Source organism: Phocoena phocoena, chromosome 11, assembly GCF_963924675.1.
Source record: "Phocoena phocoena chromosome 11, mPhoPho1.1, whole genome shotgun sequence".
NCBI classification, from domain to species: Eukaryota; Metazoa; Chordata; class Mammalia; order Artiodactyla; family Phocoenidae; genus Phocoena; species Phocoena phocoena.
Window position 1 is genome coordinate 36,599,121 of NC_089229.1, and position 288,358 is coordinate 36,887,478.

General features: G+C 36.5%; 2 protein-coding genes and 1 pseudogene across 2 annotated transcripts; 2 read left to right on the plus strand and 1 right to left on the minus strand.

The window, feature by feature from the left end:
* Positions 1 to 17,490: 17,490 nt before the first annotated feature.
* On the minus strand, positions 17,491 to 117,004 carry METTL25 (methyltransferase like 25). The gene is made up of 12 exons (XM_065887783.1): positions 116,749 to 117,004; positions 97,751 to 97,915; positions 97,159 to 97,265; positions 92,364 to 92,963; positions 89,695 to 89,842; positions 55,101 to 55,195; positions 51,638 to 51,667; positions 46,887 to 46,960; positions 31,714 to 31,807; positions 19,756 to 19,830; positions 19,120 to 19,191; positions 17,491 to 17,583 (listed from the first exon to the last, which is right to left on the minus strand). Exons 1-12 carry the CDS (start codon positions 117,002 to 117,004, stop codon positions 17,491 to 17,493), a joined length of 1,809 nt encoding a protein of 602 aa, XP_065743855.1.
* On the plus strand, positions 113,477 to 114,466 carry LOC136130881 (LIM domain-binding protein 2-like; annotated as a pseudogene).
* Positions 117,005 to 117,183: 179 nt separating the features above from the next.
* Positions 117,184 to 121,930, plus strand: CCDC59 (coiled-coil domain containing 59). The gene is made up of 4 exons (XM_065887993.1): positions 117,184 to 117,342; positions 118,295 to 118,631; positions 119,738 to 119,837; positions 121,585 to 121,930. Exons 1-4 carry the CDS (start codon positions 117,189 to 117,191, stop codon positions 121,744 to 121,746), a joined length of 753 nt encoding a protein of 250 aa, XP_065744065.1. The 5' UTR covers positions 117,184 to 117,188; the 3' UTR covers positions 121,747 to 121,930.
* The last annotated feature ends 166,428 nt before the right edge of the window (positions 121,931 to 288,358 follow it).

A 288,358-nucleotide genomic window follows, 5' to 3' on the forward strand; every position in this document is an offset into this window, starting at 1 on the left:
GCCTCTGCTTGGACTACATGCCTTCACCTGGCCATCCTTCCTGAGTGGACAAAACACATGCACCACCCATCATCTTGTCCGCTCATGCTCTTACATGTAACCTACTGTGTTCTTCCCCCTTCTCACTCATTCTCCCATTGCTGTGGTCCTTTCCACCATGGGCTTCTGGAAATCCTTATTTAGAGAAAACCAACAACCCTATACTATCACCTTATTCACCAAACACCTACCACCCTGAAGCTTGGTTAACTCTCAAGAAACCACTTGCCAATCTCTCCAGTGCCGGATGCTTACTTTCTCACATCACATGGACCGTGAGGAGAGGCTGGGAGGCTGAGTGGAGGAGACAGGGGTTAGCCTTCCCCCTGGTCCCCACTCCCCGTCTCATCGTAAATTCTCCACTGTTGAATAAAAGAAGCTGGATGTTAGCTGGCTATAGCAGTTGCCATCATTTGTCTTCTAAGAAATTCCCAAGAAGATTTAACATTTGTCTGTTGTCAACTAATGTTATTTTCCTAGATAATCTCTCTGAATGACATTTTTTCCAATATTCTTCTCTTTCTAGATATTCTTCCTCAGTAACCCCTTGAACGGTCATGATTTAAACAACCATTAATAGATCTTCAGCTCAAAGTTTCCTATGGGTTCCAGGTTGCATATTGGATATCTTCAACATGTGGGTATTATCAGACACAGCATATCCAAAATTGAACAATAAGCAACCCCTTAGACCTTTGTTCCTTCTTAGACTTTCTTCCTCAGTAAATGGCTGTGCTACTCAGCTAGTCACCCAGGCTAGAAACTTGAGGGGAGGTGAAGGGTGAGTATCCTAGACTTCATTCTGTCTCACCTACAATATAGGATCAGTAACCAAGTCATGATAATTTTACCTCCTTGACTTAACTTTTTTCTTTTCCATTTCTACTTCCTCTGCCCTAATCAAGGCATTATCTCTATTCATTAAAGTTTTTGAAATGAGGTCCTAACTGCTGCCCTGGCCTTCAGCTTGATTCTACTCCAATCCATCCTGTAGGCTATACAGTCAGAGCGATTTTTCTAAAATAGAACTATAATCACATCACTCTCTTCCTAAACTCCCTCAATGAACCTTTTATGCCTTGAGAGGAAATGTATCTCTTTGGCATGTCATTCACGGCTTCCAGGCCTAGGACCCTGTCAACCTCTCTGGTCTTATCTCCATGCTCACCATTCACATTAAACAACTTTCAAGCCCTTAATGGAGTCATGCTGTCTCATGTTTTTGCAATAATTGTTGCTTGTCCTTATTGAGACGTTACTATATACAAGGATCTCTATTACTTGATCTCTTTCTGCTCATAACTGCATGTGGTTACTGTTTTTCCCCCAGTTGACAGATGGAAAAACTGAAGCACAAGTAAGTTAACTAACCTAACTAAGGTCACACAGCTAGTGAGGGACACAACTGGGATTTGAACTCTGATCAGTCTCTCTAGAACCCATTCATTTAACCACTATTTACAGCACTATCACTCTGTCCCTCCTCCTGGAAGACCCTTCTTTCTTCCTTCACTTAGCTTACTTCATACTTATCCCTCGGCCATTTATTCTGGCTTCTGCTTCCATCAAAATTCTGAAAAATCTTTCACAAAAAATGTCAATGACGGACTTCAGTGGGAATTTTCCCGTTCTCTTCTTACTGGATCTTTCAAATGCTTCCAACCATTGGTTACTCCATAGGCCTTGAAATATCCTCTTCCTTGATTCACATGATGATCTGCTCCTGGTCCTTCTGCTTTATCTCTGGATGTGCTTTTGCAGCCGCATTTGTTGTTCACACTTCTCTACAGAAACTTCATGTTGGAGTTTTAGTTTCTCCATTCTTTTCTCCCTACGCTTTTTGCACTGAGTGATCTCATCCATGTTCTAGCTTCAATTTCCATCTATACGCTGATAACTTCTACATTTGTATCCATGCTTTCCCTTTGTTCTACAGACCCTTTTAGACCAGTGTTTCTTTAATATTCCTTGAATTTCTCAAAAGTATCCTGCACTCAACATATCTGAAATGGAATTTTTAGTTTTCTCCCCAGTATTGCTCTTCAGTGTGCTTTGGCACCACCTTCCACCTAGAGAAACAATCAAGAAACTTTTATAGCCCATCAACCAAAGGGCACTAAGAACAAAACTGTAGTCTGAACTAGATTTATTTCGCTGACCGCAGCCGGGGGGCATGCACTCCAGGAGGATGGGGGGTTGTCTCAGTAAGAGAGAGTTTTTAGGAACTTCTTATAGGATTTGGGCTTGTAATGCATGGTTGTAGGAAGGATTTAAAAACATGAGGTCCAGTTTTGAATTGGAGGTTGTCAAAAAGTTAGGGAAATTCAATAACTGGTCTTACTTATTCTTTTTTTTAATATAGAAGGCAGGAAGATTAAAGTGGGTTGAGAGTAGTCACTGCTATGAAGTTGGAATTACATGTTAGCCAGAAGAGAGATGTTGAGAATGGGCTTGTCTGTCTTGTTCCAGACATGTCACTGAGTGGCCTTATCTGAATATTGTCTATAATTGTAATTTATTTTGAGTTTTAGTACCTCCCAGTTTTAGTTAGATGATTTTGGAAAAAGTGATTTTAACTCTCAGCTTTAATTTTCCAATATAAAAAAATAAAGCAAATATCTATTACTATTTGGAGCAGAAAATTCAAGAACACTTTACTTATGATTTTAGTTGTACACATATTTCCCTTCATTTTAATAATGAAACTCTTTTTAGGTGTCTCAGAAAAAAACCAAATATTTTTCCTGCCATTTGCAAAAACAGTTCCATCTGACTGGTAGATTATGAGACCTGTCCTTTAGGGGCAGGACAACCAAGAAATCATCAATTACTTGAAGTTTATAGGATTATGCATCCACCAATATCTTGACTGTCTCAAGAGGAAACCAAATCATTAAGACCAACACAGAAGACCCTCAAATAATCAAGAAGTAAGACAGCATCTGTAGTGGCTAAGCAGTTAGACTCTGAAGCCAGATGCCTGAATGTGAATCTTGACTTTACCATACCCATGCCTCCTCCAACTTGGAGCAAGTTGCTGGACCTTTCTGTATTTCAATTTTCCCTTCAGTAAAGCAGCAGAAATAATACAGTCCCTTCCTCTCAGGATTGCTATAAAGATTATAAAGTAAGTTAATAAATACAAAGTGCTTAGAACAGCACCTAGCATAGAGTAGGCACTCAATAAATATTTAGTTGGCATTATTATTATAATCCATCATGTCATTTGGAGTTTAAAAAACCTTTTAAAATTTGAGTAGTTGCCAAGGACACTCTGTATAATGGTACGTAGGTATATAAGAGAAATATAAAGTTGGAGTAACCTCTAAAATTTTAAAAACAGATCTGGCTACTCAAGGAGACTCCTTCAGAGAGCTCTCAGATGCCAACACACTTGAGAATAGTGAATCTGGAATTATGTTAACATACTGGAAGCTTCCATGGAGGCTGCAATGCTGAAAGAGCAATTTGAATAGTAGACTTCCAAAACTGTCAAAGAAATTGATGATGTATCCCTACTTGCCAGAAAGGGGCTTATGCAACACCTTTGGACTGCATATAAGAGAAACTACTTGGGGGGGTTTCATGAAATCTATAACTGAACTGGCTCCTTCTTCTCTTCCTGTCAAGCTGGCCATTTTGACATCTATTAACTAATACATGTAAGTGGGGTAAAATTTGTTTTGATTATGACATCTGTTTAAATTGGCCTTCTGTGGCTGCTCATAATTTCAGTTAAACTATGTGCTTTTAGCATTTACTAGACTGGAGGTGGATTCTTTGGGGAAGACAAAAACAGAGGTTACAAGAAAGATTAAATTGTAGGTTATTATTTTTTTAATAATCAAATGGGGCACATAGAAAAGTTCTTTGTATTTATTCTTTTTTTTTTTTTTTTTTTTTTTTGCAGTACACGGGCCTCTCACTGTTGTGGCCTCTCCCATTGTGGAGCACAGGCTCCGGACGCACAGGCTCAGCGACCATGGCTCACGGGCCCAGCCGCTCTGCAGCATGTGGGATCTTCCCGGACCGGGGCAAGAACCCGAGTCCCCTGCATCGGCAGGCGGACTCTCAACCATTGCGCCACCAGGGAAGCCCTGTATTTATTCTTATATTTGGTGACTGGTCATTTGTGCAGTTTTGGAGGGTATCTTTGAATTTAATTTATTGGCACACTTATGTAGACCTCAGTTGTATGAACTGATTTCTGTCTAGTCATTAGTAGATTGCTTGCCTATGTTTCCTTATATTTTATGTACAAATATCTAGGCAGGAGCCTATTCAGGGTTTGCAGTTCATTGTTATTGAAGCTGTCTGTGGATTCTATGTTTAACCATCAATGATTTCCCAAGCTGGCAGCTTTTATGAAAAGAACTAAACCCAAATTTGGCCCTGGATTGAAAAAAGCAGAGTTCCTAAATAGTTAATATGTATGATACACTTAATAGTATTATCAACCTTTAACTAGCAATTATCCTTCTGGGAATGTAGTCATACAGTGTAAATGATTGAAGAAGAGAATGTCATATGCTCAAATGTATTCACAACAGTCACAATAGCAAGAGGTTGGAAGGTCTAACAATAAAATAATGGGTAAATAGAGTATATGTCATTAGGATGGACTCTTAAGTCATTAAAAATGATCACGATGAAGGCAGTGTAGAATTATGGAGAAATGTTTCTTACATAATATTAAGTAAAAGAGGCAGAATATAAATGGTATGTTGATTGTTAAGGCAGATATAAACAATAAATGCATTTGGACCGACTGAAAATAACTACTTGGTGGTGGGAATGTGAGTAATTTAACTATACTTTCTTCATTTTTTTTAAAACTAAAAGAGAGAAAGTAAAGAGTTTTAAATAGCATGATCATATTATTCGAGAGCCAGATTCCTCATTTATTTTTCATGGATTTGTAAAAATGACAGCTTGTATGTTAACTTGAGGTTTAGCCCAGGAACCTGATTTGTTTGCCTCAACAGATTCACTGTATCTTGATTTTTAAAATAAATTCTATGAAAATTCCAATGCCAACTGGTCTGCGATCTTTATTAATATGAAAAGATCGCATGGGTGAAAGATACCATAATCAGAGATAAACAGAAAAAGCACGGAATAAAATGTGGAGCATCTACCAAAAGATATGAAGGCCTTTTGAAGAGTTGTTCCTAATTCATATATATAGGTTAGAGTTTTATGGTAAATATACAGATAATGCAGAACATTTTCACATTCTTAAATTTTACTTACAAACTAAATCTTTTACATTATATTGAAAAGACATAGCCTTAGTCAGTTGTGAGAAATGGCTGCAAAAAACCCCACAAATCAATCCCCAAATTTATTAACAAGTCCTGTTGCAGTAATGCCTGTTAAAAAATGTCAGCTGAAGGCAGAAGGAATTTGTGAAATTCTGGTCTCCTTTGTATTTATTCTTCGGCAGTGACTGAAGAGAGGGAGGTCTAATATTCTTAGGTACAGACCTCTCGAGCATGAGGCAAGATGTGGTCCATTTAGGGCAGGGCTGTGAGTGAGCACCCTTGGGATTTGCATGCTCCCTAACCTGGGAATGCAGCAGATACTAAGGGGCCTGGCAGGGTCTTCTGTGTTCTTGGGCATAAAACTCTCTCAGAGGAGCCTTAAAGAGGCTGTCTTCTCAAATGTTAAGCACTTGGGGGTCTCTTAAAATACCTATTCTGACTGAGTAGGTTTGGGGTAGGGACTGAGATTCTGCATTTTTAACAAGTTCTCAGGTGATGCTGATGCTGTTGGTCTGCAGAGTGCAATTTTGCCTAATACAACTCTAAGCTCAGCTTACTTGAGGAAAAAAAGGTGAGGCAGGGAATCTCCTGCTTAATCTTTGCTTCCCATATTATTTCTAAGACTGGAAGCTAATCTTTGGACAAGGAAGCAAGCCACTGGCGTGGACTTCAATGTAAAAAGAAGTGTTATTACATACTGGAATAATTTCTTACAATTTTAGCTTATCACTCTGGTGTCCAGAAAGATCAGTACTGGTAACTAAGAAATATACTCTATAACTCATATGTTGAAGTTTTAAGCATTGCTATATGCCCACCAGCTTTTTGGAATGTTATTGTCCTAACATTATGCTGTGTGGTCATCTATTTAGTTAGATGTTTTTAAAATTTTCTTTGGAATTTTCAAATTTCATTTACAGGCCTCTTTATAAAACCTCTCTCTGATTCTTCTGGGGTGGCCCTTGTATATATGACATATAAAATGTCAAAGTAGTTGGTATTTAATAACTGGCAATTATCTTTAGGTTTATTTTTAGTAATTATCTTAAGATTTATTTTAAATTTTTATTTATTTTTTATTTTATTTATTTATTTATTTTGGCTGTGTTGGGTCTTCATTGCTGCGCGTGGGCTTTGTCTAGTTGCAGTGAGCGGGGGCTACTCTTTGTTGCAGTGCGCGGGCTTCTCATTGCGGTGGCTTCTCTTTGTTGCAGAGCACGGGCTCTAGGCACATGGGCTTCAGTAGTTGTGGCTCGTGGGCTCTAGAGCGCAGGCTCAGTAGTTGTGGCGCACGGGCTTAGTTGCTCCACGGCATGTGGGATCTTCCTGGACCAGGGCTCGAACCTGAGTCCCCTGCATTGGCAGGTGGATTCTTAACCACTGCGCCACCAGGGAAGTCCCAAGATTTATTTTAAAATTAAAATTAATATCATGGGCAGGAAGCTTCTTGGTTTTCACTGATCTTCCCAAGTAAGCTAAAACTAAGCACTATCTGGCATATATATACAATGGAATATTACTCAACCATAAAAAGGAACGAAATTGAGTTATTTGTAACGAGGTGGATGGACCTAGAGTCTGTCATACAGAGTAAAGTAAATCAGAAAGAGAAAAACAAATACCAGATGCTAACACACATATATGGAATCTAAAAAAACGGTACTGATGAGCCTAGTGTCAGGGCAGGAATACATACGCAGGCATAGAGAATGGACTTGAGGACACGGGGTGGGGAAGGGGAAGCTGGGACGAAGTGAGAGAGTAGCATTGACATGTATACACTACCAAATGTAAAATAGATAGCTAGTGGGAAGCTGCTGCATAACACAGGGAGATCAGCTCGGTGCTTTGTGACCACCTAGAGGGGTGGGATAGGGAGGGTGGGAGGGAGACGCAAGAGGGAGGGGATATGGGGATATATGTATACATATAGCTGATTCACTTTGTTGTACAGCAGAAACTAACACAACATTGTAAAACAATTATACTCCAATAAAGATATAAAAACAAAACAAACTAACCAGTATCATTGGTGTTCAATCCTTTCAAAAGTGGCCTTGGGCTGCCACTTTTAACTTTAAATTGCAAAGTTCTGATTTTAACTTAGCATATACTTATAAGAAAATAAAAGCCAAGTATGAATCTATTATCCAAAGCAGTAAAAACAAAATACATTATTTGGAATGTCAATGGGATTCTTATCATTGAATCTTTTTTTCTTAAATCTATGACAGTGAGCTGAAAGATCTCTTAAATGTGTTTCCTGTAACACATTTTTATAGAAAATACATTTACATGGTTATTTGTTTAGTTTTGAATATAGTACTATACACCTTAATTCTTTGGCCCACCAAAGTCTGGAGATCACAGGGTTAGACAAAAGGAAAGAACAAAACGGAAGTCTGTAAGCAGACACTGGGTACTGAAATCATTATGCTTTCAAGATAATAATTAAACCCTAGAGTGAATGAAAAATGGGTGAACTGTTCTCAAGTATTACTGCTTGCTCCTTGGGTGTATATTACTGTTTTGATACTAACAATCTATATCCCTAATACACGCTATTGAATTAATTTGTTGTTCTGAGAATTGAGGTTAAGTGTGAAAACACCAGTTTATAGATGTTCAATGAAGTTTTGTTGGACTTTATATGTCTTACTTGATCAGAAACACATATACTCTGTTTTTGGAAAAGTCAGAGAGATTTCGTCTTCTGTTTCCTATTTTTCCAAGATGTCATTTCTATTTTGGCCCTGACAAACAGCTATCCTACCCTTCTTATGCATTTGCATCTTGTAGACAGTTTAGAATCTAAAAATCAAGACATAAATTAAATGTGTATTCGATGTAACTCCACCAGGCTACTATGACCTTCTGAAGCTCTGTAACACTGCTTTATTTATTAACTACAAAAAGCTCCAAGAGATATAAAGTTTTAATTTTCATAATAATAGAACAGTAAGGAGATATTGGTTGAATTTACTATTGTTTCATTAATCTTAAAGGTAGGAGGTATGCTATTAACAGTAGCAATTGTAATGAAATCCTTTCTTCTCTAAGCATCGGCAACCAATTTATCAGAATGAAAACACATTACCAAGAATCTCATTAACAAAAGCATATATTAAAACTGCGCTAGAGGGCTTCCCTGGTGGTGCAGTGGTTGAGAGTCCACCTGCCGATGCAGGGGTCACGGGTTCGTGCCCGGTCTGGGAAGATCCCACACGCCGCAGAGCGGCTGGGCCCGTGAGCCATGGCCACTGAGCCTGCGCATCCAGAGCCTGTGCTCCGCAATGGGAGAGACCACAACAGTGAGAGGCCCGCGTACCGCAAAAAAAAAAAAAAAAAACTGCGCTAGAGATCTAAAATATGAAGCATACTTTTAAAAATTCAGATCTGTTTATTTTCAAGAGAAACGGACAGTATTTGCTATTAATTAGAGAAAAGTTATCCAAGAAAATCATTTACCTTGCAAAAGCTTTCAGTTCTTACACTGTAAATGCCGATCCTCAAAACTACTAAATATCACTCTTCAGTACAGTAAAACCTGCTATGAAGGGATGACTTCCCAAACATAGTATAAGCTGGTAACATGAATGTAAATGTGGAGCCTTTAAAGGCATTGTATACATACATAAAAAGATGGTCAACATCCTATACATTAAAAGTGAACCCTCTCCTTTGCCTTCAATTTTATTTTTAATTTTAATTATTTATTTTAATTTTATTTTTCCTTTCCTTTGGATTAAAGTGGAAATAGAGCACTAACATTTTTTCTTTATGATTAAAAAATCTGTCCCTTATGCCTTTATTCACAGAGGTTTACCTGCACCGTTATATTGTCTACTAAAACTGGAAATAGTCTGAAGTCACCAGAGCACCAGAGATGTCTGTTGTGATAATCAAATGGATCTGGAATTGTTTTATCTTTCCTTGAAACACATTATTTGAGTATAGTTTACTCGATGGAAAACCACCATCAACTAATTTTCTTAAAAGAGTTGTGGCAGTATTAGAAGACTGGATTCTTTCCTGAGAGGGCAGCTAACTCTGAATACATGTGCATTTAGTTCAACATGATTAACTGATGCACACCAAACCCCATGTTGACTAAATGGAAAGCAATGTGTTGAATTTCAGGTTGGAATTTGCATACTGCCTCTATTTTTCTAAAATCCAACATGTTCAATCATAACTGTCTGAGTACAAATTAAAGGCTTTTCCTCCTATGAATTTTAAATACACGCTACTCTGTTCTGTGCTGAAATGTGTTAACTCTCTTATTCTGGATTGTTCATTGGAAAATTCTGATAAAAACAGTACAATTAAAAAAAAAAGGTCTTTCATTGAAAAAACATCTGCAAACTTAATGAGGAAATCCACTGAGATAAATACATCAACTAATAAATTCCCATACATGTAGCCAGTAGTATCACTGGCCAAGTACAAATCATCTGGGAAGGTTTGGAGACTTTCAGTTCCTTTGGTCACAGGTTAACCAGAGCACATAACAGATTATTTCTTAAACAGTCCTCTCCTCCACGAAAACAAGCCATTCTACTGACCACATTTAGAAACAACCCAAAGGAAACTATAATTAAGGGGAAGAATGGGACAGAAGTCAACAATCTAGGACATAGTTCATGGTAAAGCATTGTGTGTTTATGTAGACACTTTCTTCTTCTCCTCCCAAATGTCATTATCTAACTCTTAACTCTTCCATATGCCTCTCATATGTGTTTCAATGACTAGATTATGAACTCCTGAAGATTAGGAACTATCAACAGCTTTTAAATCTTTCTCCCCAACCTTAAGTGTTATAGTCACATAGTTGCGAACTAACAAGATAGTAGGTAACTGAATTACATTTAACATCCACAAAGTACTTTTATTGAGATGTAGGAAATTATAGAGGATTAATTACAGATTCAATATAACAGTTATATGATTATTTATGTTTTATTTTTCTTCTTTCGGCAATTTTAGCATATTGCATTTCTTTGAGAAAAATTTCCTTTTTACACAAATGTTCAAATTTATCAGTATAAAGCTGTTCATAATATTCTTATTACCGTTCTAATTCTTGTAGGATCTATAGTGATGTTCCCTTTTACATTCCTTAGTTATTTAACTGTTTTATTTTTTTTTAAATGATTACTCTTTCAGAGTTGTGTCAATTTCATTAGTTATCTAAGAACCAACTTTTAGAGGTGTTAATTATCTCTTTGTGTGTTTTTCTTCCACTAACTACTAATCTTTTGATTTTCGGTCTTTTTCTTTGCTATTATGTGTTCACAGCTAATATTTCCTTATATCATGGTTTAGCTCATCTTACAAGTTTGATGTCTAATTTGTAATGAAAATTACAATGATCTGTAATGAAAAATTATAATTCAATTCAATTATTTTCATTATTATTCAAAATATTTTCTGATTTCCACTTTCTTCTTTGACTCGAAAGGTATTTAGGTGTATAATTCTTAAATTTAAAGCATATGGGACCTTATCAAAATACCAATGGCATTTTTCACAGAACTTGGACAAATACTTTTAAAATTTGTATGAAAACACAAAAGTCCCTGAAAAGCCAAAACAGTCTCGAGAAAGAACAACAAAGCTGGGAGTATCATGCTCCCTGATTCCAAATACTACAAAGCTACAGTAATCAAAATAGTATGCTGCTGGCACAAAAACAGACACATAGATCAGTGGAACAGAATAGACAGTCCAGAAATGAACCCACACTTTTATGGGTAATTAATCTCCGACAAAGGAGGCAAGAATATACAATGAGGAAAAGGCAGTCTCTTCAACAAACAGTGTTGGGAAAACTGGACAGTTATATGCAAAAGAATCAAAGGGGACTACTCTCTCAAACCATGCACAAAAATAAATTCAAAATGGATTAAAGACTTAAATGTAAAACCTGAAACCATAACACTTCTAGAAGAAAACATAGGAAGTAAGCTCTTTGACACTGATCTTAGTAATATTTCATGGATATGTCTCCTTGGGCAAAGGAAACAAAAGCAAAAATAGACAAATGGGACTACATCAAATGGAAAGGCTTTTGCACAGCAAAGGAAACTAACAACAAAATGAAAAGGTCACCTACTGAATGGGAGAAGATATATGCAAATGATACATCTAATACAACTAATAATAATACATCCAAAATATACAAAGAACTCATACAACTCAACATCAAAAAAATCCCCAACAACCCAATCAAAAATGGGCAGAGGATCTGAATAGACATTTTTCCAAAGAAGGCATACAGATGGTCAAAAGGCACATGAAAAGATGCTCAACATCACCAATCAGCAAGGAAATGCAAATCAAAACCACAATGAGATATCACCTCACACCTGTCAGAAATGGCTATCAACGAAAAGAACACAACAAATGCTGGAGAGGGTGTGGAGGAATGGGAACCCTTGTGCACTGTTGGTGGGGATGTAAATTGGCACAGCCACTATGGAGAACAGATGGACATTCCTTAAAAAACTAAAAACAGAACTTCATATGATACAGCAATTCTACTCTTGGGTATTTATCTGAAGAAAACAAAAACACTAATTTGAAAAGATAAATGCACCCCTGTGTTCACTGCAGCATTATTTACAATAGCCAAGATATGCAAGATATGGAAGCAACCTAAGTGCTCCTCAGTAGATGAATGAGATGAATGGAAACAGAAGATGTGACACACACACAATGGAATATTACTCAGCCATAAAAAAGAACACAATTTTCCCATTTGCAACAACATGGATAGACTTGGTGGATATTATGTTAAGTGAAGTAAGTCAGACAGAGAAAGACAAATACTGAATGATTTCACTTATATGTGGAATCTAAAAAGCAAAACAAATGAATAAGCATAACTAGACAGAAACAGACTCATAGATACAGACAACAAACAGGTGGTTGCCAGAGGGGAGTGGGTCAGGGACAGGGAGGGAGAGAAATAGGTGAGGGAGATTAAGAGGTACAAAATTCCAGCTGCAAAACAAATGAGTCATGGGTATGAAATGTACAGTGTGGTTGGCAAGGGTGGGGGGGTGGGGAAGGGATGAACTGGGAGTTTGGGGTTAGCAGATGCAAACTATTATATATAGAATGGATAAACAACAAGGTCCTACTGTATAGCACAGGGAACTATATTCAATATCATGTGATAAACCATGATGGAAGAGAATATATTGATAAAAAAAGGAATATATATATATATATATATGACTGAATCACTTTGCTGTATAGCAGAAATTAACACAACGTTGTACATCAACTATACTTCAATTAAAAAAAATAACTGTGCAGGGCTTCCCTGGTGGCGCAGTGGTTGAGAGTCCGCCTGCCGATGCAGGGGACACGGGTTCGCGCCCCGGTCCGGGAAGATCCCACATGCCGCGGAGAGGCTGGCTCTGTGAGCCATGGCCGCTGAGCCTGCGCGTCCGGAGCCTGTGTTCCGCAACGGGAGAGGCCACAACAGTGAGAGGCCCGTGTACTGCAAAAAATAAAAATTAAAAAAAAATAACTGTGCATTATCTTTGTATGGTGACAGATAACTGGAGCCATCATGGTGATCATCTTGAAATGTACAGAAATATCAAATCACTATGTTGTGTAACAGGAACTAACATAGTGTTAACTGTAGGTAAATTATACTTTAAAAACAAATAAAAACAAACAAACTCATAGAAGAAGAGATCAGGTTTGTGGTTACAAGAGGAGGGTGATGGGGTGAGGGGTAATTGGATGAAGGCAGTCAAAAGGTACAAACTCCCAGTCATAAGATAAATAAATAACAGGGAACATAGTGCACAACGTAAATATAATCAACATTGCTCTATGTTATGTATGAAAGTTTTTAAGAGAGTAAATCCTGAAAGTTCTTATCACGAGGAAAATTTTCTTTTCTTTCTTTCATTTTGTATCTACATGAGGTGATGGATGTTCACTAAACTTACTGTGATAAACATTTCATGATGTATGCACACCTTAAACTTAAACAGTACTGTATGTCAATTATATCTCAATAAAACTGGAAGAAAAAAATAAAGCATATGGAAATTTCATGTATTTATTTATATACGTACTATTCATATACATATATGTGTACACACACACACATATATGGAATGGAATACTACTCAACCGTCAAAAAGAATGACATTTTGCCATTTGCAACAAAATGGATAGACTTGGTGGGTATTAAACTTAGTGAAATAAGTCAGACAGAGAAAGACATATGCTATATGTTATCACTTACATGTAGAATCTAAAAAATGAAACAAACTAGTGAATATTTGTTCACTAGTTTATATTTTGTTTAGAATAACAAAAAAGAAACAGACTCACAGATATAGAAAACAAGCTAATGGTTGTGAGTGGGGAGAGGGAAGGAAGGAGGAGCAGGATAGGGGTAGGGGATTAAGAGGTACAAACTACTATGTATAAAATAAATAAGGTACAAGGATATACAGCACAAGAAATATAGACAATATTTTATAAAAACTATAAATGGAGTATAAGCTCTAAAAATTGTGAATCACTATGTTGTACACTTGAAACTTATATAATATGTAAACCAACTATATCTCAATTAAAAGAAACAAACAAACATGTATTAAAAAAACGCAGTCAATTTAGCTCATAGCCATCCAGGAAAAAAAGGAACCTCATGCCTCATGACAAAGACTTTGGAATAACTATGCATGTTAAAGAGGGTAATAATAATAATTATTATTATGCAAAGTAGCTAGAAACGCCAATTAAAGAACAATCAACAGATGCATGTAGTGTGGGAGGTCTTTTGCATAAGTCTCATCATTTATACCTATAGATACAGAGCAATCACTGTTAGAAATTAATCTAAAAATGAATATTAATCTTAAAATGACAGATTATGTCAGCAAGCAAAATTGCTGTTGTGAAACATACTACTGAGCATAAAGTAATGTTCTTCATCCAGTAATCAATTCCACTTTTAAATGTGGACAATTCCTCAAATTTTGAATGGGGACACTAAAAATCCATTTGTAAGTTGTCTGATTAGAATCTAGAACACATTTTTTTCCCTACAAAATCAATGTCATAACTTATAAGTAAGTTCCCATTTCTCTCCCTCTAGGACATTTAAAAAACACAACTATCGCTTTTATATTATGCATTATGTGCCAGGAATTAAGTACTTTACATGGAGAACCACAACCATCTGCATCAATGTGACAGAGCTATGGGGTCTAAGAACTTAGACCACCTGCTTCAACATGATTTATTTGTTTTTTGCAAGAAAACTTTCCCCAGGAAAGATAAGACTGTAAACCAATAAATAACTTCATTGTTTGTTTCAGTAAATTCCCATATATTAATTTATCTCAGACAAACAATCTGCTTTCCTTGGCAGAGAGTTCACTTGTCAAGCAACAGTTTACTTATCAAGACTTGGTTCAAGACCCTCACCTTGCTATAGATACTAACCATAAAACTTACGTCATGAAATTTCCCCAATCCCAGTCTGTTCTCCACCTTAAAAAAGCTGCCTTAAGCTCCTTGAGCCCAGACTTCCAAATCTTATAAGTATCCTTTCCTGACCTCCTCCTTCAGAGACAGTCAAGACTGTCAAGGGGAAGTCCTCTATTGCTGAAAAGAATTCTAATAAATTTAGTTTTGCTTGATTAACAGGGTGGCTGGAGATATTTTGGGGGAGTTGAATAACATATATTTAGTCCGTTAATCCTCTTAATAACCTTATGAGTAAATTCTATTCTTACATTATTTTTTACAGATGAGAAAACTGAGGTACACCGAATAGTTAAGTGACTTAGGCAAGGACACAAAACAACTTAAGTCACATGAATCTAAACTACGGTACTAATATTACTGAGTCCTTCTTCCCCCTAAGTCTATTGATTTGAAGATACTCTAAAGAATGCTATGCCCTGATCCTCTCAGCCCTGTTCAGTAATTATAGTTCTAATTACTGTAATTAGTAATTTTATTGTCTTCTTCACTGAACTCTGAGGACAGGGACATGTCTTGTTTGCCTCCATACTGCCAGTGCCTACCTAGCATAATCTCTGACACATGGTAGGCATTCAATAAATGTTTATAAAATCAATATTAAATAAAACCCTACTTTACAAATGAGGCTCTGAGATATTAAGAGTCTTGCTTTAACTCACCCAGAAGGTAATTGTCAGAATTGGTGCTCCTGCTAATGCACCACTCTTTCATTCAACTTGTAAACGAGTTCTCAAAGAGCGGTTTTTATGAGATGAGTCTACAAACAGTGCAACAGGGATTCACGTGTATAAAGTCCTACCAAAATATTGTATTTCTTTGCTTTCTGCTGAAATGTTATCATCTCAGTGCCGTACAGATCATCTCATGTTGATTAGATGCTGGAATCTCACATTTGTCTCTGATTAATAAAAAATGGAAAGCTCTAATTGGTAAATGCAATTTCTGACAAGGTTTTGAAACACTAAGAAGTTACTACATACTTTCCTTGGTATTAAAACATTTGTAATTCACTTCTCTTTACCCATATAAGTAGAGCTTTACCTATATAAGGTTCTTTTTTTTTTCTTTATTATAAGAAGAAATGAATGTTATATAAATATTTGGGCATCAGAAAAAAAGTTTAAAATTTTACATAGAAGTTAAAATTATGAAAGGAAAAAAGGTAGGCTTGGAACGGTTTTCTGCTCCTGAGTTAGATACTCATATAGCAAACAATATAAGGAAATAAAATAGAATAAAATAAGCAACCTAAAGAGACGCATCAACCAAATGCAAATGTGTGAACCCTGTTTTGATTCTGAATTGAACCAACTGATATAAAAGACATTTTGAGCCAATCACGGAAATGTGAATGAGGATAAGTAATAGATTATTATGGAAAGAAATCCTTAACTTAGAAATATATATTTACGTATTTATGTGAAATAACAAACTGCTTGAGATTTACTTTAAAATTCTCCAGGGAAGGTGAGTATGGGTGGCAAATGTGTGTCTGTGTGCACTTTCATGTGTGTCCTGATGAAACGAGATTGGTAAAATGTTTATAATTACTGAAGTTTGTGATGAGTACATGGGGATTTATTATACTCTACTCTCCACTTCTGGACATGTTTAAAGTTTTCAGCATAAAAAACTTTAAAAATGGCTAATTTTCCCAGTGTTGCACTAGGTATACAAAGCACCTGACCATTCACACATATACTGGCTACAAACTCAGCATCACAACCCAAAGCAAAAAATTATTCTCATCTGTGTATAGACTCTGAAATTTAAGAAAGCAGTTACTTCTTCTTCTGGGAGAATTTTATGCAGTCTCTAGCTGAGAATCAAGGAAGTTTTTTCCCAGTTGTCCATCTCTTCTGTGTGTATTAGAAACCTCAAGTTTTCTGCTAATGAAAGGACTCTGTACCATATTGGGCAGAGTTTGGGTCTTCTCTTATTCACTCCTGCTTCTCCTAGATTGGTTTTTTACAGAGTACCAGATGATTCATAAACTGACAACCCATCCTTTATTTTAGTAAGATAAATAGCCCCAAGAATCCTTAAAGTGAATATCTCAATTATAAGACACATATTCCTTTAAGGACACAGAATATTTCCTTATGTAATTTAGATTAAAACACAGTATAAAATATGCTTTATATTAAGCACTTTTTATGTCTGGCCTGCTTCCTGTGTATTTATTTAAGCGTGACCTTTTCTCTCCTGATAACATGAAAAATCCTTCCAAAATGTGAAAGAAAATGCTAATGATCTTCAGGACCAACTAGTTGTACTGTATCTATACCTATACCTTTCATCTGATTTTAGGTTGGTAAAAAGTCAAAATGTGATATGCAGCAAATAGCAAGGGTCTCAAATACTGAACAGGAAACAAGGCTCAGATTACAATGTCCTATAGACGTACTAACTCCGAAATGTAGGTCAAATCCTTTTATAATATTTTCATGAGTTCTTGATTTTTTTAAACTTAATGTATGCTTTGACAATGGAAAACGGATTAAGGCATTCTGTTGTTAGCTATTGTTTTGTTGCCTATTTAAAATATATAGCAATTTTTTCAAATATTTATGTAACATGGCATTAATGTTTAGAAAAGCAAAATTAGCAATTGATTCCACAAACAGATACATCTAATACCTTGCTTCAATTGAAATCACTGCTGCTTCTTCAGTGCAATAATGGCATAACATCTGGGAGATTTCACAGGATCAAACAACTTCACGAGTGCAGACCACGCAATATCATCCTGCAAATTGGTAAGTGATTTAAATAGGCAACTACTTGTTGAAGATAAAAATGAGAGATGTTAGACTACATACTGGAATATAAAAACTACATGAAAAACAAACTATATAAAAGAAAATTATTCTTTGTTGAATAAAATTAACACTTAGAAATTCACCTTCGGGAATTTATGTTGAGGAAATAAAGATATGCATAGAGAGTGAACCACAAGGCTACTCCTTGCTGCAATTGTGAAAAACTGGAAGTGGCTAGAGACAACTGGGTACTACTTAAATAAATTATATGATGAAACATTATTCAGCTTCTGTAGTACATTTAATGAGATGGAAAAATTCTAAATAAAACAAATGAAACAAATTAGATGCAAAACTGCATTTACAATTTATTCCAATTTTAAAGTAGAAATAATATGCTCATACATATACATGCAACAAACATATATTAGAAGCTCTAAAATACATATCAATAATTTAATAGCTAATGCTGAAAGGTGAGATAATTACTTTTAATTTTTTTTATATTCTTCATTTTAAATTTTCTAACATAAGTGTGTATTACTTTTATAATAGTAAAATATTATTTAAAATATTAACAAAATGAACAATTATATGATTTCTATCACTTTGTTACCAATCTGTTAAACTTGGTGCATACTGTTTTGCATACCTATTTTATTTAGGTCACTGGAAATTGTTTTGAAAGGGAAATGATGAGTACCTAGTAAAATAAGGCTGATTCTGTGAACTAACAAGTTGAGAACCAAAAGATTCCAGTGATTTTGAATTAGTTAGTAGCTCAGGAAAGTACATAATTATGTAAATATTTAAAAATTGCCTTTCTCCATAAAAATACCAATTATTAAAATTCATCTGTTCCAAGTAGTTTGCTGAAAAGAAATAAAGCTCTCCATATGATAAAACAAAATTATTAAAATAGTTTATACTGGAAACAAGGCTGAATCCACAAATGGGCTTAATTTTAAAGAGCTCAAAAACATTATTTTGATCATAGAGTAGAATCTGAAAAACACATTTTTCCCAAAGATAACAAAAAATCATATTTTTTGGTCATTCAACAAAGATAAAACAAATAAGACTGAAAAAAACAGAAGCAATTATCACTGATGAGAAGGAAATTTCTAAACTGCAGAGTGCATATGTCCAAAAACTCAAAAGTGAATTAAAAGGTGATTCTTATAAAATGAAGCATAAAAATGATATCTTTTACATCTTGCTTTTATTAATTTTAGCTATACAATATGTCATACATGATGGTTTGTGTGCATCGTCTACTGTATAGTAATTACCATAAAATTAAAAGAATGTAAACTTTATTATAGTAGCTTTGCTGGAAACATCTGTTGTACATATGTTTTTGTTTCAAAAGAGATGGAAAGAATATTTAGACTTGGAAAATATAATGAGAAAAATTATCTTACTAGTTTTATGTGAAAGAATGTTATCCTAGTTATAAGCAGATCCATATTACTGGGTTTAATAAATATATTTGTTATGCATTTAAAGTTAACATAATTTACCTGCTCTTTCAGGTAGCAAAGTCGATCCAGAAGAATCAATGTCTCTATGCAAGGAGCCAGAACAACTTTCAACTAAAAGAAAGTATAAGATAGGACAGTGGTACTTTAAAACAAACAAAAATACTAGCTTAACACTTGTTTAAGAAAATGTATCTACAGAAACTCATATAAGGCCAAATCTCCAATACTCATTGTACATCTTCAGAAAATAAATACTTCAGAGATCAAAAGTTTTTATTTAATAGTAAAAGGAAAAGAATGTCCTTTGAGTGACTTTGGGATAGAATCCAAAAGCAATCATACATATGTGATAGAAAGCTTTTAAAGGGGTACTAAGAATGAAATTCATTAAAAGGAATGCTTGTGAAATAACTGCATTGAGACCAATATGTGTTCAAAGGACTCTAAAATTTCTTTCCATGCATTTATAATACACTTTAAGAGAAATCTACCATGTGTTCTCTTTATTGCATTACTGACACCTAATATAGTTCTAAAATAGGAAATGATCCAAAACGGTTTTTCTACATTAAGAGAAAAACAACACAGATTGGTTGGCCCCATAAAAAAATTTAATAGGATCCTACTCAAGTCTAGCAACATATTCAATTTAATATGTTAAATTCTTAGATTTACCATATTAAAAGCCTCCAGCTCATTCATTCTAGGCTTGTACTTCTCGTAGTAGTCCATTATAATTCTTTCTGGCAGCTTCAAGATAAAATAACAATAATAAATTTAATAACAGTTAAAAATATTTTTTTCTAATCAAACATACCCTAAAGTAAAACAAACATAACAATTTAAAACAACCTTAGGTGTCTGAAGAGCTCTAAGGATATCCATGAAACAAGTCAATATAACTAAATTCTTTCATTTAAATCTTCTGTACCAATATAGGTTATTCAGTATATCCTAAGTAAAATCACCAATAACAGCCTATTAACTTTGTTTGATTTCAACAAGTAGTGATGAAATACTTACTTTCACTTGTTTCTATGCTTGGGGTGTACAGTAGGTAGGAGCTCAATAATTTGTTCTTGAACAAAATTAAAATTTAAACAATATATCTAAAACTATCTAAAACTATATATCCTAAAGAATAACTCAAAGGCAAAAGGAATACAGTAAGGACATATATTCATATTTAAGGTAATTTCTTCTAACATCCACTTAACAAATTCATCAACAAGCATTGCTGTTTTTTTCTCTAAAACATATGACACCCATAGTACACTGAACCTTTGTGGTTAGTAGGCCACTTTCTAGATCATTTACATGTTTCTGTTCCCACCAGTTGAGCTTTATGCCTACTGAATTAATTGTATTTGTTCTTAAACTTGTTATTCCAGTTATATTATAATATGACATGAATAAATATTACAAAACCAATGAGATACAAATACAAAAGGCAAAGCTGTTTCTCTGTAAGTTGAATGCCTCTGTGAAAGGCCTGATAAAGGAACGTCACCAGAAGAAATTGCTGTCAAATTATATGTGGTCAAAACAAATGAAAGACTGAATAAAAAGAGTCCAAAATCTGAAAGGATTTGTATTCAGATTTCCTTGAAAATATCTAAATATTTTTTCAAAGCCCCTATTCTTTTTCTATCACATGAAATTTCTTTTGAATTCAAAAAATACAAAAGGGTAGGTAACAGTGACAAGTAAAGCTTCGTCTCATCCAATTTCTAGTGTAGCTTTCCAGAAAAGATCTCCCCTTTGGTATAGAACCCAAGCAGATTATGGCCTTCTCTCCAACCCTTTTTAAAATTTTGCCCATCTTTGAATCAAATGAGTACCTCCTGGACCAAATTTTTGCAGTAGAGTATATTGGACTAGATCTAGTCTGCACTTCAAGCCAGCAAAAACTCTCCTCTCAAAAAAATTGTGTATGTGTTTAATTATAGCCTTTAGTCTTCACTTCTGTCCTGTCATGTGAGATCAGCAGTTACAGGACAACTCAGAACTCACAATCTTTTTTCAATCCTGCCTCATCAGCATACTGCTTCCTACAAACATGGCTTTTCAATGTGACTCCTTGGGTTCTCCAATATTCTGTCTCCCCTTTATGTCAAACCGAGAAGCACCACCCTGGTCATCAACTGCATTTGTTCCAAACTAGGAATTGTTGATTTTGTTCCTCAGGATATGCTACTTTAAAGAACTATATTGTTGGTTTTGTTGGTGATCTGTAACCCTGGGCAATTTCTCTTGGCATCTTTCTGCATCCTTCTTTACCTTCACTGTACTTCATAATGTACATGGTTTGAGATTTAATATGCTTTTTGATTTTGTCAAAAAGGAGTTTGTGTTTCTATTTCTCTTTTTATTTGTTGCTTTTGTGTAATTTTGAAGAGAAAAGGTGAGAACATCACCTTTACTTTTCTATTAAAAAAAAAAAGTGGAAGTCTTTTGCTTTACTTTGAGTAATCCAAAGCTGGATACTGTAAACTATGCATTACAGGTATGTTTGATGGACAGACGTTAAGGTAGAAATCCAACTAGTAAAACCATATGCAAAGCTGTGTGCAAAAAACAAAACAAAATAAATGGCCTTGTTCTTACACCAAAAGTTTGGTGGATATAATTATATTAATATGTGTCTCATAAGATTAGATCAGAGAATCTATGGAAATTTTATGAAGACACTTTTTTAATTCTAATATCAATTTGTAACATATGTATGTTCATGGTCTTATTTTACAGATGACATAATTGGGTGTTAAATCCAGTAAGAGCCAAGATAGGGCAAGCATCCTAGAGATAAAGGAGGCGTCAGAATTGAGGAAGTGCCTGAGTGTAGATCATATTTAGGCAAGGACATACATGGGAACTTACAAGATGAAGTGCACATTGAATGGCAGCTGGGAGTTTTGGTCATGCATTCCATTGCTCCCTGCTAACAATCTCCTAGACTCCAGAAAAAGGGATTAATATTAGTTGAGCTGTATAACAGGGCCCTAGCTCAGTGAGCTGTCATTTAGGTTTAGGGAGATATCCAGTCCTAAAGAGAAACTGGGTGAGAGACAGTGAAGGAGCAGTCATATTGAGGAGCTTTAGGTTTTCTCCCTTACTTTTCTTACAATTTTTTTGACATTTTAACTCCAATACAGCTGTTAGATCAGCAGTCCCCAACCTTTTTGGACCGGTTTCAGGGAAGGCAATTTTTCCACGGATGTGGAGGGGGGTTGGTGGGGGGTGGGTGGTTCAGGCGGTAATGGGAGCGATGGGTTAGGTGGTAATGTGAGTGATGGGGAGCGATGGGGAGCGGCAGATGAAGCTTCGCTTGCTCGTCCACCGCTCACCTCCTGCTGTGCGGCCCAGTTCCTAACAGGCTGCAGACCTATACCGGTCCTCAGCCCGAGGGTTGGGGACCCCTGTGTTAGTATATGTCCTATGATTCAACACACTTCAAATGCTTGATCAACTTCATCCTGTCTGCAAAAGTTTCAAGAATCAAAGTTCTGGATATAAGCATCTCTTCTTTAAATGCTTCAGTAAGATTCATCATTCCTTGAGTTTCTTCTGCCTTTATTTCAAACCTCAATTCTTCAATCTGCTTTAGAAGTACATTTATTTTGTCTATTGGCAAGCACAGAGTTTTCTCTTTATTCTTCCTCGTAGTCTTATTTGTCTGATGAACGCTAGTTTTAGAAAAATGCTAAGCATTCTTCTTGAGCTCAATGTCTGTTAATAAGTTATATGGATATGACAAAAAGGAGCATTGGCTCTACAGTTAGACAGACTGCATTGGAATCCTTCCTCCCCAATTTCCTAGATTTGAACTTTAAGACATCCACTTAACCTATGTCTCAATTTCCTTACCTATAAAATGAGGATAACTATTCATTTCATAAAGTCATCCTTAGCATTCAGTGAGATAATATAAACAAAGCTTTTAGCACAATGTTTGGCACAAAGGTTCAATAAACATTAGCTTTGCTCACATTATTTTTAAAAAATAAACATAATTTAGAAGTTTTACATTTAAAGATATTTTGAAGATAACAGAGTTTAGATATACCCTATATCCAGTTTCCCCTATTATTAACACCTTACAATACAGTTATTTGTTATAGTAAATGAACCAATAATGATATATTACTATTAGCTAAAGTTTACATTCCATTCGGATTTTCTCACTTTTTACCTAATGTCTTTTTTCAGTTCAAGGATCCCATCCAGTTTACTACATTGTATCTAGTCCTATTGGTTGTGACAGTTTTTCAGACTCGCCTTTTTTTTTTTTTCTTTTTTCTTTTTATTGGAGTATAGTTGACTCACAAGACTTGCCTTGTTTTTGATGACCTTGACAGTATTGAGGAGTACGAGTCAAGCATTGTGTAGGATGTTCCTTCACTGGGATTTGTCAGATGTTTTCCTCATAATTAGACTGGGGCTATGGGTTTTGAGAGGAAGACTACAGAATTAAGTGTGATATTCCTCACATCATATTAAGGGTACATACTATCCATATGATTTATCACTGTAGATATTGACCTTGAGTACTTGGCTGAGATAGTATTTGTCAGGTTTCTTCACTGTAATGTTCCTCCTTTTCCCCTTTCCACATTGTATGCTTTGGAAGAAAGTCACAACTTGCAGCCCACACTTAAGGAGTGAGGAGTTATGCTTAAGGAATGAGGGTGCAATATCCAAATAAATTATTTAGAATTCTTTTCCATGGAAGATTTTTCTCTTCTCTTCCATTTATTTATTAAAATCATCTTTTTATAGATCTATATAAGGGGGTCCAGGTACGCAAAGGTGGACCAGACTTCAACTTCATGGGGAATGGGTCGTATGATTGGATGAGAGATACATAGTCGTTCAGAGATTCTCCCCACACGCTACCTGATCAGAAGATAGGTTAGCAATTGACCTTATTTTCACCAGTAGATGGTAGGACTGAGGCTGCTGATATACCCTTGGCTAGAACTCAAGGTAGGTGGATGTGGTACCAAATTGAGAATGCAAAGGAAAACTTCTTAAAGGAAATTAAAAGTGCTACTCCAGTGAACATATGAATGATATGAAAACAAAAGTCTTATTGCTGATACTGAGAAAGTTGTAGTGGTCTGGATAGAAGATCAAACCAGCCACAACACTCCCTTAAGCCAAAGTCTAATCCAGAGCAGGGCCCTAACTTTCTTCAATTCTATGAAGGCTGGGAGAGGTGAGGAAGCTGCAGAAGAAATCTGAAGCTAGCAGAGGTTGGTTCATGATGTTTAAGGAAAGAACCTGTCTCTGTAACATAAGAGTGCAAGGTGAAGCAGCAAGTACTGATGTAGAAGCTATAGTAAGTTATCCAGAAGATCTAGTTAAGATAATTAAAGAAGGTGGCTACATTAAACAACAGATTTTCAATGTAGATGAAACTGCCTTATATTGGAAGAAGACGCCATTTAGGACTTTCATAGCTAAAGAGGAGAAGTCAATGCCTGGCTTCAAAGCTTCAAAGAATAGGCTGAAATCTCTTTTGTCAGTTAGGGTCTAATACAGCTGGTGACTTTGGGTTGAAGCTGACCTCATTTACCATTCCAAAAATCCTAGGACCCTTAAGAATTATGCTAAATCTACTCTGCTTGTGCTCTATAAATAGAACAACAAAGTCTGGATGATAGCACATCTGTTTACAACATGGTTCACTGAATATTTTAAGACTATTGTTGAGACCTATTGCTCAGAAAAAAAGATTCTTTTCAAAATATTACGGCTCATTGGCAATGCACCTCAACAGCTCTCATGGAGATGCACAATGAGATTAAAATGCTGTTTTTATGCTGCTAACACAATATCCATTCTGCAGCCCATGGATCAAGCAGTAATTTTGACTTTAAGTCTTATTTAAGAAATACATTTTGTAAGGCTATAGCTGCCATAAATAGTGATTCATCTGATGGATCTGGGCAAAGTAAATTGAAAACATCCTGGAAAGTATTCACTATTCTAGATGTAAGAACATTCATGATTCATGGGAGGATGTCAAAATAACAACATTAACAGGAGTTTGGAGGAAGCTGATTCCAACTCTCATAGATGACTTTGAGGGGTTCAAAAATTCAGTGGAGGAAGTAACTGCAGATGTGGCAGAAACAACAAGAGAACTAGAATTAGAAGTGGAGCCTAAAGATGTGACTGAATTGCTGCAACCTCACGATAAAGCTTTCACAGGTGAGGAGTTGCTTCTTATGGATGAGCAAAGAAAGTGGTTTCTTGAGATGGGATCTACTCTTGGTGAAGATGCTGTGAAGACTGTTGAGATGACAAAAAAGGATTTAGAATATTATATAAACTTAGTTTATAAAGTAGCAGCAGTCTGAGAGGATTGACTCCAATTTTGAAAGACGTTCTGCTGTGGGCTATCCAACAGCATTGCCTGCTACAGAGAAAATGTGAAAGGTCAATATGTGGGTCAAACTTCATGGTTGCCGTATTTTAAGGAATTGCCACCCCAGCCTTCAGCAGCCACCACCCTGCTCAGTCAGCACCACCTACATCGAGGCAAGAGTCTGCACCAGCAAAGAGACTAGGACTTGCTGAAGGCTCAGATGATGGTCAGCAGTTTTCAGCAATAAAGTATTTATATTTATTTATTTTTTGAATTTTTGAATTTTATTTTTTTATACAGCAGGTTCTTATTAGTTATCTATTTTATATATACTAGTGTATACATGTCAATCCCAATCTCCCAATTCATCCCACCACCACCCCCGCCACTTTCCCGCCTTAGTGCCCATACGTTTGTTCTCTACATCTGTGTCTCTATTTCTGCCCTGCAAACCAGTTCATCTGTACCATTTTCTAGGTTCCACATATATGCGCTAATATACGATATTTGTTTTTCTCTTTCTGACTTACTTCACTTTGTATGACAGTCTCTAGATTCATCCACGTCTCTACAAATGACCCAATTTCATTCCTTTTTATGGCTGAGTAATAGTCCATTGTATATATGTACCACATCTTCTTTATCCATTCATCTGTTGGTGGACACTTAGATTGCTTCCATGTCCTGGCTATTGTAAATAGTGCTGCAGTGAATATTGGGGTGCATGTGTCTTTCTGAATTATGGTTTTCTCTGGGTATATGCCCAGTAGTGGGATTGCTGGGTCATATGGTAATTCTATTTTTAGTTTTTTAAGGACCCTCCATACTGTTCTCCATAGTGGCTGTATCAATTTACATTCTCACCAACAGTGCAAGAGGGTAGCAATAAAATATTTTTTATTAAGGCATGTACATTATATTTTTAGACATAATGCTATTGCACACATAATAGACTAAAGTACAGTGTAAACATAATTTCTATCTGCACTGGGAAACCAAAAAATTCACGTGACTTGCTTTATTACGATATTTACTTTATTGTGGTGCTCTGGAACTGAACCCACAGTCTGAGGTATGCCTGTGTTATTATAGTGGTTGTAAAAAGCAGCAGGAACTTACTTATGGGAATAATGCACATGTTCTTTGCATATCACCAAAGATGACAGGCTTCCTATATATATTTAAACTGTATCAGGAATTCGCTGTTTCTTTAGGGTCAGATGACCTCATATAACGTAGATCATTTCTGGATACAGTCAGTCCTCCATATCCATAGATGTGGAACCCACAGATACACAGGGCTGACTGTACTATACCATTTTATATAAGGGACCTGAGCATCCTTGGGTTTTGTTATCAGTGGGGGGCCAATTCCCCATGGATACCGAGGAACCACTGAATATTACTACATGGAAGTTTATGAGCTCCTTGTATTTTTTGTTGCCCTCCCACTTCTATTGAAACCACCTAGTGATTATGATTACTACTAATCAATCTTTGATCTAATGTCCAAAGCTCAGCTTATTTGGTCTCTCCACGTGTGCCTAGTCCTTTGGCCTCATCTCTCACCACTGTCTCCTCTACTTGCTTTATGCTCCAGCTGTGCTGAGTCCAGAATCATGTTTCTTACTCTCTGTGGTTTTGTACAAGCTATTCCCCCCACCACACACACCTGAAATTCCCTGCTCCCTACCTTCCCACCTTGTTTGCTTAATGAACTCCTATGCACCCTTCAAAACCAAGCTAAGGCATCAATGTCCGCTGAGAAATCTTACAGGCAGAGTGAGTCACTCCAAGCATACATGCTTATATGTCAAACATTGTAAGTTCATGCTATAATTACTTGTTTTCTTTTCTCATGGGTTATGTCTTAATTATCTTTGTAGCTCCAGAGTTTCCACTCTTCTTGGCACATGGGAGATTCTTCAAAATAAATGTTTGCTGGTGAATAACTAAATGATTTTGGTCTCAAAAGTTTTGCTTTTGTTGGCCTGTTTTGGAGAAATATTTTTTTTTTTTTTGCGGAGCACAGGCTCCGGACGCGCAGGCTCAGTGGCCATGGCTCACGGGCCCAGCCGCTCCGCAGCATGCGGGATCCTCCCGGACCGGGGCACGAACCCATGTCCCCTGCACCGGCAGGCGGACTCCCAACCACTGCGCCACCAGGGAAGCCCTTGGAGAAATATTTAAGGATAATTTTCTGAGTTATCCTCTATCCCTTCCACTAAGGTTCTATCTTAGTGATTTTCAACTTTGTCCATTCAACAGCACACACCCCACTCCCGTTAAATCACCAGTTTTATTGTCTATTTCATTCTCAATATCTGAGAGTAATATTTATTTGAATATTCATCATATGTATACAGCACACAAACACACATACATGCAAGCTCTAGAACATAAGATCCTTTTATTTCCCCTTCTTATGGACAAATGCTCCAGCTCGTTCTTTGTCTAGCAAGCAATAGTAGTTTTGCTGCTTTTAAAATCTGATGCTTCAAAAATTTACGGATGTGTGTGTGTGTGTGTGTGTACGCTCATGTATCCGTGTGTGTGCAGTACATGCATGTGGGAGGAGAAAGAGAGAAAATTAATACAAAAGAAGAAAAAAATGCTGTGGACCATGAATATGAAACCTTGAATACAATTTTAAAGGTTTTCTGAAATTTGGTGAGATGCCAAAGTTTGGGACAGAAGATAAAATTTAAAAATACCTAATTTTTTTAAGGTCTAGGTAAAGCTAATCACTAGGATTTTGTTATTTTAGACAACTGCAAAGTTGTATTAAAATATTTTACAAAGAAGTAATTGAACTTTACTCAATTACAAATAATATTACTGTAAAATGTCATTCTAAGTAGTCCATCTATTATAAACAGTATACTTGCTGATATAAGGTAGCTGATGTTCTGCCACAATTTATTGTTTCCAGTGGCTTGGCTTTACTGTGAAATCTAAACACTCTTCTTTTTTTTTTTTTTTTTTTTTTTAATGCGTTACGCGGGCCTCTCACTGTTGTGGCCTCTCCCGTTGCGGAGGACAGGCTCCGGACGCGCAGGCTCAGCGGCCATGGCTCACGGGCCCAGCCGCTCCGCGGCATGTGGGATCTTCCCAGACCGGGGCACGAACCCGTGTCCCCCGCATCGGCAGGCGGACTCTCAACCACTGCGCCACCAGGGAAGCCCTAAACACTCTTCTTAAACAGAACTGTATCTTGTGCAGGGGTGAAACAATATCACCCTTAAACGGTTAAGGCTATGAAAAATTAAAAATCAAGGAGGGGATCATTTTGATAAAAGTCTTCAAAATATAAGAACAGAATCACTGCTTTTCCCCATTTCCCCACTCTATGTTTCTTGGTGTAACATGGCATTTTAAGATAATATGGGGTCTATAACGGGAATGTTAATGGAATCACTAAAATGACAAATGCTTGAAGACAGCAGATCTTAACTGGGGGTGATTTTGACCCCCAGGACATTTGTAGCAATGTCTGGAGATTTTTTAAAAAATTTATTTATTTTGGATTGTTACAATTAGGGTGCTACTGCGGACACCTAGTGGGTAGAGGTCAAAGATGTTAAACATCCTCCAACGCACAGGATAGTTCTCCACAATAAAGAATTATCCAAATGTGCTGAGTTTGACAAAATCCTGCTCTAAGAGAAAATGTCCAATGCTGTCTGTCACAGCTGACTACAGGACTTATGGATTGATATTTTAAGCTGTGTATGAACCACTTATATATCCAGCACATGCTGTTCTGTTCTGGTCTTTGGAATGATGATTTGTCTGGGAATGTTGTTTTTCCTCATGTTTACATGATTTCTTGTGACTAAGAAAGTATCAGAACATGTTAGGAGGTTTCTAGGCACTTCACTTGCTTACATCGTTTTGAATATGAAGAGATGTGCTTTGAGAGATCAGAAACACATCAGTGGTATTCACCACACTTTCAATTATATATAAGTTTGTTAATAAATGATTATAAATTTAGTCAAAGATCTTTTAAACACTTTGGTATATCTAATATTTTAAATTTAAGCGGTTTTGATACTTTTTAGTAATTAGAATCTTGTGAAAATTAATTTTCATTTTTTAAATAAAACTATTCATAAATCTCTTCTTATTGTGTTTGTGGTCAAAACCTTCATTTTAGCACTGATATTTCATAATGTGGGAGAAAAATAATAGGATTTTATATTATATCAGAAATATAAGCTTGGTTTTAATAACTTATCCTATTTCCAACCACTCTGGCCTGACAGACACAACTCTCAATTCCTCTTGTTTAACATAAAAACAAACAAAAAACCCCTCAAAACACGTACTCATCTATTTGCTTCCTCTCACCCCCCCACCTTTGAAATGCCTTATTAGGTTCCGTACTTTCCTCCCCTTCCAGCTTGGGTTTCTTGTTCCTTTTCTTTTCCTCACCCATTTTATTCAACATATTTATCTTTCAATGAACTTAAACAGTTTTAAGAGAAAAATCAGCAGGGCACTGTTAATTGTCTTTACTAACTAATAAAGGTAATCATTTAAGACTGATATTTTATGGTGATACTTAGCTACATTAGTCTTTTTCCTTTTGTTTTTAATTTCACTTCTCAGTACAGTGGTGGTTGACAGTGGAGGTTCTGATGTAAGTTGAATCTGCGTTCAAGTTCCAGCTCTGCCACTTGCTCTTCAACTCTGAGAAAATGACTTGCCTTTTTGTAAGCCTCTTTCTAGATCATTACATTGGGAATAATAATAGTATCTTACTCTTTTAGTGAAGAGTAAATGCGATAATGTTATGATGTCTTTAGCATAATAACTATAATATAGTAAGTGCTTAGTAAATATTAGCTATTATTAATATTCTAATCAGTAATATAATAAGCATATTAAGAAACATTTACTATGGTTATTATTAGAGACAAAGCTGGGAAGAGAACGCCATCACGAAAAATGAGTAACACTCTTTCTGGATTTTTACAGTTTGGTTTTTGACAAAGGATAATACATTTTTAGTTTAAGTAAAAACTTAGCTCTGTATTTATAAAAATTATGCTTAGGTTTGTGTTCCTGACAGTAAATGTAAGACGTGGAATTGAGACATGAAGTAAATATATGCATTAAGAAAGACTAATTGGAAGGAAGACCAGTCTGATTAAAAATATTAAAAAAAAAACGAAATAAAATAACTAAGATAACACTGTCTATTCTTATTTATGCAAGACTAGAAGGATCTTCATTTTGGTGACTAAATAAAAATGTTTATAGGAGTCATATCAATTGTATTATTATAAGTAGTACATATACAAAGATAAGAATCATAAAAACTAGTATTATTTAGTTAGCACTTACTATGTACATTGTATTCAGCATTTTATGTCTATTACCTCATTTAATTTTTCTTAAATCCTATGAATTAGAAATGCTTTTTCAGAGCTATTTTACAGAGGAGGAAACTTATTCGTACCAGTCTAATTGCTTTAAGTAATAAAGCAACTGGGGAGTAAATGGATAACTGGTACAATAAATAATAATTCCCTCTGGCTTTGATATAACTTAACCATATCTGTATAATTTTTCTCTTTCAAGAAGAAACCTTAACCACCTTAATCACCATTCCTTAACCAACTATTTTATTCTTTATTTCAATTTATAATCAATTCAAAATACCAAAGTGATCCAGATTCAACTTAATATTTTAGTTAATAACTCATTTGAATCATGTTGACAGTTATTTTTTTCTCAGTGTTAGACTATTTATTACCACTAATCCATCAGCTTACCTTTTGTGTCTTCAACAATATGTTCTCAATTATTACCTTGGGCTTTCTATGACATTACCACTTTTCAGGATTCTACCATTCAAAGTGTTTTTGAATTTAAGATTTTTAATTTTAATGGATTATACAGCCTTTAAATACATGCAGTTTAAAATTAAAACCATCGTCTCCTGATGTACTTACAATTCCCATTTGCTCTTGCTTTCTAAGTCTATTTTGATTTGAAAATTGGCACATTTTTACCTGAATAAACCTGAAAGGGGACTCACTCTTGAGGTGTACAACAGCAAACTATCCATATAATATTGACAGAAAAGGTGAACTGGAATAAAGGTAACTGAAGTTTGGTTTCAATATAATTTAGATGTTTTTCATGAATAAGAGAAAAGTAGAGGGCAAATAATTTTGTATTATCTCAATTCATAACCCCATAGAAGTTCTCTTGTTTCTTATAAAAACAATGGGTAATCATATACTGACCTTGGACTCATCTAATCCAAGCTTCTTTAGAGACTTTCTGACATAATCCAGAAAGGAAGAGGATTTGGAATAAATTTTACCAACATGCCGATCACTGCAAAACAAAATTAAGTCACTGTTTAGTTTTTCCAATTTAAATTATAGATGATTTTAAATTCAGTCATGAAATATTTTTAAATACCTTCTGTGCATATGGCACAAGCTCCACATGTGATAATAATGTAGTAATATTTTTGTGAACACTTTTAGTTTACATATTACAAAAATATTCGGGATCTGCTTTTGAGAATTCCTTCAACATACAACAGTGGAAGACATTATTATGAAGACAATACTATGAGAAAGAAGTTGTAAACTTAGTATTAAAAAAGCCTCATTTTTAAAGGGAACTATAGGTATTCCGAAAGGTTCCATTGTGCTGCAAAGCACATTTTCACTTTACTGGCTCAACATTACAGGGCACATTTCATGGCAACACCTGCTAATAGTGGTGACATCCAACAGCCATGCAAACAGAACTTCAATGCCAGCCATTGGGAAAGCACCATATGCTGCTGAGTTGGGTCTGACTTGATCTCATTTATGCCCTGCAGATTTTCATTACAGCATAAACAAAATATGAGATGGTTTTAAATTTAAATAATGCAATGCTGGACTATCACATCTCACAATTTTGGTTGTATTTAAGTATAATGTAAAAATCAAGAGAATAAAAAATTAACCACCTCCAAGTATCAAAAACAATGAATAAAAGCTCATTTACTCTTGGCAGTATAAATATTAATCCCTATGCTTAGTCAGACATGAAGCTCTACCAATTCTTCCACTGAAATATACCTCAAATATATAACTTCAGCTCCACTTCTAGATGGTCACTTTAATTACACTTGCTATTACCTCATGTCCTAATTATTACAGCTACTTCCTAATTAAAGCTGATGTTTATCCCTTCACTCCTGCCTACATTGTCATGCTATTTTGTTAGAAGAGCAGTTTCATTTACCACTTTCCTGCTCAGAAAACTGCTTTGAAATAATAGTCATTTGAAAAGGTATAGGTTCCACGAAACAGAAATATTTTTTATTAGTTTTTGTGTAATTCTCAGATCTTACACATTTATATATGAGATATCATATAATCGATATGGACATCTTATGTATCACAGTATATTGAAATGATAAACTGTGTAGCCAGAAAAAGAAAAAAAGCCATTTAATATTAACTTCCTGCTCCTCATATTAAAAGGTTTTTAAACTTTTATTATTATTATTTTCTAATCCAGAGGGGCAAGAAATTCTTTCCCATGAGATAGTGATTTTGGTTCTTTTTTTTTTTTTTTTTTTTTTTTTTGCGGCACGCGGGCCTCTCACTGTTGTGGTCTCTCCCGCTGCAGAGCACAGGCTCCGGACGCGCAAGCTCAGCAGCCATGGCCCACGGGCCCAGCCGCTTCGCGGCATGCGGGATCCTCCCAGACCGGGGCACAAACCCGTGTCCCCCGCACCAGCAGGCGGACTCTCAACCACTGCGCCACCAGGGAAGCCCCTGGTTCTTATTTTATACCATCTATCACCACCTAATGGAGTAGCTTAAGAGAGAAAGCAGAGCACAGTAGATAAGAGTGTAGCTTCCAGTCTGTCTCTATCACCTACTAGCTCCCTGTTTATAAAAACGGGATATTAATAGTACCAATTTTGTAAAGTCACTGTGAGGATGAAATTAGGTAACACATGTAAGGTGCTCAGAACTGTGCCACCATGTGAGTTGTTTTTTTTGCTATCATGATTGTTGTTTTTATCATAATTGGAATTATCATTTGGATTTTTCTTCGATTACAAAGTTAAAAGAGCCAGAGTGAGAAGCTCACAGGAAAGTGCTAACCATTGTAAGCTGAAGACAGTAGACAGTATAAGTGTAGGTGGTATTGACTTGTTTCCTGGGTTTTGTATTTCAGATTGCTTGAAAATAAGAGAAACATTTAAAATTTTAATTTGCCCTCGTCTTACTTTTTCTTTTCAGAATATACTACCCCTTTTCAGTTACAAAATCTCACAACATGATTATTAGATTACTTTTAGTGTATTCAGCAATAATTTGCTACATAAGACTTGGCCCTCAAATCCTTTGCTGAGGTATACTATTTTGGACCTGTTTTTAGCAGCAACCAGTAAGGGAGAAAAATATCATCCAAATAGAACTAGAAAGGTGATTATCTGATCATGTTACTTCTCCTTAAATTCCTCCAGAATTTCCCATGACTCTTAGAATTAAGATCTAAATGCTTAACATAGTATATAATAAGCTTTGTACCACCTGGTCCATTCTGACAACCTCTCTAACACTCCTAGGACACTGCCTCTCCATTCACAATGACAGTCTTTCTAGCTTCTTGAACACACCATGCTTTTGTCTATAAACACTATTTGTGTTACACTTCACCCCTAATCTTTTTGCCTAGGGAATCCCAAACTCATCCTTTCAGATCCTATCTTAAATGTTGCTTCCTTAGGAAAGTCTTCACTGGCCTCCCAGATGAAGTTAGGCTCCTGACACAGAGAACTATTCCTTCACATGCTTACTCCTTTTTGTTTCTCTGAGTGTCTGTCTTTATTTTAAGTCAGTGGACTCCAAAGAGGGGTGAACACACCCCAAGGGAAAGAGAATATTAGAATTTTAATTTCTATTTATCTTTACCTTTTTACTTTCAATTTTTCAGTTTATTTAAAAATCTATACAATAGACTAGTAGAAAGACACATATATCACTTACAAATAATTAAGTATTCATTTTGGGGGTGCATGCTCAAGAATGTTTATTGACAGAGATGTGAAATTTAAAAATATGTTTGAGATCACTGCTCTGAGCAGCTGGAGAGCAGAGTTTCCACCTGTTTTGCTCATGACCATATCTCCTGTGCCTAGCGTAGATGCTCCAATATAGCAGGATCTCAATAAATGGATTAAATAATTAAATATCTCTTGCAGCTTGTAGAAACAAAAACATCTAGTCAGACTATAACATGAAATGCGTTAATACAGTAAATAGATCTATTTGCTAATCAAGCAGAGTTAGGAAGGCAGGCTTAACTATACAAATAAGCAAATGTGATTTAAAATACATATAGAGAGAACTACTGAACAAATATATAAGGAATAGTGCAATGTAAACAAAATAATAACAGTTAGTATTTATTTCATGTTTACGATGTGCCAGGACCTCTAAGTCCTTTGCTGCATTTACTTATTTAATCCTTACTACTACTCCATGTGGTAGGTCCCACTATTATCCCCATTTTAAAGATGGTGAAACTAAAGAACAGAGAGGTTAAGTAAACTGCCCACAGTTCGAATTCAGGAAGTCTGGCTTCAGAGTCTGGGATATTAACTACTATTAAATATTAACTCTGGCACAATTCTTCAACAGGATTTATACTTGATATTGTTAAACTGCAGATGAAGAATGTCTACATCTGTGTTACAGACAAACAGAAGTAGGTAGACTCCATGTGAACTCAAGAGTGAAATAAGTTTGATTCCTTGCTCTACCACATATTTACCACTTAAAAACCTCTCTTTGCCTCTCCTTGTTCAGCAGTAGAAGGTTGAAGATAAGAGTCTATGTATGTACCATGCTTGGCTCAGTGTCTGACAAACACTCAGTGAATGGAGGTCATTTTCCTGTTATTGTGCTGGGTTCTAGGGGTAGAATCATCCACAGTTTATAAAGGAAGACAGGTGAACAAATGCTATAATTCAATGTGATAAGCACAAGATGGTGCTCAGAATACAGCACAGAGTAGGGAGTGCTTTAGCTGCTGGAATGGACTAGGGTAAGCTTTCTTAGAGGAGGAATTAAGTTTCAAAATGTCTCAGTTTCCAACAGTACTGCGAACAGCAATACTGATAAAATAAATGATAAAATTATAAAAGTAACATACTAAAATTAGGCCAACATGTAAAATATAGAAATAGGTTACAACAATTTTTTTTAAAACTGTTCTCCTTAAGGACTCCAAAGAGGTACTTTAAAGGGTTACAATTTTCCATAAAATATGAAAAGGATAATTGTGTAAGAAATAAGTCCTTTTCTAAAATTTATTAAATTTATTTGGTTCTATGTAAAACTGTATTTGAAAATAGACAGCTATTGTTAAAAAATTCAGAAAAAATGGTTTTATTACTTTCATGGTATAGAAGGAGAAGGGAAGTACCAATAAGTCCATTTTGGTTTAAGAAAAAAAAAGTATATTTTACAGGAAACAGAACGTCAATTTAAATGTTATTACCAAAGCAACACAAGATTTAGTATAATGAATCAGGCTTTTAGAACTTTAGGAGGTAAAAGGTTACTTTTGCAGGACATGGCACTAATCTCTAAAGTCTGGGTGTCTTACAAATCAACCTTCTTAAAAATAATAGCTGTAAAGAGAGTTTATGATGTAGAATGCAGTCTGCTCTTTTGCAGCTACAAGAAAAAGAATATTTCACTCATCAGACTTTAGGAGGGTCTATAGTTTTAAGGGTAAATACTGCAATTCTAGTAATTAAGAAACAAGAGAAAAAAGAGACAGGTGCAAAAAAAATCTCAAAACTTACCTATATAGAAAGTAAAAGCAAAGAATAGGACCGTTAACAAATGGAATATGGGGCAATCCCATTTTTAATTTTAATTTTTAGTAAGTGCCTATTGCATTTTTCTCATTATTTAACGCTAAAGATTTGGAGTCTACCTTTTACAGTTATACATTATGACATCACAGAATCACTGCAGTCTTAATTTTTGCTGACGTGTGTGAAGATAAATAGAAATCCTTCTCTCTGTTAATTAGTTAATATAATTAATATAGTTAATATAATTGCTTTCTGCAAGAAAATGCCTAAGATCAGGGATCTGGATGCCATCTTGTTCTGCCTCCTCTGATGTATCTTCAACTTCTCTTTACTCACTGAGTCTTTACTCTTATCATCGGAAAATGCTCAAGTTTCTCTGTCTGAAAAAACCAAGCAAGCAAACCAAAATCCCCACGCCAAACAAAACTTCTTTCTGATTCTATATCCTAAAACTATCTACTACGTGGTGGTTGTCACATGACCAAACGATAAAGAGTTGAACGTGAGTCTGCCTGTCCAATCACGTAAGTTAGTTCATGTGTCTGGCGTACATTGTCATGTGCGTGAATCCTCTACAAGTGGTTGTGCTTTTGTGTATTTTACTATACAGTACTGTATAGAGTACAGTAGTACAGTATCTTTATTACAAGCCCAGGATGTCCAGAAGCAAGTGTAAAAGCAGTGGTGATGTAGCTGGTACTGCTAAGAAGCGCCAAGCGATAATGATGGAAACAAAGGTGAAAATAATCGAGAGTGGAGTGACAAAAGGAAGAAGAAGTAACTGAAGAACTGAAGACATTCACGTCACAGGGAACGGCAAGGGGATTTTCTTTATTTAAGGACACACTGTTACCGTTTCTGAGGCACAGGACCTGAATGTAGAATGGTACACAAAGGTTGCATCAGCTGTTCAGAATGCAATCCATTCCTATAATGTCTTCTAGGATGAGAAAGAAAGAGCTACTACTCAGACATCACTGGATCATTTTTTCAAGAGGGTAGATAGAATTGAATCCAGCGAGGAACCAGAACCTGTGCCATCAACGCCAGGCGTGAGTGAAATTGCAGCTTGCCCTCTGTCTCCTATTGCTGACAATCCTTCAGCTCTACCATCTCCCACCTCCTCTCCCTCCTCCAGTCAGTAACTCTTCTTGCCTGTTCACGCGATGCCAGCCCCTGGATGCCAGCTGTCGTACCGTACTACTGTGCTTTTCAAGGTACTGTGCTGTAAGATGTTTTCTTTACTTTTTGTGTTTGTTTGTTTTTTATGTATATTTGTGTGGAAAGTATTATAAGCCTATTATATAGTACAGTACTATATAGCCAACTGTGTTAGTTGGGTACTCAGCCTAACTTTGTTGCAATTACGCACAAATTGGACTTAGAAACACACTCTCGGAACAGAACTCGTTCGTATGTAGGGGACTAACTGTATGGCAATATGAACTAATGAGAAGCTGATGACAGAGGAGAGAAAGCAGATAAGAAATGTTAGAGAGGAGTGATGGTGGATATCATAGAGATGATAATTTTGAGTAAAGAACTAAAGAAAGAGAGTGAACTAGCCATGTGGATATCTGGTGAGGAGCATTCCAGGCAGAGGACACGTTATGTGGCAAGGCTCTGGGGTAGAAAGTGTTCCTGGTATTTTCAAGTAATACCAAGGAAAGCATTACAGACATTAAACGGGAAAATAGTAGAAATGAGATCAGCGAGATAATGAGTAGCTCCATCATATAAGGCTTTGTAGGTCATAGTGAAAATATTAGCTTTATTTCCAAGTGAATAAGAAACCATGGGAAGACAGTGAGCAAGATCTCACTTAAAAATATTAACAGGATCACTGTGGCTACTGTGTGGAGATTAGACTCTAGGGGGCAAAAATAGAAGCAGGAAAACCAATTAGGAGGTTATTACAATAATCTACATGAGAGATGATGGTGGCTTTGACCAGGGTGGTGGCCCTGAGGATGGTTAAGAAGTGGTAGAATTTTAGATATATTTAATTAGACAGACTATAAAATTGTTGAAGGACTGGATCCAGGCAGTGTGAGAGAGAGAGGTCAAAGTTATCCTGGCCTGAGCAACTAGAAGAATACGCTTGTTATTAACTGGACTCTAGATTTGAGATTCACCAGCATATACATGGTACTGAAAGCCATGAGACACGATGAGATCACCTAGGTAGTAGGAACTGATAGAAAAAACCACTCCAAAAATGAGAGGTCTGAAAGAGGAAGAGGAGTCAGCAAAATAAACTGGAAAAAAAAAAAGAAAAAGGTGACTATCTTATGAGGGACTTTCTCTAGCACATGAAAGTAAAAAGTGGTAAATTGTGTGAAATACTTATGGCAGGCTAAGTAAGTTGAGGACTGAGAACTGACCAGGAGATTTAGCCACATGGGGTCATTAGTGCCCCTGAAAAGGGGAGTTTGATGGAGTGATGGAAGTAAGGTCTGACTGGAATTCAAGTGAAATGGGAAAGAAATTGGCAGCACTTTCAACGAGTTTTCCAGTAAAGGAAAGAACAGATATGGGATAGTAGTTGGACGGGAAAATGGTTCCAAAGAGGATTTTCAGAATCTGTGCTCTTAACCACTATGATAGACGACTTCAATTAATAAAGCTGAAAACTGGCCATCAGGGCTCACCAGGTGGCAGAGGAGCAGACACAAACAACTCATTGTACATTCAGATTCAATGAGATCCGTGAATCCCAGATTAAGTACTATGGGAGGAGAGAGTGAGGCGGAGAAGAGAAAGATACCAGAGATGTCTTCCAAACTGGGTTTTAAAGAATGCCTAGGATTTCACCTGCCAGGGGTCAGGGAAAGAAAAGATGCAGAAATGGGGAGAAGAATATTTCAGGTAGGCAAAGGAGCTCCAAGGAAGCATACGAGGTCCAAAAATAATTGCATGGAAATGATGAATAATCCAGTATACAAACAGTGTACATGGGCAGCTGCTTGGGGTGCAGAGAAGAAAGAATGGGGTGGTGAATTAGTCTGGAAAGGACATTAGTGGCACCTTAGAAATGGCCTTGAATGCCATAATAAGGATATTTTAGTTTTTGAGTATAAAGAAGAGAACTTATCAAACATTTTGAAGTGAGAAAAGTGACATAACTGTTTCTGAAAGATAAATGACGGGACTTGAAGAACAGATTAAAAGGGGGCCCTCTGTCAGAATAAAGCACGGTTAGCATGCTAAAAAGGAATCAGTATTCTTTCTTTTAATAAAAGTGAATGCACTAGATCTAATTAAAATTCTACTCAAGTGAATCCAACACCACCCACATGCTTTCCCCAAAATACAATTGTAAGAACATGGTTTCCTTGTAGCATTTTCCAAAGAAGCAACATTAGTTTAGGAAATTATAGGAAAAGGTAAAGTAGACATATATTAAATAAAAATAAGCACATGAAGGACAGAAAGTATCAAAGTTCAGTTTCTCCATCATCAGAAAATACTTATGAAGTTATTTATATTGTGTTTTATATGCTAATACCTACTGAAAGACTTAAAGGACCTTTAAGTATTTCTTAAGACTTAACATAAAATTTTGCTGAAAATGGCAATCACTTAAGGAAGTTACAAAAATCTTCAAAATACTCTTCAATTTAAAAGATACAGACCTGCGAATCTGACCACACATTATGGACTAAATAAGTAGCTTTAATTTGGTGAGCCAGTTTTCATGATCTGGTTTTTCACATACCTATTTGATCACTGCAAAATCATAATGAAAGTTAAACTAATTCATAATTACAGGCATCAAAATTTATGTATTTCTTCTACAGCTGTTTACAGTACTCATTATGAAAGAGAATAATAAAGTAAGTAAAGTATACACATCAATTTCTCTGCTCCCTTTTGAAGTGTTCTAAAGGATTCTTAACCCACATCCCATTAAATGTTTTCTTTGGCATTTTATTCCCTTAGAAAGTTTCCAGATAAGGACTAATTATAACATTTTAAAAATTATGTAAATTATTGAGTTTTAACATAAGTGTTAAATGCTAATTCACAATTACAATAGAGTAAAAATGCTATAGTTTTTAAGTCCATGAAAAAAGTTTACTTCTAACGGACAACCTGGAAGAAATGGACAAATTCTTAGAAATGCACAACCTGCCAAGACTGAATCAGGAAGAAATAGAAAATATGAACATACCAATCACAAGCACTGAAATTGAAACTGTGATTAAAAATCTTCCAACAAGCAAAAGCCCAGGACCAGATGGCTTCACAGGCGAATTCTATCAAACATTTAGAGAAGAGCTATCACCTATCCTTCTCAAACTCTTCCAAAATATAGCAGAGGGAGGAACACTCCCAAACTCATTCTACGAGGCCACCATCACGCTGATACCAAAACCAGACAAGGATGTCACAAAGAAAGAAAACTACAGGACAATATCACTGATGAACATAGATGCAAAAATCCTCAACAAAATACTAGCAAACAGAATCCAACAGCACATTAAACGGATCATACACCATGATCAAGTGGGGCTTATTCCAGGAATGCAAGGATTCTTCAATATACGCAAATCAATCAACGTGATACACCATATTAACAAATTGAAGGAGAAAAACCATATGATCATCTCAATAGATGCAGAGAAAGCTTTTGACAAAATTCAACACCCATTTATGATAAAAACCCTGCAGAAAGTAGGCATAGAGGGAACTTTTCCTCAACATAATAAAGGCCATATATGACAAACCCAAAGCCAACATCATCCTCAATGGTGAAAAACTGAAAGCATTTCCACTAAGATCAGGAAGAAGACAAGGTTGCCCACTCTCTCCACTCTTATTCAACATAGTTTTGGAAGTTTTAGCCACAGCAATCAGAGAAGAAAAGGAAATAAAAGGAATCCAAATCGGAAAAGAAGAAGTAAAGCTGTCACTCTTTGCAGATGACATGATACTATATATAGAGAATCCTAAAGATGCTACCAGAAAACTACTGGAGCTAATCAATGAATTTGGTAAAGTAGCAGGATACAAAATTAATTCACAGAAATCTCCGGCATTCCTATACACTAAGGATGAAAAATCTGAAAGAGAAATCAAGAAAACACTCCCATTTACCATTGCAACAAAAAGAATAAAATATCTAGGAATAAACCTACCTAAGGAGACAAAAGACCTGTAGGCAGAAAACTATAAGACACTGATGAAAGAAATTAAAGATGATACAAATAGATGGAGAGATATACCATGTTCTTGGATTGGAAGAATCAACATTGTGAAAATGACTCTACTACCCAAAGCAATCTACAGATTCAATGCAATCCCTATGAAACTACCACTGGCATTTTTCACAGAACTAGAACAAAAATTTTCACAATTTGTATGGAAGCACAAAAGACCCCGAATAGCCAAAGCAATCTTGAGAACGAAAAACAGAGCTGGAGGAATCAGGCTTACTGACTTCAGACCATACTACAAAGCTACAGTAATCAAGACAGTATGGTACTGGCACAAAAACAGAAAGATAGATCAATGGATCAGGATAGAAAGCCCAGAGATAAACCCACGCACATATGGTCACCTTATCTTTGATAAAGGAGGCAGGAATGTACAGTGGAGAAAGGACAGCCTCTTCAATAAGTGGTGCTGGGAAAACTGGACAGCTACATGTAGAAGTATGAGATTAGATCACTCCCTAACACCACACACAAAAATAAGCTCAAAATGGATTAAAGACCTAAATGTAAGGCCAGAAACTATCAAACTCTTAGAGGAAAACATAGGCAGGACACTCTATGACATAAATCACAGCAAGGTCCTTTTTGACCCACCTCCTAGAGAAATGGAAATAAAAACAAAAATAAACAAATGGGACCTAATGAAACTTAAAATCTTTTTTGCAGCAAAGGAAACCATAAACAAGACCAAAAGACAACCCTCAGAATGGGAGAAAATATTTGCAAATGAAGCAACTGACAAAGGATTAATCTCCAAAATTTATAAGCAGCTCATGCAGCTTAATAACAAAAAAAACAAACAACCCAATCCAAAAATGGGCAGAAGACCTAAATAGACATTTCTCCAAAGAAGATATACAGACTGCCAACAAACACATGAAAGAATGCTCAACATCACTAATCATTAGAGAAATGCAAATCAAAACTACAATGAGATATCATCTCACACCAGTCAGAATGGCCATCATCAAAAAATCTAGAAACAATAAATGCTGGAGAGGGTGTGGAGAAAAGGGAACCCTCTTGCACTGTTGGTGGGAATGTAAATTGATACAGCCACTGTGGAGAACAGTATGGAGGTTCCTTAAGAAACTACAAATAGAACTACCATATGACCCAGCAATCCCACTACTGGGCATATACCCTGAGAAAACCATAAGTCAAAAAGAGTCATGTACCAAAATGTTCATTGCAGCTCTATTTACAATAGCCCAGAGATGGAAACAACCTAAGAGTCCATCATCGGATGAATGGATAAAGAAGATGTGGCACATATATACAATGGAATATTACTCAGCCATAAAAAGAAACGAAATTGAGCTATTTGCAATGAGGTGGATAGACCTAGAGTCTGTCATACAGAGTGAAGTAACTCAGAAAGAGAGAGACAAATACCGTATGCTAACACATACATATGGAATTTAAGAAAAAAGAATGTCATGAAAAACCTAGGGGTGAAACAGGAATAAAGACACAGACTTACTAGAGAATGGACTTGAGGCTATGGGGCGGGGGAAGGGTAAACTGTGACAAAGCGAGAGAGAGGCATGGACATATATACACTACCAAACGTAAGGTAGAAAGCTAGTGGGAAGCAGCCGCATAGCACAGGGAGATCAGCTAGGTGCTTTGTGACCGCCTGGAGGGGTGGGATAGGGAGGGTGGGAGGGAGGGAGATGCAAGAGGGAAGACATATGGGAACATATGTATATGTATAACTGATTCATTTTGTTGTGAAGCTGAAACTAACATACCATTGTAAAGCAATTATACCCCAATAAAGATGTTAAAATGAAAAAAAAAAAGTTTACTTCTAATCTTATGTTATATAAACAATTAAACTTAAAGAAACTTTCAGAATAATATTTCAAGTAGTCTCAAACAGTATATCACTTGAAGATAATTTATTTAATTAGCAAGGAAAGCTAAACAAAATGCAGAAGAAATAATTCAGTGATCTTATTTTCTGTCTTTAGTAATCTTGCTGGCCAGAAATTCCAATCAAGTTAATCTTGTTAACAAGGGGAGACCTATAACTCCACTCATATTAAAAATATCCCAAAGAATTTAAACTAAAAAGAAGACTTTTGTGGACTATGAATTTGGTCCTAGCTCTGGTTCTTTTAGGCTGTATGACTTAAGACAAGCTTTTAACCACTTCATCTTAATTTTCCTTATTACTATAATGAGGTGACTGCAACAGATACTAGGAGTATAATATGTAGTTCAACTAACCCTGGGGTGTAGCCTGAAATGAGATTATAATTTCACTGCTGTTGAACACAAACAAGTATTTACAAAATACTATGTATAAGGTATAAAGAATGTCAATAAAATGAGCACTTACATGCAACACCAAACTTGAGAAATAGAACATTAACGGTCTCTAGAAATTCCTATGTGCCCCTCATCTTCCCCACCTCATCACTTTGTCCACTCAGTTGTCCTCCCTCCCATAGGATACTATACCACTGAATATTGCTTTTGTTTATCATTCTTATCTTGATTGTTTACCACATATTTACATTCCTGAATTAATTATACCGTTTGTGCTTGTTTCCAAATTATATATGAATTTTTCTATAATGTTTAGATTCACAACATTCATCCACTTGGATGCATGTAGTTGTAATTCATACATTTTCACTATGGCACAGTATTCCACAACAGTTTATCCATTCTCCTATTAATGAAATTTTTATTCCTAGACTTTTGCTCCTATAAACATTGCTGCTATTGATCATTCTTTTTTGTTGTTGTTACTGCTGTTTTATTTTATTTTTTTAAATTTGGCTGGCCCGAGCCGCGCGGCTTGCGGGATCTTAGTTCCCCGGCCAGGGGTCGAACCCGCGCCTGGGCAGTGAAAGCGCTGAGTCCTAACCGCTGGACTGCCAGGGAATTCCCCTTTTCCGTAGTTAAGAAATGCTATCTTGGGGAAAATGAAGCCCTAAAAGCTGGCTTCATTTCTCTTGGTTTCCATCTTCTCCTAGATATTTGCTGTGTAATTTTTAATTTCCTTGATAGTCTCTGATGTTCTCAAACCAATTAAAAACAAATTTAAATACACACATACTTGCATATACACAAACACACATACTTGTACACACACACCACACACTTGCATATATACACATTTCTAGCATTTTTAGTTTTTCTCAGAAGGAGGGTTAGCCCTAATTACTTAGTCTGCTGTTACTGGAAGCAGGTTTCTATCATTTTCTTTGGTTTCTGCACACGTCATCCTGACTAGAATATGGAAGGCTCCTGTGTGGACACTACATCCTATGCATTCAGAACCTGATAGGCTGCCTGCCCCACAATGAACAACCAGTGCGTTAAAAAATATAACACCTGCAAGTCTTGGCAACTAATTAGAATGTGTGGTTTGATGATGAGAAAAGAAAAGAATCAAATATGATTTTAAGATTTCTAAAGCTTGATAATGGTCATGCAATTCCCCAGAAATGACAAAAGAAGTCAAGAGACAGAAGAAAGAGGAACAGAATTGGTGGGAAGCTGACTTTGTTTTTTGGCTGTGGCTGAATCTGGTGTATTTTTAAGGTGCTTAAGGTACTTAAGTGAGGCTGTTCAGAAGCTGTTGCTCTATACTGAGAAATAGAGATTTGAACTTCAAAAAAGACGTAGGAGCTGGATACATGATTTAAGTTATTTGTTGTGAGGGTAACTGTTAAGAGAAAGAGGAAATATAAAGAGACAGCAGCTAAATATAAAACACTAGAGAATTTCTGGATATACCAAGGGGATGAATAAGAAGAAAAATGCTTACAAAAGACAGATGAGAGTTCAAGGTAGGAAAAGGAAACTTAGAGGAATGCAGCTTAATGGAAGACAATGAGGACGAGAGTTTGGAGAAAACAATTATTACATGATCAAATATGGCTGAAAGCTCAATAAAGATCTGGAATCAAAGAAGTCTTAAATAACATCTACTGAGTAATAAAGGCAGGCAGGAATGTGGAGGATTGGAGAGGTTTGAATTTTTAAGTGAGAAGAAAGGTTCAGAAAAGGGTGTAGATGATCTTAAGAGGTCATCAAGAGAACAACAAACACAGTAATGAACAGATTTGAGGTCTTAAAGGAAGGCAGGCAGTCAATATTTGAGTAGACATGAATTTGCACAATTTTGTGACTTTTTCCAACAAGGTAAGCATCTTGGGGTGAGTTTAGAGAAAGGAACTAGTTTTCAGGAAACCATGAGAAATTCACTTTCAGACATTTTGAAGATTAATATATGGAAAAGAGAATGGAGATAGGGACACAGATTTGGGAGTTATCTACATAGAAATGACAATTAAAATCAATGGTATATTGGGCTTCCCTGATGGCGCAGTGGTTGAGAGTCCGCCTGCTGATGCAGGGGACATGGGTTCGTGCCCCGGTCCGGGAAGATCCCAGATGCTGCTGAGCGGATGGGCCCGTGAGCCATGGCTGCTGAGCCTGCGCGTCTGGAACCTGTGCTCCGCAACGGGAGAGGCCACAACAGTGAGAGGCCCACGTACCGCAAAAGAACAAACAAAAACAATGGTATATGTAGATATTTGTATGTCATAATTTCTTTCAGTAAAACAATAGACTATTTTTCTTAGAGAAATTATACCTAATCTGAAAATAGCTTCTATTTCTGTTATAAGTTTGGATTTGTTTTTGAGAACTTGAAAACTACCCTATTTTAGTTTGAAGAATAATCCTATTATAACGAAATGGCAATCAGAATCCTAAAATTATAACTAGTACAAAGAAACATTCATGAAACTTGAAGGGACTGCGGATGTATGCTTGAGTATGGCAGTTGTTAAACCAATATTATGAAAAATTCTCCTAATCCTTGCCTTTCTGTATAGGCAGCCATTATCTGGGGAAAACAGAAACAAAACATATGCAACGCTACTATTCTACCAGTAGAGACATGAATGGCCACACTGGCTATTTAAGATTGATATCTGTTCTGATTAGTTAAGTGTTTATGCTGTAGTGGTTGTGAAATATTTTAAATATAACCCCTGCTCATATTATAATATTATATTCACTGAATTACTTACATATAACATTTCAATACTTCTCAAATTCTGAAGTACATTTTACATATATTTCTTTATCATCACAACAACCTTTCAGGACAAAAGGGAATCATTAGAACCCCTTACTTTAATAATGATTAACCTAAGATACGGTTGCTGCATAGTTCTTTGTTACTTACTGAAAGCACGCTCAAATTCAAAGCTTCTTCTACTAATAACAGTGACCCTGAATGAATTCACCTGAAAACTAAAAGTCACTTCACTTATAATACAGGATAGTTATTCTTATTGAAATGAAATCATCATACCATTTGGTGATGCCATAACAATCTTTAATAATATCCTGAAGTACGGCACGATAGAAGAGTGATTCAGTAGGCAGCTGAAAAAAATGCAGATATATATGAGCACAAGAAACAAATAAAAAAGAGAAATCAAATCAATACTTGAGAGTCAGAACCATAAGTGAATGTTAGAAACCTGAGTTTGTTGCTAAACATAGGGGATAATTTTATAACTTTTCTATTCTAAGTTATAATGTACTTGGAGGCTAGTTCTCATTGAGAAAATAGAAGAAACTATGAAAGAAGTAGTAGTGGATGAGGAATAAAAGAAATAATCAAAGAAAAATTAGCTAATGTCCCAAATGGAGTGGTTATCAGTTAAAAACGTAGAAATAAACTTCATGACCAACCAAGTCAGTCCTGTATAAGAGAGCAGACATGTAGGATGTGTGCAAAAGAGATAAGAATGTGCATCTTTCCTAATGGTAGTGGATTAGAGATATTACCAAGGATTCACAGCCAGAGAGAGAAGGTACTACCCTAAGTAAGGACATACTAAAATATGTCTGAGGCCTAAAAGACCACAGCATTGCTACTACAGAGTTGAAAAGAAGGGCCTTGGAAAGAACATGAGATCAGAGACTGAAGTCTCAGCAGGACTTCATTTCCTGGGGAAAAAGAGGCAGGAAGTGTCTGTGAAGGTGCAAACGTAGGAAAAAAGGAATGGCTGAAGAGAAGGTCCCTAATGACGCATAAGAGTTTCAAAGTAGAAGGTAAAAAAGTACTATACATAAAAGAAAGAGTGCTTCACTGTAGCAATGTAAGAGGTACCCTTAAACTAAGAAAATACAAAAAGTTGCCAAAACTCCATCCACATCCCCATCCAACAGAGATATCAGCAACAACCACCTTGCTTCTATGCAAAGTTATTATTGAAAAAAAAAAGGAAAAATGAGCAAATATGGAGGGAGGCTGGCAATACTGAATGCTTTTGAGAAGTCAAGTAAGTTAAAAACTAAAAACTCTCCAACTATGGGTAATGTTTTAAAGATAGAGTTCAGTGGAATGTGTACTTCACTGAGTTATCCTTTTGTAACTTCTATTCTCCTTCTGAGCCCAAATTGTTATCTTCATTTGTTTTCAATGAGAACACATCTGGATTCAGGTGGAGTTTAACAGAAAATAAAATTTTGCCTGTGTGCTCAGGCAGAAAACCTACTCTACTGTCCCATTCCCCCATCTAACATCAAGTTCCTACACTATGGGCCCCAGGTGCTGAGACTACAAAAAACCACAAGTTGGGAGTCGAGGGTCAACCATTATTATCCTGGGTCTTCACCCAACGGCATTGCCTTCTTAAGTCACTGGAGAATGTCTGACTTGTAGGGTCTTGACAGAGCACTTTGAACAACACAAGTTATATCCTCTCTGGATGTTGACAACAGTGAGGAGGGTGATTACAGTAGGAAACGGTGTTAGGGATACCACAGTCTCCAACTCAACTCCTAAAATAACTCAATGAAAGCAGACACAAATACATACCTGAGTGCTCACACTAAAATTTATAACCTTCAAAAGGCACACTCCTTATGTAAAATCTCTTTCCAAATACAACTTCTTGACTTGAGACAAAATCTGATTTCTAAACTTTCCTTTCTTGAAGATTTCTCCAAACATTTCATTAAGAATTTCCTCTCTCTGGATATATTTTCCATTTGATGTTTTTTCATCTTGAGTAATTTTTTTCTTCAGTGACCCTGATCTCTATCATCTGCTCCCCACTTTTCCCAAATCCTTTCAGTTCTCTCACAAAAATGGTGAAATCCCTTTTCATATATTAACACCTACTCTTATACTGTTCTACTGAAATACAAGGCATTTTGGGAAATAAACTATTACATGAAGTGAAATATTAGTATTATAAATGGCTTACAAAGTTCTTAACTTTTTAGTTGATTAGCTATAATAGGTAGGATTTTTATTTATTTTTAACATCTTTATTGGAATATAATTGCTTTACAATGGTGTCTTAGTTTCTGCTTTATAACAAAGTGAATCAGTTACACATATACATATGTCCCCATATCTCTTCCCTCTTGCGTCTCCCTCCCTCCCACCCTCCCTATCCCACCCCCATCACAAAGCACTGAGCTGATCTCCCTGTGAGGAATTTCATTTTTATGTAAATTTTATATGAAACTCCTAAAAATAGTCGAGCTGTTATTTGAACTGAAGAAGCCTAGCTCTGATGTCCCAGTAGTACCAAGTCATGATGCTATTTTGCCTCTCTGACACTTTGGCAGGGATAGGGTGTCATTCATTTTTTTATTATATACTTTCATTTAGGAAAGCAAAGAAACTCTTAAAAATAAAGCTCTCCTTTCCCATGTCTTTTAGAAAAATTATGTAAAATGGTATCCAAATAATTTAGAAATAAATGTATATTTATATTGTTATTATAAACTGATTGTAGGGCTTCCCTGGTGGCGCAGTGGTTGAGAGTCTGCCTGCCGATGCAGGGGACACGGGTTCATGCCCCGGTCCAGGAAGATCCCACATGCCGCGGAGCGGCTGGGCCTGTGAGCCTTGGCCGCTGAGCCTGCGCGTCCGGAGCCTGTGCTCCGCAACGGGAGAGGCCACAACGGTGAGAGGCCCGTGTACCGCAAAAAACAAAAAACTGATTGTAGAAAGGCCACCAAAAAAGACCAAGAAATGTATTTTAAGCAAGAGAACATACAAAAATGGAATGCACAGAGGAACACAAACAGGATAGAATAAATCATCATTTCCCAAGTTACCCTGAGTAAATAAGAGCTTTACAGCTGTTTCCTAAGAGAAAGGAGAGTTATGAAGTGCCTTCGAATGTGCATTCCTGGAATAACTAGGACTATCCATCCTGATAAATACAGATGGGGGTAAGTGGGAAGGAAGTCAACATCTCCCGAGAAGCCTGCGCCTGACTACTCCAGGAATAAGCTAGATGTGGCTCAGAGTTTACTTTCTTTCCTTCACAAGTGATAAATCAACTTAACAGTTTCATGCATTTTAAAATGGGAGGGAGCAGAAAGAGTACACCCTTAAAGTGTACATATATATATATATATATATATATATATGTGTGTGTGTGTGTGTGTCTGTGTGCCTGTGTGTCTGTGTGTATATATATATTAGACATGCATTTTACAGGTCTAGTGGAAAGGGCACTAAGCTAAAAGAACACTGCAATTAACTGAGCTAGAATGCACCACTAAACTTCTGCTGTATATCATGTTCTCATGTAAGTCTGGGGAATACCCAACTCATAAGATTGACTGTAAACATGAACAAGCCCTTGGGAAATTGAAAAACAGAGCACAAATGCATTGGGGCACTATTATGATTAAGGCTCTTTCCTCTTCCAGACCCCAAAGGAACCACTATTTTGATCTGTACTGTAGTTAAGAGCTAGGGCTCCAGAGTCAAGAGACTCAAATCTCAGTGTTCACTACTTAACAGTTTCCTCATGTGTATCATGGGATAATAGTCCCGATCTCACAGGCCATGTATGCAGCACTTTAATTGATGAAGAAAACTTTGAACAGTACTTTGGTAAGCTCTGTGTTAAACTTAGGTATTATTTTCATGATCATAATTATTAACCACCTGTAACAGTAACAACAGTTGATATTTATTGAACACTTACTACGTGATAGACATGGTTTTAAGCATTTTACATCTTTCACTCATTTAATCCTCACAAAAACTCTATGAGGAAGGTATTATTGTTACCCTTATTTTTTTATTATTATTATTTTTTTATTTTACAGATAAAGAAATTAAGCTATGGAGAAATCATGATGTGTCTCTGATCACTAAGCCAGTAACTGATGAAGACCAGCAGACTGCTGATGCAAACCAGCAGTCTGAGACTAAAGCTTACACACTTAAACAATATGCTCAAATGCCTTTAAAAAATCAGTTTTTATCAATTTTCAGATAGGTATAATGAGTATTTAAAAAAAAAAAACACACAAAATTCTTAGCATTGTGTCTGGCCCAGAGAAAGCACTCAGTAAATGATACCTGTTGCTACTATTATTTTTTAAAATTCAAATTGACACATTAATCCTCCCTGAAAATAAGCAAAAGAGAAATTTCTAAAATTTAGGGCAATAAGAAAACTTTTGTGAAAAATTTAAAAGGAACTCTTAAAAAAATACTTTAAAATTCCTAATATGTTTCATAAATCTTAAGGTAGAGGAAAAGGCAATTACATGAATATGTGAAGGATACATTTAACACCTGTTTATATGTAAAAACCCATTTGTTTTTTGCAACTAATGACTAATGAAGTCAATAAAGAAGAAAGTTAAAAAGCAACCAACTAAAATGTGTGGTTTGGACTATAGTTAAAAAATAAATTGAATGCTATACCTTGTTTATCTTTGCTTGAACTAAGCCCATAAAAGCCTGACAGTCAGCAATAACATTCTTTAGAAATATTTATAGACTGTTTAATATAGTATGAATAAATGAGACATTAGTACAAGAGTATAATGTGGAAGTTTTCCTAAAAGTTCAATTTACTTTTCCTGAGAATTCTCTTTTAAAGTAAATTCTCTTTTAAAGTAAACTTACAGAAAATGTATAAGTTTGAATATGAATAGGTGACAAGAACAGGTGATACTTATAAAAATCCATCAGGTTTTAGGTTCATCAGCAGGTCAAGTATGAAGAGTACTTTGAGAAAAACTATCACATTCATCAGTTGGATTAGAGTAAAAACGCTCACTTACCCCTTGGCCGACTGCAACGCGCTCCAGTGCCTTTAAGGAGAAAAAAATAAGACAAAGACAGCTGATATATTTAGTCTTGTCTTATAAGACTTATAAACACACTGTATAAGGGCTTGTAAAAGTGACATTTAAAAAGATTAATTAAATGATAACATATAAGTTTATACACTTAAAAGTGTTAATAACATTAAGGAATGTTAACTGGTACACTTGTATAATTTAGGGCTGAAATATGGATGTGTGTCATGCACACAAACACATACACACCCCAACTGTATACACTCCTTGAATTTTAGAAGGAATTAGAAAACAGGAAAGAAATAAAATGACATATTCTTGGCTCACTTTTATTGCAGCTAAAACAATCAAATAAATCCAAAACTATTATTATGTATAGACATACATAAACATATTTATATACGTCCTACTTTTTAACTTATTTTCTTCCAATTTTTTATAAACATATAATTTCATCTTTTATTAAACAAGATTATATTGAACTGATTATAGTTGAAATCTTAGTTTAGAAAAGTACATACATTTTTGGTCTGCATGGTCAAATTCAAATCAAATTCACATATGATCAAGTCACCATAAGAGAAAGTAATACATATTTTTGCAATTTTATATGTAGCTGCTTTTACATTGATATTTATTTAAAATTCAAAACACTTTTATAAAAAAATTATAAAATTTTCCCAATATTTTATAAAATTTTCCCAATATTTCTCATAAATACTCATAATCTAACATACATGAAAGGATTTGTTATAATTTAAAAATGGAATAGGGCCTTCTGAAACTTTCAACTTTTTAGACATGCATTTCTACACTTACGTTGTTTTATAACTAAATTAGATATAACATTTTAGCTAAGATTTTATTTTTAAAGTTTTCGTTAGAAAATATTTCAAACATAAAGAAAAACAGTAAAATGTAACAGTGCATACACTTCCTACACAAATTTAAAGTACTCATATTTGCTTCAGATGGCTATGTCTTCATAAATAATACTTTTTAGATACAGCTGAATCGTGTACTTTTAAAACTGAAAGAAAATGTGCAGATTATCCCAAGTGCAATTTTCTCAGATGCACGAGGTCACTGACAATGGCAGGGTCTTGACACAAGTTGCACAGCTAGTTAGCAGGTGAATAGGAACTAAAAACTTGTTTTCTGAACCCCGGTTTACTTCTCATGCCCTCACACCATGAAGAGTTAGTGGGAAAAATGAGTTCATGGTATAAAAGCTTGCTTTAAAGAAATTTTTTGAAGAAAAAAAAATGTAATTTTTCCATTGACTTCAAGGATACCTTCATTTACATCAAGAACCAGAGTGTTATGAATACAGAAGATAGTTATTATACAATTTTTGTATTAAATTAAGTAGCAACAGGCCCAGAACAAGTATGTTATTGAAGAAAACACTGAGTTTTCATTTACAGTACTGGTTGTGTTCAGATTAAATTTTTGTGTTACTTGCTTTGCTAAAAGGCCAAACTATCAATAATAAAGATACAAAAGTTTTTAATAATAAATGATTTGGCATCAATAAAAATCTCATATAACTCAGGACTACTTTTGGTATGTGTTGCTGATGTGTGTGTTTTAGAAATACCAATGATAAATTCTGATTACATAATAAAAGATAATCAGGTAGGTGATAAGCAGTTTCTTACAAACATTAATAATTTTTCTTGGCCAATAAATATACCAAGTATTCATTTCATACTAATCTAAAATATTTTACAGTTTTATCAGGCTAAAAGTATGCTGACAAGATTGCACTAATGTAATTAAATTTTCCCCTCTGGTTAGTACCCTTAACAATTTATCTGAAAGTGTCACCAGAAAGGTATACTTCTCTCTCTCTCTCTCTCTCTCTCTCTCTCTCTCTCTCTCTCTCTCTCTCAACCCCTTAAGTTTTGAATATTTGTAGAAAAGGTCAGTTATGGAGCAAAAGGCAATAAAACAAGATGCACCAAAAGAAATATGTTCCTTAGACTTTCCTAGATTAGCATCAAAAAAAGAAGTCAAGGTGAGCAAAGACAGGGATAGAGTTTAGGAGAGGGGCATTCCATGAGAAGCTGACATTGGTCAGGCAAAGTTCTTAACTGCGGCACGGTTGACAAATTCTACATTCTGGAATTTATTTTTCAAAAACTCTTCTTTTTGGTTTGTTGAATGTTTATTTTTATAGCAAACATTTTTATTTTGTGGATATATTATATCATTTTATTTTTCTAAGGGATACTAATAGTTATTTTATTTTACTTTGGATAGTATCCATTTCTTCCAAGTTGCTACTCTTCTATTTGTTTATCTGATCTCTTTTCTTTCATGTTAGACTTTCTTAGACAACTAATGATTCTTGACTTTTTGATAATTAAAATGCGGTTATCATAAACTTGATTAGAAGCACTGTGCTTATGAGTGAGGACTTTTAATTGTGGATGTCACCACAAAGGTCCTATTTCATTGTGAAATCCCTAATGCCAATATCTTTAGTCTTTTCTCTTAGGCTAATCAGATTCCCTATAAAAGACTATTTCAGTTTCCTGCCTAGAGGGTATAAGCTGCCAGCATTCTGGGAACCAAGTCATTCCAAGAATGACCTCCCATTCTAACAAGACCCTAAATGAGTATCATTTACAAATATAATGAAAGAAAGGCAAATTCCCAGAAAAGTATTTTAAGAGGATTCACAAAAGGAAATCATTATTTGAGCATAAATAAGATTTCGAAGTTAATTCTCAGATATGTGACCCAGAACACTGGAACACTTTTTTATATTGCTGTGTTACTGGCAATATAAAAAATATTGAGATAATGACTACAAAATAGTTAATTTATCTTGGGATTGGGCATTAAACACATTATTTTAAAAGCTATATTTTAAATTGATGATGACAAAGTCCACTTACACCATTTAACTGGCATCTGTTCCTTTTTAAACCAACATGACACCACAAACAGAGAAGACTGTGGGCTAAAGTGTTCTAGGTCTAAGGACACGAGCTAAATAAAGATTTCACTTAACTAGTTACTTCATATCCCAGGTAGCTAAATAATATTTTTCCCATTTTATAAAAAATTAGGAGGCCAAATGATCTGCTACAAACAAATACAAACATAACACAGAGCTGTGGATAAAGCACTACAGTAATTCTGTGTTTAAGACTTGGTTGTTGGTACATTTTGTATGATAATTAAAGTAATTATATGTAAGAAATTAAGTACTATAATGTAGAATTACAGTATAATTATAAATTGTTATCACACTGCATGCAGAATGAGTAATGTTGGAAGGGTAAGTCATTTTTTTCCTCATAATTTGCAATGCACTAAAACATTAATTATGACACTCTGCAAAATTTGGCATTTAATGAAGCCAAAAATAAATAAATAAAATTCTGCAACATCTGGATAAAACTCTAAGTCCAGGAAAAAAAACCAGTCATACCAAACATGCTGACATTCTGGCATTCCGGCCACAGCACCATCTCTCTTCCTTTAAATAGTGGCACATTGGAAATCCCCACTTTTCTTGGGTACATTCTGCAGATGGAAGAAAAATATGGATTATTTAAATAAAATTCTTCCTCTTTTAGTTAAAGTAAATAATCTATTGAGAAAGCAAATCAGTCATTTGAAAGTCAAACAGTAGTTAAACATGTAAGTGGTAATGTTTAACAGTTCATTCCAGTATGTTAATTAAAAGCATATTAATGTTATAAAAATGGTATTTTCTCAACAACAGCTGTTTTGTATTTAAGCTCCAGGTCTGATACCAACCAATTTGCCAAAATTATTTCTCAAATATTTAGCAAAAGCAATTTAAAATGGAAATACTTTGCATGTTCAGTGTAACTACAGAAGATAAGTAATGAGATACTGGGCATTTACTGCTGACCCGACTTTCTAATAAAATGGTTTATTAAATGTGACATTTGGCAGTTTATTATAGAACAATATTAATTCATTCCTAACAATGTTGAAGCACCAATTTTTTTTCCAGCCACGATGTTCACTTTCCAGAAAATGAACAGCTGTATAGGCTCTTATTTTTTCACTCCCTTGACAGGCTGTAAGATTTTCAACTGTGATTCAGTTTGGCTCAACTGCATTTATGGTTCGAGAAACAACAAAAAAATCAACATTTTCTGCTTAATCACAGGTATCTGCTGCCCAGCTCACTAACAGAGTTACACGTGCAACTTGCAGATGTGTAAGCCCCTTATGTACAACTATTAACTGCACGGGTTTCTCAAAAGGAAAAAAAACATTTCTATTTTAAATTAAAGTCTAGAAAAGCTGAAGCCTATCAAAACTGTGGCAATTAAAAGAAAACTGAGATGAATATAAATTTTCTATTAGGTTAAGTAAAACAGAACTAGAAAACAAGAAAATGCTTTAAAAGAAAATACTGTTGAGGTAGATTCCACTAAATAAACTTCTGTGTTATGAAAGGTCAAATGATTTTTTATTAAAATAGAGAAAATTTAAATTTCATGCAGATCATAAGCCTGTGATAGTGATTTCTTTCAGGTATTAAAGTAAGATTTACAATAGACGTTATTGATACTCAGATGGAAGATACTGACCCTGCCCTATGAATATAAATAATAATAATGCTAGTATTTATACAGCACTTAATATTGTTAGGCACTATTGTAAGTGCTTTAAATGTAATAACTAGCTTTAAATGCTAAGAGCGTTAAATGTATTAACTAGTCCCCACAGCAATTCTGTGAAATAGGTATACTATTATTCTCATGTTTCAGACAGAGAAAGTGAGCACAGGGAGGTTAAGAAAACTGCCTAAGTTGCAAATCTAGCACATGGCAGAGTTGGAATTTAAACCGAGGCAGTCTGACACCAGGGGCCATGCTCTTAACCACCAGGCTATATAAACAATTTCACTTTACAAGTGCCCAGGAATCATGGAGCCCTTGAAGCCTATCCAGTAACTAGGGACCCTGGACTACTTCTCTGTCAATTTCCAAGATGCCTTGAAACAGCAGTTTGAGTTTTACTGAAGGCTTTATGATTTAACTGAAACATGATTATTGCTAAATCAAAGGGCTACTCTAAGTACTTCAATTTTTTTCTTACAACTGAAGAAAGAAATATCTAAACTTTACTGTAAAGGGTAAGGGGCTAGAGAAATGGGGTTGTGGTCTTTTATTGAGAGTGTTAGGAAAAGTGCTAACCAATAAAACAGCTAGTTCTTTCCCTTCCCCCATCTGTTCTCGCCTTCCTTGTAGTAACAGCACTCAATTTTTACCTGGCTATTCAGCTGCTCGGGTTAAAGACTGCAATTCCCAGACTCCCATGCAGTCACTAGGATAGCTAGAGGGTAAGTTTTGGCTAACTGGATGAGGGCAGAAATGATGTGTGCAAATGCTCAAAGAGGAGTGGGGGGGGGGCATGATCTTTCCCCCACACTTTCCACCCTACTTCATCCCTCGAATGTGTTCATGTTGGCAAGCAGACGGTGGAGCAACAAAATAGAAGGATTCTGGGTTCTTGGAAGGCTTTTTGGTGCAGACCTCCCTTACTAACTCTGTCTACCTCTGGACTGAAACAGAAATATCCGTCTTGTTGAAGTCACTGTTACTTTGGGTTTGAACCCATTTTGCACCTAAATCTTTATCTTAATGCTTCCCAAACTTTTTTTGTAGCTCAGCCCTCTGGGAATATGGCAAATTTTGTACATCACAGTGGAATAAACAGATAACTGTGTTGAGGCAAAACCCATGGGATGAAGGAAGCAGTATCCCGGGAACTCCCATATAGCATCCACAGCACACTAGTTGAATACTTCTGCCCTAATTAATACAGAAGTCTTCTTTGAGGATGTGATATTTGAGCAGAGATTTAAACGAGGAAGCAAGCCATGTAAATATTAGGGGAAGACAATGAAAAACAAACAAACAAAGTGCTTCCAACAGGATACAGTTTATCTCCAAAAACATAATACCAGAACATTTTACCATTTAAAATGATTAGCCAGCAATTTCTCAACTTATAATATCCCAACCAAATACCTACAAAATAAACTTCTACTAGGGGGAAAGAAGAGATGAAAGTCAACTTACTACAGAACATGAAAAGAATCCCACTTAAGAAACAAGCAATGCATTTGTAATGAAAAGTATAATTGGTGCGCCATCATTGCTCTGCAATTCACCTTATGTCGCCAGGAAAAAAGCAGGTCTACTTGTCTGAAAACAGTAGAAATTTCCTCTGCCAATAATAATCTAAAAAAAAACTGACTGAGAAAAATTATAACTTATCATTAGATTGAAATGGGAAGAGTATTTCTGGAAAATATATTACAATGGAAGGGGTATATTATTTCCAGGAAAAAAAAAAATCTAAGAAATCCATGTCAAAGTTACTCTCAAATTGTTGACCTATAGAAACTGTAAGAGATAATAAAATTTATTCTGTCTCTAAGCCATTCAGTTTTGTGGTGATTTCTGAAACAGCATTAGATGATGCATACAGTCTTGAAGTAGCAATCGAGAGGCTAATTACCTCATACAAGGGAACTGAGACAGAAAAATGCACTGCTCGATGAGGATGGGAAGTATGCTTCCTCAGCAAAGAGCTAAGTTTTGATTAGACATTAAAGGAATTTTCAGAGAATAGGCTGCAGATAAAGACACTTTTAGTAATGAATGACCAAATTCCAGAACATTTTGGAATTGAGGAGAGGTAGAAGACTAGTCAGAACAAAGGACATATAGAGATACATTTGATGAGAATCCCAGAAATCAGGAATGAATCGTGAGGCCAGGGTTTCTGGTGAGGGCTGACATGAATGGGGATCAAAGGCACGATGGGATTTGGTCTTTACCATCCTTAGAGAGATAGCGGTGAAGCTGTGAGTGTTGTGGTAGGGGCGGAGGAAGGAATTTTTCAGGGGAATACAGAGTTCTGGGCTTGACAGTTGATAAAGGGAAGATGCAGACACATCTTCACAGGACTCCTGGCATTCCTCTTGATTTCAGATGATATAGCATGGAACCAGCAGGGGAGCAGTCACATACTGAGCACACAGGGCTGTCACTGGAGAAATGGAGGCTGAAAGATGGCAAGCATGTTCCCTAACTTGTGTTGATGAAGGTGAAGAGGTAGGGAGGAGGGTTACTGTCTTCCTTAGGGCTCATAAAACTTACCTTTGCCACCACAGTGAAGGCCTACCGAAGGGTGCCCTTAACCTGTGTGTTAAGAAAGTTCTCCCTTCAACCCTACATAACAGTGTGAAGGACAGCTGAAGGGCAGTCTTACTCCATGCACATGGCTCCCCAAATCTCTATCCAAAACACCCATGAACTTTAAGGTCCTAGGGCAGTTTACAGCAACTGCCAGCCTTGGCTCAGGGCTGTGTGAAACCACATTAGAGACTCACTCCTCTGGACAACCCAATGATTGTGTAACCACCTTGAAGTTTTCTGAGTCTGCATCACAGTTTCCTCTTTGACTGAGGTCACAGTAGCCTCACAGGTGTTCAGCTTGTAAGAGAACAAGTGCAAAAAACTGATACAGAGAGACACCCTCAAACAAAGCCTTTCATATACTGATTCAATATAATCTTTAGAATCTATTTCACCAGCTTCATTCTGACTGCAGTGAAGAATGAGGCTCCCTTCTACGTCCTGAATCAAAGTCACTGTGTTCACCATTTCTATTGTTAAGTCTCGGTCTCCTATTTAACTGTATTCATATACTTATATTGAAATCTAGTTAAACTGGGCATTAAACTTCCTTATCAGCGAATTAAGTTGCTTTCCTTTATGAGCACTTTCATGCTATCTTTAAATGATAATTTTGGAGTAGATGAAGCCTCTTGTTTTTTTCTTCTATTTCATTTCTTAGTCTTTTTTTTTTACATGAGATATGATTTGTTTTTATTGGTTATCTATTTCATATATATTAGTGTATATATGTCAATCCCAATCTCCCAATTCATCCCACCACCCTCCTGCCCGGCATTCCCCACTTGATGTCCATTCGTTTATTCTCTACATCTATGTCTCTATTTCTGCCTTGAAAATGGGTTCATCTGTACCATTTTTCTAGATTCCACATATATGCGTTAATATACGATATTTGTTTTTCTCCTTCTGACTTACTTCACTCTGTATGACAGTCTCTAGGTCCACTCACGTCTCTACAAATGACCCAATTTCATTCCTTTTTATGGCTGAGTAATATTCCATTGCATATATGTACCACATCTTCTTTATCCATTTGTCTGTCGATGGGCATTTAAATTGCTTCCATAACCTGGCTACTGTAAATACTGCTGCAATGAACATTGGGGTGCATGTGTCTTTTTGAATTATGGTTTTCTCTGCATATATGCCCAGTTTCTTAGTCTTTTCTGGCTTTAGAAATGCATTACTCTTGTAAATGTAGATGTTCTACTAGTTCTTCCTTCTTGTGTTAATAATATTATCCACTTAATTAAACAAGTTTGAATTTTAGAACAACCTTTTATTCTTCTCTCCTTTAGTCTCCAAGTTCTTATATACGCATCCTCTTAATTATATCTCCTTTTCGTTTTCAATCTTCATTAGCTCTTGACTGGGTAAATGTAATACCTGCTAAAAAATTCTTTTTCCCTTTCTTTTTGCCTTCTTGTCCTTCCTCTATACTAAGAGTAACAGTATCTTTCTGAAAAGATCTACATAGGTCACTCAAACAGCTCTTATTTCCATCATCACCAGCATCTGAGACCAAACCCAATGGGTATTTTTCTTACTGTAGATTTTCGAGAGTTTTTGATACTCCCTCCTTAAAACATTCTCTTCATCTGGCTTCCATGGTATCATTCTCTCTTATTTGTGGCCTAATGCTCTTCATAGCCCCTTGATAGCTCATTATTTTCTGTCTATTAAATGTTCTTAAGGCTTAATCCTCTCACTCCCCAAGCCCCTTTTATACTTCTTTGAATAAAGGCTCATAAACTCACATGCCTTCATCTGGTAAACAAAAGTATGAAGCGGCTAGGTAGAATGTAATGGGTACTAAAAATTTTGTATGGTAACCAAGTATCACATTTGCCTGGTCTTACTGCTATTTAAAGTAAAATTTGGGCATAGTTAAGTCTATCTAAATTGCCTAAAATTAGTCTGAACTCTTGCCCTATCTATACTCTTTCCCTAAACAATCTTGTCCATATCTCAATATGTACTGATGATCCCTGTAATACATTCTGAGGGCTGCCATAACAAATGGCCACACACTGGGTAGCTGAAAACAACAGAAATGTATTCTCTCACGGTTCTGGAGGCTAGAGGTCTGAAATCAAGGTATCAGTTGGATCATGCTCACTCCAAATGCTCTAGGAAAGAATCTCTGCTAGCCTCTTCCTAGCTTCTGGTGGTTGCTGGCAATCCTTGGCTTGTAGATGCCTCACTCCAGTTTCTGGGCAATTACATCTACTTCTTTAAATTTAATTCCCACATTATTTCAGTCTGAACTTCTTTCTGGATTTTGACATAAGAATTTTAAACTATTTGCTGAACATTTCTAAAATGAAAAATATGCAAAAATAAACTCATTTCCTAAGCCCACAAATCTGATCCTCCCCAAAATGATGTATCATTATGTAGTCAACCAACCTAAAACCTTGCCATCATCTTTAGCCTTCACCGCCACCCTTACCCTGACCCTACCACACTTCCCTACCATTGGTTACCATGTTAGTTGGTTTTATCTCTGAAAAGGCCTGGTAAATTGTTGTCTCCTCCTAGTGTTCTTATCTAAAGTATCCTTGCTTTGGACTCGTATAACTACTCCCTAACCAGGCTCCCTGTCTCTGATCTAGCTCCATGCCAGTCTATCTTCTATTATGTGAAAAATTACTACTTTTCAGAAATGTAAATGAATGTATGCAACTCTTTTGCATTAAACACTCAAATATTTTAATGGAACAAAGTATACTTTGCTTTCCACTGAATAATATTCTGAGACCTCAGTATAGCATTCATGGCTCTCATAATCTGGCCCTAATTTCTTTGTTCATCTTTCTAAATGAAGACCAAATGTCACCTTTTTTAGAAAGCTTTCCTTTATCCCTTAGTTATGAAAGATTTCTCTCTCTTCTAGTCTTAATAGCATTTGGTTTATACATCCATCACTCATTACTTCTTTCATTCATCTTTTCAATAATTCATATCTGTAGTTGATTAAGATCTATAGGTCATGAATATATCACTCTGAGACATGCATGAAAGTTCTACGTAATTGCTTGTGAATTCCTCACTATGTCGTGAGCTCCCTAAGGGGAAAGAGAGTATCTCACTTATCATACATCCTCTACTGCCTACTACAGAACTTTGTTGAACTGAATCAACAGAATTACACAGATGAATCAAGATTATCTACATGTCCTCACTCTACTTTGAAAATACACACTTTTAAAATTTCTTTAGACCTAAATGAAATCTGACATATAATTTTATCTAGAAAAATAAACAGGTATTAAGTTGTTAGAGACAAATTTTTGTCACCTAAATTAATAATCTCAACTTACATTATACCTTTGTATATAGAGGGTTTTAGACTATCTTATTTAAAACTACAATGACTATTATTGAAAGATAGGAAAAAAAAGATAGGGAAAAATATATAAAGTGATTTTTTTTTTTTTTTTGCGGTATGCGGGCCTCTCACTGCTGTGGCCTCTCCCATTGCGGAGCACAGGCTCCAGACGCGCAGGCTCAGCGGCCATGGCTCACAGGCCCAGCCGCTGCGCGGCATGTGGGATCTTCCCGGACCAGGGCATGAACTCGTGTCCCCTGCACCAGCAGGGGGACTCTCAACCACTGCGCCACCAGGGAAGCCCTATAAAGTGATTTTTGAGAGATTTTGCTTTACTCTTCACATATCTGACACTCCTCTCCCTGTTTAGTTTTTCTCCTGTTTATAACCTGACATTATGTATCTATTTATTTGTTTTTCTATTCCCTGATGCCTTCTATCAGAGTATAAACTTAATGAGGGCAGGGACTTTGTTTTGATCAATCTTGTATCCCTGGTCCCTAGAATAGTGACTAGCATGTGTCAGGCACCCAATAAATATTTCTTATATGAAGAAAAAAAACCCCAACAAAATCCTTAGGAATAAACCAAACTAAAACTGGGCAAGATTAACACAAATATCTGAAACAACAACCAAATAAATGAAAAGATAATTTATGTTACAAAGAGAAAAAAATATCAAAGACATAATTTATTCCCATAATGATCTTTAAGTTCAATGCATGTCAATAAAAATCCCAACAGGCTTTTTTTTTTTTTTAAATGGACTTTAACAATCTGACTCTAAAACTCATTTGACACACAAATTATCAAAATCAGCTTTTACTTTAAATCTGGTCAGCAATGTTTATTATGATCTAAACATTATAAAGAAAATGAGATAATTTAAAAATCACTCTTTTTTGGGCTTCCCTGGTGGCGCAGTGGTTGAGAGTCCACCTGCTGATGCAAGGGACACGGGTTCGTGCCCCGGTCCGGGAAGATCCCACATGCCGTGGAGCGGCTGGGCCCGTGAGCCATGGCCGCTGAGCCTGTGCGTCCGGAGCCTGTGCTCCACAATGGGAGAGGCCACAACAGTGAGAGGCCCGCGTACCACAAAAAAAAAAAAAAAAAAAAAAATCACTCTTTTTAAGCATAAAACATTTTGCAACTTTTCTAGGAATTTGCACTGTAAACCACATATACTTTAATCCCAAATGAAAGACTCAAGTAAACTTTTCTACCTAAGCCTTATTAAATTGTTGATGTGATTAATATTTCAATTTTCCTCTTGCCAAGAACTCTGGATAAATAAAATATTTCATCATCAAATTTTAAAATGCTTCCTAATTGTTAATATTAAATAAGAATTTTAAATATTAACTATCTCCTTCTCTAAAAGATGGTCTACCCTTTTCACATCTACACTAGAAATATTAGAAAGAACTCTATCAAAATATGAAACAAAAGCCTTATTGTTCGACTTTCCTATCTGGCATTGTTCACCATACGTGCACTGAATATCCTGGCTTCCATTGCTGAGCCCAGACAATAAATGAGCTGCAGTCAGCGAGCCCTTCGTGACTGAAATCTCTTCTTTGGGGAAACTCACTCAATAACCCTATGTCTGATCTCTAAAAAATATAAAATTTCATCTGTATGTCTTACACAGACCAATGAAGTAAAATGGTCACTCTTTTTAAAGTAAATAAATAAGTAAAACTCATATAAAAGAAAAATGAATGAGGTTATCTAAGAAAATTCTGAAAAATAAGAACTTTGGGGAACTTGCTCTACTGGATTTCAAAGGTTGAAATTAACTACAGTAATTTTAACAGTATAGTATTATCACAGGAACCAACAGATTAAGGGAAAAGAAGAGAACCTAAAAATGCACTATCTGAGAAAGGTGTCATTTCCTATCAATGTGTGAAAGCATGGATTATTCAATAAATAGCATTCAGAAAAATATAAAATCAAAACCATTTTGCAAATAAACAAAAATAATCCAGATAGACTATGGAACTAGATAAAAATTATAGTTAGAGGAGAAAATTAGAAAACAAATACCATCAATATAGCAGAAGCAAAATAGAATATGGTACATCCATTCCAAGGAATACTTTGTCCTGCATTAAACAAATTTAGTAAATCTATATATGTTAACAATGGAGAGAGCTCCAAGATACATTGCTAAGTAAGAGAGCAACACTGTACTTCTTCCTTATTAGGTCATCTTGCTGGTCCTCCTTACCTTCCCAAACTCCTTTGGAATATTCCTAGGTTCAGTCTCTGTACTTCTTTTCAACATTTCTGCTCCCTAAGTGATCTCACTCAGACTTACTATCTATATGTTAATAACTCAGGGATTTATCTTTAACCCAGATTTGTCCTCAGAAACCCAGAATTATCTATCCACTGATAATATAGCCTCCACACTTGAATTTTTAAAAGGAAGGTCACACTCAACCTGTCCAAAACTAAACAACTTCCACCTCAATTCTATTCTTTCAGCAGTCGTATCCAGTTCACTAAATGACAACTCCATTTTCCCATTGCTTCAGGCCAAAAATCTTTGAATTACACTTGGCTTTCTTCTTTCCTTCACACCCCCACTGAATCTGTCAATAAGTTCTGCTAGCAATACTTTAAAAATAATATTGAGAGTTTAACCATTTCTTCTACTGCTCCTCTCTGATCTAAACCATCATCTCTCATCTAGATCAGCTTCCTAACTGATCTCCCTGCTTCTGATCTTGACACTTTGTTTCATCCATACTGGTGTCTGCAGTGTTCCTTGAAAAAGGCAGGCAAGCTCCTCCCTTGGGCTTTTTACTTGCTGTTCCCTCTGCCTGGAACACTATTTCTCCAGAATAACTGCATTGGTTCCTCTCTCATCCTTCAAATGTCTGCTCAAATGTTATGTTAACAAGGTCTTCCCTGGCTGCTTCATATAGAACAGTGTCCCTTCACAAAAAAAGCCTCAACAAATTTAAGAGGACAGAAATTATTTCAAGCATCTTTTCTGACCACAACAACAGGAAACTAGAGATCAACCACACAAAGAGAAATGAGAAGAAAATGATTACATGGAGACTAAGCAACATGCTACTAAAAAACCAATGGGTCAACAATGAAATCAAAGAGGAAATTTAAAACTACCTTGAGACAAATGACAATGAAAACACAAACATATGAAACACATGGGATGCAGCAAAAGCAGTCCTAAGGGGGAAGTTCATAGTAACATGGGCCTTCCTCATAAAGCAAGAAAAATCTCAAATAAACAACCTAACCTACCACCTAAAAGAATTAGAAAAACAAAAACAAACAAAACCTAAAGTCAGCATAAAGAAGGAAATAATAAACATCAGAGAGGAAATAAATAATATAGAGATTCAAAAAAATTAGAAAAAAATCAATAAAACCAAGAGCTGGGTTTTTGAAAGGATAAACAAAATCGACAAACCTCTGGCCACTCACCAAGAAGAAAAGAGAGAGGACCAAATAAACAAAAAAAGAAATGAAAGAGGAGAAATAAAAACCAATACCACAGAAATACAAAAAAAAAAACCCATAAGAGGATACTATGAACAATTATATGCCAATAAACTGGACAACCTAGAAGTAGTGGACAAGTTTCTGGAAATATAAGGCCCATGAAAACTGAATCAAGAAGAAACAGATAATTTGAACAATTATCACTAGACTTGAAATAGAATCTGTAATAAAGAAAAAACTTTACAAACAAAAGTCCAGGACCAGATGGTTTCATTGAGGAATTCTATCAAACATACAAAGAAGAACTTATACCAATTCTTTTCAAACTCTTCCAAAAGACTGCAGAGGAGGGAAGACGCTCAAAGTCATTCTATGAAGATGCCATTAACCTAATACCAAAACCAGACAAAGATACTACCAAAAAAGAAAATTACAGGCCAGTATCTTTGATGAACACAAATGCAAAAATCCTCAACAAAATATTAGCAAACTGAATGCAACAACACATAAAAGGATTATATACCATGATCAAGTTGGATTCATCCTAGGGTCACAAGGATGGTTCAACACACAAATCAATCAATGTGATACACCACAGCAACAAAAGAAAAGACAAAAACCACATGATCACCTCAATAGATGCAGAAAAAGCATTTGATAAAATTCAGCATCCATTCACAATAAAAACTCTCACCAAAGTGGGTATAGAGAAAACGTATCTCAATATAATAAAAGCTATTTATGACAAACGCACACCAACATAATACTCAATAGGGAAAAGCTGAAAGTCTTCCTGCTAAAATCTGGAACAAGACAAGGATGCCCACTCTTACCACTTCTATTCAATATAGTACTGGAAGTCCTAGCCACAGCAATCAGACAAGAAAATAAATAAAAGGTATCCAAACTGGCAGGGAAGAGGTAAAATTGTCATTATATGAAGATGATAAAATAGTCTATATAGAAAACCCTAAAGACTCCACATAAAAACTATTAGAACAGATAAACGAATTCAGCAAGGTAGCAGGTTACAAGATTAACGTACAGAAATCTGTTGAATTTCCTTACTCTAACAATGAAATATCAGAAAGAGAAAGTAAAAAAAAAAAAAAAATCCCTTTAAAAATTTTGTCCAAAAAAAAAAAAAAAAAGTAGGAATAAACCTGACCAAGGAGGTGAAAGACTTACATGCTGAGAACTATAAAACATTGATAAAGGTAACTGAAGGTGATTCAAAGAAATAAAAAGATATCCCATGTTCTTGAACTAGAAGAATTAATATTGTTTAAATGGCCACACTACCCAACGTAATCTACAGACTTAATGTGATCCCTATCAAATTATCCATGACATTTTTCACAGAACTAGAACAAATAATCCTAAAATTCATATGGAACCACAAAAGACTCAGCATTGCCAAAGCAATCCTGAGGAAAAAGAACAAAGCTGAAGGCATAACCCTCCCAGACTTCAGACAATACCACAAAGCTACAGTAATCAAAACAGTGTGGTATTGGCACAAAAACAGACATAAGATCAATGAAACAGAATAGAGAGCCCAAAAATAAACCCACACAGCTACAGTCAATTAATCTTCCACAAAGGAGGCAAGAATATAAATGGAGAAAAGACAGTCTTTTCATTAAGTGGTGTTGGGAAAGCTGGACAGCCACATGTAAATCAATGAAGTTAGAACACTCCCTCACACCATACACAAAAATAAATTCAAAATGGCTTAAAGACTTAAATATAAGACATGACATCATAAAACTCCAAGAAGAGAACATAGGCAAAACATTCTCTGACATAAATTGTACCAATGTTTTCTCAGGTCAGTCTCCCAAGGCAAAAGAAATAAAAGCAAGAATAAACAAATGGGACCTAATCAAACTTATAAGCTTTTGCACAGCAAAGGAAACCATAAACAAAATGAAAAGACAACCTATGGAATGGGAAAAAATATTTTCAAACAATGCAACCGACAACAGATTAACTTCCAAAATATATAAACAGCTCAATATCAAAAAAACAAACAACCCAATCAAGAAATGGGCAGAAGACCTAAATAGACATTTCTTCAAAGAAGACATAGAGATGGCAAATAGGCACATGAAGAAATGCCCAACATCTCATTATTAGAGAAATGCAAATCAAAATTACAATGAGGTATCACCTCACACCAGTCAGAATGGCCATCATCAAAAATTCTACAAATAATAAATGCTGGAGAGGGTGTGGAGAAGCGGGAACCCTCCTGTACTGTTGATGACAATGTCAATTGGTGCAGCCACTATGGAAAACAGTATGGAGGTTCCTTAAAAAACTAAAAAGAGAGTTGCCATATGATCCAGCAATCCCAGCCTTGGGCATATATTTGGAGCAAACTCTAATTCAAAAAGATACATGCACCCCAATGTTCATAGCAGCACTATTTATAATAGCCAAGACATAAAAGCAACCTAAGTATCCACTGACAGATGAATGGATAAAGAGGATGAGGTACATATATACAATGGAATATTACTCAGTCATAAAAAAGAATGAAAAATGCCACTTGCAGCAAAATGGATGAACCTAGAGATTATCATACTAAGTGAAGTAAGTCAGAGAAAGACAAGTATAATATGATATCACTTATATGTGGAATCTAAAAAAAAAAGATACAAATGAACTTATTTACAAAACAGAAACAGACTCACAGCATAGAAAAATAATGTATGGTTATCATTACTTACAAAACAGAAACAGAGTCACAGCATAGAAAACAAATGTATGGTTACCACAGGGGAAAGGCAGGGCAGGGGGTACATTAGGATATATATAGATAGATAGATAGATATAAATCTATCTATCTACCTACCTATTTGCTTATTACTCTGCTGTCTCTACCTACTAGGATCAAATGACAGGACATGACAGCAGGAACATTTTTCCTTCCATTTCTCTAGCTCCTAGAAAAGTACTTGGCACATTGTAGACATGCAATAAATATTTGTTAGAAGAATAGGTAAATGAATTAGTGAATCATTACATGTATCTTAAATCCTAAATATTTGTATATATATGTATTTGTATATGTACATGCATAGAAAGAAGTATGAGAAGGCAGTGTCACTGTGGGTAGTGATGCCATAAAACGGCTTTAACTTTTTATTGTACATGTTTGTATACTGTCAGAACTTTTTTATTAATGATAATGTATCTATGTATTACTTATGTTAAAAGGTAAGTAAATAAATGCTTAATATTTTTAATTTATTCACAGTACAAAGTACTTTATTGAAATTTATTTTTGTGTGTGTGACATGCATCTGTGTCATTTTTATAATGCTTTATAAAAATAAAATTTAGGTTGATAGGCACCTTATAGTTTCTCACAAAAAAAAATTTTTTTTAAGTCAAATATATATCATTTACCAACCCTTTTGTTTTGAAGTTCAGTCTCTGTTCCTTGTTATCCTTTTCAAGGATCGACTAAGACTCCCTAGGCTTCCTTACAAATACTCTTCAAGCGTATCTGAAGACTTGCCAGGTAGAGACTGACACACTCTCAAGTAAAGATAACATTTGAATTTTAGTTGTAAAAGTTTGGAAACTTATTTACCACCTTAGAATGTTATAGCTTAAAATAAGCATCAAAGGCTATAGTACAATTCTATGAAAATTTCTGGATATTCATTTTAGTCTTTAAATAAGGTTAACTGTATATGGTATTCAAAATATTATCTAAGGATAACAGGCATATTGAAATTATACTGAACTGCCCAGATTTCTGAAGCATTCATATCTTACCAGTTTCTTGAATATATTAAAACAAAAAGGATAAATATAATTCAACTATGTAAATCAGACCTATACTCTTGTGAAATAAAATTTGTATTTTATGGCAAGACAAGAAAAATTTAAACATGAAAAAGTCTTCTTTGGACTCCTCTCTCCCTGCACTGTGCATTGTGTATCTGCATCATGCATCGACCAAACCTCCCCCCATTGGCAGGAATACCTGCTCAACCATAAAGAGCAACATTCTCCTAGCATCAACAAGACAACTAATTCACTTACATATAACAAACATAAATTTATGTTTATTTCAAACTGTGGGTTAAAGCCAGTGGTGCAGTGAAGTTGGCTCCAGAGAGAGAGAGATTGTGTCATCTCTTCCCAGTTCAGCATTCAGTGACAACAGGTTGATAGCTTGAAACTGGCCAAACTGGGTGTATTTATATCATGGAAATCAGGAAACGCTACATATTAGGGTTTTTATTCAGGGATGGAGTAAACCATTAAAACATTTAGCGTCACACCACTGGCTATGACCCACTACTGGATCATGAAATTAATTTAGTGGATTGTGATCAATATTTTACACAATAGAAAGAAATAGAAAAAGAATACCAGCACACATTGTGTGTCGTGAGACCCAGTACCTTTCAAAGAACAAATATTAACTAAAAAGAATAAAAAGTACTTTTTAATAAAAGTTCAGTACCAGTATTATTTATCTATTTATCTATCTATATACATACCAGGTAGTGATATAAAATATATTTAATGTGGGTCTGAGTAAAACAAATGCAGAATCACTACTATAATCAAGAGAACAAATACATTTTCTTCCAAGAACAGTTTACAACTTTGTGGTCATCATATGCTTTGTGGTGAAAGATAACATGCTTGGGAGAAAAAAAATTTGTAGTTAATAGGTGAATATCTGTAATCTTTTTGTTTCTTTTCAAGGAATAATAAAGAGAGGAGTTATAATTTATAATCTGAGGTTATAGAGCTTTAAAGTTCAATAAGACCTCTATCTCACCAGGGTAGTGTGTTTTCACCATTTTGCTCTAGTGATCTCTGGAATGTAAAACTTCCCTAACCTGTTTCTTAACTTTGCTATGAAGGGCAAAGCCAGCCTAATACCTTTAATTCTCAAACTACTTATTTCAACATAATTATTTTTTCTCAAGATGTCTTATCAAATACTTTTGTTCCTTCTTTAGTTTTAAACAGTGTTGAATCAGTTTTTCCTTAATTTATAATTTCATTTCATGCCATTTCTTTAATTGAGCACTTACTATAATACCACATACTATGGTGAGTGTTAGGCATTTAAAGAAAAATTTTAAAGATAAGCTTTTTGTCTTAGAGGAGCTCAGAGTCCATCGTGAGAGATAAAAACTAAACCACCTATGGTTGAATAATGTGGTGGTACCAAAGCAAAAGAATATATGGAGAAATCACTGCACCTCTCCTTTAGAGAGTTATTCCTCTCAACCCCCAAAATCAGGACACAGAGAGAGGAGACAAGGAAGAAGTGTGGGCCGGGGGGGGAGAAGAAAAAGGATGTTTCTGCAGATCCTTTTAGAAGCTATTCAACAGTCATTTTTAACGCCTGTCTACTCTGCTTGCCCAAAAACAAAAACTGAAAAAGTCAAATATTCACTTTGTCAGACTCCTTTGCAGCCAGAAGGTACCCTGTGAATTATGTCTAGACAATGAGACATGAGGCAATTCTGCTAAGAAATTTCTGGACGGATTTTTTTCCTCCTTGACAAAAGGAGAGAGATGCTTGAGAAGAAAGGCTCTAATTCATACCTACTTCTCATGAAGCCATGATGCTTACAAATGCAACTGTCACCTTGTAGCCCGGAGAGGGAAGTCTAGACATGAGCCCAGTGCCCTGATGTCAGGAAGCCAGTGAACCAACCCTAGAACTGCTACCTCCTGACTGCTGATTATGTGAGATAATGACTTTATTGCTTATGCCACTGTTAAGTAAACTTGCTATTATTTGTAGGCAAAAGTATTTAAATTGATACAGGTATGGTTAACCACTCTCTTGCTTTCCAAGATGTGGCTCTTCATAAGTCACATACCTCTACATTATAGGCAGAATTCATCCTGAAGCTTTCTCAACCTCTTTTCTCTCAGTGCCCATGTAGCCCACACAGACAGAAAATGATTAGAAATAAAATAAGAAACTAATCATGGGAGAGGGGGAAGATGGCGGAAGAGTAAGACGCGGAGATCACCTTCCTCCCCACAGATACACCAGAAATACATCTACACGTGGAACAACTCCTACAGAACACCTACTGAACGCTGGCAGAACACCTCAGACCTCCCAAAAGGCAAGAAACCCCCCCACGTACCTCGGTAGGGCAAAAGAAAAAAGAATAAACAGAGACAAAAGGATAGGGACGGGACCTGCACCAGTGGGAGGGAGCTGTGAAGGAAGAAAGGTTTCCACACACTAGAAGCCCCTTCGCGGGCGGAGACTGCGGGTGGCGTAGTGGGGGAGCTTCGGGGCTGTGGAGGAGAGCACAGCAACAGGGGTGCGGAGGGCAAAGCAGAGAGACTCCCGCACAGAGGATCGGTGCCGACCAGTACTCACCAGCCCGAGAGGCTCAGGCTTCGGTCGGCTCACAGGGAGAGGACTGGGGTTGGCTGCCTGAACACAGCCTGCAGGGGGTTAGTGCACCACGGCTAGCCAGGAGAGAGTTCGGGAAAAAGTCTGGAGCTGCCGAAGAGACAAGAGATTTTTTCTTCCCTCTTTGTTTCCTGGTGCGCGAGGAGAAGGGATTAAGAGCCCTGCTTAAAGGAGCTCCAGAGACGGGCGCGAGCCGCGGCTAACAGCACGGACCCCAGAGATGGGCATGAGACGCTAAGGCTGCTGCTGCTGCCACCAAGAAGCCTGTGTGTGAGCACAGGTCACTACCCACACCTCCCTTCCAGGGAGCCTGTGCAGCCCGCCACTGCCAGGGTCCCGGGATCCAAGGACAACTTCCTGGGAGAACGCACGGCACGCCTCAGGCTGGTGCAACGTCATGCCGGCCTCTGGCGCCGCAGGGTCACCCCGCTCTTGGTGCCCCTCCCTTCCCCCGGTCTGAGTGAGCCAGAGCCCCCGAAGCAGCTGCTCCTTTAACCCCTTCCTGTCTGAGCGAAGAACAGACGCCCTCTGGCGACCTACATGGAGAGGCGGGGCCAATTCCAAAGCTGAGCACCAGGAGCTGTGCGAACAAAGAAGAGAAAGGGAAAACTCTCCCAGCAGCCTCAGGAGCAGTGGATTACATCTCCACAATCAACTTGATGTACCTTGCATCAGTGGAATACCTGAATAGACAACGAATCATCCCAAATTGAGGAGGTGGACTTTGAGAGCAAGATTTATTATTTCTTCCACTTTTTCTCTTTTTGTGAGTGTGTATGTGTATGCTTCTGTGTGAGATTTTGTCTGTATAGCTTTGCTTTCACCATTTGTCCTAGGGTTCTCTCAGTCGGTTGTTTGTTTTGTTTTTTACTTAAAAATTTTTTTTTCTTAATAATTATTTTTTATTTTAATAACGTTATTTTATTTTATCTTACTTTATTTTATTGTCTTTCTTTCTTTCTACTTTTTCTCCCTTTTATTCTGAGCCATGTGGATGAAAGGCTCTTGGTGCTGCAGCCAGGAGTCAGTGCTGTGCCTCTGAGGTGGGAGAGCCAACTTCAGGACACTGGTCCACAAGAGACCTCCCAGCTTCACATAATATCAAACAGCAAAAATCTCCCAGAGTTCTCCATCTCAACACCAACACCCAGCTTCACTCAACGACCAGCAAGCTACAGTGCTGGATACCCTATGCCAAACAACTAGCAAGGCAGGAACACAACACCCCCCATTAGCAGAGAGGCTGCCTAAAATCATAATAAGGCCACAGACACTCCAAAACACACCACCAGACATGGACCTGCCGAACAGAAAGACAAGATCCAGCCTCATCCACCAGAACACAGGCACTAGTCCCCTCCACCAGGAAGCCTACACAACCCACTGAACCAACTTTAGCCACTGGGGACAGACACCAAAAACAATGGGAACTACGAACCTGCAGCCTGCAAAAAGGAGATCCCAAACACAGTAAGATAAGCAAAATGAGAAGACAGAAAAACACACAGCAGATGAAGGAGCAAGATAAAAACCCACCAGACCTAACAAATGAAGGAGAAATAGGCAGCCTACCTGAAAAAGAATTCAGAATAATGATAGTAAAGATGATCCAAAATCTTGGAAATAGAATGGACAAAATGCAAGAAACATTTAACAAGGGCCTAGAAGAACTAAAGATGAAACAAACAACGATGAACAACACAATAAATGGAATTAAAAGTACTCTGGATGGGATCAATAGCAGAATAACTGAGGCAGAAGAACGGATAAGTGAGCTCAAGATAAAATAGTGGAAATAACTACTGCAGAGCAGAATAAAGAAAAAAGAATGAAAAGAACTGAGCACAGTCTCAGAGACCTCTGGAACAACATTAAACACATCAACATTGGAATTATAGGGGTTCCAGAAGAAGAAGAGAAAAAGAAAGGGACTGAGAAAATATTTGAAGAGGTTATAGTTGAAAACTTCCCTAATATGGGAAAGGAAATAGTTACTCAAGTCCAGGAAGCACAGAGAGTCCCATACAGGATAAATCCAAGAAGAAACATGCCAAGACACATATTAATCAAACTGTCAAAAATTAAACACAAAGGAAACATATTAAAAGTAGCCAGGGAAAACCAACAAATAACACACAAGGGAATCCCCATAAGGTTAACAGCTAATCTTTCAGCAGAAACTCTGCAAGCCAGAAGGGACTGGCAGGACATATTTTAAGTGATGAAGGAGAAAAACCTGCAACCAAGATTACTCTACCCATCAAGGATCTCATTCAGATTTGATGGAGAAATTAAAACCTTTACAGACAAGCAAAAGCTGAGAGAGTTCAGCACGACCAAACCAGCTGTACAACAAATGCTAAAGGAACTTCTCTAGGCAAGAAACACAAGAGAAGGAAAATACCTACAATAACAAACCCAAAACAATTAAGAAAATGGGAATAGGAACATACATATCGATAATTACCTTAAATGTAAATGGTTTAAATGCTCCCACCATAAGACACAGACTGATTGAATGGATACAAAAACAAGACCCATATATACGCTATCTACAAGAGACCCACTTCAGACCTAGAGACACATACAGACTGAAAGTGAGTGGTTGGAAAAAGATATTCCATGCAAATGGAAACCAAAAGAAAGCTGGAATAGCAATTCTCATACAATACAAAATAGACTTTAAAATAAAGACTATTAGAAGAGACAAAGAAGGACACTACATAATGATCAAGGGATCGATCCAAGAAGAAGATATAACAATTGTAAATATTTATGCACCCAACATAGGAGCACCTCAATACATAAGGCAAATACTAACAGCCATAAAAGGGAAAATCAACAGTAACACATTCATACTAGGGGACTTTAATACCCCACTTTCACCAATGGACTGATCATCCAAAATGAAAATAAATAAGGAAACACAAGCTTTAAATGATACGTTAAACAAGATGGACTTAATTGATATTTATAGGACATTCCATCCCAAAACAACAGAATACACATTTTTCTCAAGTGCTCATGGAACATTCTCCAGGATAGATCATATCTTGGGTCACAAATCAAGCCTTGGTAAATTTAAGAAAATTGAAATTGTATCAAGTATCTTTTCCAACGACAACGCTATGAGATTAGATATCAATTACAGGAAAAGAGCTGTAAAATATACAAACACATGGAGGCTAAACAATATACTACTTAATAACGAAGTGATCACTGAAGAAATCAAAGAGGAAATAAAAAAATACCTAGAAACAAATGACAATGGAGACACGACGACCCAAAACCTAGGGGATGCAGTAAAAGCAGTTCTAAGAGGGAAGTTTATAGCAATACAATCCTACCTTAAGAAACAGGAAACATCTCAAATAAACAACCTAACCTTGCACCTAAAGCAATTAGAGAAAGAAGAACAAAAATCCCCAAAGTTAGCAGAAGGAAAGAAATCATCAAGGTCAGATCAGAAATAAATGAAAAAGAAACAAAGGAAATGATAGCAAAGATCAATAAAACTAAAAGCTGGTTCTTTGAGAAGGCAAACAAAATTGATAAACCATTAGCCAGACTCATCAAGAAAAAAAGGGAGAAGACTCAAATGAATAGAATTAAAAATGAAAAAGGAGAAGTAACAACTGACACTGCAGAAACACAAAGGATCATGAGAGACTACTACAAGCAACTATATGCCAATAAAGTGAACAACCTGGAAGAAATGGAAAAATTCTTAGAAATGCCAAGACTGAATCAGGAAGAAACAGAAAATATGAACGGACCAATCACTAGCACTGAAATTGAAACTGTGATTAAAAATCTTCCAACAAACAAAAGCCCAGGACCAGATGGCTTCACAGGCGAATTCTATCAAACATTTAGAGAAGAGCTAACACCTATCCTTCTCAAACTCTTCCAAAATATAGCAAAGGGAGGAACACTCCCAAACTCATTCTATGAGGCCACCATCACCCTGATACCAAAACCAGACAAGGATGTCACAAAGAAAGAAAACTACAGGCCAATATCACTGATGAACATAGATGCAAAAATCCTCAACAAAACACTAGCAAAGAGAATCCAACAGCACATTAAAAGGATCATACACCATGATCATGTGGGGTTTATTCCAGGAATGCAAGGATTCTTCAATATATGCAAATCAATCAACGTGATACACCATATTAAAAAACTGAAGGAGAAAAACCATATGATCATCTAAATAGATGCAGAGAAAGGTTTCGACAAAATTCAACACCCATTTATGATAAAAACCCTGCAGAAAGTAGGCATAGAGGGAACTTTCCTACACATAATAAAGGCCATATATGACAAACACACAGCCAACATAGTCCTCAATAGTGAAAAACTGAAAGCATTTCCACTAAGATCAGGAACAAGACAAGGTTGCCCATTCTCACCACTCTTATTCAACATAGTTCTGGAAGTTTTAGCCACAGCAATCAGAGAAGAAAAGGAAATAAAAGGAATCCAAATCGGAAAAGAAGAAGTAAAGCTGTCACTGTTTGCAGATGACATGTTATGATACATAGAGTATCCTAAAGATGCTACCAGAAAACTACTAGAGCTAATCAATGAATTTGGTAAAGTAGCAGGATACAAAATTAATGCACAGAAATCTCCGGCATTCCTATACACTAAGGATGAAAAATCTGAAAGTGAAATTAAGAAAACACTCCCATTTACCATTGCAACAAAAAGAATAAAATATCTAGGAATAAACCTACCTAAGGAGACAAAAGACCTGTATGCAGAAAATTATAAGACACTGATGAAAGAAATTAAAGATGATACAAATAGATGGAGAGATATACCATGTTCTTGGATTGGACGAATCAACATTGTGAAAATGACTCTACTACCCAAAGCAATCTACAGATTCAATGCAATCCCTATGAAACTACCACTGGCATTTTTCACAGAACTAGAACCAAAAATTTCAAAATTTCTATGGAAACACAAAAGACCCCGAATAGCCTAAGCAATCTTGAGAATGAAAAACGGAGCTGGAGGAATCAGGCTCCCTGACTTCAGACTATACTACAAAGCTACAGTAATCAAGACAGTATGGTACTGGCACAAAAACAGAAATATAGATCAATGGAACAGGATAGAAAGCCCAGAGATAAACCCACGCACATATGGTCACCTTATCTTTGATAAAGGACGCAGGAATGTACAGTGGAGAAAGGACAGCCTCTTCAATAAGTGGTGCTGGGAAAAATGGACAGGTCCATGTAAATGTATGAGTTTAGAACACTCCCTAACACCATACACAAAAATAAGCTCAAAATGGATTAAAGACCTAAATGTAAGGCCAGAAACTATCAAACTCCTAGAGGAAAACATAGGCAGAACTCTCTATGACATAAATCACAGCAAGATCGTTTTTGACACACCTCCTAGAGAAATGGAAATAAAAACAAAAATAAACAAATGGGAGCTAATGAAACTTACAAGCTTTTGCACAGCAAAGGAAACCATAAACAAGACCAAAAGACAACCCTCAGAATGGGAGAAAATATTTGCAAATGAAGCAACTGACAAAGGATTTATCTCCAAAATTTATAAGCAGCTCATGCAGCTCAGTAACAGAAAAACAAACAACCCAATCCAAAAATGGGCAGAAGACCTAAATAGACATTTCTCCAAAGAAGATATACAGACTGCCAACAAACACATGAAAGAATGCTCAACATTATTAATCATTAGAGAAATGCAAATCAAAACTACAATGAGATATCATCTCACACCAGTCAGAATGGCCATCATCAAAAAAATCTAGAAACAATAAATGCTGGAGAGCATGTGGAGAAAAGGGAACCCTCTTGCACTGCAGGTGGGAACGTGAATTGGTACAGCCACTATGGAGAACAGTATGGAGGTTCCTTAAAAAACTACAAATAGAACTACCATATGACCCAGCAATCCCACTACTGGGCATATACCCTGAGAAAACGATAATTCAAAAAGAGTCATGTAGCAAAATGTTCACTGCAGCTCTATCTACAATAGTCAGGACATGGAAGCAACCTAAGTGTCCATCATTGGATGAATGGATAAAGAAGATGTGGCACATATATACAATTGAATATTACTCAGCCACAAAAAGAAATGTAATTGAGTTATTTGTAGTGAGATGGATGGACCCAGAGACTGTCATACAGAGTGAAGTAAGTCAGAAAGAGAAGGACAAATACCGTATGCTAACACATATATATGGAATCTAAGAAAAAGAAAAAAGTCATGAGACCCTAGGGGTAAGACGGGAATAAAGACACAGACCTACTAGAGAATGGACTTGAGGATATGGGGAGGGGGAAGGGTAAGCTGGGACCAAGTGAGAGCGTGGCATGGACATATATACACTACCAAACGTAAAATAGATAGCTAGTGGGAAGCAGCCGCATAGCAAAGGGAGATCAGCTAGGTGCTTTGTGACCACCTAGAGGGGTAGGATAGGGAAGGAGGGAGGGAGATGCAAGAGGGAGGAGATATGGGAACATATGTATATGTATAACTGATTTACTTTGTTATAAAGCAGAAACTAACACAGCATTGTAAAGCAATTATACTCCAATAAAGATGTAAAAAAGAAGCTAATTATGTAGTACAGGGAATAAAAGCAAAAAAGGAGAAATTAAAATAGGATAGAATTATTAAAGTCATGTCAATTAATAAAATCTTAATCCTAATAAACAAAATAGCTGATATCTGCATAAAAAGACAGCTTATAGAAAAAGTGGGAGATGCCACATTTATCTTACGAGTACCTATATTTACCGAACCTTAACACAAAATAAAGGCCTTGAAGGATAGTGCTGCTCCTTCAGACAAAAGGTGAGCACTTTTATGTGAGCTGGGACACTCAGAGACACCTCAGCCTAACCATATTCCACAGAAGGAAAACAGCATCAGGTCACTTTACTCGACTGTGAACAAGTTATAGAGCACAAAACTGAAGAGAGGGAGGCAGGGATTAGGGAACTGTCTTAACCCAAAGGACACATTTACCGATCCCCAAACTGTCTCAGTATCTGCCAAATCAATGTCCCTACCCAGCTGCTAAACTCAAACTAACCAAGCTTTTCCATATTTAAGGAGCACTGTTCTTAAACCCAGGTGAGGGCTAGAACTAGTGCTTGGCCTCTATTCTGTACCCTGGAAGAACTAGCATTTGTGTACTCCCTGAGGAGCATCTTCCCCTACTCACCCCTATTTATGCCCACACAGTCTGCCTATAATTTTGTCTCATGTTCTCATTTAGATTCTAGTCCTCTCATAAAACTGGTATCATTCAGAATGCTAATGCACTGGGTTATAGCCCTGATTTTAAATTTCAGTTTAAATTTTTAAATTTAAATTTAAAATTTTTAAATTTAAATTTTAAATTTCGGTTTAAAATTTAACCGAATCTCCCCAGAGGCCAAATCCTATCCCTCTACCCCAGATCTGAGTTTTAAGAGTGTGAATCTAAGCCAGAATGACTGGGCTAAAATTCTAACTCCTTCACTTATTAACTGTGTGATCTTAGACAGGTTACTTAAACCTCTCTATAATTTAGTTTTCTCATCTGAGAATGAACACGATGATAACAGTACAGTCAGCCTTCCATATCCCTGGGTTCCGCACCTACAGAATTCAACCAACTGTGGACTGAAACTATTTGGAAAATAAATTCCAGAAAGTTCTAAAAGGCAAAACTTGAATTTGCTGTGCTCCAGGCAACTATATACATAGCATATGCATTGTGTTAGGTATAAGTAATCTAGAGATGATTTAAAGTACACAGGAGGATATGAGTAGGTTATATACAAATACTATGCCACTTTATGTAAGGAACTTGAGCATCCATGAATTTTGGTATCCACAAGGGTCCTGGAACCAATCCCCTATGGATACCAAGAAATGACTGTATTACTTTACAGAGTATTATGAGGAATAAAGTAATTAATAAAAGTATTATATTTGAAATAGTTTTTCACTCATAGTAAATGCTCATCATTTTTTTTTTTTAAGTAGAACTCTTTCATTTTCACTGTCCAAACGTCAGTCAATATACTGGGAGAGCCAGAGAAAGCCCTTGTCATAGTATTTATTAACCATCATGTGTAGTTTTACATCTGATCAGAAACTCCTGCTGCGTGTGCTCCAATTTTCCAATAAGACCCTTTGATAATAGATGTCAGCTCATTTCTGACTGGAGTTTGCCTTTTGAATACCAGCGTCAGCAGCTAGCTATGCTTCTCTTACATTAGTTCTCCTAGCCTTGGTCCCACGATTTCAGGTTTCCCCACTGTTCCACTGCTAGGGTCCCAGTGAATCTCATGGTTCAAAAATCACAGGCCTTAACAATTTCTGCTTTTGGTCATGTTATTGTTCTGCTCAAAATTCTCATTTCCAAAATGGACTTTCCATATGAGGTCCTTTTGAACTGACTCCTGCTTTTCTTTTCCACCTCATATCACACTTCTGTACTTTATATGAATCAGGTTATCACCTAGAATATTCATCCATCTCCAATGAGTGCCCTGCCATGCCTTAACCCACCTTGCTCCTAATACTTGGAATGCTCCTCTCCATTTTTTTTTTTTTTTTTTTTTTGTGGTACGCGGGCCTCTCACTGTTGTGGCCTCTCCCGTTGTGGAGCACAGGCTCCGGATGTGCAGGCTCAGCGGCCATGGCTCACGGGCCCAGCCGCTCCGCGGCATGTGGAATCTTCCCGGACCGGGGCACGAACCCGCGTCCCCTGCATCGGCAGGTGGACTCTCACCACTGCGCCACCAGGGAAGCCCTCTCCACATTTTTGTCTACCTAAATCCTACCCCACAAAGCTCAATTCAAAAGTTACTATCTTCACAAAGCTCTTCCTGATTTCCTAACAGGAAATAATTTTTACCTTCTGGCTGGAATAGCTCTTTTAACACTTATAGTCTCTTTTTTTCTTACCTCTAAGAAATCACTTATAAATCGTATATATTCATATATATAAAATTTGTTATTCTTTGTTGTTGCAATTATTGTTGGCTTGTTGTATATTCATAGTGCCTAACAGTTACAGTCTCAAGGTAAAAGTTTCACCAAAAGAGAAGCATTCAGAACAAGACCTTAGATCTACCTATACTAGATAGGATACCACAAAAGAGCTTAGAACATAGGTCTTTAAATAAGATAGAAATCTTTTTCTCTTGTCATAGTACAGAGAGAGGCAGGCAGTATAGGGCATGTTACCCAGAGACCCATATGGGTCAGGCTGCTCTGACCTCCTTGAAGAGTTAGCTACCAACTTTAGTATTAGGCGATTGTTATTCCTTAGCCAGTGGGAAGAGTGGGAAAAAAAAAAAATAGGGGGGCAAGCAGTTCCCTTTTAAACAAATTGCACACAGGGCTTCCCTGGTGGCACAGTGGTTGAGAGTCTGCCTGCCGATGCAGGGGACACGGGTTCGTGCCCCGGTCCGGGAAGATCCCACATGCCGCAGAGCGGCTGGGCCTGTGAGCCATGGCCGCTGAGCCTGCGCGTCCGGAGCCTGTGCTCCGCAACGGGAGAGGCCACAACAGTGAGAGGCCCGCATACCGCAAAAAAATAAAAATCAAAAAGTAAATAAATGAATTGCACACATTATCTGACTCACATTCTACTGGCTTAAATTTTCTCACATGGAAGACAGGGGCTCTAGCTGTGTGTCTGGGTGATGTTTGCTCTACTAAAACTAAGAGGAGTTATATTATTAAAAGAAAGAAGAGGACAATGGATATGATTACATTCTGTTACATGTAAATACTGTTATATTACCCACACTCCTTATCACTCTCCCCCTTCCAGGGACCTATTCAGGCATTAATATTACACATGTGTATACACACACACACACACACACACACACACACACACACACACAGAGGCAGACAGTGCTAAATGCCTACCAATATCCAGTTTCTCCTTCTTCGTTACCCACAGAATCTTGATTTCATTTGGAGCTGCAATGTGCCCATCTAGGAGGTAACATTTCCCAGGCTTCTAGAGATGGCCCATGGAGGAGAGGAAGTTGTTGGGTAGAATTTCCAGGGAAGTTCTTTAAAGGATGCTGTCTCACATGGGAAAAGTTCTTCCATCTTCATATTTCTTTCCATTTGAACTACAATGGCTGGAGCAGCAGCAGCCATTATGTAACCATAGTGAAAGGCCAATAAAACTGCAGAGACCTTGGCCCTCACACCCTTGAACCATATGAACCAATGTCAGCTACTACCTTACAGATTTTCTGGAAAATAAGAGAAAAATAAATCCTATGTGATTATGCTACAACAGTTCCATTTCCATGTATTTAGATGTCTGTATTTATAAAACTTCCCCAAAATATGATCACTCATATATAAAGCCATCTCAAATTATTAAGCACGTTCAAAACTTTGCCCTGAAACTTGGTCCTTCCTTAGTTTTTCCCATCATCTAAGCTGTACCATCACCTACCCAGTTGTTTGGAACAGAAATCTGATAATAGTCCTTGACAATCCTTCTCCTTTATCTCTACTCCTCTACATAATTTTAAATGTTTCGATCTACTCTATTTCTACTACAGCTGCTCTAACTTTAGTCCTTATCCTTGCGGTCTCAACTTACAAGAGTCTGTCCTATGGGACTCCTCTCTGTGTTTGCCTAAGTGCAAGTTTTATCATCTGTAACCCACTCCTTGCAGGGCTTTGAAACCAAAGCTCAAGTTTGCCATGGTACACAAATACCCTTAATAGCTTCAGCATTTCCATCATCTTTGTGGACTCCTACCTTCTCCTGTATATTGACCTGATAAGTACTATGTATCTTTCCAGTATTTCAATGCTTTTAAGAAATGAGATTTAATTACATTCAGTATTTTTAGTTGAATGGGGTGAGGGGCAGGCAGGATACCTAGCCAGCCAGATTTGGTGATTTACCTTTTTTTTTTTTTTTTTAAGTTCTGAGCTTACATTTGGTAGATTTTAATCAGTAGAAATTCCAAAGGCCAGAATTTGGGAAGTATTCCCCCACAAAGATTTGAATTTGCTTCGGCATGGGACTGACGGAAGACTGCCTTGTCTCATTCAAGGTCATGGCTTAGTATGAGCTTTTCAGGTCCAGCTCCCCCACCATGTAGGGGCCCAACGTTAGTCTCTAGATCCCAATGGGATCAGCATTTGCCTCAAGACAATACCATCTGCTATCTTACGGCTCACAGTTCCCTGCTCTAGTTTCAACTCCTCTTCCTCTCTCTTCCCCTTCTCTCCTTTTAATTTTTTGGTTTTGATTTTTCTTGATCCATGGAGATTTCCCTTATTTTTGTAGAGTCAGCAATGCTTAAAAAAATACATGTTCTAATTTAGCCAGGGTCTAGCTGAACTATAGCAGGAGAGGTCCTCAGAAAAATCATACACGGCTGGAAATGGAAGTAAAGCACATGCTCTTTTGAAAAAAGAAACCACACTTTATTCTTCTACATCCTCCAAACTTCTAGCATTAAAAGATGAAAGCAAACAAAGAGATTTGTTTAATAAAATACATATTATATGAGATAGAAAATACTGTTAAGTCTTTACTGAAAAGACAGCAATTGTGTGCACTGCTGCAATGATGAGATTAATTCACTGCTATTTACTCGACTAAGAAATTAGTCATACCTTTCTGTAGCTACAATACATGGTGTAATGCTGATAATAACTAGCTAATACTATCTTAGGAGTTTTTAACAGTATATACTGAATATCCAAAAGATCTCAAAATATAAGATACACTTATTTTTAAGCAGTATGTTACAATTTCAAATAACATGCTCAAAGTATTTTCCTTCAACATCCAGATACCTTTCCAGGTGAAGTACCTCTAAATTTAAAGCAATGAAACCAATTGTTAATTCTAAAAGACATTGAAGATGACTATATAAGAATCTAGCCTCCTCCCTTAAAATTCCTACTGGTGACATATTGAGAAACAATTTACAGTAAGAAAGGTATCATATCCCCTTAACAAATTTCTACTTGATACAGAAATGGCAGGATCAGATTGAAAGATGCCGCTACAAGATGATCTACAGCCCTCCTCTGGTTAAAAAAACAAAAGGAGATGGAGAGCTCTAGGGAGGATCACCTTAATTCCCCAGTAAAACATTAAGGCTGGGGTAAACATGAAGGTAGGCCATAGGCTTTCAAGGGTTACACCACTCATATTCGACTCTGCAGATCTGCAGTATTTGGAGGCACTAATGATATTAGCAGACTCCCTGACATTGGGCTGGGAAGAGGTAGGGAGAGACCAAGCACAAGTCTCTGCCCAGACAAGGGCTGCTTCTAGAAGGAGCTCCTATTAAGGCCACTCAATAAGCTCTATGAAACCATCTGATCTGACTTTCTAGGACCCCAACTCTTTCTCTACTCGTGCTACACTCCTAGGCCTCAGATATGATCATATAAACATACAGGAAAAGAAAATTACCATTCATTCTTTGGACTGGGCCTGAATGACTCAGTTTCAGCACTAACATCAATTTATGACAGAATACATAGCAGGTTGATACATTAGGCTGAAAAAACACATACAGATGATAAAGTCCAGAGGCAGAAAAAAAGCGCTGCTTCTGTCTTGTGTTCACTTTTAACAGAAAAAAAAAAAAATTCCTAGGAAACTCTCTAGTATATATGCTCCTCATTGATAAGAACTGTGTCTCATATCCTTTCCTAAATAAATGGAATTACCATAACTAATTTAGATTGAGAGTCACGTATTTCTGAGGCTATAGCAGGGCTCAATCTTCCTAATAACTGATGCTTGAACAAAATCATAGCTCAGTTAGCAAGGAAGAAGAGAGATGTGGATCTGGATAGGTAACCAGTAGTGCCTCCTCGGCATGTTTCTACCTTTATGGGAAAAACAACCGAAAGAAGTTCTCTCTCAAACTTCAGGGGAAAGAAATAATATCAATATTTCAAATTAATTATGATAATGATGATCAATATTAAGACAAAACACTGAAACAAGTCAAGCTTGGGAAAACATATATATTCTATAAAGCACTGCATTAAATAATACTGTTTCTGGTATTTCGTGTTCTCCTAGGAACTACTGGCTTATAATGTATAAATATTTAAAGCAGTTTTTAAAACATATGGTAGAACTTTGGTATTCATAATTGCTCAGAGAGTTTTGAGGTATTTTTGAAAATTAACATTCATGACAGACCACCTCTATGGTCTACCACAGCATACTGGGTAAACATATTCATGTAAAACACATATTGTTTACATAGTACACATCATCATAAAAAGTTGCAGTGTACATACCAGACTTTTCTACTGTACTATGTTGGACTATTAATAACTCAAATTTACATCCCAAAGGGCAACACTGCCCCAATCCAAACTTAAAAACAGCTGTGCAAACAAACTGAGGGTTAGAGGCAGGTGTGTAAGATATGAAGGGAGAGACACATGCCATACTTGATTATTCAGAAATACAGCTCCATGGAACCTAGTCCTAGACATATGACAGGAAATACTCTAACCTTGTCCATGCGAACACCTTGTCCTGTAAGTTACTTATTTTAATATAATGATCAAACTGTACAGTGGTGGATCTCTATTTTAGCAAGGAATACTAGGACTATATAGCATATGCCGTATATACAAAATAAGACCACATCCATATTCCATCTTTGCAAACAGTCACTGCTAAACAGACAAGAACAAACTGTTTGCGTTGTCTGCCTTCACACACACACAGACATCACTGCTCATCAGTAAAGTTAAGCTATCAAAATTCTAGTGGTGCTCATAATAATTACCTTGGACATTTTTTTCTTGTTCTACATTTTCCCCCTTGATTTTGTCTAGTTTCTAAACCTTAACTTTATTGTGCATTTATGCCCTCTATGTTTGGTTTCCCCAGGTTTTCACTCTGAGCTCTATGCTTCAAGGACTTTTGCGGGGGTGGTTAATTACTTTGCACTCTAGACTCTGATATACCCTTGTGGACCCTTCTGGGTTTAGCCTTTGGTTTGGATATGCAAACGAGCCCATGAGCAGAGTCCACCTAAGTCTCTGCATGGGAGAGGTTAAAATAACTACAAATAACCTTGAATATATTTCTACAGAGCATCTTCTAAAATTCTGTCTTCTTAGGAACCATAACAAACACTTGTTTTCAACGATGCTGTTCATCAGAATTACCTATAGTGCTTCTTAAAAATACTTATATTCAAATCCCACCCTTAGAGATTATACATTAGAAGGTCAGAAGTGGGTCCCAGGCATCTAGACACCGAAACTGTCATATATGATCCAACTGGGCAGCCAGAGTTGAGAAACACTGTTATAAAAATTGCAGGAGATGGTTCATATCTTCTCTCCTTTTATTATAGCCAAGATAAGGCAAGAAAAATGGAAACAGGGGTGTGGGAAAGAGAGAAGGGAGTGATTTTTGCCACCTGGTTTTTGAGATGAGAAAATGTGGCAGTCCAAAGCTAGGCAAAACTGCAACATGAACCAAGGTTGCTTTTGTTATTCCTATCACTTATTTTTCTCCTATCTCTTGGCTTTCCAACTCTTTCCTTCCAAAGTATTTGAAGGTATTCACATTGCATACATCTTCACCTAATTCATCATATCACTGAGTCCTGTTTCTTCCTGCTTACTCTTTGCTTTTCTGATAAGCAAGGTTCCCAACCCTCTGTTCTTTTCAGGTATTTATGAAGAAATCAAATAACATTAAGGTATTACTATTAGCTTTAACCACTTAAGCTTAGTATTGTTTACCTGATAATCTCAATGATTCTCAATGGTTAAGATATTTTTGACAGGAAGGCCTTTCCATGAATTAACTCTGCCTGTAAGAAGGGAAAATGAGAGTTTGTGGCTGCCAGTCACTGTCATTAACAAACCTTTCCAACACTTTTTCTTGCCTGAGTCCTGGGCCCAAAGTCATCCTATCGATGCAGTGAACAAGGTAACTGCCACTCAATTATCTATTCAACACACATTGTACAAACATTGATCAACATGAACCATGTTTAAGGCAATGTGCTTAGTTCTGAAGATACAAAAGTGAATAAAAACTAGTGTCTACACTCTACTCATAAATCTATCAAATCTTTCCATGGCAGAAACGAAGTGGGAGAGGCTGAAGATGTGGATGCACTAACCCTTCTTCTTCCTTCAGATTGTGCAGAGGCCTCTCTATTGAACATGCCTTATTCAAAGATATTTCTCATTTCAGTCTGAACACCTGGTCAATAAATTCTTCTAAATAATTTAATGCAATAGTGTGTTAGAAAAGTTAACTAAAGTGGTCTCATAACCCAAAGGTCTCTCTCTAATCTTTTTACTTAGCTCTAAAAACATATATCTTCCCTTATGTCTGTTTACACTTTATTAAAACACATTATAAATAAGTATAATTAAGAATATTAAACAACTATTTGACTAGGGAAAAAAAAGGTACCTAAAGACTGACAGAAAACGGACAGGCACAGGAGCAACTGGTCACTCTCTTAATTTTTTTCCTACCCTGGCAAGTAGCTTCTGCCAACCCCCTTAAAGAACAGAACTGAAGAACCAGACATCAGATGAAAAATGTACCAATGACATATCCTGGCTGTCACAAAATAACGACAGCCACTTAAACTGAATTTCTTTACATACTCAACAAAAACCAGACAGAGAATAGATAAAATTACTCATAAGCCACATGTACACTACGCATTTTGATTTAAATGTAAGTGAAGAAATAAACATCTCAAGCCAGCAGAACCAGCTCTGGAGATCACTCCAGAAGGAGAGTCAGATGTAGAAAAATGTGCGTGACAGAGAACAGAGCGCGCTGCCAAAAGAGAGGATCCCACTCATGGTGTAAAGTACAGAGATTAGGTCTGAGACCTGACGATACTGAGCAATGGCTGCAAGGGTCCAGCCCGACCAGAGATGGCAGACTTAAGATGTATCACCTAAAGAGGAGAGGGAGGCCCTTTGGAAGGGGAAGGCATTTGGGGGGGGCATGATGATAAAGTGAAAGAAGGAAGCGGGCAACTGAAATTAAAGATCTTACACTGTAAGACAGTATCTCTGAATTGAAAGACACACCAAGTGGCTACACCTACCCTGAACTAAGCCAATTATTTAAAAAACCCATTTCATTGTACCTATAGAACAGGAAGCTCTTGAACTAAGAACAAAAACTTCCCTACCCAAAATTTTATGCTTGCTGATCCAGGAAAACACTTTGCATTTAATATTTTAAAAGCTGTAAAACTGTGATTGTATTCAAGTATTTTTTTTTCATTTCTTTTAGGAAAGATGCACAAAAAGGGCTAAAAACTAATGTAAATATTTGGGTATATACTTTAGAATAAATAATTTTTTAGGTTCACTTTTCTCCCCAATTTTTATCTTGAAAATTTTTTTACTCAGAGAAGAGTTGGAAATAATGGCATGACAAACATATATTCTTCATTTAAATTAAACTATTGTTAACGTTTTGCCAATTTGCTTTCTTTCTCTCACTCTGTGTATCTCTATGTATGGACAATTTTACTTCTGTGTACTTTTCCTAAAAGATACTTTTTAGAACCCTGACATAAAAAATTCAAATTCAATTAACTCTTTTCCCCAAAAACCTTTGCCAGTTTTAAGGATGACCTGTTTCACCCAGGCAATTTTCAGTAGAATCATACAATCATCGTTTTTACCTGTTGGAAATGACTAAATGACAAATAATCAAATTTTTACAGTCATCTGGGTTTTAAAATTGAGAAAAAGAGCAAGCAATACCATCTATATTCACACAACTTCCTGACCTAAAAATTCTTAGCAAGGGACACTGGATGTTGATAAACACTTCACTAAACTAAAAGAAAAGAAAACTGCTAATATTAATAGATAACCATCTAACCTGAACCTGTGGTTTTGAAGCCATGTGTCTAATAAGAGATATAACATATAAAATGGATCAAAGAGAGGAATTTCAGAAGCTGCTCTGGATGGAGGGTTGTAGGTGCTTTCAGTCCTGTCAATGTACTCTGTACTTTGCTCCTCAGGCACCTTCTCAGCCCAGGGAGCACAGTTTTCATATGATTGCACAGTTTTCTAGCTTTTTAAAATCATAGTATTTTGACCCTTCAAACTACAGTAAGAAACTTTTTGAGGGGACAAATATCAATATTCGTTACAAAATTGAGGCTTTAGAAATGAAAACAAACCTTGTCCATTCTATATTTATGACAAAATAACTTAGCTTTACTACCTTAGTAAATGTATATCTTACAAATAATTTTAAACCGAAGTTCTCTAAAAATACACCACACAAAAATTTCACATATTTGCAGTTTTCGGCATTCATTAAGACCATACTATGACTAAAAAATCTATAATAAAATACAACGCAAGTGATAGTTCATCAAATTTCATTTGATGTAACATTTCTAATATTGCAAGAATATCAGATATTATCTCAAATGTTAACTCAAAGTGACAATAATGTCAACAACAAAAAAAGGAGAGATACAAAGCAGCCATTATGCTCAAATAAATAAAATTATGGGATATGAAGAACTTGTACCTTTATGTGGGTTTTCAAACTCTTCAGATAAGAGGTGGTAGCAACAACCCACACTGCAAACTCCCTTGATTTCAGACTTGGAAGTAAATATTCGCAGAGTATTTGGAGCAAGATCACCACAAGTATGCAGACCTACCATCAAACAATCCTTAAAAAATGAGAAGAAAAAATAAATTTTGGAAATTAAAAGGAGGGTTAAAAAACATTTAAATGTTTATTAGAAGATGTAGATCTTTTTAAAATGATGAAGTTTTACCTAGAAAGTATTGTATGTCTTTTATTTTCATAACAAATAACTATTGCCTTTAAAGGCAAAATGACCGATCTTTTACCAAAACTGACATAACTTTCAGTTGATTTTCTAGTGTTTTTGGTTACTTACTCATTTGAATTTTCTCTGGTTTCTTTTACAACTAATATTTGCTTAATGACTACTCAAATTAACGCTGGATCAATACAACGTAGCCTGCATTACTAGGACAAACTTATGATTTGAGATACATTAATACCTTACTAGTCAATTTTAAAAATTCACTTCTTCACCCATACCCATCGAAACTTATAAAACATTGTCATAAAAAAAAAATTAAGTGTTGCTAAGTCGGCATTTTTACTCCAACACCAAAAGTTTACTTAGTTCATTCACTGCATCAAATATGACAAGATTAAATTCAATATAAAGTTTTTGTTCTAAATTTTATAACATGAATTTTATGTAAAAATTCTATGAAATGTTCTCCTAATTACCCAAAGTGTAATTTAGATGTATACACATACAGAATGGGTGCATAGGCATGGACTCACAGAATCTTGATCAATATACCGTTTGTTTGTTTTAACTCTTCAGTTCCTTAGTTTCCTCTTCTGTAATATGAGGCTAATAATAGTATCTCACCTCAATGGGTTATTCCAAGACTTTAATAAGTTAATACTGGTAAATGAGTTAGTACAATCTCTGGCATCCAATAAAATTCAGTAAACGTCTTCTATTCTTACATCATCATCATCATGTTATAAATTCAAAATAATAGACATTAAGTTGTAATCAAGTATATTTTTATAACTATCTTCAGAACAAATACAATTTTTTCACTTATTTTACCAAAAATGTGATTTTAGCCCATATAATGTAGACATAGACAGGGCTGAAGTGTTACCTTTCTAAAGAAAATAACTGTACCTGTAAGTTGCTTCAACCTGACAGAACATTCTGTTGCTTCAACCAACATTCTCTTCAAAGCACAATTTCTGGAGTATTGTGCAACTATTTTGCTTTTCTCAATGACTACATAGTTTGGGTAGGTTTTATTTAGACATTATAATGTTATAAACAAAAAAGGAATTCAGAGAGAAAGGGCTTATTGCTAATTAAGGGTAGATAACAGAGACATAAATCTCTCTCTTTTATCTCCCTAAAGATAACACCAAAATATTTAATCTCATTTTTCAGTGCATTCATTACACAAGGTTAGCTAAAAATACCAGCAGGTGGCAAACAAAAATATGCAATCAGCATATTATCCTAACAGTAAAATATTTAAGTATTGTATGTATGTGTTGTAGGGTGGGGAGGGGAGGAGATGGGAGGTATTGGTTAATTCTGGTTATTAAATTGCTACTTAACTAAGGACCCAAGAAATAATCTTCCAGCATATCTTTTATAAGTCAAATTCTTATAAAAGTCTGCATATAGTTTTGATCATATATTTTCCAGAAGACTTTTAAAAACATAAATATATGATAATAAGCACTAAAAATGTATACATTTTTAAGTCAGGTTAAAGTAATTGGGGCTGTTTAACCCTAACAGAAGGTTACGTTATAACTTAATTACTGATTTCATATATAGGAAAAACAATTAATGAGGATTAACCGGTTTCCCATAATTAGTGAAATACTAAAATATCTGGGAAAAAGAAAAATTCCCCATTCTAAAATGACAAAGTAACAAAACACTGGTTAGCTACCAAACAAGGATTTAAATTTATAAAGAATTCTGGTATCTTTTGTTTATTCTTTCTTTAGGGAAGAATTCTCAAAAAAATTAATAAGAGTAGAATATTATAACTTCAAAGGCTACTCTGCTTTTTTTAAAACAATGAGTTAGGCCAAATGATTTCTAAAAACTCCTCTATGATATTGTTTTCACATACAATGTTGCCTTTAAGATATATTGTCTCTGCATAACTTGACATACTTGTACTTTAGAAAAAGTTCAAATTTTTTAAGAATACACAGAAGTTGGTCTTGCTCAAGAAAATTGCAAATTTGGTTAACAAGGCTAACATTGAACATAATACTGCCCTAGGTACATCTTTACTTCAAATTTAAATAAAATGTAAGAGCTTTCTTGGATTGGAATTTTAACAACTCATAAATTGCATAACGAGAACTTAGCTGACTAGCTTTTTGTATTAGTACTTCTGTTTAATTTAGGCTTACAAATGAGTGGAGGGTACTCCCTTCTGGAAAATCATAATTGTCAGATTGTCAGATTTTGACAGCTGTGGAAATCATGAAAGCCTGAATATAATTTTATTTTCTTGGTCCTTTATATTAATGTAATCAAATAAGATACGCAGGTTAAGTAATCTACCATTAAAACTTAATTCTATGTCTTAGAGCCTTTATATATAAATGAAATTAAGGAATTAAAAAAATAAAATTACCTCCACATCTTTAATAATATCATGTAGTTCTGAATCAGCAGTGATAAAAGATGTTAAAGGTGAATATATATTGGATTCATTTGACTTTGATGTCATTTTTCTTCTCTCTTTATTTGCTTCAGACATTTTTCTCTTGGGTATATGGGATGAAGAAGTAGGTTCTATGGCATTAATAGGCAAAAGGTCCCTAAGAGAAAAGGCATTTTCAAAACACAAATTTTCTTCTCGATGTGAATAAACATGTAGGTTTTCCATTTGTTTTCTGATGTTAGAAATTACAGAGCCTGAAAAATCTTGCAGAAAGTCCGAGGTCGACATCTTTTCTTGATTTGCAGTACTGCTGTTACATACTCCCTCAATATCAGCTTTAAATTTAATTTCATCTTGCACTTTCCTTTCTTTTGTCATTTGTAATGCCAGTCTATTGACATCTAATTTTGACCGCCTACGATAGACTTTCCAATATTTCTTCAGTTTCCTGTTTCTCTCCTCAGCTCCATGAGTATTGGTATTTGAGGAATCAATTCCATAAACTTTTAAGCCATACTTCAAGGACAAAAAGGAGCTTAGGTAGCCTTTTCCAGAACCCAGGTCAATTATCTAAAGAAAACCAGAATTAATTAAAAGGATTTTAGTCAGATGGTAACAGAATGCATTCGTGATATTTTTTTAAAAAGTAAAGGAATGTATAATTTATATAACCTGTTATGCTTTTTTTAATTTTAATTTTTGATTACTATTAAAAACCAACAACTCTCATAATTTTTATTCAACATTTTAAGAGAAGTTCTAAACAGTATAATAATAAGTCAAGGAAAAGATGTAAAAGACATAAATATTGAAAGTAAAATTGTCTTCCTTCATAGATGACATGATTGTATCTGTAGAAAATTCTAAGGAATGCATACAAAAGTTAAAAGAACTAGTAAGTCAAGTTAGCAATGTGTCAAGATACAAGCTCATTAGAAATGAATAATGAACCATCAGAACATATGCATTACAGTAGTAAAGAACAATTAGAAAATAAAATTTAAAACCAACTGAATTAAAATAGCATACAAATAGAAATCTAGGAATAAATTTAACAAAGCTTATGCAAGACCTATAACTGAAAACTACAAAACATTGCATAGGAAAAATTTAAAAGAGCTAAATAAAGATATACCATGTTCATGAAATAGTTAGACTCAATATTAAGATGGCAATTCTGCCACACTGACATATAGATTCAATGCAATCCTAATCAAAATCCAAGCAGGGTTTTTAAAAGAAATTCATAAGCAGATATTACAATTTATATGAGAAGGCAAAGTACCTGGAATAACCAAAACGATTTTGAAAAGAAAAAATTTGAGGATTTACACTGATTCAGGAATCAATATAAAACTACAGTAATCAGGGCTTCCCTGGAGGCACAGTGGTTGAGAGTCCACCTGCTGATGCAGGGGACACGGGTTCATGCCCTGGTCCCGGAAAGATCCCACATGCGGCAGAGCGGCTGGGCCTGTGAGCCATGGCTGCTGAGCCTGTGCGTCCGGAGCCTGTGCTCTGCAACAGGAGAGGCCACAACAGTGAGAGGCCCGCGTACCGCAAAAAAAACAAAAAAACCCCCCAAAACTACAGTAATCAAAACAGTGTAGTGCTGGTATAAAAATAGATATATAAATCCATGGAATAAACAGAGTCCAGAAATAGACCCACAGTTGTACGGTCAACTGGTTTCTGACAAAACAACTAAAGTAATTCAAAGGAAAAGACAGTCTTTTCAACAAACAGTGTGGGTATAACTGGATGTCTGTATGGGAAAAAAAAGATTTTTGCATGTCATATGCCAAGCAGGCATATCTTTAATTCCTGCATATCTTTGTGACATTGGGAGGGAAAAAGATTTCTTATGTAGGACATAAAAAGCATAAACTACAAAGAAATAATTGAAAAATGGACTTCATTAAAATTAAAACCTTTGCCATTCAAAATACATAGTTAAAAACGGTAAGAAATATTTGCAAAACATATATCTGACTAAGGGTTTGTATCCAGAATATATAAAGAACTCTAACAACTCAATAATAAGACAAGCCACCAATTAAAAAATGGGCAGAACATTTGAACACACACTTCACAGAAGATATACAAATGACCACTATAAAAAGATGCCCAATATCACTACTCTTTTGGGAATTGCAAACTAAAATCATAATGAGATACACACAAATGTAAAATGGTACAGTCACTTTGGAAAACATCAGCAGTTTACCATACAGTTAAAGCATACACTTTTACTATACAACCTACAAATCCCACTCTGGGCTATTTACCCAAGAGAAATGCAAACATGTCCACAAAGTCTTGTATGTGAATAAATTCATAGCGGCCAAAAAAATTGGTAACCACTCAAATATCCATCAACCAATGAATTGAAAAACAAATTGTGGTATATCTATACTGTAACATACTACACCCAAAAATGAGGAACAAAGAGTCAATGCACATAAAAATATTGATGACTCTAAAAACTATGTGCTAAAGAATAGTCAAACACAAACATCTACATAGTATTTGATTCCATTTATATGATGTTCTAGAAAAGTCAAAACTACAAGCATAGCAGTAATTCCTTGAGAATGTAGGAGGAAATATCTTGCAAAAGGGTATGAGGAAACGTTTTATGGTGACAGAAATATTTTTTATTACAGTGGCTAAACAACTGCATACAATTATCAAATGCATCCAAGTGTACACCTAGAATTGGTGAATATATAAATTATACCTCAATAAAACTAAAAATGATAAAAGACATAAAATTACCAAGATTGTTTACTGTATTCTCATGTCATTTCGTAAGAAATAAATGGACAATTACAGAAATATTATCATAGGAAATCATTATCTAATCTCATTATATCTAATCTTTAATTCCTAAAATCAATTAAATCCTGACATAAATATGAGCCACTCAAGGAAAATTTCCTATATTTGAAATAATGCATATCATCAATGAAATCCTCAAAAATTTCAGTTCAAGCAAAATTGCAATTCATAGGTAAAACTCCAATAAATGATGTCCACGAAATAAGTGTCTAGCTTACAAATAATTCCCTATGCCCCCTTTTTAATGTTAATCTCTAGGCTAGGTATTATGGGAAATACAGAAGCATTATATATCTTGATCCTAAGGAACTACAATCTAACTGAAGATACCATACTCATGAATACAAGGGCTATAGAGTAGAAATTCTATTAATCAATTTCCCCATATCTGAATCTCTAGAGAAAGCAAAGCTCTCCATTCCCTTCCTTCTACAAAAACACATTCACTGATGCCAATGGCAGCTTAATGCTAGCAACCAATGGGTTGCTTGTAAGCACCAGGACATTTGTTCCCCCCAATACAGATGTTTTCTTACCAAGAGGTAACTGAGTTTGTTCCCAGATCTGCATATAATGATTCCACTTGTGAATGAGGAAAATTTTGGCTGCAAGTAACAGAATATCAAATTTCCATCACTGAGAAAAACTCACCTCACTTAAGAAATCTGGCAGTAGAGTAGTCGAACCAACCAGAGGCTCAACCACATATGGCCTTTGGGCCAATGTATTTGTAATTCCTCTGGTTGCAAGATGGCTGGGGAAAATCTAAGAATCATGTCTTCACAATATAATATCTGAAACCCTTTTCAGTAATAGGCAAAATTTCCTAGAAAAATCTATCAGCTCACTTATATCTTACTGACCCAAATTGATTTTTACCCCTCTCCAAATTGGCCTTTCAGTAATATATACAGTGTTAGCAAGAGAATGGCAAACTCTGCAATTAAAGGTTACATAAATCATACATATTTTTGCCTTCAAACTCTATTATCTGAGTAGCAAAACCTCCACAATCCTGATCTCTTACCCCTTATTCACAACGGTCTTTTCCTTCCTGGATCATCTTATAAGTTTGAAGATAGAGGAGTCTCCAGTGTAATACCTGGTGGGAGGTATCTTCCTTGTTTCTTAATTCTGCTTAGAAGACTTTCTCACAGAAATATTGCTACACATAGTGATTACATTTCTTAATATTAGTATTAGTATGGTACTATACTTCAGATAGGAGAGTTATATTTTGTTGACTGACCTGGAGATCTAACTACTGTTATAAGCTAATGACTTTCAAATTTATAACTCCAGTATGGAATTCTACCATGAACTTCATACTCATATCCAACAGTGTACCTAAACATTTCCACTTGAATGTCTTATAAGCATCTCAAATATAACACGTTCAAAACTAAGTTCTTGATAGTCTCTGTAAAACCTACCCCTCCCATAGTCTTCTCCATCATAGTTAATAGTATCTCCATACCCAGGTGGAGAACAAGACTCCTTTCTTTCTCTCATACCCTCCACCTGAATTGTGAAAAAATCCCTAGTGTTACCAAGGGTATTTCATACCAATTGCACCCTAAGTCTAGGTTATTGCAACGGCCTCCTCAATGATCTCCCTGCTCTCACCTTCCCTCCTTGAGTCTATTTTCAAGAGAGCCAAACAAAGACTGATCATACCACGCCTCTAAGTAAAATCTCTCATCACTTCCCTAAACTTATCTCCTGCTCCTAACCTCCTTTGTTACTAAGCTTTTTGCCTCAACTCTGGAAGCTCATGCTTACATATGAGCTAATTTCTGAAAAGGACCAGCTTGAATGTTTACAAAGACTATGGCGAAGAGTGATAGTAGAAAAGGAAATTTGAATGATACCCCCCAAAATGGCAATAATTTAAACACATGAATATATAGGGAAATACTCTTACCTGCTTTATTCCACAGTAATCAGCAACACTGCTGATGAGCTCTGACATTGCCTGAACTTCATGAGATTTTTTCAAATTCATAAACTCATCTGGCTTCACATTTTCATCTGAACAAAAATAAAACAAAATTAAAGTACTGCTACTAAAGAAACAAAACTTAATAAGAATCATCAGTTGATGCTCATGTTTTCTATAATTAAATATGAAAATAATACAGAGATCCTATTGCGGTGTCTATAAGATGGATCTCTATTAGTTTAGCTGCTATGAATCAAATTTGAGTTAATAAAATGAAAAGACTCATATAACATTCTTAAAAATGTTCCTTGAAATATAAAACAATTAACTACAAAAGAAAAGACTGATGACTAGACTATGATGTAGGAAAAAAATGTGGAGATCTATACCTAAGTTTTCTGTTTAATATGGTGCATAAGAAAACCTACTCATTTAGAACAAATCAGTCTATCAGGGCTCATGATATAAGGTCTAACAATAAATTAAGAAAATGTTGGAAATATATACATATATGAACAATATATTGCTTCTAAATGCCTAAAAAACATACATACACACACACAAACACACCTACCAGTTCTCTGTTTTTGATTTCCACGAAGGGCTACAAGCAACTGTTCAAAAGGAGTACATATTCCCAAGTTTTGTACAGAATAATATTTAGCAGCCAGAGCGAAGGCTTCCACACTCACCAGCTTCTGGGAAGTTTCACAAAATATTTTCGGAAAATCAGTAATATCTAAAAAATCAAGATAAAAAGAACTGTTAGCAACAAAATAAATAATCACTAGCTAATTTGTTGGAGATTTAAAAAACAAAAAACAAAAATCACCGATCTTATAACAAACTATAATATTTTCATTTTGGTGTGAATTTTGGCAATATCACTAATGCTTCCATTATATTTGTTATTTAAACTATTAGCTATTTGTAGCAGCCAGTTTTCTCTTTAATACACTATACCATTATACACTTAGATTCCAAATTAAAATTTGGCCTTTTTGTTGTGTTTTTAAAAGCCAAAGAAAAAGAAAGAAAGAAAGAAAGAAATTTAAAACCATGCTAAACTGTAATGCACTCATTAAATTTATGAATGGTCCTGGCTGATGTACAACTGTGAATTTAAAGGAGGTCAGTCCATCAAATGTCGTTACTCCCTGTGCACACTGCATGTAGAACAGCAATATTCTCAATGGTATAAATGTTATTGTAAAACAGTTCCTGCATCATATGGACCATGCAGAATTGTGTGGGCGTGTGTGTGTGTTCAACGCACTGTCAATATGACTTCTAAAACTAATCTGGTTATGATTAGGTGAAAACAGTTCACTTTCTTCCCATAGTCAGTTTCAAACCAGACATTGTCTAAGCTTCATACAGAAACTACTGATAGTCGCTGAATGCTCACTTTAGAAGAGTAAACTGCCACACTGTTTGCAACATCCAGTGTCCCTCTCTGCGTGAGGGTCATTCACCCTGTTGAACTCAGATGTGGTTACATCTCACCAAGGTGAACTATGCCATTTTCAGGCAGAAGTTTTAAAAATATCAAAAGAGTCACTACATTTTCTTTGCCCAGAACTGCAATTGTCGAGATAGAACCTGCCTCAGCCTGAGTCCCCAAGTGACGACAACAAAGGCATCACTGCTGTCAAACTACAATGAACATGTGGCATACGTGAATAGTAACTTTCACTGTTTTTAGTCACTGAGTTTTTAGGCTTATTACTGTAGCATAATCTTAACTACTCTAATGGATACACATCAGTACAGATTTGCTTTTTATTTGTTCAGTTTCATTTTCCTATAGCCATTTTTAATGCATATTAATTTATTTATGAAGGTTTAAAAAAAGGCATTCTGATATGTATTAGTAGTTCAAAGAACTCCAAAGTTACCTGTGAAATTATAAAAACCTACTTAAACACAAAAAACAATGATGCTCCCTGGCAAAAATTAAAAGAAAATTGAAGAAGGCTTGCAGAATGCTAAATAACTAAAAACTACATGTTTAAGACAGTACCTTTTGAAAGCTAATATCTACTAAGTTGATGGTAGTAATGTTTACCAAATTAATTAACTAGAAAATCAGCAGAGATGTATAACTTCCATTTCTGAATCTATTAAATAGAAATTTAAACTACAAGATCACTATAGTGCGTTTATTTAAGATACATTGTGTATTATATAAAGTTCTTTTGACATTTTACAAACTGAAGTTACTAATGCAGCCAAAAAGTAATAAAATCCACATCAAAATATTTAGGCATGATACAGAGGGGAAAACTCAGTCAACTGTTAAGTGAGCCGCTCAGGTTTAAGGGCAGTCTCAACATCCCCAAGTTCCAGGGCAGCAATTTCTTAGCATGTGATAGAATAAGAGTAGTAAATTTCAAAGTGCAGAGGGGCTATTATAGTAGTCAGTTATTGGACAATGCTGCCAACAGAAAGAAATGGGATGTTTCTGTTGGAAAAGTAAAGCTTCAAATCAATTTAACTATCCTACTGAAAGTATCTGAAAAAATTCCAATCCAAGCCAAATTAATGTTGTTAATTTGCTTTTAATTATAAGCCTCCTAGTAATTTCAGAAATTTGGAGATCTAAACTGCAAAGATATTAAATTTTTAACAATGTTTCCTTTTATAAAAAGGATAGTGTTCTGATTCAGTCCATTGGTTTATGTCACTTAAGGCTACACCAGTTTATTCAGATAGTCTAGAACTCTGTGAAAAAAATCTTTTTGAATTATGAAAATATAGCTTTTGTAACTTTGTTTTCAAATGATCCAGCCTATAACCTCCATTACTTGCGATTTTTAGAGATTCAGAGAGATGAGAGGTGTCAATGATCTTGTCTTTACTTCTATCTCTGAAACAGTATGTGAGGAAAGTTCCGTGGTGACGGTAATAGTATCCGTAGTACTCATAGTGCATTCCCAGAGACTTGCACACTGAGTTTGGGTTTGGCAACTAGCAAAATAAAAACCACAGTGTTACCCAACTTATTACTTAAATTCTTAATTAGTTATATTTTTTACACAGGGAAAGCTTCATTTTTAAATTTGATACCCATTGCACCTGCATATTCTGTGGTTTGATTGTTTTGCCAATATCTCCCTCTACTGGAAGTACTTGTTCTGCTTTATTACATGCTCTGTCTTTATTTACTCTTATTTTTTGTACACCCACAGAAGTTTCTTACAAGATAGGTTATTTGGGCATGAGGGAGCAAAGGCACCAGAGAGGCAAGGGAGAAGTTAATTCTATTAAATATGATATCAGTATATCCCTATCCTTTTTTTTTTTTTTTTTACAGCAGAGATCAATATACAAGGAAAGGTAGAAAGGTTATACATACACATGTTGGATTATGAAAATTTCAACATCGAGAAATGAATAATAATGTTTCAAAGCTAAAAATAAAATAGAAACAATCAATGAATATATAATATTGACATTTAAAATAAAAAAAATTTCAAAACTAAATGTCTGGTATTTTACTTGAATATTATCTAGCACTTTAAGGAAGACAGAGTACTGTTAGGATTCACAATTATCTCACCACTATTATTGCTGAGATTTATTGCACATATACTATGGGCCAGGCACTGTGCCAAACAGTTGACATTTAATGGAACAAACTTATAAGCTAGTTACATCGTGCTCATATCCCCACTTACAGAGGAAGAAACCAAAACTTAGAGAGGCTGCAATTTAGCCAGGTTCGCACAAACACTAAGTAGCAAGGCATGTGAACCAAGGCTGTGGGCAGACCTTGTTCTTAATTCCCACATTCGATCAACATGCCACTGCAGTGAGTAACAAATGAAATCAGGAAAGACAGCAGTTAAAAAAGCGCTAGGCAGACTGACTGTCAGAATCAGGTCTAACAAGAATTCCCTCTGGCAGAGATCAATACATGGTAATACCTTTAAGACAGTTTCAAACTCATTTATCTTCTTAATTCTTTTACTTCCCTCACTCTCCTCAACACCTCCCTCTTTACCAGAAATGATTTTAAGATTTCATGAAGTAAAAAGAGTAATTTCTACATTTAAAACAACTGATAAGTCTCTGAAAAAAAAATTAAAAGTTTTTATGATAAGATGTTGTTGTAGTTATCTATTTCTAGAAACAAAGTATCCCTACTGCTTCATGCCCAGTTGTAAGGCAATAATACCTTGCATATACCAGGTATTCAGTAAGTAGGGAATCAATGAAGGGATGAACGAAAGCAATTCCTCAATACATTTACTACTGTAGCATCACTAGATACACTGCGAGAAACAAATTCTAAGATTCTGGGGTAGTAGTTTTCACTGAGGCCACTACAGGGACGTCAACAGTACTTCTGAGCCTGTTAGAGAGCATAAAACCTCATCTCAGCCCTAATGTTTACAATCACAAGGTGAGACAAAAGTGATTTAAAACATTTAGAATGTGATATAAAATACAATTATGTGCTAAATTCTGACGTTTAACTGTGTTACAGGGGTTAGGGCAAAGGTCACTACTGTTATTATCACACACCTTAAAAATGTCCTATGGTCCAGAATTTCAAGAAGAAGTCAACAGTGCCCTCTTAATAACAATCTTCACAAGGACATAGAAATGTTATGGACTCACTTTTACATGTCCTACAGATGTCTCCAATTCAAAAAGCCCAAAACTGAACTGAAAGTTCTCAAGCTCACCAAACCTTTCCCTTTTCCTATTTACTATCCTGTTTAATAGTGTCATCAGTCACCCAGTGCTGAAGTTAAAAGTCTACATTATCTTAAATGCTCCTTGTACCTTCAATGCACATATCCAGTCACCCATTAAACCTAATGTAAAAATGTCTTTCATTTGGGACCCCCCTCCCCCCCATCACCGCCGCGGTTCAAACTCTATTAGTACCACCAGTGTTACCGCAGTAGTGATTTTTTTCCTTATCAATAGAACTCCCATAGCAGAATGCTCAGTAAGTGTTGGTTGAGCTGAATTGAACATGTTTTCTAAAATGGAAACCTACTTATATTCAATGCAGGTTTAATTATACATTTTAAGGCTTTGGCTTCTACCAACAGTTGACTTTAGGCTTCAATCTTTTATACTTGTTTAGTAGACTTCAGTCAAAAGTTAAAGCTGTCTTGCTGAACTATGAAAATTATATATAGGATATATTAAATTTTATGAATGTTTAAGTATATCCATAACCGTATAATCTATTTAAGGAAGAAACAGAATATATACTGTTGCTTTTTAAAATAAGTCAATTTATATTACTCCATTATGTGCTAGGAAACTTTGTGCATAAGCTCCAACATTATTTATGGCTGCATATGAATGTTATCTCAACATGGAAACCATGCTCTTAGAAAGAATGATATAATTAACAAAAATTGATATGCATATCCTTATTGTGCCAATATTAACATTACACTGAATGTTCCATTACACGGAACCATTTCAAAAGCATTTTCACATTAACTAAGTTTTTATAGAAATCAAATTAAATATAAAAACAGGAAAATCTAACCACACTACTACTACTCTAACAAACCCTTTTCATAGTTTAATTTGAAGGAAAATAAAAATATCATACAAAGAAACAGAAGTTTAGAAAATTGATTTGGTATATAAAAAATAAACTTGTTAAAAAATAAACAATTCTGGGATGCCTACGATGTGCAAGGTAATAACTGAACCTGATAAAGCTAATTTGTTAACAACTCATGATTCATCTACGGGATACAGTGTCTTATCACTTACAAGGCATGTGGGTCACGAATGTTCAGTGTGGATTCCAGAGGGCTCAGCAATTCCCAGTTAGAATTCTTTTGAGATGCCACGTGGGATGCGCTTACTCAGGTCTTTGCACTTGTTTTTTCCTCTGTCTGATACCATCTTCTCTCAGATAGTTTCATGGTTCTCTCTCTCACTTCCTTTAGGTCTTTAATCAAATGTCACCATCTCAGTGAAAACTTCTCTGACAACCCTATTTAAAACTGCAACCTCGCTCAACTCTCATTCCTCACTGATCCTGTATCAATGTTTTATAGCACTTATCACCATCTGACATAGTAAGTAACATGCAAGAGGACATATTTTTGTTTACTGCTGTATCCTGAGAACCTAGAATGATGCTTGTCATAGCACATACTCAATGAATGAATGGGTAAATGAATCAACAAGAACTAGGTCTGAATTCTGGTTCTCAGACTGCCTCTCCCTCTGTGGCCATGAGCAATCTATTTATCTGCTCTAAGACTTGATATCTTCATCTATTAAGTGGGGGCAAATATCTCCTTTACAGTATTTTAAGGAGTACACATATATATGCACATAGGCGTATATTTAAATATGTACATATACATATATACATGTAAGTATTTAATTACACACACACCCTCACACACACACACACCATCCTAAAACAGTGCCTAGAATATAGTAGGCAACTCCCAAAGCACAAAATCCGAATTAAGTAACTGAGTGTCCTAACACAGCACTTGGGACTTTGTTGGAAGAATGTGGGGCAGAAAATACTCAAATATTTAGGCCCAGAATAACATATAGGCTACTAGAGAAGAACTTGAAACAATGATCAATACAAACATTCAGTTTCTAAACACGGGGCCTGCTGGGAGAAAGGAAGTTTGGGCTCTGGAAGTTGGATGCAAGCCCTCCATTGTTAGAATGAAAGCATGACTAGGGACAGGTAAGCTGCAACTTGAGACACAACGTGCAAGTCCAACAGCCAGCACTGGGTTCTACAGTGTAAGTAGGTTGAAAGCAAGAATTTCTCAGTGTTTGGGAGCCCAGTGGTTAGCAGTGGACACCATGTCCTAGAATCAGCTTGAAAGCTCAAGGGAGAAATTTTATTACCAATGATATTTCTTACTAAATTTGAAGTGAAATTCAGTAGATAGATTATAATCCTGACTATGCCTTAAAGACCTAATATAGTTTCAAGTCTGCTTTACCACAGTGTTTTAATTTCCTACATCAGAAGTCTCTATTTTCAGAAAATAACCAAAACCAAGAGATAGATTACTAGAAATTCCACAACTTCAAACTCCATTTAAAATTAGAAGCACTGAAGAATAAATTAAATATTTGAAAACATTTTCTGAAAAATAAATTCAATTTAATAAACCAAATATGATTTTGTTAGCAAAATACAAAATAAAGTTTAGATTCTAAAACTTTAAAAATTGCTTTATAATTGTAAAGAATAAAAACGAACCTATTTCAGTAAGTAAGTGCTATGAAATCAATCTCTTTGTTCTTCTCTTGTTCCCACCTCAGAGACCTCATTTCCTATTTTCGCTGCCATTTTCTGAACACCATGGCAGGCTTCACTGCCCCACAGTGCCTCAAGGATGGCAGTATCTTAGTAACTAACGCTGCCATTGATCTCTTACTCAGAAGACCAGTATTTCCTTTCTATACACATTGACTTGGGCCTAGACTTCCAGGCTTTCAAGAATAAAAAAAGACTTTACAGTTTGTTTATTATCGAGGCAGGAAAAATAAAGGACTTTTTGTCCCAGATAAACAGTAATTGTAAGTAAAATTAAATTACTAATAAGGGATTTTGAGAGAGTAAAATTAAGTCACACCTGTCTCTTAAAATTGTACTTCTTGGGCTTCCCTGGTGGCGCAGTGGTTGAGAGTCCGCCTGCCGATGCAGGGGACAGGGTTCGTGCCCCGGTCCGGGAGGATCCCACATGCCGCGGAGCGGCTGGGCGCGTGAGCCATGGCCGCTGAGCCTGCGCGTCCGGAGCCTGTGCTCCGCAACGGGAGAGGCCACAACAGTGAGAGGCCCGCGTACCGCCAAAAAAAAAAAAAAAAAAAATTGTACTTCTTTCCATTGTACGTTTCATTAACTTGAGTTAAATTTCATCTGCTATTCTTATTCTAAACTCCATTACTTACATTTCAACATTAACACAAAATAGATGTGTGTCTATTCTACTCAACTGAATTCAGTTATAATCATGTGCCAAGTAAAAGGAACCTGCAAGAGGAATTTGCATTAAATATACACTTTCTCTAATTCCTACCATACCTCCAGCAGATCTTGCTCCGATCTCGCTCTTTACTTGTTTAATTTTTGTAAATGATGTGTACAATTCATAAAAACCAGATCCATTTTATTCTTTAGGGACCATTATTTAAGGTGACTGCAATAGAGAAAAAACAAATAAAATGTCCACCTAAACCTTACATTCGCCACTCTGATTTTAATGATCAAGAAAGAGGGAAGAATTCATTTTCAGTAATTGTTATTGGTATTGCCTAAAGATACCAGTCTAATACTCTGCAGCTATATCGGAAATGCAGTTCCCCTCACAAGGGAAGTTCCAGAACTTCATAAAGATTAGTTAAAGAAATGTTTGAAAATATATATCATAATAAGGAACAAAAAGCGATGAGGAGAAAAAGAAGAATGAGTACAAGTGCTGGTCTAAAGCAAGATGAAGTCAAAGAGCTTTGTAATACTAATAATGCTTTCAACCAGCGGTTCTTATCCTGAGGTCTAAGAGCTAAAGAAGCTTATGAATCACCAAAAGCTATCTGTAAAGTTTTACATCTATGTGTGAGCATATATGCCTCTTTTTAAAGAAGAGGTATGATAGTGTTCATTTGAATTAGCCTTTTAATGGGATTTGTGACCTAAGACATTAAGAATCACTATCTTTTACTCTTCCTCAATTTTTACTTTACCCAATGTTAATATTATAACAGACAATTCAACTAAGTATTTTTTCTCTGGCTTCTAGAGATCATTTTAAATATTTAAAACAACATAACATTATTCTTTTACTCATTGGTAGATAGCTATTAATTCTTAATATAACTTTCATAGTTTTAAGATTAATCTAACTTTGAAAAGATAACACTTTTCTCTCCAGTATTTTTAGTACTAAACAGATCCTCTCTTATTGTTGATGGTCTAAGTTACTAGTCTGAGTTTTTTAGATAATGCCCGTCTAACAAAAATAAATAAATAATTTAAAGTACCAAGCAACATAAAAGTGAATATCTAAAAAAACAGAAGACACATTTATTCTGATTGGCTAAATATAAGCATAATTTAAGTAGAATGAGGGAAAAAATTGCCATAGATAAGAGGAACCTTCATGAACTTTGTTTTACTAAACTTCTTAATAATTGAATGATATGGGGGAAATCAGAAGTTGGGGGGGTAACCATTAAAAACTAGAATATAAATTCAAGTTCTAAATGGCCCTACCTAAAAGGAACAATCGGAAAGCACTTTATATATATCAAATAAATAAAATATGATGACAAATTATCCTGAGTTCCCAAAGATTTGTTTGCATTTTTGTCACCCTTACCCATAATTACAGCAGCAACCCAGGAACTGGGCTGACAGTTGCCACTATCTTTTTGTTGTATGAAATTATTTCCACACTTGAGGTCTGCTAAAAAGACCCAGAAAAATATAAAAAGGGAAAATAGAGTTCAGGAAAATACATATGGAAAGTGAAAGGATAAAAGTTAAATACGACAGAGTAAAACAGACGACACTAATTATTTCTCTGTTGTTCTCACTTTCTATTTCCAACATGCTTTCTGGCTTCATGTGTTTCAAATTAAATGTGAGCACAATTTCAATGCACCATAATCACCACCATCACCACCACCAAGGAAAAAATACTTAGAATGGCCAAGAAGCAATTTAATTTATTGAGATGCAATAAAAATACTTGAAGAGAAACCACAACAAAATAATCTATCATAGGCAAAAACTTCCTGTGTTGTTCAATTAAAATGATAGTAAATTAATTATGCAGATGCTCACCAAAAGGAACCAATTCTAAACATTTATTCAGCACCCAATCCTGGTAAGGATCATGTAAGTTGCGATAACAAGAAACAGGAGAAGTAGCATATGGGCCTCAAGAAGCTGAAAGAAGAGAGTCCAGAGAGGCCCTGGAGGCTTTGAAAGAGTCTTAGAGCAGCCCTGGGCTTTGGCAAAGTCACAGAGGATGGCTTTGCAGGCACAGAAACCTGGATTTCCTGAGAGCTGAATAGGTTTTCCACAACTGATTCTAAGCAAAGTTATAAGAAACTGACTTTATAAACTTATTACTTTACATTGAGATAACCCATATCACTCATTTGATGAGACACTATCTCCTAATTTTAGAATTACAACTAGAACAAATAAAGCCAGATATTCTTAAAGAAAATTTTAATCAAGCTGGGTAGTTGTTTGAGTGGCCTGTGTAGTCATGATCTATGTTGGTTTCATAAAGTATTTTGGCTATCCTAACTCAGAATCTCTTCCGATTTGCCTTTTGGAAGATTTTTCTATACTTATGAAGACCAATTAACTCCTGAAGACCAAAAGATAATTCACTTGAGAATGTTACAGATTTATATATGTAGTCATTACTTCCTAAGGACACAGCCTAGGTCCCTTGAAGTGGGGAAAACAAAATCTTAATCCTTCAGAGGAGATATAGGAGACTGTTTTATCAGTAAAGTATTTAGAAGCTATCACTACTGGCTTTTTTCTGCAGATGGTTAATCTCACACATATATGTGATAAACTTTCAGAAATTTTAGCCTGAAATGATGCCTGCCTTGATTTTATCTCCAGATTCTCATGGTATCTTTCTGTAATTTTCAATGTACTGAATGAAGTACTGCATTTTCACACAGGAAAAGAATAGCAAATTAAGTTAAACCTATGAGTTGTATCGAGTCATACAAAAACAATGATGACAAACATAATATGGACAGAAACCACACTAGTTCAGTACCATATTTCCACGGGTACCTTCAATAACATTCTTTATAGATCTATGCTTCACTTCGATCTTCAAGAATAATTTACTCATCTATATGGCAGAAACTGTTCAATGTGCTAAGAACACAAAACTGAAAAAGGCAAACACTGTACTTTTGTTTTTAGAGAGTTTATAATCTAGCTGCAGATAGGGACAAGCCAGTGGACGATGACAACAGGATGACCTGTGTTGATATGGGAGAGTATATGGGGTATTATAGGAGCACATACATTTCCAGAAGTTCTTGACAATTTATTTTTTCCAAGGAAAGAAAGACCTAATTACACCATCACCACCAACATCATCATTACCACAACCCTCATCATTGATTAGCCACAACTTGTTGAATCCATGCTATATTCCCAGTTCTATGTTAGGAGCCGCATTACATCATTTTTCAGCTTTACTACAACTTTGTAAGATAGGTAATACACTTGTGAAAAAGGAAAAAAATAACAACAATAACAATCAGCTGTGACAGCTTATAGCTGGGGTGGAGCTGGCGCTGGCATACAGACCACACTCTTCCCTATTAAACATGAAAGCGTTTACAGTAGTACACCAATATCAGACCAAGTCTGTGACCATGCGAAGTCCACAACCATGACTGAGCACAGACAAAAACAAGAACATCGTGCAAACACAACGGCCTTCATGAAAGGAGCCCCACAGAGGCTCACATGGTGAGAAACTGAGGCCCTGTGCCAACAGGCAGCACCAACTACCCGCCTATGTGAGTGAGACATTGTGGGGGCAAGTTCCCCGACCTCAACCAACTTCAGCAACTGCAGCCCCACCAGCAAGTGGACCGTGAAACCGTGAGACCCTAAGCCAGGTCCATCCATTAATCTGTTCCTGAATTCCTACCCCACAGAAACTGTGTGACAGTGTGTTATCAGCAACAGGTCGTGTGTAACAATATAGTTGTCAATGAGTGTGTACTCTTCCAATGAAAACAATTATAAGGGAGGTCGTATAATTAATATTAATACTGTGTTTCCCTTTAATTCTTAGGCTGTTTTCTTCTATTTCTTTGAACATATTTACGATAGCCACTTAAATCCAACATCTGAGCCCAATCAAGATCGGCTCCTATTAACTCATTTTCTCCCCCCTTGGGTCACACTTTCTTTTAATTCTCTGAACACAGCTACTTAAATCCAGCATCAGGGCTCACTTGGAATCAGTTTCCTGAGTATGAGTCATACTTTCCTGTTTCTTTGCACATCTAGTAGTTTTTGGTTGAAAAGCAGAATTGTGGATAATTTATTGTAGTGGATCTATTTTGTTTTTCTAAGGATTTTGTTGTTATTCTGCTAAGAAGTGAACTTGCTTGGACTCAGACTGAAATCTATCTCCCCCTCCGTGCGCAGCAGCTGGTGTCTCTGCTCAGTTGCTCATTAGCCTGCCCCCTGAGGGTATCCCTGAGCCTGTGTAGTTCAGCAGGCAGATGAAGATTTGGGTGGATTTGATAGTCAGATTGGGGGGCTCATCCTCTCTGTGGTTACATTTGTTTCCAACGCTCCCCAGCCTAAATTTCCAGTTACTCTGCCAGCCCTGAATTCTGCCCATTGATACAGAAATTCAATCAGGCTTTTGATTTTTGCCACCCAAGCTGTATACACAGCTTGGGGAATATACTCTGTCAAAGGTGCAGCAAGTCTGCACATCTTGCCAGGAGCTCTGTCTTTCAAGGGTTCACGATCCCCCTAGTTTCGTCAGTGTTTTTGCTGGATTCTCTTAGTCTCCCGTGCCCGCACGTGCACATGTGTGTGTGTGTTTGGGAGGGGGTGTGTGTCTATACTTCATCCAGGGTTTTAGCCAGAGTTTATACTCACATCTTAGATCTCAGCCCTTCTGTGGCCCTCCTTCCAGAATGTGCTCCTTAAATTTCCATCTGCTCTCATCTCTGAACTCTGTTGTGGCCATCTTGAGCTGGGAAGAATGTCGTTCCAGACTGCCAGATCTAGGGGGGTTTGGAGCACCCCCAGCAAGAAAGTCATGAGTTCACAGTTCTTCCCAATCAGTAGCAGTTTTCCAACATCAAACTCTGCTCATATTTCTGTCCCCCTTTGCTCACCTTCCAGAACTTCCAATAGTTTTTAATAATCCGGTCAGTGTTTATCATTGTTACCTGCTGGAGGAACTGCCTGACCTCTTCAAGCAGCCATTACCTGAAGCCCACCCTGGACTATTTTAATAGCCTTATCTTGTCCTCCTGCTTCCACCCTCACCTCCTCCACCCTCACCTTCTCCACAAAGAAGCCGGAGTCATCCCTCTGAGACATAAATCACACAGCATACCCCCTCATGAAGTCCTTGAAGAGCATTCCATTCCACTCAGAGTAAAAGCCAAGCCCTCAGTATGGTTTGCAAGTCCCACATGAAGTTGCCTCAGGCCGCTACTCAAACCTCATCTCTGATCAATCTCACCTGGATGGCTCTGCTGTGCTCCCAGCACACATAGCATGTTCCCACCTGGTGCCTGCTATTCACTTGGCCCGACACACTCTTCCCTCAGATAGACCATTTTTCACTTTCCCTTCCTGGAAAACGAGTGTGTGTGTGTGTGTGTGTGTGTGTGTGTGTGTGTGCGCGCGCAAATACAGTTTTCTGGGTATCAACCTTCACTAAAACATAGGCTCCACATACGCAGGGATTTTATTGTGTTCAGTATCATAACAGTAGGGTCTAGAACAGGGCCTGGTAGGTAGAAGGCACTCAGTAAACGTGAGTCAAGTGAATGCGTGGGTTAAGTACTGCTCTTTGTTAGGCATTCCGCTTAACCCTTACCATGTATTTACTCACATAACTTGCAGACTGCCCCATCAAGTAGGTACTATAATTATTTATCCCAATTTTACGGATGAGGAACTAAGGCACAAAGAGTTGTAGCCCAAGCTAACCAAACGAGTATGTGGTGAGGCCAGGACTTGAACCAGGCAGTCAGTCTGCAAAGCCCATAGCATTATTCTGCTCAAGATGCCATTCAAAATACCACTGGCTGGGTGGCTTATACAACAGAAATCTGTCACAGTCTGGAAACTGGAAGTGCAAAATCGAAGTGCTGGCAGAGCTAGCTGGTTCCCGGTGAAGCCCCTCTCCCTGGCTTGCAGACAACTGCCTTCTCACTGGGTCCTCACATAGTTTTCCTCTGTGCGCACCCTTCTGGTGTTTCTTCCTCTTCTTATTGGATTAGGGCACCACCCTTTTGACCTCTTTTAACCTTAATTACCTCTTTAAAGACTATCTCCAAATATAGTCACATTGGGGTTTTTGGCTTCGAATTATGAATTTGGGGGGACACAACTCAAACCACAACACCCATAATTTATGCCCTTAAAATACAGTTATTTTCACCATCTTTCCTTTTTAATTGTGGAGAATTAATATTGTTTTCTCTCTAGTTCTTTTTAGATGAACAGAGGAAAAGAAACTTTCAGGACTCTGACCAGGCCAGAATATCACCTGGCAAGAGAAATCTACTGAAATGGCTACACTGAGGATTTTCAGAAACAACTTGGTCTCATAAAATACCGAATGATTATGCCAAACATATGCTAGTGTACTTTCACATACTGTGCATTAACTCAGTGCAGCTCTGGGAACTGTGTTTATTTGTAACTCCTCATATCAAGCTGGCAGAAAACCACACTCCTTGTGAGACCCTAATGGAAATCCATTCAGGTCTCCTTGCTGCTCCTTGAACACACCATGCCTGCTCCCACATCAGGGCCTCTGCACTCCCTGTTCTCACTATCTGGAATGCTCTGCCTCCAGATAGCTTCATGACTCCATTTTCTCCTTATTTAGATTTTTTGTCCAGAGTTATTTCCATGAAGTTTTGCTAGGACAACCTATTTACAATTGCAAACGTATCTTTCTCCTGCCCATCCCCTTATTTACTCCTCTCTTTGCTACTTTATTCTTCTCTGTGGCACTTTTAAAAAATTATTTCTATTCCCTCTAGAATGCAAGCAAGGTGAAGATAAGGATTTTTATTTGCTTTATTTACTATTTCCCTAGCTCCTAGATAAGTACTGGCACACAGCAGACACTAAGTAAATGTTCCCTGAATGAACGAATGACTGAACAAACTTCCCCAAGGTCACAGAGCTGGTAGAATTGGAATCTGTACCCTGTCTGACTAAACAGTATAAAAATTAAGTGCTAAATTATACTTATAGAGAAACTAACAATTCTTTAATATGATACAAATCTGGTCAAAGAGCAAAAAATACTCTTCTCTGACACAAACAATAGACTTTATATAGTAATGGAGAAAATGTCCATATTTACATAACCTTTACATAAACAAAAATTAATATTCCTTACAAGCATATATTATAAAAAAAATCATTATTTTTAATATTGGAGGTGGCAGACCATTTGTACAATTGAATATCTTGTATATAAAATTCTGCAGGGTCAGAGACATTTCAAAGGTGAATAATCTAGTCTAGATTCCATTATTGTTGAATTGACACAAAATTGGTTGTGTTTCTCAAAAGACGTATTTTGTTCCTAGCTGAGAGAACAAATAAGTGGCATTATTCATTTATTTATTCGTCAAATATTTATCAACCACCTACTCTGACCAGGCACCATTCTAGGCACTAAAGATACAACAGTGAACAAAACAATTCTTACATTCTTGAAGGGGAAACAATAAAAACAAAACAAAACATGAGAAATGTATCCATGTCATCAAAATATCAGTTTTGATAATAAATGCCCTTTGTACTTCAATCTTAAATAATCCAGAAAAACCTTTATCATGGTGGTAAAGACCTCAGACTCTGTGGAGTCCGATGACCCAGCCTTGCATCTCCATTACAAGCTATGCCCCTAGTATATTACCTCCTCAACTGGCAATTTCACAAATGGGGAAAACGGAACCCATCTTGCCAGACTAATGTAAATATTAAAAGGGAAAATATGCAAACAAACAACACACTGCAGGGAAAATAGTAAATATCAATTAATCCTATTATTGTTATTATTAGGATATGTAAACAATCTAATTCTTCCATTGTATGAAGCCTAGGTCAACCCCATATGAAAGTCTTGGGCTTCATATTTAATTAGTTTCTTTTACTCTTTTGGAAGCCAGAATGAGTCATTCATTAACTCATTCAACAAATATTCATTGAGTATTTAATTATGCATGCTAGGTATTTTACTAGGTGCTGGAATACAGCAGGACAGACATGGTCTTAAACTCTTTTGGAGTTTAAGTTGCCATGTTATCATAGGTATTAGGCATTTAGAGAGCAAACTGAAGAAGTGCCTGGTTGTTTGACCTGAGGCGACCCAGCACTGGAGCCTACCCGACTCTTTGGTGGGGCTAATGGCAGACTCTGGGACGGCTCACGCCAAGGAGTACTTCCCAGAACTTCTGCCGCCAGGGTCCTTGTCCCCACGGTGTGCCACAGCCAACCCCTGCCTCCGCAGGAGACCCTCCAACACTAGCAGCTATCAGTAGGACCCTCATCCCCCGTTACTTTACCACTGTGTTTTAAATACTGACCTGTATTACATTCTCAAACACTCAAAAGAATCCTACCACAGCTCATCCATCACGGTGGACTGAGACAGCGTGTGATGGTCACCCAGCACGGGAAGCCCATGTTTACCAAGATGTGTACAGAAGGCAGGCTGACCTTGGAGTTCACCTTTGATGATCTCATGAGAATAAAAACATGGCACTTTACCATTAGACAATACAGAGAGTTAGTCCCAAGAAGCATGCTTGCCATGCATGCACAAGATCCTCAGGTCCTGGATCAGCTGTCCAAAAACATCAGGATGGGGCTAACAAATTTCACCGTCAACTACCTCAGGTTGTGTGTAATACTGGAGCCAATGCAGGAACTGATGTCCAGACATAAAACTTACAACCTCAGTCCACAAGACTGCCTGAAGACCTGCTTGTTTCAGAAGTGGCAGCGGATGGTGGCGCCGCCAGAACCCACAAGGCAACCGACAACGAAACAGACAAAAAGAAAAAAGTTCTACCAGCAGCAGCACTGGGAACACTGCCAACAGCCTGGGCGGCAAGAAGACGCCAGCTGCCAACCTGAGTCTGTCCAGTCAGGTACCTGGGCTAGGAGCGATCCCGAACTGCAGCCTCAACCCTGGGAGGGATGGAGACCTGTGTCATTCAACAGCAGTGACCCCTTCTGGCCAATTTAAGGAGAAGCATTGAGGGGCCCTGAAGGAGTCACTTCCAGTCCTCCTCAGAGGATTTGATGGTGGTAGGAGAGCCAACTCTGAAGCGAGGGGAGTTTGGGGATGAGGACAAAAGGCTAATCACTAGATTAGAAAACACGCAGTATGATGCAGCCAACGGCATGGACGATGAGGAAGACTTCACCAGTTCACCAGCCCTGGGGAACAGTAGCCCATGGAACAGTAAACAACCTCCCACCACTCAAGAGACCAAATCAGAAAACCCCCCACCCCAAGCTTCCCAGTAAGATTGACCTGCTCCAGAATCCACTGTCAATAGCCCCTGTGAGTTACAATCACTATTTGAGATCCTTACTCACAGCAGAGAAATGAAGAGACATTAAAACTTTTCCATGCAAATAACTATTTCTAAACCACAGGGATCTGAGTTTCTTTCTTTCTTTTTTTAATTGAGAGGATCATTCCAAATAAACTTCCATGACCCCTCCCTGGAGACCTTCACAGGTAACACAGATACTGACAGTGATCGTAATTATAAAATAAGAGCAAAAGCTAGGCTTCTCCTGGCTCGGTTTTAACCACATTTGTTAATTTCACTCCCCCCGCCCCACCCAACCATCCAACAAATGCCATATTGTTAATAAACCCTCAGTGCTCAGGATCTCATTCTATGCCGAACCCAACTACAGATAGACTTTTTAATATTGTAAAATATTTTCTGCTTTTTGACTTGCATCTGAGAGTTACTTGTTTCAGTAAAAAAAGAAAAGGAAAAAAATCCACTTTTGGAAAGTAATTTAAATGTACCTTTATCTTCTTTTCCCCCTTCACCTTTCCTTTCATAAGGTAACAGCTAAGAGGGCCCAGCAGGGTAATTTATGGCCGAGCTAATGTCAATTGGTCCTCCATCCTGAGTTGGTTCAGTCGAGCCCGAGTGCTGAAACAAGAAATGTCTTTTTGTCATCAAAGGCACCAAGGCAGATTTTTATGTCAAGAAGGGCACTTGGCCCATTGAGAATGTAGGCGTTTGTAAAATTTCTGTTGATCCAAATATTTTCAAGCCATGTAATCCATTAATTTTGTGGGCAGTTTAATAAATCTGAAACTTTTGTGTTTTTCTTGTTGTACCTGAGTTGACTGTTGTTTCTTTTCATAGTATATTTCCTGTATAATATTTTGTAAAGCCCTAACCTGGTTCTTTTATGGGGACTTTTCTTTGGGAGCAATTTCAGTGTATTTATGTGAAACTTTATAAAAAAACTTATTTTCCCATTTGCATATTAATGCGTTTCTCTATATGTGAAAAGACAGTGGCTCCGTGTATTATAAAAGAGCTGGATTTTATGTATGCTTTACTGTTAAGTGTGCCAATAATAAACTGTGTTAACGACCAAAAAAAAAAAAGTGCCTAACTTTCCAACAATACACAGTGACTTTAAAGAAACCAGTATTTACCAAGTTCTATCATAGGAAGGCCCGCCAGTGGTGCTTTGCCTTCAGAGAATGCTCAAGTGAATAAAGTTCACCAGCAAGGGCAAGGTTGGGACGGCCTGGAAACAAAGTAGAAGAAATCCCAGGATCCTGCTGGTGTCTTCTTATCATACTACTTCCAAAATGTACTTGCCTCAGTAGAATCTAAGTTTCAGTAGTAGATATTTTATAAACAGTTTTCAAAAGAGATAGCAAATATTCCCGGTCTTCACTACTACAATCCTAGCCCACAATCGTCTCATCTCTTCCTTGTATTACTGAAATGGCCTTCTAACTGGCCTCTCAGATTTGCCCCACTAGTCTGTTCTTCAAATAACTATCACAGTTATCTTTTCAAATGTAAAGTATATTAAGACACTATATTGACTAAATTGCCCAAAGCTTTCTCATCCTACTTCAAACCCAGTATCCTTCCGAGGCCCAGAGAGCCCCGCGGGATCCGGCTCTGCCTACTTCCCTGGCCGCACCTGCCACTGCCCGGCACCTGGCTTTAGCCACTCAGGCATCTGAACCTCAACCCACCCCGCTCTTTCCTGCCCTGGGCCTCCGCGATTCCGTGGGCCTGAAATCCCTTCCTGTGGCTCACTGCAGCCGGCGCCTTCTCATGCTCATGACCAACCAGGTGAAAGCAGCCTCCTCACACAGTCGCTATCACAGTTGACTGGTTTTATTTTCTTCTCGGCCATAATCACCATTTGAAATGATCTTGATTGTTAGGTGCTGATTTATCTTCTGCTGTGCTCCACATGCAATCTATAAGCACTGTTCCCCTCCAGTTAAGAAAATGATTGTTTAATTACTAAATGAAGAAAGGTCCTAGCAATGTTTCTTGCTCTCTTTAAACTGTGGAAATACACAAGCACCCATGGAAGACAGGGGATTCGGGAGGAGCGTCCCGCCCCACGCCTCCAGGAAGCGGAGAAGGGGCTGCGCTTGCTACCAGGCAGCGCATCCCTGCCCCGCCAGTGCCAGTCCTGCCGCGTACCTGTTTCCGCTCGACTTCCGCTACGGTACACCACCCTTCACAGGGCGGGATGTCTCTCCGCCTTTCTGAACGCCCCGCCCACCCGTCATTCACCTGATCCACTCTCGGCTTCCACCTGGAGGCGCGCCTCCGAGGGCTGGGCCTCCGCCTCCGCCGCCGATCTCAGCGCCGCCAGCACTGTCTCCGGGGGCAAGTCGACCACTTGCTCCCACACGGACTCCGTGTAGAAGTCCACCGTATGTGCACTGGAAATGGACAGGGCTTCCGTCAGGAACCGCAGCAGCCCCTGCAACTTGGCATGCAACGTGGACAGGTCCTGGGTCACCGGGAGCGGCCCAGAAGCCGCCATGACGCCCACTCTCCCGGGCTGTAGGTGGCGCAAACGTGACCGCAAGGCAAGGGCTCAGTGGAAAGTATAGGCCGGATAAGTAGAATTCCGATCTGGACTGTGGGTGGGCGGCTGATTGCTTCTGCCTGATGACGTATTTTTTACCGCGCCAGTTGTGTTTTTCTGGCGCCGCGGTTGGTGTGCCATGGCGCCGGTAAGGCATGCAGCAAGGGGCCAGACAGGGAGCTTTGGGTCGCGTGGCGAAGGAGTTTCACTGGTCGGATTCAGAAATAAGAATATGAAACGGAGGACGTGGCGACCTAATCATCGGCAGGCCTTCGCGGGGAGCGTTCGCGAGGGTATGTATGTAAGAAGGCAGCCTCTTACAAGTCCTCGGGCCTGCGAAATCTTAGGATACGCGATCCGCCCAAGCTGGGAAGGATTTAGGAACCAGACCGAGCCGTACTTGGGGCAGAGAAATCTATTCTTAAATCTGCCGAAGCCGTGGGCGTCTCAGAGTTCTGGACGGGAAGGCGAGGCAGTGTTGCTCTAAATCTTTCAACATTTTCCTCGACTTAATCCCATTTTTTAATGAGAACTCTTTTCGTCTACATTTTCCCCGTGAAACCGTAAGCAGAGAGAATCTATGAGTCCATTTGTGCATGTATTACGGTAAAAGATAGAAGGCGAGGCCGGAAATGTACTGCCCCACACTCTTGCTGATTACAAATACCCCAGAGCTCTCCAGTCTTCTCTTACTGTGTTTATTTGCTTCGTTTTAGTTTGTGTTTTTCATTTTGTCTTGCTGTTTGTAAGTACTTTAAAAACCCATTTGGAATGTATAAATCTTAAATAGGTAGTTTTCTGATAATTGCTGTTGAGAAAGTCATACACCGTGTTTCCTCGTTTGCGTTGAATTACTTTAGAAAATCAGTCGTATTTTCTCTAACGTAAGGTAATAGATGCGAGGGTTTTTTCCCGGAGGTATAAAGTGAAGACCTAGGTTAAGTGTTTGATTTGTGAGTACAATAAGTTGGAGTTGTGCAACACTCTACTCTTTTTTCCTTCTTTGAGATTCTTTAGTTCTGCACAATTACCGTTAGCCTGGTCTTTTTGCGAAGGACCAGTATACTGTTCATTCCATTAGCTTAAACTTGTTTTCTTGAAATAACGTTTTACAGCAAAACATAATGTAATTCTAGCACCTAAACGTGATGATATAAAAAGTTTTTAATTTTAATTTAGCAACTACATTGTTCATGCAAATTATTTTCTCAGAAAGTAATTCATGACTGATATATTCTTCAACAGGACAAGGCTTTGCATTTCGAAGAAAACTAAAAATTCAGCAAAATTACAAGAAATTGATATGGAGGGAAAAGAAGGCTAAAACCTCACGGGAATCCCAGTTCACGGATCGGTACCCTGATCATCTGAAACATCTCTATTTAGCTGAAGAGGAAAGACTCAGGAAGCAGCTTAGAAAAGCTGACCAGTCTTTGTTAGAACAAGTTGACCAGCCTCTGTCAGAAGAACAAGTTGATCAGCCTTTGTCAGAAGAGCAGTGTAGCACTGACCAGGCTTTGTCTGAAGAACATTGTAGCATTGAGCAGCCTCATCCAGAAGAACAATGTAGCATAAGAATAAAGTATGTATTACCATCTTTTGAAATTCTTCATTGTAGATGTAAGTAGGGTTTTAGGAAAGAGAATGCAGAACAATTTCTGTATTAATTGGGATTTTTCTTAAGGCATATTAGAAGTCACAGGTAATTATGTGAAAATATTTTCATGGAGGCTTTCATGTTAGCTTAAATGACTATAAATTAAGTCAGGTAGGCTTAATAGAAGAAGTAATGGAATGGGAATTAAGAGACCTGGGTTTTAGGTTTCAGCCTCTCAAGTACATTTAACTTACTTGGACCATGATTAACTCCTGTTATTAATGTATGTTTTTAAAAATAACTTAATTTTTGAGAGGTATTGTAGTGTAGTGCTTAACATCGTGGACTTTGGAGCTGGCTTTAATATGTTGGTGCCCAATGTCCTCTTCTCTAAAATGCAAATAATAATAGTAAGTATGTAATTTATAGCTGCCATGTTGTACAACCCCAGAATGGATTATTTACACGCTACGGTATCTTAGACCTATCTCAGATGTTGTGAAGATTAAATGAATTCATTTATATAGGTATTAAAAAGGCATGTGATACATGGGAAGTGCTACATGAGTTTTAACTGCTACTACTACTGTTATTATTAACCTGGATTTTTTTTTTCCCAAGAGGACATAGACTTGGTTGCAATTAAAAAAATAAATGAAACGGAATAGAGACAAGTTGGTCAAAGAACTTTGGGATTAAAGTTCATGTACACCCACAAGGTCCTTCATAACGTCCTTCAAATTAATGCCTTTTTCAGTCTGTCATTTCTACCATTCATATGCTGGTTTCCTGTTTTTAAACATTTTCAGATCTTTCAGAGCTTTCTGTATTTTCCCTGGTTGAAATATTTCTCCAAGACTTTCCATTTACTATTTTCTATATCTTGAAAGCTGTAACAAAATTTCTAATATGTTATTTGGACATTTTACTAATAAAATTAATGTCCTCTTCCTTTCAAATTCTCTTCACCCCCACCCCTTAAGTTGCATTAGTGAGATTTGACTATACAAATACTATTTGACATAATTGTGTCATAATTTTGGTTATATTATTTTTAATACTTGTGATTTGTTTTCATTTATCTTGCAAAGTTCCATTACTATTCCAAAGAAAAATAAAAAGAAAACATCAAATCAAAAAGCACAGGAAGAGTATGAGCAGATACAAGCTAAGCGTGCTGCTAAGAGACAAGTAAGATCTACTTTTAAAATATTTAGATTCATGTTCCTTTATCCTAAGTGTATATGTAAGCTTTTCTTCTTAATATGGGGCACATAGTATGCCCTCTGTAAGTATTTGCTGAGTAAATGAATAATCTGAGAAGAGCTGGAGAATTTCAATATTCAGATTCCTTGATTGTTTATATTACCCTTGAGAGGTGATAGTAGTAGTCAAGAATAGGATTTTAAAGGTACTGCTCATAGGTTAATAATATGAGCATCTGGGACAGTGTTTCTCAAGAGTAAGGTCCAGATAGTTGCATTTTTTTTAACAAGTGCCTCAAGAGGTTATGCGTAATAAAATTTGAGAACTACTAATTTTTAAAAATGTAGATGATTTTCATAAATTTACATTAAAGAGTTGGTTTTGCTTATTAAAAACCTTACTAGATTAACTTAGCAAAAAGTTACCACACTTTGTTATCATTCAGAAACCCAAAATTGTAACAGCCTTTTTCAAATGAGCAGAACAAAAGTATCCACAGCTTCAACAAAGTTATTTTATTTGTGGTTTCTTGTTTCTTATATTGAAGCTATATTAATCTATCACTTTAAAAAGGAGAGCACATCGATCAAAAATACCCCAAAGATGGTGCTGACATATAATTTCTTTTATGTCTTAGCTTTACAAATCGTGTAATTAAGAAATCTGCAAGTTTAACATCTAAAATTCGTATGATTATTCTTAAACTGATGGCAGACTAGGGTAAAGCAGAAACATTTCTCCATGGAAAAACTGGACCTTTGTTTCACAGTTAGTTAAGATTATGCATTTTTTTAACCAACCTTCTGAAACCTGCCACCTTTGGAAATAGCATACCAGATGGAATATGGACCATTATACTGAAAAACATTTACTGTTTCAAAAAAAACTTCCTTTATGTATATATAAATGTTACATCTTTGTAACCGTGAAAATTGAGCATCAGCCCTTTATTTGTAAGGTGAAGATAAATCCTAGCATAAAAAGTTTTAAAAGGATGGAATATGCTGTGACGTATATGAAAGCACTTTGTTAATTATGTCACTGTACAAATGTAAGGCTGTGTCATTTGGGGGCTATATGCATTACAGGGGAAACTGAAAAACAGTTCACATATTGCATTATTTAAGAATTTTTAACTTTTATATTTAAGAATATTGTATTTCAAGTAGTGATTTTCAGGTTTATATAACTTCAAATTATTTTTCTTTAAACTCCAATTAATTTGAGTCTTTATCTTAGCAAATCAAATGAGCATGATTAATTCTTAAATAATCAAAACCATAATACCTAGCACAATATTTTACATATATATAGCTTGTAGTCAATAAATGCTTCTTGAATTAAATCTGGATCAGATGGCAAATTTAAAAGAATACCAGATATTCCGGAAATGATTTGTGTTACATGGACTAGATAACCTCTAACGTCACTTCTGACTCTTCAGTGGATCTAATTAAATGTGAAACCATTAAATAAATGTGCCTTCTTTGTGCTTTAATTTTATTTGTATACAAATAATTTAAATTGTTTAATAACTTTACATTATTCTATGGCATAGCATGTATCATAGCGGCAAAGAGGGTACACTGCTGCACTTACGAGTAACACCTCACATTTTGCAAAATATAAGACAAACCTGAAGTGTTTGCATGGTGATAGCTATTTCAACAAAATTATTGAACAATATCTATTGTTTGTTACTAATGAAAATTATATATGTTAATAATTTCAGGAATTTGAGAGGAGAAAACAAGAGAGAGAAGAAGCTCAAAGGCTCTACAAAAAGAAGAAAATGGAAGTGTTCAAAATATTGAGCAAAAAGACTAAAAAGGGGCAACCAAACTTGAATTTACAAATGGAGTATCTTCTAAAAAAAATACAAGAAAAAAATTAGGTCAGACATGTTGCCTGATTAATCAAGGGTTAAAATATCTGCTGGCTACTGAATTCTCTTGTATATGTACTGTCCCTCCTAACAGTTAACTAAATTTGTCAACAAACACTGGATTGCTAAGCTATACTAAATATAAAATGTCCAAATATTTTTTGTTTTTCTAAAAGAAAATTTTCTATATATGCTCTGCATTATATATGATTTGTTTCTTAATTATTTGCTGCTGAATGAAGGTTGGCCTTCAAAACTGAAAGAGGGAACGTCTCTGGCAGTCCAGTGGTTAAGACTCCATGCCTCCACTGCAGGGGCCACAGGTTCCATCCATGGTTGGGGAACTAAGATCCCGAATGCTGCTTGGTATGGCCAAAAAAAAAAAGGAACTGAAAGAACCTGCTATTTGAGCAACAGGTTCAAGCATGTAATAACTTGTATACCATATGAAATTCAGATGAAATAAAGTGTTTTGAAAATAAGGGAGCAGAGCTTTCAACGAATCATTTCAATCAAATGTTTAAATTTAGCAATCAACTATTACAGTTTTGAAATTCCATAGTAATGGAATGGTGAAGGAGGCAGAGACTCCCCTTCGACTTTTTAATTTATTTTAAATTAAGTACATTTTATAGGGGGATGGTCTTTCCAGAAACCTGTAAGCAGGTTTCTACCTTTGGCCCCCACCATATTATAGTGAGGCCTTTATAAAGCAGAGTTTGATATTTATAATCTTTTCCTTAAGTGGATGTACATAGCTTACTAGTGTAATATTTTTTGAATGATGATGGTAACCCAGCAGTGTCACAGCAGGAATTAAGCTTTCCAGATCCCGTGGGACCCTATCATGTAAGAACATTGTTACTGGACCTTACCAGTGTTGTCTCTGTTGGTAGGTTTGTCAGCCAAGGGAAAGTACTGGAATACTGCTTCTCCTGCCTCCTTGCAATCACTGTAAAATGAGAAAGGCTTGGTTATCATCATTAAAACAAAAGAACTGCAATAATATTTGTAAAACATTGCATAGTAACGTGCAGTCCTTTATAAGTGGTAACAGATACAGCCCAATATTGCATTAAGGTTTTGGTAAGTCCTCCCACTGTACTGAGCATTCTGCATTTAAAAAGTACAAGGAGGGAGACGCAAGAGGGAGAGGATATGGGGATATATGTGTATATATAGCTGATTCACTTTGTTACAAAGCAGGAACTAACAGCATTGTAAAGCAGTTATACTCCAATAAAGATGTTAAAATAAATAAGTAAATAAATAAATCATGCCAGTCATAAAATGCAGTGTAAAAGAGCAAATTCTGAATATAAAGAGATTTTGATAATACTAGATAGGAAAGATCAGGACCACAAATGACACCCCGTGATTGGGACTGCACCACAGCAAATCTATACTTTGCAAGATACTATCAGTGTTTGAAATGCCAGAGAGAAGATACAGTGTGCCATGCTAAATGCACGGTGATAAATCTAACTTCTTGCTGAAAAATTTCTTCCAGTTTATTTGAAGTGTGCAGGGCATGGACCCCTGACAATTGGCATAACTGGTTGGCATTATGATGAGGCTGAAGCCATCCCCAGTTCTCCTTCCTACAGACCCATGAGTTTCTACTATAGAGTTTGTACTATGAATTGTCTTTGACAATAACAACTCTTGGGTTCTGGGAACATAGTTTTGTCCAGGATAACTGCTGTGTAAATCTGGTGAGTGTGAGGCAAGTGTTATAATTACTTTGGATGTTCTATTTGGACCTTTTAAAAATTGAGACACACCATAGACTTGATGTTGAATTAATATTAACTTTTGAGGAGCTGAATGAGCTACATCCATTTCCAAGTAAAACACACAGGCTGCAGCTGCTGTAGGAATCCATCTAGGCATTAACATTTCTGGCTGTGAGTGAACAAAATAAGAAACTGGAAGGGACTTGTTGGACTTCTACCTTATAAGGGCAAGAGAATTGGATTTGGGGTTTTGAGTTTTTTGCCTTTGGACATTAACTTGAAAGCTAATTTAATATATAGACTTTATTTTCTCCCTAGGAGTTTGAAAGGGAAATATTTATACTAAAATGTGGGACATCTGCCTTTTACTGGCAGTTTAACACTGGGCTCTCTTTAAGTATTTAGATAATTGCCATTGAGAACACTTGATGGAGTCACCCACGGAGCTGAGAGCCTTACATCAGAGATGCACACTTCATGGGTCTAGTGGCCCTGGGTTTCACAAATAGATATATTGAGGTATAATCAATTGAACATATTTAAAATGTATAATTTGGTGAGTTTGGGCATATGTAATCACTCATGAAACCAACACCACAATCACAAATCCATCACCATTATCTCCAAAAGTTTCTTCATGGCCCTTTGTCATCAATCCTGTCAGGGGCTCCCCAGATGGGTCCCTAGCAGCCACTGATCTGCTTTCTGTTACTATAGATAATCTGCATTTTCAAAAATGTTATAAAATTGGAATTATCTACTGGGTACTCTTTTCTGTCTGGCTTCTTTCAGTCAGACAAATTTGAGATTCATCCGTGTTGTTGCATTTATCAATAGTTCCTTTTTATTGCTAAGTACTCTATGGTATGGATGCATCAGCATTTGTTTATCCATTTGCCTGCTGATTGACATTTGGGTTGTTTCTAGTTTGGGGCTCCCACAAATAAAGCTACTGTGAACATTGTGTATAGGTCTTTGTGTGGACATATGCTTTCATTTCTCTTGGGTAAATGCCTAGGAGGGAAATGGTTCAGTCACATGGTAGGTATAAAACATTCTAGGAAATGTGACATCTCTAAAGAGATTAAGGCACTGGAAACGTGGCTACCTGCTGAAACTGAGAAAGGGGCTTGTGAAGTCAAATTAGGGACCCAGCAATGACACTCAAGATATAGCACTGTCTGCATTATATCTATTTGTATGCAGGCCTTTCAATGAGGATGCTTCATTTTCTGTTTTAAATCTCACCACTTATCTCAACCTGTTCCTTGGAGTACTAATAAAATAACTGGGGAGGTTGCCTCTATCTAGTCTTGCAAGTTTTACTAATTTCCGTTGTGTGCCTCTGCTCCAGCAAGCTTACTTGAGACTTGCTCTGTAACAACATCATGAAATTAAAGGTTTGCCAGGTGGCACCACATCAGAACAACCCAAATTATAGCAGTTCATTCACATGTACCGTCCTCTCCGGTGCAATGTTAGCATCCTTCTACTTTTTGGATTAGTCGTGAATAGAATACTGACTCTACTGACGTGAGCAGAATATTGGAAAATGACCTACTAAGATTCAAATGAATCCTTATAACCCCCACTGAGGTCATCCCAGTATCCATTCAAACTTGAAGAAGTCTCAGGAATAAAAGTCATTCCTCTGAGTCTATTAGAATAAGGATGGCCACATCTTAGTGCTTGCAGTACTCCCACACAGCCAGTTAAGAAACCGATCAGAAAAGGCTACCCCTGTTTGTTCAGGATCTCAAGGTGAGCAATAGAACTGTGATCCCTAGATTCCTAGTAGTTCCCAACACAAATATGCCCTGTCCTTCGTCCCTGAAAAAGTAAATATTTCACAGTGGTCAGTTTATTTGCAGCTTTCCTTACTAGACACATAGATAAAGACAGTTAATATTTGTTATTTTTGTGGAAAAATTAACAGTATATCTAGATGGTTATACCTCAGGGATTTACAGAATTCTCGTATTTCCTTCCATCTAAACAAGTCAGTCTAAACAAAAGGATTTAATTTTTCTTTGAGAGTTCATCGTTGTACAATATGTAGATTACTGTGCCCTCTTAATCTAAGTAGTTCACAAGAAGACTTCATATAGCTCTTTTCAATATCAGCTGAAAAGCTTTACAAACCATGTAGAAAAAAAGCTATAATTTTGTTAAATTGTATAAATTATTTGGGTCAGAATCTGTCAGCCATGGATGTTTTCCATCCACCAGAACAGAGATGATTCCATTTGACCAACTTTCTAAACTAAAAAACAATGAAAAGAATTTTGGGGGGATTAACTGGTTATTGCGAGCAATAAATGCCTAGTTAAAAAAAAAAGTAGCTCAGTCCTCTCATGAACTTATTAAAGGAAAAATTCCTGAGTCTCTTCCATGCGAAGCAGAAGTGAAAGCAGCTTTCTCCGCTTTCACTGCTTCTCTTCAACAATCCCCCACTTTGGGTACCCTTAACCATGTCGAACCCTTCTCCTTTTGTTCATGAGAGACAGGATGATATATTAGGAGTATTAGCTCGCCGGAGCCTGTAGGTTGCCTCTCTTAACCTAGTCCTTAGTTTAGTAACTGAGGCATACTTTTTATGCTTGCAGAACTCGGCAGCAGCTGTCAGACTGGTTGAAGCCTCTGCTAATATGTTGTTTGCTTCTCACTGACTCTGTGGTTTGCACCTGCTGAACAATCATTGTTACTTTTAGACAACACTCAAGATTTCTCTATCAGCAACTTTTCCATTTATGAAGCCCTTTTTATCTCTCTTACACATCACTGTTTAACATAGTTCAAACCTTACTCTTGTAATTTGATTTCTTTTCAGGATGAAGGGGAAACATGTGACTCTAGCAATAACTGAGGAAAGCATGCCCAGGACTGATCTTACAGAACCCCTTTTAGTTCATCTTGATTTAATATGGTTTATAGATGGATTTTATTTTAGAAATTACAAAGGCCTCCTCTTTTTTTGTATCTGCTGAAAATGCAGCCATTAAGGGGCTCCATTTTGTAATATTTGATCTTCCCAGGTAGCAGAATTAATAGCTCTGACTGAAGCCTTTATTGTGGCAAAAGACAAAAGATATGCTTTTAGAATTGCTCATGATTTTGAAATGTCATGAAACCTAAAGGATTTGTGACTTCTTCAGATATTTTGACTAACTGGGGGAACAATATCAATGATTTAGTAGAAGCTATTCAAAACTCACAAAGAAAAAAATGGTTATTAAATAGAAGCACATAGGCAGACCAAAAGCCAACGGCAATGTCCTTGCAGGGCTACATGCTAAATGAGCAGCTTTTACCACCCCAGCTGTATGAGATGCTTCTCTCCCCACCAAGTTGACGTCCTTCCCCATCAAACCTTCGGATGGATAACTGCTCAGTTTAAGCCAGCTACAGTTGACTCACAGCAATCAGACCAACCTTCTGAAAAACAGAATTGTCCATCACAGGGATGGAGGCTAGAAGTCTGAAATCAAGGTGTGGGAAGAGCCATGCTCCCTGGGAAGGCACTAGGAAAAGATCTGCTTCACGTCTTTCTTCTAGCTCTGGCTCCTTGGCATGTATTAGCAAACTCTAGTCTTCACGTGGTATCCTACCTGTGTGCATGCTTTTGTTTCCAAATTTCCCTTACGATAAAGACACCAGTTGTATTAGGACTCACCCTAATTACCTTATTTTCACATGATTACCTGTGTAAAGACCTTACCTCCAAACAAGGTCACATTCTGAGGTCCTGGTGGTTAGGACTCCAATATATCCTTTTTGGGGGATACAATTCAATCCATAACACATACCAACTTGAAAATGCTTTTCGACATTACCGAACACCATTTCTGTTATTATGGGCTCATGTTTCACAGTGCAAGCAAACTGCCAACCAAGCTACCAACTACCAAATCAGTGGATTTCTACTCACATGAGACCTTAAACAGGCTGAGTCAAAAAATTCTCCAGAAGCAGACAAGAAGCAGTCACTTTGCCCAAGAACTGTGAACCAAGGAGATGACAATGGATATATAGCCCATGCCTGAAACTGACAAAATAAGACAGCTGAATGGATTTCTTTAGAACAATCATTCTCTTTTTGTAATTATTGTTCTGGTATTCTTGGTCATTTAACCCAAATATCACTAGATCATTGTTTTCTTTCAGCATAGTTGAGTTTAACCGTATGCAGTTCTTGGTGTATTCGAAATACATGGTTATAGTTAGCCTGTGCCTTTGCAATAGCATTTCGTGCAGAAACACTTGGGTATATGGGAAATTCGTTTGTTTGTTTGTTTGTTTTTTTACTGAAAATCTCCATGCTATCAGTATCTTGTAATTCTAGTTATTATGCAAGGCATCTGTGATTACTCTAGTCCCCAATGACCATGATCCATATGAGGTTTGGGAAAACTCCTGTGTTTCTCTGCAGAGGCCCAATTTACCTGATCAAAACCCACACAGGCCATGAGGTCTAAGTGGGGACAACTTTTGTTACAACTCAATTTCAGAGGCTAAAAACAATAATAGATAATGATCAACACAAATACATGTCACTTTCAGGTATAAGCAAGAAATAAAAAATAATATAAAAATGATAGTAGGATACAATACCAAGGGTCTTCAGTGCAAGTTTTCTGAGGTCTGATTTTGAGTAACTCCTTCTTCCCTATATCAGGTTGGTGAAACCAGGGCTTATTGCATGTTACCTGTTAGCTGATTAGGCTTAGAAATTTAGCCTACCTTATGTCAACCTTACAGATTGTACAGAATCCATTAGTGAAGGCAAAGCAATATTCCATCCACCAAAATTAGTTCATCACTGGCTAGAAGGTTTGCTTGGATCAAGGAAAATTTCTACTTGCAGTTGTGTTTATGGTAATACAGTACAGCTGTATAGGTTTCAGAAAATTTTTCAGAAAATCAGCTTTTGCTAAACCTCTGATATATAGTGACACTCAAAGATGATTCTATGCTAGAGTAGGCTGAATTCCTTATGGTCAAACTTTCTCCTCTGGGATAGAGGGATAACCACAAGAAGGGACAGATGAACTTTGACCTCTTGGGCACACTACATACAAAGCAGAGGCAGCCAAATGCCATAATCCCAAATTGGGGAAATCACATATAATGCAGAGGTGCTTTGATGGTGGAATCCTAAAATGGGCACCATACAAACACTGTAACCCAGCCTAGGGCTTACTTAACCCACCAATCCAGATATAGCCATCCAATGGACGTCACTGAGAGATCTTGTTTTCCTAATATGGAACAGAGATTGTTCACCATCTCAGGGTTATAGAAGACCTAACTCCATTTCTTATCCCCCCAAACTTTTTTGTGAGAGCCTCCTATATTTGGTCTTTTATTATTATACATATGCATACTAAAATTATTTTATTATCATACACTATTATTATAGTATATGTAATATTAATACACTAGAAATAGAGAAACTAGTAGAAGGAGCTGGTTTCATAGAAGTGGAAAAAGTCAAGATCTTTAATACCATTCACTCCCACTTGCCATCCTTATGAGAAAGTCTTTTAGAAATTCTGCTTGAGTTAATACCATGGCAGTAGGATTTGAAGGTGACTTTTTGTGCTTTTAAATGTAGATTAAAACCTGACTTTGTTTAAAAAGCATTAGCATATCTGTGTGACCTGCATTTTATGCTTGCTTTTTGAGAAGAGTAGTTTGGATTTCTTTTTTCCTAATCTACATATAATTTGGCGTAGTATCAGTGTATCATTTTAAATTGTAAACATTCACAATAACTGCTTCCTTTATTAAAAAGTGATAAACTACTGCTAAATTCACTTATTACATTTACCCCCAAACTGCTTTTCCAAGCAAATTTATTTTTGATATACTTTATTAACAAATTAATTAAAAAAACAAATCTAAGTTTTGAATCAGAGAAGAGAGGCCTAAAATTTAGAGCAACCCATGCCTAGCCCTTTAAAATTATTTTTTTGAGCTATATTCTGCAATATGGATTAACACAATTCATAATTCTGGATATTTCTATATGCTTCCCAGGGTGTATACTCTATCATCAACTCTGAAGGCTTATCCACATTATTTGATTTAATAGAATGTTTTTACATTAGTGGCCTAAAAACTAAGCCATCCACAGGAGTCATGACAACAACCTTTTTGTATACAAAGAAGTTTTAGCAATAATGGAATACATATTGTTCTCAAAATGAGAAACCACTAATCTAGTGGGAAAGGAGAGAGTAGGTCTTCGCTCTTCATTGAAATAGTTTAAGAGTTTGCAGTATTCTACTGTCCCAATAATGCCTAAAGCTGGGGAACATTAATAATTTATGTAAAGTATGACAGGAACAAATATGTTTGAATTATCAACTTACATATTTACAATTTGACTAAGGATGGAATTTATGTTTAGAGTTGTGATTACAAAATTATTGTTTTGCCACTTTTTAAAAAGCTATTAAAGAGTTGGAGAACTAGCTTAAATGTTCAATCTTGGGACACATTGTAGATGACAATTTCGAGTTTGGCTTCTGATACTATGAAATGGGACAAACTGCCTCAAGATTACACATTGAAATAGTAATAAATACTACTTTTAGGCCTTACTAAAAATGGCTCAATTAACTGTACTCATGTACATTTATTTCATTTATATTTCATAGAAACAGAATTCTAAATATAATTTAGAATTTAGAAGTGGGAATCTATGAAGTAAAATACTACTTATTTACTCAAGGTCACACAACGATTTGGTTTCTAAGCCAGAGACAGAAACTCAATTTCCTAACATCTACCCCAAGCTGCTACATGGATAACTCTAGAAATTCCATCTGTGAAATTTCAATCAAGACAGATATTTAAGCCCTTTGAAAAATTTGCTTACCCTGTAATTCCACATTTCAGACTGATTATTATACAGTAAGCCACAGTTGGGTTTTTTTTGGATAGTACATGCTGGCACAGCATTTTGCACCACTTTGGAGTAACCATGACACACACACATTTGAATAAATTAATGTCTAGTCTCAACTGCCTCTTCTTGGTTGACCAGTATAATCTTTGCAGACTTTGGAGTCAGTGGAAAAGGAAGAAATGATGAGAAAACCATTTAGAACCATGTTAAATGTTTACATGAAAATTAATCACAAGTCTACTCCTTACAAGCTGTGTGACATTACAAAAAAACTACTGCCTTTGTGCCCCAGTTTACCTTTCTGTAAAATGAGCATGATAATATAGGTTCATAACTTATTTTCCAAAACCCTTGGGTCCAAGGGTGTTTCAAATTCAGAATGTTTTGGATTTTAGATAGGTAATTCAGTGCAAACACCATATATTTACATAACAGTCACAGTAGGGATTCAAGCAGCATATTAAACTTACTGCAGCAAAATGAATAAATATTCAAACTAAGAGATAATTCAAGAATAAAAATAGCCTCATATCAATTCAGGTCAGATTTTTGCCTGTGTGAAAAACAAAACAAAACAAAACAAAGTTTTCAGAGACTTTTGCCTTTCAAAATTATAGCTGAAAGATTGTAGACCTGATATAATATGTAAATCATAGAGTAATTTAAGTGGATAAATAAGTTATTTCATGCAAAGCACTTATACTGGTAACTGACACATAGTAAGTTACCTAATTATTATTTTAATATTGTGTATCTAATTTTTTCGAGATGTTACACATCGATTAAATCAACTTGTTTGCAATAAAATATAGTCAGTTGCCCAAAATTATACTAAGATCTTTATATACACTATCTCATTTACTCCCCTTATCAGTCCTCTGATAAACACTATTATTGTTGCCATTTTCCATTGAGGAAATTATCATTCTTTGTAATATACTCCCTTAATCAAATTTAATAAATTGATGTGCAATCCATGCTTCATACATTTCATACAGAGAATAGTATTCACCTCCAATAAATTCCTCAAAATTTGTTCTTTGTGAAAAAAGTTTTCAAAATTGCACTTCAGTTGATTCAAGCATCTTGTTTCCAAATAGGAATGATATTCATTACTTATTTGATGAAAGTTTCTTTTAAGCCAGTGACTCATTTTACAATTATAAAAATGAAGAAAAGATATTCAAAATTATCAAACTCACATATAACATGTTTCTAAAAAAATTATAGTTAAGAACTATCTATACTTGTCTTTTCTTATTTTCCAGTATCAGATGTATACACAAAAGGGTTCTCTTAGCTATCTGGTGGCCAACAAATTTTTGTACAGTATGAATTATGCTAAAGAATAAGCCAAGCAGCAGTACATTTAAAAAATGTATAAGTAAACGAATATTATAGATTTTCCCTAAATATTAGAGTCAGATGAAAATGCAGATTTTTTATAAAGGAAAACTATGTAAAATTATGAACTACTAATGCACTGGTATACATCTTCCCTGTATAGTGTCTTATATTCCACTTACTATATTACAAACATATTTTTATATCATTAAATAGTCTGATAAATCATTATATTAATTATTTATAGGTAAATAATATTTAATAATGTTGAGCCATAATCTTCTAATTAATTGCAAATTATTGACTTTTAGATTATGACTATCCTAAAATGAAAAACAATGTAATGAAATTTGTGTATAAAAACCTTTAAACACTTTTTGAATAAAATTTTCTTTACATTTCTGTCTCACATAAAATATCTATACAAAAATTCATAACACATTTTATGTTAAACTAAGCCATAATGTGTATCAGGTGGATGTTACAAAGTATTCCTTTTTGTGCTTTAAAAAAACTCTTGGACTTCCCTGGTAGCACAGTGGTTGAGAGTCCGCCTGCCGATGCAGGGGACACGGGTTTGTGCCCTGGTCCGGGAAGATCCCACATGCCGTGGAGCACCTAGGCCCGTAAGCCATGGCTGCTGAGCCTGCGTGTCTGGAGCCTGTGCTCCGCAACGGGAGAGGCCACAACAGTGAGAGGCCCATGTACTGCAAAAATAAATAAATAAATAAAATAAAATTTAAAAAATTAAAAAAACTCTTTTGGATCACACAAATATTCAATTTTAATGGAAAGAAAATATAGAAAAAGAGTACTGGCTATCTTTCAGATCTGAAAGAGAGTGAAAAAATATGATTATTTTTTCCAACTCCTTCTTACATAGGCTTATTGAAAGATGAAAGCTCCTAATTATATTGTTTTATCATAAAGCTATGATAATTACCACCATTTTTAAAGAAAGGATATTTTGTTTTAATTAATTTGAAATGGTACTTTGTACAAATGGGAGATAGAAAAAAAAATCACTTTGTGTAACTGGCTCCAAAAAACATGAAGCTCCACCACCTGGATTCAGATGACATGATACTATACATAGAAAAATCCTAAAGATGCCACCAGAAAACAATTAGAGCTCATCAATGAATTTGGTAAAGTTGCAGGACACAAAATTAATACACAGAAATCTGTTGCATTTCTATACACTAACAATGAAATATCAGAAAGGGAAATTAAGGAAACAATCCCATTTACCAGTGCATCAAAAAGAATAAAATACCTAGGAATTTATTCCTAGGAGGCAAAAGACCTGTACTCCAAAAACTTTAAGACACTGATGAGAGAAATTAAAGATGACAGACAAACAAACAGATGGAAAGATACACCATGTTCTTGGATTGTAAGAGTCAATATTGTTAAAATGACCATACTACCCAAGGCAATCTACAGATTCAATGCAACCCCTATCAAATTACCAATTGCATTTTCCACAGAACTAGAACAAATAATTTCACAATTTGTATGGAAACACAAAATGCCTGGAATAGCCAAAATAATCTTGAGAAAGAAGAACAGAGCTGGAGGAATCAGACGCCCTGACTTCAGACTATACTACAAAGCTACAGTAATCAAAACAGTATGGTACTGGCCCCAAAACAGACATATAGATCAGTGGAACAGGACAGAAAGCCCAGAAATAAATCCACACACTCATAGTAAATTAATCCATGACAAAGGAGGCAAGAATATATAATTGATAAAGGAAAGTCTCTTCAATAAATGGTGCTGGGAACACTGGACAGCTACATGTAAAAGCATGAAGTTAGAAGAGTCTCTAATACCACATACAAAAATATACTCAAGATGTATTAAAAAACCTAAACATAGGACCAGGTACTATGAAACTCCTAGAGGAAAACATAGGCAGAACATTCTTTGACATAAGTCACAGCAATATTGTTTTGGATCCATCTCCTAGAATAATGGAGATAAAAGCAAAAATAAACAAATGGGACCTAATTAAACTTAAAAGCTTTTGCTCAAGAAAGGAAACCATAAACAAAATAAGAAGACAACCTATGGAATGGGAGAAAATATTGCAAACAATGAGGCTGACAAGGGATTAATTTCTAAAATCCCAATGAGGGATTAATTTTGATATTAATCTCATACAGCTTAATATCAAAAAAACAAACAATGCAATAAAAAAATGGGCAGAAGACCTAAATAGACATTTTTCCATAGAAGACATACAGATGGCCAACAGGTACATGAAAAGATGCTCAACATTGCTAATAATTAGAGAAATGCAAATCAAAACTGCACTGAGGTATCACTTTACACCAGTCAGAATGGCCATCATCAAAATGTCTACAAATAATAAACGCTGGAGAGGATGTGGGGAACAGGGAACCCTCCTATCCTGCTGGTGGGAATGTATACTGGTGCAGCCACTATGGAGAACGGTATGGAGGTTCCTTAAGAAACTAAAAATAGAGTTACCATATGAGCCAGTAATTCCACTACTGGGCATATACCCAGATAAAACCATAATTCAAAAAGACACATGCACCCCAATGTTCATTGCAGCACTATTTACAATCCAACTGCAGGGCATATATCTGGAGAAAACTATTTGAAAAGATACATGCAACCCAATGTTCATAGTAGCACTATTTACAATAGCCAAGACATAGAAGCAACCTAAGTGTCCATCAACAGATGAATGGATAAAGAAGACGTGGTATATATATATACAATGGAATACTACTCAGCCATAAAAAAGAATGAAATAACGCCATTTGCAGCAACACGGATGGACTTAGAGATTATCAAACTAAGTGAAGTAAGTCAGACAGAGAAAGGTAAATATCATATTATATCACTTACATGTGGAATCTAAAAAATAATAATAATACAAATAAACTTATTTACAAGACAGAAATAGACTCGCAGACATTGAAAACAAACTTACGGTTACCAAAGGGGAAAGGTGGGGAGACATAAATCAGGCTTTGGGGATTAACAAATACACACTACTATACATAAAATAGATAAACAACAAGGACCTACTGTATAGCACAGGGAACTATATTCAGTATCATATAATAACCTATAATGGAAAAGAATCTGAAAAAGAATATATATATTTATATCTGAATCACTTTGCTGTATACCTGAAACTAACATAACATTATAAATCAACTATACTTCAGTAAAAAAAAAAAAAAAAAAAAGAAGCAAAATAATGACCACATTCCTTTTCAATAATATCCTGATATATTGTAGTATGTTTCTAGAAACTTTCGGTTCTCTAGAAGATTCAATCTTATACAGATATTCTAGAGAGGAAATATGCTTTCATTACATATGTTTTTTTGTTTTTGTTTAAAGCAATTAACATTAGGTCTCAAAATGACATTCTGGAATTATAAGTTCCTTAAATTAAAAAAAAAGAATGGATATCCAAATTGAGGAACCCAAGAATGTGGGTTTGATGGGCATAGGTTACAGGAAGAATGGGGATCCGGACCATGTATTTCTTAAGTCTGATTTATTCCCTTCCTGTGCATATAAAGAACCATTAACAATATAATGATTAATTTCAGAATAACAAAAATGTCCAGCTATCATTCTGAGATTTAATGAGCCCTTTTCTGGAACACATGACATTTGTTCTTTCCTTCTAACAGATAGTCCTCTTTGAACCAAAGCTAGACAATTGTACAAAGGCTGTCTGGCCTGAAGAATCCCTTATGGACTAAGTAAAAAACTTGAATTTAGCTTACATTTAATTTGTAAGTAATGTAACAATCCACACTTTATATTAACAAATGTTACTACAACACAGATAGGCGACCAATCGTTATTCTCTACCCTCACATTTTGTAGTTAACGTAGTTATATATATAATAGTTAACATAAATAAACAGGCAATACAGCATAGGTAGGGAGAGCTGTGGACATGTTTCACCCCGATACTTTATAGTTAATAAATGGTACTATATTTGAGATAGGGAGACCTTTAGACAGGTTGGCCTTCTTCATCTCATGTAATGCAATTGAACATTTCCCCAGTAATACTGATCAAAATAAAGAACAAAGTCTATATGTTCTCTGAACTGTGTTACAGTTTATAATTCCCTGGTTATAATACAGATTGACCTTTAATATAATGCATTTTGTTTTCTAAAATGAGATGAGAACATAAAATTTGCATTATCTAAAGTCACAGCATGAGACTGCTTAAACTCTGCAGCTGGATGTTTATAGCTGCTTTTCTCCTAATTCTCTTTGTAGTGCTGTAATTGGATGTGCTACATATTAAAATTCACATCTTTTGTGCTGATGTTGTATTAATGTATTTTCTCAAGTTGAGTGTTCAACTGTGACAACACAAATAATATAAAAATATAAAGGGCTCTGCTAACCCCGTTTTCTTCCTTTTGCTATGAATTAAAGAAAATGACCTCATTATGACAATGGATTTCTCCATGACCTACTACTTTCTTATTTCTTTAACATCCTCTCCTGATGCTCCTGTATATGCAATTTATGTTGTACTAAAATTCTCGTGATTCAGTAAGAATTGAACTGTGATGCCACACTAGGTAGGAACAATGTTGTAGGGAAGAGTAGTTATTTTAGATGTACTTAATTAATTGAAAGTGGGATGTAATAGAAAAGGGGTAATCTTGGATGACTTCCAAATTTGTATTTTGTGTGACATACTGAAATGAAGTCCTAAGGGCAGGGTGGGAGGGTAAGAATTTGGAAATGACATCAAATCATATCCTGTGGTTTCTCTACACCTTGCCTGTACCTGTGTACATAGTTTTCTTACGAACCTCTTCTCCAGTTTACGTCACCTGTTTCCTGCCAGGACCTTGACCGGTATAATAACTGGTACCCAAATTGGTCTCAGGAAGCAGAACTTCAAATTTTGGAAATAGATTGCTCACATATTTCAGGAGTGCTGGGAATGGACACGGGTAATCCATGACACGCAGTGACATTATGATTACTCACACGATCACTTATTATAGCATGTGATGAAGTATATGGGCAGGCAACAGTATTGGGAATTCAAGTGGATGTAAAACTCAGTTGTTATAGCAAAAACCGTGATTATAAAAGTTGTGGTGGGCTTCCCTGGTGGCGCAGTGGTTGAGAGTCCGCCTGCCGATGCAGGGAACACGGGTTCGTGCCCCGGTCCAGGAAGATCCCTCATGCCGCGGAGTGGCTGGGCCCGTGAGCCATGGCCGCTGAGCCTGCGCGTCCAGAGCCTGTGCTCCGCAACGGGAGAGGCCACAACAGTGAAAGGCCCGCATACCGCAAAAAAAAAAAAATAATAATAGTAAAAGTTGTGGTGTCACCTGGCTCTTTCTGATGGCCCTAGAGAGTATACACGTGGCAAATGAACAGTTGAAAACTAAAAATATCTGGCATGGATGATTAGAAAGTTTAAAAAGAAGTCTTGAAGGAGTTCCTCATTTCCTATGGCCAGAGGGTGAGAACCAAGTCCAAGGTCCAATTCTGAGGATTTCAGAATTCAAATAAATTCTCAAGTGGGCCAGGTCTCTTACACTGATAGAAAAGTATTGGTGGCAGAAGGGGTGGAGTTTTAAACCATGAGAAAGCGTCATTTGAGTAGCAAGGATGAAGCTGGGAACTTTGATGTTCTCCCCACTCCCACCATCAATTCACTCAAATATAAGACACAGAGGAAAAAAAAAAAAACTCTTCTGCATAAAAGCCTTTCAATGACTGCACTTGCATCACAAACTAACTCCCCTCACAACACACCCATCACTGCTTCTGGACGAGGACTGCTCTATGAGGAGGTGGCCCACACACCCAAAGGAGTTCAGGACCTCTCCAATCTTTATTGGCAAGAAACTAAAGAATGGGGGTGGGCGTGGATTTTAAGGGATTAGACCAAGGAGGATAAAATATAAGGCATAATCAGGCTGAATCACTGTCATGGATGCATTCAGCCAGAATATGAAATTTAATATATTGGCCTAAGCATGTGAAAAGTTGTTAATAATCTGATGAATTGGCTCATTTAAGCCTGGACTCATCAATAACCCACATTTTACATGTGGAAATGCCTGACCTTTGCTGGTATACTTTAAAGGAAGAAGTCCGAAGGCTCAAAAAGACCGAAACGTTGGAATGAATCCACTCAGCCCCTTCCAACCATATCCCAAAGATGGATACTTGAGAATACTTCCTTCATCAAAGCTCTAAGAAATGTATTTATTACTGAGGAGGCTGCCAACCTGGTAGGCGTGGAATTTTAACTGGCTGCTAACCACAGCCATTATTAAAAATTAAATTAATTATCCCCAAAGGCTTTATTAAAATAATTCTTCTTTCCCCAACTATATACATATGTGAAGCAGGAACTCCTTCATATACTTCAACCAAAACAACACATTGCAACAAATTGGATACAGAAACATATATGGGATCCCAACCGTCTTTTATTAAGTCTGAAAAAAATAAAGAGATTTGCAAAAATATGGAGTAATGTCATTTTTCTTATTATGTTTTTTATTTTAGAAAATAGTTATTTTAAAAAATAGTTATTTTTCACAAACTGCATTACTTGTTAGCATGTAAGCCTCTCTACTATCTTATTCATTCATTTTAAATAAAAAAATATTTTGAAATTGTGTGATTTTAACTTATAATACAGTGAATGGTGAGATATACGTGTATGTGTCCATGTATAGTAAAAGACTTCTTTCCTTAATAAATCTTAAGAGTTTAAAAAGAAGGGGTTCAGAGATAAAAAAACTTTAAGGACCAGTGCTTTAGACCATTTTTCTGCCAGATAGTCAAAGAGCTCCCTCTCTCATCTTTCCTTAGGTCTTTATTAAAGATCACCTACAATGACTATCAGAAGTAAAATTGCAATCTTTTCCTCCGAATACATATCTCCTATCTCCCTCCTTTGCCTTATTTTTAAAAACTTATCACTAACTTACATGTATCTTATTTATTTTATTTACTGTGTGTCTCTTCAGGTGAATATTATAAGTTTCCTCAAGGCAGGGAAATGGTATGCCATATTTACCACTGTATCTATAATGTCTAGAAGAGAGCCTTGTATGTGGTAAATGTTTAATAAATATTTTAAAAATATATATTATCTTTTGAATAAATATTTTGTTGAATGAATAAATGAATTTCAGTTATCAATTCTATGGATAGACTTCTCTGACTTCCCTAATCAGCTAGAGCAAGAGTTCTAGTTTTGTGCCATGGACATGTCAGAGTATATTTTTCTAAAGTTTAAGAATATTATCATAAAATATCGAATGAACACTTGTAAAAATGTATTCAATTCATTAATGAGGTAACTAGCAGGAAGGTTAAGTTTGTTCAAAGGAACAGATGTTGGGTTGTCATTGGAAAAATAATACCAAATAAGCTTTCTGGTTAGATACAAAACGGGTTAATACCCTACAGAGCAATAAAACCATAATTTGGGGGATTATATTTTCTACTGAAAGAAAATAAACAGACAAACATACACAAGTTACCGTGTAAAATCGTACGGTCTGGGTCTTTAATTGATAGGTGATAATGACAAACAAACAATAGAATTATTGATTTCTCTGGGTAATAAAATATTCTTTGGATTTCTCTGTTAAACAATATTCCAATATGACATTGAAAGGATATATTGCTCTCCCATCATCTTATTTCCAAATTTTAGACAGTTTTTCCTCAAGCATTGTTCTTGTATGATCATAAGTAATCTCCAAAGACTACGCCTAACCACAAAAATGGTTGGTGTCATTGTGTTTTGACCTAATTATTTACATAGGCTTACTGTACTGAGAAGTGCTAATTAATAAAGGCTCATAGAAAATACAGCGTTGAGCAAATTTAGGCTAGAAAATTAACTTTTTGTGTGTGTGTGTGGTACTTGGGCCTCTCACTGTTGTGGCCTCTCCCATTGCGGAGCACGGGCTCCGGACGCGCAGGCTCAGCGGCCATGGCTCACGGGCCCAGCCGCTCTGCGGCATGTGGGATCCTCCCGGACCGGGGCACGAACCCGTGTCCCCTGCATCGGCAGGTGGACTCTCAACCACTGCACCACCACAGAAGCCCTTAGAAAATTAACTTTTATCTAGAAATTTCATAAGGAATATAGGATTGGACTTTTAAAATCTTTATTTGCTCTTTTGTTTTGAATCTAGAAAACCAAGCACAAAAGTCTCTTTGTATAAGACTTCTTGCAGTCCCTATGAATTTGGGTGAACTCTCTTTCTGAAATCACCCAAATAGTCTAAGAGCCCTGGCCTACCAGGAAGTGACTTTTCTTATCAGTTTGGGACTGGGATCTTGTAATTCATATAATAGATGCCAGTTCAGTTTGGTGTGAGTATGTTGTGGACATTGGTTCCATATGTGAAGTGAAACACTTATTCCTTAATGGTGAGCTTCTGCGACATATTATCAAGTATAATACTCTATTATGACCTTGGTTGCACTGTCAATTTGTCAAATGTGTTCGGGTAAAATGAAAGATGGATTTTTATTGAACCTATGAAATAAATGAATTGTCATGAATAGTAAGACTCAATGAAAGCATCTCTTTCTAAATTCTAGAGGTGAGACTCAGATATCATTTTCTAAAGGTTTCATTTCAATTTACAAGAGCATAGTCTACTAAATTGAGGGCTAGAAATGGATTAATAAGAAAAGGAAAGGCATCTTCATAAACACATCAGAAAATAGATATTTAGAAATAATAACAGTATGCCCAAAGAAATAACCACAAGTAAATATGCCTCATTAATGTATTTGAGTCTATGTAATTAATTCCTGTTCTTCTGGATCTGTTTTCTTGAAATCTTCTGCTTCTGAATGAGAACGATTCCTGAAAATCATAATCCAGTCCTCCGGGCTGCCTAAAAATTGTCTGAGCAATTTTCACTTAAACTCCAAAGGCTGTGACCATGAGTCTGTCTCTAAAAAGATCACCTGGTATAGTCCCTTTCAATGAGTCTCTGAGACTGTCTCAATTTTTTGTATGTAGTGTATAGCAGAGCCCTCAAGAAAATATGAGAGGAAATAAGAAATTATCATTTGATGATAAGACTGATGAATGGAAGTAGTTAATTATTAGAACAGCCAAAAATATCAGAATGAGGAGAGATTATCAAATAGACCATAAAACCAGATTCCCACTTATTGATGCTGCAAATTGTATAAGAATAGACATAAAGATGAATGGAATAGCATGGAGCCCAGAAACAGACCTATGTAGAAATGATCAGGTTTGCTTTTGGTTTTTTTTTTTGCATAAGTGACAAGATAATTCAATGGGGAAAGGATTATCTTTTCAATAAATGATGCTGGACCAATAGGATAACCATATGCACACACAAACATACACACACAAAGAAAAGAAAAAGAAAGAAAAAACCTTGACCTATATAAAACTTGAAACGGCTCATAGGTCTAAATGTAAAAGCTAAAACTATAAAACTTCTAGAGGAAAACACAGGAGAATCTTTGTGACCTTGGCTTAGGCAAAGGTTACTAGGACATGACAACAAAAGCATGATCCCAAAAAGAAAGCATTGATAAATTCAACTTCTTCAAATTAAAAATTTTGTTCTTTGGAAGACATCATTAAGAAAATGAAAACACAAGCCACAGAAAGTATTTGCAGATCATATATCTGATAAAGGACTTGCATCCAGAATACATAAAGAACGTCCACAACTTAATAATAACAAACAACCCAATTAAAAAAGGGGCAAGGATTTAAATAAAGACATCACCAGAGTAGACATAAGGATGGCAGTAGGTACATGAAAAGATGCCCAGTTTAATTAGTCATTAGGAAAATTCAAATTAAAATCACGCCTATTAGAATGGCTAAAATCCAAAAGGGAAAATGCCAAGGGTTGATGATGATGTGGAGAAACTAGAACTCTCTGCCAAAAACCATGAAAGGTCTGAGATTTTACCCTACATGAAAGCTAACAAAGTAGCCTTCCACATTTTGTGGATGCTGGCAGAAGACACAAGACCCCCGACTCTGAGACAAAGGACAGTTTATCACTTAAAACAATAGCAGTAGCCAGAGTATTATTTTCCTGCATCAGGTCCCTGAGCCCTAATTCCCACAGGGTGATGGCAGTAAGGGCCAGGTGGATGCTGTGAGTGCAGTGGATATTTATCACAGCTCAAGAGCCCTAAGCTTAGGGAATCTGAATCTTCTGAAACTGAATCTTCAAATCTGCTGATCTTTGCCTCAGAGGAAGACATTATCTTATTCTGCTAGGTAGTAAGCAAACGTGCTCCTGGCTTTTTCAAGGCTGTTCACTATATGAAGATACTTAAAAAGAGATAGCCTGAGACAAGAGATCAGTCAATTGCTCTGCTCACAAAATGTGCAGAAACATGAAAGTTGTCTCAGTATCCTCAAACATTACTGGTGAGAATGTAAAATGGTACAGACATTTTGGAAATATTTGGCAGTTTTTTTAAAAGTTAAACATACACTTACCATACAATTTGGTGAGTCTATTCCAAGGTATCTACTTAAAAAGCAGAGAAAAAATATACAATATATCCATACAGAGACTTGGATACGAAAGTTTATAGAAGAATCATTATTCACGATAGCCCCCAAATTATACCTCAGTAAAACTGTTTCTAAAAATTCATGGAAAGAAAAAAAAATACAGCAGTGTGTCTAAAGTTCCTGGGTTCAAATCCTCTTCTATCTGGCAACAACCATCTTCTTACCTCCTTCAGGCAGTCTGGCCGAGGCATGCAGAGGATTCTAGTTAACTGTCTCAGCACCAGGTTTAAGGCGCTTAACCCTGTTAATGGTCTCAAACCCCCTGTGCTTCAGAATCATCTGGAGAGCTTTTAAAATGTACTAGCAGAGGAGAAACAATCCTCAATTCCAAAATTTTGATTCAACCAGCATGCACACACTATTCTTTTGTTTGTTTGCCCCCCAGTTGATTCTGACGTGCAGCCAAAGATGAGAAAAAAATACTACACGACTTTTCTAGAAAAATTTTGAAGCTATTTGGGAGTCAGTATTGCTGGCACCTGTGATCACAGCCAGCCCCACAGTGAAACTCATGGTAAGCAACTGAGGAGAAGGTTTTCCCTACCTAATCCGTAAAACTGTAGTTCTCAGCACGGGATTGGGGTTCAATACCCCTTGGGGAGTTTTCTCAAATATGTGTGCTTGGCGTGTCATTGTTCCCCTACTCCATACTGGAAATTCCCCTGCCATTTTTCACTTCTCTCCACCCATATTTCATGGACACACACTGCTGGGTGGATAGAATTTCTTTTACTTTTTTGAGGGGCGGGGAGGAGGGAAGGGGAGAAAAACAAAGAGGAATTAAGATAGAGCCTATAATTTAAATACGTACAGAATGTACTTTATGTCCTGAAAGATAAATACTTCGTATTAATTTTCTTTTCAATTTTATCTTCTTTATTAAAATTTCAAATTATGAATGTATTGGTAATCATTTTAACTAATTAAAAATTCAAAGATATATAAATGAAGTTAAAATTCGCTCCCACCCTCTTCATTCCTACCACTTGGTAGCTACTCTAAAGGCCCTAGTTCGGGCTTCCCTGGTGGCGCAGTGGTTGAGAGTCTTCTTGCCGATGCAGGGGACATGGGTTCGTGCCCTGGTCCGGGAAGATCCCATATGCTGCGGAGCGGCTGGGCCTCTGAGCCATGGCCGCTGAGCCTGTGTGTCCGGAGCCCGTGCTCCGCAACACTAGAGGCCAGAACAGTGAATGGCCCGCGTACCGCAAAAAAAAAAAGGCCTAGTTCTTTTTCTTCCTCGATGTCTTTTATGCTCACACAAACATAAAAAATCGTATATAAAAAGCCTATTGCTGTTATGGCTTTTCTTAAATTCATCTTAATTAGTCATTATGATCAATACACATCTCTTTCTGATCAATATATATGCATATAATTACATCTTCCTTTAAATAATTGCATAAGAGAACGACTGTACCAAAGTTTTTTGATGGATATTTGAACGCTCCCTAGTTTTTGCCATTACAAATATATCACCTTAAATGTCATTAAATACATGGCCTGACATGTTTGTACTGTGGCGCTTTTATTTTTATTGGATAGACTCCCCCAAGTAGGATTACTTCATCAAAAGTTGTGTGTGTGTGTGTTTGATTTATAGATATTGCCAAATATTTTTTAAAAGACTGAAGCAGCTTGCACTGTATGTTACTGTATTTTAAAATTTTGCTAATTAGCACAAGGCTGAAGATAATTATATTGTTAATGACTTGTAACCCTCACTGTGCATTTCATTTTCATTTTTTGTTTCAGGTGTACAGCATTATGGTTCAACAACTGTATACACTACAGAGTGATCACCACCACAAGTCTAGTCACCATCCACCACCATACATTGACACCCTTCACTCGTTTCACCTACCCACCAACCCTCTTCCTCTCTGGCAGCCATTAGTCTTTTCTCGGTATCTATGAGTTTGTTTTTGTTTTATTTTGTTTGTTCCTCTTTTTTTTTTTTAGATTCCACATATGAGTGAAATCATATGGTATTTGTCTTTCTCTGTCTGACATTTTTCATTTAGCAAAACGCTGTCAGGTTCCATCCATGTTGTTGCAAATGGCAGAATTTCATTCTTTCTTTGGCTGAGTAGTATTTCCTTGTGTATATATACCACATCTTTATCCTTTTATCCATCAATGAAGACTTAAGTTGTTTTCTTATATTGGCTATTGTAAATAACACTGCAATGAATATAGGGGTGCATATATCTTTTCGAATTAGTATTTTCTTGTTCTTCAGATAAATGCCCAGAAGTGGAATAGCTGGGTCGTATAACAGTTCTATTCTTAATTTTTTGAGGAATCTCCATACTATTTTCCACTGTGGCGACACCAATTTACATTCCTACCAGCAATGTATGCGGGTTCCCTTTTTTCCACATCCTCTCCAACACGTGTTATTTCTCATCTTTTCGATAATAGGAATTCTAACAGCTGTGAGGTTGCAGTTCACTTTCACTTTTCTCAACTACCTGGGAGGATGAGCAGCTTTTTGTATGCTTATTGACTATTTGGATTTCTTCTTTTATGAATTTCCTTAGAGTAAGACTTTGGTTTCTTTTTTCTATTAGGTTCCTTGTATTTTTCTTACCAACTTATAAACCCTTTTTGTGTCTGAGGGAATGTATGTCTTTACCTATCATATCTGTTGCCATATTTGCCCCAAATCACTTGCCTTCGACTTTGTTTATGGTGTTTTCCTCTTATGACAATGTATGTGTAGTTAAATATGACTACCTTTCCTCTAATAACTTCTGAATCTCCTGTCTTGTTGAGGAAGACTTTTCCCATCGAGAGCTATGAAATTTTCCAAAGTGTTATTCTAGTGTTTATATGGGTTTAGAGTTTATACTTAAAGTTTTAAAATTTCATCTGGAACTTGCCTTTGTACAGAGGTAAAGGTTTAATCTTTGCTTTCTTCCAGAAATGTGACTAATTATGTCACCATTCATTGTTATCAAAGTCCTCATTCCCCACTTGATTAAACTGTCATGTCTGTCATTTATTAAATTCCTAATACACTCTTTTGGATGCTCTACTCTACACTTTTTGTCTTTTCTTGTGCCTGCCTCAAATTGTTTTGATTACTGTGATCTTATGTTAATATTCTTTCAACACTCACTTCTTATGATACTAAACTGTAATTTTTTAGCCTGAAATAGAATAAATATGCTTATTTTTACTTGAATTATTATTATAGTTGAAGTCTTTATGTAACATTTAAAGTGTTTCTGTTTTTTCTATGCTAGATTACTATACAAATATATGAAGTCTTTTTACAGTTAAACTATTTCTTCAAGCCAGCAGAGGGTGTACAAGGTACTGTTTTAATAGTGAGGAATTAAAAATTATTTAAATGTGTTCTTTTAGTGATTTAGGGAATAAATTTAAGAATTCAAAATATTTATTCCATCAAATATCTTTATTATTAGAAGTTTATGCCTATATAATCAAAACTTGCCTAAATATTTGTTGGCTCACCATACGTCACATAATTTTATTATTGTTATTATTATTATTATTATTTTGGCCACACCACGCAGCTTGTGGGGTCTTGGTTCCCCAACCAGGGGTTGAACCCAGGCCCTCGGCAGTGAAAGCACGAAATCCTAACCACTGGACACCAGGGAATTCCCACTTTTAAATTATTATTATTATTTTTATTATTATTTTTCAGCCCAAGTCACATAGTTTAGAGAAGAACCTAAATTTTCTTTTGAACAAGGATAATTTTTGGCATAAATTTGTACATACAATGCAGATAATACAAAACCGAAATAATGTATGGAGTAGAGTAAATGTAATTCCAACTTACTTTTGAAAATCAAACTCATGAAAAATTCAGAGAAAGTGACTGTAGAATAGTTAATAACCTTAGTATTTTGTCACTTATTTTTGATCACATGAGCACTCATTTAAAATGCTAGAACGGGGCTTCCCTGGTGGCGCAGTGTTTGAATCCGCCTGCCGATGCAGGGGACACGGGTTCGTGTCCCGGTCCGGGAGGATCTCACGTGCCGCGGAGCGGCTGGGCCCGTGAGCCATGGCCGCTGGGCCTGCGCGTCCGGAGCCTGCGCGTCCGGAGCCTGCGCTCCAGAGCCGGAGAGGCCACAACAGTGAGAGGTCCGCGTACCGCAAAAAAAAAAAAAAAAAAAAAAGCTAGAACATACAGATAAACACAGGAAAGTCTTGAATGAATAACGTTTCTAAACATTTTTGATGTGCTTCTTTCCTTAAAGTGTAAGAAATTAGAAAACACTGCAAACGTGTAAGATAAAAGGGGGTTGATGATTTAGTAGGAACTTATAAAGGGGCTAGTTTATAGATATTTTGAAAAAGCTTTGTTATTCCAATGAAAGATTTTGTCTGCAGGCTGCTGCTCTTTGATATTTGTAAATATTAGAATGATGGAGACTGCTGTGAAGTAGAAAATGCTTCACTGAATCTCTCAGTAGCAGTAATTCAATCAAGCAAAGGTTACAAAAGCCCTGTGGGCCACTTGTTATGTGATAGCAGAGGCAGACCTGATTTTGTTGTATCAAATATTTTTTAAGCCAGGAAGCTTAGTGTTAAGTTTAAAGCTCTATCAGGGTAACTCTATTACTCTGAGTTTGATATATCCATTTCATTTTTGCTCCACATTTTTTTCCTGTTTGTTGTCAGTATATATTGTGTGCTGTGTAAATGACTTAATGTCTAATTAAGAATGATGATGCAAAACTGTTTAAACATATGTTGTGTATTTGTGTATAGACATATAGCTACTGACACACATACCCTCAGTAAATAACCCTAATTTTACTTACATTTGTGAATTAAAAATGTCCAGGAGGAAATATACCAAAAATATAAGGAGAATTTAGCGCTGGAATGCTGGTTGTCAGGAATACAAGTGGTTTATTTTTCTCTTCATAATTTTCAGTTTTCCAAAATTTCTACAAATAAAATTGATATTAATTTTTATATTTACAATTCTGTTATTATCAGAAAAATAAATAAAAATTAAATAGAAGCACTCCTAAGAATTCATTAAAGTAAATCAATGGTGTTGCTACTAATTCCTGTTCTGTAGAAGAATTATTGGTAGTGGATAAATAACATATCCTGGGCAGATGAACTCAACGTGGTAGATAAAAGTTTGCTTTGGTCACAGTTGCCTATGAATATTGGTTTCAAAACAAACATAAAGGCTTAACTTAGAATTTCATTATGTTCTAGAATCATCACTGCCTTAATGTTCAAACATCTATTTAAGTTCTCCTAATAAGGAGAAATGCATGTTTGTTTATGGCTTTTTCTAAATATATATGCAGTGATCTATGGCTTTAAAAAAATTCTGTGTTTTTCTGACAGTGTTTGTTAATCCAGCCAATGGAATTATTTACAGGAAAATGGAGCATGTAATAGTTCTTTATGTACAAGTAAGAACTGTTTCCCCCCAAAACCTTAGTTACCTGAATTGTTCTAAGATTATCTGTAAAAATTAAAGGGAAGTGAGAATTCTACCTTTTGTGTGAATTCTTCAACATACTCATAAAAAAAAAAATAGAAACAGTCCTTACAAAGGATTTACTAGGAGAGTAAGAAAAATTAAGTTTCAAGATGGCACAGTGATTAATCACCAATTTTATATCTAACACCATTAGGTTTATTCTCATGAAATTTTTATGTCAATCTGCTCAGGAAGATGTGGAATCATTTGTCCCTGGAGGTTTTCTAAAAAAGATGAGAGAACCATTCTGTTGGAAAGTTGAGAAATTCACCTATCTGAGAACAAGGGAGTGGGGCTTATGTACTGTAGACTCCCTTTAGTCAGTCTAAACTGACATGATTTCAGCATATTGCACATTTTATGATTCATCAAAGGCATACTAATTAAATAGGAAAGTCTCATCATCTTTTCTTGACTCTTCTTGCTTTGCTGTTTTTAAAATCTGACAGTATTATGCTCACTTTTTGGATTCTGCCACTTTCCCTTATCATTAGTTAATCAATTAAATAGGTATTCATGGAGTGCTCCAACAGTGCCAAGTTCTGTTAAGCCATGAGTTTGAATTTGGGAGATTATCCTTGCTGTTTGGGCACAGGTGCTCATGCCGGGGGCTTGTGTTTGGGCTGCCTGAGAACCAGCATCCTTATGCACCAGGCTCACAGCACATGCACGGCCATGTCCCCTGAGCACAATAGGTTCCACACAAGGGTCTGGCCTGTGTCAGGATTGCATGGGAGCCTTGGAAGGAACTGTTGAGAACAAAATCGTTATACAGATTCCTGGGGTCTTGTCCTCATTTACTTGTACCTTGATTGACTGGCATTGGTTTGTGACCTTGGAAGCTTCCCAGGTGAAATCTGAATGCTCCCTGCCCCAACACACACAAAAGGAGGCAGCTTTTTTTTCTCTTTTTTTTAAATTCACTTTTTACTTAGGTAACATTGGTTTATAACATGTATTATATATGTGTACAATATTGTATTTCTACTTCGGTATACACTACAGAGTGCTCATCACCAAAAATTTCGTTTCCACCTGTCACCACAGAGTTGATCCCCTTACTTATTTTGCCTTCCATCCCCTTCCCCTCTGATAACCACTACTCCGCTTTCTGTATCTATGTGTTTGTTTTTGTTTGGTTTGTTCATTTATTTTGTTTGCTCGTTTTTCATATTCTACACGTGAGTGAAGTCACATGGCATTTGTCTTTCTCCATCTGACTTATTTCACTTAGTATAATACCCTTCAGGTCAGTCCATATTGTTGCAAATGGCAAGATTTCATCTTTCTTTATGGCTGACTAGTATTCCATTGTACATGTATATATGTATATATATACCACATCTTTATCCATTCATCCATTTATGAGCACTTAGGTTGGTAGGTGGCATTTTTTTTTTTTTAATAAAGCTGTGGCTATCCTGAGAGAGATCTGTATTTTCTTTTTCTTTTTTAAATATTTATTTATTTAGTGGTGCTGGGTCTTAGTTGCAGCTCACAGGCTCCTTAGTTGTGGCTTGCCGGCTCCTTAGTTGTGGCATGTGAACTCTTAGTTGCGGCATGCATGTGGGATCTAGTTCCCTGACCAGGGATAGAACCCGGGCCCCCTGTATTGGGAGCATGGAGTCTTAACCACTGTGTCACTAGGGAAGTCCTGGTAGGTGGCAGTTTTAATAAGCAAGGGAAATTACATATGAGGCTTGTCTTGGGTATCTGCAAGATGAGTAGATCTCCACACCCACACACCAGAATCTTAAAAGTTTCTATAGAAGCCTTAACTGGATTCAGTCAGGTACACGGTCCAGATGGTCTCAACAACACATTGTTCTCTCAAGGCGTTGTTCTTGAAAACTGCTCTGGGAACGGTATGCAGAATGGACATTTTAAAAACAGGGAAGGGGTTGGGGAGTCTACAGTTGCCTAGAGCCAGCTTGGGGTCAAGCAGTGGTCACATCCTCTCAATGACCTCCAACAACCAGGGTCCTAGTGCAAGAAAACTGTATAGAAGCATATTCTCCAAGGTAATTAGCCATATCCATTAGATAATTCTGAGAGGAGGATAAAGATAGAGAATTGAATTTAAAAATAGTGAATTATTCCCCTTTTACTATTTTAATTCTAATGTTTAAGTGCTGTTTTATGCAATTTGTAATGTTTTGACAAGTGATACATATGTAAGAGATTTCCCTGAGATATAGAGTACAATAAAGTCAAATATACTTTTAAAAAGATACTTTCATGTTTATTAATAACATGAATTCATTGAGTCAAGGAAGACTTGATTTGCAAACCTTACCTATATTATTGGAGGCATAAATGAAAGCATGTGTTAAAAAATGCTGATTGTTCTGTACTACTGTGGACATTAGCCAATATTAGGCCTTTTATCACCAACATGAACACTTTCATTTTTAGCAACACTGTTCGTCATGAAAATCTACTAGTGTACCTCTAGGGAAATCTATTGGACTGCCTCTCAATTAGCTTTCTAAGTCCATTTCTCCAAAAGCCATTTAGCACATCAATGATCCCGAGAAGCTATTTGTATCAAATCACATTTAAGATGGTAAGAAGAGCCACTTCCGTCGTCCTGCACAGGACGCTGAGTACAACTCTGCTGATGACCACTAGGGCTGTGGTAACCCCCACCTCAGTCTTCCAGTGTGACTACGTCAGTCATGCGTGCGGAAAACAAGGATGTCTCTGCTAATGTTCTCTCTTGAGCTTGCTCTCTGGTTCTTCCATTTATCTTTGGTGATATTTATAAATTGTAAAAAGGAAGGTTCAATCTTAAGATGGAGAACCTGAATTTTTTGCATGCAATCTCTGATGGTTTGGAGGTGATACAGTCATCTACCAGAAGGAAGACTGACAGAGACTAAGCCTCTGACTTATTTCAGAGGATCCTATGTTTTCTATGGGTTAGATTTTTTTCCAGGTTAATTTTAGTGTTTGTACCCAGGGATCAAGAACAGTGAACCATATCCTGGATAAAACACTCAAGTCAGGGATATGCCATATTCATTGTTATAATATCCATCATGTGCCTGACATAGCAAAGAATTGCAATAAAATTTTCTTCAGTGCACGTGAGTTCAAGTCCCTACATGTCACATAGACCTGGGCCAGCCATTTAAGGTCCCTGAGGCTCATTTTCTCTATTTTAAAATGGGTATAAAAAAGTTTCTGTTGCTCCATTTTGAGGAAAAACCAAGCTAATGTTAATAGATATATTTTTTAAGCTATGGTTTTACATGTAAAACTAGTTATTACTGTGTACACGTTATAGATAAACAAATACTCTAATGTTGAGGTTATGAAATGAGGTTAAAAGAGGCTGTTGGAATATCCAATTTGAGTCCTGAGCAGCGGCATTGGTGCATTATATGTCCGTAATTTTACTCTCTTTAACTTTTCTTCATAGCACTTATATCCCATATTTTTGTTTGTTTTAAAATATCTTTCTAACAAGTTATTAACATTTACTAAAGTAGAGACCTTGCCTGTCATCTTCCTAGCTGAATCCCAAGCATTTAAAACAATGCCTGGCACTGAGCAGACACTCAACTATTTTTAAAATAAATCAATACCACCATGTTGCAGACAGCCACTCACCACTGGGTCTCTGTCTGCTAATGTTTATGGCTGGTCAGTATTTTGAATCTACTTGAGACTACAGATTATGAATGATAAGAAAATCACAATTTTTATAACCCATGTAAATAGAAAAGAAAAATATTGTAAAATACTGTGCTTAGACAAGTATGATTTGCTGATACAAATTAGGGGGATTATGCAGGAAGATATAACGATTGAATCACAATCTTATCATAGGTAGTATGTGTTTTACTTCAGATCATCAAACTTAACCTTTGTGTGATTAATATCATACTTTTATTTATGCTGCATTTTTGAAGAAATAGATTCCAGTGTTTGATATTTAAAAGCACTGTTGGCTATCTTACTAAGAGAAAACATTTTTGAATGAAATTTTATAAATGTAACACAAAATCTTATCTTTGATCAGTAAATCCAAATATTGTTTCATGTTTATTCAAGCATGCACTTAAAGTAGTTGCACATTTTTGGCAGTTCTGGTCAAATTACTTTTTCTTTTCAGAAATGTTTAGACCAAGTTGACAGCTTGGACTATCTGACAGCCTTTACTCATGACTGTCTAATTTTTTCACAATATGAACCAAATGATTTTCTTGCATATAAAGTTAACAAAAAAAGGGTTGTGTCCCACAATTGTCACTTTGCAACTTGAGAATATATGGAAGATCACAGCTGCACTCAAGGACATGACATATGTAGCTGTTATGAAATGTTCCTGGAAGAATCATGTTAAGAATTTTAGGAACTTTAGAAATTTTCTCTTATATATTCTACTTTCGCTGGTAGGAGTAATTTACATGTCATTCTGAATTTGAACATTTTGTTTGCTTGAGTTGAACAGTGTTCCATTTCTCTGAATATCATTATACATTCTAATAATTTGTTCTCTGGCTGATATGAATTTTATTTTAATATTTTAAATTTTATATGACTTGATTGGTCATTTGGCAGTTTGTCAGTTCTTAAAAAAATCTCATCATTGTTTGTTTCTGTTTTGGCAAAAAACTATTAAAATTTACAATTTATTTTCATTGGAGTTCATATAGATTAATGGAATTCAATTTTTTAACTTTGAGAAAAATATCCAAATTCTTTAATACCATTATCTTCCTTTCTTTAATATTGTGATAGCAATTCCAGATTAAAATAATTTTCTGTATCAGTATGTTGTGGGCAGGGAAAATAAAGTAAGGCCCATTAATGTGAGAAACTAGTATATTGGTTGGACTCTATATTGCATTTTACTTGATAGAGAAATACTATGGAATTAATTAGTATGATTGCTTTAATTAATATTCTATTGATTGCAAACAGAAACGAACTTGAGTGAATTTAGGAAAAACAGGAACTGTAATGATATATATTGAGTTACCCAGTGGAACTCAAGAGCAGCTAGGGGGTCTCAAATCACTTATAGTCAAGATCAAGAAAGCCATCAGGACCCTGATCTATAATTAGTCACTTTTCTCTGTTTTGCTCTAAACACTTGCCTCACTTTTTTTTTTCCTTTGTAGACTGGCTTCTCCTACTTCCCTCTGACCATAATGGAAAAATGGTTACTCACAGATACCAAGTTTATATCAACATTGCTTCATCTACCTTAATTGGCTGTCTCTGACCTTCAGTTCCAAGTTCTTGATAAAAACTTCCTTTATTAATTTGGCTTTGACATTGTGGTAGACATTCATTCTATTTCCCAAGTATTTACAGCTTTCTTTCCACCTTGCAAGCATGTAATAGGATTGCACTTCCTAGTTCCGCTGTAGTTGGGTTAGACCATGTGCTGTCTCCTGGTCAGTGACGTGTGAGCTAGTGAAGTGCGCCATTTAACTACCAGTAAGAAATTCTCTAGAGTGTGCTCTTCCTCTGGCTGGATGATCTGCAGTGTTACAGTTAATGGCTACTTCATTGGCTTGAGTTCCTGAATGAAGATATGCCAGATTAGGGTTCCCACGTATCCCTCAATGGAGCAAGAAATAAACCTTCATAGTTTTAAGCCACTCAGATGTTGAGGTTGTTTGTTATCTCAGCATAGCTAAGCTTATCTTGACGGATATGCAAATATACCTAGAATTGTATTAGATTTGCAACGGTTTCAGTTGAATTTGATCGTTCTTTAAAACTCAGCCTTAGGCCCCTGCTTTGTTCCTGTTTGCCCTGCACTCACACTATTTTCCTGTCCCTGGCTCAGTACACATTTTTTTCTACAATGCTGTGTGTTGTAAGAATTCTCAGAGGACATATAGTCAGGCATTAAAGTGTGTTGGAATAAACACTGGCCTAGGAGTTAGAAGACATATATTCCTTTTTTTTTTTTTTTTTTTTGCGGGACGCGGGCCTCTCACTGCTGTGGCCTCTCCCGTTGCGGAGCACAGGCTCTGGACGCGCAGGCTCAGCGGCCACGGCTCACGGGCCCAGCTGCTCCGCGGCATGTGGGATCTTCCCGGACCGGGGCATGAACCCGTGTCCCCTGCATCGGCAGGCGGACTCTCAACCACTGCACCACCAGGGAAGCCCAGACATACATTCTTTTACTTATTATTCAGCTACGATCATGTGGCAATCTATAATTTTGAGACTTGGTTTCTTCATATGAAAATGCATATATTATACTCTACTTACCTCAATTATAGTGTATAGAGAGTAAAGTACTATATTATACAAATGTAAGTTATTGCTATCTATCAATCAATTATCCATTTGTCATCTTTATGTAAATTGCTTAGGTGCATTTTCCCAAGGTAAAGCTGGGCATTGTTTTACTTGTTCAAGTTACCCAATGAAAATGCAAGTGTACAAATTCATAAATGATGATAATGACACGTAGCAAATTAGTTGTGATTCTTTTAAAATTCTTTTAAATTGCCTCTAAACCTTTGTTTCCTCGGTAGCTCTTAAATTATACTTTAAGACCGTGATGAAACAAATGATAATGCTAGTTACGTACTTCAAAACAGTATAGATCATGTCCAGGTAGTGATTGAACTATGATGCCCACTGGATGCCAGTGTCGGCACTGTTATTCCCATGTAGCCATGTTTCTAGTTGCACAGGGGATCTCTCCATGTGCACTGGTGTCAGATTTGGGAGGCAGAGGCAATCTTCCTGTCTGCTTTGACTGTTATTCTGTGAGAAATAAAGTCATGGAGACGTGAGGTGCTTCTGCTGCTGCGTCTCAGGCTCCACTCCACAGCTTCTGGTACTGAGAGGCACATAGGTGGAAGCAGTAACAGTGGTTTCTGAGTTTCAGCATCCTGAAGGTACAGCATATGTTCTTGAGATCAGTTGTTCCAGAAGTGGACCCAGAGGTGGTCATTCCCTAATGAGTCAGTTCTGTTCTGTTCTTTATTTCTGGAGACCCTGTTCAGAGCTTGCTCTTGTAGCCTTCTCAATGATTCTGTAAGCACCTAACCTGTATTTCATTCACTCTTACATAAAATATCTTGAGCAGTGGTTCTTAAACTTTAGTGTGACTCAGAGAGACCTGGTGGACTTGTTAAAACATAGATTGCCTGGCTGCACTCCCAGAATTTCTGATTTATTAGGCATGGGGGTAGGATGCAAGAATATCAAGATATAAGAAGTTGCTGGATTGCCGAACCAGAGACTGCGCTTTGAGATCTAGAGTATTTTCTGTTTCCTACTCAGAATCTGTAGTGAAATAGGCCTTGTCCCAGAGTGTATCAAATAATCCAGGCTAGTTACAATCGTTGCTCAAAAGTTCAATAATTGGACTCATTAAGTGCTGCATCACAAATGGAGAATATAAATTGGATTTACAATGAAATGTATATTAAGCAGTGTTAATACATATCTGATAATTAGTAATGTATATTAGAATGGCTATGTTATGCTGAGTATGTATTTTTATTTTTATGCTTTGGAAGAAAGCCTGTCTGGTTGATATTATATAGTAACATTATCACACAGTAACATATACTTTTTTCCCCCTGTCTGAATATAAGTTCAACACAGACAGATCATTTGGAGCTTTTCTATGATTTCTGATTTGAAAATAGAACCTTAAACAGAACTACCATTTACATTTAATTATTATCCTTTTATATTGCATATGTTAGAGAATCTTTTTTTTAAATTTTAGCTTAATCATCTATTTAACTTAGTTCAGGTCAATACTTTTTACACAAACTATTTTGAGGTCCAAATATATAAGAATTTAGAGAAAGAGTTAAAGCTAAAATCTAAATCTTTTGGTACCTAGTCCAGTTTTCCTTTTACAGCTGCTATCAACTCTCTGGAGTGTAGGTTTCATTGTTACCTATTTTATGTGTGTTCAAATCAACAATGGAAACTTCTTTGCCATATTTTAAACAAAAGTTTAAAAATATATTAGTATGAATTACATTGCCAAACCCATGCTAATAGTTAATATTTAAGTATTAGGTAGATATCACTAGTTGCTATCAATTCTTAAGTTGTTATCTTAATGCTATTTAAAAGATCATTTCATGCTATTTCAAGTTGTTTTTTAATTCTCAGAAATAAGTAATATATTTGGATATCATCCAATATCTCCCTATGAATTAAGCTCCCTCACTCTATAATCATGTTATTTAATCAAAAATTAACTTCCTGCCAGAGTGGCTTGTTAAGGATTTGCTAATTCTGACTTTCTTCTCTGAAACTTAATTGAACTCGGCAGTCAATAGCTCCTCTCCCCAGGTCTCAGATAACAAAATACATTTTGTTTTTTTTTCTCCAGATTTATCATTTCTCAAACTTTTTTTTCTTTAAAAATTATTTTTTTTTACAATGATTGAAGCAATTGAAAAAGATAAACAAGTCACCATTAATTGACGATTCTAGAGGCTTTGATATTTTTCAATTTGGGATGACTTTCAATTTCTTCTAATATGATTTTGCATCTATTAAAATATATATAACACAGTCTGGAATTTTCTAATGCAGTCTAGCCTTTTGGGCAACTCAAAGACATTTGGTTCATTCTTGTCTAGTTGTCAGCTCAGTCCATGGAAAGTATCCTTTCAAGGTGAGATAGGCTACTCATATGTACCAGTAAAATAGTGAAAGTCTCTCATGGAGTTGAGAAATGCTTTAAAAACTTAATTTTCAAGTTAAATATCTAATTTAATTTCGTGAGGTTTGAATAGTTTCTGATTTAGAATTGATTAGGTGACTGATGATTGTCAAAGCTGGGTTATGGTAAAAGGGTTTACTAGACCAATATCTCTACATTCCTATGTGATTGAAATTTTCTGAAATAAGACGCTTTTAAAAACAAGATGTGAAATGATATAAGAATTATGTGGCAGTAGTGCATATAGAGAGGGTTAGTGCATAATACATAGATAAATATTTAGGATATAAGTGAAAAACAAAACAAGTATATCTTTGCTGGGATTTATTGTGTGCAACTAGACCATGACTAGGAGAAAACGGGTTAAAAAAGAAGTTTATATGTCAGAGTAGGGATAAACTATTTCTTTTGTTGTTGTCACTACTTTATACTATTGTTTACTTCATAAATTTTTTGTTATCCCTTTTTCATAAAGTTCAATGAAACAAAATTAAATTCAAAAAATGAAATTTAGTTCTTGTTCTTATTGCCAGATTACAATTAGTAATGAAGGTCACATTCTTGCATTTAAAAATGATGACAGAGTTTTGTAGGACAAAGGAGCAAACACTGCAAAGTCTGAATAAATTATGCTGTAATTCACGATGAAGAAGTAATTTTAACTTTTTTAGGGTAAGATCATAAACCACTGCCCCAGAAAAACTGGCATAAATGTAACTCAAATATCACAATATTAGAGTGTTTATGGAGCAAACCTTGAGAGAACAATGTGTTGTTGAGACCACGTGACCAAGTGTCTATCTGAACCACATTAAGGCCTCGTATAAGATTCTGGCAGATGGAGCAGAGATCTACTCATTCTGCAGTGCCCAAGTCAATCCTCGAGTTCCTTTGCTTAATAAATCCGCCACCTACCAATCTGGAGTGTCTGCCTCTTTCTTCCGCTCTCCATGCTCTCTCTGTACGAGGGCCCATTTTGGATTTCATCTGGGAAGCCCCTGAAGGTGCAAACCAACAGTACTAAATAATTGGAAAAATAGTAAGTTAAAACATGGAAACCTGTTATCCTTTGTACCAAGGCTGGTACTAGGGTGAAGCAAGAAAGGTGCCTAGGGAACAAAACATACAGAAGTACTCCTTCTCTGGGTCACAGAAGTGCAGGGTAGGCCCCTGGTGCCTCCTTAAATTTTACCCCATAGACACCTCACTTGCCTTTTTTTTGTCCCAGCCCTGCCTTGCATTAATCAAATAAATTCAAATTACAGTTATGATCAGCAGTCTCCCAGGTGGTTCCCTGTGATCCTCTGCTCCTGATACCCATACCTTTGTGTATGGCTTTCATAAATATACGGCATTCTGTGTGACCAATAGATTATGCCTGAAGTGATGGTATGGGACAATTTGGCTACTGTTTTGCTCTACTCTTCTGGGGGAAACTCTCACTCTGGGAGAAGCCAGCTGCCATGTGGTAAGGCTAACCAAACTGCTAGATGGAGAAGTTCAGGTGGTAAGGAACTGAGACCTTCTACCAACAGTCATGAGAATGAGCCATTTTGGAAGCAGATTTTTTAGCTCCAGCCAAGCCTTCAAGTGACTGTAGCCTCATTAGGATTTTAACTGCGAGCTCATAAGAAGCCCTCAGCCAGAACATTCAGCCCAGCTACTCCGGAATTCCTGACTCACAAAAACTTTGAAATAATAACTACTTATTGTTTTAAACCATTTTTTATGCAACAATAGGTAACTAACACAACAGCAGACTTGAGGCATTTTATCATTTGAATCTAAAGAAAAAAGAATTCTGTGTGGTAATATAGGCTTATCATAGTGATTAAGAATACAGACTCTGGAGCCAAACTGTCTCAGGTTGAATTCTGGATCAGTCATTTATTAGCTGCGTGGCCTTGAGAAAATTACTTAACCTATTTGTGTTTTTAGTTCTTTGTCTATTAAGAGGGAAAATAATAGCACCTATACTACAGGGTTGATGGAAGAATTAAGAAAGTAAATATATGTAAAGTGTCTATTAAATAATAAGCATTATAAAAGTGTTTGTTATTATTATTTCTAATTATTTTTGTCTGTGCTTATTTCTCACATGGATAAATGTATTATCGTTAACATTGAATTAAATGCAGCTTTCCTTATGTGCAAATATATTTCACTAATGCCTTACACAGTAATGCCTGGGAATAGAGGTACATGGCTTCCAAGAAAAGGTGTTTTGTATCTCCAGAGGAGAAATCAGATTTCTCCCACCTTGGTTTTGGGTGGGGAAAATAACTTTCTGGATTATGTAGCCAGGAAAAATATCCCTGTATTACTCACATTTTATTTTATAGGTATTTTCTTCTTGCCAAATCGGAGGTACTCCCAGCTTCAATAGTTGGGGTTAAATTTTTGCATGCCTCATGTAAGAAAAGAGACTCAGAAAGGTTTTATTATCCAAACTTTGCGCGCCTACCACATGCAGCTTGCACTTCCCTGTAAATGAATCTTTTATTCTCTTGCATCGTGCTTGTATGTGTGTGACCTGCATCCATTCTTCTCTCTTTAAAGGAATGTTCTTATGCTCTGCAGACGTCATCCAGACTGAGCTGGAGGTTACCATGGTGATATGGCCATACAGGATGACTTCAAGACTACATCTTACTGAATTGTTTTCATGGAAAATTGAGGACTGTTGTCTTTTGCTGATAGGTTATACTTAAACTTGACCCTCCCTGCCATTTCTTTCAAGAATAATTAAAGAACTTTGCTGTTGGTGGATGACCAGGCCAGCTGTTTTCAAAAGTGTAAAGTAGGTAACATTTATTTTTACATTTCCCTTTTCTGTGACCTTTTCCCCAGTAACAGCATCCTTCATTTTCTCTAGGCATTTGATGAGCTTATATTACCTCAGATCTTCCTAACAAACAATAAACTAATCTGATAAGCTTAGCCACACTATGATTTTTATAAAAAATCATATCACTTTTTTGATTTGCATTATTTAGACTCACCTCAAGAGTCATGACTTCAGAGACAGTTACTCTGAAGAAAAAAATTTATTTTTTTGGGAAACACACATATGTGGTAGAAATCTCTGCACTTAGGGATATACAATTAACTCTTTGTTTTAAAATTACAACTATGAAATACATAATTAGCTTTCAAATAATTCCTCAAGTATGTATATGAGGCAGAACAACCAAATGTGTCAATTTCTGCCCCAAACAGCACAGGCTTCTTTTCCCTCTCCCAAACAATCCTCCTGAAGATGACTTCAATTTAGTTATTTTTCTTAATAAGCATCATTAAAATTTTTGTTTTTATTTTTCCTGAATTGTCTGAAATAGTTTTCTAAGGGTTTCTCAAAATTTTGTTACCAGATTACATATTCGGTTGGGCATCAAAATCTTTAAAAAATGCAATTACATTTCAACAATGAAGAAAACAAAAATAACTGCTCCTGATTATTATCCTGTGAAGTACATGCATTTGAATCTTAAACTATTTCTCCTTATTCATATTTGTGTCATTCTTTAGCATTTAATGTTTGCTACCTGGTAGTTAACTTTTTATGTATAGTTATTTGTCTCATCTAAATTTAAAACACCTTGATATTAGGGATCATGCCTAATGTTTTGTTGTTTATTTCCAGACAGCACTTAATTCGCAATTGAATAAACATTAATTGATTGACAAATTTACTTAGAAGTAATTAAAGAATGTATGCAAAGTTTCAGGGAAAGCGATTACTCTTATTTTTTTGCCCAGAGATATTTTGCACTAGCTCTTCAAGTTTTAGTTTTTCTGTCATAAAGAGAGTTAATAAGTTTGTGTATACATTGAACAAATTCTTATTGAACACTAGGCTCTGTTCTTTGATAAGATCAGAAAAGAGCAGACAGGATTTGGTTTAATGTAAGACATCGGTGACTTTGACATAAACAGTATTTGTGAAATGATGGAGACAAAGCCTGACTAGGGTGCATTTATCTATGAAAACATGAAATGAATTATCAAATGATAACATGTGCCTCATAATATATATAGCAGAAGGTAACAACAATAATAGAATGAAAACACCTATCACTTAATGGGTGTTGGCTTTATGTATGGCATTCTGCTAAGCACTTTTCATATATTATTTCACTAAATGCTTGTAACAACACTTGTAATCTATATTATTACCTTTATTTTAGACATAGGGAATTTGAGACAGAGAATTTAAGTGACTTGCAAAGGTCATGTTGCTTTATTACAAGCAAAAGATTTGTAGCATCAGTTTTAACTTAAAGAATTAAAGGAGTAAAACTGTTATTGTGTATATTTATTTTCTATACATATTTACAGATTGAAACAATGTTTAAGTGGTTGCCTCTACTTAGTTTAACAAAAGGCAGCAAAAATAAATACTAATAATATCTAATTGGCAGGGTGTGAGGAAATAGACACTTTTAAACACAGTGGGTAGGAGTAACAAATATTTGCTATGGGGGAGTTTTTCAGGAGAATCTCTAATTAATGTCAGCTGTGTAAATTTTTTTTTCTTTTAATGGGTCTGGAGAAAAACAATACTATAGACATTGTTTATAAGTGAAGTTTTCCAATTGTTACCAAACTCTTTACCCTAAGGTAGAGGTCTCACTCAGGCTACATGTGAGAAACTCCTTGGTAACTTTTAGAAAATACCCCCAACCAATCAAGTAAAAATCTCTGGGAGTGGAGCATAGACACTACTAATTAAAACATTTTTCCCAGTGGAATCTAATATATACTAGGTTGAGATCTCTTTTATAAGTATATATCTTCACCTCTCCTAATAGGGAGAGTGAATAACAAATCTATAGCCCATTCTCGAGTCTCTACTGTTCAGGAAAATTGCCCACCTACCTTACTTAATGGAGAGAAAAGCATTTATCTCTTAGCTAAGCTCCTCTAATGAGATTTTGCTTGAGCAGATGGCTAAAGGGAATAAGGCTGGGGACCGTGGCTAGATTTCATTGGCAGCATCACTCTCTGTCCAGGGAAAATAATAATGGATCTGAGCACCTCTTCTCCTTTTTCCTCATTTACCTTCTAATATCTCTGGAGCTCAGGAAGCTTCAGAGGGGTGGACTCCCACCTTCAGTCAGAAATCCCAAATCAGAGTGGTCATGTTCAAATAATTTAGGTACATTATGCTTAATTTGGACTAAAGGACAGGTTGAAGACATTTGATTTAGCTTGGTTTTTCTGTGACTTGAAATTTCCTTTTCATTGATCTATAAGAATCAAAGTATGATCCATCCAGGAGAGGGTTGCTGAGCAAATTAGGGCAGACTCCAAAACAATATTTTTAGCCTGTTTGTAGACCGTTTGGCAATATTGATTTTTAAAATGTTCATATCTTTTATGCCAGCATTTCCATATACTGGGGTATATGGTATATGGCTTCCAAATATGACTGTCAATACTTTCTCCCTTCACTGTACATGCACAGAATCTAAGAAATGGGGTTTATTTTCTCTCTCCTTGAATGTGAGCTAGACTGTGACTTACTTAGACCAACAGACTGCGGTGGAAGTGCAATTCTGGGATTTTTACACTAAACTTTAAGAGATACTGCAGCTTCCATTTCCCATTCTTGGATCTCAGCAGACGTGATGTAAAGAAATCCAAGCTAGATGACTGAATGATTAGCAGCACATGGAGAGACATTCTGAAGGTTGAGAAGCTCTTAAATGAGCTTCCAGTTGACTGCAACTGCTTCTGAATGAAACTAGTCAATATCATCTAGGGCAGAAGAAGCACTGAGATGGGTATTGCCTGAGTTCCCGATCCACAGAGTGGTGAGAAATAACAAATCATTGTTGTTTTAAACCACTAAATTCTCAGTTGGTTTGTTACAAAGTCATAGAACCACTCATTCATTTGTTTACTCTTTCATTTACTGAGCACCTATTGTACACGAGGTACCATTCTATACACCAGACAAACCAAACTTGACAGAAACATCCTTTTTTTGGGAACTTATCTCCTAATGAAGATAAATAAGATAATTTCAGACTGTGATAAATGCTAAAGAGGAATTAAATAGGTTGATGAGATAGAGTCAATGTATTGAAGATACTATCCTAGATCAGTGCTGAAGGAAGTCTTCTCTAAGAAGATGACTTTTGAGTTGATATCTGAAGAAAGGAAAGGCTCTAGTCCTGAGGAAACTGGAAGGTTCCAGACAGAGAAACTGCAGATGTAAATGGGCATGTTCTAAGAACAGAAGAAAGGATTATGTGGCTGGGTGCAGTGACGGATGGGAAGAGGAAGCCAAGAAGTTGTCTATTTAGCATTTTGCTAGCCATATTAAGAATTTTAAATTTTATCCTAAAGTTGAAAAATGTTAGGCGTACTATGGACTCATTTAAAATATATTTAAACATATGAATACAATAAGTTGGAATATGTAACAACCCTTTACAGTAGTTATCTCTAAGGAGTGGTCTTAAGTACAATTTTTAAGTATAGTTTATAGTGTTTAAATTTTGGATAAATATTTAAGAGACTCTTTCTTCCAAAATCATTCTCTCCTTTTATATTAGTAAGACTGTAGTAATGAACATATTTAGATTGTGTTAGTTCCCTCGTGATTAGAGTGTAGTTATATGGCTAAATATGTGAAATTTATAAATATGTGAAATAATATGTGTCATTCTCATCTGAAGGTTTTTTTAAAAATTTATTTATTTTATGTATTTATTTTTGGCTGTGTTGGGTCTTCGTTGCTGTGCGCAGGCTTACTCTAGTTGTGGCGAGCGGGGGCTACTCTCTGTTGTGGTGCGCGGGCTTCTCTTGTTACAGAGCAGGGGCTCTAGGCGCGCGGACTTCAGTAGTTGTGGCACGCAGGCTCAGTAGTTGTGGCTCGCGGACTCTGAGTGCAGGCTCAGTAGTTGTGGAGCACAGGCTTAGTTGCTCTCTGGCATGCGGGATCTTCCCGGACCAGGGCTCGGATCCACGTCCCCTGCATTGGCAGGTGGATTCTTAACTGCTGTGCCACCAGGGAAGCCCCTTGAGGCTTTTGCAATAGTAGGTTGGCCTCTTCCATGCTTTCTTTCCTCTTGTTTTGACTACTTACAGAGGCTGATGAGAATGATAAAACCTTAGGATGGAAAGAAACTTGGTCTTGGATGATTGCATGAAGAAGAGCCACACTGACACATGGGCAATAAAACTTCTGGTGTGTTAAGCTTCTGAAATTTTGGAATTTGTTACCATAGCTTAGCCTAACTTAACTAAATACAATGAAATACATGTTTTGCTCTCGTAATGGGATTACATTGAATATAATAATTTCAATTGTACTGCAGGTTAAGACTAAAGTCCTTACGAAGCTTTGTTGCAAATAGGTCAAGGAATTAATTGGAGCACTAGAACAAGAGAGTATTTAAGAGTTTTTGTGAAACAGTATTTAATAATTTCAGTAAATGATCTTATAGTGTATGGCAGATACTTAAGGATTCTCAAATGATCTTACTCTATCACCTCGTATGTCATGAAGCTTCTACTCGTCTCTGTCAAGGGCTAGGAAGTACCAGTGGATTATACATTTTCAAGTCATGCTTTACTCAGTGTATTACTAAAATGTGATAAAATATAATTTTTTTACATTGTCAATTTTCTGAGACCATTATTAGATTATTAAACTTAGAAAAAGTCTCTTGCTATTAAAATTAAATAACTTGTGCTCTAATGACCAGGCATGTTAAACTGCCTTGATATGAACCTTGCACTACCTAGTTACAATATCCTATTAGCATCTGTAGCATGTATGCACAGAGCTTGAGAACATAATTCTAAGTCTGCATGTCCATTTAGAAGGCAATTCAAGAGTTCATACAAAGACAATTCAAAGACACTTCTAGAGGTCATGATAAACTCTTATTCTCCCTTTAATTTATATTATTTCTGCCAAGCCCATCCAAAATGAGGAGGTCTTTTCTAACATCCATAGCATTGTTTTTGGCAAACTGCAACAAACTGGGGTCATATAATAATAAAAAAAATTCCTTATTCCCAACCTAATATTACTGATATAATATCCAACCTAGCTCTGTTCACTGCTAAAATATTCAGACATTTAAGGGATATTTACTGTGCTGTTACTTCTAATACTGAAAAATTTGATTTAGAGAAACCTCAACAATTTAATAAATTATCCTATATCTCTCTCATGAAACATAAATACCACTAGAAATGTATAATCTGAACATTCTATGATAATCTAGAAAAATTTTGTGTTAAGTTAAAATTAACCAATAGAATAAAAATTGTATTTGTGATGTTGTGACTAAAAGTATATAACTAAATAATTTTGTAAGGATGTAGCTAAAGAAAAACAAAGATAATTTAAAGATGATTTATTGGGATGGCAAAATTGTGGTTGGTATTTTTCCTATTTTATTTACATTTTATTAATGGTGCTATAATATTGTTTATGTATTAGTAAATTCTCTTATTCAAAGTCATTCTTTATTTAGTCATAATTAATTGTTGATTATCTATCTTATCCTAAATTCTGTTTTGGGCATTAGGAACATACACAGTTGAAAAGACAAACTCACTGCTTTTATAGAACTTACATTCTATTGAGAGAGAGATACAATAAACAAGTATATGATATAATTTGCTGTGTCTCTTGGGAGCTCTAGAAAGTAAACACTGAAATGGACACAGGAGTGAAAAGGTTTATTGGGGACTAACATTAGTGAACGGAAAAGGAAGGAATCGGGGTTGGGCAGAGGTCAGCTATAATGCTGCCCCTGACAATATTCCTACTAGTCAATTGAGGCACTCTAGAGCAAAGAATTCTCATTAGAAATGGCTGGGGGGCTTCCCTGGTGGCGCAGTGGTTGAGAGTCCGCCTGCCGATGCAGGGGACGCGGGTTCGTGCCCCGGTCCGGGAAGATCCCACGTGCCGCGGAGCGGCTGGGCCCGTGAGCCATGGCCGCTGAGCCTGCGCGTCCGGAACCTGTGCTCCGTAACGGGAGAGGCCACGACAGTGAGAGGCCCGCGTACCGCAAAAAAAAAAAAAAAAAAAAAAAAGAAATGGCTGGGTCTTTGTATTGACACGTTGGCTGATGTCACCCAGAAAAGCATATCACCTGTACTCAAAGCTGAGGCAGGTTCTGAAGGAGTTAATAGTGGGGCTGTTGGTTAAGCCCACTCCTCACTTTTGGGCAATGGATCCTTTCTTGAAGGGAGGTCTGAGAGGAGCATCTTTTAATTAATTTCATTTTTTTTTTGTAGATTAAAATAGGATAAGAAGAAAAAGTGGGAAGTTTATTTTGAATAGGTTAGTGAGGAAGGCCATTGATAAGATAATAATGGAGCAGAAATTTGGAAGTTAGCTTCAATCATTTTGGTGATCTGGGGTAAGGATATTCCAGGAGAGGGGATAGCAGTGAGAAGATCTGAACATGGGAACGAGCCAGCGTGGCTGAAATGAAGAGAAATCACAGAAAGAGTTAGGGGGTGGGATTGTGAAGATAGGCTATGAAAATAAATACGAACATTAAGACCACGGTTAGGATATTTTCTGAGTAACATGGAACGTTTTGAACAGGTGGGTGTCATGATCTGATTTACATTTTGATAAAAGTCACATTGGAGAACTGTGGTTTGCACGAGGGTATTAGTGGTGCTGCAGTGAGAAGAGGTAGGATTCTTGTGTATTTTCACACCATGGCTTTCTGATGAGTTGAATGCAGGTGATGAAAAAAGAGAGAAGTCAAGGATGACTTCTGGGCTGGTGGCCTGAGGAAACATGGGGGAAAGAACGGGAGAGGAACAGGTTCATGGTCCTAGTGGGGAGAAAAAGAGTTGTTTCAGATATATTAAGTGTAAGTGTATGTTAGATTTCTAGTTGACATGTAAACAATTAGTTTAAAAAGATTATCATGAAGCTGAGAGAAGCAGAGTGGAGATTAAATTTGGGAGCCATTTGAGTATAGATGAAATTTATAGCAATGAGAGTGGATGAGATTACATTTGAGTATAGATGAAATTTACAGCAATGAGAGTGGATGAGTGTAACTAGAGAAGTATACCCAATGCACTCCATAATCCAAAAGTAGAGATAAAGAGGAGTAGGTAGCAAAGAAGAAAGGGAAGGAGCAGTCAGACTGTAAGGAAGAACACCAGGACATATGGTGTCCTAGAAAGCCAACATTTTTTTGATTTTGTTTGTTTGGTTTTCTTTTGTTTTGTTTTTTTAAAGGGGGAGATGATCAACTATGTCAAATGCTGCTAAGAGATCAAGTAAGATGCCGGCTGGGAATTGACTTTTGGAAATGGTAAAATGGAAATCAATGGTGACCTTGACAGGAGCAGTTTCATTGTGCTCATAGCAGAGAGGAAAGCCTTGTTTGAAAGCAAGGTTAAGAAAAAGGGAATTGGAACTTGAGAAAAGAGAAGCAATGCAAAGGTGTGTGTGTTTGTGTGTGTGTGTGTGTGTGTGTGTGTGTGCGCGTGCGCGTTTACATTTTATCCCTAGAAGAGATTATTTTTTCAAAGGCACCATACATTGTGCTCTTTGGACTACATTTTTTATTTTCTCTTACAGATGAGAGATCTGAAATAAGTTAGTGAGTTGATGAAGGCATTCAAGTTCTACTGTTACAGTTTTAGAATCCAGGTAGTGCTAAACCCTTTATAAATACTGTGTTTGATAAAAAGAGTTGGATAAATTTCATTAATGCAAAAGTTTCTACCTTAGATGCCAAGAGCTAAATGTATCAATATAAATTATATAAACTTTGTTGTTTGAGACAGCATACAATTTACATTTCTGCATCTATAATTAACCAAGTAGAGGAAAAATTAATTGGTAGTTAAGTTATAGTAATTGCTATGGGCTCACACATGCCATTATTATTAGATTGTTTCCACATACATTATCTCATTTAATACTAAAAATGATCCTGAAAAACTCCTTTATAGATGAGAAAAGTGAGGCTCTGAGTTTCAGGTAACTTGCTCAAAATCACATAGCTAGTTTCAGACATAGAATTTGATTGCAAGTCTGACGTTAGGCTCTTGCTTACTCTGGTATGCAATGCTACTTCTTGATTTAAAATTACCAAACAGCTTAAAAGAGGTAATCATTTATGCCTGGTATGACACCAATCAAAACTTTTAAGTTCTTCAGAATGAATTACAACCCAATAATTAAAGATCTAGGAATTATACATGTAAATTAAGGTCAGATTTTTTGCTTTTCCTAGATAGAGAGTGGTTGGCTAAATAATTATGACAGTTGACCTAATTAGTAGAAATAAATCTTATATTAAAAATATGTTGGGGGTTTATATGTTCTATATATATTCTTAGAATAGAAATGCACTTGTTATCTCCTTTTTATATAGATTCAGTTGTATAGCTATTAGCATCTTTAAGACCAATACACATATAGATATACAATTATGAAATTTTATAAAATTCTTGATCTTGAGGGGAACAGGCAGAGAACAGATTATAAATTGGCACTTGAAATATTGACCCTGATGGAACAAATAGGCATATTTGGTACTGATAGATAACACGAAGGTTAATACACTTGTTTATGACTGTATTTAAAATAGTGATCTGAAGCTACAGTGTAGCACCAATTATGAATAAAATGTTAAACTGATTATGCATTCCAGAGCTATGGCAACTATTACCTAGGTAACCACAAAAACATATAATATTGAATTGCATTTATTAAATGAAAAGTTTTCTTTTGGGTTCCTGCTATTGTAATATGTAAAATGAGAACAGGATTTAAAGTGATTTGGAATTGCATAAAACAGATTTTAAATTACATTTTTACATGATTAGAAAAGATAAAATAATTACAAAATTTGTTTCAATTAAATATCCCAAACAACATGTGGTGATGATTTACACTTTATAACACACTTTCCCCTAAAGAATTTGAATATGCTTTATACTGTTTCTAGAAAATTCTGAGAATTTTTATGTGAATTAGCTATTGGTAGACATTTTTCTATTATACCTACTTTTATTCAGTGAGAAAAAGACACAAAAAAATCCAAGTTAAATAGATGCACATCTTTAATTCCCATTTATCTTTCTTTCTAGTTATTTTAGCATGATTTTGTTGCCTTGATATTGAGGCAGATTCCATTCTCAACTCCCCTAGACCCCCCAAACCCCACAGCTGGTTCTATTTCCAAGTTAGGTATGGTCATGTGACTAAATTTTCTCTAAAAATATGTGAATGGAAGTGATGTGTGTCACTTCTGGACCTAGTCTAGGGTATGTCCCACTACAATCTCTTCTGCCTATTAGCCAAATGTAATCTTAATGTGACAGTGACCTGACTTTAATCATATGATAAAGACCAGGCATGAAGGTTTCTTCTTTCTGTCTTTGGATGTAGAATATCTTGTTTTGGTAGATTCCAGTCGTTTTTTAATCCATGTTTGTTGAGCAGTTAGTTGTGATTTTGGTGTGCTCATGAGAGGAGGTGAGCTCAAGATCCTTCTACTCTGCCATCTCGTCTCCCTCCCAAGCTCAAGACCAGGCACTGAGGAATGGTGGACAAACATGAAGGAAGGATCCTGGGTTTCTGAATGACCATATGGAGCAAAGCAGCCTTTTGACCTGGACTGCTCCTTTCAGACAATCAGATGAGAGAAATACACTTTTGTCTTCTTAAAGCTACTCAATTATTGTTAACTCTCTTTATTTCAGCAGCCTAGCCTAAATAACAGTGAGAGAAGGAATAGGTCCAGATGGTTTCTCAAGTTCACAGGTTCAAGCTAGTCCATTTATACACGGGTCATATTCTCCCCCATAATGACATCAGTCTTGGTGATACAATCTTTCTCACACTCCTCCCCAGTTCTTTCATTATCCTTTTATGGATCTACTTCTAATTAATGCTTGCTCTATTCACTTGTGCTTTTTCTTATTTTAATGCTATTGCCGTAAGTAGGAGTGGGGTTGGTGTCTATTGCCAGGACAACCAGGAGAGGCTTTTTTGTACATTGCAATTTTGCAAGAGACATTTAACTCAACTTGATTGGTTTCCTTGTTGTTCTTGGCTACCCTTACTCTCGTAAGTAAAAGAATCCACAGTATTCCATGGTCTATCCATATTCTTTCTTTGTTTTCTCTTTTCTGTCTCTGATAATTTACATAGATTCTGATGAAAATATGAAATTAATGACTTGATGCCTTTTTAATGTAATATATACAATTTATATTTTCCTAAACATATATATATATTTGTACTATATATAACATTTACATTTTTGTATACAATATATTTAATGTATGTTTTTCTATACTATATTTATTATTTTTATATTTTTTCCATACAATATACTTCTTTTCTTAATTTATTTCCTGGCCAGCACTCCCTGAGTTTACAGAGGAATAAGCAGAGAAATAGAAGGAATAATTAGCTTAGGTGATTTCACACAGCTGCCAGTTCTCAAACTTGGTTCTTCTGACTCCAAGTTCTTTTTTCCCCCTAAACAGTAATGGAGCGAGGTGCTAGAATGTACAGTGGAAATAGTAGAGTCAACAGCTTGAGGGAAGAAGGAACAGGAGATTAGCAAAGAAAAATAAGGGATAAAGAGAGATTTGCAGACATGTGAAGAAGCTGGCCTTGTTTTAGGTGACCTAGGATTGCATGGCTGAGAGGCTTCATTGGAAGTAACTGTTCTCAGATATGCCAATACTGGAAGAACATTTTTATTGTCAGAACTGGTTGAGCATTCCCAGTATCTGCATGGATTAACTTTCTATGTCCAGAGTAGACGTAAGTGTCTCTTCCAGCAGAGGCTGGAAGGTATGTGGCTGTGGATTGTAAAAATCTCTTTACTGGGTCTTGCTAATTTCCAAAACAAAAGCGCTAACAGAAGGAATCTTTTCCTGGTGACTGGTCATGGTCTAACTAAGCTTTCATTTATAGCTTAGTTATAGACTTATTTATGGCTTTATCATCCTTCTATTCCTCTTTAACTGTTCTCCTTTTATCTTCACTATGTGGATTATATCATATACTAATTTAAATGCATGAAGCAATAAATGTATACTTTTATATACAGGTGTATATATAAGGTGGAATCTGTGAGGACAGGAGGAAAGAGATCTTTATGAGAAGCTTGAAAGAAATCAACAGTTAAAAAAATCGAAGAGAAGATATCAGCTCTTAAAAATTGGAAAGAGTAATTTTGTGTTCTCTTTCAGTATCTCATCAATATCTTCATGTACAAATTTTAAGAGCTGGAAACAAATCTGTTGGGATTGTTCAACCATTAGTAATGGCTAACATTCACAAATGTGTCTGCATTAGTTTGCTAGGGCTGCCATAGCAAAATACCACAGACGGGGTGGCTTAAACAACAGAAATTTATTTTCTCAAGTTCTAGGGGCTGGGAGCCCAAGATCAAGGTGTCAGCAGGTTTGGTGTCTTCTGAGACCTCATTGCTTGCCTTGCACATGGCCACCTTCTGGCTGTATCCTCACATAGTTTTTTCTCTGGGCACATGCAGCCCTGGTGTTTCTCTATGTGTCCAAATTTCCTCTTCTTATAAGGGCTCCATTCAGATTGGATTAGGGTTCACCCTAATGGCCTCATTTTAACTTAATTAACTCTTTAATGGCCAAATCTTCAATAAAGTCACATTCTGAGGTACTGGAACTATAGCTAACACTTAATAAATGCTAATGATGAGTCTGCAGTGTTCTCAACTCATTTCACATACTGACTTATTTAATCTTTGAAACAAACCTGTGAGCTAGATACCATGAAAAATTCTCTTTTCTTAGTATCTAGCTCATACTACATGAAAACTGAGGCACCGACAGGTGGAACAGCTTTCTCAAGGTCACAAAGGTAGTGAGTGGCAGAAGAGAAAACACAAGGAGGTGGCCTGGTCTCAGAGCTGCTCTCTCAGCCACCATGCTGTTCAACATTAGTTTGTACAAATTTAAGGGTGAACATACTAAGAATGGATTCTCAGTTCAGAATGCGACTTCATGTTTCAGCCCCTCTAATCTGTGCCTTCTGGAAAGCCACCTGCTCTCTTTAGGTCATCCATGGTCTTCTTTTTGTGAGGAATAACAGAAAAGGTGATATAAAGCTCTTCTGTAAATAAGGACTACATAAATGTTGACTGTTGTAGTAATTTAATCAGTAGGGGTGTGCTTGTCACTTATATTTATAGGCAGCCTAGTTACTGAGCAGAGGGGACTGTGTTGATTTCCAGAGAAAACAGATCTATGATAATGTGAACGAAAGAAGATCATATAATGTGTGGTGGTAAGTCTTTTGCTTCATATGGTAAATCCAACACGGTACCCAAAGATCTCAAGCCTAGTTCATATGTACATTCTAATTTCACAATAAGTAAAAGATTTATTATTCCAAAAGCATTCAGAGGTGAGAAAGAAAAAAGTAGCCCTTGACATTGGGGAACTGTTGTGACACAGCTCTAGGCTTCAGAGTTATTTGGTGCTGGCCTGGTACTTACAGCTAGTGGTTCTCCCATTGCACAGAAACAATAAAACACCAACATCAGACAAGGCCACTCTGAGACCACGACAGAGTGAGACAAAACAAGGACACCTCATAACTTTTTAAGCACATACGAAAACAAGGTCACTGTGCTAGCCACAAAATGGCAAGCATCCCCCTCCCCTTGCTAACATGAGGGCTGCTACTTCATTACCAATTACAGCTTTAGCCTTACTTTGGTGGGCTGTCCATACAGATGAGCTTTATTGCGATACCCAACCACAGAAACATCCCTGCTTTCTGATAGCATCTAGAGTGAAGCCCTGCTTTCTTAGACTCTCCTCAAAAGCTCCCAGCCAAAGCCCAAACCCTCTAATACATTCTAACACCCCCTTACTGAGATGATCCACAGTTCCCCATGCAGCTTCCCTCTTTGCTTCAGCGAATGATAAACCCAACTTGTTCAATTATAGATGTGTTTCTGGTGGTCTTTAGCTGAAGGGCAAGGATAAAGGCAGTGCAATTGCTCAACCAGATTCTAGGAAAACAATTTCATTTATACTACTATTTTCCCAAGTGAGAAAAATTTTAAAAGAACTTCTTCAGCACATAAAGCTTTGGGGTGTTTGGGGGAATCTATTTCGGTAGGAGAAGAAAACTACCATTTGAACTCCTCCGTTTTGCTTTTGCCTTTACAGATCATGTAGGCTCTGTTCACACATATTTCTCAGTGTATCCTTAAATTTTGCTTGCCTAAAAGTGTGAGGTTCTGAATATCATGAATTCCATCTTGTTACAATGACTGTCACACATGGTTTAGTAAAAATTCTGGTTCTATATATTCTTACACTCTTCCTACCCACAATGGAAGAAGAAAAAAAAGAGAGTTATACTGGTGTGTGCTGCCTGCCCAACTTGGTTGCTAAGTGTCCACCCACTGTTCTTTTCTTTTTCGCCTTACGCCTATGCTGCGGTTTGAGTGTGACACCAAATTAAAAGATAGGCCTAATTAACTGTAAGAACTTTATAAGCTTCTAACTAGAAAATCTGCTTCTTCTGGCTCATTTTGTTTCCTCACAGAAACACTGCTTTATACTTACAGCTTATTTCTGTTTGATAAATTTTTTCTTTTTTTTTTTTGCTGTACGCGGGCCTCTCACTGCTGTGGCCTCTCCCGTTGCGGAGCACAGGCTCCGGACGCGCAGGCTCAGCGGCCCTGGCTCACGGGCCCAGCTCCTCCGCGGCATGTGGGATCCTCCCGGACCGGGGCACGAACCCGTGTCCCCTGCATCGGCAGGCGGACTCGCAACCTCTGCGCCACCAGGGAAGCCCTGTTTGATAATTTAAACAGTATTTGCCTGCACACACACATACACATTCAAATAATTTTATTCTAACACCTCAATTCTTGTGCCTATATCCTATGGCTTGAAACCCCGCCTTCCCTCCATGTGGTTGCATAGCAACATTTGCAAGTTGTGAACAACAAAATGCCTTATTATTGGGTTCTAGGAGAGAGATTTCCAAGTATCGTCAAGCCAGGAGTTCCACGAGTAAATATATTTTTCTTATACTTTGGTGGAAGCATATTTAAAGAGGGAGGATTGGAATCTGTGATCAATCAGAGAAAAATAGAATTTACAGACACCAAAGAGAAATGTTGAGACAGGCTGATTACCAACTGGCTTGATGGGTTCAAAATTTTTTATCCTTTGTTGAGCATGAGTTTCAACGTTTGACTTGAGTTTCAAATGGTTTGAGTATAGATGTTTATTTTTAACATAATTAGGCTAATTCAGTAATATACTGAAGCAACAACCCTACTACATATGATGCCAGGTGCTGGCAGTACTAAGATGTATTAGACACAAACACTAGTACAAAGAAATTTCATAAAATAGATTAAGTTCTATGTTTCATAACAGTTGATAAGCTTCCCCCAATTTTGGTTTACTCCTTGGATCTGACTGAAGGTAGAGGTCAGAAGGCTCAGGGCCTGAGGACCCTTCTCTTTTATTATAAGGAAAGTTTATTCTTTCAGAATAAAACCTGTAAATCTGTGGTCTTGCTGTGGCGGGTCCAATCTAGAGAAATGCAGTTTGAAAATATGCACATTTTTTTCCTTATTATTCAAACAGGTTGCTATTTGTAGAATTCGTAGTGTCAACAACCCAACTTTATATGCACTATCTGCCTAAATGTACCTAATTAAAATACACTCACCTCACACAGAAAACTCTGTGTTCCTGATTGCAGCACACTAGGGTGAACTTGCTGGTGCTGGACTTTTCATCTGGCTGCATTATTCTCTACCTTTTAGTCATTCTCTGTCATCTTATTCCTCTAATGTTTCTGAAGCACTTCTTTTCTGTGTGAGCTGCTTATTATTGTCTAAGTAGCTTCAGTTTGCTAAAATGTAGTGGTCACAATAACTATGTTCATCCATTCTGAATTTAGATCCTGTCCATTAAAATTGTGTTTCAAAAAATCGTTTGGTGTTAATGGACTACTGCTGATATTTTGAGACTGCGCTGTCGATGAGATCTGTGTTTCACATTTCATACTCGGGAAGATACAAGAGCAATTCTCTTGTTGACTCTGGACCTAATGTCTGTAATAAAGTGTGATGATTAATTTTACGTGTCAACATGACTGGGCCATGGGATGTCCAGATAGCTGGTTAAACCTTATTTCTGGGTGCGTCTGTGAGGACGTTTCTGGAAGAGATTAGCGTTTGAATTGGTGAACTGAGTAATGCAGATGACCCTTCCCAATGAGGGTGGGCATCCTCCAATCCACTGAGGGCTTGAATTGAATTCTGGGACTTCCCCAGTAGTGCAGTGGTTAAGACTCCATGCTCCCAATGAAGGGGGCCCAGGTTCGATCCCTGGTCAGGGAACTAGATCCCATGTGCATGCTGCAACTAAGAGTTTGCATGCCACAACTAAGGAGCCCATGTGACACAAGTAAGGAGCTGGCAAGCCGCAACTAAGGAGCCTGTGAGCCACAACTAAGACCTGGAGCAACCAAATTAATTAATTAATTAACTTAAAAAAAAAAAAAAAAGAGGGCTTCCCTGGTGGTGCAATGGTTGAGAGTCCGCCTGCCGATGCAGGGGACACGGGTTCGTGCCCCGGTCCGGGAAGATTCCACATGTCGTGGAGTGGCTGGGCCCGTGAGCCAGGGCTGCTGAGTCTGCGCGTCCAGAGCCTGTGCTCCGCAATGGGAAAGGCCACAACAGTGAGAGGCACTTATACCGCAAAAAAAAAAAAAAAAAAAAAAAAGAGGCAGAGGAAGGTTGAATTCAGTTTTTGTCTGCCTGGAACATTGAACTTCTCCTGCCCTTAGTGCTCTGGATTCTCAAGGCTTTAGACCTGGAATCTATACAATCAGCTCTCTGGCTCTCAGGCCACTGAATTATGCCACTGGCCTCCTGGCTCTCCAGTTTGCAGGGCAGATTGTGGGACTTCTCAGCCTCTATTGGTTCTGTTTCTCTGGAGAAGCCTAATACAAAACTCTAGGATGGAGACCATATAAAATCAGTTTTCTAATGGAGGGAGAGTATAAGTAATATTTACTGAGCTCCTACAATGTATCAGTGTCTATTCACACACTATTCTCACTAATGCTTATAGCACTAAGGTGGATATACTGTGTGACTCTTAACAGATGAGATAACCACATTTCAAAGAAATTGAGAAAATTGACCTATGTCACAGAGCTAAGTAGTAGCAGAGGTGGTATTCAAACCTGTCTGCCTGACTTATGGAACTCATTCATGCCACCCCATTTTGAGGTTCAGAGAGCTAACATTTATTGATTACCTGCTGTTTGTCAGACACTGGCTGAAAGATGTATATATAGTTTATGTATAATATATTCTATAAGGTACTCTGGATGCAACAAAGAACTCTAAGCCATGGCTTCTAAACTCAAAGACCTTGTAATATATTTAAGGCGATTAACCGTATGAGGCAACAGTAAGGTGCCAGAGGAGTGGACATAGTGCTGTAGGAGCTGAGAGGAAGGACTCCATGAAAACGCTCAGGTCAGTCTGTAGCTTGATAACCAGGAAACATATGTTCATTTTCTACTTTTTGTCTAAAGTATCAAAGAAGAATTCGTTGTTTTTGTCTTAAATTGTGGGAGTTGCTTTCCACTCTTATTTTTTTTTTATGACCTTTTGAATCTTGAATGACTGTGGTACAAATGGGTATGTCCCAGCTCTATCATGTACTAGATGTGTGAGTCTGGGCAAATTATTTACCTCTTTGTGTCTGAGTTTCTCCGTCTGTAAAATGTACACACTAACAATACCCAGTTTATGAGTTTGCTGTGCCAATTAAATAAGAACTTAGAATGCTTTGAAGTTATGTTATTAGGTACATACATATAGTCTAGTTTATAACTATAACATCTTCCTGTCAAAATCTTTCTTTTTATCATTCAATCACTCCTATGCCTGATAACACTTTTACATATTTTTTCTTTTGTCTATAAATTCTGTTTTGTTTTATGCTATTTTTCTTTTTATTAGTATTTCTTGTTTTTATTTGACAGCATCTGCTGTCCTTTTTTCCTTTATCCTTTCATCTGCATTTTTGGGGGGCCCATATGTTTTAGGGATTTAAAAATTACATTTATGGGCTTCCCTGGTGGCACAGTGGTTGAGAGTCCGCCTACCGATGCAGGGGACATGGGTTCATGCCCCGTCCAGGAAGATTCCACATGCCGCGGAGCGGCTGGGCCAGTGAGCCATGGCTGCTGAGCCTGCTCATCCAGAGCCCGTGCTCTGCAACGGGAGAGGCCACAGCAGTGAGAGGCCCGCATACCGCAAAAAAAATTAAATAAATAAATAAATAAATAAAAATTACATTTAAGTGTATTGTAATTGTTATTTTCATTTATTTTGACCATTTTATTTTATGTTATTATTTCCTATGCTTACATTTTCCTTATGTGTTCTATTGGATTGACAGAGATTGCCTTAAGTCTTTTAATCTTTCTATTCATTTGAAAATTATGTACTTCCACTGAAATGAGATTATTTATTTCTTTTAAATGTTACCCTTAAAATTTTAACATATATATTTAAACAAGTTTAAAGAGATCCAAATTTCTGCATTTTCCCCAAAGAATATAACTGATTTAGAATGTTTTCTCTTTATTAACTCCCATCATGTCTTCCATGTTATTGTGATCAAATGTTTTTACTTCCACCTTGACTTTATATCCCCTAAACTAACATTATTCTTATTTATAGTCATTGCTTTCTTGGTAATTTTCTCAGCATTAACAATTCATTAATCATGTTTTCAGCTTCATTTAACTTTCGTTTTTACTCTTGATTAAAATTTGAATTTCTAAAGCTTTTATTTGGAGAGGGCAGACAGCAGAAGCAAGAAGAACTACAATCCTGCAGTCTGTGGAACAAAAACCACATTCACAGAAAGACTGACAAGATGAAAAGGCAGAGGGCTATGTACCAGATGAAGGAACAAGATAAAACCCCATAAAAACAACTAAATGAAGTGGAGATAGGTAACCTTATAGAACAAAAATTCAGAATAATGGTAGTGAAGATGATCCAGGACCTCGGAAAAAGAATGCAGGCAAAGATCGAGAAGATGCAAGAAATGTTTAACAAAGACCTAGAAGAATTAAGGGACAAACAAACAGAGATGAACAATACAATAACTGAAATGAAAACTACACTAGAAGGAATAAATAGCAGAATAACTGAGGCAGTAGAACAGGTAAGTAACCTGGAAGACAGAATGGTGGAATTCACTGCTGTGGTACAGAATAAAGAAAAAAGAATGAAAAGAAATGAAGACAGCCTAAGAGAACTCTGGGACAACTTTAAATGCAACAACATTCATGTTATAGAGGTCCCAGAAGGAGAAGAGAGAAAGGACCTGAGAAAATATGTGAAGAGATTATAGTCGAAAACTTCCCTAACATGGGAAAGGAAATACCCACCCAAGTCCAGGAAGCGCAGAGAGTCTCATACAGGATAAACCCAAGGAGAAACACACAGAGACACATAATAATCAAACTGGCAAAAATTGAAGACAAAGAAAAATTATTGAAAGCAGCAAGGGAAAAACAACAAATAATATACAAGGGAACTCCCATAAGGTTAACAGCTGAATTCTCAGCAGAAACTCTACAAGCCAGAAGGGAGTGGCATGATATACTTAAAGTGATGAAAGGGAAGAACCTACAACCCAGTTTACTCTACCCAGCAAGGATCTCATTCAGATTCAATGGAGAAATCAAAAGCTTTACAGACAAGCAAAAGCTAAGAGAATTCAGCACCACCAAACCAGCTCTACAACAAATGCTAAAGGAACTTCTCTAAGTGGGAAACACAAGAGAAAAAAAGGACCTACAAAACCAAACGAAAAACAATTAAGAAAATGGTCATAGGAACATATATATTGATAATTACCTTAAACGTGAATGGATTAAATGCTCCAACAAAAAGACACAGGCTTGCTGAATGGATACAAAAACAAGACCCATATATATGCTGTCTACAAGAGACCCACTTCAGACCTAGGGACACATATAGACTGAAAGTGAGGGGATGGAAAAAGATATTCCATGCAAATGGAAATCAAAAGAAAGCTGGACTAGCAATACTCATTTCAGATAAAATAGACTTTAAAATAAAGAATGTTACGAGAGACAAGAAAGGACACTACATAATGTTCAAGGGATCAATCCAAGAAGAAGATATAACAATTATAAATATATATGCACCCAACATAGGAGTACCTCAATACATAAGGCATATGTATACATAACATGACAGCTACAAAAGAGGAAATCAACAGTAACACAATACTAGTGGGGGACTTTAACACCTCACTTACAGCAATGGACAGATCATCCAAAGAGAACATTAATAAGGAAACACAAGCTTTAAATGACACAATAGACCAAATAGATTTAAGTGGTATTAATAGGACATTCCATCCAAAAACAGCAGATTACACTTTCTTCTCAAGTGTGCATGGAACATTCTCCAGGATAGATCACATCTTGGGTCACAAATCAAGCCTCAGTAAATTTAAGAAAATTGAAATCATATCAAGCATCTTTTCTGACCACAACACTATGAGATTAGAAATGAATTACAGGGGGAAAAAACGTAAAAAACAGAACATACGGAAGCTAAACAATACGTTACTAAACAACCAAGAGATCACTGAAGAAATCAAATAGGAAATCAAAAAATACCTAGAGACAAATGACAATGAAAACATGACGATCCAAAACCTATGGGATGCAGCAAAAGCAGTTCCAAGAGGGAAGTTTATAGCTATACAAGCCTACCTCAAGAAACAAGAAAAATCTCAAATAAACAATCTAACCTTATACCTAAAGGAACTAGAGAAAGAAGAACAAAAAACCCCCAAAGTTAGCAGAAGGAAAGAAATCATAAAGATCAGAGCAGAAATAAATGAAATAGAAACAAAGAAAACAATAGCAAAGATCAATAAAACTAAAAGCTGTTTTTTTGAGAAGATAAACAAAATTGATAAACCATTAGCCAGACTCATCAAGAAAAAGAGGGAGAGGACTCAAATCAATAAAATTAGAAATGAAAAAGGAGAAGTTACAACAGACACCGCAGAAATACAAAGCATCCTAAGAGACTACTACAAGCAACTCTATGTCAATAAAATGGACAACGTGGAAGAAATGGACAAATTCTTAGAAAGGTATAACCTTCCAAGACTGAACCAGGAAGAAATAGAAAATATGAGCAGACAAATCACAAGTAATGAAAGTGAAACTTTGATTAAAAATCTTCCAACAAACAGAAATCCAGGACCAGATGGCTTCACAGGTCAATTCTATCAAACATTTAGAGAAGAGCTAACACCCATCCTTCTCAAACTCTTCCAAAAAATTGCAGAGGAAGGAACACTCCCAAACTCATTCTATGAGGTCACCATTACCCTGATACCAAAACCAGACAAAGATACTACAAAAAAGAAAATTACACACCAATATCACTGATGAATATAGATGCAAAAATCCTCAACAAAATACTAGCAAACAGAATCCAACAACACATTAAAAGGATCATAAACCATGATCAAGTGGGATTTATCTCCGGGATGCAAGAATTCTTCAAGATACGCAAATCAATCAATATGATACACCATATTAACAAATTGAAGAATAAAAACCATATGATCATCTTAATAGATGCAGAAAAAGCTTTTGACAAAATTCAACACCCGCTTATGATAGAAACTCTAGAAAGTGGGCATAGAGGAAACATACCTCAACATAATAAAGGCCATATATGACAAACCCACAGTAAACATCATTTTCAATGGTGAAAAACTGAAAGCATTTCCTCTAAGATCAGGAACAAGACGACGATGTCCACTCTCACGACTATTATTCAACACTGTTTTGGAAGTCCTAGCCACGGCAATCAGAGAAGAAAAAGAGATAAAAGGAATCCAAATTGGAAAAGAAGAAATAAAACTGTCACTGTTTGCAGATGACATGATACTATACATAGAGAATCCTAAAAATGCCACCAGAAAACTACTAGAGCTAATCAATGAATTTGGTAACGTTTCAGAATACAAAATTAACGCACAGAAATCTCTTGCATTCCTATACACTAATGATGAAAAATCTGAAAGAGAAATTAAGGAAACACTCCCATTTACCATTGCAACAAAAAGGATAAAATACCTAGGAATAAACTTACCTAGGGAGACAAAAGACCTGTATGCAGAAAACTATAAGACACTGATGAAATAAATTAAACATGATACCAACAGATGGAGAGATATACCATGTTCTTGGATTGGAAGAATCAGTATTGTGAAAATGACTGTACTACCCAAAGCAATCTACAGATTCAATGCAATCCCTATCAAATTACCAATGGCATTTTTTACAGAACTAGAACAAAATATCTTAAAATTTGTATGGAGACACAAAAGACCCCTGAATAGCCAAAGCAGTCTTGAGGGAAAAAAATGGAGCTGGGAGACCTAAAAGTAAGACTGGACACTATAAAACTCTTAGACAAAAACATAGGAAGAACACTCTTTGACATAAATCACAGCAAGATCTTTTTTTTTTTTTTGGAAGTACGCGAAGATCTTTTTTGATCCACCTCCTAGAGTAATGGAAATAAAAACAAAAATTAAAAAATGGGACTTATTGAAACTTAAAAGCTTTTGCACAGCAAAGGAAACCATAAACAAGATGAAAAGGCAACCCTCATAATGGGAGAAAATATTTGCAAACGAATCAACGGACAAAGGATTAATCTCCAAAATATATTAACAGCTCATGCAGCTCAATATTTAACAAACAAACAACCCAATCCAAAAATGGGCAGAAGACCTAAATAGACATTTCTCCAAAGAAGACATACAGATGGTCAAAAAGCACATGAAAAGGAGCTCAACATCACTAACTATTAGAGAAATGCAAATCAAAACTACACTGAGGTATCACCTCACACCAGTTAGAATGGGCATCATCAGAAAATCTACCAACAAGAAATGCTGGAGAGGGTGTGGAGAAAAGGGAACCCTCTTGCACTGTTGGTGGGACTGTAAATTGATACAGCCACTATGGAGAACAGTATAGAGTTTCCTTCAAAAACTAAAAATAGAATTACCATATGACCCAGCAATCCCACTACTGGGCATATACCCAGAGAAAACCATAATTCAAAAAGACACATGCACCCCAATGTTCATTGCAGCACTATTTACAATAGCCTGTACATGGAAGCAACCCAAATGCCCATTGACAGACTAATGTATAAATAAGTTGTGGTACATATATACGATGGAATATTACTCAGCCATAAAAAGGAACGAAATTGGGTCATTTGTTGAGATGTGGATGGATCTAGAGACTGTCACACAGAATGAAGTAAGTCAGAAAGAGAAAAACAAATATCGTATATTAACGCATGTATGTGGAACCTAGAAAAATGGTACAGATGAACTGGTTTGCAGGGCAGAAGTTGAGACACAGATGTAGAGAACAAACATATGGACACCAAGGGGGGAAAGTAGGGGTGGGGATGGTGGTGTGATGAATTGGGATTGACATGTATACACTGGAGTGTATAAAATTGATGACTAATAAGAACCTGCTTATAAAAAAAATAAATAAAATTAAATTAAAAACTAATACTAGGGCTTCCCTGGTGGCACAGTGGTTGGGAGTCCGCCTGCTGATGCAGGGGACGTGGGTTCGTGCCCCGGTCCGGGAGGATCCCACATGCCGCGGAGCGGCTGGGCCCGCGGGCCATGGCCGCTGGGCCTGCGCGTCCGGAGCCTGTGCTCCGCGACAGGAGAGACCACAACAGTGAGAGGCCCGCGTACCGTAAAAAAAAAAAAAAAAAAAAAAAAAAGAAACTAATACTAAACTTTCTTTGGGTTATTTGTATGGAAATATGTTAATATAAATGTTTCAGACATTACATGAAATTCCTAAAACTCTTGTATGTTCTGTTATAATAAATCATAATTCTAGTTATTATTTTAAAATGTATATCTCAGAAATAACTAAATTTCCTTGTCAATTGCATTATTATGAACTTTCATCAAATCTTTAACTGTGGTCATTTTTAGGTCTTTTGTCATATACAGACAGTTCTGGGTGTACTCTGATGCTTTTGCAATAATGTTCCTATAAAAGGGTTTCATCTTCAAGGAATTCATGGAAAAGACTCTGACAAGTACAGGTTTCTGGTAACTGACTATAGTGCTGAACTGAATGAATAAGCATTTCCAGAACTCTAATGGAAAACTGATGAATTCATAAAAGTCCTAACAAAAGATCAAGATAAAAAAATGAATTACATGGGACTGAGTGAACTGATAAGGATGATTATATTTTTGTAACTTTCTGTTTGAATAAAATAAATAAATAAATAAATAAAACGTATATTTGGCTCTTTTCCAAATCTGCTTGGATTTTTCTGATTGTATTTGTTATTTTTATTTAGGTTTTCTATTCCCTTCTATATACACTTAATCATTTAAATACACTTAGTATTTTATATAAGATTGTTCTATTATCTGAAGTCTTGGGGGTCTTATCTGCTGTTTATAGTATCTGCTGATTTTTGCTCTCAATGGATAGTTTCCTTGTGTGCTTTCTAATTTTGGACTGCTCATCCTTTGCAGGCAATCGTCTATTGCCCGGACTTGGGGCGTATCCTTTAAGAATGACTTTTGCATTTAATTCTACCAAGAGTCTTAAAAATTTATCAGCCACTGGGCAAAATTTTATATTAATTTCAAGCTCTGGAGATTTGGATTCAGCAAGTGATGGGAATTCAAACACCAAACGTGGACTGAGGTCAGGCCTGTGATCACAAATTCTTAGCACAGATTTCTTTTCCTCTCTCTTACAGAACCAGACTAGGAGAACAGATATGCTACCTTTTCATTTTCCTCTCATGGGTGCATTTTTATAGCTTTTCATTTTGCATGAAGGTGCCCCCTGTGAGGATACTAGTTTTATAGGGGAGGGGCAAGGGCTCAAGGCAGGTAATCCATAAGGCTCTTGGTTAGAGCAGCAGTACATTCTACCCATGCACAGTACCAACTTGGTGTTCACAGTTTTGAATTTTAGTTTACTCTTCATGTTTGAATTACTCATTTTTTCAAATTTCCTTGAAATGTTGATATTTTCTTCTGACCTACTATGTATTTAAAAATGTTTTTTATATCTATTCAATGTCTTATGGGTTTTGTAGTTTGAGGGCTTTTAGATTTTCTACTTTACCATATTGCAAGAAATGCATTTACATTAATGGGCAGTAGAAAGTGGATTCAAAAAGCAGTAGAGTTTATTATGGCAGTGATGAGGATAGTTCTGTGTTCTTATAGGACATTTTCCACATTGTATCCATGCCATCCTTTCTAAATCACAAATCTTATTATACCATTGTATAAAAACCCTTTAGTGATTTCCCATTGCTCTTGGCATAAATTCTAATTCTCTTAGCGTGTCTTTTACTAAATGAATTTCATTATCTGCCCCGTACTTGCCCATCCAGTTCTTTCCTTCTCATGCGTTTTTTTTTTGTGCCACTAGAATGAATTTCCTTAAGTTCTCCAAGTTTGTTGTTTTGTTTTTCACATCCAGCCTTTTTACCACACTGATCCCTCTGCTTGGAACACAGATTCTTTCTCATCTCTCCCCTTCACCTCAACTCCTTTGATAATTGTCTAATTTTTCAGGATTGAATTTAAGTACCACTTCCTCCAAGGAGCTTCTCTTGACCCTCCCTCCCCACAATTCATTTCCATTACGTGCTCTTATAGCATCCTGTACTTCTTATTTCCTCTATTATGTCACTAAAAGACATTTATTTGTAGTTGACTGTTCATTGGTCTTTTTTGCTAGTCTCTAAATTCCATGACAGTAGACATCCAAATTATTTCATCATTATTCATTCTCTATATTCTAGCATGATATATTGTAGGCAATTAGGAAATATATGCTGAATATTTCAAACTATAACTGTCATGGTTATTATCATTTTCAATAGCTATTATTTATGTGCCTAGTCCTGGGTAGAAATTATTGGCATTATGGTGTTATAAGGAAGCTTTAATTTGGTTTTATTTATGAGAGCATTTCACAAATAGAAAATGACCATTCCTGTAATCCTAAATATCTACTTTGTGAGGCTGTGTATTCAGATCTATCATACCAACTAGAGAACATTTTGACTATGGTGACTGATTTCAAGCAGGATATCAAATGGGTCATTTTGTGGAAAGAGTCCTTGATAATGATGCTGGCACAAAGGCAATTAAGTTCACTAATGTATTCCCCTGTGGTTGTGCCATGTATGTTGGCATGAAGAGTAGGAAAAGCTTTAGAATTTTTCAGGGTAGTCTTTCCCCCAGGTATGGACATCACAATTAGTACTTATTGAATTACCAGATGGCAAACATGGGTGAAGAAAAGTCCAGACAGATATTGTGGAGTGTGTTATGGCTCCAGGTAAGGCTGTGGCATCATCAGAAAAGGTGTCCATGGACCTTCATGGAAAGGACCTATAGACAGAAATGCACATACTGAAGAATACCAGTAATGGAATATGTTTATGGGTGCAAATAGGAGTTCATGCGGATATCAGCGAATCAATTAGGCAACTAGATCAGTCTGTGTTGCTGGCAGGTGAGGAAGATGAGGTTCAAGGTAGGCTGAGTGATGGTGAATTCCTCATTCAAAAATAGGGCAAAGTCTATTTTTAGGGACTGACAGTTCCAGCACAGTCAGGTATTCTTATTTTTAGGTTAGATACCTGGCTTAAATATCTAGGTTTTAGGTTAGATGTCTAGGTTTATCAATAGTCTTGCAGTTGAGATACACAAAGAAGAGCAAATACCATCTTTGTCACCACTTAACTACACAATTCATGGAGTGTTAAGTTGTGGCAGTTGGTTGCATTTGTTACATTGTGACATACCCACTCTCTTAGTAAAGGCATCTCACCTTAAATGTGGTTCTTGAGGTTTTTTTATCCACAGGAGTGAATAGTTGTGTTCTGTTGGACAGAGCTCCTTTAAGAATCACATGCATAGGAATAAGAGCCAAAATTTAGAGCTCTTCTGGGCTTCTACAGCAGCCACGGTCATTTAGGTCTACCAATCTCAATCACAAGCAGCTGAGAAAGTTTTCAAAGTGAAATTTGAATTACAGACACTGGAGAATATATTATGCTATCAGGAATCATTGAAATGATGAATTCTTCTTCAGGGGATGTGTGAAAATGACTAGGTGATGTCAAAGATGGAAAATAAGAACCAATATTAAGAACCAGCGATTTTTGGAATCATTGAATGCTCTCATTGGTAAGTGCATTACTAGAAAACTAATTTTTTCCAGAAATGTTTGGACTCCCTTAAGGAAGTATCAATACATATGACACTCAACACTAGGAAAATCAAGTACATCTTTCTCAGCTCTTATAAGCAAATGATACTGACACAAATTGCCCAGGAATAACAGGTGGAAATAAATATTTTGAGTTGGGAGTATGTGAGTGTATTAAGTTGTCATTCAGAGATCAGATTATTCCTTGGCCTAGAATCTTCTGTGTGTGTGTGTGTGTGTGTGTGTGTGTGTGTGTGTGTGTGTAAGTGGGTACATTTCACAGGCCAAAAGTCACCACTGGACATTCAAATGTTCCAGTGATTTTTGTAAGGTGTATTATTTTGTTTCCATATAATGAACCCCAGCTTATACCAACTTATGGAAAAAAATATTGGAAGGATTCTGGGAGAGGTTTTAGAGTCCAAGGTGTAGCCAAACATCAGCTTCAGGAAAGCAGGAATAGGATAATTCTGGGGTCCATAGGTACTGACTGATTCAGGGGATTGAATGTCATCAGGATGGTTTTGTCTGATCTCCTAGATCTTTTATCTTGCCTTTCCTCTGCGTTTTGGCACGCAGGTGAGTTTTCTATGCCCAGGAGCAGGGGAGGGGTGTACATGACACCTAGCAGTATCTAGGACTTCTTGCAGCTTAGTCTTTAGGTATTAAAACTCTGTGTCCCACATTCTGTTCCAGTTATTAAGAAGCCCAGGGAAGGGCTTAGACTGGTTAGGTGTGTATCCTGTGACTGCCCCAGAGAGATGGAGGAAACGTATGTTTCTTTTATTGTGAATTTACTTTTACTCTGTGACCTTCTCCCTTCCCTTTAACTCCGGCTGCTAAACATGATTCACCCATCATTTGAGGGTGGGGGGTGAGCTGTCCTGGAACAGAGAAAAAGTACGCATTTTTACTTTTAAAGTTAGACAAAAAGCCATGATCCAGAATCTGAATGCATGTGTGGGAGAATTCTTGCTAAACCAACTTTTACAGTTGCAGTTCTGAGGTCTCAGGAGAGAAGGGTTGCAGAAGAAAGAAATTGCTGAGAATGAATGATTTCACGGGGAAGGACCCTCATGCTTTGCCTCCCATTCTGGTGTTAGTTCTAAGCTGGGTGGTAAAAATCATCCCCCTCTCTGAGTTTGGGAGATTAAAGCAGACATTCCCCCTGGTTGCCTGGGTGGCAGAATGGCACATCCATCTAATAACCATGGTGTAGGAAAATAGAACCAGAACAATTGTATCAGATGCCTGGGCAGAAGAGGGTGTGGTAGGCTCAACAAATTGATGTAAACCCTTTTACAAGTGAGGTGCTCCAGAAGCAGATGCTAAGACAGAGTTTGGGGTGCAAGATGTTTATTAGGGGTTTAAAATCTTTGAAAGGAAGGAGGGAAGAAACAGGATAGGATAGGATAAGTCTGTGATACAGCCTTGGCCAACCTCATGGGAAGCTTTGGAACAAGAATTGCCAGTCAGTTTCCTAGACTGGCTGAGATGGCTGGGTCTCTATCTCCCCACCTTGCTCTTCACTGGGTATAGACCATCCAGCAATATGTGTGACCTCAGGCAGGACAGCTCACTGAGTCTGCGACTGACTGAGAAGGGGTTGACAGCTAGAGACTGTCTGCTGACCATATTCCCCACATCTGGGCCCCAAACCCTCCTCTGAAAGGAGATTTGGGGATGCATCTTTTATCATCACATACTCTCAAAGGACAGGGGAAGCAACCATTGTTTTCTTTTGCATCTGAGAATGATGAGGACCTAAAGGATCTTTAAAGTGATAACAATGATACAGAGCAGAAAACAACCATGGGTGATGCGGCTGTTGACTTAATGAGAAGGCAGAATTCTTCCGCAGTTGCCAGTGTCATAAAAGGAACATATCAAAAGACCAAGCAGGAATTTGAACTTCAACAGATGAGAAAATAAAACATTCCTACTTCCTACCTCTCCCTCCAACCTCCTACCTCTGTGTCATGGTGTTGTGTAAGCCTTCTTGAATTTATGTCATTCAGGGAGAGGGTCTGAAATAACTGACTTGGAATTGAATAAGATTATGCTTTTCCATCAAGAAAAGTGTTGATTCAAAATGAAGATGAAGGTGAGTTATAGAAAAACAAAAACTTTAGTCTGTGTATCCAGGGACATGGCCTTGAAAATTCATAACCACCTCAAAGTAATTGAAATAAAACTATTAATAAGCTCTTGCTATTTACTTTAATTAGGAGAATATGGATGGTTCTCAAAGTGTTTGGTTAAATTGGAACTATGTTTTATAAGAAATCAGTGACTGCCTTCAAAATGTTTTATAATTTTCGGTCTTATATACTTACTTGGCAAAAGTACAATTTACTGTTGTGTTGTTATTTGAATACATGCCCACCTCACAGCCATTTCCCACCGTATACCTTCATTCTGGAATGCTCTTCAACAACATCTTATTCCTCTGTATCATTTTGTTCCTTGCTCAGATGTCACTTGCTCAGAGACATTCCCTGGCCAAATTATTTATAATATTCCTTTAACATGTTTTAACTTTCTTCTTTCCACTGTCTGACATTATATTCTTTGTTTGTTTGTATGCTGTCTCCTCACAATAAAGGAAACTCTGTGAGGGCAGCACATTTTTTTCATCATCCTTATATTTCCAGTTCCCACCACTGTTATATGCTCAATACATGTTTATTGAATAAATGAATCAATGGTATTTACATATTTGCCAGTTCTGGAAATTCACTTAAACTGCATCTATTGGGGAAAATTATGCAAATTATTTTTCTTTAGATATCTTTCTATATAAAATACTTCTGTATCCATCTAGAATAATGCCTCTAAAAGAAATTTTAAAATATGAAGGCACTAAAATGGCCTCATTCTGAATGTATTTTCAAAAAGTATTAAATTGGAGCTTCAAATACATGTCTTTCTAAATTGCTGCATTAGAATGAAATATTGTCAAATGCAATATTAGATTGGTATTGCTAATCAGACATTTGTATTACTAGGATTCCTGCCCATAGCAAGATCACAGTCTGTTAAACAGAGGTCAGACATTTTTGGGTACAGCTCAGCAGTTGCTGTCCTTGGGGAAATGGCCCTGGGGTCAAAGGCAGACACTCAGGTTTTCCAACTAAGATTTGAAAGAAAAAAGTGCTTTTTTTCTTTTTCTCCCCCTTCATCTTCCTTGTCCTCCTTGTTCTTTGTTCTCCTTGCCCTCTTCTTATTCTTCTTTTTCCCCTTCCTTCTCTTTCTCCTCTTCTTTCTTTAGTCCTTTTGTGAAGAAACCTCACTGGGTGGAAGCATGGAGCTAGTTTTACCAGAAAAGAGCAACAGAAAACAAAACTTAAAAATAGCATGGCTGGGATTCTCTGGTGGCGCAGTGGTTGAGAGTCCGCCTGCCGATGCAGGGGACACGGGTTCGTGTCGTGCCCCGGTCCGGGAAGATCCCATATGCCGCGGAGCAGCTGGACCCGTGAGCCATGGCCGCTGAGCCTGCGCATCCGGAGCCTGTGCTCCGCAACGAGAGAGGCCACAACAGTGAGAGGCCCGCGTACCGCAAAAAAAAAAAAAAAAAAATAGCATGCCTGTTTCATGATATTAATACTACTAGTCTTAGAAAGTCTTTTTGTATTTTTAGAATTTCTACAAATTGAGAGGAGAAATGACAAATGGCATCATGGGATGTAGACACATGACAGATTGTCAAGACTTGTCCAGACAGGACAGTTGGTGCTTTATTTCACTGTAAAAGTCTTCAGCTCATAAGAAGAGGACCAGTGAAGAAAGTATTCTAGAATTAACTGTGCTTTGATGATATATTTCCTTAGCTTATTTATTAATTTCCTAGTCACATAAATTATGCAATTTCAGCTTTTCTTTCATCAAGATTTGAGAAAAAGTGATAATGAATTACTGAAATAAAATAGCTCAAAGGGGTTAGAAACTGGGTAATGTTCATATTAAAAGTATGATGTATTGCTTTGAATTGATGCCTTAAGCAGACAATCACATTTATCTCAGAAAAAAAATCTTAAGTGTGTTACTGAGCATGGGATAATATTTAGTTATTTCCTATTTCCATGTATTAAGATATATCTCAAAAACAGTGCAAATGTCTTAGCAATACAATTTAAAATTGTTATACATATAAATGCCTGTCTATTGACTGGGACTCTTACATGTAATTAAATGCAATAATCAGATAGGTGTCAGAATAAATATATGAGTTTGCATTTTTCTTAGAAAGCAAAATGTAGATTTCATTTAATAAATTCCAGAGGGAGACACCACCAAGAGAAGCTTGCCACTTAAGATTAGTTGCTGTGATGCTATGACTGTAGACAAACCATCTCCATGGTAATTTAAACAGCTTTAGGCATGAGAGATGGGAATAAATACCTTAAATTCAATATAGATGTGAAAAACAAGTCACTATGTACTCTGATGTATTCAGTGTGATGGAAGAGTAAGTTGCTTTAATCCTCTGCAGCAACAACTACGAGCTCCAAAAAAGGCAGACAGCTGAGGATAGAGCTCAAAACTGTAGCCAGAGTGATCTTTGAAAACATAAATCTGTTAATATCATGACTTCGTATTTTTACAGAGACACAAATCTTTATCTCTTTGTATTGCTTTCAGGTTCAAGACCAAAATCTTTATTCTGGGTCTGTAAGGCTCTTTCTGGTCTTATACCACCTTCTTTTCCAGTCTCTATTTCAATCACTCTCTCTTTTCCCTCTGTTCCATTAACAGTGAACTTATTTTATTTGTTCAAATGAGCCATATCTCTTCCAGCTACAAGCTCTTCCAGCTGCTTGGTAGCCTGGGAAGGTCAGAGTTCCCTTGCCCACTGAATTCCCATTCATCTATCAAAGTATCACTTTCTCAGGGAAGCTTTTTTGGCCTTTCAGGTTGGTTCAGCTCGCCAGTTGCAAACTCTCAAGACATCATGTACGTTTTCTTTGCTGTATTATCATTTGATTAATGTGTTTTACCAAACTTGACTGTGAGCTTCAGGTGGGCAAGAACTGAGTCAGATTTTGGTCACTATTATACTCACAGATCTAGTATTTTGTCTGTGACCCCACTCCCTCTCTCACCCCTTCATTATATACTGCCTATTTTTTGAATACTGACTTTGAGATTATCATAATACTCTGTACCATACCAGTTCCCCCCCTTCAGCATACAGCCAGAGATTGGGGCTATGCATCAAACCCTGAGAGATATTCTACCACCAAGAAAAGTGAGGTGGCATTTGAAAGGAACTTGTTAGCTATGGGTGCAAAAGGCATAGCTTTTCACGAGCTCGTCAGAGGACAAGAAAATAAATGTAGAAGAAAATCCTACTCCAAACCAAGAAAACCAGAGCAGTTGAAAATGTGCAAGCCACATTTTGGACTTGCATGTGACACAAGACTTCTATGCTGAATTTCCTGTAGTTGTCTATTTTAAAATAAATACAAACAGAATGAAGTGTTAAGATTGGTACCCAAAAAAGTGAAAAAAAATTCTCCCTAATTAATGTTTAGCACTTTTTTTTCTCAGTAATAAGGCCACCATCTGAGACCCAAATGACACCTAGGAGAGGGTCATTGTGCCTTAATTGGGTGGAAACAGTGAGAAAAGGAAAATATCTGTGGTTTAATTACCAGTGGCATCAATTGTTATCCCCTCAGATGTAAATAGTTTCTTCATCAATTTCCTCAAAGTCCCTGATAAAAGAGATGATTACAATGCTTCATACAGCCAAGTGCGGGAAATTTATGTAATGAGAAGTTGTTTCTTTTTTCTTTTCATAGCTTGCCAGACTAGAGGTCATCTAATCGGAATTCTTCATTAGCAGGTGAGAAAATACACTTGAATTGTGAATGCACGATATCAAAATAACAAGGTGATTTGTTACATTTAGTTTGCCTCTGCGTGTGAGTATATGTACATGTGTACATATGGCATTTTTTTAAGTGAGATGATGCATAGTTTACTAATTTCTCAAAGCTGTTTATACATCAAACCACACTTCTAAGAATAAGACATTGCCTTATCTAGTCAGAGTCAGAAAACCAAAGAAATCCAGTAAAAGAGGGGAAAGATAAACAGAGAGAACAATTGGAAAGGGAAAACTTGAGAGTGCTGTGTATGTTACTCATCCCCTCCTAAAGGTATTTACATTACTGCCTATGAAATCTGAGGCTCAGTCTGGATTTGCTAACATTGCTATATATGGATATTGATACAGTATATTTTATTATGATGAACCAAGAAGCAATCATATACACTGAGAAAACTGGGAGGAAGTACAGCTGTGTACTGACATTTGGGTGGGGATAGAAAAATGTTCTGGACTTAGAAAAAGCTACAGGCAGAATACAAATGATGCCCTGGACATACGATGTAACTCACTGACTGCCATTTTATGATGAAAACCAAAGCTGTGCTAAAAAGTGACTACAGTGATGCAATATATTATACCTGGACAAGGTTTTACATTTTAGAAAAAGTGATGGAATGGGATCATTTCAATTAATTGTATATAGCTATATTTGTAATTCCTATAAAAATATTCTAAATAAAAAAAATATTCTAAATTCACAAAATGTGTGTGAATTTAACAGAGAATTTTATTTGTTGATATTAAACTTTTGTTCCCTCAAAGCCAGCTAACATCCAGACATTACTTAGGGTGAACGTAATCAAATATTTCCTGTTTTACATACAGACATGTTCTAAAAATAAGGTTGAAAATGTTCACTTTTGTTACTACATCATACAGGTGATTTATAGTACAGTTATTGTAAGTTTTCACACATATTTTGTTGACATTTGTCAGGTTTTTTTGATGTGAAGGTTTTATGAATTTTTTCACAAATAAGGTCCAATACACTGGTTTAGCATTAGGAAACAGTGGGAGTAGTATAAATTACAGCCGTAAGGGGATCTCAAACATGAAATTATGCATCAATAGAAGCAAATTATATTAATAAGATAGTGACTAAGAATTTATTTAGCAATTTAAGTAAGGTTGAGATGCTAGGTGGTTAAATAATCAAACTTAGTATGGTAGAACCTGGTGTGATCTTGGTGAGAACTAAGATTAAAAATGACCATATTTTGAATTATTCCTTATAGGACTAGGGTATAACTGAAGGGACTGCCTGCTATATTACATTACTGCACAATAGCCCAGAGTGTGGGCTCCAGATTTAAGATGCTTTTGTCTGGGGCAAGTAACTTGTCTTCTCTGTAACTCAATACCAAATTTACAGGGTTGCTCTGAGGATTAGATGACTTTAGTATATTTAAAGATCCTAGCACAAGCCTAGCCACATAGCAAGTTGCTCCAAAATGTTTCCCGCACTGTTACAGCTGCTGCCAGTAATATTTATAATCTGTGAGGAATCGTGTAGAGGATCTAGAAGGCTGAAGAAAGTTATTGATATATCGAAAAGAAGAAAGTAGAATGCATAACTATAGCCTTGAGACCTTATGACTTGATATTGATTCTTGACCAAAAGAAAAAAAAAAGGAAAGAAAGTGGACATCAGGAGCCAAGATGGAGTCATTTCAAATGAATCATATCAGTCCAAATAAAATTTTTTTGACAGAAATATGACAGAAATACTAGACTGATAATCAACCTCACACCCTCCCCTCCAATATCATTAGGTATAGTGTTTCTGAACTTTAGTAAGTCAATAGACAAGCTCTTTTATCTTATACTTGTGAACAAGATAAAGGAAAAAAAAAAAAAGACAGATGCTTGAACAGTTAATTAGAAAAATAATCGATCAGGGAGCACTATTTAAAGGGTCCAGATTAATGAAGTAGTATAAACATATAAGAGAATTTCTAACAGTGTTTCAGGGTTCAGCTTTGGCTGTCCTCTATGAAATACATTTTATCAATTAATATATTGAATAATTATAATAATAATGATAATAATGAAAAGTAAGAAAAACAAGATTATTTATTTCTACCCACAGCCAACTCCCTCCTTGTCCTTTTAATAAGACCCTGGTTTTCTTCAGCTATTAACTATCTTTATAGCAGCCATGTGCTCAAGGGTAAAAACCTCACCCCCAGCCCCAGAAGCATGACTGATTTAAGACAATCATTGTGCCTCCATACCATTGTACCAATGATTGGTTTGGAAATGGGCATAAGAGAATATTTTGACCTGTAAGGAGAGGTGGGTGGGAAAGTTTCTTAGAAACATGACAAAGAGAATGTTTCTTAAGGTCTTTGGACCTTACCATGAAGAAAAGATGGCTGAAGTTGCCAATGTCATCTAGAGACCATGGTGGGAAGAAGCCAACATACTGAACTATAGCAGGGAAGAAAGATAAAAAGACCCCAATCATTGACAATGTCCTTGAACCACTGAATAAACTGACTTTCAGACATATGGGTGAAGTAAAATTTCCCTACTGTGACAGTTGAGACTGGGTTTTATCAGGTCACTTTGACTTTAGCATTTGCATTCTTAGCTATTATAATATACAGTCTTTCTGGTTAAGATATAGAAAGAATAATTATAAAGTTTTTAGAGGAATAACAAATGTGTTGAGTGGCAAATTAAGATCCCAAGAACTTTGAAAGATAGGCTGCGCTGAAGGTGATTTTTCCCTGAGGGCTTTTCCTGGGCTAGGCTATCTTTACTTTCAGATCTGATGACCTTGTGAGGAACTATGTGTGGAGTCAAAGCTGAGGATACTATAAAACATGGTGGGGTGGGGTAGGGGTGGTGTGTGGATTAATGCAGGAATTCTGAGGCCCCAAAGGCCTACAGCTTCAGGGTAAGTGTGAACAAGGAGCTAAAGCTGCCTCTACCCACACTCTCATCCCCAGATCTCACAAAAAAAGTTTCTCTGCCACTTAGCAGTGCAGGAGAAAAGAAAAACAAGTCTTTCCGAAATTATGGTCACATGTGGAATTTTGAATTGAGTTGTAGTAAAAATTCTCATCACTTGGGGAGTAAAGACAGCAACAACAAAATAATCCTCCAACCATGAATAGTTTACCATGCCGATAGTAACCAAAAGCAAACAGGTGCAGCTCTATTACTATCAGATGAAACTGACTGTGTATAACAGGATTGCTAGCAATAGAGCCAGCCACTTCATAGAGGTAAAAAATTCAATTCTCAAGGAAGTTATAAAAATTATACATATATGGGCATCAAGTACCCATATAGGCATATATGAAGGAATAATTTTTAGAACTACCACAACAAATACATATATCTCCAGTCATGGTAGTAGATTTTAGCAGACATCTCTCATTAGTTGATAGAACAAACAGACCAAACAATAAGTATGATATGAGCAATATGATTAGCATATTGTTGACCTAGTAGACTCTGAAACTCAAGAATATACATACTTTTAAAGTATGTGTGAGAAAATTCTTAAAAATCGACTGTTCCCTAAGTAAAGTTTCAAAAAATTTAAAAGGACTGAAATGATGTGCAACATGTTATCTCACCAAAGTGCATTTAAGTATTGAAAGTAATGTTTTTTTAAGTTAACAAGATAATCTCCATAAAATGGAAAATTAGGAAACATGGTTTTAAGTAGTTCATGGTTCAAAGAAAAAAATCATAAGTGGAAATTCTGATAAGAAATGAGAGGAAATTAGAGGCTATTTTAAATTTAATTAAACAATACTAAATAGAAAATCTAAGGGGACATAGCTAATGTAATAATTATAAATTTGGAGCTGTAAATATTACCTTAGCTAACAAGGCTGAGTGTTAATGTGAACTACATGTCTCCAAAAGTTAGAAACAGCAAAATAAGCCCCAAAACTATATGACAGAATATAATAAATATAAGAGCAGAGATTAATGATCTAGAAAACAAATATAAAAGAGGAGGTATCAACCAAACCAAAAGTTGGCTGTTTTGAAGAGAAAAGATCAATAAAATTGACAAACTTCTGGTAAGTTTGATCATGAAAAAAGGAGAGGAGGCATAAATAATCTCTATAAAGAATGCAAAAAGGAACATAAGCATAGGTGCTACAGACAGTAAACAGAAAGATGGTGTTATGATAAATTTATGCCAATAAATTTGAAAATATGGAAAAAAAGTTCAAATTCCTAGGAAAATATAGCTTTTCAAAGTGAGTCAATGCAAGAGAAAACAGGAATTGTTCTATAAACATAAAATGAGTTGATTAATGCTCTTTTGACAAAGAAAACCTCAGACCCAGATGGCTTTTATCAGATTAAATAAGAAATTCTTGTCTTATGCAAACTCTTGGAGAGGCTAGAATTGGAGGAAACATTCTAGTTCATTTAATAAGGCTCATGAAATTTTATTACCAAATACCAATTTTTCATGAGATATTGAAAACTTTCTCTTGAGATCTGCAATCTGGATGCCAAATAATACTAATTCTGTTTGACATTATACACATAAATTATGCAAATAATGAAAAAATTCAGCAAAGTTTCTGGATTCAAAATTAATACCCAACAATAAATCACTATACAATGCTGTATCAGCCACAAACAGAAAATATAAGTTTTGAATATAACATCACAATAGCAACAAAAATATCAAGTACTTAGGAACAAGTTTAACAAAAGTGTGCAAGCTCTCTATGGATAAAATTATGACTTTTTTTGAAGGTCACTATATATTTAAATAAACCGATATATTATGATCATGGACTGAAAAACAGTATTGTAAAGATATCAGTTCTTCCCAAATTAATCTGTGGATTTGATGCAATTCTCACTGAGGTCACTATAGATTTGTTGCTGCTGCTGTTGTTGAATTTGAGGAGTTAATTCTAATGTTTTCATGAAATGCAAAGAAGCAAGACTTTCTTGAAGAAAAAGAATATGATTGTTGGTGAACTTCCTCAAACAGATATTAAGTCTCCTTATAAAGCTATAAAATAAAGTGTTGTATTGGAACAAGTTTAAATACATAGACCAAAGAAATAGAACAGAGTCCAGAAACAGATCCAGGCATATATATCAGAGGTGTGCCTAACTGCAGTTAGGAAAAAAAAATGATGGCCTTTTCAACTTATGGTAGTGGGGTAATTGAATGTTTGTCAAGAAATGAACAGAAATGATAATGAGTTGCTCATACCATTTTCTGCATTTGTACAAAAGTCAAATGCAGGTGACTAAAGTTAAGATTTTAGAATATCCAATGAATATATTTATGTAATACTTGATATATAGAATTATTTCTTTGTTTAGATGTGGAAACCCCTAACCATTAGTCTCACTACATTAAAATTTCTTTACATAAAAAGAATAAAGACAATTACTGAGTAGAAGTTGCAGTGTATATAACCAATGAAATACTCATATTCATAATGCATACAGATTCCTACAAACTAATGAGGAAAGCCAGACATTTCAATAAACAAATGGGTAAGAGGCTTGTACAGAGACTTCACACAACAGGAAATCTAAGCGGTCAATGGACAAATAAAAAGCTGATCAATCTCATTTATTATTCAAAAAATACAAAGTAAAGTCATAACTAGACATCATTACTCACCAGAGGAGGACATGAAATTTAAAAAAAAAATTGTGGGGCAAGAATGTGAAGTATAGGTTTTTTTGGGAAATATTTTGGGAAATAGTATGACATTATCTAGAAAAGCTGAAGATATGAAAATTAGTTATTCCTTTCCAAATATATTCCCTAGAGAATCTCCTGCATGTTTGTATCAGGAGATAACTGTAAAAATTTTTATACTGACAGGTTTTAAAAATAACTCCAAATTGAGAGCAACACAAATGTTCATCAACAGGAAAATGAATTTTAAAAAGTGTGGTATACCCATAGAATGGGTGTCATATAGCGATGAAATTCAATGTACAGTTAGATGTAATAATGAATGAATGAATCTGACAAATATAATGATAAGCAAGAGAACTAATTTAATAGTATGTACAATATTATTTCAATTAAAGTAAAAAACAGAAACTAATTACATTGTTAAAAGCAAGGGTTATTTTTTTTAAAGTAAGAACATTGGATATCTCCAGGCAGGAGGGGGAAGGACATGATAGAGGAAGGCATAATTTCAGACTTCCCAGGATGTTGTCAATGTCCTATCTCTTCAACTGATTAAATTAGGTATCTGTTTTATTAATATACCTTAAACTATACAAGTATACTTTATATAATTTTGAATATATATCTCATAGAGCTATGTTCAGAAAAATAACAAACCAAAAGTTTGGCAGTGACTCAAAATGTTAAATGTAGAGTTAACACATGACCCAGAAATTCTACTCCTAGGCATATACCCAAGAGAAATGAGAATATATGTCCACAAAAAAACGTACACACCAATATTTACAGTAGCATTATTCAAAATAGCGAAAATGTAGAAACAATTCAAATATTGATCAACTGATTAAAGGAGAGATGTGGTATATTCATACAATGGAATATTATTCAGCAATAGAAATAAATGAAGTACTGATATATGCTATAATTTGGATATATCTTGAGAACATTATGCTAAGGAAAATAAGCCAGTCCAAAAAAAAAAAGACCACAGATTGTATAATTCCATATTTATTAAATGTTCAGACTAAGTCATTTACAGAGACAGAAAATGGATTACTGGTTGCCTGGGCTCAGGATATTGGAACAGAGAGATGGGGAGTGATTGCTGAATGGTACAAGTTTTCTTTTTGTGATGATTAAAGTATTCTAAGATGGATTGTAGGGATGGCTGCACAGCTCCGTGAATATACTTGAAAGGACTGAATAGTACGCTTTAAATGGGTGAATCATATGGTATGTGAATCTCAATACAGCTGCTAGAAAAAATGGCCCCCAAATTAGGATAAAGAAGTAGAAGATACAGGAAAACAGATTTTGGCTCAATATATGAGAAAAAGCTATCTAAATAAATTCCTAGCTGAAGGAATGATCTGCCTCTGTATATGCTGAGTTTCTCCTCACTCCAGATGTTTAAACCTAGATGTAATACAATGTATTTGGATTTCATAATTATTATTGTCTGAACAACTCAATTCCTTTGTGGGATGAGATAGGGTCTAAATATATGAATAAAATAGTTAATAAAATATGGAATGACTATATAGTCTTTGTTAAATTACATTGTGAATGAACTGTCTTTTCTAAAAATTGTAGTATAATTGACATATAACATTATTACATTACATCCTCATGACTTATCTGTTTTATAAGTTTGTATCTTTTGGCTCCCTTCACGCATTTTACTCACCCCATCCCTTCGCCTCTGGCAACCACCAATCTGTTCTCTATATATGAACTTGGTTTTTGTTTTGTTTTGTTTTTCTGTCTTGTTTTTTAGATTCCACACATAAGTGAGATCATACAGTATTTGTCTTTCTCTGACTTATTTCACTTAGCATAACGACCTCAATGTCCATACATGTTGTTACAAATTCCATTCTTGTTTATGGCTGAATAGTACTCCAGCGTGTGTGTGTGTGTGTGTGTGTGTGTGTGTGTGTGTGTGTGTGTGTTCGTGTGTGTGTGTGTTTCTGTGTGGATCACATTTTCTTTATCCACTCATCCACTGATGGGTATTTACATTATTTCCATATCTTGACTACTATAAATAATGCTGCAGTGAACATATGGGTGCATATATCTTTTTAAATTAGTGTGAGATAATCCATTTAAACCATTTAGCACAATACCTTAACATATGGTAAGGGCTCTATAAACATTTATATTAAAAGCCCAAACAAAAACATATGGCTCTGTCATCAAAATGGGTAGTTTTTAAGCAAAGTTTCAGAAATGCAGTGGAGAGTTAGGAAAGAAAACTGGATTTTATCAAAAGAACTCTTGTGGGATTTATTTATATTTACTTTGATCTCAGCACAGTTTTCCTCCTTCCAGTTACCCAACTTGTTCTCAGTCTAGGAGGTGTAGAGGATGGATTGCCAAACAGGGATTTCTAGGCATACATAAACATGTCACCTCACATATGCCCCTCGAGGCCAAGGATGCATCTGTGTAGTGGACTGGCAGAAGACAAAAGGGAATAATCTGTTACCTATATTTATCAGAACACATTACTATCTTTCTATGGACATATGTGGAACCTCACAGGGCATTTTATAGATTAAAGTTTTGAAATAACTGACGGGATTTGTCATTTTATTCTTGATGCTTAAAGTACATCCAAGATAAATCCAACAGAATAGTGAAAATTTCAGCTTCAGTGCTGATACTAAAAATATAAAAGCATGAAAAGTCATATCTTGGATGTCTGTCTACCTTAAATTTTATTTTCAGATTCCTACAACAGTCTTTGGCTTTGGGCTGATGGGGCAGTCATAATCTGAGTTCTGAATTTATAGCTTGGGTGAAGGTACATTTCATATTCAGATGTTAGTTCAATAATGTTTTCATTAATCTTCAACTTGAAACAAACCCGAGTTTTAGAGACTAAGGTATTGCTTAAATTAGTAAATAGCTGTGATATCTAGTGATATTCTTCCATTTTCTGAAATTTTTGGTACACTCTAAAAATGTATACAGGGAATAAAATATTTTTATAATAGCAGTAGGTCTCTATCTTTTTTATTGTTTTATTCTGATGTTGAAATACATTATAAAATTTAAGTATAGAGGAAACCACCAAGATTTATAAATATCTTGAGGGATTTCTCTCTTATTATATCTTGCTGTAAAGGCATTTATCTCCTCTCATCATTAAAACTGAGTTGTTCAAAAGAGGTAAACACCTATCTACAGAATTTCTGTCTTCTCAGTCTCCACATTCAGTACCCGAGTTCAGGTTTTCAGAATTGCTCATCTTCTTCCAACCAGTTATCTAGCTTATTTTTTCTTCTCTCTACCAGCCTTTGTTTTAATATTACTTTCCCCTAAATATTCTCCACCAGCACATATATAGCCATTATCAGAGTGTAGCTGATAAAATTCTACCAATCCTTGTAAGAAAATGATGAGATATTTTTCTCATGGTTAATTTCTCTTACTACCAAAACCAGAATTAATTTTTTTCTTTAGTGTTCCTTAGCACTAAAGTACTTTCCTTAAATTTAGCATGTACTATGTGATCTTTCACAGTTTAAAAAATGCATGTGTTGTTCCATGTTGTTAAATTGAGAGCTCTTTGAGAAATGAGATTGTGTCTATTTTTAAAAAAAATATGGCCCCCAAACCTGCCATGATCCTGGTTCCTTGGAGATGAAATGAGGTAGAGGTAGTAGAAATGAAGAGAGGTAAACAATTTTGAATATATATTAAAGGCAAAACTTTGGAAATTGCTGATGGATTAGATGTAACAGATGAGAGAAATATATCAAGATAAATCCTTCGTTTTTGTCTCGGACAACTGGAACTATTTAGTTAAGATGTGGAAGCATAAGGAATACTGCATTTGTGTGTGTGTATGTGTGTGTGTGAATCAAAAGCTCTGTTTTGTAGATATTAAGGGAGCAGTTGATCAGGGATGAAATGTACATTTGGGAGTCATTAAATTACAGTTAATATTTAAATGCCATTGGAATGGTAGAGATAAAGTACGAAGATAGTATATATATAGAAGAAAAGTTTGCCCAGAAATAATCTTAGCAATTCTTCAACATTAAACAGGAAGAGGATGAGGAACTGAAAAGAGACTAAGAGAAGGGAGTCGATGAAATGGGAGCAAAATCTGAAGAGTGTGGTATCTCAGAAACTAGTAGATGGTATCATTGTGCCTAGCTATCCACTCTCTGTCTTCTAAGAAGATTAGTCAACCCTGCCTGTTGCCATACAAGTCTTAGAGAAGGATACTTTCACACTGCACTACTTTGGACTCGGTCATATGACTTGTATGGGCAAATGAAATGTAAATAGACATGATGTACACCATGTCCGAGGAGAAGATTTAGAGGCAATGCAAGTTTCTACCAGGTCTTTTGTTCTTGACTCCTCTGCCAAGGGAAGGGTATGTCCCAGAGAGAAGCTGCCCATTTGATCTGGGTCCCAGAGTGAGAAGACACATGTAGCAGATACGAACTCAAAGTACAACTTGGAGCAGAGCCTGGCTTGCAAAGAACAGAAGCTGGCATGTAACTAGAATCAGAAATAGTTATTCATTTTCTTAAGTCAGTATAATTCTGCAACACAATTTATATAGTATAATGCAGCCAAAAGAGACTAATACAGAAACAAAGAAAATTTTCAAGGAGGACCAGTGATCAATTAAGCCAGATATTCTCAAATTGTGTAAGATAGGTATATGTTGAAAGGTGTCCTTTAAAGTTACAACATGGAAGTTTGTTGTGACCTTGCAATTTAAAGCTTGACTGAAAGGGGGTTAAGAATGAGCAGACAGTAAGGAAGTGGAAATGGTGAATGTAAATATTTTTTCAGACTTCTTTTTATGGCAATGGATCTAAAAAGTGAGGTGGTAGCTGTAAGTGGATGTATATCAAGGAATGTTTGTTTGAAGACAGGTGATAGTACAGCATGTATGTTGAAGGCAACGATTAGTGTAGAGAGCAATAAGAAGAAGGAGAGAAGATAAGCTCAGAAGCAAATACATGGGAACGTTAGAGGTCGTATGGTTGAAAGTCTAGGATGAAGAATTGGCCTTTGGTAAAAGGATGGACTTTTGTAACAAAGGAAAGGAAGTCAATGTAAGTACTGCTTATGTTGTAAGTGTTGCTGCAGTAGGCTGGCGGATTGAAGAGTGGGAAGATGGGGGAGTTCTCATTTGAAGGCTATGAAAGAGGTATGAAGTGAGTCTGTTGGTTGAAAGTGGGGCAATAATGTAATGTATGAGATCTGAGGAGAAAGGGTAAAGGACACAATTGCCATTTTCAGAATGGGGAAGCAAACTTACTAGGAAAAAAGAGTAGGATGACTAGGCAGTTGTATGTTTATTTGAGGTTTAGGATCATGAATTTAAAGTGAAACCATTCAGCCCAGGTATGTACCTTTGTCAGCAACATTCAGCTTCTTGACTGCAGGTTTGGAGAAGGCAAACTTGGAGTTTTGCCAGATGTGTATGTCAGTGGGAGGGAAGGATGAGGAGTGGAGGATGCCTTCAAGAAGAGATTATAATCATGATCAAGGAACATAAGCTTAGTAAGGAATGAAAGGGAGAATGAGGTAACAGATAATGGAATTGAAGAGGAGTGAATGGACTGCAAATCTCAATGAATAATTAGTGCCTGTGGAGTATATATGCTGTTGGACATTAAATGAATAATTAGTAATGAAAATGAAGTTCCATCGCTTGTGGTTAATGGTGGTAGATAGGAAGTATCATGGGTCCAGATAATGTTTTCTTGGACACCAAGTAGGAGGTGACTCATTGTGGTAAAAACATTAAAAAAAAAAAAAAAAAGAAAGAAAGAAATAAAAAAAGGAAAAAAACAACTCTCTTCCTCTCCTAAAGTGTGCAGAATGCTGGTAATTGCCAGGAAACTCAGCTTCTAAAAAAAAATACAGTCACAGAGTATTTCAGATTAAAGAATAAGTGGACTGCAGCTTTACAAAAGAAGCCAGATGTGGTTTTGGAGACTATTATGAAAGAAAGAAAGGGCTTTCTTTGAAATCAACTGAAAAAAAGATTTAGTACAAAAAGTTTGTATCTTGAGAATGTGTGTAATCATATTCTAGGGATAAACCTACAGAAGAGATGTTTATTTTGCTACAACTTTATAAAGAGGATAAAAAGACCTTTAGAAAAGGTACTTAGCTCAAATTTCATGTTTTCTCAAAAATAAAGCAATATGAGTGAAAGCGTGGAATGTAGGGATGCTTTCTGAATAACTCAAACCACCATATATTAACTTAAGAAAAGCCAATAGTTAGAAGCCTGCTAAAGCCACAAACCCAGAAATGTACTTTGTGAATCTAGTTTATATGATTCTTGTCTCTTATAAATACTATTATAATAGCATCTGTCCTCTTTCTCTCATAAAAATCTCGGGAACAAACATGAATGGAAAGCAACTTTCTAATATGTATTGTTACAAAGTCAAGATATTTAACATCCTATTGCTATTTTCTTAGTTTATTTTTTGTACATTTTTGTACTTTTTAAAATGTATTTTTGTACTTTTGTTTTAGTACATGTAAAAATGAGTTCATGTCTTTTATATGTTTACTCATAAACTTTTTCCATTTAACAATATTTTTCTATATAGATTTTGGGCTCGTCAACCCTGATATCTCCTATTATGGTTTTAAAAAATTAATACTAATGTATTTTCAAAAGTCTCATTTGGAATTTGAGCTATAGTTACTATTCACAGCTGTGTTTGGGGTAGATGGGAATAGGTTGCCAGGTCAAATATAGGACACTCAGTTTAATTTGAATTTCAGATAAAATTTGGATTTCAAATATTGCCTGGAACATACTTAGACTAAAGAATTATTTGTTGTTTATCTGAAATGCAAATGTAACTGGGTTTCCTGTATTCTTATTTGCTAAACCTGACAACCCTAAATGGGACGGGGTGTAAACAACCTTTCTCCCTCTTGTCCCTTTCCCAGTGCTGTCTCAGATCATATGACCAATGTATCTTAGGACACCTCAAAGCTGCTAAATGTCAAGCTCTGAGCATAGTAGCCATCTTAGGACTAGATTGCCATACAATTAAAACGCCAACCAAAAACAAATGTAAAGAGAAAACTAAACCAATGGGTTGTAACATGTGGCTCAGAGTCCAGGCCATGGGGTCAGTCAGGGCTGGGTCAGAATCACTGCTCAGAATTCCACTCTCTGTGCATCCTTAGTCATGCCCCTGTCTCTCTGAGAGATTCAGTTTCATCACCTTGTAAAATGCGGATGGTACTATTACTTTCAGTGCTTCTGCGAGGATTAATTATGTCTATAAAATACAGTGCCTGGCACACAGTGTATCATTGACTGTTACCCAATGACTACTTTCCAGTAACAGCTTTACATAAACTCTACTGTGAGACAGAAACTTAGAACAATGTATTCTGCTCAGAGTTGAAAGGTTAGCTTCGATGCTGCTTGCACACTTTGTATTTCTGCTTAGCCATCAGATTTTAAATCATATCTATGTGTAATAGTCACTGATTTAACTATTAAGTTAATATTTATCTAGCTATATGAAGTCTCATATTTATAAACAAATGAAATTCAGTAAATTAGAATTGTTTATATTAACTCCTTATTCATATTCTAATGGTTTCTCCTTTAGACTGATAACTGTTAACATGATAAGAAACTCTTAGTGTGTCTTAGTGATTCTAATTAGATGTGGAAAGGTAGTAAATTGGGCTCAATTTAGTTTTTTCCATTGGGGTTCATTATTGTTGCTGTTTTAAACTATATTTGATATATACATTCTCAAAAAGGATTATGAAGGGAACCAATTCCAAAAATCCTGGGCATAGAACGAGTGTATTCAGCAAAAACGATGCAGAAACCAACGTATTTAACCAGATAAATGAGAGTTACACAAATGCATAGAATATTTTTCTCAATATTCTTTTTCTTTTTTTGAATTTTATTTTATTTTTTACACAGCAGGTTCTTATTAGTTATCCATTTTATACATATTAGTGTATACATGTCAATCCCAATCTCCCAATTCATTACACCACCACCACCCCCTGCCACTTTCCCTCCTTGGTGTCCATACATTTGTTCTCTACATCTGTGTCTCTATTTCTGCCCTGCAAACTGGTTCATCTGTACCATTTTTCTAGGTTCCACATATATGCGTTAATATACGATATTTGTTTTCCTCTTTCTGACTTACTTCACTCTGTATGAGTCTTTAGATGCATCCACGTCTCTACAAATGACCCAATTTTGTTCCTTTTTATGGCTGAGTAATATTCCATTGTATACATGTACCATATCTTTATCCATTCATCTGTCGATGGGCATTTAGGTTGCTTCCATGTCCAGGCTATTGTAAATAGTGCTGCAATGAACATTGGGGTGCATGTGTCTTTCTGAATTATGGTTTTCTCTGGGTATATGCCCAGTAGTGGAATTACTGGGTCATATGGTAATTCTATTTTTAGTTTTTGAAGGAACCTCCATACTGTTCTCCATAGTGGCCGTATCAATTTACATTCCCACCAACAGTGTAAGAGGGTTCCCTTTTCTCCACGCCCTCTCCAGGATTTGCTGTTTGTAGATTTTCTGATGATGCCCATTCTAACTGGTGTGAGGTGATACCTCACTGTAGTTTTTTTTTTTTTTTTTTTTTTTTTTTTTTTTTTTTTTGCGATACGTGGGCCTCTCACTGCTGTGGCCTCTCCCATTGTGGAGCACAGGCTCCGGACGCGCAGGCCCAGCGGCCATGGCTCACGGGCCCAGCCGCTGCCATGGCATGTGGGATCTTCCTGGACCGGGGCACGAACCCATGTCCCCTGCATCGGCAGGTGGACTCTCAACCACTGCGCCACCAGGGAAGCCCCCTCACTGTAGTTTTGATTTGCATTTCTCTAACAGTTGGTGATGTTGAGCTGCTTTTCATGTGCTTCTTGGCCATCTGTATGTCTCCTTTGAAGAAATGTCTATTTAGGTCTTCTGCCCATTTTCGGATTGGGTTGTTTGTTTGTTTAATATTGAGCTGCATGAGCTGTTTATATATTTTGGAGATTAATCCTTTGTCCGTTGATTCGTTTGCAAATATTTTCTCCCACTCTGAGGGTTGTCTTTTCATCTTGTTTGTAGTTTCCTTTGCTTTGCAAAAGTTTCATTAGGTCCCATTTGTTTATTTTTGTTTTTATTTCCATTTCTCTAGGAGGTGGATCAAAAAATATCTTCTTGTGATTTATGTCAAAGAGAGTTCTTCCTATGTTTTCCTCTAAGAGTTTTATAGTGTCTGGTCTTACATTTAAGTCTTTAATCCATTTTGAGTTTATTTTTGTGTATGGTGTTAGGGAGTGTTCTAATTTCATTCTTTTACATGTAGCTGTCCAGTTTTCCCAGCACCACTTATTGTATATCCTTGCTTCCTTTGTTATAGATTAGTTGACCATAGGTGTGTGGGTTTATCTCTGGGCTCTCTAACCTGTTCCATTGATTTATATTTCTGTTTTTGTGCCAGTACCATATTGTCTTGATTACTGTAGCTTGTAGTATAGCCTGAAGTCAGGGAGTCTGATTCCTCCAGCTCCGTTTTTTCCCTCAACACTGCTTTAGCTATTTGGGGTCTTTTGTGTCTCCATACAAATTTTAAGATTTTTTGTTCTAGTTCTGTAAAAAATGCCACTGGTAATTTGATAGGGATTGCGTTGAATCTGTAGATTGCTTTGGGTAGTATAGTCACTTTCACATTGAATGACCTTCACGTTATCTTTTGTTGGGAATGCAAATGAGTGGGCTAAAATCTATTATATTTTAAACTCTTTAAATGTAATTTTTAGCACTGTGGGATTTTAGAACGATCATGCCCTGGAAGCAATATTGGTGGGGAAACTCTTTGAAAACCAGCACCTGCATTAACATTTTTAATAAAAATAATTATTCAAATTTCTAAAATAGTGTGCAGTATTAGAACTACCTAATTAATAAGGAAAGAATGTCATTTCTCTACCCTATGATCTTTTGGCCAAATCCCAACTAATGTTGAGTTTTGCATTGTCATTCAAAATGCCAATTCATAGCTAATTGTTGCCATTTCACCCTTAGTTCTATTTGGCATTGTCAGAGAAATTATTTAAAAGTATTGAAATTCAAGATGCCTGGGGATTAAGTAGAGGAACGAATAATTTCAATACTCTGTAGGATTTTGAAATTTCTGGCAGATGTTACTTCTAAAAGATGCATTGTTCCAATTGTATATTTTCATTGTAACTGATTTTATAGCTGATTTTGCCCAGTACATTACAAATTCTTGAAGGAGAACAAAATAATCTGTTTTCTTAGGAAAAATATAAACCTAATTGAAATAATGGGCTACAGGATCCATCAGGTTACTTTGTTGTTATGGTAGCTTCAGTTTTAAAAAATAAAGAAAATAAAATGTGCTGTAAGTTTTGAGTATGCTTTTATTATGAAAATTATATCTCCTACAGTGCTTACTTAGTATGCAAAGTACTTGTCTTTAATACAACACGCTTAATTCCATAGGGCGGACACTCTCAGATTTCTATCTGCAGACAAGAAACCAGAAAAAAAAAAGAAAGAATAATTGCCTAGAGATAACTAAAACTATCAAAGCATATGAGACAATTTTTTTTTTCTTTTTATACTTCCTAGAAAATGTAAGACTGCCTTAGACTGTTGGTTTAAGAACAGATCATTCTGTACTTTGAAAATAATCACAGAATTTTGTCTAGTGTTGAAAGGTATAAGATCTCAAAATCTGCATCTGCCTGTCAAAGATTTCCATCTAACTAATGGAGCATTGTGACAGACTATTAAAATACATTTTCTTAAGCTAACATGAATAATTAATTTTAGTGGCATCAAATTTTCATCAGGTTTAATTCTTTGCAATTGAAAATTTTACTTTTCTTTTTTCTTGAATTAACTAAAATGTCACCTCTTCATGAAGACGCATCTCAGGAAACAGCTGCACAATGCCTAATGTTAATAAAGAGTTCAAAAATTCTGTATTTTATGAAAATCTCTTAACTATCCCAAACTCTCAAGATGATATATTTAGTGAGTATTAACAATGGGTCAAATCCTGATTTAAGTTTCTAGGAGCAGACTGATTAATAAATCACAGTTCTTGCCCTCAAAAAGCTTATGGCTTAAGGGGGTAAAAGACAATTCAATGGGCCATTAATATACAGAATGAGGTGTGATATAGAAATTAGGGGACGTGTAGAATTCTGTGGGAGCAAGGCGCACCTATTTCAACCTCAAGAGACAGGGGAGGTTCCCCATAGGAGGCAATTTATAATCTGATTTCTAAAATATAATTAGGAAAAAGGCAAATGGTGTCAATGGAGGCATGTTGGAAAAGGGAAGCACTTCGGTGAAGAGCTCTAAAGGTGCATTAACAACTTTATTGCTGTATTGGAGTTAACGCCAAATTGTGCCTGTGGAGAGACAGTTCTCCACAGGTCTTTCACATTTCTGTACATCTTGTGAGCAGACATTAACTGCTATTTTTCTAGACTATCTTTTCAAGAATGTATGTATAGTAAACAGCTTTGTAAGATGGAAGTAGTGTTTTCTTCTTGGAGCAAAGGACAGGTTTGTTTATTGTCCACTATAGTAATATCTCCTTCTGAACAAAAGTCAGGCTCACTTACTGCCCATTATCAAAGAGTCAAGGTCCCTAAGCTTAGGGTTTCTCCTCTGTAGTGCAATGCACTGGATGGGTAGACATCACATGGCCCCTTTCACATCCGTCTTTGGGAACCCAGGATCAGAGAACTGGCTCAAATGCTGTTGCTTTCATTACTGCCATTTCTGTAGTAATAAAATTATTTGTCTCTGAACAGTAATCTTGTGTATTATGTCAGCATCTATGAAACTGGCAGGCAAACTTGTTAGCTAGAAAATAGGGTAAATTTCAGGCCAGTAAAAGTCACAATCTCAGACTCTTTAAAATAATTAGAAAATAACTTCTCTCTATTTTCATCCTGAAAGAGAGATGGAAAAAAAGAAAAAGATTCTGTAACTCTGTTAGTAAGTGAATGGTTGCTAATTCATTATATGATGATTGTTGTGGCTAGATCATAACGTTTTTATTTAGCTAAACAAATGTTATTAGTCAGATGAAAAATGCCCCATTTGTTCAAAGTTTAATAAACATATTCTTTGTTATATTTTTTTTTACAGAATGGAGTGTTTACGGCAGAAGTAATGGGAACTATTATGAAATAAATGGGGACAATTATTATTGTAATAGTAAATTTCTTTCTGCTCTGACACTTTTAAAAATGAATTGTCAGAAATACTGTTTATAAAAATACACAACAGAAATGAGAATTATTGTGCAAAATAGGCTTAACTGCATCATTCATCTACTCATGTTTATTGTTATCTGTTGTGTACCAAGCACAGTTCTAGATATGGGGGACACAGAAATGACCAGCAGACAAAAGCCTTGCTCTCATGGTGCCATATTCTAATGGAAGGAGAAAGATAATAAATAAGTAGACAGACAGTTGTATAATATGTCCAGCGGTAGTTAATGCTATGAGTAAAAATAAAACATGTTTAGTATATACAGAATAACAGCAGGAAAGTGCCATTTTTTTAATAGAATGGTTAGAGATGGCCTCTATGCTGAGGTAACATTTGAGCAGAGAACTTAAGAGTGGAGGGAGCAAACCCTGCAGGATTCTGAGGAAGAAGGTATTAGGCTGAGGCAAGAGCAACTGTAAAATCCTATGTCAGGAGCTTGCTTGGGATGTTTGAGGAGCAACTAGAAGGCCAGTAAAACTGCAGGACAATGAGCAAGAGAGTTGTAAGAGAATGTGGTCAGAGAGGAGTAGAGTATGAAATCATGGAAGGCCTCTGGACTTTGAATTTCACCTTGAGTTAAAAATCTTGGCTCTGCCATTTACCAGCTAAATGTCCCTAAAAATATTCATCAAAGACACCCTAGATTAGTGAGAAGACCAGGCAGAGAGAAAAGAAAAATATTTCAATTCTACCCACAGTATAGTTTACCAAATTGCTCTTAAGTCATAACTAACTTGAGGAGAAGGGCTTCCCTATATCTGGAAAACACAGATCAAAACAAATAATATTCTAGACAAAACCCATAAAAGTTATAACTATATTCACCAGTTCACTCAGTAAACAACCCTTTTGTTGACTTTTAATGAAGCCATTAGGTTTTCCACTAGGATTCTTTAATTTCTTACCCAGTTCTGTGGTATGATCTGAAATTTATCAGAGACCTGTAGTTGTCAAAAGGTCCTTGCTATGAATCTTCTTGAAGATGAAGCACTTTTACAAAAGCATCAGAGGACAACAATAACTGTCTATAAATGACAAAAGACTTCGTTTATTTTTTATTGAAATACAGGTGATTTGCAAGGTTGTTAGCTTCTGGTTTACAGCAAAGTGATTCATATATATATATATATATATATATATATATATATATATGTATGTATTCTTTTTCATATTCTTTTCCATTATGGTATATCACAAGATATTTAATATAGTTCCCTGTGCTATACAGTAGGTCCTTGTTGTTTATCTATTTTATATATAGTAGTTTGTATCTGCTAATCCCAAACTCCTACTTTATCCCTCTGTCTCCATTTCCCATTGGTAACCATAGTTTGTTTTCTATGTCTGTGTGTCTATTTCTGTTTTGTAAATAAGTTCATTTGTATCATAATATTTTAGATTCCACATATAAGTGATATCATATGATATTTGTCTTTCTCTTTCTGGCTTACTTCACTTAGTATGATAATCTCTAGGTCCATCCATGTTGCTGCAAATGGCATTATTTCATTCTTTTTTATGGCTGTGTAATATTCCATTGTATATATGTACCACATCTTCTTTATCCATTCATCTGTTGATGGACACTTAGGTTGCTTCCATGTCTTGGCTATTGTAAATAGCACTGCTATGAACACGGGGGTGCATGTATCTTTTTAAAAAATAAATAAATAAATAAATTTATTTATTTTAATATCTTTACTGAAGTATAATTGCTTCACAATGGTGTGTTAGTTTCTGCTTTATAACAAAGTGAATCAGCTATACATATACATACATCCCCATATCTCATCCCTCTTGCATCTCCTTCCCACCCTCCCTAGCCCACCCCTCTAGGTGGTCACAAAGCACAGAGCTGATCTCCCTGTGCTATGTGGCTGCTTCCCACTAGCTATTTATTTTATATTTGATAGTGTGTATATGTTCATGTCACTCTCTCACTTCATCCCAGCTTACCCTTCTCCCTCCCTGTGTCCTCAAGTCCATTCTCTACGTCTAATTAGAGTATTCTCTGGATATATGCCCAGGAATAGAGCTGGGTCATCAATATGGTGACTACTTTTAGTTTTTTTAGGAACCTCTATACTGTTTTCCATAGTGGCTGCACCAATCTACATTCCCACTAACAATGTAGGAGGGTTCCCTTTCCTCCACACCCTCTCCAGCATTTACTATTTGTAGACTTTTTGATGATGGCCATTCTGACTGGTGTGAGGTGATACCTCATTGTAGTTTTGATTTGCATTTCTCTAATAATTAGCAAAGTTGAGCATCTTTTCATATACTTTTTGGCCATCTGTGTGTCTTCTTTGGAGAAATGTCTATTTTGGTCTTCTGCCCATTTTTTGATTGGGTTGTTTGGTTTTTTTGTTATTGAGTTGTATGAGCTGTTTGCATATTTCAGAAATTAATCCCTTGTGGGTCACATTGTTTTCAAATATTTTCTCCCAATCCATCGATTATCTTTTTATTGTTTGTTTATGGTTTCCTTTGCTGTGGAAAAGCTTATAAGTTTGATTAGGTCCCATTTGTTTATTTTTGCTTTTATTTCTCTTGCCTTGAGAGACTGACCTAAGAAAACATTGCTATGATTTATGTCAGAGAACGTTTTGCCTATGTTCTCTTCTAGGAGTTTTATGGTATCATGTCTTATATTTACGTCTTTAAGCCATTTTGAGTTTATTTTTGTATAGGGTGTGAGGGAATGTTGTGACTTCACTGATCTACATGTGGCTGTCTAGCATTCCCAATACCACTTGCTGAAGAGACTGTCTTTTCTCCATTTATATTCTTGCCTCCTTTGCTGAAGATTAATTGACTACAGGCGTGTGGGTTTATTTCTGGGCTCTGTATTCTGTTCCACTGATCCATGTCTGTTTTTGTGCCAGTATCATACTGTTTTGATTACTGTAGCTTTGTAGAATTGTTTGAAGTCTGGGAGAGTTATGCCTCCAGCTTTGTTCTTTTTCCTCAGTATGGGTTTGGCAATTCTGGGTCTTTTATGGTTCCATATAAATTTGAGGATTATTTGTTCTAGTTCTGTGAAAAATGTCATGGGTAATTTGATAGGGATCCCATTAAATCTGTAGACTGCTTTGGGTAGAATGGACATTTTATCAATATTAATCCTTCCAGTCCAAGAGCATGGAATATCTTTTCATTTCTTTGAATCATCTTCCATTTCTTTTATCAGTGTTTTATAGTTCTCAGCATATAGGCCTTTCAGCCCCTTGGTCAGGTTTATCCCTAAGTATTTTTTTTTTTAATGAGATTTTAAAAGGGATTGTTTTTTACTTTCCCTTTCTGATATTTCATTGTTAGTGTAAAGAAATGCAACTGAGTTTTATATGTTAATCTTGTATCCTGCTACCCTGAAGAATTTGTTTATCAGTTCTAGTAATTTTTGTGTGGAGTCTTTAGGGTTTTCTATATACAGTATCATGCCATCTGCCTATTTTACCTCTTCCCTTCTAATTTGGATACCTTTTATTTCTTTTTCTTGAATGACAACAGACTTTAAAAGGCACGGTTAAATACCTGATTACAATGTAATCGATAAAGAAACTTGTTTACAATAACCAGTTTTATGACTGATTATAATATTAACCCTTAAAAACCTTAATCTCTGGCAAAAACCAAGAAGTAAGTAATTGTGAACTGTTTGTCATAACAGCATTTCCTGATTGGGACACTTATGTTTTCATCTTCCTCTCTTGAGAAGGCAAAGGTAGGTAAACTTAGACCTACCCAGCAATTAATGTTCCAATATTTTATCCTATTTGAAATGACCCAGGTAGTCAATGAATTCTCTTCATTTAACTTGGTTCAGTTTCAAGTTAACAAAATCTGGAGCAACTATTATAGATAGACATTCCCAAAAGATAATTATTTGTATAGAGTTTACCCAAAAGCTCTTATTTACAGTCACTTAAAGTTTCATCATATCAAGTCACTTTACTTGCTAAAAATTTGCAACAGATATAATAAGGTCTTACTTGCCCTTAATAAACCAAGATACAACAGAATTATTATATTTAACACTGATGACTCTAAAGAGCTCATCACAAACCAGTCTTGGCAAGCCATCTGGAGGCAGAGGCATGCCATATTTACAAGGTACACATATACGCACATATATCCATATAGACACAGAGATCTCACAGTTTTCCTGCTAGATTTTAAAAAGGCAGCTCTCTCTTTTCTGTTTTTTCCTTCAAGCTCAGGAATTAGATGCAAGTTCCTGAGATTCCCAGATAGACCATTTACATCTCAAAGGCACAGGAAGAGAAATAACAATTCCTTCTAGAAAGCTAACTTCCTCAACAACATATACAAAAAACAGTTTTAGAATGTCAAAAGAGTCCCATCTTGGACATCTTCAGGGTTTTTTTTTTTTTTTTTTCAGTTTCTAAATAACCAATTCGGTTTAAACAAATAACAGTATTAGACAATAATACATATCATTCACTCACATTCACATGCCTCACTTTCAGAGGAACATGAATCAGCATTCAAGTTACTAGAACTCCCTAATGAAGGTCAAAACCAGGGAGAGAGAATAGGATTTGAACTCAAGGTACTCTTGCACACACTCCAGATAAAAGCCAAACCAATCACAAAAGGTTCACTTTGATACAACAGTGGAGCCATTAGAGGCATTGTTCTCCAGGTCTCAAGGAGTACTGAAGCCAAATAGCCTTACAATAAAAATATCATTTTCTTTCATTTATGAGGGCATACCTGAAGGTCGACAGTTTTGCAAAATATACCCTAGGTGAACTACAAGATAGAACAGAGCTGTGATCGCCCCAGCACCGTATTTCTTCTGCTTCTCCCAAGTCTACTATGACTTATGCAGCCTGAGCAACTGAATGACCTACTAAGGGACTGAGGATGGAAACTAAAGCCCCAAACCATCCTCAGGAGTGTAATGTAGTATCGTGTCCTTCATTCCTGCTATAAATAATTCATTGTATGTGCCCAGATACGGCTGAGTATACACAGCGTGTTTCATGCCTATCTCTCTTCATACACCCTGTAGTTCTCCCATGGTTTACCAAGAGAGAGGAGTAGTAGGTACATCCCCTTTGTTAGGCCAGGTGACACGACAGGTGACCATTATCCAGGAGAGCAGGGAAATCACTTCATCCTCATTGATGGCCCCATATAAGCACTGTCGCAGGGCTGGGTGGCTAGTCACAGAGGCCACTGTTAACATTTCCTGGCCAGTTAACACAATGTCATCCCAGTGCTGGGGCACCTAACCTTCACCTCCGCTATTAGCTCAGCATCTGTGGCCTTTCTTAACATAGAAAGCAATAGCCAGCCCACAGCCATTGCCATCACCTTATTGTCTAACTTCCTTTTTCCCACTGTAATGGTGTCCAGTATCTCCGCAACAGCCTTATGGGTGTCTATGAGTTCTCTGTACTCTCTTGCAAGCCCCATTCCTCGAGGACAGCCACCACTGGGCCCTACATACTAGTGGACAGCCACTTTTGGGATTACCCCCGCAACGGGCTAGTGCATGGCCCCCGCAATTTTCCATTCCCTGTCCTTCTCAGACAGGAATTTCAAGGTGGGCTTGTACCCACCTTGGGGGGCAGGGCACAAACATTAAAAGAATGACACAGCCATTAAGAATAACAGGATATGACAAAAACTGGTTAGAACTCATTAGGCTCAAGGTGGCAGAAGATATGACTTCCAGAAGACCTTGAGCCTCCTTATAAACTCACTGTAATATATTAGCATACTAAATGACACACCCACGAGCACCATGACAGCTCCGAGGCCGGCCCAATTCCTGGAAATCCCTTCCCCTTCTCCAAAATAGTTAGAATATTCCTCCTATTCATTAGCGTATAAGATTGCCCAGCCCATAAAAACTAAACTCCCAAGGCCCAGGGCCGCTCTCACCTTCTGAGACAGACTGCATTCTGCCTATGGATAATGTGTCTTTCTAAATAAACCTGCTTTCACTTTACTATGGCTCACTCTTGAATTCTTTCCTGCCCGAAGCCAAGGACCCTCCCTTGGTGGGCTGTCCCAGGGACTCACCCGGGACCTGGGATGTGACCATTCTCTCACAGCCCGTTTTCCTGCAACACGTATTTCCCGACATCTCGGCGCTCACGGGCGCTTCCTCAGTATCCCGGCTGGCTCCGCCAATTGTTGGGCTGCACCTCGCTGCAAGCCCTGTACTTGCCCAGCTTCAAGACTGAAGAAAAAGCCCGGAGTCAGCAACAGAGACATCAGTGGTTTAATGGATAGGGGCAGCTTACTTGTCTGAAGCAAGGTCCTGGAGCAACACCTCACCACGTGTGGATGGCGAACAAGACATGGCAGCAGTCTTCACTCCCGGGAGAGGGACGGTTACCTGTTTTAGTGGAAATTGACATCAGGTTGGCTCATCCCTTACCAGGGAAACTAGTAGAGGGGCACGCCCCTCACCGCCCCTATGATAAGCTATCATAGTGGAGATGTGCTGATCTAAAGCTAGAACAAGCATTAGCTGGGGACTGGGGCAAGTACGTAGGAAGCAAAGAGTGAAGTTATTTATTGGTTTACAGCTTTATTTTTCTCTCGGCAAAATTTCTTGGAACTAAGTCAGGTTAACAGGTGATCTACAGTCTCTGCTGTCATAGTGACACAGATGCCTTCAATTCTCAGTTCTTATTTGCTGTCATTCTTCCTCTCAGGCTGGAGGATAGATAGATCATTGTTATCTGGGGAAACAATCAGTCTAGATCTATACCACATTTTGTAAAGTCATGATTGCATAGCAAGTTGCTGGTGGTGTTATTTCAACTGCTACACATATCAGGTTTTCTTGTTCTTTTTGTAATATGATCATTTTGGGGGATCACTTGATAGGACGGTGACTGCAGAGTAGGGTATTGTAACCAAAATTGGGGTCTGGCTGCTCGCCGCTCAAAAGCCAATAAGGAGGCAAGTTTGGTGGACAGGAAAGTTTGCTTTATTTTGGTTGCTGGCAACGGGGTGGGGAGGGCGGATGCCTGTCCAAAGGCCGACTCCCCTCCTACAACCCGTGGGGAAGAGCTTTTATTGCTGAAGGGAGGGGGCGCCATGCAGAAACAGCAGTCAGCTCTGACAGTCATCTTGAAATTGGTCATCGCTGGTCTGACCAGCGTCACCTTGATTGTTTCAAGTACAGTTAATCTTCAGTTCCAGGGTCAGTTTGTCCCCATTTCCTTGAGGCCCATTCTCGGAGTTGTGGCAGCTTATATCATGGCTACAGTCTGGCCATCATGTAGTTAACTTCTTCCACCTGCTGGGGGTTTCAGTATCTACAAGACAGCCCACAGGATATGGCTCAGAATATTACCTATAGCCCTTGAGGAGGAACTAAAGTCCTTGACTATGCTTACTGACTAAACTATTATTATTTGGTCTCCTGTGACTGTTTTCCTTTGTTTCTGCATTTTCTCACTTCTCTGATTAAACTTATCTTTGGCTAAGGTTTTTCCTAGACAAAAAAATGCAGGCAGAGGACATGGGGGGGGCATAGACCATAGGGTCCTGCTCCGTTTCAGTATAAGATGTTGGAGATCACACATTTGAACTGTGCCATTCAGACAAATATGAGGAGCATAATTATAGTCAGAGTTTACAGACTTCTAAGCCTAAATCCGAGAGTACCTAAATTAAACAAAGAAAACAGATCCTATCTTCATTCTGAAGAGTCTACACAACCAGATTTGGAGGTATTAGCCAAATCAATTAATTGCATAATTTCTTCATTGGTTTTTCAGATCTTCTTAGTAATTTTAAAGGTCTCATAAATTTTGTAGAGATGAAGGTACAACAATTTTTCCTCTCAAATGGCATATTGACAACCTCAAGATGCCAGTATTCTGTCGAGGGCTCCTCTGTTTCAAACCATCATATTTCCAATCTCATGCAGTTCTTAGTGAGATTGTCTAGCTCCTCTGTCAGTCATTGAACCATGGCAGGTAGGAGCTTCCTCACTTTCTGTGTCTCCTTTAAAGCATAATATGAAAAGCCCTGAGGACAGAACAAAGCTATCTAGAATTTCCATTGAGTGACTAAGGCTTTGAACCTCAAATTGAGGCCCAGTTTTTTTCCTTCTTGTATCAAGTTATAAAGTGAGCTCTTTTTAAAAGAAGGAGAAATAGGGGGCCAAAATGGACGCTGTGTGATACCAGAGATCATTCTGAGGACAGACATCACTTTACTGAGATAACTAGATCCTGTCCAGCTTTTTGAGAGTATCCAATACATTATTATCATTATTATTATTGCCATAAATTCAATACCAGGCTTTGGAGTCTATCTAATGATGTGGTCTTGGCTATAATATCCCTATGGGGTATCTCAGTTTCATTGCATGGTTTCAGCCCCATTCAGAAGTTGTTAGGTGCTAGGCAGGAGATTATAAAGTGGACACATGATTAAACAGATAAATGGTTAGATCTGATAGGGAATCAGATGCTTACATATTAAGCCTTCTTTGTAAGGTCTGTAAATGTAACAGAGGTAAAATGCAAGCCATTTATTTCCTATTTTCTTTCTGAGAATTAACTCTGTGAAAGTTTGGTTATAGAGTCTATTTATTACAAATGGACCTTGGCTATTGTTTCAGTGGAAGCAGAAACCTTCCATTATAGATATTTTATGATAGGGGTTTTTACATGTTTGATTACCTGGACTATTATGTTATCTACCAGATTAAAAAGTCATGTCATGTTTGAGTCCAATTATTGATGAGAGCAAATGTGTTTTTACAAGGGATTGATACTTAAAGAAATTGGTTGGCACTCAGAGGTAAATGTACTCAAACCAAACAGTTCAACTGTACATTTTGTTTGAATCATGAAAAGATTGCAACCAGGGATTGGACTCATACCAAGGAGTATGTGGATTTAGAAAGCAACGTGAAGTGTAAAATTTGTAAGTATTACGGTTAAGAAAAAACATATTTTTGTAAAAATTCAAAACCTTAATCCAGCAGAGGACAGAAATCATTTAGGAAAATAAAGAACAGAGGCATGATCCTGTCCCAGGGCTTCCGGGAAGATGGCGGAAGAGTAAGATGTGGAGATCACCTTCCTCCCCACAAATACACCAGAAATACATCTACACATGGGACAAATCCTACAGAACACCTACTGAACGCTGGCAGAAGACCTCAGACCTCCAAAAAGTCAAGAAACCCCCCACGTACCTGGGTAGGGCAAAAGAAAAAAGAATAAACAGACAAAAGGATAGGGACGGGACCTGCACCAGTGGGAGGGAGCTGTGAAGGAGGAAAGGTTTGCACACACTAGAAGCCCCTTCGCGGGCGGAGACTGCGGGTGGCAGAGGCGGAGAGCTTCGGGGCCACGGAGGAGAGCACAGCAACAGGGGTGTGGAGGGCAAAGCAGAGAGATTCCCGCACAGAGGATCAGGGCCGACCGGCACTCACCAGCTGGAGAGGCTTGTTGGCTCACCCGCCGGGCTTCGGGCGGGGCTGGGAGTTGAGGCTCGTCTGAGCGCAGGGAGAAGGCTGGGGTTGGCGGCGTGAACACAGCCTGCAGGGGGTTAGTGCGCCACGGCTAGCCAGGAGGGAGTCCGGGGAAAAGCCTGGAGCTGCCAAAGAGGCAAGAGATTCTTCCCTCTTTGTTTCCTGGTGCGCAAGGAGAGGGCATTAAGCGCGCTGCTTCTAAAGGAGCTCCAGAGATGGGCGCGAGCTGCGGCTAAAAGCACGGACCCCAGAGACAGGCATGAGACGCTAAGGTTGCTGCTGCCGCCACCAAGAAGCCTGTGTGCGAGCACAGGTCACTATCCACACCCCCCTACCAGGGAGCCTGTGCAGCCCGCCACTGCCAGGGTCCCGGGATGCAGTGACAACTTCGCCAGGAGAACGCACGCGCACCTCCGGCTGGTGCAACGTCACGTCGGCCTCTGCCGCCGCAAGGCCCGCCCCGCACTCCGTGCCCCTCCCTCCCCCGGGCCTGAGTGAGCCAGAGCCCCCGAATCAGCGGCTCCTTTAACCCCGTCCTGTCTGAGCGAAGAACAGAGGCCCTCCGGCGACCTGCACGCAGAGGCGGGGCCAAATCCAAAGCTGAGCCCCTGGGAGCTGTGAGAACAAAGAAGAGAAAGGGAAATCTCTCCCAGCAGCCTCAGAAGCAGCGGATTAAAGGTCCGCAATCAACTTGATGTACCCTGCATCAGTGGAATACATGAATAGACAACGAATCATCCCAAATTACAGAGGTGGACTTTGAGAGCAACATTTATGATTTTTTCCCCTTTTCCTCTTTTTGTGAGTGTGTATGTGTATGCTTCTGTGGGAGATTTTGTCTGTATAGCTTTGCTTCCACCATTTGTCCTAGGGTTCTATCCGTCTGTTTTTTTTCTTTTAATTATTATTTTTTATTTTAATAACTTTATTATATTTTATCTTATTTTATTTTACTTTATCTTCTTTCTTATTTTTCCTTCCTTCCCTCCTTCCTTCCTCCCTCCCTCCCTCCTTTCTTTCTTTCTACTTCTACTAATTCTTTCTTTCTATTTTTTCTCCCTTTTCTTCTGAGCCGTGTGGATGAAAGGCTCTTGGAATGCTCCAGCCAGGAGTCAGTGCTGTGCCTCTGAGGTGGGAGGGCCAACTTCAGGACACTGGTCCAAAAGAGACCTCCCAGCTCCACATAATATCAAATGGTGAAAATCTCCCAGAGAACTCCATCTCAACACCAGCACACAGCTTCACTCAACGACCAGCACGCTATGGTGCTGGACACCCTATGCCAAACAACTAGCAAGACAGGAACGCAGCCCCACCAATTAGCAGAGAGGCTGCATAAAATCATAATAAGTCCACAGACACCCCAAAACACACCACCAAATGTGGACCTGCCAGCCAGAAAGACAAGATCCAGCCTCATCCACCAGAACACAGGCACTAGTCCCCTCCACCAGGAAGCCTACACAACCCACTGAACCAACCTTAGCCGCTGGGGACAGACACCGAAAACAACGGGAACTACAAACCTGCCCCCTGCAAAAAGGAGACCCCAAACGCAGTAAGATAAGCAAAATGAGAAGACAGAAAAACACATAGAAGATGAAGGAGCAAGATAAAAACCCACCAGACCTAACAAATGAAGAGGAAATAGGGAGTCTACCTGAAAAAGAATTCAGAATAATGAGAGTAACGATGATCCAAAATCTTGGAAATAGAATAGACAAAATGCAAGAAACATTTAACAAGGGCCTAGAAGAACTAAAGATGAAACAAACAACGATGAACAACACAATAAATGGAATTAAAAATACTCTGGATGGGATCAATAGCAGAATAACTGAGGCAGAAGAACGGATAAGTGAGCTCAAGATAAAATAGTGGAAATAACTACTGCAGAGCAGAATAAAGAAAAAAGAATGAAAAGAACTGAGCACAGTCTCAGAGACCTCTGGAACAACATTAAACACATCAACATTGGAATTATAGGGGTTCCAGAAGAAGAAGAGAAAAAGAAAGGGACTGAGAAAATATTTGAAGAGGTTATAGTTGAAAACTTCCCTAATATGGGAAAGGAAATAGTTAATCAAGTCCAGGAAGCACAGAGAGTCCCATACAGGGTAAATTCAAGGAGAAATACACCAATACACATATTGATCAAACTGTCAAAAATTAAATACAAAGAAAACATATTAAAAGCCGCAAGGGAAAAAAAACAAATAACGCACAAGGGAATCCCCATAAGGTTAACAGCTGATCTTTCAGCAGAAACTCTGCAAGCCAGAAGGGACTGGCAGGACATATTTTAAGTGATGAAGGAGAAAAACCTACAACAAAGATTCCTCTACTCAGCAAGGATCTCATTCAGATTTGATGGAGAAATTAAAACCTTTACAGACAAGCAAAAGCTGAGAGAGTTCAGCACCACCAAACCAGCTTTACAACAACTGCTAAAGGAACTTCTCTAGGCAAGAAACACAAGAGAAGGAAAAGACATACAATAATGAACCCAAAACAATTAAGAAAATGGGAATAGGAATATACATATCGATAAGTACCTTAAATGTAAATGGACTAAATGCTCCCACCAAAAGACACAGATTGGCTGAATGGATACAAAAACAAGACCCATATATTTGTTGTCTACAAGAGACCCACTTCAGACCTAGAGACACATACAGACTGAAAGTAAGGGCATGGAAAAAGATATTCCTTGCAAATGGAAACCAAAAGAAACCTGGAGTACCAATTCTCATATCAGACAAAATAGACTTTAAAATAAAGACTATTAGAAGAGACAAAGAAGGACACTATATAATGATCAAGGGATCAATCCACGAAGAAGATATAACAATTGAAAATATTTATGCACCCAACATAGGAGTACGTCAATACATAAGGCAAGTACTAACAGCCATAAAAGGGGAAATCGACAGTAACACATTCATAGTAGGGGACTTTAACACCCCACTTTCACCAATGGACAGATCATCCAAAATGAAAATAAATAAGGAAAAACAAGCTTTAAATGATACATTAAACGAGGTGGATTTAATTGATATTTGTAGGACATTCCATCCAAAAACAACAGAATACAAATTTTTCTCAAGTGCTCATGGAACATTCTCCAGGATAGATCATATCTTGGGTCACAAATCAAGCCTTGGTAAACTTAAGAAAATTGAAATCATATCAAGTATGTTTTCTGACCACAACACTATGAGACTAGATATCAATTACAGGAAAAGATCTGTAAAAAATACAAACACATGGAGGCTAAACAATACAACACTTAATAACGAAGTGATCACTGAAGAAATCAAAGAGGAAATAAAAGAATACCTAGAAACAATGGAGACACACGACGACCCAAACTCTATGGGATACAGCAAAAGCAGTTCTAAGACAGAAGTTTATAGCAATACAGTCCTACCTTAAGAAACAGGAAACATCTCGAATAAACAACCTAACCTTGCACCTAAAGCAATTAGAGAAAGAAGAACAAAAAAACCCCAAAGTTAGCAGAAGGAAAGAAGTCATAAAAATCAGATCAGAAATAAATGAAAAAGAAATGAAGGAAACGATAGCAAAGATAAATAAAACTAAAAGCTGGTTCTTTGAGAAGATAAACAAAATTGATAAGCCATTAGCCAGACTCATCAAGAAAAAAAGGGAGAACACTCAAATCAATAGTATTAGAAATGAAAAAGGAGAAGTAATAACTGACACTGCAGAAATACAAAATATCATGGGAGATTACTACAAGAAAATCTATGCCAATAAAATGGACAACCTGGAAGAAATGGACAAATTCTTAGAAATGCACAACCTGCCAAGACTGCATCAGGAAGAAATAGAAAATATGAACAGACCAATCACAAGCACTGAAATTGAAATTGTGATTAAAAATCTTCCAACAAACAAAAGCCCAGGACCAGATGGCTTCACAGGCGAATTCTATCAAATATTTAGAGAAGAGCTAACCCCTATCCTTCTCAAACTCTTCCAAAATATAGTAGAGCGAGGACCACTCCCAAACTCATTCTATGAGGCCACCATCACCCTGATACCAAAACCAGACAAGGATGTCACAAGAAAAGAAAATTATAGGCCAATATCACTGATGAATATAGATGCAAAAGTCCTCAACAAAATACTAGCAAACAGAATCCAGCAGCACATTAAAAGGATCATACACCATGATCAAGTGGGGTTTATTCCAGGAATGCAAGGATTCTTCAATATACGCAAATCAATCAACGTGATACACCATATTAACAAATTGAAGGAGAAAAACCATATGATCATCTCAATAGATGCAGAGAAAGCTTTCGACAAAATTCAACATCCAGTTATTATAAAAACCCTGCAGAAAGTAGGCATAGAGGGAACTTTCCTACACATAATAAAGGCCATATATGACAAACGCACAGCCAACATCGTCCTCAATTGTGAAAAACTGAAAGCATTTCCAATAAGATCAGGAACAAGACAAAGTTGCCCACTCTCTCCACTCTTATTCAACATAGTTTTGGAAGTTTTAGCCACAGCAATCAAAGAAAAGGAAATAAAAGGAATCCAAATCGGAAAAGAAGAAGTAAAGCTGTCTTTGCAGATGACATGATACAATACATAGCAAATCCTAAAGATGCTACCAGAAAACTACTAGAGCTAATCAATGAATTTGGTAAAGTAGCAGGATACAAAATTAATGCACAGAAATCTCTGGTATTCTTATACACTAATGATGAAAAATCTGAAAGTGAAATCAAGAAAACACTCCCATTTACCACTGCAACAAAAAGAATAAAATATCTAGGAATAAACCTACCTAAGGAGACAAAAGACCTGTATGCAGAAAATTATAAGAAACTGATGAAAAAATGTAAAGATGATACAAATAGATAGAGAGATATACCATGTTCTTCGATTGGAAGAATCAACATTGTGAAAATGACTCTACTGCTCAAAGCAATCTACAGATTCAATGCAATCCCTATCAAACTACCACTGTCATTTTTCACAGAACTAGAACAAAAAATTTCACAATTTGTATGGAAATACAAAAGACCCCGAATAGCTGAAGCAATCTTGAGAACGAAAAACGGAGCTGGAGGAATCAGGCTCCCTGACTTCAGACTATACTACAAAGCGACAGTAATCAAGACAGTATGGTACTGGCAGAAAAACAGAAATATAGATCAATGGAACAGGATAGAAAGCCCAGAGATAAACCCACACACATATGGTCACCTTATCTTTGATAAAGGAGGCAGGAATATACAGTGGAGAAAGGACAGCCTCTTCAATAAGTGGTGCTGGGAAAACTGGACAGGTACATGTAAAAGTATGAGATTAGATCACTCCCTAACTCCATATACAAAAATAAGCTCAAAAAGGATTAAAGACCTAAATGTAAGGCCAGAAACTATCAAACTCTTAGAGGAAAACATAGGCAGAACACTCTATGACATAAATCACAGCAAGATCCTTTTCGACCCACCTCCTAGAGAAATGGAAAAAAAATAAGCAAATGGGACCTAATGAAACTTAAAAGCTTTTGCACAGCTAAGGAAACCATAAACAAGAGCAAAAGACAACCCTCAGAATGGAAGAATAGATTTGCAAATGAAGCAACTGACAAAGGATTAATCTCCAAAATTTATGAGCAGCTCATGCAGCTCAATAACAAAAAAACAAACAACCCAATCCAAAAATGGTCAGAACACCTAAATAGACATTTCTCCAAAGAAGATATACAGACTGCCAACAAACACATGAAAGAATGCTCAACATCATTAATCATTAGAGAAATGTAAATCAAAACTACAATGAGATATCATCTCACACCATTCAGAATGGCCATCATCAAAAAATCTAGAAATAATAAATGCTGGAGAGGGTGTGGAGAAAAGGGAACCCTCTTGCACTGTTGGTGGGAATGTAAATTGATACAGCCACTGTGGAGAACAGTATGGAGGTTCCTTAAAAAACTACAAATAGAACTACCATACGACCCAGCAATCCCACTACTGGGCATATACCCTGAGAAAACCATAATTCAGAAAGAGTCATGTACTAAAATGTTCATTGCAGCTCTATTTACAATAGCCCGGAGATGGAAACAACCTAAGTGTCCATCATCAGATGAATGGATAAAGAAGATGTGGCACATATATACAATGGAATATTACTCAGCCATAAAAAGAAACGAAATTGAGCTATTTGTAATGAGGTGGATAGACCTAGCGTCTGTCATACAGAGTGAAGTAAGTCAGAAAGAGAAAGACAAATACCGTATGCTAACACATATATATGGAATTTAAGGAAAAAAAATGTCATGAAGTACCTAGGGGTAAGACAGGAATAAAAACACAAACCTACTAGAGAATAGACTTGAGGATATGGGGAGGGGCAAGAGTAAGCTGTGACAAAGTGAGAGAGTGGCATGGACATATATACACTACCAAACATAAAATAGCTAGTGGGAAGCAGCCTCATAGCACAGGGAGATCGGCTCGGTGCTTTGTGACCACCTAGAGGGGTGGGATAGGGAGGGTGGGAGGGAGGGAGATGCAAGAGGGAAGAGATATGGGAACATATGTATATGTATAACTGATTTACTTTGTTATAAAGCAGCAACTAACACACCATTGTAAAGCAATTATACTCCAATAAAGATGTAGGAAAAAAAAAAGAACAAAGGCATGAAGATTAAAGCAAGACAATCTGTAGCTCTGGTGAACTAGATCTTGTCCTGCAGATTTTGGGTGCATGCTGTGTTCATCCTACAGTTATCCTCTTGATATGAAGCCCTTGGTTGATGAAGTCTCCTTCTGATGACTATCTGCTTCTGAAGTATTCTTAAGAATCCTTTATTTTAAATCTCTCAAAGGAATGGCAGTCCAAGTATTGAAGTATGAAGATTTGCATCTCTTTAGCTGAGATCCATGAATCTGAGGATCTACACCACAGATTTTAATTGCTATGTTAGTGGTTGGAAGTACCTAATACAGTTGTTCCCAAAGTAATTCCAAGACATTTTCCATCTTATTTCTTTTTCAGAAGATAAAATCTCTGAGTTCTATCATGTAAAGTTTAAGAGGATGTGAAGGAAAGGCAGCTTGTCCATGTTGGTGATAAAACTAAATTATTGCATGAGTTCTTTGAAGTAGTTTGCCATGTGCTGATGTCTGACTATGTAAGTTAGACTAGAACATCAAAGGAGGAATACCCACCCTCATATAGTGACATGTAATAACTTTATATGGTGACAGTTGATGGGTCTCAGAAGGTATGGATTTCATTGTTATGAGAACATTCTTAGTGAAGTCAAAGAGTGACAGATAATTTTGCCCACTTGAATTTAAATGTGCCATTGCCTCTCTGCTTTGTTAAGGATTGAGTGTAATCTGAACAATAAAGTTTCTAATTACACAACAAGGCTTTCAAAGTTCTATAATAACAGTCCCAGGAAAATGAGTACCTTTATCACTGGAGAAATAGGTTGGAATTCCCCACACTGAAAACATGAAATTAAGTCACTTTTTGCTACTTCAGAGCCATGTCTCTTTAGCAAGGCTCATGCTGAGAATAAGCAATGTTCTGGATATGCTATAAACTCATAGCATATGTGAAATCTATTTGGAAGTGTTCAATGGGACCAGGAGGCTTGGGTTCTTCTTCACCATGTCTCATGCTTATACTGGTGACAGAAATGATAGGCACTGGAGACATACTCAGAAATTTTAGTAAAAGTCTCCCACCTCCAAGTGTTGGCTGAGTACAAAGGCTATTTTGTCTTCAATGTTGTGGGTTAATTTTGTGTAAAATATTTGCAAATTTACACTTGAAGACCTCTGCAACCACCAAGGGATCATCTTGGAAGCACTAGAGATTATCCTCCCGTAATGTGCGTCTAGATTTCTCTCAATAACCCTTTTGTCATTTGGTAGATGGTATATATCTATCTAACCATTTATTCTATTTGGAAAGTCATTTTTTATTTTGGAATAAATCATATCAGTAGCAACGAGATAAAAAAGTGTATGTATAATGAAAACTTACAGTGTGATTCTCTCTTATTCAAAAGGTTGATGAGGAATATGTAAACTATACAAAATGTTGATCAACATTTATTATCCACTATGGAGGCCATAATGATATATCTGACCAGAAACCCTAAATCTTCTAAAAAAGCGTTAAATCATTACCTACTTCAAAACTTATCAGATACTTGAGACTGTGGAAGGCACATTTAGATTAAATGAAGTTAGTTTTGCTTGTTCTTAATCCCAGATTTTCTTTTTCATATACAAGAAAAATGATATGTTAGGTTTAATTAATTGGATCCATTAGCAGCAGCAGAATTTAGCAAATAGTTAAATTATGCCAGTTCCACAAAAATGTCATTAGATGCTTAAAATAGAAATAAGTTAAATTTTTATAATGGCTTGTGTTTAAACAAAATACTCATTCCATGGAATCAAAGTACGTGTTTTGGAAGCTCATCCTGGAAAAGGAGATATATTTAGCATTATTAAATTGCTGTTGTAAATTTAGTTTAAAAGTTAAGAAATAAATTTAAAGATTTTGGGGTTGATAATGCAACTAAAAGTTTTTGGGTAGAGTACAGTGTTGTTATAAGAAGATGGCTATTAACTAAATTAAGAAACCTACAACGTGGAAACGTACTTGGGATATGTTATGGACAAATGTCCAAATTTATGACTTTATAAATACATACATACTTAGAGTAACTGAGAAACCAATTGTCTGTGACAAAACTGATGCCAAGTAGAAGTAAATACTTCAGCATGGCAGTGAGTACCTTTTTTTTTTATCGCCCAGTATCATTCAGAGTTTAGAAATGTTTGAACCTTTGAAGAACTATCTGTAATTGAATGTATCTTACCATGACATTGAACTTTTAAATAAGTGATTTCTCTAAATCTTGGTTGCTCTTCACTGAAAATCAATGAAGAATCTTTAAATATTCAACAAACAGAATGCCAAAAGTCTATTTTTTGAAGCTTTTGGAGAATTGCAGTTATTGAAAACAAAGTTTACAAACAGAAAGACCTAGAAATTTATCCATAAAAAGCAAATGAAGAAGAGAACAAATTAAATGATAGGAATTCAAACAGTATATAAGATTTAGTTTGAAATTCTAGAATTGCATTTGGAAAAAGTTGATTTTGATAGAGATCTCATTTTTCATTGATTAATTTAGAGTCTGTACAAGAATGCCAAGAAGGTTTATAATTTTGCAAGATCTGAATTTGGCAAAACATCTAAAGCAATTATAAATAGAGATAACTTACTTGATAAGTTTTTCATGTAAATCTTTGTCAGAGATAAATTTTCTGACTGCAGGTAAAAATGATGTACTTATGCAAATATTTACCATGAAATATTTACTCATTTAAATAATATTAGAATTGAGAATATCCTCTTTTTAGCAGAATTTGCTTTGAGCTTATCGGTTATCCCAGTTCTGTAGAGAGAATATTTTCTTAGTGAAAATTATTGCGATTACAGAAAAGATTCTATTGAAGATATCAACATCAAGTTTATTAACCCTCTATTTGGTTTTGAAGAAGATTGCAGAGAATTTTATAAAAATATTAAATAATGAAACAATTAAAAATACATTTTTTAGAAAAATACCAGTGATATGGTGTTGGGACAGTTACAACTAAGGAACTGATTAAAAGCATTTGCCTATGTACCAGTAGTATTTCTGCTGTTTACACTATTTTTTAGTATTCTGATAATCAAGATAGTTTCCCCCTTTATTGAACTCTTGTGTTATCTTTACTTTCTAAATAGAATTTTAATTTTGAAAATATCTTTCAATAGAATTTTATACATCCACCAGCATAATAAAACCAAACTTTAGGCAAGCAAATAATATTTCAAATATTTATATTAGTATAATTATTTTAGTGACCTATATTCACTCTTAAAATGCTTTCAGTTTGGACAGGAGATGATATGGTCTCTCCAGCTCATGGGGTAAATAAAAGAGAAATGGTAGGAAATAAAGTTAAAAAGGGAGGCAGGGGTCAAATTATGAAGGACACTGAAGGTGAGGGTAAGGAGTTTGGATTCCATGGGAGAGACAGACAAGGAAAGAATTATTTCTGTCACACATTTAAGGTGCAGGAAATTGAGCTAAAATTGATTTACCCTGTGCCTTGAATAGTCTATTACACCATAAGATTCTATTTTTAACATGAAAATAATATGACAATCGTGATGCTCTTCCAACTGTTAATTGGTTGTAGAATCACATGCTTTTAGGAAGAATAAGTTTTTCCTGAAAGCTTATTGTATTTTATGAGTTTAGTTTATCACAACGTTGAACTGCCAACACCTTTTGGTGAAGATTAATTTTAATCTTATACAATGGCTTTGCCATCTGGCAAAGAACTTCCATACACTTAGTCAAAATGTGGTATCCACACCTGAATTCAGTTCACCATTTTCCCTCCTTTCTCTATTTGGCTTATTGGATTTAAGGTGTTTGAAAATTCTTTTCTTTATTCTTTGTCTGAATAATCCCTTCCTTCAGGTGTTTGCCTCTTTATTTCACTCAGGTGTATGGTCTCAACATAATGTGGTGTTCATTCTTATCCAGCAATCTCTCCACTTGTCTTTTGCTTAATGTTTTTTTTCTACGTGGTTGACCCATAAGAAATTATCAATATTTGAGCTACAGAAACAACAATTTCAAAAGTTTTAACCTATTGCATCTCCTCTTGCTTCTTACCCTTCTTGTCTTGGATACCTAGATCACTTATCTCTTTTCTCTTCTTTCTTCTTCTCCAGTTAGTTCTATGGCATCATTTCATCCAAATAATTTTTATTATTTTAACATCCTGGGGTTTTCATAGTATATTAGATTGTCTTCATATTGTATTAGATTATTGGTAAGCAACATTTTTGAGCACTTTCTACATGCCAAATATTTTCTATGGGCTTTACAAGTATCAACTCCTTTACTCCTTCGAAAAACCCTATGAAGTAGATGCTGTTATTATCCTCATTTTACAGATGAGAAAACAGTTACTTATGGTTTAAGCAATGTTTCCATAGCCACACGGATAATAAATATCCAAGTCAGAATTTGAACCCAGGCACTCCTTACTACTATACCATACTACGTTTTATAATTAATAAAGGTGGAGGGGGGATTGGGAATTAACACAGTATAGGACACAATAGGACAAAAGCAGTAATTCCAGTGAAGGGGCTAAAAATAAGTTATTTGGTTTAAATAGGGACGTGTCAAATTTAGACTATTTCTGGCAAACATAACGATCACAGAGGAGTTTTAAAACGATGGAGAACTTTGGGGACTCGGCTTCTGCAGTACACTATGGAGGTTGTGGAAGCACACTACTGGAAAGAGTTCCAGCCAGAGATACTTATTTTGAAAACTATTTAGGAAAGAGTGGGGGCAAGTCTAGTCCCTGAGCTAAACGACTAAGAGGAAAAAGGAAAGAGAATATGCACCATTCAGTAATCTGATGTATCCTTCAGGGATGTCCCTGCTCAAGGTACCAGTCATCTAGGGGACAAGAGTTGAGGGAAGTTCTGAAATAACAAAAGCCCACGCAGGAGGGGCTCATATAGATGGGCCAAGTTCCTCACAGAGACATTCCAGAGGAACTGCCACTTATTACCTCGGTTCAATGTTTGTTGATGCAGCAGGTAGTTTCTACATTGTTGTTGCTGATTGCATGCTCATCACAATCAGCTGGGATGAGGTTCTGATTGTGATAATTATGACATCGCTAGGAGAATCTTATCACACTTTCAAAATAATCATATCTTATTCCAAACATCTCAAATTTTTTATGCATTATGTTGTTAATAAATGATAATGTAAAATTCTAAGAAAACAGTAATACCCCTAATAAATCATTGTATATATTTACAGGGTATGGTAGAAAATAGATTTGATATGAATGCTGACTCTTTGAATGTGGGTAAATTGAATATGTATAACTAGTTGTGTAAAAGTTTATTTTCTGGCCTCATGGCATATAAATCAATTGTAATTTGTTGAATATAGTTTCAGTTCATATATAACTGTAGCAAATGAAAGAAAAGTGAGATAAAGATCCTTAAAGAGACTTTTCTCATGATCCAATTAGGTAAAAAGAAGTTGCTTTGCAACAAGAAAATGTTCCACTTTTAGCCTGTAGGAGCTTTAAATCTTGGCAATGATAACATGGTGCACCAAATAATAAGAACTTAGGAGTTTTTTCTGTTTGAGCAAGATCAAGAGAAGTTAAATCCTCAAGGTATGTAGAGTCCTAAATTCCTTGAAAATTTAGGGGACTTTTACAGGCAAAGTTTATACATTGACTTTAAATCACATGTTTTCCGATTGTCTAAGACAAGTCATATATACAGTATTTGTGTTAAAATGGGCTGCTCTGATACTTTTATATATATTATATCTATTATATAGACTATATATATACATATATATACAGCATTAGCATTATACAGCATATATATATATATATACAGCATTAGGTTATAAATATAATTATTATAACAGCTTATAAATTTATATCAGGATAATTTAAGGTATTTCAAAAATTGTTTTTGACTAATGATATATCCTAGCAGGGGTTGATAGCTTTAGGACACAGTATGTAGACAGTATGTGTATCTGCTTGTAGTGATCAGGGTGAATTCAAATGATAGGAAACTGAGATCATACTTCCTAGCAGCATCATGCTTCCTAGCTGCTGAGCTGCAGAAATTTGTAGGCTTATCCTAGTTCTTATAGAAAAAAATTGGGGGAGTTAATAACTCATGACTTGTGGTGTTTGGAGTTAAGGGTAGTGGTGAAAGGTGTTAGGATCATAGAAACCAGTCTCCTTTACGCCTGGAGAATTCTGAAATCTCGAAGTAGGCTGATGGAAGGGAAGGATTACAGTCCTTTCAAGTTATGTTTATATGTTGAAAGTGTTAAAATAGACTTGCACTGTCCAATATGGTAGCCTGTAGTCACATGCCTTTACCGAGCATTTGAAATATGGCTGGTCCTAATTCAAATGTGCTAAAAGTGCTAAATACAAATAGGATTTTGAAGATTTGGTATTTAAAAAGAGTGCTATATATCAGTTTAAAATATTGATTACATGATAAAAGGGTAATATTTTGGAATACTGGATTAAATAAAAATACATTAATGAAATTAACTTCACTGTTTTTTTAAATTTTCTTTTTAATATTGTTACTGAAAAATTTTAAATTGTATATGTGACTAGCATTTGTGGTTCATATTGTATTTCTATTGGACACCGTTGAGCTAGCCTAAAGTCTTGCTTCTCTATTCATTACTCATTCATTTTTTTATTTGGAAAGAGGATAATTTAACTGTTAAGTCTGGGAAAAGGAGCTGACTACCCAGACTCAGTCCTTCCCTCTCTCCATTCTTTGGGAGGCAGCCTGTCCATCAGAAGCATGCCTTATCATCTGCTTTTCTGCCAAGGCTTAAGGAACCTGCTCCTGGGGAGGAGAATACTACAGTTTTCCAGCTGTGCCTATGACTGGGTAGGTAATTCCATCTCGTTTGAGGTGATGTATTAGCAGGTTCTACCAGCACAGTTCTAAGCCATTTCCTATAAACAAGTTTTTAAAAATAATAACACATATCTGATCTCCATCTCCATTTTTTTTTTTTTTGGATTCCTGTATCTATCATGTAGTTTGATTTTATCTCAGATAGGGAAAGTTCTCCTTTATATTAGGACCTCTCAAACTCTTAACAGCTGGAAGAGAGAAGGGATTGCAGAGCAACTGTCTGTATCCTGACAATCAACATGACACAGATGCATGAGTTAACTGTGTATTAATTGATTGTCATGGAACATAACCAGGTTTGAGCCATCCCAACCTAATATCAATCAAGAGGGTAGAGTCTGGGGCCAAGAGGATTCTAGCAAAAAGAGGCTGAGCAGTAGACTGTCAAGGGCAGGGGCTGGAGAGGCAGAAGATGGGGTTTGATGGAGTGGGAAGCCACAGAAAGTCAGTCAGAGAGTGCCCGACCCCTCCCATGGAACCGTGCAAATTAAAGACGCCTGTGGAAGTCTTCCAGAAAATCTGCATTTGAATGCCTGTCTCATCAAGAATCCTAATGGCTGGATTACAACAATACTAATCATTTAAGAGATGATTTTTCCTTTTCCCCAACTATTCTCCAGGTCTTAGGTTTTCAGAGAAGAAAGAGAGATACAAAAGTAGCAGAGTGAGGTGAGAATGACAAACAAGAAAAGTGCAATAGACAATCTCCTCCTTCCCTGCGTACTAAGTCATGGTTCAGGCCTTGAATTGATTGTGAAATCAAATTTTCTGGTGAACCTCTATGAGATATTTTAATGCCTGAAAACACATAGTGAAATGGAATGATATGAGAAAGCAAGAGACCTGTCTGAGGGGTCCTCAAGGAGTAGGAATGGGAGAAGTATTACAGCAGGGATTATTGAATGTTACCCTGCATCAGAAGCACTTGGAGAGCTTCTTAAAATACAAATTGCAGGGCTTCCCTGGTGGCGCAGTGGTTGAGAGTCCGCCTGCCGAGGCAGGGGACACAGTTTCGTCCCCCGGTCCGGGAAGATCCCACATGCCACGGAGCGGCTGGGCCCGTGAGCCATGGCCGCTGAGCCTGTGCATCCGGGGACTGTGCTCCGCAATGGGAGAGGCCACAGCAGTGAGAGGCCTGCGTACCGTAAAATAAATAAATAAAAATAAAATACAAATTGCAGGTCCCATCTCCAGAGTTTTTAATTCAGTAGGTTTGGGAGGGTCTCTGGGGCCTGAGAATTTACATTTCTAAATTTCCAGGTGATAAAAGAAATTTTCCCTTATTGAGGTATGGGGAAGTCATTCTGGGTTTTACGTGAGTTAACCTGAATGTTATGCTAATTAGAACAGACTGTTTTTGGCCTATCGAACATATGTTGTACATATGCTTTAATTATTAAAGAAAAGAGCACACTGACCAGAATTAAAGATTGTCCATGTTAAAAATAAAGATTCAATGCCTCTCTTCCTGGGACGCCAATGCTGGTACTCCCTTGATGATAAGGCTCCCTTCCCTGGTGCCAAAGCCACACTGACATGCTGTGTACATGCTGGTCTACTGTTTTTGGAACCTTGAAGAAATGTATCCCTGACTTGTTTAATATTCTTTATTCTGACAAGATAAAAAACTGTGCTGAAAACCATGCTTCTCCAGAGCAGTTTCTTAGAGTAATCTGGGAAATTGGCTGCCAGGCTATCATCGTCAGTTTGGCTCAAACAAAACTCTTTTCTATTCTTATTATTGATTGTTATTGATTATTTTCATTGACACAGGTGATATTGATATTAATATTGATAGTTCAGAGACCTACTATGAGAACCACTGTTAAAGGCAGTAGTAAAACAATTCAAAACAACAATAACAAAACAATCTTTCTGTTTGAATCCATGAAGTTCAGTCTATTTCCTAAACCAGTTTATAAACAAAGATGGGTGTATAAGAAATGTTTATTGCAACTTTATTTGGAGGAGCAAAGCATACCCATAAATATGGGACTGGAAAATTATGGTATATCCCTAAAGTGGAATATTACATAGTCACTGTAATTACATAAAAACATATCTCAGAAGTATTTTCAAATTGTAAAAATTAAGTAGCCCAGCAATGTGCATTTTTTATAAATAACACATACTTGCATATGAATTAAAATCATACGGAAGAAAATACAATAATGTGTTAACAGTGGTTATATCCTTGGCGAAGTCAGATGGTACAGAGTCTGTGGAAGGAATTTGACTTTGGAATTTAAATTCTTCCAAAACTCTTCCATCAACTGTTTGTATCAAAGAAAGAGTAATAGTTTTAAAGAATCTGTGCCTTTGCATATGGTAGTCCACATAAGCTTAATGCTCTTCTACCTCTTCTTTGCCTGAAAAATAGCAGCCTGCTCAAGTATCTAATCTTCTTTATGAAAATTTCTCCAAGTTTTTCCTCACTCAGTAACCCCACTATTGTGGGCTGAACTGTGTCCCTCCCAAATTCCTGTGTGGAAGTCTTAACCCTTAGAATGTGACACTCTTTGGAGATGGGACCTTTAAAGAGGTAATTAAGGTAAAATGAGGTTATATGGGTGGACCCTAATCTAACATGACTGGGTTCCTTAGTTTAGGACACAGACATGTGTGCACATAGGGGAAACACCATGTGAGGGCACAGTGAGAAGGCAGCCACTCACAAGTCAAGGAGAGAGGCTTCAGAGGAAACTACATCTGCCACCACCTTGATCTTAGACTTCTAGCCTCTAGAACGAAGTAATAAATTCCTATTGTTTAGGCTACCCAGTCTGTGGCACTTTGCTATGGCAGAGTCCCAGGAAATAAGACACCACAGTGCTTTGTTCATACCACCCCGAAACATTTGCCACATCACATTTTAATGTGCTTGTATTTCTTGTTATCCGGTAGGTTATAACACCTCTGTATTAGTTTTCTATTGTTGTTATAACAAAGTGCCACAAAGTTAGTGCCTTAAAACAACACTAATTTATTATTTTAGAGGGCCAGTACCATCTCACAGAGCTAAATTCAAGGGGTCAGGATATTTCTGAAGGCTCTAGGGGTTGTTCCATTTCCTTGCTCATTCAGAATTCATTTCCATGTAGTTGTAGAACTGAGATCTCTTTTCTTTGCTGTCTGTTAGCTGGAGACTACCCTTGGTTCCTAAACACTCCCTGCATCGCAGAACTAGCAACAGAGTGGTGAATCCTTCTCACTGCCATTTCTTTGATGTCATCACATTTCTCTCTAACTGCAGCCAAAAGTTTCTCTGCTTTTGAAAACTCATGTGATTAGATTGGGTCCACCCAAATAATCCAAGGTAGTCTCCTCATTTCAAGGTTTATAATGTTAATTGTATTTGCAAAGTTTTTTTTTTTTTTCTTTTGCCACGTTAGGTACCATATTCACAGGTCACAGGGATTCAGCCATGGACACCTCAAAATTTAAGGGCAGATTTCATTCATTTTTTGCATCCTTTACCAAAGCTTGACAAATAGATTTTACACCAAATTTCTTACCTTGAATGTGCAAATGAAAGCCAGAAAGAAAGACAGAATGGGAGTGAGGGAGGGGAAAAGGAAGGAAAGAAGGAAAAACAGAAGAAATAATATATCCCCAACAGAATTTCACCTTATCAGGTAGAAGTCCTAGCATAATGTTCAATACATAATGTTTAGTTCAGTTTAGTTAACCATCTACTATATTAGAGCAGGCATAAAAAAAGGCATTTAATAAATGTTTTGAACAGATCTGAATCATAATGGTTATGGATTTAGCTGTTAATCAACTCATCAATGACTAATATACAGAGGTAATAACAATCAATTTCAGTAAATTGTATTATCTATCATGGTTGGAAATGAAATGCTTTTGCTAGTCAAGTATTCTTGTTACGTTATAAATCATATGATCCTCCGTAATTTTAAAGTACTAAAATAAAATAAAATAGTCTTTTTCTAAAAAAAATAACTTTGTTTTACAATAAAGAAAACCCTGAAATTCTTGAAGTGAGTCATATTATAAATATCTTTCAGAGCAATGTCACCAACTAGAGAGACTACTTTTAACCAAATTCCAGAGAAACCAAAATCTTTATCCTTTCCTGGAAAAACTGACTTATTCTACAAATGCTATTTGACCTTGGAGATGCCACAGTAATTTCTAGATTTAGGTATAATCTCCCTAGAAAAAAACCTTAGTGAGTAAGTGGAATTTGTTATGTATTACTTTCAAAGCATACTGATGAGAAGATAATCTGTTTTAGCCATCTTGGTTGAGTTTTAAGGGAACATCCTTGAATAAAATGCAAAGGCCTTACTCAGCAGCCGATAATTACCAGAGTGCGATGGTTCATAGACCATCTGAGAAAACATGATGTCCTTGATGAAAGCATTGCAGGATTTCTCAGCAAGACAGGGACTATAGTCATAAAGTTGCTTTCTTGACAGTTTTAGATTTTCTTCAACTAACTAAATTCTTATAGATCTCTTAGTATGGGTGTTGTCAGTGCATAGGTTTTCCTGTCAATTTTTTCATGGCAGTCAATCTAAACACTTTCACTTTAAGCTAAGCCCCTGGCAGCTATATATCTACTGGCAAGCTTTTTTAAAAAAAAAAAAAAAATCTGAGAAAAACAGTGTTAGGTTCTTTAGGTTAATATTCCAATTCCAGACACATTACATCAGTACACCTGAAGTGCTTGGCTACTATGGTAACCCATAATTCTGAAGTGCACAGATGATATTTATCATGCTCTATTTCTCACTTTGTGTACAGGAGGAAGCTCTGTGCAGCCTACGAAGAGCAAAGGTGGTGGCGCTGGGCCAGAGAAGGAAATGGGAGGGCTGGAGATGGATTGCCTGACTTTCAATTTCCTCAGTTTTCTCCCTCCTCCAAGTGACTATCCAATGAGAAGCATTTTTTCTTAATGCCATAAAGATGGATCTCAATTACCCATGATAATTAAGTTCAGAGTCAGAAAAAATGAAATTCACTGGTAATCAAAAACACTAATTTAATTACGAGTTTCAGTTTCCCCTCCTAACAATATTTAACAAATTTGCTGCAAAGAAACTGAGTGGAATTATTTCCTTTTCCCACTGTCATTCCTTTCCTTTTTCAGTTTCTACTAGAAGTGCCAAAGAATACAAGGAGGGAGTTTTCTGGATAATTCCCAAATTGGATAATCAACTTCTGAATGGCCTAGATTGAGAATAAGTTAAATTTTCTACACCAAAAGATATGTGCACCACACAGTATTTTATTGTAATTATATATTTTCTCATCATGAACTGTGTTTTTTATGTTACACATTTCATGCTCATCAATTTGGTGTGTGCGTGTGTGTGTGTGTGTGCGTGAGTGTGTGTGTGTGAGGAGTTGACAGTGATTAGTATGACATGGTAATGCTACAATTTAATGACCTAACACTCATAACATTTTTTTGCTCTTAAATTTTTATCTGGATGAAACATCCTTAATGTTCTTATATTATCAAAGAACAAATAGAATTGTGACTTTATATTGCAGTTTGGTTACTAAGTTCATGTGTCATGTTTTGTTATGGTTCCAATAGTTACACCTGGCTTCTCTGTGAGTTGAGGGTCCAACATTATTTCCTCTTGCATCTTTCTGACTTTATATTTAATACTAGATATAACGAACAGGTAATAAGCCCAGTCTCATACACATAATGGCGGAGGAAAATTCTTATTTTATTCTTTTTCCAATTCTTTAGAAACAGAGATTTATTATCACTCCTGAAGGTGTCATTTCTATGATTGCAAAATAGAAGCAAACATATAAACTCTATAGTTCTTAGAAAAGTCTTGATAACATGTTTATCAAAGCATCTCTGGAGGGTTAAATTGCTGCTTTAGAACTTATTTGTCCTTAGGAAGTAGAATTTTATTTTTAAAACTTTCTTTTGTAACAGTGATTTTTTTGTAATCTGAAAAGAGTGCAACATGGGTGGAAAATTCTCCTTATTACCATGTTTCCATTATGCACCAGTATTGAAAAACAAAAACTTGATTTGCTTACATTTTCCAGATGCTCATTCTTTTCAAAACTATTTATTAACTGATTAGTGTAAGTGAAAATTAATCATACATAAACCCTGTTTGAAAGAAATCATATGTGAGGAACATAGGGCATGCACAAAAATAACTAACATATTAATACATAGAAGGCAGAAAAAAAAGAGGGTATAGATGAAACACTGTGGAAATTTAGAGGAATAAGAAATTATTGCAGATTAGAAGAGATTTTGGAGGAGGAGATTAATTAATAATTAATCAAATATTTACTATGCACTTACTCTATGCTAGGGAAAGCAGATATAATTCTTTCCCCTTACAATTAGATGGGAGTTAGCAGTTGAGTTGGGCTTTGAAAATCAAGTAGGACTTAGAAGCATAAAGATAAATGAAAAGATGGTTACTTGAACTATGGTTCACTTTTTCTTTATATATCTATCATCTATCTATCTATCTACTATTTCCAAAGTTGGACTGTCTGGATTTGGAACTTCAATTTGATTTTATGAATATTAAAAAAATACTGGCTTGAAATGACAAATAGACAAGCCTCTCTTCTCTCTCCTCAAATGTATGGGTGTTTCAGTAGAATCACAGTGCTATCAGGAAAGCCTTTTTACTCCAAGAAATTGTTGCTTAATTTACAAATCCTGGGGGCATGAGTGACCTGTAAGGTTCCCTTCGTCCCACATATTCTGAGAGGTCAGATGTTGTGGAGTCCAGGACCACCTGCTTGCTACTTTATCTTCCCTGACATTAGCTGCCACCAGTATTTTAGTAGGGGGAGACATATTTCTGTCACCTGAATTTTAACCTGAAATATATACTTACATGACAAAAATATGAACCAGAGCTTCATAGAGTTGAATCAATGCTATTAGTATTTGTTTTAGCCACATTGTGGTGAAACTGACTTTTTTCAGGTGGAGACAAACATTAGTTCTCTAGGGAAACAAAGTTCCAAATAGGCAGGTTATAAGCAAACTTTTGGAAAATACTTGTACTCACAAATGGTGGGCTGCATATGTTTGTCAAGAAAATATTAAATTTTGATAAACTTCCTTGTTTGGTATCTGTCTCAGAATAAAGAATGTATCTTGAACAGCAGTGAAATGTCCAAATATAAACCATGAGCATCTTCTTTCAGCCTTGTCAGACACTTTTATTCAGTAGGTAAAGAAGACAATGACATTTATTTATTGTGATAGTTGTTTTAGCAGCCTCAAGGTTGATATAGCCCTGGAGGAATTTTTTTTCATTCCTCTATGTATGACTCAATATATTTCTCTTTCTTGAGGCTCACACAGAACTATAAAGAATGAATAATACATGTAGGAGGTGTTTATAATTTCTTCCTTTGGGACAATTACTTTCATCAATTATTAAGGGCTGATAATCAATGTTGATTATCTGAAAATGGGCTAAGAAAATTAGAAACTTGGTAGAATAAATTAAGGAGGCAGTTAAAAGATTTAAAAAGGGCTTTGAGGCTTATTTATCATTTCAGTTAGCCTTTGATGTTTGAGATGGGGATGCTGTCAGAGCAGTCTGTGGGACAGATAAGCATAGATTGAGCTAGATGGCTAGTGAGCAGCAAGTTAAGCTAGTACAGCCAGAGTTGTTAGCAAGACCAGAAAGGATGAAATGATTGATAACATCATGAACCATGCGGGGATGTGGCCAGGCCTGAGTTTCTAGAGGATTGAGAGGATTTAGACTAATGTTCGGGGGGCAGACAGCCCAAAGAGAAAGCATTTTACCTTGAGACTGCTTGCAGAAAGAAACAGAAAGGTGGGAGTTTGAGGGAAACTACATCCAACATAAGGTAGTGTCAGGTAATAATAGAGTGTTGCAAGAGCAACACAGAAGCAGCAGAAATAGCAATAATAAGACCTGGAATGTCAAAAAATTACTAGTAAGGACTAATAATGAAAAAAATTAGCCCCTTAAAGATAAACATATATGTGAAGGTAGTAAGCACAGTGTAGGATATATGGTAAGCATTCAATAAATAATATTTGAAGTGGAATCTGAAATTCAGAAGGATTCCAGCAATCTGTAGCAGCCAACTTATAGAGACTACTGTCATATTAAATGAGGACAGCGAGAAAATGTGATAATCCTAAAGGATCAGGAAAGAGACTTTGTTTCCAATCACAACTACCTAGACGAAGACTTAGAACATCCTGAGAATGTTTTGATATTAAATGGCATTTGGGGAATCCCCTTAAGAAATTAAGTTTATTTGTGACAAATTATTGTGTGATATCGCATATGTAAACATTTCCCCTTATATCGCTGTTTTTTCCCCTTAAACCAATCCCTTTTACAATTTCAAAAGTCTATTTTATAGAACTCTGTATGTGTTGAAAATTGGATCATCCTAAAATAGATACACTGAACCGTTCATTCATTCATTCATTTACTCAGCAATTATTTATTAAGTGTCTTTTTAAGGGTCAGATATTATAAAACTTGTTGGCAAAGAGGGAGATTAAAACTTAGAAACATAACAATATACACTAAGAGCTCTGGAAGCATCAAAGAAGCAACTAACCTTCTTTGGAGGAGATACTTTCACATATGAGTTGCAATTGGCAAGGTAAAGATGGTGGGGGAAGGACCTTCCACCAGGAAGATTAGTTTGTAAGAGACATGGAGATATAAAAGGGTCTGATGTGGTTGAGGAAATGGTGAGAAAAAAGTCATGTGGCCAGAGTCTAGCAATCACCAAAATGGGGTTCATTGGCATGGACCGTGAAGCCCCTCAGATGTTGAGCGAAGAAGTATGGGTCTCATTCTTTACTCTGTCAAACCAACAGATATTCTGAACTACAGAAGTGACTTGATCTGAATTACGTTCTAGAATGTTAACTCCAGCAGTAGTTGAAAGATAGACTGGTGGGAAGAAAAACTAGGTCTAGGAGGGAGGAAACAGAGATAGTTATCACAATTCTCCAAGGAGGAAATAAGTGCTTAAATATAAAGGTAGTGAGGATGGAAAATGGAAACCAGATTCAAATGTATTTCTTAAATAAAATTCATGGGATTTGTGTCTAGTTGGATATGGGAGGTGAGGGAGAAGAAGTAACTGAGACTGGTTTGGAAGGATTCCTTCTGAGAAATGGATTCAATGATGATATAAATGAAGATTAATAATTCCAGGTGGGTGGCAGAGAACATTCTGGATTAGCTGTGCTAGATCACTGCTTCTATAGGAAAACATTTTTATCCAACTGGCATCCAAACAGGGATTAACACTGTCAGGGTATTGCTTGGTAAGCCAGACTTAAACGTAAAATAGAAATCACACATAAGAGATATGTTCAACTACTTATGCTTTGGCACGAGTGGCAAGCAAATTTCTTATGCAGTGGTATGAGCAATGGCAGCATCTCTTGTTTCCATATTTTTCCCCTAATGTTTTCCCATGCATGGCAAGTTTTCCATATGCTCTGCTGGGTAGATTCTTGTTGCCATATGGCAGCATGTAATATGAGAAAAAAATCATAAAGAAGATCCTTCTAAATGTCTAAAGAGATTGCTCCTGGAAAATCATAATTCCATGCTGGGTTGCAGATCTATTCTTATTAAACAGAATGTCTAGGTTAAGAGGTAGGCCAACGCAGGAGCCATTCATGTACGGATGCTGAAGATCTAGTAAGTTTCCTATAGTTCTTACCAAAAAAAATAGACAAATTGAACACAAAATTGGTCACAGCTTGATACTCTCGGGGATAATTTTACTCTTGCATAGGGGAAAGTTAGACAAAGAGATACAGTGGCTGCTTTTGCTGAATTATCCCTTGTAGAACTGAATATCTATTTCTTCTCAGTTCAACTCAGCAAACATTTTTATGAGTATCTAGGTATCTGGAGTATTAAAAGATGAAGACACTGTGTGAGTAGCACTGTGGTTATGGTATCAGACAAATCTTTTGTCTGAAGCCTGGTTTAGTGGCTGTGTGCTCTCAGGTAGATTGCTTCACTTCCTTGAGCTTCAGTATCCTCATCTCTCAGATGGAGGTAATAGTGCCTACCCTGCAGAGGTATCAAGAACATTAGAAATAATATCTGTATATGTTTTATGATACTACCTGTCACAGTAAATGGAAGTCATTGTTATTTTGGCTTTCATCTCTATACATACACCAAGCCTGGTAATTACCTTCAATGATAAACAACTTCCAACTATATTTGGATTTTATTCTTTTGTTTTGTACGTATTGACCAAATACATTTAATGTGAATTTAGAAAGATTCAAACTGCTGTTTACACTAAATTTGGGGCTCTATGTGACGCTTTACTCACTGGTGATAAAACTAAGTAGTTTAAAAGATGGACATTGGGGCTTCCCTGGTGGCGCAGTGGTTGAGAGTCCGCCTGCCGATGCAGGGGACATGGGTTCGTGCCCCGGTCCAGGAGGATCCCACATGCTGCGGAGAAGCTGGGCCCGTGAGCCATGGCCGCTGAGCCTGTGCGTCCGGAGCCTGTGCTCCACAGCGGGAGAGGCCACAGCAGTGAGAGGCCCACGTACCACAAAAAAAAAAAAAAAAAAAAAAAAAAAAAAAAAAAGATGGACATTGTGTGATCATTCAAAATGTTTCTTATTCTTCAAAATGATATGGTTTTGAATAATTGTACAGTGGAGAGGAAGTTTATTAACAGGGAGATAGTGACTTGCTTTTAAAAATGAATGTGCAGATTCTTAAAAGTTTAATTCACTGAAATTAAAGATAAATGTTCAGCTATTTAACATTTCTGGTAGCACTGAAAGGATGCATGGATGTTTTACTTATTACTAATAATTTTGAAACACAAATTGGCATTACTCCATTTTGTATCGTTTTGCTTTGTTTTCACTGAGATAATGCTGGTAACAAGCAACCACAAGGATCTCAACAGGTTCCAACAATAAACATTTATTTTTCTCTCTCATGGGTCTCCGGGTCAACTGCTATTTGGCTGATCTTGGCTGGGGTCCTCTGTTTGAGCTAGTGTAGGCTAAACTCCCAGCTTTGGTTTGGATTCAATTCTACTCCACGTGCTCTATTCCAGGATTCAGGGGGGAAAGGGCTACATTGGGCACATTTTTCTGGCAGAGTCTGAAAATTCTAGGAGGCCAAGTCAAGTGACACAATCACCTTTACCACCCTCTATGGTATGTGGTGTGTACATCTTCACTTATACCCCATCTGCAAAGGCAGGCAAAATACCTAGACCAAATGTTATTGGGCTGGGGACATATGTACCATGTCAAAGGAAAGTACCACAAAATCAAATGCCAAAGGGTATGGATGTGACTCTGTTGGAGGGCAGTAATGAAGAATTGGGAACAAAGACCCAATATACCACATTATACAATAAAAGCTATGTTGACTCAACCACACAATGAATCAAATAAGCTTTATGTTATTCTCTTAAAAAAAAAGCTAACATGAATACATTTAATACTTTCTTTCCATTTGTACAATGACTATATAGTTTTTATTTCACATAATAGATATTTACTGAAAACCTACTTCCAGGACTGCTTCATAATGTAGGGCCAGCTGTGCTCTAGGTTGCTATGTGAATGGAGCCCGCTGAGACTATGCCACACAGTTGCCCTGCCTCACGATGTTAGAGTACAAAGAACTGAGGAAAGACAGTTCTAGAATCCTACGGATGCAACTCCTGGTCCACACTGTGCCGATGTTAGCATCTAGGGTTCACAGATCAAATGTCTGTAAGAGGACACCAGACAGTAACACAAATGGGAAAGCACATTGGTTATTGTGTAACAGGTATAATAAACTGCTTGTATTATGATTAAGTACAACATTTATATCTGCCTAGTACATGCCTTTTAAAACATTGACTTGAACAAAACTTTATCAGCAAGGACGAGTTTGTCAAACTAGGAAGATAGGCAGACATTAATCAAAGTAATGCAAACTGAGATGTAATTAACTATAATGTGTACTACCAAAATAAATGGTGAAAAGTGAAAGTGAATAATGGATTCTTCTCTAGCCTGGAAAAACTTATCCATGTGGAAGCAAAACATAAGGAAACCCTCTGGGTCAGAGAGGAACTTGGAGCTGAAGTAAGATGGAACTGAAGTAAGAACAGTGGCAAGGGTCATTTTGGTTTCCTTATAGTGAACCATGTTTTCAGTTTAAAAGCAGCACCTATAATTGGTACTAATTGTCATTACATATTTTAATGTATGGATAGTATATAAAACATTCTGTACATATATTGCCTATAGGGAAAGGAATGCGGTGGCAGGGGCATGAATGGGAGGAAAACTATGAGACTTTATTTTTTAGAGAAGTTTTAGGTTTACAGAAAAAATTGAGCAGAAAGTATACAGAGTCTCCATATGGCATGTCCCCCCTTTCCCATCAACAGTTTCCCTTATTATTAACAACTGGCATTAGTGTGGTACAGTTGTTACAATTGATGAGCCAATATTTATACATGACTACTAACTAAAGTCCATAGTTTACATTAGGGTTCACCCTTTGCATTGTACATTCTATGGGTTTTGACAAATGTATGACATGTATCTACCATTCAGTTTCCTACAAGTAGTTTCACTGCCCTAGAAATCCTCTCTGCTCCACCTGTTCATCCCTCCCTCTCTCTGAATGGAATGTTACTTTTTACAGTATGTGTTTTTGGTCCATTTTAACCTTTGTGGCCTGGGTATATATAACTTAATTAACAATAATAATTAAAAATTTTAATTCCTAAGGCTTATAACAATAATTGCATGGAAACTTCACAAACTGGTACCAGAGAATTATGCCACAGATCAAGACTGTGTTGGCAGAGGCAAGCATGCTCTCTAACAACAAGCACAAGCAGGCCATTGGTCAGACTCAGAGATAGTGGGTGAGAAGTCATAATGCACAGGGAGGGCATCAATTTTAAACAAGGGTGGATGATAGTGGGCCCAGAGTACACTCATATGAACCATGCAGTGCGATGATTAAGGCTGTCGAACCCATGAGTGTTGGAAAAGTTGCATCGTAACTGATAGGACCCATGATTTCTGCACTGGAGGTAGACTGTGTTAACCCAGCCCTGTCATGGCCTATGCAAATGTGTGTTAGAGTTTTGCTTGGAGTTCTGTGGGAACACAGAGGAGGGCACAGAGTTAAATCAAAAAAAAAAAAAAAAAGTCCCAGCGACAGAACGTGATGAAGCACTGGAGTCCATTACAGCCGCAAATACCTATTGAACAGAGATGCTGAGTTCTGCAGCATTATCACTAGAAGACAATGAAGGGACTTTCAACTATTAGCATATTTTGCTTATTTTTACTAGATAGTATGAATAAGTAATTTCTGTCTTCTTTCATTACTAATAATTGGATTTCATTGTTTAGCGACACATCAAGTATCAAGCAAACTAAATCTCAACACTTCTATTTATCTAGCTTCTGAATTTCTTTTCTACGTTTCTAGAACAAATTTATGCTTTCATTCCCTTTCAAAATGCAAGAAAAAAGATTAAGTTGATATTGAAGAGATGACATAATGTTATAAACTACCGAAGAACATGAGATGCAGAAGAACTGAATTTAATCATTTTAGGTTAAGAGAATGGGGAAAGAAATCTCAGCCGTGTGTGTTAACTATGTGCTTCTACTCACTATATTTGGTTTAGTAGGACATATGCAAATCAGCCCAGCCAGAGAATGCACATATGTTGGAATTACTCCATGTGTTATCTGCTTTTGTTGAACAAGTAACAGGTTGTTGTGCAAGTAAAATGTTCCACTCTTACACATCTGACCTCTTGCCAAAGCCTATTTATTTTACTTCATAGAATTTCAAAAATCCAACTTCTTGTCTGCATTTCCACAGCTGTAGTCTTTATCTAGCTGCAATAATTTCTGGCATAAAGTCTCTGATCACTGAGTGACCTTTAAAAATGCAAATTTTATCATGTCTCCTGCCTGCTTAAAGCTCTTTACTGATTCTCATTGCTCTTAGAATAAAGTAAAGAATCCCTCTCATGGCCTCACTGCCCTGTGTCAGCGGTTGCTGTCCACTGCACTAGCCTTCTCTGTCACATCCTCCCTCCCAGCAACTCAGACGGTTCACATTCACTCTCGCCTCCACCAGGGAGCTCTTTTTCATTCTCTCCCACTCCTTTGCTTGGTTGTAACCCACAAAACCCAACTCTGACTAATTTAAGAAGGGAAAACGATATTAAAAGATGTTTGGAGGCTCACAGAATTATTGGGAGGGCTCTAGAGAACAAAGCTTGTGGCCATGCTGCCAGAACCACATCCCAGATCACTCCAGACCTGGTGCAGTGCAGACATCACGGTCCTCAACGCCAAGCCCCATATGTGGCTATTTACTCTGCCAAGTCTGTTGCCCAAGCAACTCATTATTGCTGCATCAGCTGATACCTACAGAAAACATCCCTTTCATTTCCCATTCATCTTGTGTCACTCGTTCTCAATTCAGTCTTTCATATATGTATATGAATGTGGCTGCACTTTAACCGCAAAGGATGCTGCAAAAATGAGTGTCTGGCATTTTTAACTTTTCACTGGCATGGACTCTGCCCCTACAAAAACTCATTAATGATAAATTTTCAAATAAAGGGATTTAGATGCTGTCTGGCCAAATAACAATATTAGTTACTTCCTACTCATTCTTCAGCACTCAGCTGAAGTATAACTCTCTTGAGGATGTTCCTAGGGGTCACCCCCTCCTCCCATTCCAGGTCAGGTCTCTTAGTAGTTACACTTTCACAAAACCCTCTAATTTTCCATAGCATTAACACTATTGTTATTAAATGATTAATTGCATAATTCTTTGCTTAATTCCTATCTCTCCCTGCTAGAATATAAGATCCATGAAGATAATCACTATGTCTATCTTAGTCAAACCTTTATATCTATATATAGATATATAGTGGGTGTCTAATAAATATGTTTTCAATGAATGAATGATGCAATGAATGACACAGTCCTCTTTAGAATGCTTTCCAAACAATACTGTCTACAGTTTAAGGGATTCCCTACTTGATGGCAGCTTATAAACTACCCATTTCTTTTCTTGAAAAACTAGAGATGGGAGGTGTATGGTTGGGAAAAAAAAACTTTTGCTCTGCCTTCTTAGGTTCAGTAGCTGGAGTCTGCAAATTAAAATGGCAACTGATAGATTAACAGAAAAAGGTTTATTATGCATTCACATGGGGCCTCCAAAAAGAAAAAAAAAACAGTGAAAAGATGTGGTTAGGCTTGAGAGCTTATATATCATTTTAACAAAGTCAATAAATTGTGGAGAGGTGACAAGATAGAGAGAAAGGGGTTTGGGCTTCTAAGGGCAGCAAACTGTGGGAAGGTAAATATACGAAGAAAGCCAATGGAAGATGTGTTGTTTAGTAAGGTCTGTTACACAGACTAGAGTTGGTGCCATATCTGGTTGATGAGTTGAGTTGTCTTCAGTGTTTAAGGGTCATTGTCCTCTTCCTTGTATGGAAGAGGGGAGGGGGAACACCTTTACTAAGATAAATTTACTTCCTACTTTTAGGCAGAAAGGCAGAGTGCAGAGATTTGCTCTTGTGTCTGTTGTTTCTTAACTGTCCTCAGCTCAAAGTAATTCTTAAGCTAAAGTGAGATATTTTGAGGTAGCATGTTTGATCCATTTCAGAGAATAAGCCTTACATGTATTAAACAAATTTGCACTAGTGATTTAGGTTAAGAAGATGCGAATTCAGCATGCATATAAAAGAACTTAATACTTCCTTTGGATTAGTTTCTTAGTTTTATTTTTCTAAAGTTTTTACACTTAAACTCATTTATAGAACTTTCTCAAAAAACTTTCATGTTTTTGAGCTATGTTACCCAAGTCTCACACCTCTCCCTTAATTTCCAAAATTATCTTTTCTACCTATCTTTTCCCTAGTTTAGGCTTCTGAAGGATTTTGCACTGTCTTATAGTGATCATCTGCATTTTTTCCAATAGGCAAGTTCTTGCTATTCTTTTCAAAGTATACACGGATGCCACATTTTCATATAGATCACAGTTATGAAGATCACAGATCATGCTTTTCAGAGAAGCAATGTCATAATTTGGTGTTCTATTTTTAACTAAGGGCTAAACAACACATATAACAAGTAAACCCATTAACATACAGCAACTATAAACTTTATAATCATGCAAAGTAGGGAAATATGTTCCAAGCCCTATAAATGAACTTAAGTAAATAAGCAAATAGGTAAAGGGACTCACTATTAAAATTTGCTAGATTTAAAACCAGTGTACTAGCTATTGAATGGACAGTTTTACATGTATGAGTGGGTGAATAAATCTGGTTTTCTTGTACATCTGTTTTCATTGTTCTTATCTCTTCTCCACACTTCTACTCTTCTCTCTACTTGAGAATTATTCTTGGAAAGGGCTCAATTATTCAATAAGTATTTATTGATCCACTCCGTGCAAGGTGCTAGATTACACTGTTGAGCAAAACATACCCTTCATTGTCCCTCATGGAACTTACAGTCAATGAAAACTCAGAAATTTTGTATGGAGGGTCTTCAAAAAACTAAAATTACAATTGTCATATGATCCAGCAATCCCACTCCTGGGCATATATCCAGATAAAACTATAATTGGGAAATATACATGCACTTTTATGTTCATAGCAGCACTATTTACAATAGCCAAAACATGCAAGCAATTTAAATGTCCATCGAGAGATGAATGGATAAAGAATGAAATAGTGCCATTTTCAGCAATATGGATGGACCTATCATATAGGTCCTATCATATCTCAGTAGTAGAGATTATCGTACTAAGTGAAGTAAGTCAGCCAGAGAAAGACAAATACCATATAGCACTTAACATGTGGAATCTAAAATATGACATAAATGAACTTATCCAAGAAAGAGAAACAGACTCACAGACACAGAGAACAGACTTGTGGTTGCCAAGGGGGAAGAAGGTAGGGGGGGGATGGATTGGGAGTTTGGGATTAGCAGATACAAACTTATATACAAAATGGATAAACAACAAGGCCCTATTGTATAGCACAGGGAACTATATTCAATATCCTCTAATAAATCATAATGAAAAAGAATATGAAAATGAATATATATATGTCTATAACTGAATCCCTTTATCGTTCAGCAGAAACTAGCATGACATTGTAAACCAACTATACTTCAATTACTTAAATAAAATAAATTTTAAAAAACTCAGGAATTTTATTGAACTATGGCAGATATCTATTAAAGAATCACATTGACACACAATTACTATCTACAATTGCACAATTACATAATGACTATCTGCTGTGAGAGACAAATATGGGATGATGAAAGCATTTAGAAGGGTTTGTTATCTAGTCAGGAACGGTCAGGAAAAGCTCCCTTGAACAATCTTAAAACAGGCAAAAGTGCATACAGCTATAGCAGTGGGGTGGGGGATAGTGAATGTGACAAGATGGAGGCACTAGCACCCGATGACACTGGAAGGTGTCTGTGGACTGAATGAATAGAGGCTGTGAGTGTATGTGTGTTGACAAAGAATCTCTTCTTGACCAAACTCTAGTCAGGCTCCTCTGAACCCTCTTCTCAACTAGGCCCTGATTTTTGAGCTTCTGTGTTCATATCTGCATTGTCCAGTTTTAGCAAGAATCTTGCTAAGTCAGTTTAGCCAGAATCTCCTACCCTCAATAACTGATCAAGTTCCTCATCCTCTACCATTTCCCAGGTGATGCCTGATCACCCTGACTTGCCTTCAGCAAGAGTCTAGTTGGGTTGTTATAGCCAGAATCCTCCCCAATCCTTGATATTTCCTTTCAGTAATTTTCCATCCACTGATACGCGCCTCCTGTTTTTTGGTTATAAATTGCCATTTTCCCTTGTTCTGTTCAGAGTTAAGCCCAACATCTCTCCCTTACTGCAAAACCCAAACGTGGTGGTCCATATGCCTATCATGATAGTCCCCCTGAATAAAGTCCGCCTTACTATCTCTAACAAGTATCATGAATAATTCTTCTTTAACAGTTTAAATATTTCTTTTTGTGCTCGTTCCTCAGCTCTCTACCTTATGCATGGCTCATCACCAATAGCTTAGAACCATGAGGTAGAAATAGCTAAATATATGGGTAAAGTTGGCCTTGAGTAGAGGGTAGGCATGGCGTAGACCAATGAATGAAGGAAAAAGTGAAATGCCAAGCAGCTCACTGTACCCTAGAGCTGCACATCAGAGAATAATGGTATCTCCTATTTGCCTGGCCATCATTTCTGTTTCTTTTAACAAGAGGGGTGCGGCTTCTGAGTAAACTAAACTCCTTGATCCATTAATCTCACATCTGCCTCTGTTCCATCTCCCACACCATGCTTTCTGCCTGGAATGCCCTTCTGGCCCGATTATCAATCTTCTACCTTGATATCAAATTTGAAATCTTTCAAATTCAAGTGGTTCTTTTTCTTTCTTCTTCTTTTTTTTTTTTAACTTCAAAGATCATGATTTTTCAGCTATAGCAAGAGGTTGACTCTCCTGGTTATTGTCCTTTGTACCATATGCTCTAAACTTCTTGGTCCCTTTATATAAATAAATAAATAACCACTTGTATTTCTATTTAAATTGTTTGGGGTCCACAATCCCTTTGTTATTCATACTGTTAGGTGCTTAGGATAAATTATAAGGATTTAATTTCCTTGTTATGAATTTGCTTGCCTCAGGCTGCTGCCAAACGTATCCAGGAACATTGGCAATTTGCAGCTGTTCCAAACCACCATCATTTATAAAACAAAAACCAAACTGCACTATGATTACATAGAAATTAGAGCAATCAATAGACATAGTGTTTCCCTTCACAATACATATAACCCGGTAGATTATAAAATAGGCTGTTAGTGCACAGCTATATACTTGTATCGTTCATTATTTTTTGTGCACAAATGTATGAGCTACGGCAGGCATAATGAGAACGGAACTCAGTAGCGAATCCAGTCCTCGTTCTATATAAGGGCAGTCTTATGACCTTGAGCAAGATACCCACCTCCTTTAAATATAAGCTTTTCTATATGTAAAACTGGAATGATCAACCCTTCCCTGACAGGGTTGTTAAGCAGATGTGAAAACTCTTTGGAAATGCAAAATTTAAGGTGTGATAATGGTTATTGAACCCAATAAAATAACCATAGACTTGCATAGTAAAGTATGTTTAAAATGGTACTGCTGTTACATACATTTCCTGCAATTGGATGAAATCACCTTTACAAGAGGGAAAAACTGAAGCTGGCTGTGTTGTTTTCTCCTTGGCAGATGTTGCTATGTGATACGCTTTGTTCCTTTGGGAAAGCCTCAGAAAACTGCACATTCGTTTTAGCACTAGCTGTGTGCCTGTGTGAGATACCAGGAAAAAGATTAGCCTTCTGTAAGAAATATGCTGAACAGCGCATCAAACCCGTTAATGCACTGAATCTATCAGACCTAATTTCTGGACTGCTTGATTTGTAGTTGCTAAAATTTACATGTTATTGCAATAAAAATTAAAATAGGCATTTAAGTAAATTTGTTGTTTGTAGAAATTAGCATTGATTTAATCAAGCTGCATTCAAGATCTTACAGAAGTTTTGTTTATCAATGAAAAAACAAATTTTAAAATATTATACAACCATTTGAAAAACAACAACTGATTATCAAAGATGAGAAGGCTGGTTCTTGGCAGAATTTCAAAAAGACTTTTACAAAATGTATTTAATATGTATGAATAAATTAATTAATCCTCTCACCATTCTAGTGATGAACTCAAAGTAATAAAATATATGTTACCAGTTTTCTGCAAAAGGATACTAAAGTAGAAAGGTTATTACATGCTGTAGGCCATTCTGAGAATCAATGTCTGAGCAGGAAAAAAAAAAAAAAAACTTTGGTATGTGCTCTGGCTCCTAAGAAAGAAGTAATGTCATTTGGACTTTGTTTTTCTATTTGGGGCTTTTAGTGGTCTACCTCAGATTTACTACACTCACATGTTATTTGTTTTGCTTTTTTTACGCACTTTTAAAATTTTTACTTTTTTATTGATGTATAATTGATTTATAATATTATGAGTTTCAGGTACACAACATAGTGATTCAATATTTTTATAGATTATACTCCATTTAAAATTATTACAAAATAATGGCTATATTTCCATTGTGTTGTACAGTATATTCTCATTGCTTATTTTATACACAGTAGTTGTATCTCTTAATGCATGTTATTTGTATTCTCCTCTCCTCAAGCCACTTAATTTTCTCTCAAATAATATTTAACAAGGAAAGCAAATATCCATATGTGGCATGATGCACATAGGTTGCTTAATACATAGTATTTGATTGAATTGCTTAGAGTAAAATGAGAAGAGAAGAGGCGGCTACTTTAGTGAAACCAAAAAGAGGAAAATGTTCAGTTTGCTATATCTTTTTATTTGGTAGGCCTCTGGAAGACTGACTTCCTAAAGGGTACCTGATGGTCATTTCTATTTTGCTTGTTTAACAGTATTCTCTTCACCCAGGCTGCTATTTCATTTGGTTTTAAGTGATGCTGTCTGTGTTTCAGCATGGTGAGGGAGTCCTGCTGCATCTGTTTGATTATTGCCTGGTATGCCTGGTCCCAGAGTGGGCTTCATTCCCAAAAGGCAGGTGGGGAGTTGATCACACAGCTGCTCTACATGGATTAACAGTAGAGGCTGCTACATTATTTTTATGCCATCTCACCCAGCTTTTTCAGGAATATTACATTTTTATATGATGTCGCATGTATCTATCAGAAAATGAGCTTCAGTGAATTGTGAAAATACAGCTGTTACGTTTTTATATGACACTTGGTTCTTAATTGAACATAATTCATAGTAGTGTTCCCCACACCTACCTGAGTTATATACATATTTCTATCATTCAAACACTTAATTTTATCAATTAAGCAATAATACATAACATTAGGTAAATGTTTCCTACTGCTTTAATTATCTAAAAACATCTGTTAAGAGATGGAATCGATTAACAGGATGTGATACACCAGCTAGTCATAACCAGATTTGTACTATTACAAGCCAAAAAAAAAGAGCAATACAAATAAGTAAAAGCTGAAAATGAAAGCTTACTTGTAGAGCAAATGAGGTGAGGAGAAAACTTTTTATTATGTTTTGGTCCATTAGTGTACAGTGAACTGAGTTTGGGCCATCAAAAATAGCTTTAGAAAGAAACAGATTGATTCATACAGGAAGGATATAAGGGAATTTCATGACCACACTAACCAGTTCATTTATGCCCCAAGAGATGGCAGTTTCATATATGAGAAGAGATGTGGAGAGAATAAGGAAGAGCAGGACAAAGAAACCAAACTACTAAAAGGACTGAAATGAAACCGAAAAAGAAAGCTTAGAGCAAATGGATTTAGACTTGAAGGAGAAAACGGAATATGAACAGGGAGTGCCTCTGGGTACTTCAAGGTCTGTTGGGACAAATATTGTCCATAGCTATTTGTGACCTCTGAGTCCAGATAATACATATGGTTGTAAACTTCACAGGTGATTTTGATCACATAAGAGTTAAATTCAGCATTGGACACCTCAGCATTCCTTAAAAAGAATCATTAAAAAGAGCTTAGTCCTTGGAATTAGTTGAGTACGTTATTTTAGTATCTTGAGTATGTATCTTGTCACATGTGGTTTTTTCAAACATTTTACTATGCTTATTATACAAGTTATATTTAATGTAAAAAATTATAATAAGCGGAGAAGCAAAGCAAAAAATTTTAACTTTCACTGTGAGATATGTAATGTTTCTGTTTTGTATTATATACTCCCAAATTTCATATACATACACACACACCACACAATATTTCATATGATTTCATAACAATTTTTTTCAGTTTTCTTAAATATCTTTCCATATCTGAACATATTTCTGTTTTAAATATTCACCTTAAGTAGGTATTTAACCTCTCTCCAGACTGATTTTGTCAACCTTATTCATTTTTCGTGCAAAATTTACTTAGCACCTACTATGTTCCAGGTAATGAATAACACAGTCTCTGTTCTCATGAAGCTTACATTGTAGACAGATAAGAAAAAAGTAAAAGACATCTCCAATGAAAAGATGATATCAACTCATAGAGTTGAAATTGCTATGAAGACAATAAAAGGAGACAAGTGTGGTAAAGGGTCACTAGTGGGAGAGGGGAGTTGTGAGGCAGTGGTCCCCAGCCTTTTTGGCACCAAGGACCAGCTTCATGGAGGGGTTGAGGAAGGGTGGTTCAGGCGGTAATGCGAGCAATGGGGAGTGGCAGATGGAGCTTTGCTGGCTCGCCCTCCGCTCACCTCCTGCTGTGTGGCCCGGTTCCTAACAGGCCTCGGACCGGTACCTGTCCATGGCCCAGGGGTTGGGGACCCCTGTTGTAAGGTATCTTGTAAGGTATCTTGTCTCGGGCTACTGTGGGAATTATGCATGTAAAAGGTTTTGTATGATGCCTGGTGTACGGTAAGTACTCAAATATAAAAAATGATAATGATAATGACAGAGTAATTCATTATGGTAGTGCCTATTGTTAAAAGATAAACTGAGGCATATTAAAATTTTTAAGAGTTTATTTGAATAAAAATTGATTTGAATCTGGCAGTGCCAAACTACAGGTGGTTAGGAGCACTCCACCCACAGTAGGCAGAGGAAGGACTTTTATAGAGAAGAAGCGTTAGAAAGCCTAGGAAATTATTTGATTGACTACAGCTTAGGTGGCTGTATTGATTGGTAAGGGCTAGTTTCCTATTTGTGATTGGTCGTCCTTAGGTTTCAATTTCTTAACCTTGAGGCATTTCAGGCTTAGATTTTGGTTTGCTTACATAGGCTACTAAGGCATTAGGCTATGTCAGTGTAATGGCTTTCTTGTTTAATTAATTTAACACTATCTTTGAATATTATGTAATTGTTGTATTCATTCTTTGGCCTCTTGTTGCCCCTGCCCCCAGTTAGCCATCTTCCAAATGATGCTTTCCCATTCCTGATAAACTCTTATTATGAAGCATTTAGTATCTTTTGTTTACAATTTCAAATTTCTTGAGGGTCAAAAATAATCTTGGAAGTAAGAAAAAATTAAGGTAACATTAAATACACCACTCATTTGTAAAGGCCTTAAAAATTTTTTTAAGTGAATAAAAAAAATTGGACTTACCTGTTATAAAAAGTAAAATTAGTCTTCATAGCAGCCTACAGATTTACAAACTTGTTTTTTTTTTTCAAATAAAGGAGGTACTTAGTTGAATTAAGCAATTCTCAGAGGTTTTTAGGGAAAAATTATGTCCTGTATCGCTTCTTATCACTCAATTTTGCTTCCCAGACACAGATACTTACAACTCTTTTATGTGTTTTTCTTTCCCTAGGTATTCATCTTTTTGCTCTCTCCAAATATTCTTATACTGCTCTAAATCAATTTTACATATTTATTAACCCCCTCTGGTTACACAAAAATCAGCTCTCTGTTGCATAACTCTTCTCCATACACTTATCTCCTTTCTCATCTTCTTAATATGGCTATATCATAGTTTTGGTTACATCATTCATTACTGTTTACATTTAAAAACAAAGTAAGGACTTTCATGCAGAGTCAAGAAGTGGTTATATATACTTTCCCATGCAACTTTTTGATCTTCTTAGAATTAATACTTTTCTTATTTGCCTGGTTTTCTATGTATTTAAGTTTTGTCGCTATGCTTCACTGGAGCCGTTATAAACATATTGACAGTATTTTCCAAAATGTCAACATATCAAATCACTATCAGCTTGCTGTTTTCATGGTGGCCATCTTCCCAGAGAACTCAGTCCTTCACTCCCAACTGGACTGGTTAATCAGGAGGTTAGATGCACAGCTGCCTTTGGGAACCTCTTTGACCTCATCATGGAAATTCTCTCTTCCTCTTTCCCTTGTTAATTTCTCTCTTTCCTGGAGGGCACATCCTCTAGCAAGTTCCTAAGAAGGGGTAATGATGGAGAAATCATTCTTTTACACTTGATTGATAATTAGAGGCATCTGGATTTCTAGATTTAAAAATTATTTTCTCTCAGCGTACTGAAAGCTGTGCTACAATATCTTTCTAGTGTCATTCAAGTCCAATGAAAAACTTATTTTTATGCCTTCTTGAGTACCTGTCTTAACTTTTAAAGAGTTTTTAGTGTCTTTTTTTAATCCCTGATATTCTGAAATGTTATAATGTTGCATTTTGGTATAGATAATTTTTATTATTTCTCTCCCTCTCTCTCTATCTCTCTCTTTTTCTGCAGGATATTCTGTGAGTTCATTTAGTTAGGAGATTCAGGTAGTTCTGGGTAAATATATGTTAGTACTTTGGTTTGTTTTTATAAGTTACTCTGAAGTTTTTCTTTCTGTTCTTTTCTGATGTATCTTTTTTTTTTTTTTTTTGCGGTACGCGGGCCTTTCACTATTGTGGCCTCTCCCATTGTGGAGCACAGGCTCCAGACGCGCAGCCCCAGTGGCCATGGCCCACGGGCCCAGCCACTCCGCGGCATGTGGGATCTTTCCGGACCAGGGCACAAACCCGTGTCCCCTGCATTGGCAGGCGGACTCCCAACCACTGCGCCACCAGGGAAGCCCTCTGATGTATCTTTTATCTAATGTTGAACCACTATGATCCTTTAATTTTCTCATCTTTTCTTCTATTTTCCTTCACTTTGCTTTTTGGGAAATATTCTTAGCATGATTTTCAAGCCATTGTCTTGATATTTTGAAATCTCAGGTAGACATATATACAAATACATATATAATTGGAGGTTTTCCCCATAATTTGTTTCTTCGTCTACCATCCTGCTGTTTCTTTAAGGATACTCTATTTTCTGTTATCTCTCTGAGAATATTAGGTTTTGTTTGGTAAATCGTCTTCTGTTTTTTATATTGTCTCTACTCTTTCATGTTTCTCCTTGTGTTTATTTTTTCTTTCAGACAACTGCTATTGAGACCCACATAACAACTCAGTTTGTATAAAGCAAGGAGAAGCACCTATTTTGAGAAGTTTGACATCACCTTTTGTTGTATATTCAGCAGGTCAACTCTCTGGCAGAGACTTTTCTCCAGAAGACAGAAGCTCCACGTATACCAGGCTCACTGATACTTACTTTCTATTTTAAACCCAGAAACTAGCCTGTAGTACTGAAGGCAAGACATACTGGCAAGGGGTTGCTAGACTTATAGAAGCACTATGATCAGACACACTGTCTGTCCACTAGAGAGTAGAAGGGTCAAAGGAGAGATAACAGAAATTTGCATCCTACTTGTGGAATGTGCTGGGATGCACTGATTCTTTTTTTTTTTTTTACAAAGACAAACCTAATCTCTTACCGTCCAGGAAATAGGGAAACCTGCCATTTTGGTCATAGTTATAAGAACTAAGCACTTCCAGAAAAGCCAAACCATGCAATTGATCAGTGAAGGCATAATTTTCTACACGTGCCACTATAGAGTCAAGTAGGACCTGCTCTAGACTGATATATTCTTTGCCTGCATGGTCATCGTGTTGTAGAAAAAAGGAAACAGATCCGTTTATCCTAAGAAATGAGAGGCAGTTTAGTGTAATCTAGCATGAGACTACATGGATACTAAGCCACTGGTCAATACCTGTAATAATTCTAAAACCCTCAGTTATTTCCATCTGTAAGATGAAGATAACAATATCTAGTTTATAGGATTGTCATGAAGGTTAAATGAGAGAATCTATTTAAAGTCTCTTACATAATGCTTGGTTCATAGCAAAAGTGCAACAATGACAGAGTATTATATGTACTAGAGGCTAAGAATGAAGGAGAAGAATGATTGTAAGTAGAGAATCTGCCACTTAACTTGTACTTCAGTTCAGTCCCAAAGGATTGAGGCTATTGTAAAGGTGGCTCTAGGTCAAGGAAGTGGTGCTTGGAGGTTATGGAGCTATAGGAGACTGACCTAGGGTTTCCCTCAGTGATTAGCAATGCTTTGAATAAGACAAGATTTAGAGTTATTAGTTCTCTAGACATGGGGCATTGAGAGCCACTGTAGAGGCATCAGCAGGCAGCAGCAGTAGAGGTTTCTGCAGTCTTGACAGTGACAGGAGATGTCACCACAGTGGGTCAGAGTAGAAAGGAAGAAGAATATAAAATGCTTCAGGCATGCTAAGAGGACTAGTCCATGGAGCATAGAAGAGCTATCCTGTGGGGATTCCGAGAATACATGGGAGGCATGTTAATGCCAGTGGCAGTGGTGGTGATGGTGGTAGTAATGGGGGAGTTATTAACAGTCCAGAAGGATAGGTATGGATGCAGGCAGGAAAACACTGTGTTTCTTTGTGACTATTATTGTGATCCTGTATTTGTGGTGTTGTTTTTGTTTTTTACTCCCATGATGAGGTGGTTTGGCTTATGAGGATTATAATTAAAATAGATTGTTGCCGCTACCTGAAGTCAGTTTGGAGGAACTCAGTTGAATTTCTTTCTTTCTCTCAAGTACTCCACAGTCTCTGTAAGGCATTTCTGAAGTCCTCCTTGTTTATTTAGTATGGATTGCCTTATTTTCAAGGACCTCAGATCCCCACATATTCATGCATTATTTCCATAGACCTTTGGAATTTGCCATGAGGTTAATATGGAGATTTGAAGGTCAAATATTATGTATGTTTAACCCAGGATTTGAAGAATATTTTTCATTTCGGTGTTCAACAATACCATGGGTTACAATGGCTTTTAGAGGCCTAACCACTAGGAGGAGAAACCTTATAATTTAGTTGGCATTTCACTTGGATAATTTCTTTAAAGCATTGTTAATATTTGAAGCCTCTTGGGGTGGGATTTCTTTCTCTCATGTGCTTGATTATGATTTGATAATAACTCCATGGTATAAAGTTGCAGGAAGGTGTAACTTTGACTAAGGGGTCCAGGACCTTGGTTTCTGGCCCAATGGTTTGATAAGCTAAGCTTGAAATTACACATATCCTGCCTTCCTGTAATTTTGCGCGACTTGTACCTCCTTACTGGCCAAGAAATTGTTGCATGTTCAGCAACCATTTTCTTTTCTTCTTTAGTGAAATGAAAAATAACTATTTCGCTGGAAAGGGTGTGGAGAAAAAGGAACCCTCGTACACTGTTGGTGGGAATGTAAATTGGTGCAGCTATTATGGAGAACAGGATGGAGGTTCCTTAAAAATCTAAAAATAGAGCTACCATATGATCCTGCAGTCTCACTCCTGGGCATACATCTGAAGAAAACTCTAATTAGAAAAGATAAATGCACCCCAATGTTCATTGCAGCACTGTTTACAATAGCTAAGACATAGAATCAACCTAAATGTCCATCAACAGAGCAATGGATAAACAAAATGTGGTACATATATACAATGGAATATTACTCAGCCATAAAGATGAATGAAACAATGTCATTTGCAGCAACATGGATGGACCTAGAGATTATCATACTAAGTGAAGTCAGACAGAGAAAGAAAAATATCATATAATATCACTTATATGTGGAATCTAAAATATGGTACAAATGAACTTATTTAAAAGCAGAAACTCACAGACATAGAAAACAAACTTATGGTTACCAAAGGGGAAGGTGGGGGGAGGGATAAATTAGGAGTTTGGGATTAACACATACACGTTGCTATATATAAAATAGATAACCAATCAGGACCTACTGTATAGCACAGGAAACTATACTCAATATTATGTAATAACCTATAAGGGAAAAGGATCTGAAAAAGAATATATATATATATAGAATATATATATGTATGTTTAACAGAATCATCTTGCTGTATACCTGAAACTAACACAACATTGTAAATCAACTATATTTCAATAAAAAACAATTTCTTAAGAGAATTCTGACAATATAATGATGTCAGAAAAATATGAGTCATCTTAAAATTTCACTTTTTAAATTTTATTTTTTGTTGAAGCATAGTTGATTTACAATGTTGTGTTAGTTTCTGATGTCACTTTTATATTTCCTTCCTAACCAATTATTACCACTCACTACCAGTTAGTTGTCTATTACTACCAATTCTAATTTTTCAGTAGAGCTCAATTTTTTTCCTGCAACCACAATCTTTGCTGTAGTTCAAACTCTCTTTACCTCTTGTTTGTGTTTCTGCAGCAAACTCCTCCCTGCACCCAATGTCTCCCTTCTTCAGTCTCTAACACACAGTCATCGAGTGGTATTCCTACTAAAGATAACCAATATTTAACATTTATAATTTCATACAGAATAGACTCCAAATACCTCAGTGTCATTTAAAACCCTTAATAATTTGAACTCGATTAGACTTTTTAATATTGTTTCTCACCCTCACCTCTCCATTTCTTGTCCCCCAATGACTAACAGTTTTTCTGGTTACCTTGCAGAACAGTGAAAATAATTTACTCTCTTGGACTACAGGATCTTTGCTACACATGTTAAAAATCGATGTATCTTTCAACAATGAGCTCAAATGATCTGCCTCGTGAGCACTGCTCTCTCCTGTAGCTATGCTTTATCTCTCATACCACAGGATGCCATGTTTTAGATGCTCAAGGTTAGAATTGTGCAGGCTGGCTCTCTTATCTATCTCACAGGACAGTGAATCCCGCGAGGGCAGGGACAGTTATTTTTTGTATATGGTATACCCCCACCATGTCTAGCAGAATACTTTAAATAGCTTCTCAGCAAATGCTTATTGTGTTAAATTAATTGTATTGATTTGAGTCACTTTTCCATTTTAGGATTCTCCAAAGACATGGTAATATTTTTTTTTTCATGGTAATATTTTTAAGTTCATAAGTAATGCAATCTATGAAGGCATGTCTCATCACCCTTGCTTAAATTTCTACTGATGAAGCTCTGCAAAGCAAGCTACAATTCAAAAGTCACATAATGATCACTAAACAGAATTCATTCAGAAATTTTATAATCCAAAATTTGAAATAGCATAGACTTCATTATGCAACAAAAAATGTGTTGAGAGCCTAGTATGTTTCAGGCATTGAGACAAGTGCCAGAGACTCAAGAATGAATAATCCAGTTCCTTTGTACAATAGTTCCCAATGCAGTAGAACATTTATTTTAGTCTAATAAAAATGTGTTGAACACTTACTGCTAGGTGACACGAAGATAAGAAGGTCTCTGTCCTTAAGCAACCTATACCCTATAAGGGCCAAGACGAATGCATAAAGAAATGGCTATAGTACAGAATGTGTTATAACAGAAAAAATCCATAAGGGGGTTTTGACAGATGGAAGAGAGTAGATTGCCTAGCGGATCTGGAATGTTAATGACAGCTTCCTATATAGATGTGTAAACTCATAAAGAATTTAAAAATCATGAGATAAGTGTTATATGGTAGATTTATGAACAGTATGCATAGAGTCAGACAGGAGACAAGACAGAAGTTAAGCTGGGCCCTAAAAATGAGTAGTATTCATCAAGAGAAGGGAAAATGGCATCTAAGAAGAGGGAACAGAAAGTACAAGTGCAAGGGGGTGTGCATTATTTTAGGGACTGGTACCTAGAAGCCTGTGATAGTAGGATGGGGAAAAATGGCAGGCAACGAGGCTGGGAAAACAGAATGGAGAGCAATGAGATTGAGAACGGCCTTGCGTGCCAACCTAAACAATTTAGACAATGTTTTAGGGGCAGGGAACTCTTGAAAAATATTTTTTCAATTTTAACATTTAATTAAAGTACAATATACTACAGTAACGATCATATACAATAAGTGCATGGCTTGATGAATTTTTACAAGCTCAACACAACTATCAAAATCAAAAACAGAGCATTCAAGCACCCCATAAGCCCCTGCTTGCCCCCCATTCCAATCAGTACTCCAAGGGTAACTACTATCATGACATCTAATATCATTGATTAATTTGATTATGGCTTTTAGATATGAAATCACCATATGTACTTTTTGGATGTCTGCCTCCTTTTGCTAATGTTTGAAGGACTCATTCACATTGCTATAGATGGTTGTAGATTATTTCCATCTCTGTAGGTTATTCTACTGTATACATATACCATATTTTATCAACCGTACTGTTATTGGACATTTAGCTTGTTTTCAGTTTGGGGCTGTTTTGAGGTATTTCTCTGAGCATTCTAGTACCTGTCGTCTGGTGAATATGTATGCATTTCCGTTGAGTGTGTAGATACACTACACACTCCATGAATGGAATGGGTGATGTTTGTATCAATTTAGATTCCATAAGTACTCCTGTTGCTTTACACCCTCCACAATACACACTAAAGATGTTTAAGGAAATGCATTTATTAAACAATTATTATGATATTTTATGCCATTATTGGGGTAGTGGGGTAGGTATCAGTACATTGTTATTCTCATGTTATTATTATTATTTCTTATTAGTATAAGGAAACTCATTAAAACTAAGAGGGTAGCACAAAGTCTCATAATGTGGATAAGAATTAACATTTCTTGGAACTAATTATGAGCTAGGGTCTATAGTTGGCAGAATAATGCCCCTTAAGATGTACATGTCCTAATCCCTGAAACCTGTAAATGTTATCACATATGGCAAAATCTTTGCAGATGCAATTAAATTAAGGATCTTGAGATGGGGAGATTATCTTGCATAATATGATGGTGGCCCCTAAATGCATTCAATCACAAGTGCCCTTGTAACAAAGAGGCAGAGGGATATTTCAGACAGAAGAGAACATAATGTGACCAGGGAGGCAGAGGTTGGAATGATGCAGTCACAAGCCAAGAAATAGTAGCCACCAGTATCTGGAAGGGGGAAGGAACATATTCTCCCATACAGCCTCCAGAGGGAACACAGTCCTGCTGAAACATTGATTTTGGCCCAGTGAAACTGACTTTGGACTTCTGGTCTCCAGATCTGTGAGAGAATAAATTTCTGTTGTTTTAAGTTATTAATCCTGTGGTAGTTTGTTATAGCAGCAGTAGGAAATACAGATGCCAAGCAATGAGCTAAGACTTTTCATGCATTACGTCAGTTAACACTATGAGGTATGTGTGATTAGCCCCATTTTACAAAGAAGAGAAGTGAGAGTTAGAGTGACTGAATAACTTCCCCAAGGGCAAAGAGCTAGCAAGAATCAGAGACAGGATTTGAAAAACAGAGATTATATAACTCCAAAGATAATACTCATGACCAATATAGTAAGTAGAAGAATCAGGTTCCCATCCAGGTTTCTCGCACCCCCAAGGTCATAATATCCCTATAACATGCCATGTAATGGATTTGTGTTTCTAGAAGCTTTAAGAAACATAATGAAGGATAGATTAGAATGAAAGTCAGGAGACAGGGAGACCAGTTAGGAAACTAATTGAATTATTTAGGCCAGAAATGTTGAGATCCTGGACCAAATATAAATGGGACCCTAGAGTAGTAATAGAATGGAAGATTCTTTCAGTTACAGAGTCATTACATTACAGACTGAAGGTACATTATTTTACATCTGTAAATGAATGATTGAATGAATGAGTAAATGACTGAATGAATACCTTCTCAGGACGATTGCTCTTTAAATTGCTTCAGATCACAGGGGAGATTTCTTGCTTGATGGTAGAACCATATAAAGAATACCTTCAATCTATAAGAATCTTTGTTTTTGGTATCAGTTCAGAACCTTGGATAGGAAAAAAAAAAAAAAAGCAGGATTGGAAAGAGGTTGCTTATTTTATTCTATATAAACTAGTGGTTTCCAGTTCCCTATGCAGAAAATGACTGGAAATTATGTAGGATGAAAGAACCCCAAATAATAATATGAGACTCTAAGGTCAAGGCATATGTTTCTTATGAGGGAATCTCCTTGTCACTCACATGTCTTTAGAAATTCTGGTTATAAAAGTAATGCATGCTCATTTTCAAAATTTTGGAAAACAAAGAAAAAGTATAAAAGAGGCAATACAAAACGCTCATTAGCCCACCGCTCAGAAATATTTGCAGCTAACATTTTGAATTTCTTTGCTATGTATGTGTGTTAACCCATTTGGGATCAGAGAGTATCTGAATCCTGATTTTTTTCGCCTATTATTTTACTAAAAGGAATTTTCTATTTCTTCCAATATTTTTCCAAATTAAAAAAATAATTACTTGATTTATTCAACAAACATGGATTAAGCATCTATTATATGCCAGGTATTATATGTTTGATGCTGAAGGTCCACTGGTGAAAAGTACCTGAGGTCCCTGCTTTCAGAGGTATGTTCATCTAATGGAAGAGATAGGAATTTAACTGGCAATTAATTGAGAAATCTTTAGTCACAGGACCTCCTAAATAGCTCTTTTTGAGAGGTGACCTCAGGTGCATATAAAAGTATAGCTGTCATCGTTAATTCACTGGCAGTCTCTTAGCTTCTTTGCTTTTTATTCACAGTAAGCCTCTCATAGTTTTCCTAGAGTAGACACCTGAATCATGGCCTAGCTGAATTTTACAGGCTAAAACATCTGGAAGCCATTTTACAGTTCTCTCTATAGCTCGTTCTTTTCTTTGAGTTGCTGAGGGGGCCATGCCACAGGAATTACTCCCTTTGTTCCTTAAAACAGTATCTTGTATTTAAGTTCTGAGGGAGAGAGAATCTTCCCCTGCTTTACCATTATTTACCATCTAGTTATAAAAAAATTTACTCTACCTAGACCTGGCATGTAGTTGATCTCCCATACATGTGACTTCTTCAAATACAAAAATGTTACTGCATTACTGTGGCATGCACCAATAATAGACACGATTGCATTTCACTTTCTCTGCATAATCTTTAACTCACTGGGTATATGTATGGCTATAGGCCAGTCACATGCTATTTCTCTTATTTTTAATCTTTTGAGGAGTCATTAAATTTGTGCCATGTGTACCTCTACCTCTGTGCTTTGAATTGGCACATAAGTACCTACATGCTTTGAATTAGTATTTGTCTAAGGCCCAAAGGATGTATACTCAAAAATTATACAAAGTCAAATATATAACCCTATATGGAAAATTAAAATGTCCAAAAGAGACCCTATTTCTCCATGTTTAACTGAACTGAAAGAAAAATACCTCTTCCATTCTTTTACTACTGAAACCACTTTCCACAATCATAGTCTAATTTCCTGACATACTTTGCCATTATCTCCCATAATGGGATCCCAAAAGAAGGGAGTATGACTTCTCAAGTTGCCTGGCTTTGGCTCTCCTGCTTGTTCTTAAATGTGTAACAATCCAACAAGGGTCTTCATAAAAGTTGCAAGTTTTTCCTTCTGCGGCCTTGACTGTGTAGGCAGTTTGAAGACCAGGGAGAGGAACATGTCAAGACTCTGGTCTTTACCGTATTTCTTTTGGGGGGCACTCATGTTTTTCATTCCAGACTGAACTCTCCCTCAGGCTTCCTTTAGCATTATATAACGTTTTCTTGTTTCAGTACTTTTCATTGGTGTATAGTTTCCTATTGCTGCTACAACAAATTACCACAAATTTAGTGGCTTAAACAACACAGATTTAATGTCTTATAGTTCTGCAGGATAGAAGTTCAATACTGATCTCACTGGGTGAAAATCAAGGTGTTTGCAGAGCTGTGTTCCTTTCCAGAGGCTCTAGGGGAATATCTGTTTCCTGGTCCTTTCCAGCTTCTAAAGGCCACCCCAATTTTTTGGATTGAGGTTTTCTTCTCCATCTTTGAATCTCTCCCTATCTTTCTTCTGTAGTCACTCTTTATGATTGGCTCTCTTTTTTGCCTTCCTCTCCCACTTTCAAGGGCCCTTGTGATTACATTGGACCCATCTGGGTAATTCAGGATAATCTCCCTACTTTAAGGTCAGTTTATTAATTAGCAATCTTAATTCATTTGCAACCTTAATTCCTCTTTGCTATGTGACAATATATTCACAGGTTCTGGGATTAGGACATGGATGGCTTTGGGGAGCCATTATTCTGTTACCACAATTGGGTATTATAATCATATATTTACTTGTCTGTATGTTTTATGAGAACATGAAGTCTTTGGAAGCATGGTGTGTGTTCTACTCATCTTCTCATCTCAGTCCCAAGCAAAATACCTGGCCATAGTATTTGTCAATAAGTTGTTGTTGAGTAACCATTTGAAGTGTTATCTTGTAAAGAAAAACAAAAGATGTAAAATAAGTAAATGGCACTTGCCAACAGAGGTGTTAGATATATGTAGTCTTATAACAAGTGTGACTTTATTCTAGTTTCATTTCAAATGTCTTTTTAAAAAGTTTTTTTTAAGTTCAGATTTATAGAAGAGATGAGTGGAAATTAAATGTTGCAAACTCTGGGAAGCATTCCATAACATCATTTTAGAAAGAAAATCAATATATGCTTAGGTTATTATAACTACTAAATAGGTAATCCAACAAAAGTAATTTCCTAACCTTTAAAGAGGGGAAAAAATGATTAAGGAAATAGATTTTATATTTAAAAGTTACTTGTTGTGGTCTTTAAGGATCTTTTCCTCTGTCACTCTGCCAGGTTCAACACACTTACCCCTATAGATCTTAGGGAAAGGGAAAAGATTTCTTTGTGTTTATTCGGGGATCTCAAAATGTATGTGCTGAAGGAAATTACAGTGGTGACTTTAGCGCTTAGATTAATTAAATCTTGAGTTTTTCAAATGTGTGCCTATACTTTGGAAGATTCAAAGAGGAAAGATGAAAAAGAAGCAAACTCTAGGAATATCTAAACAATGTAAACCTGACAAAGCTCAAAATTATTTACAAGAAAAAGGAGGGATTCAAATGTCAATGTTTGCTTCTTCCTCAATAAAAGTTTCATAGAATCCATAATTTCAACATTTTTCCCATTATAAATGAAGGAGTCAGCCATATTAGGATATCAAATATGAGTTTCACCAATTACTAATCTCTGGGTTAGACCTCATTTGCTCAGGCAGAGGGGTTGAAAATGTGGTTCTGGAAAGAGACTGCCTGTCATCTACTTTTAATTCTGCCATTTCTTCTTTGTGTGACTTTGGGAAAACCTATTTTTATTTATTTGTTTCAATTTTCTTATCTATAAAATTAAGACACTAGCAACTTCCTGATAGGTTATTTGGAGGATTAAATGTCCTAATACATATAAAGTATAGAATAGTGTCTCTTCAAGACATGCTATCTGTTACTAACTGAAAGACTAGCTATAGAGTCAAGGGAGAGGTATGAATGTGTCAGCTCTGTACCCTGCATGCAGACAAAATATTACAATACCTTAACGTTATAGTTTAGGCTGCTGGCTAACAGTCCATAATGTAATAATATAGCATAGTAGGATCACTCAATAACTTACCTTCACCATGTAAAGGGGTTTTACAGCACAGTAAAACAGTCTTTTATTTGCCCTAAAATATTAATTTTTATGATACAATAGATCGGCACCAAATAATTCTGTGCATACACAGACTAAACTCACCAACGCCAAATATGAACCTCAATTAAAATTTAATATGTTTGCCTTATTTGAAAATTTTCCTTAAATTTAAAACAGATGAAAAAGACTTGCTAGTTATATGACATTTGAAATGGCATCTGGCTAGAAGCCCCCAGTGCAACTTCTCCCCACCTCTCTATAAAAACTTATAAAGACAGAAATGAAAAATTAAAATTTTCAGTAATACTGAAAGCAAAAACCATAGCCAAACGACAGTTCCTAGATATTCTGAGGTAGATGGCGTAAGTTTAGAAAAAACTATTAGTTTCACTTCTTGGCACACCTGGAAAAATGGGAAAAAGGATAACATGTACAAGTATTACATGTACACATTTACTTGTAAAATGTACAAATATATACCTATTATAACAGATGCATACAACAGGTGGTTTTTAAAGAGCATTTTGGAAAGCCAGAACAATTTGTTTTGCTCAATCCCAAATAACATTTGAAAAATTCAATAGTGCATTTGCCATTCATAGTTTTGCATCTGAGAATGTTTAGCTGCAATTTCTAAATAGTTGCTTCCAATTATTCAGTGAGGGTGTTCAAATGTTTAACAACTAGCTTTCTAACCAACCAATCAAGCAATCTATTTGTGACCCTATAGCTTAGCATAGAGCTTGCCACAGTGTAGGTATTTAATGTTTCTTAATATCATTGCAAAGAAAAAGTTTTCTCAATTTAAAAAAAAGGTAAGTACAAGGAGTTTTATAATCTTATTCAAGAATTCCACAAAAACTGAACTTTAAAATATAGAAAAATAAATAAATACATATAGAAAAATATTTCAGAACCAACTTTCTTAATCATTATGTCATTATTGTGAATTAATTACCAGAGTCATATTGTTAAATTTGTGAAAACCACACTTTAAGTTTTTGAAATGATATCAAAGCCAGACAATTTATACAAATTTAGTAAAATTTCTAAAAAATATCCAATGTAAAATATAGGTTTTAATTAGTCCTATAATTTAGGACGAATTCAAGAAAGCACAATTGCCATGACTACCTAATTTGAACTCTGACAATCTTGGGCTCCTCATTCTTTCCTGCTCTTTTTTTGGTTAACCCGTTATGTCTTATTCACCTTTTTGTTGTTTCCTGCCTTAATTCCACCACTCCAATCCAGGCTCCTCAAACCTGAATTATAATATCATTTGATCAACACTTCAAGATCACAATATTCCATTTCTTCCTATTTATAGCTGACAAATTAATCCTTGTTATTCTGTTTCTTCATTTTATTCTTATATTTGAAAATCTTCCAGGGTCCTTTGTTTACAGGATAAATAAAGTCCAAAGTCCTTGGTCACCTTTAAGACCCACGTGATTTGGAACCAATGGATCTTTAAAACTAACTCTCACCAATCCTCCAGTCCATTAGGTTTGGTTTTCTCTTTGGTTTCCCAAATATGCCTCGCTTGTTCTGTCTCTTGCTTTCCTCTTTTTTTGTCGATTTGAATCCTATTCATTTTTCAGCTGCATCGATTTAAATAGCTAATTTACACTGTTACTTTTAACTCCTCTATTTTGTTAACACTTTTAGTACACACTGTTGGTACCCCACTCATGTCTCCTTTGCACTCATTACTTCAATGCATCCCTACTGCATCCTAGTGCAAGAACCATTGGTTCTCTCTCTCTCAGTTCACACAGGGTAGAAATCACATCCTGGAGGAGGTGGTGGTTAATATTCCCAGCACCCACCCTTAGCCAAGGTTGGATGGCAGTTAGAGGATAAACACTCCATTTTTCTCCTCTCTCAGGAGGAATAATTCTGAGTTATAGTCTAGCGTCTCTTAGAGTTCCCCAGTTGATCACAGTGGGAACTGGCTATGGGAACCCACTAGATAACATACCCCTTCTTGGCTTCCCTCTCTTCCCCATCTCATGTTTCTGCCTCCTTACCAGTGTTTCTTGTGATTACCTCCCCAAGGCACTATTTACTCTCAAATCCTTGTCTATGTGGGGGGACTCTAACCTAAGATGACATTCCAGGATAGTAGAATCCTCTTTTCTTCCAGACTGCTGCATTGTTTACTCTTTGTATCAATCATTTAGCATGTAATTCTTTTCATCAATAGCATTTACCAACTATGTGTCTTTCACGGTTCTAAGCATTAGGGATACTATGCTGAGCAAGACTGGGGAAAGTTCTTCCCTCCTTATCTAGGGCGGGGGAGACAGAGATGCAAACTAATAAACGACAATAAAATGTTAGCATATACTGTCATACATAGGCATATTGCATTATATGCTGCCTTGTATTGAGCTGATTTGTTATAACCCTGATCAAAGCACTGTATGGTAGAATAAACACTGGTCCATCTGGATTCTCCCTCATTGAGAGTCAATGACTCATATCATGCTTTCCTCAGTTTGAGAGGCCACTTGCCAATCAATTTGGTTTGTTTATTCTGCTAGGGTCTTTCTTTTTACAACTAATATCTTATTTTCTCTCAGACAAGCTTTTTTTTTTAATTTTTATTTTTAATTTATTTTTTAATTTTTTAAACATCTTTATTGGGGTATAATTGCTTTACAATGGTGTGTTAGTTTCTGCTTTATAACAAAGTAAATCAGTTATACATACACATATGTTCCCATATGTCTTCCCTCTTGCGTCTCCCTCCCTCCCACTCTCCCTATCCCACCCCTCCAGGCTGTCACAAAGCACCGAGCTAATATCCCTGTGCCATGCGGCTGCTTCCCACTAGCTATCTACCTTACTACGTTTGTTAGTGTGTATATGTCCATGACTCTCTCTCACCCTGTCAAAGCTCACCCTTCCCCCTCCCCATATCCTCAAGTCCGTTCTCCAGTAGGTCTGCGTCTTTATTCCTGTCTTACCCCTAGGTTCTTCATGACATTTTTTTTTTCTTAAATTCCATATATATGTGTTAGCATACGGTATTTGTCTTTTTCTTTCTGACTTACTTCACTCTGTATGACAGACCCTAGGTCTATCCATCTCATTACAAATAGCTCAATTTCGTTTCTTTTTAAGGCTGAGTAATATTCCATTGTATATATGTGCCACATCTTCTTTATCCATTCATCCGATGATGGGCACTTAGGTTATTTCCATCTCCGGGCTATTGTAAATAGAGCTGCAATGAACATTTTGGTACATGACTCTTTTTGAATTTTGGTTTTCTCAGGGTATATGCCCAGTAGTGGGATTGCTGGGTCATATGGTAATTCTATTTGTAGTTTTTTAAGGAACCTCCATACTGTTCTCCATAGTGGCTGAACCAATTCACATTCCCACCAGCAGTGCAAGAGGGATCCCTTTTCTCCACACCCTCTCCAGCATTTATTGTTTCTACATTTTTTGATGATGGCCATTCTGACTGGTGTGAGATGATATCTCATTGTAGTTTTGATTTGCATTTCTCTAATGATTAATGATGTTGAGCATTCTTTCATGTGTTTGTTGGCAGTCTGTATATCTTCTTTGGAGAAATGTCTATTTAGGTCTTCTGCCCATTTTTGGATTGGGTTGTTTGTTTTTTTGTTATTGAGCTGCATGAGCTGCTCGTAAATTTTGGAGATTAATCCTTTGTCAGTTGCTTCATTTGCAAATATTTTCTCCCATTCTGAGGGTTCAGACAAGCTTTTAATTCAAGCTGGGTTAATAAGGCTAGTACTCTAGGTCTAACGGGCTCTATCGTTAGAACAACTCTAAAATATACTGAAAAAATAAAACCATAAGCCAGTAAAGGTGTAATTTGTTGATTGGAGGATAAATTCCAGTGTCAGGTATACATCTCCCTGGGGACTAGGAAATAATGACCCCATATAGATCTGATTGAATTACTGAGCTCATTTCCTGGAACATGTTGGACCTTTGGCTGATAGTTATATGCCTTTGGTGTTACTTAAATTTTAGATTGCCATCTCTCTGACTAGATTTTTAGTTTAAGGGATTGAATAGTACCTTTATAATTTTCCCACCACAGTATTTGGCACAATCTTCTTTAAATAGGCCTGTTGTAGGTACTCATTATTTTTGAAAGAATGGATTGATGAATAATATTAATATAAAGATCTCAGATGTATAACTGAATTACATTAGGAAAATTTTAACTGATAGGCCACATTCCATCTGTATTTTATGTTAACGGAAGACATAATGGCTAACACAGCTCTTTAAAATGTATACTATTTGCTTTCTTATCTGAACCTCACCTACCTTCAAATGATTTAGACATGAAATATACAGTTTTAAATTATGTCAACTTCAATAACAGAATAAAAAAAGAAGAGAGACAAGCTTAGAGAAGCATAAGGAGTTTATGTCACCAGATTTCTCAGATGACCTCATTACTACTGCTGGGCACAAAATCTGGCTTAGTTTCCTGGCAGCTAAGGCAAAAAAGGAAACATACTGGGCTAAGTAATATTCATGTCTGATAACAAAGGCATAAAAATTCCTCTGCAGGGGCAACTTATTTCTTGGAAATAAATTTAGTGAGACGTATGTCATGGAGATTTATCCACAATGGGCAGCCTGTAGATTTGATAATATCTTCGTTTTTGTTCGTATCAAAAGAATAAAAACACTGTCAGATAAAGAGGTTTTGTTTGACCTCTTATGAAGGTTTAGAGCAGAGCATTAAGTCAGAGGAAGGAATAGCAAATAACTCAGGCAAGGCATTTCTATGGGACACTAAGCTATTATGGTTCAGGTACTTCATGTGACCCATGTCTAATTTATTACAGAGACAGGATTGACCAAGTCCAGATGAATGGTGACTTACCATCTTATGAAACTGTCATTCTCATATATCTGTATTTTAAGATAGTCTTTAACAAGTGCACTTGACAACTTTAACCATCAGATGTGAAGGGGCAAAGTTCTCATTCTTCTATGATTCTAAAACCTGAATTAATATTCTTACCTGAACAAAGGGCTCACTTACTTTGTTATGGATGTGGGTAGGAGGCATGTCTACAGAGGCCTATTTTCCTCTGCAAAAGAACTGCATATTCTCACTAACTCTCAAGAGTTCCTAATCTTATAACATGGAAGAAAATTTGGATGGGAAATGTTGAGGGAGTGTATATTGACTGACTTCATAGTTCCAAGAATTTAAGGGTGGCCTCTTTAGAACAATCTGATTTCAAAAGATTTGCCTCTTGACTCAAATCTGCCAACTTTCTAGCTGGCATAATCTACTGTTGGGTTATTGAATGAATTTTTACCTTTACTTATTTAATTCTGTACTCCTATGTTCCATTTCATTTTTTTGTATAGAGATATCTTACCAATAAAGTAAGTTCAATTTATTGTCAATTCAAACATTCGTTCATCAAACATTTACTGAGCATCCAGTGTTGAGGACATATCAGTCAACTAGACAGTCCCAGCTGCTATATTCACAGAGATACAATCAAACAGGGAAAATACATACTGAACAGTAACTATACTGTTCATTTTCCAGTAACATAATACATCAGAAGCCTAGAGAAATCCTTTTCATATGCAACCTAAAATTTATAAATAAAATATTTTAAAAATATAAGCCACAGCGAGATTTACCATGAAGTTTACTGAAGCTTAAGTTTCAGGGCCCCTTCTAAGGTCCTAGCAAATTTGTATTTATTCTTCAGTATCCTTTATCTTAACAAGTCTCCTCCAAATTATACAATGTTCAGGTCCTACCAAAGTGATCCTTGCCTGTATCTATTCATCGATAAGTGAATGAGAACATAAGAAAAATATCTCAGAGCTAACATACATGGACAAGCTGTGAATCCAGAAAGGTGAATATCATTAAAACAGAACTCATCCTGGAAACATCTATGCAACCTCTGTGGCCCTGGTGGGAGAGACACAGCACACTTTGGATGGAAGTTAGATAGGAAAATCCCTTCACAAAATCAGGATCCCTAAAGGTGATATCTTCACTGGGTAAACCCAAAACAAACAAATAAACATACAAACAAATAAAAACCCCCAAACCAAAAACACACTACAAAAAGGTACACTGATGATAGTTGTATGTTTGAGATTTGTTCTGGTGGAGTGCAAAAAAGTACTTCTTAAGAATCCCTAACCTCAAGCCTGACCTCAGGAGGATTTGGGGCCAGAATTAAATGCATTCGTTTAACCCCATGCTTAAAATTTAGTTGAAATGGCACACCAAATTCTGTTCACACACTGAGCAGTTATTTCTTGGGGCTATTCTTCTCTTCCTTTATCATATGTTGCTAAAAGAAGCTAATGGACAATTCCAACATTCAGCTTGGAAATTGGTCAGCCTAAATCCTCAAGTTCACTAGGAATATTTTATATTTTAAAGTTACTGTGGATAACAAAATTTACCAATTGTTTTGCTACTACAAAAGTACAGCTCACCATGCTTTCAGTCTCTAGCATTGGATACCTTATGACTCATTCAACTATACCATTTCTTTGCTGCCTTTGCAGCCTCTGCCCACTGCCCAGTCTCAAATGTAATGTCACATGTTTCAAGTTTCGTTCCCCAATTCTAGTACCAAATTCTGTATCAGTAATGTATTGCTGCAAACTACCAAATTCTGTACCAAATTCTGTATCAGTAATGTATTGCTGCAAACTACCAAATTCTGTATTAGTAATGTATTGCTGCAAACAAATAACTCCATAACTTAGTGACTTAATATAGTAATTTAATCATTCTTCATGATTCTGTGGTTTGGGTGGGTTGTTCTTCAGCTGGTTTCTTGTGGTTCACTCATGTAGATGTACTCACGTCAAGGACTGACTGGAGGCTGGTGTCTGTCTCACATGGTAGAGGTAGCATTCCAAGAGGGGAAGCTCCATGCATAAGTACTTAAGCCTCTGCTTGTGTCACATTTGCTGATATCCATTGGCCAAAGCAAGTCTGATGGCTAAACCCAGAGTCAATGTGGGGACACACAAGATTATGAATATTGGAAAGTGTGATTCACTGGGAGTGGTTAGTGTTAACAATCTACCACAATGAGATAGAAGCTGAGCTGCTGCTTTTATATAACTACATAGCCAACTAGTTTCAATTTCTTAAAATTATTCCTAGTTGGAGGATATAAGGTTAATCAAAATAAGAGAGCTGGTGAATAGTTGGATCCATGATATCTGATAAATTGTAAACAGTTTAGTAGCAATGAATCTTCTTTGGAGAATTTTATCAATACTAAGTGACTCTGGTAAAATATTCTACAGTGGCTGACTCCCAAAACACAAGCTCTTGAATTTAAGAAACATTATTTTATAGTGGAAGGAGCAGATTTTTGAGTCACTTATTTGCGTTTCGTTCCACTTGGTATATTGTAAAATGAGAATGCAAAGCTTCTGTTATTATCTCCTCTGCAGTGGCCATGCTAGAAAGTGTCTTCTGCAAATGGAGTACATTTTCCCAACAGATCCAAATGGAGTACATTTTCCCAAATGGAGTACATTTTCCCAACAGATCCACAATATCTCATAATATATTCTGACACTAGTGAGTCATTGGTATCCTTAACTGGTTTTCCTCATTTCTTTCTTTCCTTCTTCGTTTTTCTTCATTTTTCTCTACACAGTAGCACAGATATACATATGGGAACAAAATTATTTATAATAGCAATAATTATCAGATTGGCTAATTTCTTATTTCCCAGGCAAAAAAAAAAGTTGTTAGTGATTTCAAATTTTCTACTGTTAATAATATGTACATAAAGAAAAACAGTTCAAAAATAAGCTATGAAAAAAGTGATCTCAAATTGCCTCGGCATTTTTAACTCTTTTCCCAGAAATTTCACCACCACTCAATTATATTTATGATGGCAATTAGAATGAATAATGCTGATAATTAAAGTAAGATAAAGGCCAAAATGCTTAATTTCAGCATGGTTAAATATATTAATTTGCAAGATGAATAATCAAAAAAGACAACATTTGAGAGCTTACCATGTGCCAGATACTATGTTTAGTTCTTTATATACATTATTTTTTATTTTTTTTTTTTTTGGCGGTTCGCGGGCCTCTCACTGTTGTGGCCTCTCCCGCTGCGGAGCACAGGCTCCGGACGCGCAGGCTCAGCCGCTATGCCCAGCTGCTCCTCGGCATGTGGGATCTTCCCGGACCGGGGCACGAACCCGTGTCCCCTGCATCGGCAGGCGGACTCTCAACCACTGCGCCACCAGGGAAGCCCTATATACATTATTTTATTTGATTCTTAAAAACAGGCCTATGAGTTATCATTTACAGTTTTTATTGTTTGTTTTACTTAAAAGAATTGAATATAATGATTTACAATGTCATTAGTTTCAGGTGTACAACATAGTGATTTGATGTTTTTATAGATTATACTCCATTTAAAGTTATTATAAATAATTGGTTATATTCCCTGTGCTGTACATTACATTCTTGTATCTTATTTATTTTATACCTAGTAGTTTGTATCTCTTAATCTCTTTCCCCTATCTTGCTCCTCCCCCGACTCCTCTCCCTACTGGTAACCATTAGTTTGTTCTCTGTATCTAGGAATCTGTTTCTGTTTTGTTATATTCATTCATTTTATTTTTTAGATTCCACATATAAATAAAAATATATGGTATTTGTCTTTCTCTGTTTGACTTACTTCACTAAGCATAATAGCCTCCAGGTTCATTCATGTTGTTGCAAGTGGCAAAATCTCATTCTTTGTTATGGCTGAGTAATATCCTTGCTGAATTCACTTATTAGCGCTAATAGATTTTTAGTAGAAACTTTAGGGTTTTCTATATATAGTATCATGCCATCTGCAAACAGGGACAGTTCTACCTTTTCCTTTCCAATTTTAATGCCATTTATTTATTTATTATTATTATTTTTTCTGATTGCTATTGCTAGGACTCTGGCCAATACTATGTCAAATAGAAATGGCGAGGGGGGCGTCCTTGTCATTTTCCTGATTTTAGAGGAAAAGCTTTCAGTTTTTCACCATTGAGTATAATGTTAGCTATGAGTTTGTCATAAATGACCTTTATTATGTTGAGATGTGTTCCTTTTACACCAGCTTTGTCAAGAGTTTTTATCATGAACTGGTGTCGAATTTTGTCAAATGCTTTTTCTGCATCTATTAAGATGATCATGTGATATTTATCCTATAGGTCTTTTAAAAAGACTATACAAACTCAGGTTTAGCTAGCTTAAATAAAATACTGAAGGTCACAGCTGGTAATTGGTAGTGACCAAAAGGTACTCAATTCTAATTTTAAGCTAACTGCCTTAACTCCTAAGCTCTATTATCATAAGGACTAATTAGTAAACAGTAAATAAATTTTGGCTTCTCTTTTAGAAAACTATCCTTCAGATTTATCTCACTTAACATTATTAAATTGTATCTCATTGTATAAGTTACATGGTGATAAGTTACAGATTTCTTTGTATACAAACAAAAGATGATTCCTATGAACAAACATTTCCTGAGTAATCTGTGCCACTATCTCTAACCCCCCTTCCACACCTTTTCCTTGTTAGAGCAAAGGTGCTAGAAAAGTAGTGAAAAAAACAATTATAGTCCCTATCCTCATGGATCTTACAGTCCAGTGGGGATACAAACAATATGTAAGCAAAAACGAATACATGTACAATCATAAAAATATAGTACATGCTCTGAAGCCAACACTCTGACCTGGAAATGTTCTTATCAATCTAGGTGAATCTGTTTCAGGTGGTCTGGGGACTTCACAGGGAAGATCCTGGGAGGCCTAAACCAGGGGTTGCCAGACATGACTATTTAGCAAGGTCAATTGGCCAGCTTCCAGAAAAAGAAGATATTAGGGTTCCATCTCAATCAGCTAAAGCAGTATGCTCCCAGAATCTGTATTTGTATTTACAGCAAGAACTGCTGAAAGCGCAAGGTTTAGGAAATGCTAGCATAAACAATCTCCTATGAAATACCTGTATAGCTACTTCCTGTTTAGTGTGAAGGTTTTAAGTAAGTACAATAAAGAAAACATACAAGAGTACACTGAGTACTCACTGAAGGCTAAATGTTACTCCAAATAAAGATTGAAAGGGGATATAAAGTTGTTAAGCTATTTACCTGGAGATTTTAAAGGCTAGAGCTAGATTTCTAGGAGATACTGGAAAACAAAAAAATTGATGAAGTAAGAATGCTTGAGGTCCTGAGCTCTGACAGAGAGAAGGGAACAGGAAAAACACACCCAGCTTCTAGTAAGAAAAACTACTCATCTGTACCAGGGCTCAATAATAGTAGTTCTTTCTAATAATAACCCTTAAAGTACCAGTGAATTAGCTATTGTTTGTTACAGCTCTGTACAACGTTAAGCATTTTGAAGGCACTGACTTTTTGATCTGTAAAGTTTTTTGAAGCAGTTTACTCTTATTATCCTCATTTTTTTAAGATGAACAAACTGAGGCTTGGAGAGATCAAATAACTTTCCAGAGGTCATACAACTTATATGTGGCAGAGCCACGATTTCAATTTGTCTGATTTACTACAAGGACAGGTTTGAAGGCTCGAAGGAATTGTATTCTTTCACTGATTTTAAGTTGCACATTGTTTCCATATTTTAATACCTAAAAAAATTAGACGATGTTTTATAATTACAATCGATAGCATTTTTTTCTTTCTTGGTGGAACATAAAATTGATAGTGCTGTTGCAATCACTGGCATTTTCAATTCAATAAATTGAGGTAGCAGGTCACCTCACGCAAATATTACCACACTAATAGCGAATAATCTGCCTCTCTCCATGCCTAGCTTGCTATTCTTTATTTTCTAATCACAATCTATTTTATTCAGAATTTTACTTACTTTCATGTTATTTTCATAAACATTTTGATACAAGCTTAATGTATCTTGTTGCAGACCTCAGCTGCAACTGTGAGGGATTGTTGATTACCATCAATCTACAGATAGTATTTAAACTGATTCCATTATATAAGGAGCTCAGTTTTTTTTATAAGCCTACTACCCACCTACTCACTTTCCAGATAAAGAAACTGAAAATCAGAGAAAGTAAATTATATGCCCAAAGTCAGGTAGCTAATAAGTGACAAAACTAGATCTTAATGTTTAGTTGACTAGCTCTTTGTTAAAGCGCTTTCTAATGTACAACACTACTTTCTACATCAAGATGTTGAAACTCATGTATATTATACTCCCTCTTCATTCTTTAAGGAAAAGTCTTAAAAAATGACACTATTTGTAGATAAAGACAAGCTTATTTTAAAATTTTATGGAGTTCAAAGGAATTAAAATAGCTGGAACCATTTTGAAAAACAAGAATAAAGTTGGAGGAATCCTATTACTCAATGTTTTGTGTTTTTTTGGGGGGCGGTATGCGGGCCTGTCACTGTTGTGGCCTCTCCCGTTGCGGAGCACAGGCTCCGGACGCGCAGGCTCAGCGTCCATGACCCACGGGCCCAGCCGCTCCGCGGCATGTGGGATCCTCCCGGACTGGGGCACAAACCCGTGTCCCCTGCATCGGCAGGCGGACAATCAACCACTGCGCCACCAGGGAAGCCCCCATTACTCAATTTTAAGACTTACCATGTAGCTACAGTAATTAAGACTGAGTAGTATTAGTGGAGGAATAAACTCATGTACTAATAGAATAGAATAGAAAACATAAATATACCCACAAAAACATGACCAATTTCACTCTGACAAAGGAGCAAAAGTATTCAAGGAAGAATAACCTTTTCAACAAATGCCACTGGAACAATTGGACACTGATTGGCAGAAAAATTAACCTTGACCTAGACCTTACACTGTACAAAAATTAACTCAAAATGAATCATAAATCTAAATGTAAAACTGTAAAACCTGTAGAAGAGAACATATCTAAAAAGTCATCATATACTTTTCCATTAAATAGATAACTTTTAGTGTTCTATTTTAGTTCCCTTATTTCTGTTACTATATATTTTTTAAGTTATTTTCTTAGTAGTTGCCCTGGGGATTATAATTAGCATCTTAATCTGCTTCACATTAATAACAACTTAATTTTAATACTATACTAAAACTTTGCTCCTAAATAGTGCCTTTCCCAACCTTCTTTGTGGTATTCTTGTCATGCAAAATACTTCTTATATAATATAAGCGTATTAACAAAATTTTATAATTATGGCTTTATGTTATCTTTTAAATCAGATAGCAGGAATAAAGAGTGCAAACAAAAATACATATATACTGTTATTTTTTTCTTTTTTTTTTTTGAAGTACGCGGGCCTCTCACTGTTGTGGCCTCTCCCGTTGCGGAACACAGGCTTGGGACGTGGAGGCTCAGCGGCCATGGCTCATGGGCCCAGCCACTCCGCAGCATGTGGGATCTTCCCGGACCGGGGCACGAACCCGTGTCCCCTGCATCGGCAGGCGGACTCTCAACCACTGCGCCACCAGGGAAGCCCTATACTGTATTTTATATTACCTATGTAGTTACCTTTAGTGGTGTTCTTTATTTCTTCACGTGGATTTGAGTTACTATCTATTGTCATTTGATTGTTTTTAACAAACGCCCTGAGGATAGGGCTCTTTCCACTGAGCAAGCTTAGGTAAAATACAGATGAGTCCTGTGAATGGGGCTTTTCCAAAGAGATGACAGACATGTCAAATAGTGACAATTCTCTGGGAATTAGACTTTTGAGGAAGCTTCAAAACAATTCTTCCCCCTTCAGTGTCTGCTAGTCTTTTGGCTTGCATACCTACCATGGTGTGAGTCTGCTAGTTTCAAGGCTATGGTGGAACTAAAAAGAGGGTCATGGGAATAAAGCAAGTTAAGAGGCTGTGAAACTCACTGTTCTCACTGAGATTCAGCCCTTTTTCTTGAATACATGCTTCTTGGATTATTATAAGCCTTCTGTTTAATTTCAGAAGTTCTGAAATTTAGATTCTGACAATTTCTGATAGTGTTCTCATTGCCTTTATGGAGTAATGAATTTTGAAAGGTTTTTTTTCTCTGACATTCTGAAAGAGCTTCTCCTGTGTTCATTTTTAAAATGCAACAATTAGAAACTAATATACTTCCCCAAAAGCAATTAGTAGCTTTTGAGAATGTGGAATGGAAGAATGGATGCTGGGAAGTCAGTTGGCAAATATTCACTACAGCAAGTGGTTCCTGAGGGTTTTGGAACCTCTCTATTAAAACTTTCATTTTATTGGATATTGTTCCATCCCTATAGGATGAGAACAAAGAATCTAACTAATATGCTTGTTGTCACGATATTTGTTTAATACAACGATTTATACATTAGAATCAGACAGAACTAGGTAGCAATCACAATCTCTTTACTTATTAAGTATGTGTTCTTGGGCAAGTTATTTAACCTTTATTAATTTTACTTCCTTCATCTGAAAATTGGAGATTATCTGAGAAAATCATGATATATGACAGACACTGTAAAAATGTTGGCAATTTTAAGCAATCATTCGAGTTAAGAACATCTTTTGCTCACAGGTAATGTTAGCAAATGTTGTGATGTCTTTTTATAGAACTTGGCAAGTATATTAAAATAATTTCAGGTAATAATTGTTTCTGATTCAAAATAGGGATCATGACTTGACAAAAGATGTGTTTTTTTCTAAATGGTGAATTTATTTATAAAAATATTTTTAAAGTATCAAAACATTTGGTAGCTAAATATCCTTTGTTTGAAAGAAACATAATTTAATGGAGGATTAAATTGGATTGTCTTGGACACCCTAGGACATAAAATATTTATTCCGAAATATAGGTCATGGTTTAGTGTCAAAAACTGATTAAAGAAACATAATAGCTAGTATGTTATTACTAACTCCTGGTCAATTTACTTATTCAAAACTGAACTTCCAAAAAGATGCTCTTTTTGAATTCCTAACAATACCTCAAAACTTTACTTGACATTTCATGTTATGCTTCTTCTTTTCTTATTTATTGTTTTTTTTACATCTTTATTGGAGTATAATTGCTTTACAATTGTGTGTTAGTTTCTGCTTTATAACAAAGTGAATCAGTTATACATATACATATGTTCCAATATCTCTTCCCTCTTGCGTCTCCCTCCCTCCCACCCTCCCTATCCCACCCCTCTAGGTGGTCACAAAGCACCGAGCTGATCTCCCTGTGCTATGTGGCTGCTTCCCACTAGCTATCTATTTTAAGTTTGGTAGTGTATATATGTCCATGCCACTCTCTCACTTGGTCACAGCTTACCCTTCCCCCTCCCCATATCCTTAAGTCCATTCTCTAGTAGGTCTGTGTCTTTATTCCTGTCTTACCCCTAGATTCTTCATGACATTTTTTTTTCTAAATTTCCATACACATGTGTTGGCATACGGTATTTGTCTTTCTCTTTCTGACTTACTTCACTCTGTATGACAGACTCTAAGTCCATTCACCTCAATACAAATAGCTCAATTTCGTTTCTTTCTATGGGTGAGTAATATTCCATTGTATATATGTGCCACATCTTCTTTATCCATTCATCTGATGATGGACATTTAGGTTGTTTCCATCTACTGGCTATTGTAAATAGAGCTGCAATGAACATTTTGGTACATGACTCTTTTTGAATTATGGTTTTCTCAGGGTATATGCCCAGTAGTGGGATTCCTGGGTCATATGGTAGTTCTATTTGTAGTTTTTTAAGGAACCTCCATACTGTTCTCCATAGTGGCTGAACCAATTCACATTCCCACCAGCAGTGCAAGAGGGTTCCCTTTTCTCCACACCCTCTCCAGCATTTATTGTTTCTAGAGTTTTTGAGGATGGCCATTCTGACTGGTATGAGATGATATCTCATTGTAATTTTGATTTACATTTCTCTAAAGATTAGTGATGTTCAGCATTCTTTCATGTGTTTGTTGGCAGTCTGTATATCTTCTTTGGAGAAATGTCTATTTAGGTCTTCTGACCATTTTTGGATTGGGTTGTTTGTTTTTTTGTTATTGAGCTGCATGAGCTGCTCTATAACTTTGGAGATTAATCCTTTGTCAGTGGCTTCATTTGCAAATATTTTCTCCCATTCTGAGGGTTGTCTTTTGGTCTTGCTTATGGTTTCCTTTGCTGTGCAAAAGCTCTGAAGGTTCATTAGGTCCCATGTGTTTATTTTTATTTATATTTCCATTTCTCTAGGGCGTGGGTCAAAAAGGACCTTGCTGTAATTTATGTCAGAGTGTTCTGCCTATGTTTTCCTCTAAGAGTTTGATAGTTTCTGGCCTTACATTTAGGTCTTTAATCCATTTTGAGCTTATTTTTGTGTATGGTGTTAGGGAGTGATCTAATCTCATACTTTTCCATGTAGCTGTCCAGTTTTCCCAGCACCACTTATTGAAGAGGCTGTCCTTTCTCCACTGTACATTCCTGCCTCCATTATCAAAGATAAGGTGACCATATGTGCGTGGGTTTATCTCTGGGCTTTCTATCCTGTTCCATTGATCTATCTTTCTGTTATTGTGCCAGTACCATACTATCTTGATTACTATAGCTTTGTAGTATAGTCTGAAGTCAGGGAGCCTGATTCCTCCAGCTCCATTTTTCGTTCTCAAGATTGCTTTGGCTACTCGGGGTCTTTTGTGTTTCCATACAAATTGTGAAATTTTTTGTTCTAGTTCTGTGAAAAATGCCAGTGGTAGTTTGATAGGGATTGCATTGAATCAGTAGATTGCTTTGGGTAATAATTTTCACAATGTTGATTCTTCCAATCCAAGAACATGGTATATCTCTCCATCTATTTGTATCATCTTTACTTTCTTTCATCAGTGTCTTATAATTTTCTGCACACAGGACTTTTGTCTCCTTAGGTAGGTTTATTCCTAGATATTTTATTCTTTTTGCTGCAATGGTAAACGGGAGTGTTTTCTTGATTTCACTTTCAGATTTTTCATCATTAGTGTATAAGAATGCCAGAGATTTCTGTGCATTAATTTTGTATCCTGCTACTTTACCAAATTCATTGATTAGCTCTAGTAGTTTTCTGGTAGCATCTTTAGGATTCTCTATGTATAGTATGTCATCTGCAAACAGTGACAGTTTTACTTCTTCTTTTCTGATTTGGATTCCTTTTATTTCCTTTTCTTCTCTGATTGCTATGGCTAAAACTTCCAAAACTGTTGAATAAGAGTGGTGAGAATGGGCAACCTTGTCTTATTCCTGATCTTAGTGGAAACGCTTTCACTTTTTCACCATTGAGGATGATGTTGGCTGTGGGTTTTGGTATCAGGGTGATGGTGGCCTCATAGAATGAGTTTGGGAGTGGTCCTCCCTCTGCTATATTTTGGAAGAGTTTGAGAAGGATAGGTGTTAGCTGTTCTCTAAATGTTTGATAGTATTTGTCTGTGAAGCCATCTGGTCCTGGGCTTTTGTTTGTTGGAAGATTTTTAATCAGTTTCAATTTCAGTGCTTGTGATTGGTCTGTTCATATTTTCTATTTCTTCCTGGATCAGTCTCAGCAGGTTGTGCATTTCTAAGAATTTGTCCATTTCTTCCAGGTTGTCCACTTTATTGGCATAGAGTTGCTTGTAGTAATCTCTCATGATCTTTTGTATTTCTGCAGTGTCAATTGTTACTTCTCCTTTTTCATTTCTAATTCTATTGATTTGAGTCTTCTCCCTTTTTTTCTTGATGAGTCTGGCTAATGGTTTATCAATTTTGTTTATCTTCTCAAAGAACCAGTTTTTAGTTTTGTTGATCTTTGCTATCATTTCCTTCATTTCTTTTTCATTTATTTCTGATCTGATCTTGATGATTTCTTTCCTTCTGCTAATTTCAGAGTTTTTTTGTTCTTCTTTCTCTAATAGCTTTAGGTGCAAGGTTAGGTTGTTTATTCGAGATGTTTCCTGTTTCTTAAGGTAGGATTGTATTGCTAGAAACTTCCCTCTCAGAGCTGCTTTTGCTGCATCCCATAGGTTTTGGGTCGTTGTGTCTCCATTGTCATTTGTTTCTAGGTATTTTTTGATTTCCTCTTTAATTTCTTCAGTGATCACTTTGTTATTAAGTAGTGTATTGTTTAGCCTCCATGTGTTCATATTTTTTACAGCTCTTTTCCTGTAATTGATATCTAGTCTCATAAGCGTTGTTGTCAGAAAAGTTACTTGATACAATTTCAATTTTCTTAAATTTACCAAGGCTTGATTTGTGACCCAAGATATGATCTATCCTGGATAATGTTCCATGAGCACTTGAGAAAAATATGTATTCTGTTGTTTTTGGATGGAATGTCCTATAAATATCAATTAAATCCATCTCGTTTAATGTATCATTTAAAGCTTGTGTTTCCTTATTTATTTTCATTTTGGATGATCTGTCCATTGGTGAAAGTGGGGTGTTAAAGTCCCCTACTATGAATGTGTTACTGTCGATTTCCCCTTTTATGGCTGTTAGTACTTGCCTTATGTATTGAGGTACTCCTATGTTGGGTGCATAAATATTTACAATTGTTATATCTTCTTCGTGGATTGATCCCTTGATCATTACGTAGTGTCCTTCTTTGTCTCTTCTAATAGTCTTTATTTTAAAGTCTATTTTGTCTGATATGAGAATTGGTACTCCAGGTTTCTTTTGGTTTCCATTTCCATGGAATATCTTTTTCCATGCCCTTACTTTCAGTCTGTATGTGTCTCTAGGTCTGAAGTGGGTCTCTGGTAGACAACAAATATATGGGTCTTGTTTTTGTATCCATTCAGCCAATCTGTGTCTTTTGGTGGGAGCATTTAGTCCATTTACATTTAAGGTAATTATTGATATGTATGTTCCTATTCTCATTTTCTTAATTGTTTTGGGTTTGTTATTATAGGTCTTTTCCTTCTCTTGTGTTTCTTGCCTAGAGAAGTTCCTTTAGCATTTGTTGTAAAGGTGGTTTCGTGGTGCTGAACTCTCAGCTTTCGCTTGTCTGTAAAGGTTTTAATTTCTCCATCAAATCTGAATGAGATCCTTGACGGGTAGAGTAATCTTGGTTGTAGGTTTTTCTCCTTCATCACTTTAAATATGTCCTGCCAGTCCCTTATGGCTTGCAGAGTTTCTGCTGAAAGATCAGCTGTTAACCTTATGGGGATTCCCTTGTGTGTTATTTGTTGTCTTTCCATTGCTGCTTTTAATATGTTTTCTTTGTATTTAATTTTTGACAGTTTGATTAATATGTGTCTTGGTGTGTTTCTCCTTGGATTTATCCTGTATGAGACTCTCTGTGCCTCCTGGACTTGATTAACTATTTCCTTCCCCATATTAGGGAAGTTTTCAACTGTAATCTCTTCAAATATTTTCTCCATCCCTTTCTTTTTCTCTTCCTCTTTTGGAACCCCTATAATTCGAATGTTTTTTCATTTAATGTTGTCCCAGAGGTCTCTGAGACTGTCCTCAGTTCTTTTCATTCTTTTTTCTTTATTCTGCTCTGCAGTAGTTATTTCCACTATTTTATCTTCCAGGTCACTTAACCGTTCTTCTGCCTCAGTTATTCTGCTATTGATCTCTTCTAGAGTATTTTTAATTTCATTTATTGTGTTGTTCATCATTGCTTGTTTCATCTTTAGTTCTTCTAGGTCTTTGTTAAATGTTTCTTGTATTTTGTCTATTCTATTTCCAAGATTTTGGATCATCTTTACTCTCATTATTTTGAATTCTTGTTCAGGTAGACTGCCTGTTTCCTCTTCATTTGTTAGGTCTGGTGGGTTTTTATCTTGCTCCTTCATCTGCTGTGTGTTTTTCTGTCTTCTCATTTTGCTTATCTTATTGTGTTTGGGGTCTCCTTTTTGCAGTCTGCAGGTTTGTAGTTCCCGTTGTTTTCCATGTCTGTCCCCAGTGGCTAAAGTTGGTTCAGTGGGTTGTGTAGGCTTCCTGGTGGAAGGGACTAGTGCCTGTGTTCTGGTGGATGAAGCTGGATCTTGTCTTGCTGGTGGGCAGGTCCATGCCTGGTGGTGTGTTTTGGTGTGTCTGTGGCCTTAGTATGATTTTAGGCAGCCTCTTTGCTAATGGGTGGGGTTGTGTTCCTGTCTTGCTAGTTGTTTGGCATAGGGTGTCCAGCAATGTAGCTTGCTGGTCGTTGAGTGAAGCTGGGTGTTGGTGTTGAGATGGAGAACTCTGGGAGATTTTTGCCATTTGATATTACATGGAGCTGGGTGGTCTCCTGTGGACCAGTGTCCTGAAGTTGGCCCTCCCACCTCAGAGGCACAGTAGTGACTCCTGGCTGGAGCACCAAGAGCCTTTCATCCACACGACTCATAAAATATCTTCATGACACGTTCATGTTATGTTTATAATATCCTATCTTCTTTCAAGTGGCCAGTCTTTGCAGCAAGATTTTCTTAGTGAATCTTGATGAATTTCATTAATAATTTTTGAGATTTATTTTCCAAAGGCGTGATATGTTTCTTCTTTTAAAAACAAAGAACTCAATAATTACTATCTATCTAACTTTTTTTTTTTGCGGTACGCGGGCCTCTCACTGTTGTGGCCTCTCCCGTTGCGGAGCACAGGCTCCGGATGCACAGGCTCAGTGGCCATGGCTCATGGGCCCAGCCGCTCCACAGCATGTGGGATCTTCCCAGACCGGCGCACGAACCCGTGTCCCCTGCATCGGCAGGCAGACTCTCAACCACTGCAGCACCAGGGAAGCCCTTGCAGGCTATTTTTGAGCCCAACAACATGAGGTCTGATTTAGCTAATGAATGTCCAAATTTACAGCAGCAGAGACCATTCTTGAGCCTCTAATATGATACCATTCTACATGAGGCTTCTTCTAGGAAAGGCCAGCAATTTGATCTGGCAGGAAAAATACCTTTTCTGAGTATGATTTGCCTTTCTTACCTGCAGATCCTCAACCAATCCAATATCACTATCTGAGGGTTTATGGAGTATTTAATTTCTGGCCTAGGACCTCACATAACATTGTGTCAAACCAGGGGACCCACTTTATTGCAAATGAGGACTGTGATCATGGGATCCACTAGATGTATCACATACTGCACCATGCAGCACCTTTCTGAGAACTGGAATGTCCTGCTGGAGGCACACCTGAGGCATCAGCTTGGAGTTGGTATCTTACAATGATGGGACACCATACTCCATGGCACA

Bases quoted from the DNA above. Each gene is read 5' to 3' on its own strand.
- METTL25 (XM_065887783.1), bottom strand. From the start codon at position 117,004: ATGGCGGCTTCTGGGCCGCTCCCGGTGACCCAGGACCTGTCCACGTTG. The intron at 97,266-97,750 runs GTAGGTGTGTTT...ATTTTTGTTCAG, and splicing joins AAATCAAAAACAGAGAACTG to ATGAAAATGTGAAGCCAGAT. The intron at 19,831-31,713 runs GTCAGTATATGA...TTTATCTTGAAG, and splicing joins TTGGATTAGATGAGTCCAAG to CTGCCAGAAAGAATTATAAT.
- CCDC59 (XM_065887993.1), top strand. From the start codon at position 117,189: ATGGCGCCGGTAAGGCATGCAGCAAGGGGCCAGACAGGGAGCTTTGGG. The intron at 118,632-119,737 runs GTATGTATTACC...TATCTTGCAAAG, and splicing joins CAATGTAGCATAAGAATAAA to TTCCATTACTATTCCAAAGA. The intron at 119,838-121,584 runs GTAAGATCTACT...TAATAATTTCAG, and splicing joins AGCGTGCTGCTAAGAGACAA to GAATTTGAGAGGAGAAAACA.